The 288,358-nt window shown below is 40.9% G+C and overlaps 13 protein-coding genes and 8 long non-coding RNA genes across 24 annotated transcripts in view; 8 read left to right on the top strand and 13 right to left on the bottom strand.

Moving 5' to 3' along the window:
* Window positions 1-1,435: 1,435 nt before the first annotated feature.
* Window positions 1,436-21,036, top strand: LOC118493798. Its single transcript, XR_004895814.1, has 3 exons — window positions 1,436-1,447; window positions 8,162-8,166; window positions 20,812-21,036. It is a non-coding gene; the product is annotated as an uncharacterized LOC118493798 (long non-coding RNA).
* Window positions 4,258-5,020, top strand: LOC116067395. The gene is made up of 3 exons (XR_004109196.1): window positions 4,258-4,320; window positions 4,483-4,562; window positions 4,970-5,020. It is a non-coding gene; the product is annotated as an uncharacterized LOC116067395 (long non-coding RNA).
* LOC118493800 lies at window positions 14,821-22,789 on the bottom strand. The gene is made up of 2 exons (XR_004895816.1): window positions 22,548-22,789; window positions 14,821-14,975 (listed from the first exon to the last, which is right to left on the bottom strand). It is a non-coding gene; the product is annotated as an uncharacterized LOC118493800 (long non-coding RNA).
* A 24,802-nt stretch (window positions 22,790-47,591) lies between these two features.
* On the bottom strand, window positions 47,592-47,990 carry LOC118493801. The gene is made up of 3 exons (XR_004895817.1): window positions 47,890-47,990; window positions 47,762-47,825; window positions 47,592-47,708 (listed from the first exon to the last, which is right to left on the bottom strand). It is a non-coding gene; the product is annotated as an uncharacterized LOC118493801 (long non-coding RNA).
* A 7,794-nt stretch (window positions 47,991-55,784) lies between these two features.
* On the bottom strand, window positions 55,785-59,442 carry LOC118493804. The gene is made up of 3 exons (XR_004895820.1): window positions 59,313-59,442; window positions 57,685-57,690; window positions 55,785-55,795 (listed from the first exon to the last, which is right to left on the bottom strand). It is a non-coding gene; the product is annotated as an uncharacterized LOC118493804 (long non-coding RNA).
* A 28,914-nt stretch (window positions 59,443-88,356) lies between these two features.
* On the top strand, window positions 88,357-102,275 carry LOC118493905 (cytochrome P450 2K1-like). The gene is made up of 4 exons (XM_035995742.1): window positions 88,357-88,377; window positions 88,475-88,524; window positions 101,816-101,924; window positions 102,078-102,275. Exons 1-4 carry the CDS (start codon window positions 88,357-88,359, stop codon window positions 102,258-102,260), a joined length of 363 nt encoding a protein of 120 aa, XP_035851635.1. The 3' UTR covers window positions 102,261-102,275.
* Window positions 88,546-96,313, top strand: LOC116055851 (cytochrome P450 2K1-like). Its single transcript, XM_031307895.2, has 9 exons — window positions 88,546-88,752; window positions 89,528-89,690; window positions 90,078-90,227; window positions 90,614-90,774; window positions 90,924-91,103; window positions 91,811-91,952; window positions 92,064-92,248; window positions 95,147-95,288; window positions 95,391-96,313. Exons 1-9 carry the CDS (start codon window positions 88,546-88,548, stop codon window positions 95,576-95,578), a joined length of 1,518 nt encoding a protein of 505 aa, XP_031163755.1. The 3' UTR covers window positions 95,579-96,313.
* A 1,123-nt stretch (window positions 102,276-103,398) lies between the features above and the next one.
* Window positions 103,399-103,920, bottom strand: LOC118493799. Its single transcript, XR_004895815.1, has 3 exons — window positions 103,867-103,920; window positions 103,559-103,785; window positions 103,399-103,484 (listed from the first exon to the last, which is right to left on the bottom strand). It is a non-coding gene; the product is annotated as an uncharacterized LOC118493799 (long non-coding RNA).
* A 1,525-nt stretch (window positions 103,921-105,445) lies between these two features.
* Window positions 105,446-114,421, top strand: LOC116055852 (cytochrome P450 2K1-like). The gene is made up of 9 exons (XM_035995032.1): window positions 105,446-105,845; window positions 106,621-106,783; window positions 107,175-107,324; window positions 107,707-107,867; window positions 108,017-108,196; window positions 108,905-109,046; window positions 109,158-109,342; window positions 113,288-113,429; window positions 113,532-114,421. Exons 1-9 carry the CDS (start codon window positions 105,639-105,641, stop codon window positions 113,717-113,719), a joined length of 1,518 nt encoding a protein of 505 aa, XP_035850925.1. The 5' UTR covers window positions 105,446-105,638; the 3' UTR covers window positions 113,720-114,421.
* Window positions 114,422-116,231: 1,810 nt separating this feature from the next.
* LOC116055866 lies at window positions 116,232-125,471 on the bottom strand. The gene is made up of 8 exons (XM_031307914.2): window positions 125,455-125,471; window positions 124,443-124,587; window positions 123,502-123,816; window positions 122,809-123,102; window positions 122,487-122,606; window positions 120,649-120,674; window positions 119,256-119,327; window positions 116,232-116,342 (listed from the first exon to the last, which is right to left on the bottom strand). The coding sequence occupies exons 2-8, from the start codon at window positions 124,495-124,497 to the stop codon at window positions 116,232-116,234; spliced, it is 993 nt and encodes a 330-aa protein (XP_031163774.1). The 5' UTR covers window positions 124,498-124,587; window positions 125,455-125,471.
* Window positions 125,472-128,986: 3,515 nt separating this feature from the next.
* LOC116055853 lies at window positions 128,987-136,207 on the bottom strand. Its single transcript, XM_035995035.1, has 7 exons — window positions 136,113-136,207; window positions 135,267-135,569; window positions 134,578-134,882; window positions 134,309-134,411; window positions 134,182-134,213; window positions 133,830-134,053; window positions 128,987-129,086 (listed from the first exon to the last, which is right to left on the bottom strand). Exons 1-6 carry the CDS (start codon window positions 136,156-136,158, stop codon window positions 133,985-133,987), a joined length of 858 nt encoding a protein of 285 aa, XP_035850928.1. The 5' UTR covers window positions 136,159-136,207; the 3' UTR covers window positions 128,987-129,086; window positions 133,830-133,984.
* On the bottom strand, window positions 129,147-132,733 carry LOC118493797. The gene is made up of 6 exons (XM_035995033.1): window positions 132,495-132,733; window positions 131,651-131,962; window positions 130,981-131,307; window positions 129,587-129,688; window positions 129,462-129,493; window positions 129,147-129,333 (listed from the first exon to the last, which is right to left on the bottom strand). Exons 1-6 carry the CDS (start codon window positions 132,658-132,660, stop codon window positions 129,265-129,267), a joined length of 1,008 nt encoding a protein of 335 aa, XP_035850926.1. The 5' UTR covers window positions 132,661-132,733; the 3' UTR covers window positions 129,147-129,264.
* Window positions 136,208-137,088: 881 nt separating the features above from the next.
* On the bottom strand, window positions 137,089-137,712 carry LOC116055854. The gene is made up of 3 exons (XR_004106423.1): window positions 137,575-137,712; window positions 137,451-137,482; window positions 137,089-137,322 (listed from the first exon to the last, which is right to left on the bottom strand). It is a non-coding gene; the product is annotated as an uncharacterized LOC116055854 (long non-coding RNA).
* Window positions 137,713-148,490: 10,778 nt separating this feature from the next.
* Window positions 148,491-149,686, bottom strand: LOC116055867. Its single transcript, XR_004106424.2, has 2 exons — window positions 149,375-149,686; window positions 148,491-149,311 (listed from the first exon to the last, which is right to left on the bottom strand). It is a non-coding gene; the product is annotated as an uncharacterized LOC116055867 (long non-coding RNA).
* A 1,222-nt stretch (window positions 149,687-150,908) lies between these two features.
* On the bottom strand, window positions 150,909-177,604 carry flvcr1 (FLVCR heme transporter 1). The gene is made up of 11 exons (XM_031307899.2): window positions 177,594-177,604; window positions 168,660-169,628; window positions 167,562-167,706; window positions 164,041-164,181; window positions 161,166-161,233; window positions 159,341-159,444; window positions 156,131-156,241; window positions 154,405-154,510; window positions 154,198-154,309; window positions 153,985-154,052; window positions 150,909-151,385 (listed from the first exon to the last, which is right to left on the bottom strand). The coding sequence occupies exons 2-11, from the start codon at window positions 169,371-169,373 to the stop codon at window positions 151,287-151,289; spliced, it is 1,668 nt and encodes a 555-aa protein (XP_031163759.1). The 5' UTR covers window positions 169,374-169,628; window positions 177,594-177,604; the 3' UTR covers window positions 150,909-151,286.
* On the top strand, window positions 174,097-175,595 carry LOC116055859 (spermatogenesis-associated protein 45-like). The gene is made up of 2 exons (XM_031307906.2): window positions 174,097-174,529; window positions 175,473-175,595. Exons 1-2 carry the CDS (start codon window positions 174,286-174,288, stop codon window positions 175,490-175,492), a joined length of 264 nt encoding a protein of 87 aa, XP_031163766.1. The 5' UTR covers window positions 174,097-174,285; the 3' UTR covers window positions 175,493-175,595.
* On the bottom strand, window positions 176,587-191,224 carry tatdn3 (TatD DNase domain containing 3). Of its 4 annotated transcripts, XR_004895813.1 has the most exons (12): window positions 191,036-191,224; window positions 190,733-190,765; window positions 190,071-190,144; window positions 188,419-188,503; window positions 187,118-187,180; window positions 182,909-183,018; window positions 180,814-180,869; window positions 180,617-180,729; window positions 178,955-179,035; window positions 178,271-178,478; window positions 177,509-177,564; window positions 176,587-177,444 (listed from the first exon to the last, which is right to left on the bottom strand). XR_004895813.1 is itself a non-coding variant. In XM_031307904.2 (11 exons), the coding sequence occupies exons 1-11, from the start codon at window positions 191,090-191,092 to the stop codon at window positions 176,694-176,696; spliced, it is 918 nt and encodes a 305-aa protein (XP_031163764.1). In that variant the 5' UTR covers window positions 191,093-191,224; the 3' UTR covers window positions 176,587-176,693. The 4 variants fall into 4 exon arrangements, 1 of the variants encoding a protein (XP_031163764.1); XR_004895811.1 differs by having other exon boundaries at window positions 180,617-180,869; XM_031307904.2 differs by lacking the exon at window positions 177,509-177,564 and having other exon boundaries at window positions 176,587-176,881; window positions 178,421-178,478.
* nsl1 (NSL1 component of MIS12 kinetochore complex) lies at window positions 191,197-196,985 on the top strand. The gene is made up of 6 exons (XM_031307905.2): window positions 191,197-191,501; window positions 192,354-192,426; window positions 192,592-192,725; window positions 194,230-194,284; window positions 196,269-196,336; window positions 196,510-196,985. Exons 1-6 carry the CDS (start codon window positions 191,313-191,315, stop codon window positions 196,747-196,749), a joined length of 759 nt encoding a protein of 252 aa, XP_031163765.1. The 5' UTR covers window positions 191,197-191,312; the 3' UTR covers window positions 196,750-196,985.
* A 2,921-nt stretch (window positions 196,986-199,906) lies between these two features.
* Window positions 199,907-205,353, top strand: batf3 (basic leucine zipper transcription factor, ATF-like 3). Its single transcript, XM_031307912.2, has 4 exons — window positions 199,907-200,078; window positions 201,447-201,548; window positions 203,465-203,509; window positions 205,167-205,353. Exons 1-4 carry the CDS (start codon window positions 199,998-200,000, stop codon window positions 205,293-205,295), a joined length of 357 nt encoding a protein of 118 aa, XP_031163772.1. The 5' UTR covers window positions 199,907-199,997; the 3' UTR covers window positions 205,296-205,353.
* A 24,137-nt stretch (window positions 205,354-229,490) lies between these two features.
* On the bottom strand, window positions 229,491-234,552 carry atf3 (activating transcription factor 3). The gene is made up of 4 exons (XM_031307907.2): window positions 234,395-234,552; window positions 232,059-232,317; window positions 231,374-231,481; window positions 229,491-230,432 (listed from the first exon to the last, which is right to left on the bottom strand). The coding sequence occupies exons 2-4, from the start codon at window positions 232,314-232,316 to the stop codon at window positions 230,121-230,123; spliced, it is 678 nt and encodes a 225-aa protein (XP_031163767.1). The 5' UTR covers window position 232,317; window positions 234,395-234,552; the 3' UTR covers window positions 229,491-230,120.
* A 46,009-nt stretch (window positions 234,553-280,561) lies between these two features.
* Window positions 280,562-288,358, bottom strand: part of pex3 (peroxisomal biogenesis factor 3) — an 8,958-nt gene continuing 1,161 nt past the window's right edge. The window contains exons 2-12 of the mRNA XM_031307909.2: window positions 288,246-288,358; window positions 287,137-287,218; window positions 285,830-285,873; window positions 284,969-285,090; window positions 284,435-284,501; window positions 284,124-284,178; window positions 283,267-283,405; window positions 283,103-283,173; window positions 282,859-282,981; window positions 281,297-281,393; window positions 280,562-280,674 (exon numbers count right to left, since the gene is read on the bottom strand). The exon at window positions 288,246-288,358 is cut by the window's right edge and continues 19 nt beyond it. Coding sequence (XP_031163769.1) covers window positions 280,591-280,674; window positions 281,297-281,393; window positions 282,859-282,981; window positions 283,103-283,173; window positions 283,267-283,405; window positions 284,124-284,178; window positions 284,435-284,501; window positions 284,969-285,090; window positions 285,830-285,873; window positions 287,137-287,218; window positions 288,246-288,358 — 997 coding nt within the window. The 3' untranslated portion in view covers window positions 280,562-280,590. The remainder of the gene's footprint in view (window positions 280,675-281,296; window positions 281,394-282,858; window positions 282,982-283,102; window positions 283,174-283,266; window positions 283,406-284,123; window positions 284,179-284,434; window positions 284,502-284,968; window positions 285,091-285,829; window positions 285,874-287,136; window positions 287,219-288,245) is intronic.

Below are 288,358 nucleotides of genomic sequence, written 5' to 3'. Positions count from 1 at the left end.
GGATGAAAACTCTAGGAGGAGTTCGTTAAAGTATAGCACCTTGACTTTTAGGCCTACTTCCTGTTGCCACTAGGGGGCGCTATGACTTTAAGTAAATATCGGCCTTTATTTGTCCTCAGGGTTGGACTCTTATGAATCCTGAAAAGTTTCGAGCCAATCGGACAATGTACACTCGAGTTACACCCACTTCCTGTTTCGGCGGCGAAACGCACAAAATGGCCGCCCCGCCACGGCCATGCCCTATGACGAAAAGTTTTTCTTTTAACAACTTTTCATCTTTAATGTCTTAAGATGGCACAGAACGAATTTGAAGTTGATCGGATGAAATCTCTAGGAGGAGTTCGTTAAAGTACGACATGTGGAAATGGCCAAAATCGCACTAATTTCGAACTTTGAAATCAAAATGGCGGAGTCTTGTGTGAGGTATCATTGAACGCAGCAGGGAGTTCCCCTTTCATTGGTGACAATTTGCGGTGTCTGAGTGCCGCGCAAATGCACGGTCGCAAGGAGCGGCGACCGCCGGTCCATCGCTGCTTGCAGCTTTAATTGAGTATTATTCTTTCTGTGACATTGTATGATTTACAATTACTCTCGAACGTATCATCTGGGTTCCCATGTTTTGACGGAAGTTAGAGGAACCAGAGGGGTCAAAAGTTGTATGATGCTTACAGGCAACTAAATGAAACGTCCTGTGTCATTAAAATAAAATAACAGATTATTCTGGGTTTGAACATTGTTGGAAGCATTTGGGATAGTGTAAGTACGCAACTAATCAAAATATATAACATAGGTATAGTCGTTTTTAGACATTTTAATGCAGAAATGTTACATATTGTATCTTTAAAGGTACAATATGTAACATAGAAAACCAATACATATGTTCTGGCTCTCTGGTCATTAGAATACGAGGTGATTGATAGCATGGAAAACGAGAATCAAGGATGTACTGCATTTGTTATGAAGATATTTTGTTTGCTTCTATGATATATGAATGTATGTAAAGACAAGACAAGGGGATAGACGTTGATCTTTTAAACTCTGACGAAGTGTTTTTAGCTTGTCCGTCAGGTAGAAGGCCATGAACGAGATAACGCTCCAAGCTTTGACTTGGGCCCCATAAATGGGGAAGTTAGCTCTCGCCTTTTCGCCAACTTCTTCCTCTAAGTCTTGACTAGGTCCAAAAAACGGGAAGTTGGCTCTCACCTTTTCGTGAACCACTCCTGGACTACGTAAGCACCACAGAGAAAGGTGTATATAAGGAGGCAGCTTCCCAGTAAGCACACATACGTCGGCATGACGTATGCAATTGATCGCTTCGTCTGCAATTGATCGCGGGTCATAAAGAAGAATAATGAAGCATCGTTTATTGAGCGTCTGGAGGTCTTATTATGATCGCAATCTATACATCGCAGCGACGTATTAACTATGTCGGTGAGATGTATTAAAAGTTCCTCAGTTGTTCGCGGGTCATAATGAAGCGTCGTTTATTGAGCGTCTGGACGTCTTATTATGATCGCAATCTATACATCGCAGTGACGTATTAACTATGTCGGAACGATGTATTAAAAGTTCCTCAGTTGTTCACGGGTCATTTGAAAGCATCGTTTAATGAGCGTCTGGACATCTTTACTACACACACTGTTGATGTGATGGACAGTGAATTCTGCCCAGCAACTTTTAATGTGTTAGTGTGCTATTTTCTATAATAATCTGAACTTGTGTAAATTATCTTTGAGTAGCCATATGTCTTCAAGTAGTAGACAATGGCAAAATAAATCAGAATGTTTTTTTGGTGAAGTGTCCCTTTGAATCATTTTTAATCATGTTAATGAGGAGTAGGCCTATGTAATAATTTATATTTATATTCACAAACAGTAGCCTATTGAATTTAATTTTCAAACCCTTTACCCTATTTATATTAGAATGAAACAGACAAATAATTGTTAACGCTTTAAATTGTGTTCTATTGAAAGGATCTAGCTACATGCTAACGAGAGCTCGACTCGGCGGAAGCATAAATACTTCAGCGCGGAAGGATACATGAGTGAATCGACAGTGATCCAACTGTCAGTCTCCGTCAGTGTCGATCAAAGTCGGGAGGATGGCGCTTGGACATTTAGCAACGGAGGATTTAATCACGGGCTTACTTCGTTTTGGAATAAAGGTCACTGAAGAGGAGCGAAGTAAATTCAAAGGTAAATTATGTGCATTTTTAATCTGTTTGTGGTGTTAATATTCAAAGTTGGAAGTTAACTTTACCGTTAGCACTAGCCAAGTTCATACTCTGTCAACATTAGCTAGCTACACTCGACATTGATGATTGCCATTATTAACGTTAACAGGTTAGTTAGGGTACAAGCGGCCGAAATGGGTTTCCTCAGGAGGGTGGCTGGCGTCTCCCTTAGAGATAGGGTGAGAAGCTCAGTCATCCGTGAGGAGCTCGGAGTAGAGCCGCTGCTCCTTCGTGTCGAAAGGAGCCAGTTGAGGTGGTTCGGGCATCTGGTAAGGATGCCCCCTGGGCACCTCCCTAGGGAGGTGTTCCAGGCACGTCCAGCTGGGAGGAGGCCTCGGGGAAGACCCAGGACTAGGTGGAGGGATTATATCTCTAACCTGGCTTGGGAACGCCTTGGGATCCCCCAGTCGGAGCTGGTTAATGTGGCTCGGGAAAGGGAAGTTTGGGGTCCCCTGCTGGAGCTGCTACCCCCGCGACCCGAGACCGGATAAGCGGACGAAGATGGATGGATGGATGGAGGTTAGTTAGTTAAAACATTAGCAGTATTATGTCCCATATTGCCATTCTACATGTTACGACATGGTACTTAGCTAGCTAACGGTACTTAGCTACAGTTGACCATCGAGATAGCTAGCTAACATTAACGTTAGCTATAAAACTACTGCGTCAGAGGAGAAAAATGCGTTTTTGCCGCCGAAAAGTCTTTTCTTCTGACTTACGTTAACGCTAGCTATAAAACGTTAGCTGGACTGCGTCAGAGGAGAACGATAAAAAGCGTCTTTGCCGCCTAAAAGTCTTTTGTTCTTAAATATATGTTAATGGTAAAGCAAAGCCATTTGGGTGAAATGTGACTATCGGTAGCCAGTGAGGGTTTGAAATGATGATTTATTCTTTATTTTGTCGTCAAACTGTCTTAGAACATTTTCGTAAAACCACGTAATGTTAACGTTAATTAACCTAGAAAGACTAACGTCAAGTTACAACACCAGTCACGTTAACGTTAACTGACAGAACCGACCAACGGTTAACCAACGGTTAACCTCCCTTTCGAGTAGCTAGCTAAGCTTAACATTTAACGTTAGCTAGCTAGCTGCTGTTTTCAAAATAACCCGATTATTATCATTAATAAAAAAGTAAGATAGGCCTAACGTTACGTTATATTAATATAGTGTGTGTGTGTGTGTGTGTGTGTGTGTGTGTGAGAGAGAGAGAGAGAGAGAGAGAGACTTTTCCAGCGTCTCTAATGAGGTACGCCTAAATACTTTTTTTTTTTTTTTAAAGATTATTTTTTTTTTTTTCATTTTAGGCCTTCAATAGACAGGACAGCTGAAGACATGAAAGGAAATGACATGCAGCAAAGGGCCGCACGTCGGAGTCAAACCCACGGCCGCTGCGTCGAGGAGTAAACCTCTATATATATGGGCGCCCGCTCTACCAACTGAGCTGTCTGGGCACCCTACTTTGTGTTTTTATATGGATATTAGGTCCGGACCAAACGGAGGATGATAGAGAAGCGTGATTGCATAATGTGCTTTTTAAATGTGTAACGTTACATTATGCTGTTACCACAGTGGTGGTTAACATTGCTGTTTTTCTTTTCTGTATTGTACGTTAGATAATGAAGTTGACGGAGATCCTTTACACTTTCTAACATGTTTTAATGTTTAACTACATTATCCTGATAATACTTACAGACTTTTGCTTAAGTAACATTTACACTGCAGGACTTTTACTGTAACAGTATTGTTACAGTATGGTTAATTTGCCATACATTTTAAGACTATTGTTTTATTGTAAGAGTCCATGCAGGGTTTGTCTACATGTTTTATTTCCTTATATTTGTGTTGGAGTTCATATTAAATTACTAAAGGCTCTCTTTGAAATTTAATTTTAAAATCCTATGATAATGTTGTGACATGTTTCCTGTTTGTTGTTTGTGCTGTGTTGCAGAATGAATATCTGCCGAAGATTTTAAGATGGCTTTAAGATCCTAGTACCCACAGTGTTTAGACTGACTCAAAGGAAATCTCCGCTTGCAGATCTGGCTTTGGAGGAAAGAGAGGCTGCCCTCACCGAAGATGTCCCTGGTAAGTGACTCACTGATCAGCCGTGGTCACCCCTAGTGTTGTGGAGCCATTTAAGCTTAATTTCTTTTCTATTTGTCTTCAGACAAGATAAGGCCTAACCAACCAAAATACACTGTACATTCACCTAATACACTTTCTTTTATTTTTTTACTTATTTTTCAGGGATTGATTTCAGAGCTGCAATCCTGCTGTTGCCGATCCTGTTCAGGGAGAAAAATGACATTCTCATCATACTTGGAGAGGTGTGTAATTTGCGTATACTTATTTTTTGTTTACATTACTTCACGCAGAGACTGGGAGAATTATATGCATCCCTTGGATGTCTTATTTCATAATACAAAGTTTCTAGCTGTCAATACTGGGCCTTGGTGTGGACATGGGGGAACACAAAGCTAAATATGGAAGAAAAAAAAATGCATGCACAGTAAGAAAGAACTCTGATTTCACAAAAAATGTTGTAGTCTTTTGATAGGCCATTAAATGATGGTTAAGGTTTTTACTTACCGGAGACGTTTTTGTGGGTGTGTGTGTGTGTGTGTATATATATATATATATATATATATATATATTGAACAGTTGTTTTTTATGAATGTTTGTGGTAGATTTCTGCAATTTAACTGAGTGAATACTACTTTATGATCTCTTGCAGGATCAGCCTGGTTGTAGCGCTATCCTATTGCATGCAGAGGGAGTTTGAAAGACAACCGTTTATCTCGCCCCTCGGATTGAGCCCTGTCAACGGAGAGTTCCCAGACCCAACATCTTGATGTGGTCTGGCCAAGCCTCCAGGAAGAGCGCCGAGTCTAAAAGCCACCATGGGCTTAGTGGATAATGGTGGTACTGCACCCCATGGCCCAGAAAGACTTTTCACATAGACTTTGTATGGCGAAAGAAACGTCTATATTTCAGCGGATAATTTGTTTCGGGGTATATCAACTTACCAGCCCGAACACTGAAAGGGTCCTTGGTTAAAACGTTACGTTTTTAACATTTTTAACATTCACTAGAAGCGAATCCAGAATTATAAAATTTTTTAAATATATATATTTCACTAAGTTAAACCAGTCTCTTATTCACTTGCTGTGCAGAAACCATTCTATACCATTTTACCTCTATAGAAAACTGAGAAGACTAGATAAAACAAAATAAATAGTATGATAATGATTCGAATCGAACGATTTTATTACAGCAGCAGTAATGAGGAACCCGGTCCTCCAGGCGCCGACGGTTAATAATTGTTTGTCATCTTCTAGACTATGATTTCTACAGATTAGACTGGTATTATTGGACTGTAGCTATAGTTTATTATAAAGTAGTAGTAGTTATAGCAGTAAAATGTTAATTAGGCCCCCTATCTAAAATATTCTCGGTGTACTAAGGTAAGTAATTTGTAATTTATTTTATCAACATTTAAAGAGTAAAGGTATGTTAGGATAACATATACGTTATATAGCGCCTGACATCTGCAGACTGTATAAATGATATCTGGTGGATGTAGAGCCTGACATCTGTACTATGTATAACAGGAAGATGACCACATCTGTAAGATGTATAGCAGATGTTAGAACGATGTATATAAGCCTGCATCTCTACAATGTATTGCATACGTTAGAACGACGTATATAAGCCTACATCTCTACGATGTATTGCATACGTTAGAACGATGTATATAAGCCTACATCTCTACGATGTATTGCATACGTTAGAACGACGTATATAAGCCTACATCTCTACGATGTATGGCATACGTTAGAACGATGTATATTGCCTGCATCTCTACGTCGTATGGCATACGTTAGAACGATGTATATTGCCTGCATCTCTACGACGTATGGCATACGTTAGAACGATGTATATATGTATATGTCGCGGAGAGAGCGGCTATATGTCGTTGAAACGTAGCGCAGCGACGTTGCGGGGACGTCGTGCCAGTGAGCAAACTACCAAAATACTACGTATCCCCGATGTATTTTGATTACATCGCCAATACGTCGCGGCGACGTATGTGTGCTTACTGGGTTAGAGCTCGCTGGCAGAAAAAATGAAGAAGCCGCAGAAGGCTCTGCTATTTTTTCACTGGGAAAACATCAGGGCTACACTTCTCACCTAGGCGATGAAAATCTAAATAAGGTCATTATGGTTTAAGTATCCATGAGTTGTAAGAGTGGAATTTCACTTTGCAATAATTTGGTGAAGCATTGATTGTTGATAGGACCCACTGCCACTCCTTAAAGGTACAATATGTAACTTTTCTGCATTAAAATGTCTAAAAACGACCATACCTATGTTATTTATTTTTTAAGTTGTGTAGTTACACTATCCCAAATGTTTCCACCAAATGGCAAACCCAGAGAAATCTTTTATTTTCAGACACGTCACATTTCATTTAGTCATATAACCTTTCACCATCTAGTTACTCGTAACTTCCGTCAAAACACGGGCACCCAGATGCTACGTTCAAGAGTAATTGTAAATCATACAATGTCACAGAAAGAAATACTGGTAACACTGCTTTTTCTGCAAAAAGGCATCATTTTGTGATTAATTACATGCCACTTTGCAACACAGTAATACAGCAGAAACCTTATTTATTGATACATATCAATATTAATCCATCTTAATGTTACTACAATGTATGTTCTGGTTGACAGGTAGCTAACGTTAATGCTAGCTAATGCTTGGTGGATAACATTATAGGGTTACAACATCATTCAACACGCTTATAAAGTTATTAGTAGTATGATTGTTTTGACCATGGATAAAAGCAGCACTGCGCTAACCCACGAATAAGTTCACTAGTAACGTTAACGTAAGCTGTATAGATAGACGATTAATCTAATGCTAATTTAGCCAGCTAGCACACCCCGCTCTGTCTGCCTCACTCCCCTGGCACAAAGAGACTTCATTCGGGATGATAGCTGACAACACAGCCGGGACATGTAGCAATAGCTAGTTACCGTTAGCCCCAGCCGGTGCCGGGTGCTTACAATGCTAACGGCAGTTTAATGAAGCGTCAGGAAACAGAGAATAGCAAACCCAGGCATCCTAGTCACAACATCAGCCATCCATAATGTTAGCTACCAGTGTAGCCCCCCCCCCCCTTCGCGTTTAGTCTTTACAGTTAGCTAGCTAAATTAACCCAACAAAAGGTGGGTTAAGCACCAAAACGAATAGTTAAGGTTACAGAAAAGTGAAGGGGGAGATCGGGCAGCTGGGAGATGTTCTGCTGCTGCTGACAACGGCAATCGAACTATCATTAGCCAGCGGCAATTGACAATCATTAGCCAGCAGCTAAAACCTACTAACGTTAGCCGCTAATGTAGCTTGCTGGCTCACTAGATAACTGGTCAGCTAGCTACCAATACAGATTGAATCAAGAAAAACGTAATTATGTTGGGGAAACTGCAGCTATTTTATTAGCATGACATGAATACTTACTTACTAAACATAACGTGAATAAACTTGAATGGGTAAACTCGTCCGTGAACAGATGCATTCTAGTCGACGATAGTTTTTAGCAATAAAAACTCACATAATTCCACGCAACTTCCCAACGTCATCAAACGTCTGTGTTTACAATCCATTGTTTTGGTTGAGAGACCCCTAGCGGCAGAAAGTTACATATTGTACGTTTAAACTCCCACACTTGAGTTGTAAGTGGACTGGTAGCTGTAAGAGCTCAACAGAGGCTGAGTTTCACTAACAGTCAATGTAAGCAAAATCCTAAATTTAATATTAAGAAATTTAGACAACGGTAGGCAAATTCTGAGTAACTGAGACTTTATGAAGTCAAACAACCAAATGTAAACACCTTTTTCATCATAATAAGCCCAGAAATAAGGGTATGTAGACGACTTAAGGAAAAAGTCTGCTCCCCGGACTCTTGATTTTATATTTCTCATTGTTTGGCTGTTACAATCAATTACCCACTGGTTGTTGAATAAAAATCACGTAAGAACCCAAGGAAAAGCTCTGGTGTGCACTTCATTTCTTGGAACGAGCGGATCAAAGACCAAGAGACCAGGAGTTTCTTCAAACCGGACATCGTTCGGCCCCTGAGGTGAGTATCAGCTAATTCCCGCACTACGGCTGTACACAGCTGACTATAGAAACACACTCCATATTCAGGTAGACAAGTCTTAGATGCTTGTGTACGTTGATATGTCTGTGTATAGAGATGTAGACATGTGTATAGGACAGGATTTCCTGAGGCGGTGTAAGGCAGGTTGTCCTGAGAGGCTTAACCTCCAGTGACAAAAAGGTAAATGTCAAATTAGGAGGAGGCTTGACTTACCTCTGCAGCAGGGTAGCAGCAGGGGAAGTTTTACCCCAGGTTTTTCTAAAAGGAGTTAACTTCATTTTAAGAAAATCTCTGGTATAAATAGATCAGGCTCAGTATAGCCTAATTATAGACTCTTACATTTTAGCTTGAATTGATTTATTTAATGAAAGTATGCTAGATTAATTGCTGTGTATGTCATTAGCAATGGCCAATGTTATGTAAAAAATACACAAAACAATTTATTTCAACAATTTTAGTTTTAATCAGGCTTTGCCACAAAGGTAAAATGTGCATTCCATGCAAACAACATCACAGTCTCCTAGAGCTCATCCACTGTGCATAGTGGCATGACTACAGTGACCTTTTCTTTGGTCTTGCTCATCCAAGATTGTCTGGTGGAATGGAGACAGAGGCACCACTGTACAGTTTTCTAAGAGAAGTCTTTCTGCTGACACCACAACACTGTGCTTCACATAAAGCATTTCAGCTGTGTCATTGCATGACAAAGTCCCAACCATTTGTCTTCTTAAAATACTGGCAAATTCAGCACCATATTCACATGTCTATGGCATATGAAGCTGTTGGCTCTGCTGAAATGGCCTTATAATCTGGACTTCAATTGTCCTATTGTTGTTATTAAACTTTCCCAGTATTCCATTAAAACGCTCAAATGAAAAACACCAAAAAGTATAAACTGGTCCGTAATCCAAGTCGACGGCTATTTTTATAGTCGACGTGTCATTTTATTATTGACCCCTATTTATTTTTGGTCTCCCGTCTCAAACAGCTCACTGTAATTCACCTCCACACCAGTCTGTGCGCTGTGTGCACCCTGCTGGTTAATCTGCTATCCTCTTCTCCCCCCTCCCCTCCGCCTTCACTTGCTTGGAGTAAGATGCGCCCACAGAAAAGGTAAAGCCAACATAAGTATATTATTATTAATGAAACGGTGAGCTAGTCTGTACTGTTTAGTACCTCTTGACAAGTACAATGACTGTCTTTGGATGTTAAACAGGCTACTTAGACTTTGGCAGTAATGTTTTAAACCCCACCATACACGCAAGTTTAAACGCGAGCAGCACAGCTGTGTGCCTGGCTGCTTTCAGCGCGATTCATTTAGGCAGAGCTAAGCGGGTGAGTTGCTTTATAAAAGTGTATTTTTTTGGTCTTGTAATTTACAGGAAGCAGTATGCCGTCTTCACAACTCAGAGACAAATTGTAGGCGCTACGAACTGGAGCAAGGGTAAGATTTAAAGAATATGCTTTCATTCTGCTGTATAAGGAAATAGATACGTTAATAGATGTATACCAATCTTAACCGTACATTTTGTTCACAGAGACTAATCTCGCCTCATTACGAGACCGTGACCTCTTATTTGCTCGGAGCAAATCCAGATTTATATGATGCTGACAATGACGCCACTGTGTGTAAGTAACTTTACCTGTTTTCTCCTTCTTTGTTTAATTTTACTGTGACATACTTTTTTTTTTTTTTATTCATACCACTCTCATTTAATTGTTTTCCAACTGCCTGTAAGACGAGACAGTACGCAAGCTGTGAAGAGTTCATCTCGGAGTCGAGCGAGAAGAAAGAGGGTAAGACTTAATTAGATTAGATCCGTTTTTGGTCAATGTGACTATTTTTCAGGTGCATTAATAGATGTGTTGTGTCCATACGCAGTGCATCGCACAGTACTGATTGTCTTTATTGATTGTTTTTACAGCTGCTGGAAGCGATACCCCAGCTAACAATTTTTGGTTGCGGGAACGTTCTCTGAAGGTTAGGTTTGGTTAGGTTTTGGTTGAAATGGAAAGTCGGTTTAACGTTCTGGGAACGTTAGTTTTTGGTTACATCGAACGTTTAGAGAATGTTCCCCTAACGTTGTAACCTAACGTTATAACCTTTGGGGAACATTCCCCTAACGTTCTTTTTTTACATTTCCTAACCTTTAAAAAACTTTAACAACCATGGTACCAAAAATTTAAAAATATATATAATAATCAGAATCAGTTTTATTGGCCATATAGACATATACTGTACAATAGAGACAACAATATACATATAGGCACATAACACAAAATACAATAATACAATTATACAAATATAATATCAATTCAAGTACACATGGAGTAGAGTAAAGTAATAGTGGAAATGTAGTGTGCAAGATGCATATTGGAATGATAAAGTATGTAATGTGTAGATGAATGGCCAAAGAGGGGATGACCCCACTTATCAGCAGTTCAGGAGAGTGATGGCAGTGGGAAAGAAGCTGTTCTTGTGTCTGGTTGTTTTTGTGTGCAGGGATCTGTAGCGCCTGCCAGAGGGGACAAGGCAGGAGGATGACAGCAGTATAGAAGATGGCCAATAGCTTGAATGAAACTTGAATGAGTCCACCCTTGAAACTGGGCTGTTGGATATTGTGAGGGGGGCGGGGGGGGGAAGCACTGTTGGGTCCTCTGTGTCTGCTGCAGTCATCGTGGGGAAGTTTTTCTGGGAGGCCGCTAGAGTAGAAGTCAAAATGAAGCAAAGTTACAAGTCAAATTAAAACCTCTTATCAGCCAAGCTAAGCATAATACGGATGTAAACAATAAAATAACACCTGCCTGTTATAATGCAGATTGTCAGGTCCTGGAAGGCCTTCTTTGCCTTTCTACCTATCTATTGTAACTCAAGCTCAGCCTGCCACTTCATATATATACGGTTTTAGAACGTCATTGGTTGCCACATGCAGTAGCACGCAACGGCTGGCAGTACCTCCGGTCGAACCTCCAAGAGTTGTCAGGAAAAGTTGCTGTAAAACATAGAAATACAAATTACACATGTGGAATAAAGTGGAGAGCTTGTGCAATCTCATTTTGTAAGAGAAGTCAGTTCAGTTATAATGATATTTGAATTTATGCAATTATATGGTGTTAATCTTAGGGCAGGGTAGGGCAGGACTATGGCTACTTAATTACCATTTTGTTGACCGAGACTCATGTTGAACTCATGCAGCTCGGTGACTGTCGAGCAGGGCGACAGCAACATGTCATCGTCTGGAGCAGAGGGAAGTGACTGCTCATGCTCTTAAGGAGCTTCCTTAAGATCATGAGCAGCTCATCCATCATCTCCTTAAATGCATAACAATACAATGGCAGTGATCTGCCAACCAATTACGAGTGATTTTTCTTGTTTAAAAGTAGTGGTTTCAGCCAATACCTAAGTGAGAAAATTCAAGCCAGCCAGACAGGCTGTTATTCATATGCTAATTAGGCCACTCTCTGGCCAGGAGAGGTTTCGCTGCTATTCATACACACTAAAAACTCCTGGGTTATTTTTGACCCAACTCCTGGGTTAAAAAGGGACCAACTAATTTCTGGGTTATTTCAACCCAGAAAATTGGGTTATTCTTTTTGACCCAAATGTTGGGTTAAAATAACCCAACAGTGTAGTTAATATAACCCAACTTCTGGGTTAAATACCTGATCCAAATGTTTGGTTAAAATAACCCAACTTCTGGGTCAAAAAAACAACCCCATTTTCTGGGTTGAAATAACCCAGAAATTAGTTGGTCCCTTTTTAACCCAGGAGTTGGGTCAAAAATAATCTAACTTGGGTTACTATGCCTTATTTCAGAAAATAAAACTTTGTTTTACATTATATTAACACACTTTAAGCACTTTAACATTTTTTATTGCATTAAATTAAATTAAAATCTATATAAAAAAACACACTTGGACCTATTTATTTTCCTATTTATTTTAGGTCACACTATAATAACAATATTAGTAAGAAAAAATAGAACAATAAACAACTCTCAAACATTCTCTCTTAAACATTCGACAACATTCAATAACTGGACTGGTCTTAATGCTTAAAGTCTTCAAACATTGGTTGTGTCATTTACTGCAGCTTAACACAATTAAACAGTTCTGCAATTAAGTAAGGCAGGCTTAAAAAATTTGACTGGTTTTAATTCAGATCCCTCAATCTGATACACAACTTGCTGCAGAAACTCCCATGCGGGGGCACACTGCTTGGGGTAGTTGATATCAAGAACATAAAATGCCTTGAAGCACACGTCAACTGCTCCAAGCAGTGTGCTCTGAGGGAGTGCCTGACCAGCTAATATCACAAATGCCTGAGAGGCACATTGCTGGGGATCTCCCAGTGTCAGGACAGAGGGGAATGGCTTCGATTGCTGGAGGTATTCCACCATATTTGTTCCAACCTAAAGACAGAGACAGAAAGATTGATAAAAGAAAGTGAATATTGTGTAGGTGAATTGTAAGCAAGATAATAGACTACCAGTTTGTGTTATAATGCTGATACTGTACAAGGACGCCAAATGAGCTGTGGTTCTTAATTGGTGTGTTCATTTTGAGTGGGTCATGAATGTATACAAGAAAATGTGGGTTGAGAACCACTGAGTAATAAAACTTAACATCTTTAACTTCACTTTCTAGTCAGATTGCTACCTTGGATAGCATCGCCCAAAACTGAAATACAACTGTGAGGAACCTTGGAGTTGTTTTTTTAAAATCAGGATTCACCCTTTAGCTTTCACATGAAACATGTCACTTGGATTGCCTTCTTTCACCTGTACAGTATAGTTAGAATTAAGAATATTCTCTCTCAGAGTGGTGCTGAGAAACTGGTCCATTGTACTTACAGGCATTTGGTGTATGAACGCTGTCCGGGACTCTTCAGTGGAGTGCCGGATAGTCTTCCTCCCAACCCTGTAGACGGCCTGTGGCACCATGGTGGGTAGCAGTGTTAGAGCTAGTTCCCCTTTGGCATCTGTAGGTTAACAATATTCTAGGTATCAGTATGTGTGTAGAAAATATAATGACTGTATAGAAATATGTGAATGAACAGATATTTGTGTCTCAACATACAGACAAATGTGACCAAAAGGAAAGGAATCCCAGGTCCCCTTACCCAGTGTCATGTCCTCAACAGTAAGTGAAGGGAGTTTATTGTCCTGCTTGGCCAAGTATAGGACCTTTTCAGCATATTCAGGGAGCCAGGTCTCAAATAATTTAGGTGCAGCCTCACCATGCAGCACCTGGAAGTCCTGAGCAATCTAAAAAAACACAGGAAACAAAGGAAAAAATGTGATATCCGCTCCTTTGATACAAAATGTAAATAAGGTATTGCTACTATATGTTCCAGTGGAACCATACCATGCCCGGACTGGTGAGATGAGGGTACTCTGTGAGGATTTCCAGTATGTCCTTGGAGCTATTAGCCCAGATCCAGTTGGCTCTGCATAACACTGTGTCCTTCATGTAGGACTGCACTTGGGTGAAAGGCTCTGAATTGTGTTTCAGCCATTCCTTCTGTTGGAGGGCCCTTTCTTCTGGAACGGTTGATTCTCCAGAGAAACAAATAAGAGATTACAAATAAGTTTATGAGTTTTCTTCCTTTAGCGCACGTTCAGACAGGGACAGGGAAGCCGGACGCCGGCGACATTTTTCAATTAATTTCAGTGGGGGTCGTGCATTTCCGCGCCGGCAGCCGGGGTTGCCACAAAAAAACGCTGCCGGCATCCCACGAGAGAAGTTGAGCCAGATTCAACTTTTGGGAAACCGGAGCCCCACGTTATGCTCCAGCTGCCAATCAGATACTCAAATCGATCAAACCTCCACAGACCTGAAATGTCTCTGAGACTATCCAGGTGGATTCACAGACTAAACTCTGATAATCTACCTGTGTGTGTGTTCTGACTTTGTTTATTTCATGTACTAGCTTCTAAATCTGAGTCTGACTCGCAATATACGCCGCAAAATAATGACACGAAGAAGTTTCATTTGATTTGTGTCCGATCATTATAGAGAGAGAGAGAGAGAGAGAGAGAGAAAGAGAGAAATTTGTTGGGTAGACCCACGGTTTGACCTCTTTCTAACGTTCCGTAGTCTTTCTTCGAGGAAGCCCGTGGCTGGGTAGTGGATCACTCCTCCATCCTTCATTACCTTCCTGGCTTTTGTGTACCATATTTCCTGGAAGAAAAAAAAAGATAGAACTTTCCTTATCCAAGAGGGACATTTTTAATCTTTTACAAAGTTTTGCAGTAGAGATAACACACCTCAGGTACAGATAAGGAACAATTAAGAGAAACAAGGGTTAAAAGCAATATTAAAGAAAATGATACATGTACACATACAATATATTATGTCTTGTATGACCCCTTCATCTTATTAGACACCATTGCTTATTAAGTGCATTCATATCTTCGTAAAAAAAAAAAAGTTTTAAAGTTTTAAATCAGCATCAATTTCCATATGAACCAAGATAATTAAACTCACATAGCCACTGTCTGATCCATCATTCGGGGTCGGGAATGTCTGCACCAATGATAGCGCCAGGGCCTCTTTTATGTTTGTGGATGGCCTGTAAATGTAAAAAAAAACGTTCAGTAAATAAACAAGTGATGTACAGCCTATACATTTAAATTTCCAGATATTTAAATATTTCCAGAAGTAAGACAATCTGAAAATATCAGAGACATTGAATTTCAAATACTCAACCTAATACTTTTGCAAGCATCGACAGAGAACCTGAACACAAAAAAGTCTGTTGCCTAGCTTTAAAGGGGACCTATTGTGCTTTTCCAGTTTTTCAGACTTATAAATATGTTTAAAATGTTGGATACTTATTCCAGAGAACCTGCTAAGACTCAGTTTCAGGCTGTGTGTTTTGTTGTCTGGGTCAGTTTCCGGGTTCAAGTCGTACTGTTGTATGGATGAAGTTGACATTTTAAAAGTAAACAAGCCAATTTCTGTACTTTTCATTTACTGGGTGTGACAACTTCCTTGAATGTGAGCAGAAGCATCTCTCCCACCTCCCCCTGGGCTGCTGCATGCAGCGGAGGCAGTAGCCGAAGGGGAGGGGCGAAGCACTAGATCTGAGCAAAGTAGTAAAGAGCCAGAATGGAGGAATACACAGCCAGCTTGTATGCAATAGTAAGAGTTTTTTGTTGATGTAAACTTTCATATGCGCTCCACTGAGGTCCAATACCATACTAAAAGCCCCTGAAATGAGCATAGTAGGGCCTCTTTAAGTTATACCAGATGTATCCCATATTTAACATACCTCTCTCCAAACCTCTCAATCAAGAAAGACACCAGAATTTGGGTCAGAGTGATCCTTTGTTTTCTATTGATGACTCCAGTGTCTTGAAGGTTCTTCATTATTTCTCTGCCACTGGACACTGCAGAAAGAACCTGTCGGAAATCCTAAAATAAATGACAAGAATAGTTGTTGAAGATTCATTGCAATTTACCAATTTAACCCTGGCATACCAATTTTGGACAAAGTCACAAATCTAAACGTGAATATTTGATATCCTGACCTGAAGTTTCATAGTCAAATATTAGCAAAAGGAAAAGGGGAACAAGTACTAAAAAGACTTGTAATGTATGTAATGTATGTATTAATAATGTATTAGTGCTTCATTCCATCCATCAACTTCTACTTGATCTGTAGTAAGGGCACATATTTTCCTTTCCCCAGAACAATTAGATACTGTGAGTAGGGCTGGGGGTAAACGATTATTTATTAACCGATTAATTGGGCGATTATTTTATCGATTAGTCGACTAATCTAATGACTAATTGGACGATTAATATAATGATTATTGTTCTGTTGCTCAATTAATAAAAACCATAATGTATCTCAAATAAATACCAAAAAAATTCTTAATAATATACTTTATTAAACAACAGTTTTGCGCAGCAAAACATCTTCTGCTTTACACAAAATAAAATAAATAAAATAATTTTACTGTTATACAAAATGAAAGGCCAGTCTGTTTACTCTTTTACAGTACCAACATAACTCTCTTGTTCAAAAAATTAAAAAGTTGTAGTGCAAAAAACAACTGTGCAATGCACAGTACAGACATTCCTGAGTGTGTTTAACACAATATAACAGTCCCAACATGAAACCTGGACATTGCTTGGCTCCGTTAGTTGACATTGGTGAACTAACAAACTGAATCATGATACTATAAGCTGGCTAACGTTAGTCTAATGTTATGTATTTGACTCGTAAACGACCACAGCATGAGTTAACACTAACATTAAGTCGTGACTCGTGAGTTAGCTAACGTTAGACAGATAACGTTAAAAGCTACTGCAATCTGCTTGCTACCGTTAGCTAGATCTAGCAGCTGTGCACTTTGGTGGTACTAGGCTAACCAACGCATCTTAGCTCTCTGTGCAGTTTGTTCGTGCTAGGTTAGTAGCTAACGTTCACGTTAGCTAACGTTAGCTACTATAGATAGCTGTGTTCTGCAGCCGTAAGCTAGCTACCATTCAAGCCAACATTAGATGATAACTAACGTTAGCTAAACACAGCTGTCTAGGCGCCAGTAGCTAGCTAACGTTAACGTTAGCTACTAACCTAGCACGAACAAACTGCACAGAGAGCTAAGATAGTTAGCTAGCACCACTTAAGTGCGCAGAGCTCAAGCTACACAACACAGTACACAAACATGAAATTAATTTAGCCAACGTTAGTACTTCTTATTGTCTCCTTCACGAGTGACAATGGGGTGCCTCTGTTTCAGATGCTCCCACATTGCTGTTGTGTTGGTGTGGTATGCCAACTCCATTTGGCAAAGAGCGCAAATAACGACACCTTTACGTTTGGGACTACATTTGAAGTATTCCCATACCTTCGATGATTTAGGGCGAGCTGTTTTTTTAGGACTTTTTCTTTTATTGGGACTTTTTGCAGGACTTTGTTGGGAATTCTGTGAGGAGGTTGCTGTTTCGTCCTCCATTCTACAATGTTTTGGTCTCCAATATGACATTGACGTAATTTTGACGTCTACGCTACAGGCCTAACTGTGAGTGCCAAAAAAAAACACAAGTGGGGGAACTGCTTCTAACATCAACACCTGATCTGCCTCAGACTCTTCCAGGGGGAATATGGGGTCAACATCATGGCTTCTGGATTCATTAGAAGTTGTTGGTTGAGGTGACGCAGCAGCTGGCGGAACATTAGAACCCTTCTGCAGAAAAGAAAATATATAAATAATATTTTGAGCTTAAGATTCAATGGGTTTGGCTATCTGTGTACAGGCACAAAGTAAAAAAATATTACTTTATCAGCAGGACACTCTTGTCTTAAGTGACCAGTGCATCATAGATCAAGGTGAGTGTCATAGGGTTGTGTATAGTTTTTAGTTATAAAAAACAAAAAAACAAACAAACAATCCCACTTTTACTTACAGTCCAATTTATCCAATCTCAGTAGTCCAAGTAGTGTCCCCTCCAAGTTGTCCAAATATTTATGTCAATAATTGAGTGATTGGGGTGATACTGATCATCTTCCACTGAGGCAGAATTACTTAAGACTAACTTAATTTGGTTGGTGTGTTCTCACATCAACAAAGCAGTGTAAATAATGGCAGTGGCTGTTCACATGCTTAACTGCAGTCTAAAAACGTCTGTAGCACAGAGAGATGTGTCATCATGTTCTCTGTATGACTTGACTGCATGTAATGGGTGATGATCAAGTAGCTCTTCCACATCAATAGCTAACAAATCCTTAGTGGGGAACACACTGTACGCAAAAAGATGTTTTTCAAACCCCAGTGTTTCCCACCTCTGCACAACAAGCTTTATTCTCGACCTGCCCATTTGCTCCAGAACCAAAATGTTTTTTATAAGCCCAAACTGAGGGTCCCCATCTTTGTCATAGGACATAAACACCATCATGCCTGATCTATAAGTGGTACCCTTAACCGTGACCTTGGCCGGTACGTACAGCTCTCTGAAAAGTGGGAGCCCTATCAGACCACTTTGGATCTCTTTATAGCCTTCGAGGTTGGCTAGAAATGTGTATCCTGGACCAATTTCTGTGTTGTGACTTAACAAAGACCCACACATGAAACTGTAGCACTGCATAATCTGGTGTCTATATGCCATTGTTTTACAGATGTTTGGGAAGTTGCAGGTAACATGACTGACACGTTTGAAGAACCCATGTTTGTCTTCAAAACGCATTGACCACAGGTGTATCAAAGGTCAGAGTTTTTGAAACACCTGCAGCATGAAATTATGTTTTGGCCGCAGATGTAAATGAGGATAAAGTTCCAAGAAAAGAGAGTGGTGGTCTTCAATGATTTTGCTCAGGTAGCGTGTTGCTGCAAGAGTAACAGATGGTGAGAAGATTATCTCCATGGACATGAGTAAAAGTAGGAGAAGCTCCCATTCCTTGCTATCAGTGGGGATCACGTCACCTAACATTAAAGGCTGTAAACGAAGTAGGCACCACATCTGAGCTGCAGACTGTCGCAGAGGGCTGTCAATATTCTTGAGATCACTCTTGCTTATTAACGATTGCTTGTTTCCCACATCAGAAAAGCCATAATCAAAGCTTGTAATGCGGTAGTTAAACTTATCTAGTGACATGTGCTTTTGCTCAATTAATGATTTTAACACAAGCTTGACTTCGTATGCCCCTACCCCTTCCAGAATGTCATGCATTACATCCACAGCTACATTGTCTGTCACGTGGTAGAAAGACAGGCTGTTTAGGACACTGTCCCTTTTAAGGCCTGTCTTAGAGGGGTTGTCTGTCTCCAAATCTGCCCTGTGAGTATTGGCATCACGCAAAAGGGCAAGATCTTCCTGTGTCTGTACTCTCAAGACATCTCTGTGTATTCTACACAGCCGACACACATGATTTCCACTGAAACTCTCACTATACCCAAGAACAGCATTTAAACCCAAATTGTCCCCGACTACCTGGACAACTGTGAATTTCACTACTCCTTGAAAGTCACGGTTGTTAACAGTGATGCCATCCTTCTCGAGACACTTTAATTCATCCACGATTGGGCACAACACTGCATCAATGCCGTAGGTCTTTGCGTCGTCCGATTTATAAACTGCTAGCAGGAAGTGTGACTGTAAATTGGACAGGAGATCTGGTGGCAAACTCTTCAGGATGAAATATATAAATCCTAACTTGTGAACTACAGTCTTGGACCCAAGAGGATTAAAGGTTTCACAATCATCATTGTACAACAACAATGGCACAGACACCTCTTTCGAAAAGAGTGGATGTGATTTAAAAAATTTTCCGTCAAACACATCCTGAAGAACATCCCTCTTTTTCCTTTGCCATTTTATCATTGCCTGTAAAATGCCAGGAAGTTCCAGTATCTTGACTAGAAGAGGCTTGAGCAGAATACGCTGATCGCTATCAGCCACAGCAACTTGTCGGACACTGCCAGTGACTGAATCCCTCTGCTAAACATAAGAGACGCTTGGTAAAACCTCCTCAACTGGCTGAATGAAGTTTCCCGAGTTTGTGAAATACTTTATCTGTTTGTAGTCTGTCTCCAGTCCTTTGAAAGGCTCGGCTGCATCTGAAAACTCCTGCTGGAGCTCTTCTACCTGTGGGCTCTGATCATGACCTAACTGACTAAACAGTGACATTGTCTTGGTTTTTAGTCTGTTCACAATGTCACCAATTAAACTTGAGGTGTGTTTAACCACATAGTTTATGTTAGTAAATGTCTGGGAAGACCTGGATCTTAGATGAGCTAGAAAAAGGGCTACTCTGTCTGTAATTCCCTCTTGCTCCAATTCATCCCAATCATCGTCTAACTGCTCTGCTTGTACACCTTCAACTTGGTCTTGATTATCATCTTCATCAACATTAAAAACATTAGCAGGCTGATGCAATACATTGGCAGGCTGGGCCAGAGCCTGGTTCTCTTTGTGTTCCCTATGTAGGTGCCTTCTATAAGAACGAATGAAGGAAAATGTTCTGTTACAACTGCTTTCACAACACTGAAAATATGTTGTTGAACTATTTACATTGTGTACTGTGCGTAAATGTGATAAGAGAGACTTGATATCACCAGGGATTAGCCTTTTGCACTTAAAGCATGTATACGCCATCTGCCTGTTGATCAGCGGTGATGAAAGCCCTTAGCGCTCTAGTGGAGATAACTTACAAATTCTCTGAAGAGCCTCAGGAATTTAAGCCTGGGGCCAACTTTGGGGACAAAATTTTTGATAGTGTCCTCATCTAAGAGAAGAAATGCCTCCTCATCTATGTCTTCATTTGAAAGACAGAAAACAAGACAACATGAGTATTGTTAATAAGTCGAGACAATTGACCCTTCGCTAAGCCCCGCCCTCCTTAGCTACTGTTGCTATGCCTGTCAAGCTTTCGTGCCTGGCACGTCCATTACAGTATGTAGGCACCGGTGTCAGACATTCCCAAGGAGATAATTAGTAATTTTTGGCGAACAGGTGAAATATCTGAGAGAGCAAGACAAAAGGGACTGCAGTATGCATTCGAGGGATATATCCACGACATAATATGCAACCGATGAGAGAATAATTTCATCAAAATTGAAGCTAAATCCTATAGGTCATGCAATAATGTGAGCCGCCTCATACGCTGACCATTCAAATGGGAAACACACAAATTGAGGAGCTCTGTTCATGCACAGCAGGGTAAGTGACATTTGAAAATAATCTAATAATTATAATAATTATAAATCAAACATCTTATCCATAAATCTTGTGGAATAAACACAAGACATTAGCTTGAACACTTTGCAATGATAAAATTCTCCTGCTTATATTTTTAGCGATTAACAAATGCTGAAATATATTTTAAAGTATGTCAGTGAGCCTCCGTCTTGCCTTTAATCATCTTAAGGATGGGTTAATAACAGATGTGTACCCACTTGATCGCTCTCTGGGACATGTTTTCATGCTAATCAAATGTGTTTGGAGCTTGAAACAAGCTAGCGCAGACCGCTGATTAGCTTACAACGCTAGTATTCGGGGCAGAAAGACAGTAGCTCCCAAGACAGCAGCCGCCTGTATACGAGAATGCGACTGTCTTTATAATCTATCTTTTTAATAAACTGTCTGTACACTTACAAAGTTCTCAATGCTTCGGTTAACATTTAGGGACCCTCATTATGCTACCGTTGAAGTGTGGTGATATTTTGAGCCTTTTTAGTGGTATAAATAGCGATTTGTTTTTACTTTCCCTGTGCCCCGAATACTAGCGTTGTAAGCTAATCAGCGGTCCGCGCTAGCTTGAAAACATGTTCCAGAGAGCGACAGAGTGGGTACACATCTGTTATTTAACCCCTAGTTTCGTTTTGCACCGGAATTGTCTTTATTTTACATTTAAATATATGCATTATGAACAAAGAACCGTCATTATTTCCAAGCAATACTGTGCTGAGCTAACATTAGCGTGTTCTTGCCTTGGAGCAAACGTATGTGTTTTTGTTAATACTGTCGACATTTAGCTAGTTGTGAATGAGGCCTCCCACACTGCTTGAGCCAAGCCCGGGCCTTTCTCCCCTTGGGTTTTAGGTTTCGGGAAGGGAAAAATTCCACCACCCCGTCCAAACTTTTAGGATACCGGGTATCGGATTTGCCCAACGCTTCGGCGTACGGTGTTTCCCTCGCTCGAAAGCTTGACAGACCTCCCGCGCCTAGTTACGGTTGCTAAGCCACAATTGGCCTGTGGCGGTTTTCGGGCGTGGCTTAGCAAAGGGTCAATTGTGAACCACTCACCAGACACTCTTTGATTATCAAGCTAACAAATAATCACTTTTAAGGGAATGCTGTGGCTTTAAACGTGGCCCAATTTGCTAGTTAACTAATGTGGTTCTTTTGCAGCATTACCCATTTTGTGTGTAATGTCTATACTGTCCATCTTTTCTTTCATTAACAAGTGTAATGACATTAATGCAAAGGTGAATATTTGGCCCATTCTTATGCATAAAAGCTTAAAGACAAGGCACAAGTATCTTTTAACTATAAGGGTTATATAAAATATGCATACCCCACTGTCGAAGAAGTTGTGACTTTCACAAAATCTTGCACCGACACATTTAAGCCCTATTAAAGAAAAATGTTTAGGTACAGAGAGATGATGTCAGGGTAGTAAGAGTAAAATGCTCACCTCTAAAATTCTCTCAGCTCAGACAGCTGCCACTCAGTTAGCTTATCAGCGACAAAGCTGTCCATTCAAAATGACCTGGAGAAAACATAGCAATATAGAAGTTAGCAACAATTTGAAGACTTGACCCGCTTCTTTAACTCTCACTACTTCAGCCAGTAGAGCACTGTATAATATGATAAGCACGGCGCAGCTGGTAAACATAACTCAACTATTGTGTTGCCTCGTAGCTCTGTAGCCGCGGCTAACGCGGCACGAAGTCGCCACTAGCTGCACTGTACTTATCGTATTATTACCGGTATTATAAAAATGAGATAAGTACAGCACAGGTTATGAAAAATAGAATTTAAAGACCGTGTAAAGTGAAATCAGTCATTTTCTTCTAAACAGATTAAATAGGTCAAATGTATTTCTCAACAATGTGTAAAAAGCATTTCAACCATTTTGACACCTAATTTCATAAACTTATCGTTATTTGTAATCATTCAAATTTGGCTGGGTGGTTAATAACACTTTCTTCTTTAGTCTGACAAACTCAAAACACATATTTATTTTGACTTTACACGGACTTTAAACTAGTTAGATGTTGTCGCGATAGCCGCTGCTACATGCCAACCACAGAATTACCACGGCTAACGCTAGTCTCAACGTAGCAACTAAGCCATGGTAATTCTTTCAGTAAATGGTGCTAAACTAGTAACAGGGACATGGACACAGAAAAGTTTACGTTACATCAACACTGAAAATACTCGCTTACCTTACACGACGAAGTTGCACCGAAGAAGCACAGGCCAAAACGGATCGAGCGGGAAGCGACGGTTATTTCAAACGGGGGGAGGGCGTTCTTCTACGGGGGTAGAGAGGGAAGGAGGTGTTTCTTCTTCCTCTTCTTCTGAATTTCTGGCAGACTGATGTGTATGTTATAGGGGCAAGGATGTAATATATGAACTTATTCTTCTATTTCTTAGTTAACCCTTGTGTTGTCTTCCTGTCAACCTTGAAAGAAACACTTTTTAACTTAAGTCTGCCTACCAAAACAAACTGGTCAACAACTGAGAGATAAAGAGGACAACAACTCAACAGCAGAAACTCTTTTAGAAATCCAGGAATTATTTTTTAAGAACCAGGGTCTAAATGTAGTTCCTCTGCCATAGTTCCTTCTACCACAAAAAGTTTCTACTTTGGGGGCAGTATTTTCTAATGGCCGCGAACTATTAGGAAGGAGTTTGGTCAAACACAAAAATCAGATACAACTTGTGTATAGCGTTATGTACAGAGTAAGCGACTTATTTGACTAATCTTCATGGCAGATGCATGCAAAAGAAATACATAATAGGTACCTTCCTTGTTTAGTTCTTATAGCCCCTAGGTACCTGGAATTTTTTGTTCAAAAAGGGCCAAAAGGCTTAAGAGACTTGCATCTAAAAGTAAGGCCTTAAGTGCACCTGGGTTGCTCAGTTGGTAGATCATGCGCCCATATATAGAGGTTTATTCCTCGTTGCAGAGGTCCAGGGTTCGAATCAACCTGCGGCAATTTCCTGCATGTCTTCCCCCTCTTTCTCCCCTTTCATATCTACACTGTAAACCCAGATTTTGTTTCTAATTAAACTTACTAGTGATCATTACTTATTCTTTTATGTTTAGTAAAAACCTGCTATCATTACTAAACAACATTAGTTGTTTGTACAATTTAGCTGAAAGATTCATTGCCCTAATCAGGTTTATGGTTGGTATGTTTACTTTCATAAGAAAGGGGAGGGGGCTAATTCAAAAACCTGCCTGGTTACGTGACAAGACCAGCGTCTTGTAACGTGCGTCCAAGGGGCTCTACACTTGGTGGGACGAGCACAGGCATCGGCAGCAGATGGTACCCTTACCAGGAAGCAACCTTACTCCAAGTGGAATGGTTAGTATGTAAAATAACTATTGTAGCCTAGTTATCTTTGTGGGAATACCCAAAAGCTTGCAGATAATTTGTTGACGCAGCTTTTTTTTTCTGTCTAATGTTACTGTTTGAACCTCTGCATGGTGTTAATACATGCTTATTGCTAACAGTTGCTACTCAAAAAAGTGTCAGCTGAATGTTAAAGTTAGCTTAGTGTTAACAGTCTGAGGACGGCTCACATACCGGCGAGTTTGCTCGACTGCATCATTTATATAATCGTCATTTTATGCAATAGAAAAGTGATTCAACTGCGGTCGGGGGCAAAGGAGTGTAGCAGGTGCTGTGGAGATGTTTACGTTGTAGACACCGCGAGCTGCTTGCAGTGCACTGATCCACTCGACCCGTCCTTGGCCGCTCTCTTTTTTCCTCTCACTCACTCTCACACACACACGCTTGTTTACATGCCGGTTTTCTCTGTAACACAGACAACTTTTTAACTTTTTCTTGTTTTCTATTTTTACAGATCCTTGTGGTGTGAGGATGCTGTGGAAGTGTAAGTATTGCGAGTTTATGTCTGAGAAAAGGGGTTACCTTTCAAAACATTATCGGTTAAAACACGGAAACTATGGTAGAACTGTCCCATTTCCCTGCTTACACCAAGAATGTGTGTGCACATTCAACTCCATTAATGCACTTAAGGTCCACTTAGCAAAGATTCACCAGAAAACCCAGGGTGCACAACTGAGTTAAACTGCCCAAGTAACCTTTCACTGTCAGTCATGTGATTTTTCTGCATCCTGCACAGAAGCAGTACACATTTAAGGGTAAATCACAGAGTCCAGTGTCCATATAATGGCTGTAACTTTCACACAGATGTGTATTCTACATTTAATGCACACAGAAGTAAGAAGCACAGAACACACAACTGGAGGATGTTCAGGCCATAAATAGTCTCTAGTAGTGTAACTAATGAAATAGCCCAAGAAGAACATGAGCCTCCAAATGACACCCCTGAATCAGAAGACCAATGAAGATCTTAATGATCTAGAGAAACAGCTGGAGCACAACCTAGCAGCTCTTTTTTTAAAGATGCAAACGGTCCTACACATTCCAGAAAGTACGGTAAAAGAAGTCATACAACAGCTGTTACAGATGTGTGAACTATCCCAGCCACTGCAGCATAATGCACTCAAGGACATTCTGAAACAACATACAGATGTAGATGATTCAGTTGTGGAAGTTAGTCAGGGCTGCCGCAAAGAGAAATGTGATCATGAAATTCTGTGGCAAGGATGGCCACTTATCAACAACAAAAAGGAAAGCAGCATATGTGAATAAAAACTTCACAGAGGTTAAACCAGTGGAGTACATTATTGAAAGAGGAAAAAAATCTAGTGCTGTATATGTTCCTTTGCATCCAATGCTACAGAAGATGTTGAATAGGGCAGATATTTTGGACAAAGCTCTTCCCGTCCAAAAGCATGTGCAACATGAGTACATTTCATACAGCGATGGCTCATACTGTAATGACAATGACCTCCTTAAAGGGGAGAAATTCAAAATCGCTGTTGGACTTTATACAGATGATTTTGAAGTGTCCAATCCTTTAGGAACATCTAGAAAGAAACTCAAAATGAATGCAGTCTATTGGGTGATAGCTAATGTGCCATCAAAATACAGATCCACAGTCCACTCCATTCAGCTTGCTGTTTTGTGTAAATCCTCTGATGTAAAAGAATTTGGCTACGCTAAAATTCCCCGCCCTCTCATTCACGATCTGGCTTCTTTGGAGCAACATGGTGTATATGTTTAGAAGTTGGAAGAATGTGTCAAAGGTACGGTTTTATATGTGTCTACTGATAACCTGGCTGCTCATTCTCTGGCAGGATTCTTCGAAAGCTTTATGGTGGACAGATTCTGCAGGTTCTGTATGGCGACGAGAGGCGATATGCAAGCCAAGGAGGTAAATACAGGTGCTTTTGAACCCCGCACTATAGACACTCACAACCAGCAGGTGCAGGAGGTAAAGCAGGATCCCACTGTGGGGTTGGGTGTGAAAGGAGGGTGTGTATTGACTGACGGTCTGGAGCACTTTCATGTTGTTCATGGGTACCCCTCTGACATCCTCCATGACCTTTTGGAAGGCATTGTTCCTGTTGAGTTATCCCTCTGCATTTCAGACATGATTTCTAAGAAATATTTCACCACAGAAACACTGAACCATGCCATGAAAACCTTTGAATATGCTTTTCATGACAGAACTTACCAGCCTCATGGCTTTTCTACCAAAGGGACCATAGGTGGCAATGACCATGAAAACTGGGCCCTACTCAGGCTGCTCCCACTTATCATTGGCCATAAAGTCCCTGAAGGAGACATTGCATGGAACATTCTGCTGCTCCTAAAAGCCATTGTTGAGTTGGCTGTCGCAACAAAGCACACTGAAGAGTCGGTACATTTCCTTGACTGCAAAGTGTCAGAATATAGAGACTTGTTGCAAACGACATTCCCAGATTTTAGATTAGGGCCAAAACACCACTACATTGAGCATTACCCTGATCAAAGCATTTGGTCCCCTTTCAGATGTTTGGACAATGCGCTTTGAGGGAAATCACAAATTCTTCAAACGGGTCATTCGTAATGCCCACAACTTAAAAAATGTAGCTCTTACATTGGCTGTTAAGCATCAGAAAATGATGCCTTACTATTTGGACACAAGTTAATTTTTCAAGCCTAAAATGGACAAGGTCACTACAGCATCGATCACATCTTATCCTGAGAATTTCCAACAGGTCTATTTTTAGGTCTATGTAGATGGAATTAGATATTGTGCTGACATGATAGTCTCTGTTGGGTCGTGTGCTGGCCTCCCTTCATTTAGGCAGATCAATGGGAACCAATGATGTTCTAAAACCGTATAGCCTGCGGGGTAGAAAGGCAAAGAAGGCCTTCCAGGACATGACAATCTGCAGGGTTATAACAGGCAGGTGTTATTTTATTGTTTACATCAGTATTATGCTGTTGGGACCACAGTAAGGAAGAATTAAACTGGATATTAAACATTATCTTGTAAACAGAGGCCTCAGAGCAGCGGCCTCTGAGATAAAGAAGTCATGACCAACAGGTGGTCATCCTTAACAAAGAGAATGTGACCTGTTTAAACTGATCTGAAACAAAGAGCACTGTTTAAACTGACCTGAAACAAAGAGCAGTGTGTTTAAACTGATCGGAAACAAAGAGCATGTGACCTGCTCAAGAACACTGATTTCCAGTCGGACCACGGACCCTGAACGGACCAGAGGGACCAGCTGACCGGGGGAATAAATACACTGAGCACCGATGAAACTTTGTCTTTCCACTAGTAGCCTTTGTTATTGAAAGGATGACCCTTCGCAGCGCTGCCGAGAAATCCACAGCCTCACCTTGCCGGTTGAGTTTGAGCTGAATAGTATCTTCATGGTACTAAGGGGGGTCCTGGTGAAGGAGATTTTCTGTCTCTCACCGAATCTGCAGAGGGTAAATTACCCTGTTTTCCGAGGAAAGGAGGACGTCGCTTCTCCAACAGTCGACTCTGAACAGGGCTCCAAATCCAGCTGCCGGAGAGAGTTTTTCTGTACGTTAAATCATGGGCTCGTGTTTTAACTCACTTTCTGTTCATCGCGGAGGATCCGCTGAACAAACCAAGTGAACTACACATCCCAAAAGTAAGAGGCTTAATAGTGTTCTGGGCAGATTAGAACATGGTGTGTATTATTAATGAGTAATGTGCTATTGTTGCTATTTGTGTTACCATTAATGTGATCTGATTAATACAGTGCTATTGCTGCACGCTTTGATTATTAAATAAAAGTTTGGCTGTGAATGTAGCTTTGATCAGGGTACTTGTTGATGATGTGTTGAATAATGTAGCTTAGGTAAACTGTAAATGCTATATTGCTAGCTCCTTCCACGGAGCTTAGTTACTGTTCTGAGCGAGATAGGAAAACTCCTGTTAGTCAGTCGAACCACGGTGTGACGAGACAGTCACGGCATGGACCCGTGTAGGCAATAGATCAGCTGTTAGCTTACCAGAGAGGCTAAACATGTAAACATCCCCTTGTTAGCATACAAGAGTTGCAGTAAAAAAGGGTATATTGGTTTTAATTGATTGAAGGATTATTGACTGGCCTAATGATTTTGAAGTTAATAAATTCTATCATACTGTAAATAGCAGTTGTCTGTGATTATTTGTGTACCTATTGTAATAACAAGCTGGTTGAACACAGTCTGTGCTCGGACTCACCCTTCCTTCTGTTCCTTTAGAATACCAGATAAATTAACCAAATTAATTAAGATCTGTATTTAAAAGGACTAAATGACTAAATGAGACTGTTTCACAGTTCGGTTATTGGCCCCTGAAGTTCAGGGTGGTGCCCCGTATTGATTGTTTGTCGATTTGGTAAAGTTATGAATAACCATATTCATAACTTTATTAATATTGACAAAACATCTTTGATAATTTGCCAATGATTGAATCTGTACCCTACCATTACCCAACAATGCTTAGCTTGGCTGATAAGAGGTTTTAATTTGACTTGTAACTTTGCTTCATTTTGACTTCTACTCTAGCAGCCTCCCAGAAAAACTTCCCTTCGCTGACTGCAGCAGACGCGGAGGACCCCACAGTGCTCCCCCCCCTCACAATATCCAACAGCCCAGTGTCAAAGGTGGACTCATTCAAGTTTCTGGGCTCCATCATGTCCTGAAGTGGGAGTCCAACAGCAACGCCATCCTTAAAAAAGCTCAGCAGAGGATGTACTTCCTACGGCAACTCCAGAAGCATGGCCTACCACAAGAGCTATTGGCCATCTTCTACACTGCTGCCATCCTCCTGCCTTGTCCCCTCTGGCAGGCGCTACAGATCCCTGCACACAAAAACAACCAGACACAAGAACAGCTTCTTTCCCACTGCCATCACTATCCTGAACTGCTGATAAGTGGGGTCATCCCCTCTTTGGCCCTTCACCTACACGTTACATACTTTATCATTCCAATCTTGCACACTACATTTGCACTATTACTTTGCACTCTACTCCATGTGTACTTGTATTGATATTATGTCTTATTTGTATAGTATAGTATTTTTTGTATATTATGTGCCTATATGTATATTATTGTCTCTATTGTACAGTATGTGTCTATATGGCCAATAAAACTGATTCTGATTATTATATATATTTTTTACTTTTTGGTACCATGGTTGTTAAAGTTAAGTTACAACTTTAGGGGAACGGTAGGTATGTTAATACAACTCAACATGTTTAGTTTCAGCTTGTGTAAAACTAAAGAGGTATAGGGCAACGGGTTTTCATGCGATTTGCGAGTAAAGTTAACTAATTTGGTTTAAGAGTGTATGCTTTCCCATGATTAAAGGTGGAAAATGCCAAAAAATAAGTAAGCCCTTAAGTACAATATGTAATATTCTGCTGTTAGAGGTCTCTCAATTGAAACAGACTTTTGGATGAGGTTGTGAAGTTGTGTGGAATCATGGGGGTTGTTGTCCCCATTCATCAGCAACCACCATTGAGTTAATGTATTAAAGTTTTATTCATGTTACTGATGATAGCTGACCGGTTAGCGAGCAAGCGAGCTAACATTAGCAAATTAAACCATAATATCACAATATATTTTACATGTCAGTGTCTCCTCTCGGATGTTTTCAACACCGGGGGTAAGGGGTTAGTTGTACTCCCCGCCACTGGGAGACTAACGATACTTCACCAGGGTGAACCACAGGTTAATCCCGGACCCCTAGACGGATGAGCAAACTTATTGGCTTTACCACCAGGCTTTTGTAAATAGGCGTGCCAAAATGGCTCACTAGCGCCCCCTACAAATGTTCTAAAATGAAGCCCCCTCCTTTAACTTTCATGTCGACTAACGAAAATGAATACGCATATGTAACGTACAAAAAAGCCTCTTAGGGGTGTAACCTAAACTTATCATGAAGTCAGCCATTTTTAATTTACTGTGCAAATTTAGTGAATTTTTCATCATTTCCAGTCATACTTTAACAAACTCCTAAAGATTTCATCCGATTGACTTCAAATATTTTCTGTGCAATCTAAAGACCTAAACGATGAAAATGTATTAAAAGCTTGAGTTTTCGTCAAACAACACGGCCGTGGTGCGGTGGCCATTTCGAGCGTTTTGTCATGAACCAGGAATTTGTTGTGTCTGTGAATGTACATTGTCAAATCTGCACAAAATTTCCCGAAATGTCCAGGCCTCAGGACCTCTACTTGCCAATATTGACTCATAGTCATAGCGCCACCTGCTGGCAACAGGAAGTCAGACTTATATGACAAACAAATGTAATGTACAATGTGTGGTCTACACTAGATATTAAGCCGTCCCCTATACTGTAGCCATGCCCTTGTACTTAAGCCACACCCCATTCATAACCCATAAACCGTTTGTCGTTATCATTGCACTCAGCAGAGAGTTCCTTTTTAATTGGTGCTGGTCTGCCCTATCCCCTATGTTTAAGCCCTTCATAACTCATGAACGGTATGACGTAATGTCTTGTGTGAGGCATCATTTCGCTCAGCACAGAGTTACTTTTCATTGGTGAGGGTTTCCCCGCTCTGTATACCTTAGCCCCACCCCCTTTCATAACTAATGAACCATTTGTCGTAGATACTTGTGTGATGCACCATTGTGCTCAGCCAGCCCAGTCTCATGGCAGTTCGTGAAATGGTTACATTATTGAATCTATTGATTCGTGAAGAGGACACGATTATGTCGTTTTTTTCGTGTGGTTTTACGAATTTTAATTTAATGTATATAAATGGGAAGCATGTTTCGTAATCACAGTACGACAACGGTAGGGAGTAGTATGAAAAGCTGAAAATCCGTGTAGGGAGGTTGGTCAGGGTGGTGGATGGGTCAAACAATACAGGACTTTCACCCCGGAGACTGGGGATCGCATCCGGCGTTTTTGCAGTTCCTTCCCACGTTATTCTCTTCCTAACCACAACCGTCCCGTTGTTGTTGGCGTGTCCCGCGTGTCACGGTACCTTTCCCAGTTCTTCTTTTCCTAACCTCAACCGTCCCGTTGTTGTGGCGTTTCATGTCCCCATTGTTGCGTGCCACAGAGACCGCGGATTGTGTCCCTGCGCCTGGGGATCGCGTCCCCGTGTGGCGGTCTGTCCTGTTGTTGTCACCGCCGTGTGGGGTTTAATTTCTCCGTTGTGGCATTTCATTTCCCCATTATTGCGTCCCCCAGAGCAGCCCAGTGTCATGGCAGTTCGTGAAATGGTAACGTTCAAAAATCGTGACCTGTACACGAAATAAACGAGAAAATCGTGACCTGTACATGAATCAATAAATCAAAATAACGTGACTATTTACAAACTGCCGTGAGACCGGGTTGGCTCAGCACAGAGTTCCTTTTTCATTTGTAAAGGTTTGCCCCGCCTCTTATACTGGCTGATATCCCAATGTGCAGAGAGGTGCGAGGGCCCATACAGCACTGCTTGCAGCTTTAATACATATTGTATCTTTGATTAAGATATACAGTATTTAGTCCCAAACAGGCATTGTGATTGTAGAAAAGACATTTCATGGTTGCTAAATATTGCAGTATTAACACTTACTGAATGGTATCACTCCAATTTTTTCATATATAATTTGAAATTCAAGATTTTTGGCCTTGCTTTATTTGTGTAAATTGCATTGTTGCTGTTTGCACACCTTGTTTATTACATTAATGTGATAAAGGATACACAGTAGCTGCAGCTAAGGCCAGCTAACTTAAGATAGTAAATTACAGAAACAAAGACAGAGATAGAGTGGGTGATCAAGATAGCAAAACTGAAACGTAATGTTTATTTGGTCCTTATTCCTTCCGGGTAACTTACTAAAGTAAAAACAGCAATACTTTTGCTTTGGCTGATCAAAACAAGCTCTTTAAATTCAACTAATGTTCAGGATATCAGCATTAGGACATAGTTCTGTTTTCAGGTTATGGCCCACCATGGCAGCATCTAACAGTATTCCTCACATCTGGAGATATGGATCAAATAATCAGTTTCTGCTGCTACTTCTGCACTGTCAGACATTTTATCCACCATGAATGAGATACCAGTGCTAACTGGATGTAGTGTTAATGTCATTGTTTCGTCTTGCCTTTTTATTTTAGCACCTCAACAGTGAGCGCTGCAGTTACAGGAGTCCCTAGAGTCCTGTTGTAATGCACGCTAGCAGTGCAATCTGTGAGCAGCGACGCTTGCTGACCTGGTACAAGCTGTTACCTCCCTGGTCCTGCGAAAGAGCTATAACATGGCAATGAGGCAGACTGTAGGAAATGCTATCTGGGCTGGTACAAGCTGTTACGGGCCGTGTTTACGAGCTGCATCGTGGGAGTGAATCAACTTCGGAGCTAACAAAGCTATGTGGTGGTACAATAACATAACATACTGTATATGTATGTAAAATCCAACCAGTGTAGGCAGGGGTCCAATGGAAACAGCTGTGTTAGTGTAGGCAGCATTAGCTCACCGGCAGTGCTAACCTGCGTGTCACTAAGTTCTGCCAGGGTGGTAGCAGGTCTGGGGTGCTGCAACATGTTCCAACTACGACCCATCTGTCAGTCTGGCGTCTGTCTGCCATTGCTCCAAGCACAACATCTCTCACCTAATCTAATGTTTTCATTATATTCCTCTATATAGGAGCTATAGCATTTTATGTGGCGTTGTCAGGCAGGCAGAGAGGAGTGCTTGGAGTGTTTGGATTGCTGCAACTGTAAATGGACTGTATTTATATAATGCTTTTTTTTTTTAGATCAAATTTTTATTGTTTTTTTATATTTTTGAACATACAGAACAGAAACACAATTGAACAAGAACAACAACCCTCTCCCACCCCCCACCCTCTGCGGTCTTGAGGAAAGAAAAACAAAAAAACAAAAAAAACAAAAACAGGAATCAGGAATCACACCTTGCCTAGTCACTTTCCTCTAATTCTTGTGATGCTGAGGTCATTAGGACTGATACTTGTGCTGCTGCATTTTTCCATAGGTCTATAGTCGATGACTTGGCTTTGTTAATCCTTGCTGTAGAGAGCTCAAGCATAACTATGTCCAGAAAATACGCCAACCACTGTTTTATACAAAGTGAGTGGGGGGGGGAGCCAGCGCTGAGCTATCATTTTCTTGGTCGCCAACCCGTTCTCATTCCGAACTCGTAAAATAAGGATGTTTAGACAGTGGCTGTCAGCGTCTGATGCGACGAAAAAGGCGTCTTTCAGCGTGTTTGTGTAACGCACCGGGGAGAGCAGCAGTTAGATAGGATTTAGCGAGTAGTATGTAAGGGCGAATTTCTGCATAAGAAGTTTGGCTGGGGTGGTGGATGGGTCAAACACAGGACTTTCACCCAGGAGAGCGGGGTTCGCGTCCCGCTTGTCACACTTGCTATAGTCGTTTTTTTCTTTCCTCCCGCGTGTCACAGAACCTTACGCCCACCCACGACCCTTTCCTAAACCCAACCATCCTGTTCTTCCAGCATGTAATGGAACCGTACGCCCACCCACGACCCTTTCCTAAACCCAACCGTCCCATAGTTCCCGCGTGTCACGGAACCGTAAGCCCACCCACGACCTTTTCCTTAACATAACTGCGTTAAAATCCGCAGGAAAACGATGGAGTGCCTTCTCCAGGTAGGGAATGAGTCCTTATCCCAAGTGAAGGAGTTTAAATACCTTGGGGTCTTGTTCGCGAATGAGGAAACAATGGAGCGGGAGATTGGTCGGAGAATCGGCGCAGCGGGTGCAGTATTACATTCAATTTAACGCACCGTTGTGACGAAAAGAGAGCCTGAGCCAGAAGGCAAAGCCCTCAATCTACCGGTCAGTTTTCGTTCCTACCCTCACCTATGGTCATGAAGGCTGGGTCATGCCTGAAAGAACGAGATCCAGGGTACAAGCGGTCGAAATGGGTTTCCTCAGGAGGGTGGCTGGCGTCTCCTTTAGAGATAGGGTGAGAAGCTCAGTCATCCGTGAGGAGCTCGGAGTAGAGCCGCTGCTCCTTCGCGTTGAAAGGAGCCAGTTGAGTTGGTTCGGGCATCTGGTAAGGATGCCCCTGGGCGCCTCCCTAGGGAGGTGTTCCAGACACATCCAGCTGGGAGGAGGCCTCGGACTAGGTGGCGGGATTATATCTCCAACCTGGCCTGGGAACGCCTCGGGATCCCCCAGTCGGAGCTGGTTAATGTGGCTCGGGAAAGGGAAGTTTGGGGTCCCCTGCTGGAGCTGCTCCCCCCTGCGGACGAAGATGGATGGGTTTAGCGCTAGCAACTTCAGAGCTGTTTCTGGTTAAACAGAAAGGTCTCAAAGAGGTTTTAAAGGTCTATCTCTGAAGGGATCCTTTCCATAATGTTGTCTGACACTTAGAATATTAATCTGAGCCTGTCAGTGGCCAAACGGGCACTTTTGTGAAGGTAACTTTTGTGAAGCTAAATTGCTTACAAAGCCTCTCCCTGAGCCCAAGAATGTGGTAGCCTTGGATGGAAGGTTGCTCGCTCGTGTCACTCACCAGACTGCCCCTCTGTCCTTCCAGCTTTCTGGTAGTGTCGCTTAGCCAGACCCTCCTCCAAAGTGCGCTGGAGGAGAGTCTGGCTACTCCATATAGCATTTGGGATGGGAGGAAAACATGCTCTGGTTTACTGGCATTTCTTTAAACCAATCACAATCGTCTTGGGTGGTGCTAAGCTCCGGAGAAAAGCCGCGGTGAAGCTGCAAAATAGGCTCGGAAGGATCTTGTTTTGGTGGAACGTGTACGTTTAAAAGTTGTTTTAGTCATGCAACAGAAAACTCAGATTGGACAGATAGTCTAGCAAGCTGTTTGGATTTACCTTGCAGAGATCTGAGAAAAGGTTAACCATAGTCCTCATAAATCGACTGGAGTTTAAAATGCTAACACAAAGGAAGCCCAAGGCAACAGAGTGAATTTTCCTGCGGCAACGGAGCAAGGATATAGACTAGCTCTCTGGTAACCATTACAAGGTCATTTCTCTGGTCATCATGCCCTCACCCACTGACCCCATAGTCCTCGGTCTTGCCGAAGCCACACAACCCCCATATTGACTGGACTACTGCTTCCATCATTAATTGGAGTACATTCTGTCATGCACACTGTTTACAATCAGCTACTCTCCCTGGTGTCCAATCTCCACCTGACCCCCCAAACCCATTGCTATGTCTACTGTTACCACTGCGTACCACGACCTCCAGGAGGTTTTCAGTAAAGATAGAGCCTTGTCATTGCCACCTCACCATCCCTATGACTGCTCCATTGAATTACTTAAAGATGCACCCCTACCTTCCAGCAAGCTCTATAACCTGTCCAAGCCAGAGAGAGAGGCCATTAAATCACAGACTCTTAAGCTGCAGGTGTCATCCAACCGTCCTCCTCACCCGTTGGGGCGGGGGTTTTCTTCGTGGACAAGAAAGATAAGTCTTTGCGTCCTTGCATTGATTTCAGGAGCCTTAATGACATTACTGTAAAAAATAAGTGTCCTCTGCCACTAATGGACCCCGCTTTTAGCTAGATCTCTGTAACGCCTACCACCTCTTCAGGATAACGGAGGGAGACGAATGGAAAACTGCTTTCAACAGCCCTCTTGGCCATTTTGAATATTTGGTCATGCATTTTGGCCTGACCAACGCCCCCGCCATTTTCCAAGCTCTCGTCAATGATGTTCTACGGGACATGCTAAACAGGTTCGTGTTCGTCTACCTAGATCATATCTTAATATTTTCCAGAGACATGAATGAACACACTCAACATGTAAGACTCGTGTTACAGAGACTGCTTGAGAACTGGAGACTTTTAAGGTTGAAAAATGCAAGTTCCATGTCACATCTGTCAATTGCTTAGGGTTCGTGGTGGAGAAGGGTCAGTTAAAGGCGGATCTTGCCAAGATCCAGGCCATGGCCGAGTGGCCCATCCCTTCCACCCGTAAGCAGTTGCAGACGTTTTTGGGGTTTGCAAATTTTTACAGAAGATTCATTCGCAACTATAGCAGAGTTGCAGCAGCATTGTCACATCTCACCTCATCTAAAGTTCTCTTTTTGTGGTTGCATGCTGCTGACATGGCTTTTCGACAGTCGAAGCATGTGTTTACTTCTGCGCCTGTACTCCTTCATCCAGATCCCACTCTCCAGTTTGTGGTGGAGGTCGATGCCTCCGACTCTGCTGTTGGTGCGGTTCTTTCTCTACGCTCCTCTGCTGACGGCAGACTGCACCCCTGTGCCTTTTTCTCTCACTGGCTGACACCTGCGGAGAGGAATTATGATGTTGGCAACAGGGAACTTCTGGCTGTGGTACTGGCTCTTCAGGAGTGGAGGCACTGGCTGGAGGGCTCTTCTCATCCTTTTTTTGTGTGGATGGATCACAAAAACTCTTATCTGCAGTCAACCCGGAGGCTGAACTCACGCCAGGCTCGTTGGGCCCTGTTCCTGGGCCGATTTCAGTTCACCCTCAACTTCCATCCTGGGTCCAGGAACGTCAAGACAGATTCCTTGTCCCGTCAGTTTGCATGAGGAGTCCATCCTCCCTTCCTCCTGTGTAATGGGGGGGCCAGTTGGGAGGTGGAGCGGGTGGTTCAGGAGGCTCAGTGTGACCAGCCAGCTCCTGATAACTGTCCTCCTGATAAGATGTTCGTCCCGCCATCTGCCAGCTCATGGTGCTCCAGTGGGGACATTCTTCCAAGATTGCCTGCCACCCCAGTTTTCATTGTACTCTCTCCCTGCTCCAGCAGCGTTTCTAGTGGCTGACCATCTGACACCAGAGAGTTTGTCTCCGCCTGCCCAGTCTGTGCACGTAGCAAGTCCTCTCAGTCCTCTACATCCATTACCCATCTCGCATCGCCTATGGTCCCACATCGCTGTGGATTTCGTGACTGGACTCCCACCATCGGAGGGTAATTCTGTTATTCTAACTATTGTGGACCATTTTTCTAAGACACTGCACTTCGTCCCTCTGTCCAAACTTCCGTCAGCGCTGGAGACAGCCGACTTTCTCGTCCAACATGTATTTAGATTGCATGGCATCCTCCAGGACATTGTATCTGACCGAGGTCTGCAGTTGTCGTCCAGGGTTTTAAAGGCTTTTTGTCAGGTGTTGGGGGTTTCAGCCAGTCTCTCATCGGGTTACCACCCATAGACTAACGGTCAGATGGAGCGGGCCAACCAGAACCTCGAGTCGGCTCTCCAGTGCGTGTCTGTTTGCCATCCCGCCTCTTAGTTCACCCATCTCCCCTGGGTGGAATATGCCCACAACTCCCTTGTCTGCTCATCTACTGGAATGTCACCTTGTATGGCTTCTTTGGGTTTTCAACCTCCCCTCTTCCCTGTCCAGGAGAACAAGGTTGCTGTCACCTCAGTTCATGACCATCTAAGTCGTGCCCGTCGGGTCTGGCTAGAGGCTAGGAAGGCCCTGGTGCGTTCTGCTGCATGCAATCAATGGTTGGCAGATCATCATCGTCTCTCTTCTCGTGACCTTCCCCTACTGACAGAGAGAGTAGAAAGCTCGCTCCCCGGTTCATTGGTCCTTTTGAGATTAAGAGTATCATTATTCCTAATGTTCAACAGTAGGATTAATGATACTCTTACATTTAAAAGGACCAGCCTTTAATGTTTCTCTGTTGAAGCCTGTCTCCACCAGTGCCCTGAGTCCCCCAGCCGAGCCCCCTCCGCCCCCCCGGCTCATCGACGACTACACTGCCTTCACTGTCCGGCAGCTGCTGGATGTTTTTTAAGTATCTCATGGACTGGGAGGGGTACAATCCGGAGGAGCGGTCCTGGATACTCCCGCTCTTTGTTTTTGGACCCGGGCCTTCTGACTGACTTCTATCGGGACTTTCCTGATAAGCCTGGTAGGCCGCCAGGTGATGACGGGGGGTAATGTCACAGTTGTGTGTATTTTGTGTTTGGTATTTCTCCCCTCCTCCCTTTTTGTTGTTGTTTCTCTCCTGGCAGGGCTAGTGCAGTTGAGGGCGGGGCTGGCTGAGCGGGCTTCTCTACAAGGCACACCTGATCCTCATCCAGTTGATTGATCACCACATTTAAGCTGGGTCCCTTCTCCAATCTGTGCCAGATTATTCCAACATAAGCGGTATGGTGTGTGGCACAGTCCGACTCTGTTTTAGCCATGGCCTCTCTGACTCTCGTTTTGGTATTTTTGGCTTTTTGGACTTACCTGCGATTTTTTTCCCCTTGTGCTCGTGCTCAGTATCCAGCTTTACCTATGGTCTTCAGCTCCTGTGGATCTCCAGGCCAGCCTTTTCCCTCTTCCTGCCTTGCCAGCCAGCCCTCGACTGCAGCCTCCCGTTTCCTGCCAGAACTAGTGACTTTTTCTAATAAATACCCTTGAATCGCTCACTGTCTCTGTCTCTGCAATTCGGGTCCAATCTGCTAGACTCAGACCTAACAGCGCTGCTAGCAAACAACAACAAAATGCCTAAAAGCTGCTGTGTGGGGACAGGGGCGGACTGGGACCAAAATTCAGCCCTGGCACTGTAGTCACACCAGCCCACATTACAATGCAGCCCCACCCACAGACACGTGCATTCACTAATTACATTTAGCAGACCACGACAAGGTGAGTTGAATAAAGGTGAGTATTTATTTAAAGACTTAAATGTGGAAGCAGGAGAATCCAGGTGACGGAGCAGGCAGTGGAGGTGAGTAGGTTGGAGGGAATGAGCAGAGCCAATGTTGTTTCTGAAGCAATCAACGACCAGGCAGAGGTGGAGTGAATATCCCGGGAGAGTAACTGCTGACAGAGGAAACGGAGGTAAGTACACAGCAAACAAAAGTAACAGAGCAGCAAAACTAACTAACTAAGAAAATTGAGGCTGATACGCAGGCACAACATACTGTTAGTGGCTAACGATCCAGCAGGGAAAGGATGTCAGGTCAGAGCTTATGAAGTGGAGAGGTGATGATAAGGACCAGGTGTGCAGGTAGTTGATGAGATGCAGGTGTGGGTAGTTGAGAGAGCTCCCGCCTAGCTTTGTTGCCAGGCAACCAGACAGGGTGCGTTCAGGAAGCTCAGGAAAACAGACTCCAGGACAGAATACAGGCAACTCAAGCAGAAAACAGGCTCAAACAGCGGGTTTCATGACAACTACCTTTTAAAGAGCACACGTTTATAACAAATGTACATACTGTCTGTCTGTTTATGCCGTTTGTATGCTGTTACTGTCATGTTGTTCTTTGTTGTCACTGTCTGTCTGTTCGATTGTCCGTGTTTCTCTCTGATGACACTGTACATATTGTCTGTCTGGTTCTTCATCTTTTCATCTGTTTTAACTCTCTAACTCTGCAATTTTAATGTTTTTTATCGTCTGTCTATAGCTGTCTGTGATTATACTTCAGGGTTTTTCATTGCTCAGAATTGGCCTTTGGGGGAACACATAAAGCAGGGGGGGTCTGCTCTCCCCCAGGAAATTTTGAGGGTAAAAGACTTCAAATTTTTGGGCACCAATTTATGGTAAAAACGTCTATATTTATGGCAAGGAAATCACAAAATTCTGGTGGCAGGTAACAATTTAAAATACAAAATATAATGGAATATTATTATATGCAGTAGTCCAGTAAGGGGGCTTTCACATCTGGGAAATGGCCCGGATACGACAACACTTGACCCCAAAGTCCAGTTGTTTAATTAGCATGAACAGGGCTTTATGGTCACTTTTTTTCCCCAAAGAGCACGTTTTGCTCCCAAGTTGAAAAATGTAGGCTTGACTTACAGAGGCTACTGCTTTTACTACAAAATTGTACAATAACACAATCATGTTATGGATACAAAACGTTGTGAAGTGTAGACCTAATATTTTCTATATTCTATTGATAAAAAATGATCAGTGATGTTGAGACTACAGTGTAATGGACCACCACAGTTCATACATACATGTGAACCGCGGATTAATTGCAGAGTTTAACCTATAGTGTAAAACTAAACACTACGTTATATATATTATTATTATTATAACCACAGTGAAATCGTGCAAGCGATAAAAACCCGTCCTCTGCGCTGTCGGCCTGTAAAGACAATTTATTTATATTAAAAAAAAAAAATCTGACCGGCCCACATTAAAAAAAAATGGTCCGGCCCCTCTGGCATTTGCCAGAGTTGCCAGATGGCCAATCCACCCCTGTGTGGGGATATTCACTACCAACAAGGTAAATAACCCATGACTTAAGTTTTTATAAGCTGCCGACCCGAAAAACTGAGCTTTTATTAAGACAAAAGTGGATACAGATGTGAGGAATCAGCAGAGAGCATGGGAAGACTGTGGGATCCTGACACTAAGCTAAAGTTATGTCCGACAGTATGTTTGCAGCAAGCATTTTTTTACTAAATCAATTATTCAAATGTCAGTTTTAGGCTAACTATATGTCTGTAAATTAAGCTAACACACGTAACGTCGGACATAACGTTAGCTTAGGGACTGTTCGTTATTTATTTAAGGGGCCACCGGAGGAGTTTTGGGACCTTTAGGCTAAAAAGACTTGACCCTCCCCTCGCCAGTAATAATTTTTCTATGACCCTCTAAAATGATTTGAAAAAGAGGCATGACCCTCCCCTTATGTGCTAGTTTGCGCTTAGCAAAGATGTACAAATGCCATTTGAGTTTTTCCAGCCATGACATACACGAGTTAACCTCTGCTTTCTCATCTTACACATCACACTCCTCTGTTATGGTGTGGTGGCCATTTCAATAGATTTACTCACTAACATTGTTGTGGAAACACAATAAGCATGGAAACTAAATGCACACTTCCTGCATTACTGCATTACTTCAAATACGAAGTTACTCCTCTAGTAAACTAGTATTCACATGAAATAAAACAATAAATCATTGAGACCATTCAGCAAAGGACACTGGGAAATAAATTCAACACTGGTTGCTATGGACTCGTCACTAGGCATCCTCAGTCATTGTATATTTTAGCACATAAGTAAAGCTGCCGAAGCTGACCATTATATTCCAAAACATATATGTTTATTTTTAAAGCAGATTTTATATTACATTGTAACAATTTAACAATTCGCCCTTATGAAATCCAATCGCGGCACGGCTGTCTTGGAACGCAATAGACAGACGGTGGCGGAATGCCCCTACACTTAAATTCAAATAAAATGCAACAGTGAACAATCAGTATTCGACCTACAGTCTGTTGAGATGCCTCTTCAAACGCAGAAACGAAGCACAGTCACACCATAAAACGTTAAAACACGTTGAGAAAAAAGATCCGTATTTTGCCATAATCCAATGACACGGAAAAAAAGTAATCCACAGCGATCAGTAGATCCACAAAAAGGGTCATGATGTATCCAGCAAGGCCTATGCGAACGTCACATTCACCAGCCAGCTCCAAACAGGTAAACGAGGCCTCTCCACTTTGCCGTTTAAACAAAGTGGAATAAACGTATAAAAGTCCAAATCTACACAAAACCTGCAACCTGCAACCTTTTTTTTTACTAAAGCAGTATATGAAATCTGATGTATTACCTACCACCATTTAGTTGTTTTGTGTTATTTAAGATATTTATAAAATATCTGGTCATGCCAGATGTAATTATTCCACTTATTTTTTTAAACAATGCAATTACCCGTTTCAGCCACCAGGGCGCACTGCTCCCCCTGGCCCCCAGCAAACTCATGGGTCAGATCCATCTGGTAGCGAAGGAGGGCCGAGACTGAGAGCTACATGAAAAAATATGCACCAAACAAGCCACTTTGAAATTTTGCTGTTTTCATGAATACAAAAGTTGGGTGCCCCCCCCCCCCCCTCTAGACAAAAAATGTTGGGTGACCCTCCCCTCAACAAAGAATAAAAAGACATGACCCTCCCCTATTTTTCTCCGGTGGTCCATTCCATCAATACCAAATGGTATCTTAGTGTCAGTTTTTCATAAAAGCTTAAGTTACAAGTTCTTTACATTGTTGGTAGTGAATATCACCTTGCCTTGAGGCATTTTTCTGCTATTTGCTAACAGACGAAATTGATGAGGAGGCACTTTCATACAATACAAGTCAATGGAGAATGGAGAGTTCTTATCCCCTACAGTGGGAGAGGGATTAAATGTGCTCTGTCTCTACTGTATATATATATATATCTTTTGATTTCATGTTTGAGGAATAAGTGTGTTTCTGTGTGTGTGTGTGTGTGTGTGTGTGTGTGTGTGTGTGTGTGTGTGTGTGTGTGTGTGTGTAACTATATGCATGGACTCTTAAAAGCAGAAGGCTGTAACCTGCACTATCCACACTTTTAAATCATTGCTGTTTATGACTGACACACATTTATAGCTGCTGTGTGTCTCACTGGATGTCGTCTTGTTTCGACGTTCTTATCGGTTATAACGGACATAGCTGACAGACACACACGCGCACACACGCACGCACGCACGCACACACACACACACACACACACACACACACACACACCGCAGGCCTGACACATAAACACAACTTCGCCCTCCCTGCCTCTCTCAATCCCTTTTCTTTCTCTTTTTCACGTTTTTCTTGTCCTCTCTCAGCTGTGCTCTGTCCTTCCTCTGGCAGTGGTGGAGCGCCAGCTTTCTGGCGGTGCTTACTCTGCCGAGCCGTGTGCCAGTTTAGGAGATTGGCATTAAAGCCAGACATGAGCTCATCGCCTCAACTGGGCAGACAGCCCATTACAATGCTCAGCAGGGCCCTACCGCAGGGGTGAAAAGAGCTCAATACCTGCTGATTATCTACTGGCTGTGTCCCTCTCCCTGACTCACTTGCTTTTGCTTTCACTCTATTTCCTCTTCTTTCCTTCTCATTTTTTTCTCCTCTCTGCTCTTCTTTCTTTTTTTCTCTTCTCTCCTCATTTCTTCTTCTCTTGTCTTCTCTTCGTGTATTCATTCACTCAGTCAAGTATCCTCTACCTCAGGCTCTGTCTATCTCTTTCTTGATCGGTCTTATTTAATCTCTTTCTCTTATTTAAACCCAAACTTAGACACACACACTATCTGTCTGCCATCTTCCTTTCTTTTTCTCTTTTTCTCTCTGTCTCTTAAATACACATTTTTTCAGTATGTGCTGTGGTGTCATTGCAGTGGTGTCTGCTGCAGTAAGAGAGGTAGGGAGGGGTGGTTTTTTAAAATGACAGGGGTGGAAGCGAGGTGTGTGTGTATGTGTAAGAAGAAGTGACAAGGGTTGGAAACCACACAGCTGGTGCACCTGTGTGGACAGGATATGACACGGCAATGCAGCTGAGACAAGGGCAACATACAGCAGATATAATGTGGTATGACATTTATTTAACGCAACTCTCTGCTCTGCAATCTGACTGTCTTGAGTGGCCTTTCTGTTACTTAGTGCTCCGCTGAAGACGCCAAGCTCTTTCTCTCGTTCTCCAGCTTTGTCAGCTGGTGAGATGCATTGCAGTTAATTCATGAATCCCATTCAGCCTTGGTATAAAGGCTGAGTCATATCCATCTTTTGTTCAGACATTTGGAATTGCTTTCAGTAATACTGACTGCACATAGAAGTCACGGGGTGTTTTGAGTTATTAGTCCTACTGAAAATGGTTATGTCAGACTCAAAATGGATCATCGTCATGCGCAATTACTTTCTTCACACAGGTCCCATGATAGAGGCTGCACCCACAGGAGATTTTTTTGGGATAAACATGCATTAGCGATGCCGGATAGAAACAGTTTTACTGGAGTTTATCCACTGGCTTTAAGTGCATTGTGTAGATTCAAAGTGTTGTAGGTTATTTCTCGTGCTTAATGTTTATTAAACATTTCTACATCTGGCTGCAGGGATTTGCTCCCATTCAATGGAAACATTGAAAGTTCACAATCAGCCATGATGCATAACAAATTAGTTTTTTAGTCTTTATTGATTTTTACACTCACACGATAATGTTATTGTGTAGTACAACACATTAAAGCATTTTTTCACATATTTATACCTCGTCCGAGCACACAAAATAATTTCTCTCTTGACTTACTAAGAGCTAAAGTTAATAAAAAAGCAAACTATATAGTTTTTTTATTCTTGTAAAACAGGAGGACAGAGCACTGATGACCAAAGGACACACATAAATTCTCTTTCCTACACTATGAATCGTTTCACCCACTCCACTTTTTAAAAAAGCCTCCCTATTAGCAAATTTGGTTGTATTCAACAAATATGCAATAACCAAGCAGACTATGAGAAACAGGCAGACAAATTGGAATACAGATTCAAACAGTGAGAAGGAAACCATGAGGAATGGATGAAACATTGTCTGCTTAAAGTGGACATATTATACTTTTCCGTATTTTCTGTCATATCTACAAAGTCATCTTGGCTGCTTGTGTTGTTAAATTCTCCCCAATTCTGGGTCACATTACTCCTGAAACATTACTGGTTATGTGGTATTTGGTTTAAAAGCCAATATTTATTTTATTTACAAGTGAAACAACAGCAGAGGCTGCAGAGCAGAGCGCAGATTCCAGGAAACACTCTGGCCAATCAGAGCAGACTGGACTTTTTCAGGAGGGGGGCTTAAAGAGACAGGCAATCCTACAGAGCGTCTCATACAGAGGGTGAATACAGGTGCAGCAGCCATGGGCAGTATGAAAAAAATAAAGTTTTTTAACATTAAAGCATGTAAATATGTTCTAGTACAAACACAAAATGCAAGTATTATCCTGAAAATGCTATAGTTGCCCTTCAAATAAATCATTTGGTTTGGCATCAGTGTGCAGGCGTTGCCTTGCACCTCATGTGCAAGGCACCAGGCTAATGGGAACTCCCATCAGGGCAGATTTTTTTTTTATTCCAAACATAACGCTAAATATGCAGTGTTATTCATTCTGCAGCTGCGCACTGCAATTAACTGCAGCGAAGCACTGCTGAGTCACTGAATGAGATAACTGTCCGTGGTTAGTTCACATCTGTAACAGAAGGACAGTCAAGTGTGTTATCTAAAGGCCCCTATACTGTACCATAAAACTTAATATAATTACTGTATCTCCCTCTGCATCATTGGTACTAAACTTAAAAACTGAGCCCTCAAGCAAAAAGGTTAGCTAACTAGCCAGTTGGCCCACTAAATTAGTAGAATTTATCAACTTAATGTTTCATTCACATACTTTTGTCACAGCGTAGGAAAGCACAATGCTCTCGCCAGATTAATGACAACTTTGTTTGGCTTATTATCTGTAACCAGTGCTGTCTGTAACAAGCTAGCTAACTAACGTTAGTTCCTCCACTTCTTCGCCAAGACACAGCGTTGACACCTGGACAATCTATTTAGTCATCTCCTGGATTCCGCTGCTGTCCGAGACTGAAGCAGATGTAGGCTTTGTGCTTCCACTGCTGATCCAGGCAATGCTGTTTTGTTGTATCATAGCAACGGTTTGTATCTCCACAGCGCTGACGGATTATTTCCTGATCAAAAACCACTGCAGCAGAGTGGGGAGGGGCAGATAGAACCTACGGAGCATGTGCAGACATGTAACCTGGGGCATGTTCAATTTCAAAACTGTGTGCACCATTTTGCTACGGTTTCCATGTTGAACGACGTGTTTCCTTGGAACGGTGTGCAACAGGCTTTGAGGTATGTTTTCTCTCGTTGGGTGGGTGTGTCTCTCATTTAGTGGCTGTGTCACAGGCGATACCCAATCAGCAAGGCCACATGGAATCTGCGGACGCTGCAGATTTTCAGCAAAATATATCAGCAGATTTTGTTTGGGCCTGCCAATTAGTAGCAATGTGTATGTAAACTTGTGGTAATTAAAAGGCAGTAAGCTTGTGCACATAGCAGGGTGTTCAACACACCCCTGTTTCAGTTTAAATAAATGGTTTCCTACGTTTTGTCGGTGCTGAACGCGGCCCTAAGCTTAAGTGTATACATGCACGAATACCCCGGTTACTGAATGAGTTATCTAGGTCTGTTCTGTAGAATTTTGCTTTGATCCCAAACTTTGGTTCTATTAAAGTTTGGGAACAAGCAAAATTCTAATGACGAATTACTCTTTCTTCATTTCATTTCTTCGTCCAATCAGACCCTGGTGCATTTAAAAACCTGATTATATTTGGGTTAAGGCAATACCCCGGTTTCTCAAACGCCATGTAAAAAACTTACCCCGGCAAAAAGAGTTATCCTACCCTAGTTAACAGACCTAGATAACTCATTTAGTAACCGGGGTATTCGTGCATGTATACACCTTAACCGGGGTGAACTTCAGCCCTGACAAAACGTAGAACCATGTATTTAAACTGAATTGCAAGTCTCACTATAACCCACCATATCTGTGTTGTTTCACCTTTGAGTCAAAAATGCTTCCACAAAATAAAATGAAACACATTACGTGATGTTGACTAATGTTTAAAATGTGCATGTTTCTTTTCCTTGTAATTGGTCTCCAAACAGATCATGGCTCTGTTCAGCAGCTGCATATAGCTTAAGTCAAGCCCCTGTTATGGCCAAGGTAGCTACTACATCATGATACGTAATAAAATGGGGCAGTTCTGATTAAGCTAGAGAAGCTGTAACATAACATTTGCTATCACTCACCAACACCACAGCTTCCTGTCTGTGTCCTTTACGTTTCACCAGGATTATTTTTTACTTAGAGGGTTTTTTGTGCAAATTCTAACTTTATTTGACTAACAAAGTAACAAGTAGCAGACCAGTAAGTGATAGAGGTCAGATTCATTGAGGCATATACAATTTGGGGATTAGCGCCACCTCCTGACAACAATAGGAAACATTATGGATAGAGCTGGCTAACGTTAGCCCTGCTGAATATTATCAAATAGCATTCAAAGTTTGATGGTTGGTTAGTTATTGATAACAAAGATGCTCAATTACAATCAAATGTAGAATGCTACAGGCTTTGCACCAATAACGTATGTGATAAGTAATGACTGTTCCTTCGTTCTATCTCCCTTGATTGGACTCCACCCTGTACATCTGCCCATTCAGCATGGTCTCACAGAATTACATCAAATGATCACAAACTGTTAACAGTGCATTACGTGGAATGTGTAAAGTTTTCCATGTGGCCACCATGGAAAACAATGCCAATGTAAAGTCAATGAGAAGATGACGTAGCATTAAGAGCGACTACGGTAGCAAGTACTACGTAAGGCCGAAATTCCACATAAGGAGGTTGGTTGGGGTGGTGGATGGGTCAAACACAGGACTTTCACCCAGGAGACCGGGGTTCATGTCCCACATGTCACGTTTCCTAAAGTCGCTTTCTTCTTTTCTGTCCCATTCTTCTCGCGTGTCACGAAACCATACGCCCACCCACAACCTTTTCCTGAACCCAACCGCCCCGTTCTTCTCGCGTGTCAAGGAAGCGTAAGCCCACCCATGACCTTTTCCTGAACCCAACCGTCCTGTTCTTCCCGCGTGTCACGGAACCGTAAGCCCACCCATGACCTTTTCCTTAACTTAAGGGGCCATGTTTATTTAACGGAATTCTTCCGAGGGCCCATCACAGAATTTTCGGCGCTCCGTGTTCATTTCATGGAATTCTTCCGTGGGCCCATCATGGATTGATGTTTGGTGATTCTGTGAAACTGCCACAGATTTTGAGTTAAGGGGCCCTGTTCATTTCACGGAATTCTGTGAGATCAGGTTGGCCCATTGCACACAGTGCTTAAATTACAGCTATTTTGTATGTATTTCTCTCTGATACTGTATTTATTGTTTATTCTTATTAATGTTTAACCTTGTGTTGACTTCGGGTCACATTGACCCGTTTAAAATTTTAGTTTTATATCAGAAAATATGGTATGTAGAAATAAGCGCTGGAAATGTGTAGAAGAAAAATTTAAAAATTTAAAACGCTTCAAGGTTGAAGGGAAGACAACACAAGGGTTTGTTTGTGTATGTATGCACCAGTTCTCAAGGAAAATTCCACATAGGATAACTACTGTGGCAATAAACTCCTTTCTGATTCTGATTCTGAGACTGAGACCCTCCTTTTTAGGTGGTCTCAGTTCGGTTATTTGGACTGCAACAGAGCTCGATTGACAGCTTTCACACCAGCCAAAACAAACCAAACTAAATAGGCAAACACACCTGAGTTCAATTGAACCACACAGTTAGTTAGTTAGTTAGTTAGTTATTTTGGGTCAAGTCAACATTTTCCATAATGCAACTCAACAGTGTCTTTTACTAAACCCTCCCTGCCTTCTAAATGCTATAGTTTGTAATGTATGGTTTCTGTTAAAGATGTTTAGTTTTAAGCCCAAGCCTGATGACATCATTAGGGTTAATTTTTCAAACTTTGGAAAGTGTCCTCACTAGCCACACAAGACATCATACAACTGTTTTTAACAATCTGACTTGGACTTCTCCTGACAAGTAAACTGAACTTCAGATAAGAACATATATGATTGTATGCTGCTGCATTAAGATTTCCTGGACTGGATTTAAGGGGCTAAGCCCAAACCATAAAACAGCCCCAGATCAAAGAAAACAAGAACAAGAAAATTGCTATATTTAGCTTTGTATGTGCGTTCCTTTTCAAACTGCACACTATGATTCACATGGCATTTCTGCTCAGTATGAATTTAGAAATACTCTCAGCCTTGCTGTCTCTTTGCAAGAACAGAGCACTTCTCTATATAAGCTGTAGGCTGGGACTCTCATTTTCCCTGAGACCTCCTCCATGTACGATTGTAGTTTCTGATGAAGACAACTCGTAATTGATTCAAAGCTTAAACCTGTGCCCGGGAGACGGCTTTGGTTTCACAAGTAATGGAGTGACTAAGAAGAGACATAAGGGGACTGAAGCAGACACCAGAGAAGTGGAAAAGTTTTTTCAGTCAATGTTTGGGATGAGGCATAAAACAAAGCTTTTCCAAGCTGAGCCACAAGATGGCGCTATGAAGTAGTGTGTCTCTCTCAGCACCACACAAGTTCAGACAAAGAGGTTGCTCTGGAGAAAAGGGTTTGTTTTTTTTAGAGAGGGGAGGGATGGAACTATCTTCCACTAAGGCCTTTACTGTGCTATTTTTTTCAGTATCAGCCTGATCACATACCTGATGCGTCTATGGTCTCATCACAAACAAAATCTCAACTAAACTTTTAAGCATATGTTGCTGATAAGAAACTACGTGAGTGAAAGTTTTTTCTTTTAATCTTTCTTAGTCATCTATATGGTGAAAAACATACATTAAACCTTTTTAACTTTGTCTTTAAATATGTGATACACACAATAACAGGCTTATCATGGCTTCAAGTGTGGAGTGGTAATGTCATCGGTATGGTTGTGTGCAGACACATGGTGGTGGTGTTTCCTTTCCTGCCTGCATTTAATATAAAAAAGATATATTTTTAGATATTTTAGACACAACATGAACATGCCATGCTTTGAATCAAATGGTCACAAAACAGCAACAGTAACACAGAGTGAACTCCTGAATAAGCATTAAACCCATATGTAAGCAGGAGAGCCATATGCAAAGTTCCTTAAATAGACTCATACACATGTGCAGAGCATGATAAACCTATCAACCTAAGGTTAGTATTCCTCAAATACAAGATGAGACAGATGTTTCCCGAGAGACACAGAGATGCTATGCGTGCAGTGTGTGTGTGTGTGTGTGTGTGTGTGTGTGTGTGTGTGTGTGTGTGTGTGTGTGTGTGTGTGTGTGTGTGTGTGTGTTTGCAGACTGCAGTCATGGGGGATGGTAGGCGAGCTGCTAGACTAGAGTGCATTAGGTATTCAGCCGTGCCTAGTATTTATCTGTCTGCTGGCTGTCTAGTCTGGTCCGGCCTGTTAGTGGTGTCACCCTGCGTGCTCCCCGGGGGACTAAATTGACGCTCCAGACAGACTGTGCATGTGTCTGAGTGTGTGTAAGTGTTATTTGGTGGTGGTGGTGGGGTGTTTGTGAGTGGAGAGAGGTGGGTTGCAAAAGCGAGAATTGATGTGTGTCTAAGTCTGTCTGTATATGAGAGCTTGTCTGGGGTGTGCATGCATGTCTGGAGTGTGTTTTATGTAAGGACATTAGAATGACCTCACATCAAGGCAGAAAAAACTCTCAGTGTCTCAAGTGATAATGCTGCTTTAGTTTTCAAGACAGCAGAATCTCAATTTGTTGCTGACAGCAGCCAGGCATTTGTAAATTGTGTCAGGGTCATGCAACTATTTTTTCTTCGCTTTCATAAGTGTCAGTTCGCTCATGGAGGAGTGTGGAAGCCATTAAAGAAAACATTTTTGCATGATTGGATATAGAACTTGGCTAGTGATGTGGCACTTAATGCACAACATCTATTGAAGGTCTTTGATTTTAACGTTTACTTATTTTCTTTCACAGAGGTCCATTTTATTGTCTTTGGTTACTGGTGTTTCCTCTCCTCCAGGGCAGGTATTTCCTAAACCGTTTCAGTCAATGTGATGAGATTTTCTCCCATAGATCAGGAGTTTTTTGTTTTTTTTACTTTCATGATTTGCTGCAGAAGTGGACTGCAGGAAAGCATGCCTCTGATCAGAACAGTCATCCCTGTATTATTTACTCTTTGTCCACTGCACAGATTAAGTAAAAATCTAACTATACCTTGGAGGGCCACCTAAAAACTCTTCAATGACCTCTTATGGTCCCCAGATGAGAGACTGGGAACCTGCTGGTCAACAGTGTTGGGCAAGCTACTTCCAAAATGTAATACATTATAGATTACTAGTTACTGTCATTTGAGAGTAATTAGTTAAATTACAATATTACTGTCTCTGAATTGTAATGCTTTACACTACTTTTGCATTACTTTTGAGTTACTTTCACCAAAATAACAGCGGAAGTTTGACTTGGCAGGTAGCTTGTGAATTTCACCACTGGATCAATAAAGTCTCATCTTTATCCACGTTAATACATCATTGATTATTTATAATATTTTGTATAATTAAGATGCATATGCAAATTAACTAAAGCTATAAAAATAGAGAAGTAAAACGTACAATAGGCAAGTAGGAGAAAATGAAAATACTCAATTAAAAGTACCATACAGTTCTATTGAAGTACGGCATAGTTACTTTCCACGGCTGATAAAATGCAATGATATTTACATGCAGCAAGCCTAAACATTAATTCCCAACATGTTTATATCTGTCAGCAGCTCGGACACACTGCTGTCTGCTGAAGTACCGTCACCTGTTGGGACACAGATGTTGTCTGTACCGTCGTTGGTTCTGGCTCTGACCATGGGAACAGTGACGGGACAGCTCGCTTCAACGCTACTCCTGAAAATAATGTCCATCTCGCAAATGTATCTGTCTCTGCAGTCATCTCAATCATCGAATACAGCAACAGGATATAACACTCACGGCTTTTTTTTCCTGTGAAGAAATGTTTCGCGGTGTTGGTGAATTCTTAAAAAAACAAAACACCACTAAATGTTGCGTTAAAATGCGTTGTAACTTGCTTTACTGAGATTGTAACGAGTATAATATTACAGAAATTGAATTAGTAATAGAGGTCGACCGATTAATCGGCCGGCCTATTAATCGGCCGATTTTTGAAATTTTTTTACATAATCAACATCGGCCAATATCCCAGTATATCAAGCCGATTAATAAGCAGTCGCATCTGCAGGCAGCCTAGTGTTAAAAACATGAATAGGCACCCAGACCAGCTGCCTCCAGCCCCTCCCCTCGTGAATTCTTGCGCAGTGTGTCTCGCACAGTCACTTCAGGTTCAGACGCTACCGTTAGCAGTAGCATGTTGCTGGTGTTCTTGCCTTGGGATTAACTGTACTAATAAAACCGTACAAAACACCGTGGCCACACCGCTGTGGAAGCTCCCCGAATGTCATTTATCAGAGTCTGGTTGTTACCCCTGTCCGTGGCAGTCTCATCCACTCCTATAACGGAGCTAACTGGAGCTAACCGCTAACGGAGCTAACCGCTAACGGAGCTAATCGTTGCTAATCGTTGCTAATCGTTGCTAACAGAGCCTTCAGTTCTCCATGCCTGTATCCATTAACTGCATCTATGGACTTGAGCATGAATAAAACCCTTAATTTTATTAAATTGGCTGGACGAGTTTTAAATTACAACTCAGAGTTGTTTGAATGACAGAAATGTGCTCAGATAAGATCCTAATGAGGTCAACAGGACATGTAACAGTAGGATCCCCAAAACACAGATAAAACACTTCAACAAATGAGCAATGATCTAACAAACAAGGTGAACAAGAACTGACTTTAGAGAGCCCTAGTCTGATGTGATTCAACAGGAGTTAGGAGGAAATAGTGTTGAGATTAATAAGAACATGTCACTTTCTGTGAAGCCTGCAGATTTGTATTCTCAGAAGTTTAATAAATGCTGCTAAGTGCACTAAACTTTATTTTTTCATTGAAAGGTTTATTTGACAAAGTTTATTTTCTTCTTACCTGTTTCGTTTATTTAATATATTTTTCATACATTATTTATACAATATACAGTATGTTTTTACATTATACATTTTTAATTGAAGTATACAAGTGTAGATTGGTGAAGTGTTCAATAAATGTTTTTGTTGAGAAATTCTGTGTATATTAGTGTTACATTTTATCTTTCAAATAGCGGATTAAAAACAAGCACATATCGGCCAAATATCGGCCAAAATAAATCGGCAGCATTAATCGGCCATCGGTTGACCCTGATTTCTAAAGATCGGCATCGGCCAGAGAAAACCCATATCGGTCGACCTCAGTAATGCGTTATATTACTGCGTTACAGCAAAAAGGAATACATTAGCCTACTGTAATTGCGTTACTTTTATAATGCGTTACTCCCTACACTGCTGGTCAAGAGTGGCTTTCAGAATCTCTTTAATTTGAACAGGCTAGTTTATTTATAGGCTGCAGGTAGTCCTGTGCTAGAGTGTGTTTATGTCTGTGCGTTGGTTCAGGGGGTTGCACTGTTTGTTAGATTCAGAGGGGATATTTGGGCTGGAGAGGAGGATGGGGAGGGTGGGGGTCTTCTCTGCTGCACATGTGCCCCTGAACCACAAGACTGGCGCAGCGGGTCACCTCAAGGTTAGCCCCTTCAAAGAGCTGTCTCCACTGGCTGCGGTTCACCGTAACAAGGGAGAGAAACTCGAAGCACTCTCCCCACCCTCCCCAAAGAACACACCAGACCGACTAGTCCTGGCCCTGCCTCCCCCCTCTTCCTCCTCTTCAGCCATAACCACGACCCGGCCGTCTGCTAGCTTTCTGAGTCAGGTCAGCGGGTGGGGGTGGGGGCTGCAACCCAGACCCCCCCCCCCACACACACACACACACACACACACACATAACCCCTGCCCCATTCCTACTCTGTTGCTGCCTTCATGTCCTCCTCGCACAGCTCTGTATTCTAGTTGTGAATATGTAGGCCACATTTAGGTCCTTTTGGTGAGAAATATGTGTACAGTAGTTTTACTTTGGTGAACTGCTTAACTGTACAATTCAAATGCCATCATTTATTCTGCATGACAGTTAAAATGATAAATTAAAGTAGATAACTCCAAACCATGGTGTTATCCAGTATTCATTTCAGTATTTTTGCTGCTTAAAGCAACTATTAAGATAGTAGTCTGCTAAACAGGTGGTAATAAAAGGTGCAGCACTCTCAGCTGTATAAATTGTAATATTTATGAATAATCAGGCATCACAATAGTCAATTAATGCATTCTGCAGCTAATATATGCAAGGGTGTTCATGAATATTAAATACTGATACCACACAGCACGACACCAAGCATGACTGAAACAGGGGTCCCTGCATAAACAAAGATTATCTTTTACTTATTTAAAAAAGTAGGCTACTTATCACAAGTATAAGTGTTTAAGTAAGACATTTTATCTCTAATTTGCATTATTGCAAATTATGAACATATAATGTCGTTGAGTCAGATAATGTGCTGAGCCTACACACTCCCTGAAACGTGTCATTGTAAGTGACAGTGAAGTCTGAGAGAATGGCATTTTATTATATTTTTGGCTTAGAATCGTGGTATTTCAGTCAGCTCCTGAAGGCAACACGTCTGTTTTCCCTTGTCTGTTTCTCCTCTGGAGCCCTCTGATTGGACGGAGTGGCAGTCTGTCAGTTTGTGGGCGAGGCGTGGGCATGAGCCTGCTGTGTGTGCTCTGCTCTAGTAGAGGAAGGACAGGCTGCTCTGAGCGGCGGAGGAAGGAACGGGAAAACATACAATGCGTTAGCCACGGGCAATGGCTCGCCCCCAAATCTCCTTGTAATTTACTATCTGAGCCGCTCCGAGACAAATATGGCGTGAGAAAAACCGTGGAAAATAAGTGCGAAACTGTCGGGAGTTACTCGTAGCGGCGGACCCTGCTGCCGCTGACTGGAAGTTTTTTTTTTTTTTTTTTTTTTTTTTCCAGTCGTGGGGCCCCGACGGTGGCGGCGGCTCTCTCCCCGGAGCGGTGTCCCGGTCTGCCCAGCCCCATGCAAAACCTAACGGCCCCTGGCGGTTCCGGCAACTCCAATGTCACCTGCTCCTGCAACTGCTCTGCTTCCCAGCCACAGGGAATGGAGATATGTGAGTAACATTTGTTGCGTTTCTCCTCACGGTAAAAAATCTACCAAGAGACTTCAGTGCCCTCTCCGTTGTATGTGTACTCTCCAGAAAAACAACAAATCAGACAAAGTATTAAATCAAGACGGTCCACCAATTCTGCTGTTAACTCGCTATCGACCTCGACTCTCACACTGATGTTCTTTATAGTAGGCGATAATACTTCTATAGGGACTTACAGTAGGCTATGTCTAATAAAAACTTTATGGCGACCTTAGAGTACTTACTGGTGTTTATAATATATTGCATTGTCTTTATTTGACTTAAAGTTTGTACCATACAATATTGAGTTTATAGTGTTTTGGTTATATCAAACTTTATGTTATTGCTAAGCTTTTAGTAGCCATCAACATTACATAGACATGCTGTAACGTTAGTAGCCTACTCAACAGTTAGCTTACAGTGGAAAAACATGTCATATTCGTATAGCATTAGTATTTTACATATTTATATTTTAGCTCTTGATATGTAATAAAGATTTACTGTAGTTGCTTTTAACGAGAAATCTTCTATTGTGAGTTGTCCTTTACTGTTTCTTCTTACTTTAAGTTATCTGCTTTACATTTCATGGACGTTTTCTGCCATAGGGGTTGGTTTTATATTTAAACTTGAAGATTTAGCCTTATAGGCCTGCTGGGCTGTGCATATGCGCTGATGGATCACCACAGAGGGTTAAATAGTTTGCCTGTCAGCATAGACAGGAAACGCTGGAATGGTATGTTATGTCTGTCTGCCTTCTAAGCAGCCCAGAGAGAAACTATCATTATCAGCTCTGCCCTAACACTGCTGCCTGCTAGATCCACTGCAGATGTTCCTCTTATGACTGAACCAGAGACAGACAGACAGACAGTCAGACAGACAGGTAGAAATGCAGAGGACAGCCAGACAGTGTATGTATCCAGTCTGACAGATCTGCAGACAGACAGAAGAAGACAAATAACAAGAGGATGCACCTAGCAGACATGCAAGTAGATTTATAACCAGATAGCTGGACAAGTACCGACAGAGATGTAGATAGACACATCCCAAGCTAGACAGGCAGACATATTGACAGACAGACAAGCTACAGACGGATGGACAGAGTTACAGTGATGTGTAATTTCCACCAGGGCCGAGGCCAGGCCTGGGCAAAGTGAGGTGAATGCAGGATATTAGATGTAGATTTGGCAGCTGAGCATGGTTGCGCTGCCGCCACATTGTAACCAAGAAGTGTGTGTGTGTGTTTGTGTGTTTGTCCGGCAGACGGACTGGTGTTCTACCATTTGTTTTCTGTGGCATCATCGTGTTGCCAGCCAGGAAAAACACATAGTAAGGCATGAACTGGTGCATTCACAGACACAATCCAGTATAACTGCCTAAAACTTCCAAACTGAGCAGACAAGCAGAGCTGCAAAACAAAGTTGATTGATACTTGCAGCGTATTTAACAGCGAAGTATATTAACGATTATGCATGCAACTGTGTTTGGTACTAAATAAATGCTGGCCTGGTATTTTTTATGTATTTCTGGTCATCTGAACATCTCACTAGTTGGAGGGAGCTCAGTTCACAAGTGGTTTGAAATAGCTGTGTCCTACTGTAGTGGCCGTCTGGTTTGAAAAGAGCTCTTGTTTGTCGGCTGTGTTGTCATGCAGACTCGGCAAGGCTGAATAATGTAGCTCATGCTTTGATGATTTCTCTGGCTGAAGAAAAGAGCTACAGTCTGCCTTTTTTTTTTTAAAGCGAAGCAGGCGGTCTCACTGGTGTTTCCTCTTTAGTCAGACGAGGAGGAAAATTGAAAGGGACTACGAACATAGAGGGATCACAGTGCAGACAGTGTGTCACGGCCAGGAATCGAACCCCATGCTTACACACTGGGATTGTTGTTGCTGTGCTTGGATTCATTGTGTAGTACAGTTATCTCAAATCACAGGTATGGTATTATAAAGTCCTGAGGTCAAACAGCACAGCATCATAAAAGCATAAAAGCTGTATTTGTGCACATTCTTTAGCTTAAACCAAGCAGTCCCAGAAAATACTTTTTTTCTGTTAACATTTTTAACCCACAGTGATAAGAACTATCATTCATCTAACTGCAAATCAAATTTTATAGAAAGTTAGATTTCTGTGTAAAGCTATAGTCCATGCAGTGTGACACCATAGGCAGGTCATCTGCAAACATTTTCAACACTTAATGGTGCGTTGACATTGAGGCAGAGCAAACATTTACATTGCTTTGATCTTGTGAGTTGATTGCCAGAGTTTGATCGTGTGAGTTTGATTGCGAGATCATATTGAAATCATTGCAGTTTAATTGCATTACTCGTGCTACTTGCGCCACCTGCCGCTGGAGAGCTGTGGGCACCAAAAGCGTTTATTTTGTCATCAGTATAGCAGAAATAACCACTATTGCTGCTTTGTACCTGTTGTAGAAGTGACAGATACATTGAAAAATCAAACGGTATCCTGTCTAGATTAATAATATCATCTGGAGGAGCAAAAACTGGTTGGTAAACATAATGACCGGTCACTGCTGTCAAAGTTTTTTGTGCCTCTGATTCATGTCTTCATATCACTCCGCAAGTAGTCCATTAATTTGTCACGATGTAACTTCATTTAAAGCAGAGCTCTACCAAAGAGCCTGCAATCGTTGCGGAAGGTTATCTGACTAAGAATTTTGGACATGCGGTGGCGAACTATCTTCTTAGCTGAAGCCGACAACGGGACAATATTTTTATTTGGTTGGCAATGCAAGCTGAAGTGACGTAGCAGATGACATTGAGAAGTTGCAGTGAGGAATATTTTAGGAGCACCATTTTCGGCAGTGCAGAGAGGTAGTGGCCCACACTAACTTAGTGTTGAGCCGGGAAACATGGTTAAAAGAGCTCTACAGCGAACAGATGTGCTGGGCGAGCCGTCAGTCAGTGGAAGCTAACAGAAGCTAGCTGGCGTAAGCTGACAGCTGACCAACGCTACCAAGTGATCGGCGGAGACAGGGAGTATGTGTATTTGAAAGAGTCCGGCAGTTGTGGTAGACAAAGGTCCAGTCGGGAGTTTGGATGGAAAGTCCACTGAAGTCCACTGTGGTCTGAAGGGCTAATCCTCGCTAGATCACTAGCTAGTGTTAACCGTTAGTCGGGAGGTTGACAGCTAACGTTACCCAGCTGAAGCTAACAGTCGATCGATGGTGAGTAACGTATGTCACACAGACTGGCAGCAGCACAGAGTCCAGAGTTGATAAGTGGGGGGGGTAGAAAGGTGTTGAGAATTATCAACACCTAATCTAAAACTTAGGGTACTTAATTTACTAGAAAACACAACAAAATATTAATTTCTTAATTTTTTTGTGAAGGGCGATATTCACGCCAGCGTCTTCATGTTCCAACATAAAACATTTTGAAGTGGTAAATACATGTTTCGGAGTATCCTCCAGGCATATGGACTTTTAACCCTGGTGTTGTCCTCGGGTCAAATTTGTTTTATGGGTTCCGTACAACATTCTATGCAAGTAATATTAATGATTACTTTCATTGAATTTTTGGTGTTTCATTCAATTTTATAGCATTTGAAAAAAAAAAAGTTTGAAATGGTTTTAAAACAGTATCCTGATTAAACTTTAACATACACCAGTCTGTGATCCACTTGTTAGTCAAAATAATTCATAATTTCAGCTTTTTTACCTAAAAAATGAGGTATAATGTCATACAAAATCGGTTTATTGACCATGAATAAAGACAACTTTGAAAGCTTTTTTGACAAAAACTTAAAAAAATGCCAAAAGCATGTTTGTCGCAGCGTCATGGGTGCGGTGTATATTTTCCTGCTTTTTTGTCCTTTGCCAATCACACCTATGATTACTGTCTTTCTTAAACAAGTGGGGAAATGCCATGACTGTGTGAGGTCAGTTCACTTGTACCTAATGCAACCCCTTTCTCTTTTTAATCAAGAGACGTTATCTTTATCGCTGTACAGTGGTTTGTTTTGTATTATGGATTCCAGAAGATTCTTAAACAAAGTGAAACTGTGCCAGCAATCAGGAAAATAACCTGAAAAACAAGGATTAAAAACTAGAAAATACAATTAACTTTTTTAATGTAGTGTAGTAACTTCAAAATTTCTTTTTTTTGCTTGCAAGAAGTTATATAATTAAGTCAGGTAGTAGTCATCCGCAAGTAATTGAATAAAAAAATAAGCACTTTTTGTTGTGTGACAAGTACCTTCTTAACTTAGTAACTTCTTAATTTTTGTCTTTTTTGCCTGGAAAAAAAATGAATATCAAAACTCAATACATATGACCGAAATGTGTCTATAGCACAAGTACAAACAACTAGGGCTGGGCGATATGGACCAAAAGTCATATCCCGATATATTTAGGCTGAATATCGATATACGACATATATCCCGATATTTTTTCCGCAAAGTGAGAGCAAATGTTCAGTCAAAGTCAAAGCCAAATATGACATGTACAGGGTGGGAAATTAGCACCCGCCACCAGCCAATGGCGGTTATTTTTTCAAAGTGGCGGGTGACTTTGCCTTGTATACCAGCCACAGTGACGGGTGGATTGTAAAACATTCCTTGTAACGGATTGGACAGCTTTTGTCAAAAAATGCAACAGCTAAGTAACAATGCACAATGCTTATAGGAGTCACGTTACATTACTGCTAATGAATCCCCAACATTTCCGGATTTTGCTGCTTCATAATAGAAAACATTGAAATACCAAAATAACGGAGGACTTTTATTGTGAAAATCTTATAGGAAATGAAACTGTTCACAGCCGGGGCTTGACCACGCATATTTCCGTCAACTCCAGACTTTTGTCGAGTAGTTTTCAGCACTAGTCCGTGACACCATTATAGTAGCTACACCACTTGTCACTTTTCTTTTCATAAGGCACACTGCGGGAAAATTAAGTTTGCAGTGAGCTTTGTTTCGGGGCTGGAGCTTTTTCGGGTTGTCGATGGCTTGCGGCTGGGGCTTCTGCAGCGCGCAGTTTGCCATTGTTTTAGGTAGTGAAAAAGATTTGTAGTGCTTCCACCCCTGGCTGTAACTTGTTTATGGCACCGCTACATATAACGTGATTTTGTTGCTCATCTGATACTATGAATCTCCAAATTACTGAGCCACTGCTTTTTCTTTTACTAACCAATTCCTCCTCCGCACGCTCCGCAGATGCTGTTGCTTCCTCCATGTTTGTTGAAGAGTGTCTGTTCCTGCCCCTCCCCCCTCTGTGCATGAAAGAGAAGGGGCGGGGCGCGGGGAGCAGTGCAGAGAGCTCCGCCGGGTCAGCAGCTTGCTTGGAGCAAGGATCACAGCGCAAATTTGAACTATATTGATATATGCGATGTGGTCTAATTCCATATCACGTTTAAAAATATATCGATATAATTGTTAATATCGATATATCGCTCAGCCCTACAAACAACTGTCAAGTACAGAAAGCTGACATTTAAAGTCTGGTTAGATTTATGTCCTGTTTACTTGATTTAAATCAAACCGTTGCCAATTTATTACTCTTATTTTTGGCAAAGTTCTTAAATCAATCAATCAATCAATCAATCAAACTTTATTTATATAGCACCTTTCAAACAACAAAATGCAATTCAAGAAAAAAGAAAAAGTGGATTTAGAGATTAATGCAATTATATGGTTGCTTGTCTTTAGACAGGGTTTCTGCAGGTCTTAAAAAGTCTGACATTTCAAAATCAAAATGTAAGTCTTAAAGTATTGTGTCTAGGTCTTAAATAAATTTAAACAGGTCTTAATTTTCCTACCTCCATGTAATGCTACCTCTAATACTCATTGAAATGCTCTCGCAGCGCTTTAGAATGTTTTTTTTTATTTTTTATTATGTGGTGTTGTAGTTCTTTCTTTCGCTAGTGCAGATATAATTCTCTTTATAACGACTACAAATGAGACAACATGCAACTTAAATTGCAGCCAATCAGCTTTACTGTGAGTCTCTTTCGATTTGTACCACAGACATAAAAAGGATTTTATTCTTTAGGTATGTGGATGTAGAAGTTTAGCCATACTTGGCTTAAAAAAACTGAATTTAGGGCAAAAAGCCAGTTGCTTACAACGTATTTGAAGCCTACTGCTTGTTATGTGAGCGAGAAAGCAATTAAACTGTGAACGTTGGGTATATGGGCGCTGGAGTCTCATGCAGAAAGTGATAAAACATCTAACTGCTGTGAAGGGTCTCCAGCTAACGAAAGCCATCAGCCAGTTTTGCCTAGTATCTGGCGGCTCCAGCCCCGGCCCCAGCACTCCTCCACACTCCCTAGGTGAGACCAAGACAGCAGCTCCGCAAGTCCGTAAGCGACCTCTGTGTCGATTTTGGATCAGAGCCAACAGAGCGGAGGTGCTGTGGGTTGGGTACTGAAACTAGGTGCCGATATGTATCTACCGGGCCGAATAGGAACTTGGATTTAGGTGCCTCATTTTGGTGGTGCCACTTAAATGCCTGTGCTGCTCTCTGGTGCTCTAAAATGCACATCAGAGGCAACAGAAGCATCGCTGCAGCAGGTAACGTTAGCCTACCGTTAGCCAGTAGCTGCTTGAATATGGTTAAATGCTGAAAGCTAAACGGTGTAAAGTGTGGCAGTATTTCACACTGGGACGTCCAACAGTCTGAGTTAAGACACAGAGTAGCTGCACCATAGACACTGGTGGTGGTTTCAGAGTTGTCGGGGAAACAACACAGACAAAGTATTGTTTTAGGACCGGTATCGGAAAAAAACGAAACCATACCCAACCCTACTCTGGGTCCTCCACAGGGTGACTAGACACCAGTCCTATAATGGAAATGAGGTAACTGGAGAATTGTTTTAGATGATGTTTCCCGACTATGACATCTGACATTTTTTTGTTGCGTTTTTGATGTCGTTATATAGGTCTTAAATTTAATTCATGATAGTCTTAAAAAGGTCTTAGAAAGTCTTAAATTTGAGTCTTAAGATTTAATTAAGAACATTGGCATTTTTGACCAAACGAAAAATGGTTCTGTATCAAGACATTTACATTTCTTGTTGTAAGGCATCTGAAAATTGTCTTTATTGGTACCAAAACTCAGATATAATATTGGCACTAGTATCAACAAATTTCAAGTCAGACCCAGCCATTACTATGAAGAAAAAACTTTTAAATGTGTCTCTCTAAAGAAAGGACTGGAAGACCCTTGTATGAAATAATGATCTTAGAATATTGTATCATAATAGAATTATTATTATCCTCCTGGTTCTTTTGATGCACACATAGCAGTATATAGTAGCACTATACATGGACTTGCCATCTGGGAAAGGTCTGAGTCCGCGTGTCAGAGACTTGAGTAGCTGTCTGCGTCTCTGTGTATGTAACAGTTAGCCTGCAGCAGAGGCCAGCCAGCCAGCCAGACGGCTGTGAACGGCCTGATCTGTAATCCTGTGTATGAGTGGTGTTAGTGTGTAGGTGGCAGCAGGGTCATCTGTCAACTACCTCAGGCCAAACACGCACACGGCTACTTGTTGACTCTCCCTCAGACACACACACACACACACACACACACACACACACACACACACACACACACACACACACACACACACACACACACACACACACACACACAAGCACTCTCAGGCTCAGACAATATTTACCCTGCAGTCTCCTGCCAGACAGCCAATCCAACTTCTCACTAAGCTCTTAGTTTTTTGCCCTCTTTTTTGTTTGGTTTGTTTGTTCGAGGTGTTGTTAATTTGGAATTGGTTTGGCTTTTTTATTCAGTTTTATTATTAATGAATTTCAATAATAAGCCCTGGAAAAAAGAGACTTCAAACTGTGAGTCTGAATAGAAATTCTGACACCTTGGGGAGGGGAGTGTCTAAGACAACCAAACAACAGCATTTAAAAAGTCTTTTTTTTTCTCCCAGACAGATTTATTTTGTGATCACTGCTTCTGTAATTAATTTCACAGGGAATTTCTACACTTGGTTAGTGTCTCTCAGTGGAGTCCTTATTCAGTCTGCCACCTCTCCTGAGCTGAGGGGTTGTGGCCGTGGACAGTGGTGCTCGACCTGCAGCATTTAAGAATGAGCTCTTTGTTTTATGTAAGTCAGAGGAGTCCCCAGACCCTATTACACCATGGAGGTGTAAGGTAACTTTAACACATTTTCTGGTAGAGAGCACTGCAAAAATATTCATATTGTAAAGTCATCTGGAGAGAATATTATAGTTTTCTCAATTACATCAATATAGCAAATTCAGGATGCTGAAATATTTATCTTAATTAGCCATTGCCTTTTGGGTGTTTTAGCCTCTTAAAATCCAATACTACCCGTATATTTTATCTTAAGCTTAAAGGTTATTTTATGCTGTCTGACAGAATTACATGAACTGTATTTTCATTATCTGCTTGTTCCAGATCTTTATTGAAGCTATATGAAGTCAACAATGAGTGAAATAGGACAGATTGTTTGTAAATCATAGATTATAAAAATGTCAGCAAATAATGAATAGTTCCTAGAGATTTCAAATGTCTGACCAACAGTTGGGCCCAAACCCAAAAGATACGTAATTTACTATAAGACACACAAAAGCTGTAAATATTCACATCGGAGAACATCATACCAGTGAATCTTTTGCAATTTTATCCTTAAACAATTACTTAAATGGTAAATTGATTTTAAAAATGTAATTTTCTATTGATTGACTGATTAATCAACTAATCGTTGCACCTCCACATTGAATATTTATATTGAATATTTAACCCCAAGTTTGCATGTTTTTAGCTGCATCATTCCATCAAATGGAAACATTCTAGGGGCACCCTGGTAGCTCACCTGGTAGAGCGTCTGCCCCATGTACCAAGGCTCAGTCCTTACCGCAGCGGCCCAGGGTTCAGTTCCAACCTGCGGCCCTTTGCTGCATGTCTTTCTATGTAAACTTTGTGATCTCCAGCAGAATTTAAAATAAAGTTCTGTGGGTTTGAATTAGAGGTTGACCGATTTTTGGCATTTTTTTACATAATCGGCATTGGCCAATATCCCAGTATATCAAGCCGATGCCTATTGGCAGGCGCATCTGCGGGCAGCCTAGTGTTAAAAACATGAATAGGCGACATTTTTTACAGCGCACCCAGACCAGCTGCCTCCAGCCCCTCTCGCACAGTCACTTCAGGTTCAGACGCTACCGTTAGCAGTAGCATGTTGCTGGTGTTCTTGCCTTGGGATTAACTGTACTAATAGAACCGTACAAAACGCCGTGGCCACACCGCTGTGGAAGCTCCCCGAATGTCATTTATCAGAGTCTGGTTGTTACCCCTGTCCGTGACAGTCTCATCCACTCCTATAACGGAGCTAACTGGAGCTAACCGCTATCGGAGCTAACCGCTAACGGAGCTAATCGTTGCTAACAGAGCCTTCAGTTCTCCGTGCCTGTATCCATTAACTGCATCTATGGACTCGAGCACGAATAAAATAATAATTTTATTAAATTGGCTGGACGAGTTTTAAATTACAACTCAGAGTTGTTTGAATGACAGAAATGTGCTCAGATAAGATCCTAATGAGGTCAACAGGACATGTAACAGTAGGATCCCCAAAACACAGATAAAACACTTCAACAAATGAGCAATGATCTAACAAACAAGGTGAACAAGAACTGACTTTAGAGAGCCCTAGTCTGATGTGATTCAACAGGAGTTAGGAGGAAATAGTGTTGAGATTAATAAGAACATGTCACTTTCTGTGAAGCCTGCAGATTTGTATTCTCAGAAGTTTAATAAATGCTGCTAAGTGCACTAAACTTTATTTTTTCATTGAAAGGTTTATTTGACAAAGTTTATTTTCTTCTTACCTGTTTCGTTTATTTAATATATTTTTCATACATTATTTATACAATATACAGTATGTTTTTACATTATACATTTTTAATTGAAGTATACAAGTGTAGATTGGTGAAGTGTTCAATAAATGTTTTTGTTGAGAAATTCTGTGTATATTAGTGTTACATTTTATCTTTCAAATAGCGGATTAAAAACAAGCACATATCGGCCAAATATCGGCCAAAATAAATCGGCAGCATTAATCGGCCATCGGCTGACCCTGATTTCTAAAGATCGGCATCGGCCAGAGAAAACCCATATCGGTCGACCTCTAGTTTGAACAAAGTTTGGCTAAACAACATGTAATGATTTACCACGGGTGGGTCAGTAGTAATGTTTTGGAAGAGGGGCAGTATGAGAAACATAATATGTTTTTTGAACATCAAAGCATGTAAACCTTGTCTAGTTGACTCCAAGAGTACAGTGTGATGCTGAAAAGGAGTATAAGGCTACGTTCAGATGGCAGGCAAAAGAGGCGCAAATCTGCTTTTTTTTTGGGGTCTAGTGACCAGGTCAGACTTCTTCAGAAGTAGTGTGAACACTCAAATCTTGCCCAGATCAGATTTTTTCAAAACGGATTTAGACCACTTCCATATGTGGTCCTGAATCAGACCCAGGTCTGATTTTTTTCAATGCGGCCGCAGTGTGAACATCCAAGGCGGATTTGATGCAACTTTGACGTCAATCTACATCGACATTTGTCACAGTTATGTGCAGGCGGGAGTTAGCCCTAGACACAGACAGTAACATTAAAAACTTGACTAGGCCTACAAAATGGAGAACAGTGATGGAGCAAGTCAACGGAGGGAGATTGAGGTGTTAGACCTAATTAGTGTATGGGGAGATACTTCAATTTAATCAAAACTAGAGGGATCATACCGTAACCGCTCCGTTTTTGAAAAAATTGCAAACGAAATGGAAGAACGGGGACACAGGAGAACATGACTGCAGTGTCAAAGTAAGGTGTTAAAGCTAAATTTAAAGAAACGAATGATTCCAATAACCAATAATCGGTCATGGTCGCATCACCTGCCCATTTTATAACAAGCTTAGCCGTGTTTTGGGTGATAAACCCAGCTGTCAGCCGTTGGAGCTGCTGGATAGCTACGAAGCAGGCGAAGAGGAGCCTGAAACTCCGAAGAGTGAAATAGCCAATTTGGCTCTCTTTCTCTTCATTCTTCTCCTCATCAGCACCTGCTCATTAATGTTACGGCTGCCATTACACAAAATTTTGAAATAAAAGAGAAAATGCTTACTTCCTCCATAACCTCCCTAACTTTAGTGCAACAGCGTGCTGCATCTGATGTCATTGTTGTTGGTCTTTTGCGCATGCGGGTCAGTTCGAAACTGCAAACAGTTCACACTGGAATCTGATATAGGCCACATTTTAAAAGGTAATGTGAACAGTCACACAAAAAATCAGATCTGAGCAAAAAATCTGAATTAAGCATTAAGACTTGCGGTGTGAATGTAGCCTAATAGGGGCTCTTTAACAAGGTGCATCTGGAGACACATTCTACTGGCAGGTGTGAGCACGCGTACTTGTGATTGGATCACTCAGCACAGATGTTAAAACTAGGGATGTCTCGAGCAGCTTTTTTGACCCCAGATCTGATCCGATTTTTTAATAATGAATAACTGCCGACACAGAGTCCCGATCCGATACTTTTTGTTTACAAAAATAACTAAGTAAACAAAGTAACTAATAGAGATGCACCGATTACAATTTTTCCAGGCCGATTACGATTTCCGATTTTCTTTGAGTTAGGCCAGCCGATACCGATTTTAGCCGATACCGATTTCATTTTTTCTAACCACTTTACAGCACACACAAATATTTATTTTCTATCTTTTCTTTAATAGAACATTTTGCACAGAACATAGAACATTTTTTTTAACAGATAATGGATCACTATAAAATAGAACTATATAAATTACTCCTGGTGTGGGAAATTCACACACATCTAAAGTGCAATGTTAGAACCATTTCCTTCTTTTCACATCCAATATCAACTAAAGAAATGTGATTTAGGTTTTTGGTGTCGTCCCTCCACGCCCTACTTTTTCCTTGCAGGTGTTGCATATTGCAAACTTGTTATCTTCTGCACACACGCTAAAGAATTTCCAAACAGCTGACATGTTGCAGGTTAATTCACAAGTTCCCTACATGTGCGAGAATAGCGCGGACACGCGCTTCACACCGCGAGCGGGTACGCGCCACACACGCCGGAAAAGTTGAGAGAAAGGAAAAAGAGACCGTGCTGTTGCGTCTGTGTGTGCGTGCGTCCTTGAGAACTGTAACTGGTATAACTTATGTTGTCAGTTAATTGTAGCGTTGACCAGCATGAAATCACCATATGTCAGACTGACCTGCCGGTCGCCGGTCATGGCCGAGCACGTGAAAACCGGCCAATTCCGGTCACCGGCCGTTCTATCGGTGCATCTCTAGTAACTAAGATATGTCTTAAGCTTAATACATTTAACTTAGTGCAGCAAATTAGTGTTTTCTCTCAACACCGAAACAGTTCTTTTTAGGATCCCAGCAAACCCCAAACCAAAACATAAACAGTTTCAAGTTTCCCGCTGGACAACGAAAACTAACCTTAATAGTCAATCTTTGATTTTCTTCTCGTGTGATGTTGGCTCCAGGGAATGACTGCCTGAAAGCGTGGTTTTCTGGTGGAATCACGGAAGAAGTTGGAGAATTGGATAATCCGCTTCTGTAAAAAACAGGTGACTAAGAAAGACGGACGTTGTTACTTGCTAACAAGGGCTGGCAAGCTACAAGACACTCTGTGGACGGACACTGGTGAGTGGCTGCGCCATCTTGGTTTGAAAGTGCCAACATCCAGGCAGTCTGGCGGTGTGTCTGTGGTGCAGGGCGTGTGTGATTAAAGGCGGTGATCACTACAAGCTGATGTAAGTGATCGGAGTAAGCAGGGTGTCCACGGGATTTAAAAAGTATTAAAAGGTAGTAAATCAAATTAGTAAAATGAAGGCCATTAAAAGGTATTAATCGCCATTTTACGAGGTATTAATTTTTTTAATAATTTTTTTGCAAATTATGAATTGGCCATTTGTTTTATTATGTCTATTTAAGTTGATCTTGTAAAGTTTGTGTGATATTATATCCTATCCCGCATCGGGTGATAGCCTATCTAAGCCTGACAAGCCAGACCCACATCAAGATGTTGGGTCTGGGAACGCACCATTGGCAGGGCTCAATCCGAGGGGCGGGATCAACGGTTGTCTTTCAAATTCCCTCTGCATGCTACAACCAAGCAGAGCAACGAAGAAGATAGCGGAGCTAGTTAATAGATTAAACTTTTGCCGTATCCGGTCGATAAAACTCCGAACACATCTTCCTTTTTAAAAAATGACTTCAGTGCCGTTCTTTGTTCTTTTCTCTAAGAAAAGCTTAATTCCAAGTCTTCCAGAGTCACAGCCAAAGCCGATTCAAAAGGCCGCTGTTAACCAGCAGTTGCTCTTCTTTGTTTTCAAGTTGTTTGTATCCCACAAAGATGAACAGAGATCCTGAGTGATGCATCACACAGATGAAGAGTTTAGCGCAAACATTCCTCCAGGGCAAGCAGTTGGCAGGTGGCATCTCAGCTGATAAGAAAATATTGTATAGGGACAGTAGAAGTGGATAGGTTATTCAGATTGATTAAGGACATGTGTTAGCGGTCTCAGTGTGCAAGGTGGTTTTGTGCATTCTCTTAACAGTGTGGAAGTGTCATTGGTTTTACCTAAATAATTTATTTGAACAAGTTCTGAAAATATACTATGTACTCCTAGCTCTCTATGTAGATGCTGTGATGGTTGACAGGGTTTCCTCTAGAACTGTTTTCAGCAGCAGGGGTGGGGGTGTTGAACGTCAAAAAGTAGTGTTACCTGAAAACAGCGTGTAGATTCTTTTTAGCATCTCACATCACACTTTCAGTCACTATGACCACTACTACTACGGTCAGAAACATTGATTATTATCTAACATTAAGCATTTCTGCTTCATTGAGGCTATTGTAAGGAAAAAGCTTAACATGGTTTAATATACCTAAACAACGATCAATGATCACCAAATTTCTCTCTCATGTTGCTCCTCATAACCAGAGCAATATGAAAGAGAAATTTGGTAATCATTGATCGTTGTTTAGGTGATTGACTGACACACACACATTGTTAAAAGCATACACTGGACGCTTTATTAGTCTTTCTACATGGGTTTAGTTAATGATCGGGCTATAATAAGACCACGTCGGCTATGTAATCGCTGACAACCGGGACAATATCATAATGGTTGGTGTAAACCGGGACATTTTAGCGTCCCGACAGGCTTTTGTCGGGACTCGGGACACGCAATTCAAAATCGGGACGTCTGGTCACCCTACTATAGTAGCTACATGCTAACGGCAGTAAAATATGTATATTCTCCCCAATTTGTGTTGCATTACTGCTGAAACATGTCCGAAACAAGGTAGTGTTTGGTTCAGAACCCTTTATCTGCGATTTTTGACGGTAGAACAGGGGTGGCGAACCTGTGGCTCTTTGCCTGCTCCTGTGAGGCTCTTACTGTGTGGCTGGGGGCTGTGTCATTGGTTGATTGTTGTTTTTAACTTTTCTGAAACATACAGTATTTCAGATAAGTAAAAAAAACCACATTTGAATGCATCTGCCAATACATTTACCAATTATTTTAAAATGGAAAATAATGCAGCAGAGTTTTGAGGACAGATTCTGCAACCTGAGGAAAAACAGCGGCCACAGATCACCTTCCTCGTTAACCCTTTCACTGCTGAATCCGATTGTTTGAAAGCCCCTTTAGTGACAAATTAGTGAGAGAGTTGCTTCGAGTGGCCACAACCGAGTTCAAGCAAGACCTGAAAAGGATTGTGGATAACAAAGACTGTCAGGTTTCCCACTGAGTCAATCTAAGTGAGAAAAAAAACTATGAAAACTGCTATGTATTATGACTGTCATTAGATCTGGAAGACACTGTTGCTGTTGTAGTGTGGACGTGCATGTGTTGTGTGGCTTTTCGATATGGTGCGTTTTTTTTGTGGCTCTTTATACCTAACTGGTTGGCCACCCCTGCGGTAGAAAGTGCTGCTTAGTTCCATTACAATCTAGCGTTAGCCTAGTGCTGGTAAGTAAGTAGCTGCATGCTAACGCGAGATAGCTGTAGTCTTGGTGGCCAATGCTGGTCATTTCTCCCCAATTTCGGGTCACTTTACTGCTGGGACATGTCCGGTTGTGTAGTATTTTGTTTAGAAGCCTTTATTGGTGATTGTTCTGCTATATACTCTTTTGCAGTGGCTCCAGCTTCAACTAGTGAAACAACAGCAGAGGCTGCGGAGCACAGATTCCAGGAAACACTCTGGCCAATCAGAGCAGACTGGGCTTTCTCTGGAGGGGGGCTTAAAGAGACAGGCAATCCTACAGAATGTCTCATACAGAGGGTGAATACAGGTGCAACAGCCATGTGCAGTATGAGAAAAACAAAGTGTTTTTTTTTAACATTAAAGCATGTAAATATGTTCTAGTATAAACACTAAATACAAGTATTATCCTGAAAATGCTATATAATAGTTGCCCTTACGATACGAGGTTCCTAACGAATTTAATGATTTTTTTTTGTGTGTCAGTGTTGGTCCAGGTTTAGTAAAAGCAGTGTGGAAAACAAGTCTAGTAATGTAAATAAGCAATCTATGTTTATAAGAGGAGCAGATGAAAAATAAATTATTGATACTGGTAAATCATTTAAAAAAAGAAGTCAACTGACTGGAATGACATGGATATGTCTTTGAGTGTTAGCTAAAGGTTAGCACAGTGACATCATATTAGAAAGCACAGCCAAAACTAAGTAACAATAGTGTTAGCCAAGATGCATTGATAACTAAGCCAAACAGTGCTGTCACTGCTATTTTAGTGATTTATAAGCAACCTGTTTCTTGCAGATTGTCACGTTACTGAGAATACAGCTGTAAGAAAGTAATATTTGAAGTCACAGCCAACTCTGACAGCTGTAGGGCAGCTAACATTAACTTTAGCTTTCTCCATGAAGCTCCCAGCTAAGCTCCTATAACTCGCGACGCAGTTAGGAAACAAGAATGAGCTAACTAATAATAACATAAGCATTTTGGCTCTGTGGATTTCGATATTAAAGTAATGTTAAAACTATTTCCTATCCTTCCTAATCTTCACGAGATTTTAACAATATTTTAAAGAAAACTGAAATGATAAAATACGACTTGAAAAATAGTCACAAAAAGGGAAGTGAAAGGTTTTGCCACATACTCAAAAGGCTTCTCTCCTCTATAACTAACCTCTTCAGATCTAATAACTCTGGCGTCCCTCTCTTCTACCAAACCCGTCCCTACAACCTATAAATAAAAAAATTAATCATTTCTTACACTGCATTATAACTATTTTTCTTGTATTTGTATCCTATCACTTTTTAGCCTATTTTATTTTCATGACTGTTTTTTATTGGTCTTTAATGTTTTATGTAAAGTACTTTAAATTGCCTTGTTGCTAAAAGGTGTCAAAGAAATAAAGTTGCCTGTCTTGCCCTACAACCTCCAGCCTGTCACCAGGGCAAATTTATAATATACTGTTTATTGATCCCCAATGGGGAAATTACAATTTACACTCTGTTTGTTAGAAATCACTACACACAGGCCTGAAATACACACACTCATGCTCAGGACCTATTCATGCACTAATGGAGAGATGTCAGAGTGAGGGGGCTGCCAGTGCTGGACCAGCACCCTGAGCAGTTGGGGGGGTATGGTGCCTTGCTCAAGAGCACCTGGCAGTGCCCAGGAGGTGAACTGGCATCTCTCCAGCTACCAATCCACACTCTGTACTTTGGTCCGTACTGGGACTTGAACCGGCGACCTTCCGGTTCCCAACCCAACTCCCTACGGACTGTGCTACGGATTGAAACTCTCCAAAGGAACACGCATTTCCAGGGTAAAAGTCCTTAGTTTTCCCTTGGCAAAGTGAACTTCACTCCCTGGCTTGTACGTGCTGTGTTTTATGAAAGTTCTTTAAGTAATAAACGGAAAGCATTTTAAATGCTATATTTAAAAGCCTATAAATATTGCCCCCCCCCTTTTTTGTGCTGATCTGAAAATGTATCCAATCCGTGACTCAAAACCGTGATCCGATCCGAACCATGAGTTTTATGATCTGTTGCACCCCTATATAAAGTAAAAGATTTCTTAAATGAAAAATCATTATATACTCTGTATTGTTCCCTTGTGCTCCCATACATAACTTACTGTGTGGAAGTATGGGGAACTACATATAAAACACAATTCACCTACAGGGAACCAACAAACTCTTTGTTTATTGAAATAAAGGCTTAGTTGAACTAAAAACATTACAAATCATGTACAAAGCAAATTACCAGAAAGTATCCAAAAGTTGTTTACAATAAGAGGATGTCAACATGATTTAAGAGGAGCTTGTAAATTCAATACACTTAGTGAGCACCAATGCAAAATATCATTTTATTTCAGTTAAAGCAGTAAATCTATGGAACAGCTGTCATGAGGAATTGAAAACATGTTGGACACTCAGTAAGTTAACTGTTTAAAAGTAATGTACTGAAAGAATATGAAAATGGTTGCGCGGAAAGTAACTAATGGCAAAAAAGGGTGATACATGTTTAAGCTGTGTTTGCCTTGATCTGGATTGTGCAACTGTGCTGTATATCTGATTGTTTTTTATTGGCTGCTTTGACCACTTAGGCTATCACAGCAGACGTTGCGACTTAAGAACACAAATGTGATGTATGTGGTAATTCTACATAGTACATAGTTGTGAATTCAAATGAATGAAAAAATACGCTATACAATCTATTTATTAACTGGTAGTTAACTTGCAAAGTGCTAACCTTGCACTAGGAAGTTGCGTTTTAAGCTTTTTTTTTCTGCTCGTGGTTCTCTGCTGGACAGTGCTCACAGCAGAGAGCTAAATGTCACTATATCGATGAGGACTAGCGGGTTAAATTGGCCGTCCTACACACAGAGTATAGCAGGCAGACATACAGCTGACACTCGCAGGTGAATGAGTGGAGACGGACTCAGACATACACGCCGCTAACCGCTGTGGACCGCTGTCGGCCCTGCAAGCGGTTTCAGGAAAGTGGCTGCATGTGTCCACGATAATGCATGGATGATTAGGCCTGTCACGATAACAAATTTTGCTGGACGATAAATTGTCCCAGAAATTGTTGCGATAAACGATAATATTGTAGTTCTGAGACCATTTTCATCTGATATAATGATAATGGCATAATAATGCAGGTACACCTTTTCAAAGATCAATAAACTTTTATTTCTAAAAAATATTTAACACTGGAACTGGAAGACATTTTAAATATCCACAATATGTCTTTGATCTCCTTTAGTATGTCAGTATGTCGTCTGTCTGTTGGACAGTTGTGGAATTGCCGTTTGTGACACGTATGTTCTCCCAGGTAATTCATACTGGCTGTCAAATGTTTGCAGCATTCCTCGAGTGTTTGCGATAGACTACAGACTCTGTACTACATTTAACAATTATATATTAAATATTAAATTTAAATAATATATAATTAATACATTATATCTGTGTGGCTATCTGCCACATGGCGAGTAAATGTTTGTACCAAAATAGTTCTGTTTTTCAGTCTTCATTTTGGCGAAGGTGCAGCTATACTTTCTTCTGCTCCTCTGCAGGTCGGAGCTTCGCGGGGGCGTGGCGGGCCGACACGCACACACACACACACACACACACACACACACACACACACACACACACACACACACACACACACACACACACACACACACACACACACACACAGGGGCGCACAAACAGACGCCAGCCACCACGTCACTTGTGTCTAAGGAACCGAGAGTGGTCCTCCAGTCTCTTTGGTAGAGAGAGAGACAAGGAAAACAAACAAGCATGCAAATGGAAATTATCGCGGCCGGAAAAATTATCGAGCTAATTTTTTTTATCGTGCGATTAATTGATTTATTGACTATCGCGACAGGCCTATGAATGATAATGGCTGCGCATCCGGTAAGTAGTCTGCAGCTGTCTGCGGACATGGAGTGCGGAACGTGTGTCCGAGCGTGTGTCTCAGTGAAAAAGGTCAGTCCTTGCGTCCTTTCAAATGTCCTGGCAGCACCTTCACTGCTCAGTGCTCCAGCACCAGCAGCAATCACAACCTTGTCATGGGCTACTGGGGCTCCCTTTGCAAGGTTTTCTCTGCCATTATACCGCTTAGGTGCAGCGCTTAAGCGTTTTTGCGCAGCGTATGAACGTAAAAAATGGAGAACATCTGGACGAGCCAACCATAGACTGTAGAGGAGCCAACGTACAGGACAGGCGTCTGTTCATTGTCTTCTGCACACGTGCCACATGACGGTTCGCATACACAGTGGCACTACGTCACAGCCACGCGCACACCATGCATTTTGCACACACAGTGGCAGCTGCAACCCACACATTAGTGAGTGTGCGGTGGAGAGAGAGAGAGAAAAAGAGTGGGAGGTGGATTTGTCAGTGAGTATGAATTAGCAGTAACGTTGTAGCTGTAAATGTAACAGTGCAGAGTGTGTATAGTTTATCTGTCGGTGAATAAATAAATAAACACTCAATACCCAAGCCAAGTTCCTGTGTCTTGCTTGCTATCTCCTGGTTAAAGCGAATGGGGTTAGCTGGCACGGAGATAGCGACAACTTCAGCACAGGGTTACTAACTTAAGGTAGGCTGGCTTTAAGGTGGACCAGCTATTCTCATTTTAGTGGCAAGCTGCTCCTCCATGTTTTGCTTTAGAGATCTCTGATGACCACTAAGCTTTAGACAAATAATTGCGCGATGATGTCACCAACATGCTAACGAGCGTTTGACGTCATTTGCACCGAAGCGCTCCAAACACCCAGGGAAATTCCTGCCTTTGTGTCTAGATTCTGCACCCCCCCACCCCACGCACACACAGGCGCACACACACACCCCAGACCTCGTCCCTTAGTTCCCAAAATGCCCTTGGGACCAGGGCACATTTGTAGTCCTAGTGTGCTTTGAAGACAGGCCATCCATCAAGTGTGTGTGTGACTGTGATGGGGGTCGTTTGTAGACTGTTGTCTCGCTCAACATCTATTTACACACAGTTTGACTGTTTAAGATGCTAACAATTTTAAACCCTTCCTGACCAGATAATAGTAAGATGTATCCTTGGTGATCCAGTGCTCGAATTACGTGGGAGCCAGAGGGAGCCGAGCTCCCATAGAGTGAGGACTGGCTCCCATGAAAGCAACAAAGTCAAAAATCTGAGGGGGTATCTCACATCTGAAGGTGTCTGCCATATGTGGCATTGCAATTTAATCTTAAAAAACGCTCATTATCCATCCCTGTGTGGTCTCTTACTATTAAAGACGTTAAATTAAAATATAAAATATAGGCTACTATGGGATGTAGACCTGAGCCTACCCTACGCTCATGAACGCAGCATGACTGCACTTCATCACCACACCACTAGGCTATGTGAGCAAACTGCAGGCTACGATTAATATTAACAGTCTATGGCTACGATCGATTTGACAGCACTCGCAAGTCCAAAGAAGTCACCTTGCTTTTAGCTTAATGTGCTTTTGAGGTAAATACCACCAATACATCTTAAATAAATACATCTGGAGCTATCCTCTGCCATTCAGAGCTCCGGAAAAGTTCCCAGATATTTTGAAACACCTGTTAGCAATACAATACAATCTCTGATGGCAGAATATTCAGTGAATATGCTTCCCGACAACATCGCAGTGCAAATTCCAAAATTGTTCGTCTATTTATTTCCACGGTTCAACACACGAGACGACTGAACACCCAGGTGTTGTTATCACTATGTGCACATTATAAGACTAGAACATAGTTTGGCTGCACAATGGCTTTATTCATTTCTGCCAGTTAGTGCATTTTCCCTGTGTAGAAGTTAAAGACTACATGTATTATTGTGTTTGACACTGAGGATATCTGAGACGGTGGTCTGGTTCAAATGAGTTACGTTTTATTTCATTGTGAAATTGAGAATGACAGACTAAATTGTTTAGTCGATTTATTTGTATTGCGAAATTGAAATGAAATATGGACTATTACAATCAATAATATTGAAATTAATTAAAAGGACTCCATTTATGTAAAAAAAAAAAAAATCTGTCTGTTGTGTGCGTGTGTCAAGATAATAGCCTAGGCCTACCGTGCGCATATACTGCGCAAAAGCGCCACTCGCGCCTAGACTATTTAATTGTATAGCCTTGTTAGGCTATGTGCAGGATGTGCCAACTTTTTTTATGAGATAGAGAGACCCCCTTAAAGACAAAAAGATAATTCGAGCACTGTGGTGATCAGACTGTAAATGGCTAAATCATAACTGGATAGTAAGTACATGATAATTCCAGGCCTTTGGTTGTACTTTATCTAGGTAGATACAGTTGCCTCTCTTTCAGACTTGTCAGAAGCAGTCAAATATCAGAATTATGCATCTGATTTTAAGTTACCTTGTTTAAGAGGAAATTGACGTGTTCCCAACAGATAACAATACTAACAGTAATAACAAATATGTGTAGGCATCAGAATCCCCCTTTTCTTTTTTTGTTAGATATTTTTATTGAAACATGGCACAATGGAAGATACATTACAGTGAGGTAGTGATAACACAATTAAAGGGAAGGAGTAAACAAAAAAGTAATTGTGTCAAGTATTGTTTGTGTATCTTAAGAGGTCAACAAAAAAAAGAGCCATACTTAGCTGTTTTTTTTAACTGTACAAAATCTAAACAAACATACATACACAAAGCAAAGAAAATACAAAATTCAAACTCAGGCATACACAAATACACACAGACAGAAAAAAACCAATAAAAAAACCCAATAATTGATAAATGAAAATAAAAAAGGGGGGGGGGGGGGGGTTCCATCAATCAGGGGATAAACAGGAAGAGATTTAAAGAAAGTTAAAAAGAGCTGCCACTTACTGTAAAACGTATTGGAATCACCTCTCAGAGAATATTTTATCTTTTCTTATTTCAGAAAAAAAACATAATATCCCTTAGCCATTGAGTGCTGGAAGGGCTTTTGTAGATTTCCAGTGCAGAAGGAGATGTTGTCTCGCCAGTAAAGATGTGAAAGCAAAGATGTCTAATTGCTTTGAAGTAAATCTGTTGTAATCCTCTGGGCATCCAAATATTGGTAGAGACTTTTACAGTCATCACAAGTATTTTGGAGATAGTATCAAAGTACCTCTGCCAGAAGGAAAAAACTAACGGCAAGAATAAAACATATGGGTTAGATTGCAGGGATAGGCATGGCATTTGTCACAGCTGTCAGTGACAGTGGGAAAGATTTGTGACAGACGTGCCTTGGAGAAATGGATCCTGTACAATACTTACAATTGTATCAAAGTTAGACGGGCACAGGTTGAACTAGTGTGAATTTTGTTGAGGGCAACGTCCCACCAAGTTTCATGCAACTTCAACCCAACTTCACCCTCCCAGGCAGCCTTTACTTTACTGGTGGGTGAGCTATCATGATTCAGGAGTTCGTTATAGATTTTTGAAATGAAAGACTTCTGAGGGGGAACTCTTCCCACAATTGAATTGGGGGTAAAGAGCGAAAAGCTGGGAACAAGGATTTAGTCTAATTTGGAAATAACGGAAGAGGTGAGATGGTGGGAGTTGAAATTCAATTGACAAATCTGCAAAGCTACGAAAAGTACCATCCCTGTAGAGATCTTTAAAAGTTTTCAGGCCTTTGTCATGTCATGTAGAAAACGTGGGATCAGATAATGCAGGTTGAAACAAATGTTTTTTTTTAGCAAAGGAGCTGAAGTAGATGGAGAAATACCAGATTTTTAGAGTGGAATTTACCACTGGGTTATCTGTAAAGCCAGAGAGGTAGGTAGAAATAGAAAAGCTGAGCAAAGCCAACTGAGGATGAGCCGCATGAATGTATCTCTAACTTGCACCATGGGGGATGCGTAGATTTGGACCCAAATGAGATTTTGTGAATATGTGTTGCCCAGTAATATAGTTGGAAATTTGGGAGAGAGAGTCCGTTAAGTTTTAAAGCAGCCATATTATGCTCATTTTCAGGTTCATAATTGTATTTTAAGGTTGTACCAGAATAGGTTTACATGGTTTAATTTTCAAAAAACACCATATTTGTGTTGTACTGCACCGCTCTCTCTCACTGCTGCAGATCCTCTTTTCAGCTGGTCTCTGTTTTAGCTACAGAGTGAGACCTCTTTTCTTCTTCTTCTTCTGTACTATCTTTGATTGCACTGCACATGCCCAGTAGCTCAGATGTAGATCATGTCAGCTAGCTAGCTCCATAGACAGTAAAAGAAAGGCTGTTTCTACAACTTTGGTCAGTTACAAGGCAGGATTAGCTGGGAGACTTCTAAATGAGGGCGCACATGTAAGTAGTTCTTTTGTAGATTATGGTGAACTTGTGTGTGTTGTAGCAGTGCTTTGCTATTGAGAACGAGGTAGCATGCTAGCGTTAGCATGCTAGCGTTAGCATGCTAGCGTTAGCCATAGCGTTAGCATGCTAACGCTACGAGCTAATGGTTGCGGTTAGCCTGCTCGTTTCGGCTTGTGACGTCACAAGCCGTGCCGATTTTGAACAGCTCACCCGGAGACTGAAGGCAGGACACATTCAGAAACTGTATCTCACTCTAAACAGCATGGGTGGATTTTTTCAAAGTTTGTATGTGTGTGGAAGCACCAGAGACACAACATAACACCCCAAATCCCAGAAAAAGTGATTTTTTCATAATATGGGCACTTTAAGTTTACATCTCTGAAGAGATTTACTTATTCTGGATGCCTTTTCACACGATAAAAATCTAGAAATATCCTGATCAATAGTTTAAATTTTTTTTGATGGGAATAGAGGGAGACATTGGAATAAAAACAAGAACTTGGGCAGAATGTTCATTTTTGCTGTGTTGATCCTTCCTATAAGTGACAAAGGTAAGCACCTCCATCTTTGAAGGTCAGACTTAATTTTAGACATTAAAGGGGAGAAATTGGCAGAAAAAGGGAGGTTAGCTTTCTGGTTACATTGACTCCTAAATACTTAAAACCTAAGGGGCTCAATCTGAAGGGGATATCAGACTGATTCAGTTGACACGCCAGAGCACTAACCGGATATAATTCACTTTTGGAGATATTAACTTTATAACCTGAAAATGAGCCAAATTTCTGAATAAAGGATACAATTACTGGTATAGAGCGGCCGGGATCGGAGACATCCAGCAATAAATCATCCGCGTAAAGCAAGAGTTTAAATTCCATTCCCAAATGTGATATCCCAGAGAAAATGGAGGAGGATCTCAGATAGATAGACAAAGGCTCTATGACCAGCGCAAAAAGTAAAGGAGATAAAGGACAACCCTGTCGGGTGCCACGGGATGAAGCGAAATAAGCTGATTGAATACCCTTAGAGAAGATACTAGCTTGTGGGGATGTATAGAGAAGGCGTATCCATGAAATAAATATATCACCCAACCCAAATTTATTTAGTACGGTAAGAAGGAAGTCCCATTCGACTCTAACGAACGCCTTTTCAGCATCAAAATCCCCATTTTCTCTCCTCCCACTCTAAATCACTGGTCTTTATTAGTGATTTAGAGGGTTGTTTGATTTTTGGTCCCTCTCCCTTCCAAACCAGCCACACATGTCAGAAACCATCATGCCCATGAAACAGCAAGGGGTCAACCCAAATGTTTTTTTTTGGGGCCGATACTATACAAGTAATCACGAAGGTAATGACCGATATTTGGAACCGATAGAAGATCCATCCATCCATCCATCTTCTTCCGCTTATCCGGTAACGGGTCGCGGGGGTAGCAGCTCCAGCAGGGGACCCCAAACTTCCCTTTCCCGAGCCATATTAACCAGCTCCGACTGGGGGATGATCCCGAGGCGTTCCCAGGCCAGGTTGGAGATATAATCCCTCCACCTAGTCCTGGGTCTTCCCCGAGGCCTCCTCCCAGCTGGACGTGCCTGGAAAACCTCCCTAGGGAGGCGCCCAGGGGGCATCCTTACCAGATGCCCGAACCACCTCAACTGGCTCCTTTCGACGCGAAGGAGCAGCGGCTCTACTCCAAGCTCCTCACGGATGACTGAGCTTCTCACCCTATCTCTAAGGGAGACACCAGCCACCCTCCTGAGGAAACCCATTTCGGCCGCTTGTACCCTGGATTCCGTCCTGGTCGTGGAACAACGGACCAGATCTTTACTCTCGCAAGGATCCTGGAGGGAGCCTGGGAGTATGCCCAACCGGTCTACATGTGCTTTGTGGATCTGGAGAAGGCGTATGACCGGGTCCCCCGGGAGACACTGTGGCAGGTGCTGCGGGAGTATGGGGTGAGGGGGTCCCTTCTCAGGGCCATCCAATCTCTGTACGACCAAAGCGAGAGCTGTGTCCGGGTTCTCGGCAGTAAGTCGGACTCGTTTCAGGTGAGAGTTGGCCTCCGCCAGGGCTGCGCTTTGTCACCAATCCTGTTTGTAGTATTTATGGACAGGATATCGAGGCGTAGTCGGGGTGGAGAGGGGTTGCAGTTTGGTGAGCTGGGGATCTCATCGCTGCTTTTTGCAGATGATGTGGTCCTGATGGCATCGTCGGCCTGTGACCTTCAGCACTCACTGGATCGGTTCGCAGCCGAGTGTGAAGCGGCTGGGATGAGGATCAGCACCTCTAAATCTGAGGCCATGGTTCTCAGCAGGAAACCGATGGAGTGCCTTCTCCAGGTAGGGAATGAGTCTTTACCCCAAGTGAAGGAGTTCAAGTACCTTGGAGTCTTGTTCGCGAGTGAGGGAACAATGGAGCGGGAGATTGGTCGGAGAATCGGCGCAGCGGGTGCGGTATTACACTCAATTTATCGCACCGTTGTGACGAAAAGAGAGCTGAGCCAGAAGGCAAAGCTCTCAATCTACCGGTCAGTTTTCGTTCCTACCCTCACCTATGGTCATGAAGGCTGGGTCATGACCGAAAGAACGAGATCCAGGGTACAAGCGGCCGATAGAAGATAATAACTGATATTTAGAACCAATATACATTTGTAGTAAAAGTGAAAATCTAAAAAAAAACAAACAAAAAAATGTGTAACCCTCTGGGCTCTGAGGTTGTTTTCAGATGATTTTGGCATGCTCTGATATTGTTGCTGAATAAATCTAAGATGTATTTTTAAAGCACCACGATTTTTTTCTATTCAGCACAAGTTCAGCTACATTAATATCTAAGAATGTATTTCATGATTGTACTTTTTAAATAACTGGTAAATAAACAAGTTGTAAAAAGTAGAGAGCCTGACAGCTCTCATACATAGACAGCTCAGTACCCGGGGACTGGACATTTCCCTGATCTATTGTCAATAAAATAATTCCTGATATCAAAATACTGAGTTAAGTTTAGAAAGAATGAAAAACGTCATTTGTGTGCATATTAATTAGCCATATGGAATTACCGCTCCAGTGGAGAGGATGGTTTGTATAAAGTGGACATATGCTTTTTCATATTTTCTGTCACATCTACAATGTTATAATGTCGGATTTTAATGTTAAACATGGCCAAAACTTCCAATAATGAAAAAAAAGGTAAACGTATTTTAGAGAAACCCCCATGAGCTAAAACGTTCAGATTTCCAATTGTTCTGAACGCTCCGGTTTCAACAGTTTTTTCTACTCTTGCCTAAGTGTCAAGCAACTCTAAGCCACCCTGCTATGATTGGTCATCTGCTCCAGGTAGGCAGGACTGGAGTGTTTTTTTACTACGCTACTGCTGTGGTGTTAACTAGTACATGCTAACGGCAGTAAAATGTCATTTTGGCTGCCAGTGTTGTTAAATTCTCCCCAATTCCATGTTACATTACTCCTAAACGTTCCCGGTTAGGTAGTATTTGGTTAAAAAGCCTTTAACTGCGATTTTTTTGACTGTAGAAAGTGCTGCTTTTTTCTATTAGTTTCCACTGCTAACTATAGTAGCTAACGTTACATGCAAACGGAATTTGTTAAATTCTCCCCAATATCGGGACGCATTCCTGCTGGAACATGTCCAATTGGGAGTGTTTGGTTTAGAAGCCTTTTATCTGCGATTTTTGAAGGTAGAAAGTGCTGCTTAGTTCCATTACGATCTAACGTTAGCCTAGTGCTAATAATAATAATAATAATAATAATAATAATAACTAGAACTGCAGGCAGTTATGACGGGGCCCAAGCCACCCACGGCAGTCGCCCCCGATGCCCCGGGGAGCGCGCGAAAGCGGAACCCGAAGCCGGGCGGCGGGGAGGCAAACGTCCAGGGACCACGCGAAAGCAAAAACCAAAACGTAACGGTAGGAGGTAAACATCAGTAAATATTGAGAAGTGTGAGCTGCAAGGTCTGTGGTACATTGCCATTGCAAATATGCCATTGACATTGATTGAGTAAAAGGGCCAAAACTCGTCTACGTTGATTATAGCGCCCCCTAATGGCCGATCTTCGCCAAATTTGGTACAGAGCCTCAGAGCGGCATGCCGAACGAGTTTCGTGTTGATTGCATGTACTGTGGCAGAGATATTGCAATTAAGTTATTGGCCAAAACAAATAAACGTTGCTTATAGCGCCCCCTAAAGGCCGATCTTCGCCAAATTTGGTACAGAGGATCGTAGTGGGATGGTGAACAAGGATCCCAAGTCCTTTGCTGATAACATTTAATTTGGCCGAGATATGATATGATATGTGTGTGGTAGCTAGCTAGGAAAATTAGTTTGGTCGTAAAATGCACATACTATAACGTAGCAAAATTGTTTGAGTAACTTTTGGTCAGGCCCATCTGGAGATGCTACGTACCAGGTTTCGTGCTGATCCGTCGCACGGCCTAGGACAAGTTCGAAAAAGTTGGTTTTGCGCATTGCGAAAAAACTTTAGAGCAGAAATGGCCGTGGCCTATATCATGTGAGTCAGCTTGATTCAAGGAAGACGTGTATGTAAGGTTTTCTAATGTGCGATGTGTAATGTGGGAAAAATTATAGCGCCACCTAGTGGTCCACATGTGTAATTTTTGGTAGGTGTGGTCCATTGTCTATCTACCCTCTAAATTTAAAGTTGTTCACATTAGTGTAAGTAGTAAATTTAGACTTGGGTCCCATAGGCCACGCCCACTTTGACCCCTCAGTACCCCACTCTAGGGTTGGCCTCAGGATTGGCCCTAGATGGTACCCAACAAATTTTGTAAAAATCAGATGAGCGGTTCATGAGATAAAAACTTTTTGTACTTGTAGCGCCCCCTAGTGACCAATTTTCGTAAAACGTGTGGGTCACGGCAAACAAGAATCTAAAGTTTGGCGTTGATAGCATTTATTTTGGCTGAGATATGGCAAAGCTAGTGTTTTAATAGTTAGCTACATATGCGTGCGTAATATCTGCAATTTTTATCCTATCAAAATAATTAGGGGTCCAAGCCCGAGTCTGCAAGAACCGGCGGTAGCAAGAGCTACGCCGTTCGCACAGCAGGGCTGTGGAACCCTATTGTTTTTCTACTGATTTATTGGGGTCCAAGCCCGAGTCTGCAAGAACCGGCAATAGCAAAGCTATGCCGTTCGCACAGCAGGGCTGTGGAACCCTATTGTTTTTCTACTGATTAATCTTCTTCTTCTTCATTATTCTTCTCCGCCTAAAACTCCGACTACAGCCTAAACCGTACATGGTGGGGGGTTGCCATTTTCAGGACTGGTCCCAAACTACGCAAGGACCTCAGGCACAACAATTCACCCACTTCCACCACTAGGTGGAGGTCCGTACACCGGACATTTTAAAACCATATATCCACGCGTTCCCTGGATCCAACTGAATCACGTGATATAGGCCATGCCCATTTCCGCCTAAACTTTTATGCGTGAAAAATCGCAATTTATCAAAAACCTCAAAATAATTTTGATAGGATAAAAATTGCGCATATTACGCACAAACAAATTTGTGTAGCTAACTATGAAAACACCAACTTTGCCATATCTCGGCCAAAATAAATGCCATCAACGCCAAACTTTGACATGACCCTCTGAAGGTCCCCCACGCGTTTTACGAAAATTGGTCACAAAGGGGGCGCTACAAGTACAAAAAGTTGTACCGCTCATCCGATTTTTACAAGATTTGTTGGGTACCATCTAGGGCCACTCCTGAGGCCAACCCTAGAGTGGGGTACTGAGGGGTCAAAGTTGGCGTGGCCTATGGGACCCAAGTCTAAATTTACTACTTACATTAACGTGAACAACTTTAAATCTACAGGGTAGATAGACAATGGGTCATGGACCACACCTACCAAAAATTACACATGTGGACCACTAGGTGGCGCTATAATGGTTTTTTGCCTTTAACTCCCACATTACACATCGCACATTAGAAAACCATACATCCACGTGTTCCTTGAATCAAGCTGAATCACGTGATATAGGCCACGGCCATTTCCGCTCAAAAGTTTTTTTGCCATATCGCGCAATGCGCAAAAACAACTTTTTCGAACTCGTCCTAGGCCGTGCGACAGATCAGCACGAAACCTGGTAGGTAGCATCTCCAGATGGACCTGACCAAAAGTTACTCAAGGAATTTTGCTACGTTAAAGTTTGAGCATTTGAAAACCAAACATATTTTTCTAGCTAGCTACCACACACATATATCATATCTCGACCAAATTAAATGTTATCAGCAAAGAACTTGAGATCATTGTTCAACATCCCACTATGATGCGCTGTACCAAGTTTGGCAAAGATCGGCCTTTAGGGGGCGCTATAAGCAACGTTTATTTGTTTTGGCCAAAAACTCAATGCATTTAAATGGGGAATTTGCAATTGCAATATCTCTGCCACAGTAAATGCAATCAACACGAAACTTGTGGTGCTCGTTCGGCATGCCGCTCTGATCCTCTGTACCAAATTTGGTGAAGATCGGCAATTAGGGGGCGCTATAATCGACGTAGATGAGTTTTGGCCCTTTTACTCAATGTTAATGGGATATTTGTAATGGAAATGTACCACAGACCTTGCAGCTCGCGCCTCTCGATATTTAGCGACGTTTGCCTCCCCGCTGCCCAGCTTCGGGTTCCGCTTTTGCGCGCTCCCCGGGGCGTCGGGGGCGACTGGCGTGGGTGGCTTGGGCCCCGTCATATGCTTGCAGTTCTAGTTTTTATTAACTTTTTGTCAGGCCCATCTGGAGATGATACCTGCCAAACTTTGTGCCGATCGGTTGCACGGTCTAGGAGGAGTTCGAAAAAGTAGGTTTTTGATAAATCGTGATTTTTCACGCATAAAAGTTTAGGCGAAAATGGGCGTGGCCTATATCACATTCAGTTGGATCCAGGGAACGCCTGGATATATGGTTTTTAAATGTCCGGTGTACGGTGTGGGAGTTATAGGGCCAAACGCGGTTTTTTTCTGCTATAGCGCCACCTAGTGGTGGAAGTTGTTGAATTGTTGCGTCTGAGGTCCGTGCGTTTCGGACCAGTCCTGAAAATGGCAACCCCCCACCATGTACGGTTTAGGCCAGGGCTCTAGAGTGCGACCATTTTGCATTTGAGTGCAAAATTTGTAAGGGTGCGACTAAGATTTTTCCTAGGTCGCACCGGTGCACCTAACGTCCTCGCATCCGCTGCCTCTCCACGAACAAAGCGATGTCGTTTATATCGTTATGGTTTAATGTTGCGTTATGTGATCCATTTCTTCTGTAAAGCCGTGCCTGTGTTTGGATCTCTCTCCACGCAGCCCCGCCCCCATACACTCACACACGGCACCCCTGCAGCAGTTTGGACCAGCGGCGCTGTGTCTGTCTGCCACAGCGCCGCTGGTCCAAACTGCTGACATTTGTCTACAGTTTTAATTGTTATTAACACAGCTATATATTAAGTATGAGAGGGAAACCAGGGACCAATTCCATCAAGCAGGCTAAAGGCAAAGCCAAGCTTAAATGGCCAAGTCTGGCTAATATGAGTGAGAGTTCGGTTCCATCAAAGAGGCTGAGATTAGCCCCAACTCAGTAACCATGGAAACTATGACTCTGGCTAAGCCTCAACCATGGCTAAGCCAGAACTGTGGCTCAGGTTTCCGTTCCATCAATCTGAGCCTCAACCCTGTTCCACCAAGGTGGCTAATGTGAATGCCAGTCAAGTAACCATGGTAACTTATGCTGCCGGGCAAACCTGGTCTGTAGCAGGCTAAAAGTGAAGCTTAGCACCATCTATGATCAAAGAATGTCCAATAGACAGAAACAGAGTCACACAACTGTCATGGAATGATAAAATATGTAAAACATAAAATACAATATTTTGTTTTTATTATTTATACTAATATCAAATCAAAACTAAAGTTCAGTGTCTCTGACTAAGTGAGACACGACATAGTAGTGTTGAAACATTTGAATGTTATGTTGGTGGGTCACGCAGGTCAGGCTGTGGAGACAGAATGGAACATTAACTACAGTAAGAACAATGACCTTTTGCTGTGCATTTGGATTCATACTTACATCCTTTTCCATCTTCCTGATCTCAAGTTTGATCTTCTTAATCTGTAGCCTCTTATACTCCGTTGCATGGAGGAGATACCGCTTATAAATTGCACGGATGTCCTATGATGACTTAATGTGTCAGTGCAACCAACTATGCAGTTAATGGTGGGTAAAAGGGAATGGCTACTCACTTCACTTCGTCCAGCAGATGTAGTCCTCTTGCCAGCTGGGGAAGGCCTAGGTTCCTGCAGGAGGGTGTGTGGTACATTATTAGGGTGTGATTTTAACATTTCAAACACAACCAGTACATTAATGATTAGGCTTACATCTTGGAGCTCACTGTCTCGACCGGTGAGTGTTTCATCATCGTCATAGTCATCATCATCATCATCATGTGGCTGTTGGCTTGGGCCTTCTCCCTGCAAATAGAGAAACAACAGTTAATGGGGGAGAGGGAGGGGGCTGACTGCATGTAGTGCAATGTTTCAACAGGTTAGGACCTACTGGGTCGACTTGGGTCCCGGCTGCATCCTCAATGTGCACTTGTGGTGGGTCAAGGAGAATAATTTGATCCCCTGTCACTATCAGACACACAGGTGCATAGTTAGTTATCCCTAATGAGGGTCTGTCACCAGAATAGGGGCAGTGATTGACAATACCTTCAACATATGGGGCCCGGATCTCTGGGGCCACAGGGTTGGAGGAGCTCCCCCCCTCGATCCCAACTATCTTGGGCCCCTTATTTATCCCAAGGGCCAGGATCTCAGCTGGTGTGAGCTCCTCCGGCGGCGGTCCCCCACCAGTACCCATGGATGCAGTCTGCTTTCTGGTGGCTGCAAGACATGTATATATTCATAGCTGCGCATCTATTTTGACTGATACATTTCACATTACATTATGAAACACTTACCATTGCTAAGAATGTTCTTATATTTGATTTTGACCTGTTGGCCGGTCCTCCTCTGGCTACTGAGATTGCTACTGTTGAGACATAACCGTGAGGGACACACACCATGTCTGCCCTATAGCACATTTCATACATAGAGGCAATTTAAAGAGATCATTCTTTTGATGTAACAAGGGTTAGGGCCTCCGATTGATAGGAGATAGATGATTGATTTGCTGTCACCTGCATTCACGTAGTTACTGTAACAGGGGTCCTCATCTCCATAGAATTGCTTGATTTGCTAAATGATTCTAGATAAATAATAATGCAGGAAATAAATTAAAGCTATCCCATCGATTTGCATAACAATCAGTTGATAAATGTGATGAGTATCACTTTCTAACATTACTACTAGGGCTGCCAAATGATAAAATATGGAGAATTTCACACAAATTGCAGTGAAACAATAATGCTATTTTAATTATGTTCATATGAATGTTACTTATTAGGGCTGTCTTTTTGTTCTTTGGGGATTTTCCTTTTAATTTTAGGGATTTGGTTGCATTAATAGGTCCACATAATTGATTAGTTTAAAACAAAAACCATCAAGAAATCAATTGGTAGATTATTGTCTACATATATTTTGTCCCTTTGATGGGGGATTTATATAACATGATGATGCTGAAATACTTAAATTTCTTTATCACTTACGCATTCAGCCTGTCGGCAATGTTCTGCCACGCCACATCCCTCGCTTTATTGATTGCCGCGGTATTGCCCTTCTTTCGGATTATGTGGCTGTAATCCTCATATACCTCCATGAGGAGGGTTTGTTCCGCTGCGGAGAACATTTCTGCACGCTCTTTTCCCTTGCTTTTCGGCATTTTGGACAGTTTTCGTTCTCGACTAGAATGGGCTTTTTATTTTCCCTGTGGGCGTGCACAAGTTGAGGCTTAACAGGTGAGGCTTGACTAAGTGTCAAGTGGAGCCAGCTGATTTCACTTGATGGAACGACTTGGAGCTAGATTGGGAAGTGGAGCTTAGTCAAGCTTCAAGCTTACACCTAAGTCTGGCAATTCTTAGCTACGTTGATGGAATACCCCCCTGTATTGGTACCAGTGTTTACGCTGGTAACTCTCTGTTATTGTGACCGCCACGGCGAAAAACGTACTGCAGTTGATGGTTAGTTGTGAAATCCCTCTTTAAAAGAAAACTCACAAAACTGAAGGCTCCAGAAGGAAAAATATTTGGCCAGTGAAGTACCAACTTCAGGACAAGTCATGGGGGTATTAGAGCTGTTTCTCCAGTCCTCCAGCTCTATCTCCCTGTTGGGGGGTCTGGTGGTCCTGCTACTCTTCTACTTCGTCTGCTCCTCCAGCTTCAGCTCCAAGAAAGACAGAAAGGAACCTCCAGGACCAAAACCATTTCCCCTAATCGGGAACCTGCTGCAGCTTGACCTTAAGAGGCCCTACAACACATTACTGAAGGTGAGAAGATGACTGATAATTGTTTTTCTTTTAGGGTGATTTGTTGTGTGTGTGCTCTCAAGACATCCACAATGAGTATGTTTACAGCAATATTCCACTATTATTCTAAATATGACAATGTTCCGAATTTGATACAGGTCATGTAAACAGCATATTCTGGTTGGATATTCCGAATAAGGCCTTTTTCCGAATATAGCATTTTCCGAAGACATGGGATATTCTGTATTATTCGGGTTTTAGAAGGATTCTTTCGACATGTATACAGCGCATTCGAAATATACGTTTTTAACCGCAGTTTACGGCCTCTTGCCTGTTTACTGCTCATGGTCAGCTCTGTGCGTTGCTATGGTTGCTGTACACAAACCAACCAGCCAACAGTTTGCAAGGCTGCAGACCCGATAAGAAGGAGAAACACAGCTACAGACTTGGATATCAACAGGTTTTTGGATATGCGCACAAATCGCTACGCCGACCTTTTCAAGAAGCTGGTTGAAGGAATGAAAAAGGGACGCTGTGTTCACAAGGTCCAACAAGTCCGCCACAGCTGGTAAACTTAGAAAGAAAACGTATTTTGCATGGCTACATGTAAACGGGAATATTAGTTGAATATTGACTTTCATTAGCCATGTAAACAGCTTAGTAGGAATTAGGGCAAAAACCGGAATATTATGTGCATGTAAACTTAGTCATTGTTACAGTGACTTTTCTACCACATTATCTTCTTTTTAAAATGTGTTTGTTTTATAGTAAATACATCATGACATTATGTTCTTAGCTTTCCAAGACATATGGATCAGTGTTCACTGTGTATTTGGGACCCCAAAAAGTGGTGGTCCTGGCTGGGTACAAGACGGTGAAAGAGGCACTTGTCAACTACGCTGAAGAGTTTGGTGAAAGAGATCCAATGTTAATAATGGAGGAATCTAATCAAGGCCATGGTAAGGAAAGAAAAGACCTTTTTTTCGAAATTCCTTGTTTATTTTCAAGAAAATGTTGATTGTCTTTAGGGCTGCATCCTCTTAGTCGACTAATCGTTCAGGTTGGTCTCAGTTGACTAAGATTTCTTTTGTCGCTTAGTCATTTTTTATGCTTTTTTCATGCTGAATGATTTTATTTTCTAGAAACGTATGAGCACATCTTTGGTAAACAAGATTAAAGTGGTGCTTTTACATGATTCTTTACATGAAACAGTTTTACAGATCTGTCGATTAAACTGACTAATCGAATAGTCAAAAAGTGTTGAGAATGTCTTTAGTCGAGGACAGCTCTAATTGTCTTTATCCATTCCAAGTTTTTTTTAAAGTTAAAAACATGTTTAATCTCAGGGGTTTTATGGGCCAATGGTGATTCGTGGAAAGAGATGAGGCGCTTTGCTTTGACTAACCTGAGAGACTTTGGGATGGGCAAGAAGGCGAGTGAGGACAAAATCATTGAGGAATGTGATTACCTCATTGAAGTGTTCAAGACATTTAAAGGTAAGTGTCTTTAATATAACCTACTGCATGTTCAGCATCGTTTTGTCAATCGTTGTTATAAAACAATCCAGTCACATTTGTTTCATGATTTGTATCTTATCGTCCACTGTTTTGACCTTTGTGAGTTGACTCTGAAAGCAGTTACAAATGCTCAGAGATAGTAACACACAGGGTTCAGTTCCACAATGTTCTAAAGGTTTTATGAGACAAGAATATAAACATTTTCTAACAATCACTAATAATCCCATATGAGAGCTGATAGATAAGGATTGGTTCAAGGTTGGTTCTGATTTGATGAGAGAGGCTTTGTTCAATTATCACAAAATGGCACGTAACATATTTCCAACACTCGTGATTTGGATTTTTTCCTGTTTCCCTTGTTACAGGTGAAGCTTTTGATACGACCCAACCAATAAACTATGCAGTCTCTAATATTATCTGCTCCATTGTTTATGGCAGCAGATTTGAATATGATGATCCAGAGTTTACATCCCTGGTAGATCGGACCAACAGAAACATTCAACTTGGGGGCTCCCCGTCAGTACAGGTGACATTTAATTTGTTTATTCAGCTTAAACTTTAAGCATTGTGATTTTCAAATACATAATACAACTGAACTGGATTGAAGAAATTATGGGATTCTTGCCTGTTAAATACTTTTTGTACATACTGATGCATCTATATTTTTGTTAACAGTTGTATAACATGTTTCCATGGATCGGTAAATGGTTTGGTGGGAAGAAAGAAATGGAGACAATATTTGCTGTCAACCAGAAACATAACTTACAGCTGTTCAGTCGTTTGAAAGAGACCCTCAATCCACAGATGTGCAGAGGCTTTGTGGACGCCTTTCTGGTCCGAAAGCAAAATCTGGAGGTTGGGAAGCTTATCATCACTATTATGCTCATTGCTATTAACAATTAAGATATTTATACCTCACTTTCAACTCTTCTGTGTTTTATATTTTCTATCTGTTCTTTTACTTATCCATTTGAGCATGGGATAGTATTGTTATTTTATCTCTACTGCTTTCTTACTGTTACCATGTTATGGTATTTTAGTTATTTTACATCACTTTGGTCAGCTCGGGTTGGATTTAAATTTGCTTTATGAATAGGGCTGGGTTTAATAAAATCGATTTTCATTTAAACAATCCAATATCGATTCAGAATCCAGAATCGATCTATGTCTGTATTATAAATTCCTAGAAGACCTAGTGTTAGCTCTAGAGTCTGTAGACCTGCACTTTATTGACTTATTGCAGGCCACAAATTGTTCTCAAATGCAGGAACATTGGGTATTTGTTTTTGGGATAATGGGCTGTTGGTCCAAAGGCAAATTTTTGGGGTTTCGCAATAATGGGCCATCAGAACAATGGGCAGTCCCAGATGCCTAGATGATCAAGCTATGATGTTTCTGTCTACCTTCCCTGGCCAACAGTAGTTCCATCAGTAAGAAGAAATGGAGGGAAAGTGCAACCCACACCAGCATCACTACTACTACTCAAAAAAAAATTCCTCATTTGTAACAAAGTTTTGGATCAGATTTGACTATATAACTGGACCAATTTATTTTACCTGCAGGAATCTGGGATTGCTAATAGTTACTTCCACGAACGCAACCTTATGCAGACAGTTAGTAATCTTTTCGGGGCTGGCACTGACACAACAGCAACTACTCTGAGATGGGGACTTCTGTTCATGGCCAAGAATCCAAAAATACAAGGTAAGGAACTTAAAGGCAGGTTTGGTAATGTTAAAAAGCTAGCAAGATTTGAAAGTAGCATATAAGGTTACCAAATCGTCTTCATGAAAACAAAAACTTTTCCTCTCTCAGACCAGGTCCAGGAGGAGCTGAGCAGGGAGATAGGAAGTCGTAACGTTCAGGTGGAGGACAGGAAGAACCTGCCCTTCACCGACGCTGTCATCCATGAGACACAGAGACTGGCCAGCATCCTCCCAATAGCAGTGCCTCACAAAACGAGCCAAGACATCACCTTCCAGGGTCACTTCATTAAGAAGGTCAGACTGAATAAAACACCTACAGTGTTTCACCTATAAGGGTACAAGCCTGGTAAGCAGCCAGGCCAACAGGAACTACTGCCAGGCCAAAAAAATAATAATGTCATGCCAAAAAATGCCAAATATCATGGAGGTGGAATCACCAGAGGTCCCACGATAAGATATTATCACGATACTTATATCACGATACTTATATCATGATACAATATTATTGCGATTTAAAAAAATACTGCGATATTCTGCAATATATTGCAATTCATTACACTTTTTCCAACTTCATATTATGCCCCGAAAGCAAAACTTTATCAACATCTGTCATCTGTAAAGAAATGTCTCTGGTTTGTTCATCTCACTTCAATGTCCCATCTAGTGGACTAAAAACGCATTTGTTATTATTATAAATGATCGATACTTGGCCGAGTATCTATACAGTAGTGCCATGTAAAATATTGCGATACTATGCTGCATCGATTCCCCCCCCCCCCTACAAATATCCATTTTGTTTCTCCCATATTCATTCTTCAGCGACGCACTGCCGTCAGTCCATGAGCAATTAACCGACTGTGGTTACTTCACATCTGTATCAGCAAGACAGTCGAGTGTGTTATCTAAATTGCTAAATCTGTTTAAACGTTGTTGGTAGCCTACCAGTTACAAACATGCTTGGTAGTGAACAACACGCTAACGTGCCACGAATTCTGTGTTTGTTTTATGTATTTTTAGCTGAGCTAGACCAGAGAATATTTGGTTAAAACAGATGATGATGCTGTTGTTGCCCTCATTGTTCTCCGTTTGCTGGAAGTGCTTTAATGTAGCTTTTCATGTGGAATGAGCACTGCGCCAGACTGCTACATACGTACATAGCTAGCTATATATGCTCCGCTATGTCGCGTTAGCATGCAGCTACAATAGTTAGCTATGAGTATGCTAACGTTAGATTGTAGTGGAACGAAGCAGCACTTTCTAACGTCAAAAATCGCAGACCAAACACTACACAATCGGACATGTTTCAGCAGGAATGTGACGCGGAATTGGGGAGAATTTAACAACATTGCCAGCTAAGATGACCGTTAGCATGTAGCTACTATAGTGGTATACAGCAGTGGTGGCTGGGAGAGCTGTCATCCCATCTTCAAAAGGACACTTATGTACGTTTACACTTCATCGCATTAATAATAGACAGTCTATGGTTATTAGTCAAGACAAAGTATTAAAGGTAAAAACATTAACGTAAACAACACAACAACGACGTCGCTACACGGTTTTGGATCAGTGACAAGTTTCGAATGTTTGTAGCTATAACTATTGTATAATAAAGATTTAATAAAAAGATTTAATAAAAAAGTTGTAATGTTTGGTCGTAAAGTGTTGACACATGTTACTTATATAAATCGCACAGGGACTGTCGGTACACGATCCGTTCTGCACATGCGCAAGATAATACTGTTTTACGTATCCATACGACCTGCACGATCTGTTCCACGCTAGCCTATGGCTAGCCTCCACCGGGAAGCTAACGTTAGTTTAGCAAACAGCTAATTCGGCTAACCGCTAGCTGACAGCTAGATTCAGTCTAAAATAACGTTAACTCAAACGTAATGGGAAAAGCAGGCTACAGCTAAATTAAGACTTCACAGTAATAACAATAAAGACAAGTATTGAGTGATTGTATTTTAAATGAGCACAAGTAAAGTAGAACTGACGTAACAGCTGTTATATATGTTAGGTGTTTGTTATATATGTCAACATTTATTTTCAAGTTTTATTTTGAGGGTCTTTTAAAGTTATTACATGCTGTCTCAGCTAGCAGTTAGCCGAATTAGCTGTTGCCTGTGGAGGCTAACGGCAGTTGAGTTAACGTTATTTTAGACTGAATCTAACTGTCAGCTAGCGGTTAGCCGAATTAGCTGTTAGCGAAACTAACGTTAGCTTGGCTGTCGACCGGAAGCGTGGAACAGATCGTGCAGTGTCGTAAATCCTCGTACAACCGCGCATGCGCGAACATTTTGCGCATGTGCAGAACGGATCGTGCAGGCAGAACGGATCGTGTACCGACAGCGACATTGTTAGTTTTCTACTATGTAATTATGCGCATGCACAGAACGGATCTTACAGGCGGTACTGGCCAATAAATGCTATTGAAGGGCGGGTCTTGGCGTGGCGGGAGTAACTTCCGGGTCACGAAAAAAATACCAATGCAAAATTAAGGAATACAACTTATACACACGTATTTTAATTTCAGAGTTCCATCTACAAATACATCAAAGACAATCGGATAACGAGATTGTTTTTCGTTTTCCGTTTTTTAATATCAAAACAAAAAACGAATAATGGGTTGTTTTCCGTTTTTTGTTTTCCTATTTACTAATGGTAATTGGGAAACTGGCCGTTTTTCGTTTTTGTTTTTTTCCTTTCAAAACGAAAATCCGTTGGCCACCAAGTACACGGACCTTTCCCTGTTACATGTTCAATTATCACTATAGGATTAGCTAAACATTTGACTGTTTTGCCGATTAAAAGACAGGAGGTGTAAACAACTGTGGGGTTAGCGAGAAAGTCGCTAAAAGTCGGAAAGAGATATGAGTGCTTGAGTGAACTATTGTAGGTTTAAATGTAAAGCGGATAATCAGCTGCTGTAATGAAGAATATGACAGAATTAACTGCGTCGAGCTACCCAAGCAAGATCCCATCAGCAAAACAGAAGCACTGTCAACCGGAAACGACGCAATACGCCGTTCTAACAAGTCCTGTTTGGTCCTTCATATAGCTGCATGTTCAGGATACAAAATGTGACAATAATTTAAGATGTAGCGATTCCTTTCTGTGCTTCGTGACTTATTTTTATGTAGTTTACAAATACTATTGCTTGTAGAGAATGTTTTTCTGTATTGTCCACAGGGGACCACAGTATATCCTCTCTTGACATCTGTCCTGTATGATGAGAGTGAGTGGGAGAGGCCACACAGCTTTTATCCTGCTCACTTCCTGGACAAAGACGGGAAGTTTGTCAAGCGAGAAGCCTTCATGCCTTTTTCTGCAGGTACACATACACATATGCAAGTAAATGAACAAGTGATGGTTATTTAAGTGATGGTTATTGCATATGAGATGAACATTTTCCTTCGTTCTCTCTCTCTAACAGGTCACAGGATTTGTCCCGGAGAGAGTCTGGCCAGGATGGAGCTCTTCATCTTCTTCACCAGCCTCCTGCAGTACTTTCGTTTCACTCCTCCTCCTGGAGTTTCAGAGGATGAACTGGATCTGACTCCACGTGTGGGCTTCACCCTCAGCCCTTCACCCCATAAACTGTGTGCCGTTTCCTGTATGTGAGCAGTAGGGCTTGAAAATGCTGCTTGGTCGCTTTTTTGACTTCATCTAGGGCTGCACGATATTGGAAAAAAAACTGACATTGTGATATATTTTTTCCTGTGATATATATCTATGAAAAAAGACTACAGACACATTCTTACAAGATGACAGAAATAGCTCTATTTGGAAATAATAAATCATTCTTGACTACTGTCGTGATTTTGTAGGGGAGTGCATCTACACAGAAAAAAATGAATTAACTTTTCTTATGTGAATCATTCTTTGTTGATCTTTAATACTTTACAAACACCAAAGCAAGTAAGCGCTGTGACTACTCTTCTGAAGTGATTTTGGAGAAGGAAATAAGTAGGGCTGCACGATATGACCTAAAATCAAAATCACGATTAGTTGCACTCTACCTCGATAACGATAAATGAACGATAATAAATCACCTTGTTCTAAATCATCTTTTCTGAAGCCAAAATGTTTCCAGGTGACGTACACTGTGGCTTTTTTTGGGGCACAAGTTGCTCAGTTGACTCGGACTCGGTGTTTGAGTTATCCTCCATTATGCTTTCAATGCGGTTGACTGCTCCGGGCGAAGTCACATGACTACACACGCAGTAGAATGGTTTAAAGGACAATGTAGGCCTATCAACAGTAATAAATTATCAAAATTATCGTCTTGGGAAAAATCCGTCGATAACAGCTTCAGAATTTCAATTTTCGGTTAATCGTCCAGCCCTAGAAATAAGGTATAAATATATACAATTGTTGACTCACATGACACCATTGTGTTCTTACAATACTATCAATCCAGGCACAAGTAAATTATATTAATAATTAATGCATGTTGCTTTCTCTAAATTTCAGGTTGTGGTTGTTGGATAAATTGATCACACTGATTGTGATTGGTGGTTCGCTGCGCATGCAGAGCCTGCATGTCACAGACTAGCAACACATTCTGTATATCCACGAACACTTCAATCATTGTAAATTACGTTATATCAGACACAGGCTGCTGTTGTAGATAAGTGTTACATTTCCAGCTTCACAGCTCCGAACCGTTACGTTAGTTGGGTCAGACCCCTTGATTCTTTAGGATAACTATATTAGCTTTAGCCTGACTGTTATAGCAGCTTTCTGGTAACTCCACGCTTCAAAATGGCCGGGAGACGCTGTGATAACGTAGCATTAATAGGGTGATTTATTTCGTCTTTGCACTGACTACTGTATGTTCACTACCCATGGGAAAGGATGTGCATCACTGTGTCTGCGGCAGCTGGTGCTTACGGTACTTTTCTACACACGGCAGATCCTCACTTCCTATAACAAATGCTGTCGGACTAACGTTACGTCACATACACACGTTGTCCACATGGCCACCTGTCTTAAAGGGGAAGGGTCGGCCGCTGACAATCATTTAAAAAGAGAACGGAGAAAGATTACTTTTCAATCAAGCAGCAAAAAAGTTGTAGCGTAAACATCGCACGTCCTGCCATGTGACTATCGCACACACGCACATCGCAATGTAGACGATGAAACAAAATATTGGGCAGCCCCACTGAGGTCAGGAAAGCATAAATGATTAACATTTGAAGAAAACTTTGAACAGCCTTGTGTCATCCTTTTAAGATATTTACGCTCCAGAAAACAGGGATGTCATTGTGACACAAGTGACCAATTACCAGGAGGTGAATCATCAACCGTCACTACTGGTCAACCAGGTTCCTGTGTAGACACACATACACACACAAAGCACTCTGTAAGCAGCTGAAGTCACAATTATTTGCAGAAGAAAGCATTGAGTATTCAAAAAGTTAATTTGACCATGAAAATCAACCCACATATGCTTAAAAATGCTCTTTAGATATTAGTGGTCTATCACAGTCAACGTTTAGTCACCTTTATTATTTCGTCAAAGTTACTTTATGGTCACATTGCAATACAATATTGAGCAGGGATTGTCTTTGGAATTTGCATTTTCTTATAGATTGTCTTGGATGTCAGAGCGTTATTGCACTCACCAGTAAGGAGATTCAACACAGTCCCTGTTCTCAGATGCATTGCCAAATATGATAACATAACTTTGGCTAAAAATAAATCAGTGTTAAAAAGATAAAGGCAACCAATTAACTTATGACATACAACTGTAGGAGGACCGTAATAAAGATTAAAGTCTCAGTGAGTCGATTTTCATACATTAGATTAGAAGCTGTGATGAACTGCAAACACTTGTGAATGTTTTAGAAAATGGGATTGGCAGTTAACGAGTGGAAACATGCAACAGCGCAGGTAGAACCCTTTAAAATGATGCAGCCTTGATCTCTTTAATCATTTGTGTGTGAGCAAGATTCAGAAGAAGAAATGCTGTCAAGTGAGTCTGACTTTTATTTCATTTATGAATTACTGACAAGCTAAACACTGCAGACAACATCAATTTTAATCTTTTTACTGGGTATCGTAGCAGTGCTAATGCAATATGACACAAAATTACAACATAATAAAAAACCTCAACTGCCAAAATAAAACATCTTTGGATGCTAAATTATGTTCACAAAAAAAGTGCAAAGTAAAATGGATGTTGCAGCAAGTAATATAGAATTATTTTTTGTTGCAAAACTGAACATCTGGACTTAAATATTTGAAAAACTGAAACACAATAAAGACTGTAATACTCGGCAGCCTTTCCTCTTTGTCAAAACCATCTGTTTTGTAGCGACAAAGTTGCAATCCATAGCAATAAAAACTTCTATTTCTGATAAGGAACAACCAAATCCAACTGTCCACTCCCTAACAGCCAGAAAACACTCTGACGGCAGGATTTATGAACAGGTCATGGTGAGAAGTCACATTTCCTCTGATTTATTTTGGTTTTCTGATATTGCTGTAGAGATTGCAGGGATTAGGAATTATTTCGACAAATAGTTAAGATTGAGTGGATAATCTGGATTAACTCTGGGGAGTTTATTCCCCCGGAGTCTTTATGTTTTCTCGCCTCGCAGTTTTCCTTGGATTAGGGTGGCACCTAAATCATGGTTGCTGCTGCCGCCGTGGTCCTGCTCCATACCCTGCTATGCCCTGCAGTACCCTGCTAAGCCCTGCAGTACCCTGCTACGTCCTGCTATGCCCTGCAGTACCCTGCTACGCCATGAACTACTACAACTACTATTTCTAGTCATAGTTCCATTATCTTTATTGTGACTATTATTGTCACAGTTCATCACACCCCCAAACGGCACCATCAGACACCAACTACCAAGAGCCTGTGTCCCTCCCAGGTTTCTTCCTAAAAGGAAGTCTTCCTCACCACCCGAGGCTTCTGCCTAAACGGGAGTTTTTCCTCGCCATTGTCGCACTAAATGCTTGCTCTTGTGGGGAATTACTGGAATTGTTGGGTCTTTGTAAATTATAGTGTGTGGTCTAGACTTACTCTTTCTGTAGTTTCTTGAGATAACTCTTGTTATGATTTGATACTATAAATAAAAATTAATTGAATTGAATTGAAATTGAATAATCACAGACTGTCAGTGTTTAGTCAGGATACTGTTTAGAAACCATTTCATTGTTTTTCAAGTGCTATGAAATTTAATAAAACACAAGTAGAGATCTGATCCCTAATTTTACTTGTGAAGACTGTTGTATGTAACCATCCGTGTTATTTTTGGGCAATTTGCTTGAATCGAACAAAAATTCCTGATGTAGAAACTTTGAAAATGGGGCAGATTTGACCCGAGGACAACAGGACATGTTGGACATCTGATTACAAAACGATGGGCAATGGATGGGGTTTGGGTCAGAACTCTGGTTTTGTGCACGGAGACACTATCATGTTGAAACAGAAAAAGAGTCTTCCCTGAACTGTTGCAACTAAACTATAAACACACAATTGTCTAATCCTGGTTTATATAACACTAGCAGTGTTTCCACTGAAATAAAACTCGTATTTCTAACTTGTATTTCTATTGATCGATGCATTTCCTCAGACTACCGAGTAATGGAGACATACATTTACAGGTAAGAAGGATATATACATGTTTTGAGCAACATGAACGGTTATTTTTGACCTCTTTTAGGGAATGGGTTGCAGGGGCGGGGCTAGAAGGGGGACAGGGGCAGCTGCCCCCCCTGAAATATTGCAATATTGCACGCCGTTGCACACCGTTTCAAACCGTTCCAAACCGCTCCGAGGGAACATGTCGTCCAACCAGGAAACCTGGTGCACACCGTTTTGAGATTGTGCAAAACATCAGGGTGGGGCAGACCCTCACCTAAAGGGACAGCAATAGTCCCGACCAAGCGCGTTTACTTAAAGTGCTAAAAGAGACTTTTAGCGTCAATAAGAACGACAAAGGCACCTGACCAAGCGTCCATATTTTACGAGATGAGTGTGAGAACGTGTTGCACACATAAACACTCAATCATCATGGTAAACTTTAACTTTATCATCCTATATGGCATCACCCCCTCTTCTCTCCATCAAACTTTTATCTTAACCTCACAGGGGGGTGACCTCTAGCAAGCTTAACCTTCTATGCGTCAGTGACATTCCATTGAACCACTTCCTCAATTGACTGCACACAGCTTCTTTTGCAACGTGGACAAATATAACTTTAACTGCTAATATTCTATAGTCATTTCTACAATAATAGAAATATCTCAACAGTCCCCAACGTCTCCTTGCAGGCAGCGCTGCCTTATGCTGGTTTTTCACCTTTGGTTTACTGTTGATATAAGTAAGGTCTTGGATGCGGTGGAAAACTGCTAACATGCCTGATTGTATATTATCCGTCTGTGCTGTATCACTCACGACTGTCCTGGTCTACTGTATGTGTGATGGTGGCTTTATCTCTGATGTTTACCATTTTAACCTAATTCCTTTGTGCTTATTATCTGTTTTCAGATCAACGCTGAATTCAAGAGAATTACCACCATCCCACTTGGGCTGAAATGATTCTTTGATTAATAGAAAATGTATCGTTTTATAATTTTGTTAATCTATTAAAATGTTCTGTTTCATAGCATTATACAATCAATACTTAACACATCTGAGACATGACTTTAGACTGGCTAGTTGTGGTGGGTAGGTGATTATTTTCAATGTATTTTCTTTATTTATAAGTCATTGATTATTTAAAATCCGTCAGATTATTTAAATAAACAAGAAAACATCACAAGTTTAATTAGTTAAATTGATCGGAGTTGCAGCACTATATATATATATATATATATATATATATATATATATATATATATATGTCTTCCCACACTCAACTACTGTTCTGTCAACATTTTTTACTCTCTGTGATTTAATATTAATTTATTTGTTTCTCGATTGGTCTTATTTACTGGCTTTTTATTTTTTAACAGGGCATTGATGAAGACGCCACCAACGAGGCCATTGAAGACACCACTGTTGGGATGTACGTTCTTAAAGAACATGCTTCAAGTGATGAACCAGAGGACATCGGAATTGTCCTTGAAGGTGTTGCAAGATCTTGATAATGTAGCATTAGCTGTTGCTATGCTGTTTGGACTACCCTGAACTTCAGCTGACCTTTGTTATACCTTTGAGGTAATCCAAAAGATTTTCATGGAACTTGATGGAGGGAAACTTTCCAACAAAGCACTCGCTCTAAAATACAGGCTCTTCCAGTGAAAGGGTCAGAGAGACTGCGTCGTCAGCCAAATGGCGTAGTTGTCCCTAAAGGCATCGTTCGTATGGCTGTACCCTTTGGACTAGTTTTGTTTGTTTGAATTAACTGGACAGGATTTGCCTGGAACTGTATGGAAATAACCTTTTGCAAACAAAGCAGAAGTTTGCTCTCTAGAAAACAGGATCTTTTAGTAAATACTGAGCAGTCAGCGAACACTGAGATGCTGTGTAGAAGGTTGAGCAACGTCTTCTGCCTCTCAGTTGTTGATAAGACCCCCATGATCCTACTTTACAGATGTTATGTCATGCGTTTTAACCTTTTCTTTAATTTGTTGATACAGGAACCTCAGCATCAAGGCCAAACACGCACTATCCAGGATAGTGAAAGTGAGCAGCAAGATCTTGGGGGTGAGTACAGCAGAGCATGCTATCTGATCTGTTCAACAGACAAGTAGGGAGGAAGACTGAAGCCATCCTGTCCACCAGCGCCCACACCCTTTACTCTGAATTTCAGATTTTGCCTTCTGGCTGTAGGATTAGGATTAGGATAATGATGATGGTCTTGTGGTCCTGCTACTTGTCTACCTCGTCTCCTTCTCCAGCTTCAGCTCCAAGGAAGACCGAAAGGAACCTCCAGGACCAAAACCATTTCCCCTAATCGGGAACCTGCTGCAGCTTGATCTCAAGAGGCCCTACAACACATTACTGAAGGTGAGGAATAAATTGCTGTTCTTTAAGGGGGATTTCTTGTGTGTGTGCTCTCCAGGCAGCAACGCTGTTGCAACAATTCTATCACATTGTCTTCTTTTTAAAATGTGTTTGTTTTATAGTAAATACATCACAACATTGTGCCCCTGTTCTCAGCTTTCCAAGACATATGGATCAGTGTTCACTGTGTATTTGGGACCCCAAAAAGTGGTGGTCCTGGCTGGGTACAAGACGGTGAAAGAGGTACTTGTCAACTATGCTGAAGAGTTTGGTGAAAGAGATCCAATGTTAATAATGGAGGAATCTTATCAAGAACATGGTAAGGAAAAAGCTTTTTAGAAATAATTTTCCTGTTCTGTTTATCCTTCAGTAAAATGTTTATTGTCTTTAGTGCTGCTCCCTCATAGTCGTTTAATCGACTAATCGGTCGTTTTGGTCTTAGTTGACGAAGATTTCTTTAGTCTATTAGACAGTGACACAAAACTATGAACACATTAAGTGACACATGATTCTTTGGAGAGAAAATTGATTTTACAGACGTGTAAATTAAATCAACTAATCGACGAAGTTAGTCGACTAATAATTTCTAGAGTCAAGGACAGCTCTAATTGCAGTATTTCCCACACAGAGTAATTTGTGGTGGTGTGCCACACAATCAACACCGGCAGCCACATATTTTTTTAACGCTATTTAAAACACGCAGCATTCGTTCAGCTGCATTTCCTTTCCCTGCCCTCCTCCGTCTGTCACACACGTCTCTCTCACGTAGGACACACGCACACACTGAATACAATGTTGTCAGTGTGTTAATGTTGTTTGCTAAGGGTTGGGTTGGGACCCGACTCTTAGCAAACAAGAGATTGCCCTTGCGGACCACACTCCTCAAACTGAGCCTGAGAACACTCAAAGTCAGCCTTTATATTGAACTTAACTACACAACTGTAAATTTAAAAGACCTGGCAAAGTACTTGATACCACCTCAATGTTGTTTATAGGTGGTTGCTGGAGTGGACTCAATGAAATGCTATATGAACAGCAGGGACCAATTCCATCAAGCAGGCTAAAGGCAAAGCCAAGCTTAAATGGCCAAGTCTGGCTAATATGAGTGAGAGTTCGGTTCCATCAAAGAGGCTGAGATTAGCCCCAACTCAGTAACCATGGAAACTATGACTCTGGCTAAGCCTCAACCATGGCTAAGCCAGAACTGTGGCTCAGGTTTCCGTTCCATCAATCTGAGCCTCAACCCTGTTCCACCAAGGTGGCTAATGTGAATGCCAACCAAGTAACCATGGTAACTTATGCTGCCGGGCAAACCTGGTCTGTAGCAGGCTAAAAGTGAAGCTTAGCACCATCTATGATCAAAGAATGTCCAATAGACGGAAACAGAGTCACACAACTGTCATGGAATGATAAAATATGTAAAACATAAAATATAATATTTTGTTTTTATTATTTATACTAATATCAAATCAAAACCAAAGTTCAGTGTCTCTGACTAAGTGAGACAGGACATAGTAGTGTTGAAACATTTGAATGTTATGTTGGTGGGTCACGCAGGTCAGGCTGTGGAGACAGAATGGAACATTAACTACAGTAAGAACAATGACCTTTTGCTGTGCATTTGGATTCATACTTACATCCTTTTCCATCTTCCTGATCTCAAGTTTGATCTTCTTAATCTGTAGCCTCTTATACTCCGTTGCATGGAGGAGATACCGCTTATAAATTGCACGGATGTCCTATGATGACTTAATGTGTCAGTGCAACCAACTATGCAGTTAATGGTGGGTAAAAGGGAATGGCTACTCACTTCACTTCGTCCAGCAGATGTAGTCCTCTTGCCAGCTGGGGAAGGCCTAGGTTCCTGCAGGAGGGTGTGTGGTACATTATTAAGGTGTGATTTTAACATTTCAAACACAACCAGTACATTAATGATTAGGCTTACATCTTGGAGCTCACTGTCTCGACCGGTGAGTGTTTCATCATCGTCATCATCATCATGTGGCTGTTGGCTTGGGCCTTCTCCCTGCAAATAGAGAAACAACAATTAATGGGGGAGAGGGAGGGGGCTGACTGCATGTAGTGCAATGTTTCAACAGGTTAGGACCTACTGGGTCGACAGTGTGCACTTGTGGTGGGTCAAGGAGAATAATTTGATCCCCTGTCACTATCAGACACACAGGTGCATAGTTAGTTATCCCTAATGAGGGTCTGTCACCAGAATAGGGGCAGTGATTGACAATACCTTCAACATATGGGGCCCGGATCTCTGGGGCCACAGGGTTGGAGGAGCTCCCCCCCCTCAATCCCAACTATCTTGGGCCCCTTATTTATCCCAAGGGCCAGGATCTCAGCTGGTGTGAGCTCCTCCGGCGGCGGTCCCCCACCAGTACCCATGGATGCAGTCTGCTTTCTGGTGGCTGCAAGACATGTATATATTCATAGCTGCGCATCTATTTTGACTGATACATTTCACATTACATTATGAAACACTTACCATTGCTAAGAATGTTCTTATATTTGATTTTGACCTGGTGGCCGGTCCTCCTCTGGCTACTGAGATTGCTTCTGTTGAGACATAACCGTGAGGGACACACACCATGTCTGCCCTATAGCACACTTCATACATAGAGGCAATTTAAAGAGATCATCATTCTTTTGATGTAACAAGGGTTAGGGCCTCCGATTGATAGGAGATAGATGATTGATTTGCTGTCACCTGCATTCACGTAGTTACTGTAACAGGGATCCTCATCTCCATAGAATTGCTTGATTTGCTAAATGATTCTAGATAAATAATAATGCAGGAAATAAATTAAAGCTATCCCATCAATTTGCATAACAATCAGTTGATAAATGTGATGAGTATCACTTTCTAACATTACTACTAGGGCTGCCAAATGATAAATATGGAGAATTTCACATAAATTGCAGTGAAACAATAATGCTATTTTAATTATGTTCATATGAATGTTACTTATTAGGGCTGTCTTTTTGTTCTTTGGGGATTTTCCTTTTAATTTTAGGGATTTGGTTGCATTAATAGGTCCACATAATTGATTAGTTTAAAACAAAAACCATCAAGAAATCAATTGGTAGATTATTGTCTACATATATTTTGTCCCTTTGATGGGGGATTTATATAACATGATGATGCTGAAATACTTAAATTTCTTTATCACTTACGCATTTAGCCTGTCGGCAATGTTCTGCCACGCCACATCCCTCGCTTTATTGATTGCCGCGGTATTGCCCTTCTTTCGGATTATGTGGCTGTAATCCTCATATACCTCCATGAGGAGGGTTTGTTCTGCTGCGGAGAACATTTCTGCACGCTCTTTTCCCTTGCTTTTCAGCATTTTGGACAGTTTTTGTTCTCGACTAGAATGGGCTTTTTATTTTCCCTGTGGGCGTGCACAAGTTGAGGCTTAACAGGTGAGGCTTGACTAAGTGTCAAGTGGAGCCAGCTGATTTCACTTGATGGAACGACTTGGAGCTAGATTGGGAAGTGGAGCTTAGTCAAGCTTCAAGCTTACACCTAAGTCTGGCAATTCTTAGCTACGTTGATGGAATACCCCCCAGCATCGGAGAGAGAGAAGTAGTAGTACTGCAGTTGATGGTTAGTTGTGAAATCCCTCTTTAAAAGAAAACTCACAAAACTGAAGGCTCCAGAAGGAAAAATATTTGGCCAGTGAAGTAGCAACTTCAGGACAAGTCATGGGGGTATTAGAGCTGTTTCTCCAGTCCTCCAGCTCTATCTCCCTGTTGGGGGGTCTGGTGGTCCTGCTACTCTTCTACTTCGTCTGCTCCTCCAGCTTCAGCTCCAAGAAAGACAGAAAGGAACCTCCAGGACCAAAACCATTTCCCCTAATCGGGAACCTGCTGCAGCTTGACCTTAAGAGACCCTACAACACATTACTGAAGGTGAGAAGATGACTGATAATTGTTTTTCTTTTAGGGTGATTTGTTGTGTGTGTGCTCTCAAGGCAGCCACAATGAGTATGTTTACACCAATATTCCACTATTATTCTAAATATGACAATATTTCGAATTTGATACAGGTCATGTAAACAGCATATTCTGGTTGGATATTCCGAATAAGGCCTTTTTCCGAATATAGCATTTTCCCAAGACATGGGATATTCTGTATTATTCGGGTTTTAGAAGGATTCTTTCGACATGTATACAGCGCATTCGAAATATGCGTTTTTAACCGCAGTTTACGGCCTCTTGCCTGTTTACTGCTCATGGTCAGCTCTGTGCGTTGCTATGGTTGCTGTACACAAACCAACCAGCCAACAGTTTGCAAGGCTGCAGACCCGATAAGAAGGAGAAACACAGCTACAGACTTGGATATCAACAGGTTTTTGGATATGCGCACAAATCGCTACGCCGACCTTTTCAAGAAGCTGGTTGAAGGAATGAAAAAGGGACGCTGTGTTCACACGGTCCAACAAGTCCGCCACAGCTGGTAAACTTAGAAAGAAAACGTATTTTGCATGGCTACATGTAAACGGGAATATTAGTTGAATATTGACTTTCATTAGCCATGTAAACAGCTTAGTAGGAATTAGGGCAAAAACCGGATTATTATGTGCATGTAAACTTAGTCATTGTTACAATGACTTTTCTACCACATTATCTTCTTTTTAAAATGTGTTTGTTTTATAGTAAATACATCATGACATTATGTTCTTAGCTTTCCAAGACATATGGATCAGTGTTCACTGTGTATTTGGGACCCCAAAAAGTGGTGGTCCTGGCTGGGTACAAGACGGTGAAAGAGGCACTTGTCAACTACGCTGATGAATTTGGTGAAAGAGATCCAATGTTAATAATGGAGGAATCTAATCAAGGCCATGGTAAGGAAAGAAAAGACCTTTTTTTCGAAATTCCTTGTTTATTTTCAAGAAAATGTTGATTGTCTTTAGGGATGCATCCTCTTAGTCGACTAATCGTTCATGTTGGTCTCAGTTGACTAAGATTTCTTTTGTCGCTTAGTCATTTTTTATGCTTTTTTCATGCTGAATGATTTTATTTTCTAGAAACGTATGAGCACATCTTTGGTAAACAACATTTAAAGTGGTGCTTTTACATGATTCTTTACATGAAACAGTTTTACAGATCTGTCGATTAAACTGACTAATCGAATAGTCAACAAAAAGTGTTGAGAATGTCTTTAGTCGAGGACAGCTCTAATTGTCTTTATCTATTCCAAGTTTTTTTTTAACTTAAAAACATGTTTAATCTCAGGGCTTTTATGGTCCAATGGTGATTCGTGGAAAGAGATGAGGCGCTTTGCTTTGACTAACCTGAGAGACTTTGGGATGGGCAAGAAGGCGAGTGAGGACAAAATCATTGAGGAATGTGATTACCTCATTGAAGTGTTTAAGACATTTAAAGGTAAGTGTCTTAATATAACCTACTGCATGTTCAGCATCGTTTTGTCAATCGTTGTTATAAAACAATCCAGTCACATTTATTTCATGATTTGTATCTTGTCCACTGTTTTGACCTTTGTGAGTTGACTCTTAAAGCAGTTACAAATGCTCAGAGATAGTAACACACAGGGTTCAGTTCCACAATGTTCTAAAGGTTTTATGAGACAAGAATATAAACATTTTCTAACAATCACTAATAATCCCATATGAGAGCTGATAGATAAGGATTGGTTCAAGGTTGGTTCTGATTTGATGAGAGAGGCTTTGTTCAATTATCACAAAATGGCACGTAACATATTTCCAACACTCGTGATTTGGATTTTTTCCTGTTTCCCTTGTTACAGGTGAAGCTTTTGATACGACCCAACCAATAAACTATGCAGTCTCTAATATTATCTGCTCCATTGTTTATGGCAGCAGATTTGAATATGATGATCCAGAGTTTACATCCCTGGTAGATCGGACCAACAGAAACATTCAACTTGGGGGCTCCCCGTCAGTACAGGTGACATTTAATTTGTTTATTCAGCTTAAACTTTAAGCATTGTGATTTTCAAATACATAATACAACTGAACTGGATTGAAGAAATTATGGGATTCTTGCCTGTTAAATACTTTTTGTACATACTGATGCATCTATATTTTTGTTAACAGTTGTATAACATGTTTCCATGGATCGGTAAATGGTTTGGTGGGAAGAAAGAAATGGAGACAATATTTGCTGTCAACCAGAAACATAACTTACAGCTGTTCAGTCGTTTGAAAGAGACCCTCAATCCACAGATGTGCAGAGGCTTTGTGGACGCCTTTCTGGTCCGAAAGCAAAATCTGGAGGTTGGGAAGCTTATCATCACTATTATGCTCATTGCTATTAACAATTAAGATATTTATACCTCACTTTCAACTCTTCTGTGTTTTATATTTTCTATCTGTTCTGTTACTTATCCATTTGAGCATGGGATAGTATTGTTATTTTATCTCTACTGCTTTCTTACTGTTACCATGTTATGGTATTTTAGTTATTTTACAGCACTTTGGTCAGCTCGGGTTGGATTTAAATTTGCTTTATGAATAGGGCTGGGTTTAATAAAATCGATTTTCATTTAAACAATCCAATATCGATTCAGAATCCAGAATCGATCTATGTCTGTATTATAAATTCCTAGAAGACCTAGTGTTAGCTCTAGAGTCTGTAGACCTGCACTTTATTGACTTATTGCAGGCCACAAATTGTTCTCAAATGCAGGAACATTGGGTATTTGTTTTTGGGATAATGGGCTGTTGGTCCAAAGGCAAATTTTTGGGGTTTCGCAATAATGGGCCATCAGAACAATGGGCAGTCCCAGATGCCTAGATGATCAAGCTATGATGTTTCTGTCTACCTTCCCTGGCCAACAGTAGTTCCATCAGTAAGAAGAAATGGAGGGAAAGTGCAACCCACACCAGCATCACTACTACTACTCAAAAAAAAATTCCTCATTTGTAACAAAGTTTTGGATCAGATTTGACTATATAACTGGACCAATTTATTTTTACCTGCAGGAATCTGGGATTGCTAATAGTTACTTCCACGAACGCAACCTTATGCAGACGGTTATTCATCTTTTTGGGGCTGGCACTGACACAACAGCAACTACTCTGAGATGGGGACTTCTGTTCATGGCCAAGAATCCAAAAATACAAGGTAAGGAACTTAAAGGCAGGTTTGGTAATGTTAAAAAGCTAGCAAGATTTGAAAGTAGCATATAAGGTTACCAAATCGTCTTCATGAAAACAAAAACTTTTCCTCTCTCAGACCAGGTCCAGGAGGAGCTGAGCAGGGAGATAGGAAGTCGTAACGTTCAGGTGAAGGACAGGAAGAACCTGCCCTTCACCGACGCTGTCATCCATGAGACACAGAGACTGGCCAGCATCCTCCCAATAGCAGTGCCTCACAAAACGAGCCAAGACATCACCTTCCAGGGTCACTTCATTAAGAAGGTCAGACTGAATAAAACACCTACAGTGTTTCACCTATAAGGGTACAAGCCTGGTAAGCAGCCAGGCCAACAGGAACTACTGCCAGGCCAAAAAAATAATAATGTCATGCCAAAAAATGCCAAATATCATGGAGGTGGAATCACCAGAGGTCCCACGATAAGATATTATCACGATACTTATATCACGATACTTATATCGTGATACAATATTATTGCGATTTAAAAAAATACTGCGATATTCTGCAATATATTGCAATTCATTACACTTTTTCCAACTTCATATTATGCCCCGAAAGCAAAACTTTATCAACATCTGTCATCTGTAAAGAAATGTCTCTGGTTTGTTCATCTCACTTCAATGTCCCATCTAGTGGACTAAAAACGCATTTGTTATTATTATAAATGATCGATACTTGGCCGAGTATCTATACAGTAGTGCCATGTAAAATATTGCGATACTATGCTGCATCGATTCCTACAAATATCCATTTTGTTTCTCCCATATTCATTCTTCAGCGACGCACTGCCGTCAGTCCATGAGCAATTAACCGACTGTGGTTACTTCACATCTGTATCAGCAAGACAGTCGAGTGTGTTATCTAAATTGCTAAATCTGTTTAAACGTTGTTGGTAGCCTACCAGTTACAAACATGCTTGGTAGTGAACAACACGCTAACGTGCCACGAATTCTGTGTTTGTTTTATGTATTTTTAGCTGAGCTAGACCAGAGAATATTTGGTTAAAACAGATGATGATGCTGTTGTTGCCCTCATTGTTCTCCGTTTGCTGGAAGTGCTTTAATGTAGCTTTTCATGTGGAATGAGCACTGCGCCGGACTCCATTTAAAATACATTAATACCTTACATTGCTTGTAAGGAAATAACGGGAGTAACAGGCAAACCAGATTTAAAAGTGAAGTATTTCTTTTTTTTTTTTTTTTTTTTAAATAAGAGCTGTGCAGTGGATCCAATTCATGCCGATGTGAAGAGTGGTTAAGGTGGATTTCCCGGTCCGTGTACTTGGTGGCCAACGGATTTTCGTTTTGAAAGGAAAAAATGAAAAACGGCCAGTTTCCCAATTACCATTAGTAAATAGGAAAACAAAAAACGGAAAACAACCCATTATTCGTTTTTTGTTTTGATATTAAAAAATGGAAAACGAAAAACAATCCGATTTTCTTTGATGTATTTGTAGATGGAACTCGGAAATTAAAATGTGTGTATAAATCTTATTCCTTTGTCAGTACCCGATCCGTACCGCCTGTAAAATCCGTTCTGTGCACTGCCTGATCAGTTCTACGCTTGCGCGAACACCGGCAAACTTCACAGCTCTATGCACGCATTGGCGTAAGGATGTTTGGACATTCCCGGTTACCGGAAGAAAACATTACACAGAGACAGTAGACCGTTATGATGGCAAAGATGAAGTTTACAAGGTGTTTGCTGGAGTTTCCTAAAGTATCTGTTAATGATATACGGAGGGTCGTCCGGCCATCCAGTACAACACCATGTAGCAAATTAAATAAAGGCTTCAAATTTTACGTTTCGTCATTTCTTTGCAACTTTGAAGGTAATTTGCTAACGCTAGCTAGCCTGAGCTAGAAGCCTTGCTTTGGTGTTATAAGTCATGACTCCGTCCTGCTTCAGGTTAACCATGTTTTAAATAAAGTTTAAGCATGTGTATACCTCTCACTTCATGTGTTTGTACTTTTATGAAAGTATCAGGTAAAAACAGGGCTACAAATGAGATCTCTGTGAGAGACCAGCTAACTCCTAGCAAACTATTATGTAGCTCAATGCTGGACATTTCACCCCTAATTCCGGTCACTTTACTGTATTTGTATTTGTTTAGTATTTGGTTTAGAAGCCTTTATTGGTGATTTTTTACGTTACAAAGTCCTGCTACATACGTACATAGCTAGCTATATATGCTCCGCTATGTCGCGTTAGCATGCAGCTACAATAGTTAGCTATGAGTATGCTAACGTTAGATTGTAGTGGAACGAAGCAGCACTTTCTAACGTCAAAAATCGCAGACCAAACACTACACAATCGGACATGTTTCAGCAGGAATGTGACCCGGAATTGGGGAGAATTTAACAACATTGCCAGCTAAGATGACCGTTAGCATGTAGCTACTATAGTGGTATACAGCAGTGGTGGCTGGGAGAGCTGTCATCCCATCTTCAAAAGGACACTTATGTACGTTTACACTTCATCGCATTAATAATAGACAGTCTATGGTTATTAGTCAAGACAAAGTATTAAAGGTAAAAACATTAACGTAAACAACACAACAACGACGTCGCTACACGGTTTTGGATCAGTGACAAGTTTCGAATGTTTGTAGCTATAACTATTGTATAATAAAGATTTAATAAAAAGATTTAATAAAAAAGTTGTAATGTTTGGTCGTAAAGTGTTGACACATGTTACTTATATAAATCGCACAGGGACTGTCGGTACACGATCCGTTCTGCACATGCGCAAGATAATACTGTTTTACGTATCCATACGACCTGCACGATCTGTTCCACGCTAGCCTATGGCTAGCCTCCACCGGGAAGCTAACGTTAGTTTAGCAAACAGCTAATTCGGCTAACCGCTAGCTGACAGCTAGATTCAGTCTAAAATAACGTTAACTCAAACGTAATGGGAAAAGCAGGCTACAGCTAAATTAAGACTTCACAGTAATAACAATAAAGACAAGTATTGAGTGATTGTATTTTAAATGAGCACAAGTAAAGTAGAACTGACGTAACAGCTGTTATATGTTAGGTGCTTGTTATATATGTCAACATTTATTTTCAAGTTTTATTTTGAGGGTCTTTTAAAGTTATTACATGCTGTCTCAGCTAGCAGTTAGCCGAATTAGCTGTTGCCTGTGGAGGCTAACGGCAGTTGAGTTAACGTTATTTTAGACTGAATCTAACTGTCAGCTAGCGGTTAGCTGAATTAGCTGTTAGCGAAACTAACGTTAGCTTGGCTGTCGACCGGAAGCGTGGAACAGATCGTGCAGTGTCGTAAATCCTCGTACAACCGCGCATGCGCGAACATTTTGCGCATGTGCAGAACGGATCGTGCAGGCAGAACGGATCGTGTACCGACAGCGACATTGTTAGTTTTCTACTATGTAATTATGCGCATGCACAGAACGGATCTTACAGGCGGTACTGGCCAATAAATGCTATTGAAGGGCGGGTCTTGGCGTGGCGGGAGTAACTTCCGGGTCACGAAAAAAATACCAATGCAAAATTAAGGAATACAACTTATACACACGTATTTTAATTTCAGAGTTCCATCTACAAATACATCAAAGACAATCGGATAACGAGATTGTTTTTCGTTTTCCGTTTTTTAATAAAACAAAAAACGAATAATGGGTTGTTTTCCGTTTTTTGTTTTCCTATTTACTAATGGTAATTGGGAAACTGGCCGTTTTTCGTTTTTGTTTTTTTCCTTTCAAAACGAAAATCCGTTGGCCACCAAGTACACGGACCTTTCCCTGTTACATGTTCAATTATCACTATAGGATTAGCTAAACATTTGACTGTTTTGCCGATTAAAAGACAGGAGGTGTAAACAACTGTGGGGTTAGCGAGAAAGTCGCTAAAAGTCGGAAAGAGATATGAGTGCTTGAGTGAACTATTGTAGGTTTAAATGTAAAGCGGATAATCAGCTGCTGTAATGAAGAATATGACAGAATTAACTGCGTCGAGCTACCCAAGCAAGATCCCATCAGCAAAACAGAAGCACGGTCAACCGGAAACGACGCAATACGCCGTTCTAACAAGTCCTGTTTGGTCCTTCATATAGCTGCATGTTCAGGATACAAAATGTGACAATAATTTAAGATGTAGCGATTTCTTTCTGTGCTTCGTGACTTATTTTTATGTAGTTTACAAATACTATTGCTTGTAGAGAATGTTTTTCTGTATTGTCCACAGGGGACCACAGTATATCCTCTCTTGACATCTGTCCTGCATGATGAGAGTGAGTGGGAGAGGCCACACAGCTTTTATCCTGCTCACTTCCTGGACAAAGACGGGAAGTTTGTCAAGCGAGAAGCCTTCATGCCTTTTTCTGCAGGTACACATACACATATGCAAGTAAATGAACAAGTGATGGTTATTTAAGTGATGGTTATTGCATATGAGATGAACATTTTCCTTCGTTCTCTCTCTCTAACAGGTCACAGGATTTGTCCCGGAGAGAGTCTGGCTAGGATGGAGCTCTTCATCTTCTTCACCAGCCTCCTGCAGCACTTTCGTTTCACTCCTCCTCCTGGAGTTTCAGAGGATGAACTGGATCTGACTCCACGTGTGGGCTTCACCCTCAGCCCTTCACCCCATAAACTGTGTGCCGTTTCCTGTATGTGAGCAGTAGGGCTTGAAAATGCTGCTTGGTCGCTTTTTTGACTTCATCTAGGGCTGCACGATATTGGAAAAAAAACTGACATTGTGATATATTTTTTCCTGTGATATATATCTATGAAAAAAGACTACAGACAAATTCTTACAAGATGACAGAAATAGCTCTATTTGGAAATAATAAATCATTCTTGACTACTGTGGTGATTTTGTAGGGGAGTGCATCTACACAGAAAAAAATGAATTAACTTTTCTTATGTGAATCATTCTTTGTTGATCTTTAATACTTTACAAACACCAAAGCAAGTAAGCGCTGTGACTACTCTTCTGAAGTGATTTTGGAGAAGGAAATAAGTAGGGCTGCACGATATGACCTAAAATCAAAATCACGATTAGTTGCACTCTACCTCGATAACGATAAATGAACGATAATAAATCACCTTGTTCTAAATCATCTTTTCTGAAGCCAAAATGTTTCCAGGTGACGTACACTGTGGCTTTTTTTGGGGCACAAGTTGCTCAGTTGACTCGGACTCGGTGTTTGAGTTATCCTCCATTATGCTTTCAATGCGGTTGACTGCTCCGGGCGAAGTCACATGACTACACACGCAGTAGAATGGTTTAAAGGACAATGTAGGCCTATCAACAGTAATAAATTATCAAAATTATCGTCTTGGGAAAAATCCGTCGATAACAGCTTCAGAATTTCAATTTTCAGTTAATCGTCCAGCCCTAGAAATAAGGTATAAATATATACAATTGTTGACTCACATGACACCATTGTGTTCTTACAATACTATCAATCCAGGCACAAGTAAATTATATTAATAATTAATGCATGTTGCTTTCTCTAAATTTCAGGTTGTGGTTGTTGGATAAATTGATCACACTGATTGTGATTGGTGGTTCGCTGCGCATGCAGAGCCTGCATGTCACAGACTAGCAACACATTCTGTATATCCACGAACACTTCAATCATTGTAAATTACGTTATATCAGACACAGGCTGCTGTTGTAGATAAGTGTTACATTTCCAGCTTCACGGCTCCGAACCGTTACGTTAGTTGGGTCAGACCCCTTGATTCTTTAGGATAACTATATTAGCTTTAGCCTGACTGTTATAGCAGCTTTCTGGTAACTCCACGCTTCAAAATGGCCGGGAGACGCTGTGATAACGTAGCATTAATAGGGTGATTTATTTCGTCTTTGCACTGACTACTGTATGTTCACTACCCATGGGAAAGGATGTGCATCACTGTGTCTGCGGCAGCTGGTGCTTACGGTACTTTTCTACACACGGCAGATCCTCACTTCCTATAACAAATGCTGTCGGACTAACGTTACGTCACATACACACGTTGTCCACATGGCCACCTGTCTTAAAGGGGAAGGGTCGGCCGCTGACAATCATTTAAAAAGAGAACGGAGAAAGATTACTTTTCAATCAAGCAGCAAAAAAGTTGTAGCGTAAACATCGCACGTCCTGCCATGTGACTATCGCACACACGCACATCGCAATGTAGACGATGAAACAAAATATTGGGCAGCCCCACTGAGGTCAGGAAAGCATAAATGATTAACATTTGAAGAAAACTTTGAACAGCCTTGTGTCATCCTTTTAAGATATTTACGCTCCAGAAAACAGGGATGTCATTGTGACACAAGTGACCAATTACCAGGAGGTGAATCATCAACCGTCACTACTGGTCAACCAGGTTCCTGTGTAGACACACATACACACACAAAGCACTCTGTAAGCAGCTGAAGTCACAATTATTTGCAGAAGAAAGCATTGAGTATTCAAAAAGTTAATTTGACCATGAAAATCAACCCACATATGCTTAAAAATGCTCTTTAGATATTAGTGGTCTATCACAGTCAACGTTTAGTCACCTTTATTATTTCGTCAAAGTTACTTTATGGTAACTGAACATCTGGACTTAAATATTTGAAAAACTGAAACACGATAAGGACTGTAATACTCGGCAGCCTTTCCTCTTTGTCAAAACCATCTGTTTTGTAGCGACAAAGTTGCAATCCATAGCAATAAAAACTTCTATTTGTGATAAGGAACAACCAAGCTGCCAATTCTGTTTAATGCGTTTTGTTTTTAAAAATCGTAAACCAGCTAAGCAATAGAACACCAAGTCGGACCAACAGTGTACAGTATAATACAACAATTATCTTAATGCTAAGCAAAGCCATCCATCCATCCATCCATCCGCATCCCCAAACTTCCCTTCACGATCCACATCAGCCAACTCTGACTGGGGGATCCCGAGGTGTTCCCAGGCCAGGGTGGACATATAATCTCTCCACCTAGTCCTGGGTCTTCCCCAAGGCCTATTACCAGCTGGACGAGCCTGGAAAAACCTCCCTAGGGAGGCGCCCGGGGGGGGCATCCTTACCAGGTACTCAGTAAAGCCTGTACAACACAAACTAGAAAAAAAATAAAGCACAAATCCAACTGTCCACTTCCTAACAGCCAGCAAACACTCTGGCGGGAGGATTTATGGACAGGTCATGGTGAGAAGTCAGAAGGTTTTCTGATATTGCTGTAGAGATTGCAGGGATCCTCGTCTGCTTCTGTCTTCTGACTTTTGACTGCAGAATACGTCACCTCCTCTTTGACCTGTATGACACAAACCGGAGGTGTTACATGATTCACGCTAGTAACTACAAAATGATCTATATTTACCAAACCTTATGGTGAGCTCTATTTTCTGTCATTTGCTTTCTTTCAGTATATGGAAAAAGGTTTCAGGCTTGGAAATGAAAAGATACTCTCCACTGCCAAAAGTTTATCCCTTGTGTTGTCTTCCCGTTGAACATGCAACTTGTTGTCCTCCCGGGTTAACCCTTTAGTTAGTTAGTTAGTCGCTTTTTTCTGTGCTTTCTTTCCCTACCACCAGATTCACCACTAACATCAACTTATTGCCACTAGTTTTACATTTCTTTTTTTTTTTTAAATTCATTGCCAATACACATAATTTCTATAATATTATACCTAATTTTTGAGTTAAAAAAAGCTGAAATTATGAATATTTCAACAAATAGTTAAGATTGAGTGGATAATCTGGATTAACTCTGGGGATCTTATTCCCCCGGAGTCCTTATGTTTTCTCGCCTCGCAGTTTTCCTTGGATTAGGGTGGCACCTAAATCATGGCTGCAGCTGCCGCCGTGGTCCTGTTCCATACCCTGCTATGCCCTGCAGTACCCTGCTACACCCTGCAATACCCTGCTATGCCCTGCTACGCCCTGCTATGCCCTGCAGTGCCCTGCTACACCATGAACTACTACAACTACTATTTCTAGTCATAGTTCCATTATCTTTATTGTGACTATAATTGCCACTGTTCATCACACCCCCAACTGGCACCGTCAGACACTGACTACTAAGAGCCTGGGTCTGTCCAAGGTTTCTCCCTAAAAGGAAGTTTTTCCTCGCCTCCTTTATACTTGTGTGAATCGAGCCGGCGTGTGTGTGTGTGTGTGTGTGTGTGTGTGTGTGTGTGTGTGTGGGGAGTGTGTTAGAGCGAGGGAGAAGTGAGAGAGTGACGGCGATGAGCTTTGGAGCAAGTACCGACTCTAGAGTCATAGTGAGAGAAACAAAGTGTCTTCCCTGTGTTTTCTGATCACGGTGGGAAATCTGTAGCAGGAAAAGTTAACCATCTCCTTGATTTCATAACACCATACCTGTCTCTCTCTCTCGTTGCGTGCTTTCGAACACCCTCCCAACTCTACCTCTGATTGGCTAACCATGACATTTTACTCAACCTCAGCCAATCGGCAGCATTTAAGCGCTTGTGTCGTGCACTGCCCACTAACCAAGGAGGAACAGTAAAACAAAAAGTAATGCCGTTAGTAACACCGTTATTTATAACGCCATTATTCCTATCACTGCATTTAAGGCTGTAGCATTAAGATTTAACATTAACTAAAAATGTGTGCACATACTTATGGCCGTATAGTGTCATCAGTATGGTAAATATATTCCATAATTGCACTGCAAGCTAATTTAAGATTAAAGGAGCAGTGTGTAGGATTTAGAGGCATCTAGTGGGGAGGTTGCAGATTACAACCAACTGATTCCCTCTCCCTTTCTAAGTGTGAAGAAGAATCTATGATTTGTCTTCGGTAACGTAAAAACGCCAGTGGTGGAATGGAATTAAATACATTCATTCAAGTACAGTACTTAAATACAATTTTGAAGTACTAGTATTTCCATTTTATGCTAATTTATACTTCTACTCCACTAAATGTCAGAGAGAAGATTTTGATTGATACAAAATATAATAGACTAATAAGTTATGATTATTATAGGTTACTGCAAGGGCGTAACATTGGGGGGGTTGAGATCTCCAATTTTGAGCAAAATTGAAATTTTGAACATTTTCAAACACTTAATTTCCTGCATTCTGGGGAATTTTTCTGCATCAATTTATGGTGCAAATGTCTTTATTTCTGTAAAGGAAAGTATAATAGTGTTTTTGGGGGGGTTGCACTGGCCAGTTTTGATTACCCCCCATCCCCCCTGTAAATTATGCCTATGGGTTGCTGTAAACTATGGCGGTGCACCATGGCGGGCTCCAGGTAAGAGGACCTGTTCCCTATGCAGATATGAAGGGCTCATTCACAGCTTACAAAAACAGATTATACACTAATAAAAACACAATCAATACAGGGGTTTCCCTAAGGCTTAGGTGCAGCACCCAAGCAGTTTTAGGTAGCACCTAAACCAGGGGTGTCAAACTCATTTTAGATCCTGGGCCACATACCCCTAATTTGACCAGTTTCCACTCCAGAAAGATCAGAAACTTTATCTGCCACAGAGTTTCTTGTTGGCAAATGCATGTTGCTTCTGCTACGACAGCATTTTAAGGCCATTGTAGGAAAAAAAATAATGTTACGGACCCGAGAGTGAGGGGTAATATTCTGAGAAAAAAATTCTAAGATTAAAGTTGTTAATTTACGGAAAGAGAACTCGGATTAACTGTCTGATATTAAAGTGGTAAATTTGGAATTGGAATTAATTACTTCTCCGCAATTTTCACACTTTGCAAAGTCATCCAGTGGGCCTGATTGGACCCTTTGGTGGGCCGATTCTGGTATGTTTGACGCCCCTGACCTAAACCGAATGAATGTAAAATCAATGTAAGGATCAAAACTAACTAAATAACTTTTCTAAGATGTAATGAATGTAGTTGTTTCTCCAGTGGACTTATTTAGCAAGTTTTGTCTTTAAGCTTTTTGAGTGTTTTTTATGTATTATCTGCTCTAGCTTTTCCAACATTTAAGACGGTCCAGTGGTCCAAAACTATGTGAAATTGCATTTTTTTTTCTTGAGGGAGGACCCCTAAATCCCCTCCAAATACATGCACCTAAGTCTTCCACAAACCTAAGAAAAACACTGGAATATTGTATTCCATGTCTGCCAACAGATCTCCCTAAATCCTACAGTCTGCTCCTTTAAGCCATTACAGAAGTAGAAAATCAATCATAGCTGAATGACTAGAATAGAGGTGTATCACTGTGTTACTCACCTTTCTGTAAGAAGAGGCCTGCTGATTAGCATGGTTTACAGTGACATAGGTCAGATTGCTCTCTGGCTCGTCCTGAGTACAAACAACACAGTGGTTCACAACAAAATACAACTTAACTTTGCCTTTACAGTGAAGACAAATAGACCTTCTACATCCTTGTTGTTGTAATACAGCTTCTGGCCTCCAGTGGCAGCAGTGAGCACAGATATTCATTGTTGCCAGGTGCCATTTTTGGATTTTATATAATTAACTTAATTGGGTTTAGTGGAATTAATCTGAACTTCTCAGTGTAAGTAAGTATGCTTTTTGTTACTTAATATGTACCCACATCAATTTGCAATCCTAGACCTTTTAAGTTAAGTTCACTTTTCTCGTTGGTGTTATGTTTTTTTTTATTTTTTTCAGTATCTGTTTGCAATGAAACTTGATGAAAATGAAATGCCAGAGATGGTGTCTCATTCTCGTATCTATCCAGGACCAGGATATATAAAATGACGGTCCAAAATGGGAGTGAATATGCCGAGTGCAAATATTTCCCTCAAATGAATTGAGCAGGATTTCACTGGATGAATTTGTATTTCTGCATCATGAGACAAGCCAAAGATTAGTGAACCACTGACGGACATTTGCTGACCTGAGGCTTCTTCTAATGTCTTAATTGGCACCTAAATCATGGTTGCAGCTGTCGCCGTGGTCCTGCTCTGCGCCCTGCTATGCCCTGCTACACCCTGCTACACTCTGCAGTGCCCTTCTACGCCATGCTACGCCCTGCTACACCCTGCTACATCCTGCTACACCCTGCTACATCCTGCTACGCCCTGCTACGCCCTGCTACACCCTGCTACATCCTGCTACGCCCTGCTATGCCCTGCTACGCCATGAACTACTACAACTACTATTTCTAGTCATAGTTACATTATCTTTATTATGACTATTATTGCCACTGTTCATCACACCCCCAACCGGCACCGTCAGACACCAACTACCAAGAGCCTGGGTCTGTCCCAGGTTTCTCCCTAAAAGGAAGTTTTCCTCACCACTGTCTCACTAAATGCTTGCTCTTGGGGGAATTACTGGAATTGTTGGGTCTTTGTAAATTATAGAGTGTGGTCTAGACCTACTCTTTCTGTAAAGTGTCTTGAGATAACTCTTGTTATGATTTGATACTATAAATAAAATTGAATTGAATTAATTAACCAAATCCAAAAAGAGTGAGGAAATTGAACACACCTCATAGTTTACTGTCCATTTGTCAACATTATCAGTACAAATGTTGAAATGGTTAATATCGTATGAGTACATATATTCAAGTAATCTAAATGAAAATGTCTGGAAAGTAGCCCAATCATATTTTCTTGTGTGATTGTGTCATATAAAAATATATTTTACTCACAGGGTGTTGAGTTGGTTTCAGAACATCTGTAACAAAGGTAAAATTTAAAAGATTAGTCTTCAAATATAATCATTAAGTACATTAAACACATCAAATATAATAATTACGCACATTAAACACATCATTGTATTCATACCGAGGCAATGGAAAACACTTTTTGATTGGCGGGCAGAAGTCTATTGACATTGAGTCACTTCTCAAACGTTACTCTGGTTTGAGATTTTAAAATAGGAAAAGTGCATATTAATGAAGATTTATGTAAATAGCCAAGAATATAGCCGGTAGCTAATTTACATCTTTAGTCCCTTTGGCAGGTTGGTGTTAAAATAACAAGTTTCTACACAATAAATCAATAGGAAAACATTATTTTTGGGTCAAAAAATATTTTTCGATATTTTAGTCAATTTCTCAACGTTTTTGTTGTTTTTTCTGTCATTTTTGTCACTTTTCTTTTAACGTTCTATTATCACATTTTTCTTCAAATGCAAAAAAATTGAATAAAACACTCAAATTCAATGAAAGTAGTGAACTGATCATTTATTTTACTAGTGAAGAGCGTTGTAGGGAACCATCCACATTATTTCTTTTGACAATTTGGTTGCAAGAAACCCAAATTTTGATAGAAACTTTTTGAAAACAGGTGAAATTTGACCCGAGGACAACAGGACGGTTAAGTGTTAAGGTTTTAAGGGTGCTAGTATTATTGCACATCGCTGTATTGCACATGTTTTGTACACACAGATGCACACACACATTAATTTACCTTAACTGAACAACTTCGAAGTCATTGGAATGGTTATATGACTTTTTTCGGGTTGAATGGTGGCCGTCTCGCATCCCCCTAGCGCCTGTGAGCGGAAAACCACCCTTGCAACTTTGGGCCGGCGAGTCACCGACCTCAGCGTCAGGAAGTATTGCGTGATATCAGGTCGCGCGATTGCTTTACGGAACTGCACACTAGCTAGCTATAAGAACAAGGTAGCGATGGAGTTTTTCACACTATCGTCATGGCTGAGCCGGCAAAAAAGAAACAGAAAGCTAGGAAAGCATTATCGAAGGAACAGAGGAAGAGGAAACGGCAGACTGACCGAGCGAGGAGTCAGACACGAGTAAACATCAGACCTGCGTTTTCAGAATGGCGAGAACTGAGACAAACAGAAGCCTGCAAATCCGAAGCTGACCTGGCATTCTTGCTGTTGCACTTGTAAGTATCTTTGGGATAAACTCAGTTTAATCTTTGTATTTCTTGTTATTGTGACCTCAGGATGTTTGCTATTGTCTGTAAAGGTTTTTATTATGATTACTGTCTGTTACGGGCTTACTAGCCAGCTTACTAGCTGTCTACCTCAGTGGACATGGCTCCGTGCGTTCGCCGGCTTCTTTGAAAACAAATGACCAGAGGGAGAAGATGGGAGGGGGGGAGAATTGCCAACGAGTTTTTACAACAGCGTTGCCAAATATCTATTCTGAAGCTGTAGGGGGAGCTCTATAGAGAAACCTGCGAGGTTTGGCGAAAACTGCACAGCACCCCTTTAATGTCGCACTATTGCACATTCTTAGCATACAATTATTTATGTATGTATGTATGTATGCATACAGGGTCACAGGCCAGGTTGAATTAATTCCAAATGATAGTGGACATGGTTTAAGCGCAATTCAACACGGTCAACCCACAGAAAAGTGAATGAAAAGTTATTCTTATATCTGACATTACTGGGCTCAACGTGACCACATATCATAATACAGATCTTTGATCATATCTAACTTTAGCTCAGGGTGCATTGTTGTTCAAATATCATAAATTATATCTTATGTGTATCACATTATGTTTCACTGACCCTCTGTCACGTTGGCTCTCTTCCTGTATATGATGAGAACAGCGGCGATGACGACCAGCACTACCACTGCCCCGACCACACCCCCGATGATGATGTAGATCTGATTAGGAGGAGGATCATCTGTGGTCAGAGGATGGTTTACGAAAGAAAAGACAAAGAAACGTAAGTCATAACAAAATATAGAATTCACACCTTTGACAATGTGACCTCTCTTCTTAAAACACACAGACGCATTTCCTGATGACAAGCAATTTACAGGATTTACATTTAAATAAACAAATAGAGTTTTGGGTCAAATTTAGATTTTTTTTCTGATTCTTACCGTTGAAGTCAGGTGGGTAGTCAGCCTCTATCTTTACATTCTTCTGCTTATCAACAAGCTGGCAGGTGTACTTCCTGTTGTGGCCACTCTGACGCTTCACAGTCAGAAAGGAGACACAGTCCGTCTGTTGGAAGACACGGTACCCATCACCTTCATCAAGCAGCTCAGCTCCTGTCTCATCCACCCAGCGGATGCTGTTCTCTAGACAAGGACGGTAGCTTATACTAAACAGAGAGCACTCTAATGTGACTTGACCGTCCCTCTTTGGATCAGCGTCTGGTGGATATGGAGACACTGAGAGAAAACAAGTGATTTATTTATATTGCACTTTTCTAGTCTTAAACACTCAAAGCACTTTACACACTACAGTCCCCATTCACACATAGCTCCTGAGCCACAGCCTCCCCTGATAACTGCTAACTCAGCATAAAAATATTTCATCTTACAGTCAGCGACTTTACTACAAGATCCAGACAAGTTTCTTTTTTATGTTTCTGTTCCTTGTTTTACTGAGTTAAAAAGTGTGAAGGTGGACTGAACCAAATGGAATCAAACCCTTTCACTGGCATTTCAACAAATGACAGGAAAAGGGTGTTCAGCTGAATGAGGCTGAGCTCGGCACACATTTTGTGCCCAAAAAATCATCTCCCAAAAGTAAATTTCCCTTTGAGTTTTTATGGAAATGATACTCACTTGTCAGAACACTTAGATATATATCTACATCTGTATTAGTGTCTTCCCCCTGCCGACAGTTGTATTGACCAGCATCCTCAGCAGTGATGGTGTTAATGACCAAAGAGCAGTCAGTGTTCACACTCAGCCTGGCAGCTCGGGCTGATCTCTCTGTAACTTTTCCATTCCTGACCTCAATGAGAGTCTCAGGTTGATCTCTGTGGTAAAACCACGTAACAATGGAGCATATTGGGGGGGAGGATGATTCAGTGGTACAGGACAGAACTACTTCTTCTCCAGGTCTCTTATAGAGAAAGGAAACTCTTCCACTGATGCCTGATGGACAGAAAAGAACACAAATTCTGTAAGATATGACACATATGAGTATCTGCATGGAGACAGTCATTTTCATTTATGTCTCAGTTAATTAGTGAGTCATAGGCTCTTTGGGAAATATATACAACTGTACTTCTGCTGTTAAAACTATAAGAAAAGCACCAACAATAAGCAGAGGATGAGATCAAATTAAATCTGCACATCTGATGTTATAGTCTTTGTGTCTTTTGTTACTCTGTGCACTAACTGCATCAATTCATAATGTAAATACATAAATATTCATATCACTTGGGTAAAAACATGAATATTCATATCACATTGGTGGAGTTTAAAGAGATAGTGGACAAACTTTGATCATTTCTTGTGTTAACTTTTCTGTTCTTGACATCTGCACATACTGAACACAATATATATTTCAGAATCTATCTAAAAAAAGAAACTCATGACTCATAATTTCAATCCTGTTTTTTACTCACACATCCATTTGACAGTTTTTATCAAAGTGGCCTCTAAAGCAGGAACATAGCAGCTTGTTCCTGGTAGCAGTTTGTCACACTGGCCTTTATGTAACAGTAATAAAAACCTCACATTAGGATTCACATTTAAATAAGAAAACAGAGGTTTACCTTGAAAGTGAAGCACAAAAATAAGGATTAATTCCAGTAGACGTTTGGCGTCCATTCTCTGTCAGCAGACAAGACGTTGTGTGAGACTTCTCTCCTCTGCTGCTGATCTGTATGCTATCTGGTTCCTCTTTGTGGTCAAACTGAGCTAATTTAGAAAGAAATGAGTTGAGAAATATCCTCACCCACCACCCAGCCTGTTGTAAGCACCAGAGAGTTAAAATTGCATCACTTCTGTGTGCGTTTTAAACAGAAATTGCACAAAATTACAGAGAAATTAAATGTTAAATGTGGTAGGATGATTGTGCATTTTGGTATCATCTAAATCAGTGGTTCCCAACCTGGGGTCCGGGGACCCCTAAGGGGGGCGGCAAAGATCACAGTGGGGGGCGCAAGTCTTTATCCGGCTTGAGGTTGAGGTAAAAAAAAAAAAATTTGCACATGTTAAACAAATTATGATAATACACTAGAATACATAATGTATACAAAAGTCTGTATAAAAACTATATATTTTTGTTCTCGCTTAAACTTGTAGGCAGGTTACTTAGTAGGTCAGACCTCCGGGACCTCTTAACCTGGGACCCTGCTGTCATCAGGTCAGCTGCTAGCTGCTAGCTGCTAGCTGCTATCATCCTCGTTTTTCCTGCCGCCACGGCATCACTATTTTATGAATGAAACATGGCGGAGAAACGTAAAAGTGCTGATAACTCCTCTGTATTAAAAAAGAAAGTAAAGGAAAGTTACCTCAACTTCGGTTTCGGAGGGGGGGCTCAGCTTTTCTTAGACATAAGTAGGGGGGGCGCCAAGGAAAAAAGGTTGAGAACCACTGATCTAAATGATCTATTTGTTTTCTATTAGCCTGAAATGTAAAAAAACTAAAAAAAACTAAAAACATGATAAATCTATCCTGGTTTATATAACACTAGCATGTTTCCACTGAAATTAAACTCTAACTTGTATTTCTATTGATCGATGCATTTCCTCAGAGTACTGAGTAATGGAAAATGTTATTAACATGTCATTTCTATTCGGTCACTTCAGTGGTGATCAAAAGAGGAAGTAACATACAACAACAGCATTACACTAATAACTCCTCCTCTCATTTCTCAGTTTGTACATCCTCTCCTCCTCTCCTCACGTCTGAGCCCCTCCCAGCTGACATTTATTTTGAGCGGAGGAGGCGAGGAAGAGACACGAGGATACAGGAAGAGGAGATGAGGCAACAGGCCTTCAGCAAAGTGAGACATCCGTGTTTCAGAGCCGTCATTTTTAAGCAACATCAAAAATGACAAACGGCAAAAAAAGAACAACCATAGGCCAAAACTAAAGAAGAAGAGGAGGAAGCATAATGACTGATAGTGTCATGGAAGCACCTGGTGCAGGCTCTGCCGTCATGGTAACAGACGATGACCACCTCGACAACAGTGGTGATGAAGATAACGTTACACACCTTTGGCCATAAAGTTCATAATCAAAGTAAGTAAGTAAGTAAATGTAATATCAGAAAATTACTTTTGATACTTAAGTACAGTTAACATCAGATACTTTAAGACTTTTACTCAAGAAGTATTCTAAAAGGTGACTTTAACTTCTACCAAAGTCATTTTCTGGTAACATACTTGTACTTTTACTCAAGTATTGCTTTTAAGTACTTCATACAAGACTGACATCAAGTAAATATGACGTGTGGCACAGCTGATAGTTTGTATGTTCCAGCTGTGTGTCACGTCTCTTTTATACATCACAGGTGCTGAAAATACTTCTGCAAAGGTTCCAGCTGTGTAAGAGCGTGGGTTTGGTTTCAACTTTTTTTTTTTTTTTTTTTTTGGGGGGGGGGTGTGGGGGGAATAATAAGTCCCCCACCACTTCCTGAATTCTGGTGTTTTTTTATGCAACAATTTGTGTAGCAGAAGTAGACTTTATATTTCTGTTATGGTTTTCCGTCAGATCGTTTACAAATCTCGACATTTCCGACCGCACTTGAATGCAGCTTCATTTCACGGAGAAAGACAGAAAGAAAAGAGACGTGTGCCTCGAGGTTAAGATGGTATGTTCCACTAGAGGGGTGTCTGAAATCGTTGGGAAACATACATTTACAGGTAAGAAGGATATATACATGTTTTGAGCAACATGAACGGTTATTTCTGACCTCTTTTGGGGTGTGGGTTGCAGGGGCGGGGCTAGAAGGGGGGCAGGGGGTGGCACCTACCCCCCCTAAATTATAAAAAGTTTCAAACATGTCTTTCAACCAGGAAACCGCAACAAAACGGTGCACACCCAAGGTGGTAAGCTTCGCTTCAGAGCTCGAACCTCCTATGGCGCCATTTTGATGCTACAAAGCGATCACCCCCCGTTAGCATCCCATTGACTGCCATTCATTTTGACGTCACTTTGACAGAGAATAACTTTACATCTGAAGAGTTTAAAGACTCTATTTGTCCATTGTTTATTTCTAAAGAAACACGACAATGTATAAAAGGCTCCATTACCTTGTACCTCACGTTATGGCTCCGTAGCAGACGTTTTTGTAAAAATAGGCTAACGATTGTGTCATAACCACGAGACTTACTGTCTCATAGTAGAGGAATTACCGTATAGTACAAGAGAAGCTCGCAGGCAGTTTAGACTTACATTAGCTGTTTAAGTTTAATTACTAATGTTAACTAGCATTTTAGTTAGCAATAATTAGCCTGTGTCCATGTTATCTCCTTACATATACCTACGCTCTCTGTCTCTGCAAGATTGGGAATGATTGAGATTTCTCTTGGCACAGCTACCAGAAGACTCACAACTTTCAGACATGTTGCTCACGTCACATCTACGTCGTTTCTCTCAGTTGGAGGCTGCTCAGTAACGCTCAGCGCTCACCGGAAAAGTGCTTCTAAAGGCCTTCACTGGTCTCCGTCCAGAGACACGGGATCTGTTGGTCCATTCTTATATACAGTCTATGTGCACACCGTTTTGAGATTGTGCGAGACACATCAGGGCGGTGCAGACCCTCACAAGGGCGGGAAAACACACAAGGCAGGAAGTCCAACAAGACATGAATTTTTATATGAGAAAAAAATTCAAAATTAATAATTGATTAAAGAACGTGTTTAGGCCAACAGAAATCGACGGCAGTACAATTATTCAGAATCATTTAAAGCTTGATTAATTCATTTATTTGGTTATTTTGAGTCAGAAAAAAACTTTCCAACAAGCTTAAAAAAAAGTTGAAATAAAAAGTTAAAATAAAGATAATAATACATTTATATGGGGGAAAAGACAAACATTAAAGGGGCTGTACTCAACATTCAGAACATTAATATAGCAGTAATCAACAGTAAATATTTGCTATGTAAAGATGTAGTGGAGTAATGGCAGCCGGAGCAGAGAATGAAGTCACACTCCCTCTGTGTGTGTTGTAATCGTTGTTTCTCTGTTCTTTGTTTTGGTTGCCAATCTTGCAGCGTGGCACATGCACATGAGTACCGTGACCAGAGACGGTTTAGAACCGAGACACCCCAACTCGGAGTAGTTTCCTGTATCTGTGTCAGGTGGGCTCCGCTACCGCCACGCCTCTTTAGGAGACTAGCAGCAGGTCCAAGTGGATTGATTCCAGTGAGAGAAGTGAACGTGAACACAGATTATGAGCGATCCTTTCGCCCCATAGTCACCAAAGTAAATATTGGACCCATTACTAACAAGCCACATATCTCCAGAACATTCTGAAACTAAAATGGCATTTTTTAGACGGACACATCAGGAGAAAATTAACTTTGATTTGAGACCTGTTTCTGTCTCGGGACTAAACTCTCACGAGATCTGGCAACACAGAGAAGCTAACATCAGCTAACGTTTGGGAACGCCCTAACAACACTAATCTCCATGATGCTAAATCTAAGTCTTTTAGCTCTGTAAATATCTAACTTTAGCAAAAGAACATATTAATAAATTATACAAATATAACTTTTCATCCATCCACATGGCGTTCACTACACTCACTCACTCCACGCCCCTTTAAAGACTGAAATCAAATAGACAACAATGGCAGAACAATTATTCAAAATCAATTTATTTGGTTTCTTCGAGGCAGAAGTAAAACTCTCCAACAAGCGGAAGATACATCTGACATATTATAAAAGTGTGTATATATATATATATCTATATATATATATATATATATATATATATATATATATATATATATATATATATAAAGTCTGTATTACACATCCAAAAGACCATTTCATTCAAGTTGTGTCCACATGATGAATGTAAGTTCAACATACACTCTTCTTTTAGCTCTGTTTTTGGTCTCTACCAACTCCTGAGAAAATATCTGTCTCTTTAGCTACCCTATAATTAATTAATTATATTATATTAATTAATTAAATTACCCAATAATTTATAGACCTACAAGTCCAGCTAAAATGATTAGCCGATTAAACACTTAGTTGATTGACAGAACTGTTTGTATCGTTTCCAGTTTTTAAAATGGAAGGATTTTTCTGCATTGAGTACTTTTACTTTTAATACTCTAAGTACATTTTCCTGATGATACTTACATACTTTTACTTCAGTAACATTTTCAATGCATGATTTCTACTTGTAACACAGTATGTGTTGGTATTAGTACCTTTACTTAAGTTAATGATCTGAATACTTCACCACTAGATATATTTGCATATTTTATAATGCATACATTTTATATTTGCCTGAGGCATATGAAGAACGAGCTATATGCATCCTAAATATAAACCAATCATTTAAACTGAAAGCTTTGATCACATGAGTACAATGACTGATGGTATTTGACTTTCTGATGATCTGAAGTTGTTGATCACTGCGGTCGAGCAGCAGCAGGACGTGCTTCCACGTTTTCATACTGGACGTCGACGCCATTATTCACCTGTGAAGTACAACACGACACATGAGATCCTGAAAAACTGTTTCAAGGGAACGAACCAGAGAGACTGCAGCCTCTGAGTCACAGTAGTAACAACAGACTCACATAAAAAAGTACATTTTTTAACTCACATTATTGTCATTTTCAAGTGGTTTTGTGTTCACTGGGAAAAGAATAATAAAAAAGTAGTATTAAGATTCTGAATGTATGATTTCATATTAACGCTTCTACTAAATTATAATTATTATTTTCTCACATTTGTTTCTGATGACAAGAACGGTGATGACAATCATGAGGATCAGTCCGGCAACACGCGCAGTCCACATGACGTAGCTCAGAGGAGACACACCTGTGGGATCTGTTCAACACACATCACTTCATAATTAAGCAGAATAGTTTAAGATTGTTGATATTTGAACTCAACTGCCAAACAAATAGGCTACAACCCCCCTTTCAGATAACTACTGGCTGGCCGGCACATTCATTTGCTGCCTCCCCCCTCCCCCCCACCATCAACTGTTGCCGCCTGTTGCCGATTGGCTACAATAGTGCTTTGGTGGCTTGTGTACTCCTTTCTGTTTGTTGTCCATTTACACAGCCAGGGCTGTGTATTAACACCAGGTTTTTTGATTTTCAGAGCACTCAGAAAGAGTGAAAAGAAAAATCTGTTATTATTTTTATATTTTTGAACATACAACATACAATTGAAGTAGAACAAAAACCCTCTATCTATTTATGCATTTTTCATGTGTTTTACATTCTTTCGAACTAGTCCTACGCCGTGATTTTAATCTTCTTGAATCTTTGCAGGTAGTATGTGTTCACCCTCATGACAAAACGTTATCCAAAGAATTTTGATAGTTGAAAAAATGCGCAAGTTACAGCAACTTCCTTTCTAAACAGGAAGTTTTGTTATCTTGGCAACAATTATTCCGATTGCCACAAAACTTTAAAAAGTTGTTCCTCATGGCCGGTTTAGCATCTGTGCCAAACTTGGCTGCAATCGGCCATTAAATGGCGCCATTTTAATTTTTTTTCAATAATCGGCAAAATATCAATATATGGGAAACCTACTTTGTCTAACTGCTCCTGGGGCGTGAGTCCGATCGGCATAAAAACTTGCATATAGACTTGGAGGGCCCTCATGACAAAAAGTTATCAAAATAATTTTGATAGCTAAAACAACGCGCAAGTTATGGAGGACCAACTTCCTGTAGGTGGGTGTCGAAACAGGAACGGTTGTATCTTGGCAAGTTATTCCGATTTACATGAAACTTAGAATGTGTGGTCTACATGTGATATTGCGTCCACCAGTAACCCCCGGGGCAATGAGTGAGGGCCTGTCATCGTCGTCATTAATTAATGTAATTTTTCATTGTGATGTTTTACTCTGATTTGTTTTATTTACTGTATTTAACTTAACTTATAGGGACCATCAACTTGTCAGGGACTAAGGATGGAAATTAGTCTTTGGCTATAATCTTGTATATTTACATTCTTCGAAATGTTCATTAATATACACTGTCCCTTTTTGAAATAAAATAAACTTAGCCTTTAATCCAAGGACATGAAAACCACAATGTTGGAATTTTTTAAACGTGACACTTTGTCTCTGAAGCTTTGTATCTGGTCGGCTGCATATTCTCTTACCTGGGTTAGATATTTCTGTCTGATTATGCGTCATCTCTTCTGTGAAGTCAAGTGTGTAGTCAGCCTCTATCTTGATGTAAGAGCTTTCACCAAACTGGCAGGTGTACTTCCTGTTGTGGCCACTCTGACGCTTCACAGTCAGACGAGAGACACAGTCCGTCTGTTGGAGGACACGGTACCCATCACCTTCACCAAGCAGCTCAGCTCCTGTCTCATCCACCCAGCGGATGCTGTTCTCTAGACAAGGATGGTCAATTCTAATCAGAGAGCACTCTAATGTGACTTCACCGTCCCTCTTTGGATCAGCGTCTGGTGGAGATGGAGAGACTGAGAGAAAACAAGTGATGGTAAATGGATTGCATTTATTTATATTGCGCTTACACACTACAGTCCCCATTCACACATAGCTCAGGGCACAGCGTCCCCTGATAACTGCTAACTCAGCATAAAAATATTTCATCTTACAGTCAGCAACTTTACTACAAGATCCAGACAAGTTTCTTTTCTATGTTTCTATTCCTTGTTTTACTGAGTTAAAAAAAAATGGAATCAAACCCTTTCAGTGGCATTTCAACAAATGACAGGAAAAGGGTGTTCAGCTGAAACCCCAAAAAAGCATGTCCGAAAAGTCAATTTCACTTTGAGTTTTTTTTATGGAAATGATACTCACTTGTCAGAACACTTAGATATGTATATACATTCTTAGTGTCTCCCCCCTGCCGACAGATGTATTGACCAGCATCCTCAGCAGTGATGGTGTTAATGACCAAAGAGCAGTCAGTGTTCACACTCAGCCTGGCAGCTCGGGCTGATCTCTCTGTAACTTTTCCATTCCTGACCTCAGTGAGAGTCTCAGGTTGATCTCTGTTGTAAAGCCACGTAACCATGGAGCATGTTGGGGGGGAGGATGATTCAGTGGTACAGGACAGAACAGCTTTTTGTCCAGGTCTCTTATAGAGAAAGGATTCTCTTCCACTGATGCCTGATGGACAGAAAAGGAAAAAAAAATGTGCTAGTGACAATTTATACATTCAATTATCTGAATACAGTAAATATTTTGATGATTTTTCTGACTTCCCCACTCTGTCTCTGTTTCTCAGCCCCAAACTCACTGCTTCCTACTGAAGACTTCAGTCTTTGAAAATAGGTAACACATATGTTTTGAAAAGGCACAGCAACTTCCTAAATCAACTGGGAATTGTAAAATAGTGTACGTTGGGCTATTTTTTTCAGCTGCACTGTCCAATGCAAAGCCGACGACTGTTTTAAGACACACAGGAAAGGGTTGCTATGGTTACAGTGCAGATGTTGTTAATTTAAGTACTGCTATACAATACATTATGTTATTTAAAAACCAGACATCACCAATTTAACATTCAGAGATAGAAGAACCCCAAAGATATTTTGGTTTCCTGTGCTGGTTTATTTTTTTAAGGCTATATTGATAATAGGGAAAGTTTACATTTTATAAAAAGATAAAGACATAAATAATAAAATAAAATCAGAGCAATTACCTTCAAACTGAATCACAAATATGAGGAGTAATTCCAGTCGAGCCATTCTCTGTGTGTTCTCTGGAGACAGCCGATGATCTCTGAGACTTTTTGTGTCCGGCTGGTGCAGCTGATGATAAAACTTCCTCTTTGAGTTTCTGAGTAAAAACATCATTTGAAATGACATCAGTCACCACAGCCTCTCAAAATTAACCAAACAATACGTAGGAGATCATAGGTGTCAGAATGTCTACATCCTTTGAGCAACACTCCACACAGCATAGGAATATTTTTTTGAAGAAGTTGTTGGTTGGTCAATCATTAATTATTACGCACTCCCCTGTGTCTTGGCACGTCATTTAGATAGATATATACTTTATTCATCCCGAGGGGAATTTTAGGCATCCAGTAGCTTAGACAACCATAACACAACAAACACACATACACACATATATCTTACATACATAAAAATCACTCACAGAAAATTAAAGACTTATAAAAAGTTATAAAAAATCACTCACAGAAATGTAAAGAGTTAAAGGTGATATGGTAGACTGTGTGCAATGGTGGTAGTGCAAAAGAGAACAGTTCAGGGATTGAACAGTGCAATAACTTATTATTAAATATGAACTATTTAATAATAAGTTTAACTTATTTTACTATTTATTTAAATTTATTTTATCGTTATTAATACATACTGTGTGTATATGTTTATACTTATATTGTTTATATTCTTTTTATCCTTCTTATATTTGAATGTGTGACATGCTCCAACAACACCATGACAAATTCCTCGTATGTGCAACGTACTTGGCAATAAAGCCCTTTCTGATTCTGATTCTGATGCTATGACTATGAAAAGACAAGAATGTAAACATAATAGAATTAGAATTGCTTGATATATATATATATATATACATATATGTTAAGAACAATATATAACAGGGAATAAGTTATAAGATGCAGATGTTATGACCACAGTCCAGATTGTATAGCAGGGCTAATATAGCCTATAAGACAGTCAGGTGTACAGCAGACAAAATGATATAATGGTGGGGGCTGAGAGAGACAGGCTCATGCTGAAAAGTCCATTTCTCCCCTCCCCCTACAACACTGTACTTCTTTAAATGGGATGAACTTTAGTCAGTTACAGTAATTGTGTATATTCTACCACATTTGTTATGATTTCAGGTCAGATCTGAGTAACCTGGGGTCATTTCATTTTATTAAACCCACATGTAGCAGATTTTACAAACATCAACACTGTTGAAAAGCTGGCATCTCCAAGATCTAAAAGTTTGAAGAACATGGTTGCTTCAGCTGCACAAGAAAAGTAAATGTTATGGATTTGAATACTTCTTCCACCACTGGATATATTTGCAGTACTTGAGGTGTATGAAGAGCGAGCTATATGCATCCTAAATATAAACCAATCATTTCAACTGAAAGCTTTGATCACATGAGTACAATGACTGATGGTATTTGACTTTCTGATGATCTGAAGTTGTTGATCACTGTGGTCGAGCAGCAGCAGGACGTGCTTCCACGTTTTCATACTGGACGTCGGCGCCATTATTCACCTGTGAAGTACAACACGACACATGAGATCCTGAAAAACTGTTTCAAGAGAACGAACCAGAGAGACTGCAGCCTCTGAGTTACAGTAGTAACAACAGACTCACGTAAAAAAGTACATTTTTTAACTCACATTGTTGTCTTTTTCAAGTGGTTTTGTGTTCCCTGGGAAAAGAATAATAAAAAGTAGCATTAAGATTCTGAATGTATGATTTCATATTGACACTTCTACTAAATTATGATCTGAATTTTTTTCTCACATTTGTTTCTGATGACAAGAACGGTGATGACAATCATGAGGATCAGTCCGGCAACACGCACAGTCCACATGACGTAGCTCAGAGGAGACACACCTGTGGGATCGGTTCAACACACACCACTTCATAAATAAGATCAATATTTAATCCCCTGCAGGACAAAATAACCACAGAGCTACATATTTTGTGTGTGCTACATTTTGTCTCTAATGGTTTGTACCTGGTGGGCTGAATATTCTCTTACCTGGGGTAGATGGTTTTGTCTGATTATGTGTTATCTCTCCTATGAAGTCAGGTGGGTAGTCAGCCTCTATCTTTACATTCTTCTGCTTATCAACAAGCTGGCAGGTGTACTTCCTGTTGTGGCCACTCTGACGCTTCACAGTCAGAAAGGAGACACAGTCCGTCTGTTGGAGGACACGGTACCCATCACCTTCACCAAGCAGCTCAGCTCCTGTCTCATCCACCCAGCGGATTCTGTTCTCTAGCCAAGGACGGTAGCTTATACTAAACAGAGAGCACTCTAATGTGACGTTACCGTCCCTCTTTGGATCAGCGTCTGGTGGAGATGGAGAGACTGAGAGAAAACAAGTGATGGTAAATGGATTGCATTTATTTATATTGCGCTTTTCTAGTCTTAAACACTCAAAGCACTTTACACACTACAGTCCCCATTCACACATAGCTCCTGAGCCACAGCCTCCCCTGATAACTGCTAACTCAGCATAAAAATGTTTGATTTTTTTCTTTTTTATGTTTCTATTCCTTGTTTTACTGAGTTAAAAAGTGTGAAGGTGGACTGAACCAAATGGAATCAAACCCTTTCAGTGGCATTTCAACAAATGACAGGAAAAGGGTGTTCAGCTGAATGAGGCTGAGCTCGGCACACATTTTGTCTCCAAAAAAGCATCTCCCAAAAGTAGAATTTCCTTTTTGAGTTTTTTATGGAAATGATACTCACTTGTCAGAACACTTAGATATGTACTGGTATCTTCCCACTGCCGACAGGTGTATAGACCAGCATCCTCAGCAGTGATGGTGTTAATGACCAAAGAGCAGTCAGTGTTCACACTCAGCCTGGCAGCTCGGGCTGATCTCTCTGTAACTTTTCCATTCCTGACCTCAGTGAGAGTCTCAGGTTGATCTCTGTTGTAAAGCCACATAACCATGGAGCATGTTGGGGGGGAGGATGATTCAGTGGTACAGGACAGAACAGCTTCTTCTCCAGGTCTCTTATAGAGAAAGGAAACTCTTCCACTGATGCCTGATGGACAGAAAAGAAAAAAAAAATTGTTAGTGACAATTTATACATTCAATTATCTGAATACAGTAAATATTTTGATGATTTTTCTGACTTCCCCACTCTGTCTCTGTTTCTCAGCCCCAAACTCACTGCTTCCTACTGAAGACTTCAGTCTTTGAAAATAGGTAACACATATGTTTTGAAAAGGCACAGCAACTCCCTAAATCAACTGGGAATTGTAGTTTTTAGGAAGCAGAAGAAAATAGTGTACGTTGGGCTATTTTTTTCAGCTGCACTGTCCAATGCAAAGCCAACGACTGTTTTAAGACGCACATGAAAGGGTTGCTATGGTTACAGTGCAGATGTTGTTAATTTAAGTACTGCTATATTATGTTATTTCAAAACCAGACATCACCAATTTAACATTCAGAGATAGAAGAACCCCAAAGATATTTTGGTTTCCTGTGCTGGTTTATTTTTTTAAGGCTATAATGATAATAGGGAAAGTTTACATTTTATAAAAAGATAAAGACATAAATAATAAAATAAAATCAGAGCAATTACCTTCAAACTGAAGCACAAAAATGAGGAGTAATTCCAGTCGAGCCATTCTCTGTGTGTTCTCTGGAGACAGCCGATGATCTCTGAGACTTTTTGTGTCCGGCTGGTGCAGCTGATGATAAAACTTCCTCTTTGAGTTTCTGAGTAAAAACATAATTTGAAATGACATCAGTCACCACAGCCTCTCAAAATTAACCAAACAATACGTAGGAGATCATAGGTGTCAGAATGTCTACATCCTTTGAGCAACACTCCACACAGCATAGGAATATTTTTTGAAGAAGTTGTTGGTTGATCAATCATTAATTATTACGCACTCCCCTGTGTCTTGGCACGTCATTTAGATAGATATATACTTTATTCATCCCGAGGGGAATTTTAGGCATCCAGTAGCTTAGACAACCATAACACAACAAACACACATACACACATATATCTCACATACATAAAAATCACTCACAGAAATTTAAAGAGTTATAAAAAGCTATAAAAAATCACTCACAGAAATGTAAAGAGTTAAAGGTGATATGGTAGACTGTGTGCAATGGTGGTAGTGCAAAAGAGAACAGTTCAGGGATTGAACAGTGCAATAACTTATTATTAAATATGAACTATGACTATGAAAAGACTAGATGTTATGACCACAGTCCAGATTGTATAGCAGGGCTAATATAGCCTATAAGACAGTCAGGTGTACAGCAGACAAAATTATATAATGGTGGGGGCTGAGAGAGACAGGCTCATGCTGAAAAGTCCATTTCTCCCCTCCCCCTACAACACTGTACTTCATTAAATAGGATGAACTTTAGTCAGTTACAGTAATTGTGCATATTCTACCACATTTGTTATGATTTCAGGTCAGATCTGAGTAACCTGGGGTCATTTCATTTTATTAAACCCACATGTAGCAGATTTTACACACATCAACACTGTAGCTTGAAAAGCTTGCATCTCCAAAATTAAAATGTAAATGTAATGGATCTGAATACTTCTTCCACCACTGGATATATTTGCAGTACTTGAGGTGTATGAAGAGCGAGCTATATGTATCCTAAATATAAACCAATCATTTGAACTGAAAGCTTTGATCACATGAGTACAATGACTGATGGTATTTGACTTTCTGATGATCTGAAGTTGTTGATCACTGTGGTCGAGCAGCAGCAGGACGTGCTTCCACGTTTTCATACTGGACGTCGGCGCCATTATTCACCTGTGAAGTACAACACGACACATGAGATCCTGAAAAACTGTTTCAAGAGAACGAACCAGAGAGACTGCAGCCTCTGAGTCACAGTAGTAACAACAGACTCACGTAAAAAAGCACATTTTTTAACTCACATTGTTGTCTTTTTCAAGTGGTTTTGTGTTCCCTGGGAAAAGAATAACAAAAAGTAGCATTAAGATTCTGAATGTATTATTTCATATTAACACTTCTACTGAATTATAATTATTATTGTCTCACATTTGTTTCTGATGACAAGAACGGTGATGACAATCATGAGGATCAGTCCGGCAACACGCACAGCCAACATGACGTAGCTCAGAGGAGACACACCTGTGGGATCTGTTCAACACACACCACTTCATAAATAAGAACAATATTTAATCTCCTGCTGCAGGACAAAATAACCACAGAGCTCCATATTTTGTGCATGCTACATTTTGTCTCTGAAGCTTTGTATCTGGTGGGATTCATACAGAGGTGTCAAGTAACGAAGTACAAATACTTTGTTACCTTACTTAAGTAGAAATTTTGGGTATTCATACTTTGCTGGAGTAATTATTTTACAGCAGACTTTTTACTTCTACTCCTTACATTTTAAAAATAGCCTCGTTACTCCTATTTCAGTTTGGCTTGTTTTCATTCCAGCTTGTCAAAACCCCCAAAAAACCCAAAAACCTATCCAGATAAATCGCGCCATCCGGATAAAGTGAATTTGATTGTGGTTGGATGAGAAGTATAAACATATACCATTCCGACACCCTATATGGTTTGTACGCGATCCATCGCACCTGCACATGACACAAATCACAGCATGTAGCCTAGTACGAAGATGTCCATGGCAGAGACTCAAGAGAACTCGAGCGAAATGTCCCAACCGAGCACCGACAATTTTCTTATCCAGTTTTGTTATCTTAGATCCGTTGCCCTCACCGATTCATGCAGCTAAGCTTGGATGTACATTTACATTCCAATAAAGGCTATTGATAATGTGCTTCTGAAGGTTGACTTTTTGCATCATTACAATACATATAGGCAACTTGTCATCATATCTTCCGCTCCATGAAACACGTGTTAATGCTCAGTAGTACACATATATGGTTCTTTAATGTATTTGCATTGTATTAAAATGTGTTCATTTTCAATGGGCATGAATGCATCCCAAATATTTCAACATTAACATTTTAATATAACATTATAGTCAATATGGCCTTTAGAAAAATGTTTTTATTATGGAGGTATGGTAGTGCACTATAGGCATTTTGTCCTTAATGGCATTTTTTTCCCCTTACATTACTTTTACTTTTATACTTTAAGTAGTTTTGAAACCAGTACTTTTACACTTTTACTTGAGTAAAAAGCTTGAGTTGATACTTCAACTTCTACAGAAGTCTTTTTAAACCCTAGTATAGAGCCCGACTGATATATCGGCGGGCCGATATTATCGGCCGATATAAGGCATTTTCCAAAAAATGGCCAATAAAAAAATTAATAAAAAAAGAAAAATCTTTTTATTATTTTTTTTTTTATATTCATTCATCAGAATCATTTATAATGACAAATGACAAATGATTCTGATAATTGAATATTTAAAAAATAAAATAAAAACGGACGAAACCCCCTTCGACCATGTTCTGAGTGTTGGCGTTGTATAGTCTGTCCACCAGAGGGCGCTCTACAACCTCCCTGCTGGCTACACTCTTTGATTTTTTTGTTGTTATTGTCTTTTTGTTCAAAGGACTTTAAGTTTCATATCTTAAGTTTGTATTTTTATACATTTTATTCATCAGAACTTTAATATATTTTGATGTTCCTCTGTTCTGTTGAGACAATAAAACAAACTATTATTTTTAAACTGCATTATCATATTATTTTAGTGAGGACTCATAAATAACTACAAATAACTAATCAGTTTTTTCTGCATTTCTGGATGTTTTTTTAAAATATATATCGGCTTATATATCAGAATATCAGATTTTTAAATCATCAAATATTTCTATCAGTATTGGCCTTAAAAATCCTTTATCGGTCGGGCTCTACCCTAGTATCTATACTTCTACCTGAGTAATGAATGTGAATACCTTTGACACCTCTGGTTGCATATTTTCTTACCTGGGTTAGATATTTCTGTCTGATTATGCGTCGTCTCTCCTGCGAAGTCAGGTGTGTAGTCAGCCTCTATCTTGATGTTCCAGCTTTCACCAAACTGGCAGGTGTACTTCCTGTTGTGGTCACTCTGACGCTTCACAGTCAGACGAGAGGCACAGTCCATCTGTCCAAGGAAACGGTACCCGACGAATTCACCAAATAGCTCAGCTCCTGTCTCATCCACCCAGCGGATGCTGTAGTTTGGACAAGGAAACAGTTTGTGTCTCGACAGAGAGCACTCTAATGTGACTTCACCGTCCCTCTTTGGATCAGCGTCTGGTGGAGATGGAGAGACAGAGAGAAATCAAGTGTTAACGCAGCGTAAACATGTTTCAGCAAATTCATGTTCTGTCATTGTTTTGCTGAGTGGTGTTTCAACAAATGAGCAATTAAAATGGAAAAAAGGCAACTGTAAAGAAAATGTATCAGCCAATCAATGTCAACACTGTACATTAGGGAGGGGTAGTTTTTTCAGGAATCACTGCATGATTGCAGTCCCATCCACTCCACCTACACTTAGACTGAGAGGGTCCCTCATATTGAGGGCCGCCCCAATCGAGGCATTCAGTTCTATGTGAAATGTGTGCTTATCAACATGTTCTTCCCTTTAAGCCCTAAACATTAAGAGGTGTCCCCATGCTTCCTGGGTGAATAGTGGCTGTTTAATCCTGAATGTGGAGTGTGTTTCACAGCTGATGGAAGGATCGGTTTGGTAAAGGACCACGGTGTTCATCACCCTCCCTCGATAAGAAGAAGGATATAAAAAAACAGGTAACACTTTACAATAAGGTACACAAAAAAGTAGGTAGTTAATGATTAACGAATGAGGAACGAATGAGGAATGAATGAGTAATGAATGAGTAACGAATGGTTAGTTAATGATTAGTTACTGATTGACTGTGATTCAAGCACTAATGATTAGTTACTGTTAAACAGACTGGTAGTTACTGTTTAATGAATGAGTAACGAATGAGGAACTACTGGTTAGTTAATGATTAGTTACTGATAAACAGACTGTGTGTGTGTTACTGTATTAATGAGTCATTAGGAAATTGTTAATGGGATTTATAGTAATAAAAAGAATAGACATGATACAGGATGATTCTCATAATATATTCTAATAATGATATTCACAAAACATTTACATTGACAAACAAGGTATATTCTGTAGCACTAACGTTGTTGAAGGCTTAAAAGCAATTGTATGCTACTGCAGGGCATGCTTTAATCCTGCCACCCTGGGTTTCGTGCGCTGTTGAGCGGTAGTTAAAGACCAAAGAAGGATTGATCCTTACTTAGAAGCTACTTATTAACGGATGATTACCTAACCATTATTTACCATTACTGAAGCATTGTGCGTACCTGCAAATAAAGTGATGCATCATACTGAGTGGTTAATCAATAACGAATGATAAGTTAAGCATTCACCACCATTAGATAAGCATTGTGCGTACCTGGAGATAAAGTGATATGTCATACTGAGTGGTTAGTCATTAACGAATGATTAGTTAAGCATTCACTACCATTGGTACTGAGTGGTGGTTAATCATTAACGAATAATTAGTTAAACATTCAGAATGCTTAACTAATCATTCGTTACGTCTTTGCTGTAATCAAATCAGTATATATTTATGTTTAACATGAAGTATACTACTGCTTGAGTGCAGTAAATCAATGGGAAACATACATGTGTACAGACAAGGCTAGCAGCAGCAGCAGTGCCGCGTCAGACACGTTTCCGGTGTGCAAAGACAGAAAAATCCACGCAGCCGCCACCCAACTGACACGCAACAGAAATGCCACGCTCACGCCACACAGCCAGTGTGAAGCCGGCCTAGGCTCGGCACAAGTTTTGTCCCAAAAAAATGTGTCAAAAGTATAGAATTCCCTCTTGAAAAAATGAGACTCACTTGTCAGAACACTAAGTACATGAGTATTAGAGTTTCTCGCCTGCCGACAGCCGTATAGACCAGCATCCTCAGCAGTGATGTTATTAATGACCAAAGAGCACTCAGTGTTCACACTCAGCCTGGCAGCTCGAGGTGAGTTTGTCTGATCTTGATTGCTGCTGTAAATCCATCTGGAGATGGAGCATGTTGGGTCAGGGAGAGCGCAGCGCATAACGGCATCTTGTCCAGGTTTCTTACAGAATTTTAGTCCACAGATGCCTGATGGAAACAAAGGGAGAATTTTTTTTTTTTTGCTAGTGACAATTTACACATTTAATTATCTAAATACCTCACTGTGACTCCAGGAAGCCACCGCCCCATGTCAAGCAAACGTTTGTCATTTTATACATTTTGGTTTCTGTGTGGATTAAATAAACAAAGATAGAGATGCCGGTAGGTGGATTTAGTTACAGTCTACATAGCTGTTTCACCTGTTTTCAGTCTTTATGCTATGAGCATATTTTATGTACACAAATGAGCATTAAAAATAATGTCCACAGACACACCCTTTAGAAATGCTTCTGTTTTTAGAGAGTGTGTTGTTTTTGTAGGGGTAAATAAATGATGAATAACAAGAAAGTAAAGAATATCAAGTGATGAACTTTGAAAAGCGTTTGTGTCAGATTAATGTGATAGAATACCGAGGGCTGACTTATTTCTTATTTAGACATTTAACATATAACTGATAATATTACTTAATGTCCCTTGAAAAGACTAAACAAAACAAAAAAGATGTCAATCTGTCTCTGTGTCTTCTGACTTCCCCACTCTGTCTCTGTCTCTCAGCCCCAAACTCACTGCTTCCTACTGAAGACTTCAGTCTTTGAAAACAGGTAACACATATGTTTTAAAAAGGCACAGCAACTTCCTGGGAATTGTAGTTTTTAGCAAGCAGAAGAAAATAGTGCATGTTGGGCTATTTTTTTCAGCTGCACTGTCCAATGCAAAGCACAATACGATATATTATCTTATTTCAAACGCCTTTTGTTTTGTTATGTTATTGACAGACATCACCAATTTAACATTCAGAGATAGAAGAACCCCAAATATATTTTGGTTTCCTGTGCTGGTTGAATTTTTTCAGGCTATATTGATAATAGGGAAAGTTTACATTTTGTAAAAAGATAAGACATAAATAATAAAATAAAATCAGAGCAATTACCTTCAAACTGAAGCACAAAAATGAGGAGTAATTCCAGTCGAGCCATTCTCTGTGTGTTCTCTGGAGACAGCCGATGATCTCTGAGACTTTTTGTGTCCGGCCGGTGCAGCTGATGATAAAACTTCCTCTTTGAGTTTCTGAGTAAAAACAATCTGTGAAACAGCTTCAGTCACCACACCCTGTCAAAATTAACTAAACAATATGTGGGAGGTCATAGGGAGGTCAGAATGTCTACATCCTTTAAGCATCACTCAACACAGCAAAGGAATATTTTTTGAAGAAGTTGTTGGTTGGTCAATCATTAATTATTACGCACTCCCCTGTGTCTCGGCACATCACCTACAACACTGTACTTCTTTAAATGGGATGAACTTTAGTCAGTTACAGTAATTAAGCATATTCTACCACATTTGTTATGATTTCAGGTCAGATCTGAGTAACCTGGGGTCATTTCATTTTATTAAACCCACATGTAGCAGATTTTACACACATCAACACTGTAGCTTGAAAAGCTGGCATCTCCAAGATGTAAAAGTTTAAAGAACATGGTTGCTTCAGTTGCACAAAACAGTCTATTTTTTTGACCATATCCAAAAGATTTAAAGATAGTTTTGGTAACGGTACCCGATACCTTCAGCAAAACAGCTCAGCTCCTGTCTCATTCACCCAGCGGATGCTGTTCTTTGGACGAGGACAAAGGTTGTGTGTCGACAGAGAGCGCTGTAATGTGATGTCACTGTCCGTCTTCAGATCAGCATCTGGTGGAGATGGAGAGACTGAGAGAAAACAAGTGACAGCTGTTAAAGCTACAGTGTGTAGTTTCTGTCTTCTCCATGAGGAACTCTAAGTAATGACAACAACACTGTCGGCGCGTCCACATGATACAAGCCTCCTGTGATTCAAACCCCCACCCCTCCTCCATGCAGTTGCTAGTAGCCAAGGAGGACACGGAGGATTAAAAAAACATGATGGACTCTTCAGAAGAGGTCCTTATCTTCACTCGATTTTCTGCGCGAGAAAGTCGGCGGACGTCACAATCTTCTGAATATAGCCATACGGAGAAATCCAGAGAGAGTTGTGTGGAGCTGATAGTCTTAATTAGCTTTGTAGCAACTCATTTGGCAACGGCTTGAATGTAACGGACGTTCGTTAATATCAAAAGGTTACGCACTAAAGCTTTAAATGTGATTACGATCATTTTTGGCCTCTATTTGTATAGGACAGCTGAAGACATGAAAGGGGAGAGAGAGAGAAAGACATGTAGCAAAGGGCCGCAAGTCGGAGTCAAACCAGCGGCCTCTGCGTCAAGGACGTAAGCCTCTATATATGGGTACCCGCTCTACCAGGTGAGCTAACTAGGCTCCCAAATGTGATGAATTGTGCGTATTCTACCACGTTTTTTTATTATGATTTCAGGTAAGATCTGAGAAACCTGGGGTCATTTAATTTTATTAAACACATATGCAGCAGATTTTACACACATAACACTCCAAAATAATGTAATATCTCCAAAATGTCAAAGTTTAAAGAACATGGTTGCTTTAGCTGCACAAAACAAGTGGTTGAAATGTGTCTTGAGCATGTAAACCTCCAACTGTCTCCAAAATTACAGACACAAAGGGTTTCCCGTGATATTTTTACTGAGTGGATAAAGTGAGCGACTGTTGCTGAGCGTAGTTTCAGAGGAGTTGCGGTGTGTGAGAAAACTACTTCTCAAAGGCGTTGGAGTAAAATGCTTTTATTGTGATTTGACTCAGTGTGTTTGAATTTCAACAGAAATGAACAGAGTAATGTCACCTGAACATGATGTGATTACAGTATTTATGACAGCAGACAAGATTCTTCCACATCCCACAGTGGATGGATCGCTTAGAAAATGACCTAAAATCCAACAGCAGCTTCACAGATAAATAAAATGAAAAAAAAAATGTAAACAGCAGGATACATTTAGTGCAACAATCTGCACAAATGTAAGTATCTCCACTCTGGTTTTGGGTCAGTATACATCAAGGATTAAAGGTTAAGGCTGACAATATTCTCTATTTTTCTTATTGTCAAGAAATCAATGATTAATGTACTAGCAAGTATTGTGTGTATATCAAAAGCCTGATGTATCTTCTTCCTCTGTGCCATTATGTTCCTTCATTACCATAAAAAAAACACACACACACACACACACACACACACACACACACACACACACACACAAGTGCGTGGCACTATCTTTGTGGGGACCCCGTCATTGACATAATGCATTCCCTAGCCCCTTACCCTAACCTTAACCATCACAACTAAATGCCTAACCTTAACCCTTACCCTCACCCTAACCATAACCTAATTCTAACCCTAATCCTAAAACCAAGTCTTAACCCTCAAACAGACCTTTAACCTTGTGGGGTCCAGCATTTCGGCCCCACAAAGCTGGCCGGACCCCACAATTATGCTGGACTCCCGGTTTTTGGACCCCACGAATATAGTTAAACAAGAACACACACACACACACACACACACACACACACACACACACACACACACACACACACACACACACACACACACACACACACACACACAGACGTTTATTTTAATGTGGATTGTTCCGCTGCTGAAAATAGTCCTCAACAAATGCACTTCTTCCTCCTAAAAAACTACAGTGACCAGCTGGAATGACTTATGCCTTTTAAATTGTAAAGTATTAGCTATTATTAAGTATTTCACTTTTTGAACACACAAACGGCAAAAAATTAAAATAAAATTTTGCCAAAAAAGGCAAGTTAAAGGTGCAGTAAGCGATGCCAACCTGTTCTCACTCCCAACTCGTCAAATACGGACGCTTGGTCAGTGTCTCTCAGCGTCAGATACGACGCTAAAATCATGGCACATGCCCGAGCATCCGTATTTCACGCGATGGGAGTGAGAACGTGTTGGCGATGCTGCGCAAAGAATTGTTGATATTTGAACTCAACTGCCTAACAAATACACCCTCCCCAGATTCACAGACAGATAACTACTGGCCGGCTGGCACATTCACATGCTGTTTTGGTCTATTCATGGGATTTGTTGACAATGAGAAAAACTAAGACTTTTGCAAGCCTTGTCCTTTATCCTTTCCACATTTATAGCCCGTTGGAAAACACCCAAATGAGGCGTTCTGTGTCAGATAACAGTTATACTGCAAATTACATACAAGCTGTCCTTTGTCCACAACCAACAAAAACATCCTGCCACCGGGAAATTGATTTACTGTTAAAATCCAAAGATGTGTTCCATGGATACAGCAGAGCCAGGAGAGCAGAAAGCAACAATGAAATCAATGGGTTTGATACATACAATTGTCTCGGCATCAGTCGCACTATCATAACACATAATATCTTTTCATTCATTTGACTTGTAAAACTCTATTTTGACCGTATAGAGCAATGTTGAAAACATGGAGACAGCGTAAAATATGGTGCACCAAACACTGAAGAGACATTATTATTACAAATGCATTTTTTTTAAATATGAAAACATATGTCATGAAATGTCTCACAGGTTGTATCAAACAAGTTGAATTCTCAGTTGTTTTTAAGCCATTCATAAGTTATTATTAATAAGTAGCCTCACTTGAAAAGATCAATAAATTATATATATATGTAAAAAGTTCCTCTTATAAAAACTAGAAAAAAAGACAAAGAAATGTTAGCACTTCATTGGCTAAGAACCACAAAATAGAAGAATGCGTCAAACATTCAAATTTAGCACGTTACATATGTTTTACGGTTTGAAAACATAGAAACAAATAAATATTTTCAATCAATAAGAAGTGAAACAGATTTAACAGTGGTTTGGAGAAACATGCGGCCACGTTAAAGGGTATATAAAGAAAAGTATAAGGTATGTCAAACTAAATAAGTAAAGCGCCTCTCTGTCAACACGGATTCATATTCTCAGACTAGCCTGGTGAGACACACATTGAGCTGTGATAACTTTGTAATTATTTCCTTAAAATAACATGCCTTTGCTGTTTCTTTGAGGATGATCATTTTAAAATCTTGTTAGGGTGAAGATGACAATGTCTCATTAGAAAGGGGGTTGAACTGCTGCTACTCTTTGAAAAATAAAAGCCAAAACAAAGAGCCCTAAATATAAAAGTCTAGTTGTTTACATGTTTTTTTTAAGGTTAAAGATCAACTAAAACTCATATTTTAAAAAAGAGGTCTAGTTAGCCTAAAAACAAGTCTGTTCTGTCACATAAATGTAAAGTAAATTAAAATGAAACTATACTATATAATAAATATATACATTTTGCATCTATTTTGAAAATGTAAAAGTTGGCAACATTCATTCACAATTAAAGGTACTGCAAAGGTATGTGAAGCAATTTACATGTATTAACAGCTTTGTATGGCCAGTGTGTGAACGGACTGTAACCTAATTTAAAAACCCGAGACCTTCCCCGACTTTGTGGGTTGCCTGGGGGCGGATTTCTGTGTAAAGGACTCGATTTTAACGGGAAAATCTATAGGATGCACAGTATGTGCTCCCAAGTGCCTGGATGCCAGCCGAACTTAGCCCCGCCCACAACATTTGAGGTTGGGAAGTTCGGTCTGGACTTGATCCGTTGTGGAGCAACTATGCTCCAACCAGCTGTTTGGACCAATCAAATTGTCAGGGCGGGCTTTATACGATGGACAGATGATCAACAGTAACGTTATCAACCACGTCACCAAAGATCGCTTGGGTTGAATTAGTTAGTAAGTTAGTTAGTAACAAAGATGGCTGCCGCTGGAGAATTGAGATGTGTAGATTCCACCATCACGTCTGTTATAGAAGATATCGACAGCGCATTCATTTTAAAAGAGGAACAGAGAACCGCGGTCAAGGCATTTGTCGATTGGAAAGATGTTTTTGCTGTCCTTCCTATGGGATTCGGCAAAAGTTTAATTTATCAGCTGGCCCCGATGGTCGCTAAGAAGATGGGGTGCGTCACACGTCACATACTCCGTTGCTCTGATTGGTTGTAGGTCTATCCAATTGAGTGCAGAGGCATTTTCTTTCCTGGTTCGGTTGAAACACGCCCCATAATCACAGCCCATCACCAAGTGCCTCGCCACTCTTCAGCTCCCCTACAGCCCCAACAGTGTGCAACGCTAACGTTAGTAATGGAGTCGGAGAACAAACTATTGGCACCGGCCACAACATAGAGTCCCACACAAAGTTACCGCGTTATCAAAAAAACAAAATACGTTTTATCCAGTGAAGCCTGACTGGCCGAACAGGATTGTAACCGACGTCAGGAGAAAACTAGCGTCAACATCGGCACGGCATTCGATTAAATGGAGGGACCTTTGTTTAGTTTTGGGGATCAAAACTGACCCCGTGCAGGCTTTCTTCCTATTGGACAGGTCAACTAACATTACTGCAAAGTAGGGGTGAGGGGAAAAATCGATACAGCATAGTATCGCGATATTTTCCGTGGCAATACTGTATCGATACATAGACGCCAAGTATCGATCTATTATTATATATGTGTTGGTCAGTTTGTCTGCTTGACAATCCCATTTTGCAGCAATACAATTAAAGTGAGATGAAAAAACAGAGAAATGTATCTTTTTTAGATAAAACAGATGTTGACAAAGTTTTTCTTTGGGGACATCATTTGAAATTGGGAAAACTCTGAAGTTGGAAAAAAGGTAATACATTGCAATGTATCGCAGAATATCGCAACATGTTTAAAATCGCAATAATATCGTATTGCGACATCTAATTTCAAAATTCAGCTGGGGGGTGAGCCAGCTGTCTGTAGCTGTGTAGTTGTGCTGTTCTGTTTGTATGTGTTTTATATCTATGTATTTCGAAAATGAGATGCTACATCTCAAGGGGCTATCCTTTCAATAAAATGTAATACATGTGAAATATATTGTGATATTGTGGTTTGAGCTGTTGGCCGATGAATGCTGACTGCAGTTCGCTTAATTACAATAACAAGGAGTTTCTAAAACATTCCAACATAGTACCTTTAAGTAAAACGAATACCTATATTTCCGAGTAACAAACGAGAAAGCTAGAAAAGAAAGCTACAAAAAAACAATTATTTTTACACGACATAAATAAAACCAACAGATGGATCTTAAAAAACTAATTAGCATTTTTCTCTGTTACGAAAATAATTGAACTCTTGTGTGCTTCTCCTGTCCAGCCTGCTTGCTTTGTTTCCACAGTAGACACCCCCCCCCCCTCCCCCACCCCCCAGATGGCACTGTCCTTCTGTCTGTCGGCTGTCACGTACAGAGGGTGATAACCGGCAGGGGTCAACATTAAAAAAACAAGTCTGAGATCATGCCTTTCGGTATAAAAATGTGAAGTTGTGCGTTTGTTTTCTTATTGTGCACTGAACGTGTTCACATTCTGGTTTTGGTCCGTCGTGGTTTGTGGAGGAAAAACACTGCAGCACGGTTGCGTTGTTGTCAGGGAAGCCATTTTACAAGCCAGCAACGTAATCTATACAGTACATATTTTACTACAGCAGTTCGTTATTTCTCTAATGTCATCATCTCTAAAGGTATAGTGTTTTGATTCTTGGTGTCAGGGCTCTTTTTTTTGTTTTAAATGGCCTCTTCTTTCCTTCCCCTTCCCTCCGATCACTCTGTAACTTTTTTCGTGGAGACTGAAGGGAAGGAAATGAGGGGGGAAGCTCAGGGATGCACCGCTGGAATCTGAAAGCCAAATGCAATTCCTTTAAATGTTTCTAAAAGCTTTTTTTCTTTCTTTTGTTGCTGTACCGGGCGCAGTCAGTCACACGTATTTCACTCTAGCTATTTATGGATCCCCGCAAATAAAAAGCAACATTCATATGTAAACCTGCGTCAAAAAGAAAAGCTGCAAATAAAAACCTGCGAGGATTTCCGTAATTGTCTAAACCTCCAAGGATTTGCTGCCATGACATGTTTGACAAAGTCTGCAGACTAGAACACAGCACGCAAAAACTAGATGCAGCTGCTCATTGGCCCGTCTAATATGCGCGCATCTTTGCAGAAAAATAAACATCGACGACTATCCCTATCTCAGTCATAATTAGGATTGGGCATCGAGAACCGGTTCCAACTTGGAATTGTTTCAAAAAATACGATTCTTTGAATTACAATTATTGGAATCGTTTGGAAAATTTGGTTTCGTATCCGATCATTGGTTCCAAATTGAACACGTGCAAGTTTGGGTTTATAGCATCCAGCTTATGTCCAGGCGCTTGTGTTGCCGCCACGGAGCACAGTGAGCGGCTTTGTTTTAAATGTGGCTTTATTTTACGTTGAAAAAGCCCGGTACAACTGTAAATCTCCATTGAATCAAAATAACATTTTCCTCTTATCTGTGAAATAAGCATGTGATCCGTTTCAACTCCACCCTTCAAAGAATCGGAATCGACAATCGGTAAGATTATTGGATAATTGGAATCAGAATTGTTAAAATCCAAACGATGCCCAACCCTAGTCACAATGCAGGCTGAATGGAGTGCTGCTCGGGTGTGTGGGAAGTGTGTGAAGCAGCTTGGAACCGGATTTCAGATGCGTTCCTCTTCAATCAAAAGGAAGCAATGTTAACATTTACAGTGCGTTTGTACAACTTCAGTCCATGAAAGGAGAATTCAAGTAAACTCGGGAGTTGTTGGCCCTGGGCAGTGGGCAGTGGCCGCGGCTCCAAACCAAACAGAATGGCTCTCCGGTTCCTCCTCGCAGACACCCGGAAACTCCGAAGAAAAAATACTTCACCTGGAGTTATTTTGTTTCAACTTCAGCAAACTTTGTGATGGTGATGTAGGAATTGGAAGCTTGTTTTTCTTTTGAAACCAGGTTTACATACAGTAACCAAACTAGGAGTGCCATGCTTCACAACAAGTGCAGCAGTTATAAAGTGCAGTGGAGCTTCTTCTGCATGACATTGCATTCCTGTTTTTATTTTTACAAATCCTCCATCATGTAGTCTATATCGACGACGTTTCATTTCCGGGATTGTTCAGGTGCTGCCGGAAATTCTGCAGGATGTCCTTCAACTTCCTCTTTCTTTGTGTTGTAATTCTAACCTCCGGTGGATTTCTGAGGACTATGGGTAACTGCTCCTCAGATCTCTGCAGGGTAATCCAGACAGCTAGCTAGACTATCTGTCCAATCTGAGTTTTCTGTTGCACGACTAAAACTACTTTTGAACGTACACATGTTCCACCAAAACAAGTTCCTTCCTGAGGCTATTTTGCAGAGGCACCGCCGTTGTGTCCCGCACTCAGTGCTGCCCAAGACGACTGTGATTGGTTTAAAGAAATGCCAATAAACAACAGCACGTTTTTCTCCCATCCCATAATGCTGTGTGGACTAGCCAGACCCTCCTCCACAGTAATGTTGAGGAAGGTCTGGCAATGCGAGACTAATCCTTAATGAAACCCAAAGTTCGGTAAATCGGAGGATAGGTGGGAGCGCTGATCCTCTGGGCCTTGTTGGTCATGTACCTGGCTTGAATCCACTCTATACTGTGGCTGTGCTTGATTAGAATTAGCATCACATCCAGAGCCTCCACCTTTCCAAATTGTCTAGGAGATTGGCAATAAAAAAAAAATCAAAGTGCACCGCGAGGTATTTCACATTTGCGAGTGCGGTGCCGACCAGTTTCCCAGGACAGCAGGGAGTTTCTTTGGTCGTGCTGCAATCCAGTGACTTGGCCGGTCACAGCGTCGTTTCGCGGGAGAAGCTGATGGACTGTTCCATCTTGACTCCGTTGGTTTTCTTTTCTGAAGGGCAGTCCCCGGGACACTCAGTAGGAACCTAGGAGACAGAAAGAGAGACAGGCATTCAGATAGCGCCCAGCAAGACAAAGTCCTCAAGCACTTGTTGCAGTTTAGAACAGCCAGGGATGAATGAGACAGACATTATAATGGTGTAGCGTTCACTTTAATGAGGTTAAGATAGTCTTTATTGTCCCATAGGGATAATCATTTCCACCCATCTTCTTTTCATGTTCCATAGCACAACAACACATATAAAAACACATAAAACATGTAACACATATACAAAAAAATCACATTAAGACACCCACATAGACAACATCAAATGTGAAAACTACAAAGTAACTGAGGTGGCGGTGGCATTATTACAGTTTGTTCAGCACTGTGATGGCGGTGGGGACAAATAGTTTTTTGAAATAGGCTTTAGTCCAGTTCTGTGCTCTGTATCTGTGGCTGGATTGAAGTAGTGTGAAGAATAGATTTAGGGGATGGCCTGTGTCAGCTGCTATTGTACGTGCTAAGGCGTGCGATGGCTGTGTCATTCATGTCTGATGGGCTGGGTGTGGGGAGACTGATTATCTTGGAGGCAACATGTGTGATTTTAGTTTGTTCTTGCAGTTGGCGGTTAGCATTGTGTAAAAACAGGGTGAGCAGTGCAGCAGGGTGGGTTGGATGATGCTTTTGTAAAGTAGGAGCAGGAGGTCGGGGGGGCAACAGAAAGGGCTTTCAGTTTGCGTACGATGTGTAGTCTTTGTTGTGCGTGTTTCTGGATGGCAGTGACATGTTCCTTGAAGTTAAGTTTATTGTCTATAACGAGTCCCAGGTATTTCAAACTGCTGACCTGTTCAACTGGTCAACAGGGCGCTGATAAATGAAATATGATGAGGATGGCGTGGTTTGAAGCAGAGGACACCAATTATAAATGTGCTTCATTGTCACAAAGTCGCTGATGACGCTAATTATTTCACTGTGACTGGCCGTGATCTTGCTTTTGCAAGGAAGTTCATTTTTTATAGAAAGGGGCCAATTTTGGTTTCCTTTCGTCTCATTTGTGCAGGTTTACCGGCCGCAAAAGCCATGCAATTCTTTTGTGAATTCGCTCGTATTCGTTTTCTTAATAAACCTGACACAAAAACGGGCCACGCAGTTGCAGCATCATTCTTCATTTTATATCTACAACACGAGGTTTGAGTTAACAACAAGATGTGGGAGTTTGATAAGTCTCGTTATCGTGATTGTAGCGTCTTTCAAATTATTCTGCAGAAAAATTCATCAATACCGGTGAAAATAGTTGCAGTCTTGTATTGCTTTCAGTCCATTCATCTCAATTTCTTTCTCTATAATACCACCAGGTGGCGACAAATAAAAACTAAATAGAAATCCTGCATAGTTGGACAAAACTGAGATTTCCACAAGTGAAAAGCAGAAAGAAAAAAAATCTGAAAACATAATGAGATACATGTGAGATATTATTATCAATTTCCTATCTCATAATTTATCCCGCAAACCTCAAACTTGATTCTGTGATCTCAGAGGGAAAGCATGAGCTTAAGTTGGAAACCTCTTCACTAACGATGACGAGAAAGGAGAGGATGGCTTTAATCAATGTCCTCCTCTGAAGGGCACTCCAACAGTGACTCAGCAGGACGGTGGGAACATGAAGACTGATTGAAGAGTCCAGAAACAGAAACAGATTTAATGGCCTGGCTTGTCTGGAGGGTGCTTCAGAAACCATAAGAGATAATGGGCTGGTGGCGAAGTGAGGTTCAAGAAGATTTTATAGCTTTGTTTGTGTAGGGACTAGAGAGGAACGTTTGTTTGCCAGAACAGAAGGACAAAAGAGATTTAATGTCCAAAGTGACATGGCACTCTGTTCAGGGAAGAGTACAGAAAGGTTCAAGAACCTGTCCCGTCTTAAGGTCGCTCCGCGGGACGCCAGAAGGAGAGAGAAATACTGAACAAAGATTAATAGCTGTCCTCTGTAAAGGGCACTCCACCGGGGAAAAGAAGGGATGAGAGATAGAAAGAAAAAGGAAATGGTAGAGCAAAGTGTGTGAAAATGAATAAAGATTTTGGGTACATTTGATATATTTTTTCAAAATGCTGAAAGAAATCCATCATCCAGAATGTCAACAAATACACCAAAATACTGAAAGCAGGGTGCCCGGGTAGCTCAGTTGGTAGAGCAGGCGCCCACATATAGAGGCTTAGTCCTCAACACAAAGGGCCTGGGTTCAACTCCGATCTGCAGCCCTTTGCTGCATGTCATTCCCCCCCTCTCTCTCTGTCTCTCCCCTTTCATTTCTTCAGCTGTCCTGTCAATAAAGGCCTAAAAATGCCCCAAAAATAATCTTTAAAGTACTGAAAGCAGAGAACATCTTCTGGGATCAAAAGCTACTTCCATGTTCTGAAATGTTCTACAGTTCCTATTGGTTTTCTTTCATTAAAATGTTCCTTTTCTTAAAACCTGAACTGAAAAAAATGCCTCTGTCAGACTGCTCAAAGACTGATCCAACTTGTTTCTAACAATGAAAAATATGCAGGAAAACATAGCGCAGTTATAGCCGACTTGTGCAAGGTGTGGCCAACGAATGTGACAAGATCTTTGTGCGTGTGTGCGTGTGTTTTTGTGTACTTACTGCTTGCAGCTGGTTGCTGTCTGCTCCCATGTTGACATTGTGTCTTTTCAGTTCTGACTTAATTAAGGCTGGAACATGAAACAAGGAAACGTTACATTTCTAATATTTAATTTGACTTGCACAGATGAACACACACACCCACACACACCCACACACACACACACACACACACACACACACACACACACACACACACACACACACACAGCCTACCAGTGAGCAGTATTCCCAAGAAGATCCAGGCGCAGAGGAAGATATTTCCAATCAGTGGCTTGTAGTCTGTGGTCAGTTTGCCCTGAATCAGCGTGAAAATGATTCCAAATAGCTGTGGGCACATACAAACACACAGACACACACTTAATGAATGTGAAAGGAAGTCCTGTAGCACCTTTTGGTCACTTTTGAGGAACTTTGTGATACCTGAGCAAAAGCATTGAGGAGTCCCGACGACGTTCCTTCAGACTCCGGGTAGGTGATCTCCACTCCGAACTCAAAGCCCAGAGGCAGATAACCCGTCATGAAGAACCTGAAACGCAGACGTCAGACTCATCAGTTTCAAGGTATTCATTGTCATGTGCACAATATTACAAAGAAGATAAGATGGATACGATAAGATAAACGTTTATGGCCAGTGCGGAGAGACCCATATAATGAAATTGTGAGTGCCACAACTGAAGGTGCATCAGGGATCCTGACACTAACCTTACTAACGATATGTCCGATGTTACGTGTGTTAGCTTGACTTACAGACAGATAGTTAGGCTAAAACTGACATTTGGATATTTGACTTGGTAACAAAATGCTTGCTGCAGACGTAACATATCGTAACAGTCTTCCCTTTCTCCCTGCTGATTCCTCACGTCTGTGTTCACTTTTGACTTCATAAAAGTTCTGTTTTTCAGGTCGGCAGCTTACAAAAACTTAAGTCACGGGTCATTTACCCTGTTGGTGGTGAGTATCACCACACAGCAGCATTTTTCTGTTGTTTGCTAGCAGACAAAACTGACGATGAGGCCCCTTCAATACAAGTCAATGGAGAGCGGAGAGTGTTTCCCTGCCCCAGGTGGGCGTGGCTTTCAGAGTATGACGCGATGCGTTCGGTCTCTATGCAACATTGTAGGCGTGGCCTCAGGAGTGGCCCTAGATCGTACACTCTAAATATATAAGAAGATATACAGTACCAGTCAAAGGTTTGGACCCAGTTTCCTATTCACATGAATGAGAAAGTGTGTCCAAACTTGAGAAAGTGTTAGACTGGCTCTGCGCTCCTACGTACTTCCGCTCAATTTTCATTTTCCTTCAGTACTCCGTCTGGGTTTGCGGTATATTCGCGGGTTTTCTCCGGTCAAATCTTTACCGGTCCAATCAGCGAACAGAGGGAGTGGCTGAGAACGATGACGTTGAGGTTGTGCGCTAGTTTGAGTTGTAGTTCCATAATGGTGGCGGAGAAAGATGCAAGCAAAGCCCGAATATCCAGAAGTTAAAGCCCGAACAAGACCGATCTCTGCTGAGTTGTGTTGGTGGCCATGATGTTGTGGCCCTCCTCCCCACGGGGTTCGGGAACAGTTTGATTTTCCAGCTCGCTCCGTTAGTGGTGAAGTTAGCTAAGGCTAACGCTTGCGATGCTAAGCCGACGTCATGACCAAACGTTAGCGATTGGTTATGGCAGATCCAGAGTGGCTCTGGGCAGATCCAATAGTTTTAAACTTCAACAGAGTACCCGCCTTCAAGGAAGTTAACACTTGTCAATGGAGAGTGGCCAGACTCTCTGGACCAATGAAATGGACCAGAGTCTGGTAGGACCAGGCTAATGTACCAGAGTCTGGTAGGACCAGGCTAGTGTACCAGAGTCTGGTAGGACCAGGCTAATGTACCAGAGTCTGGTAGGACCAGGCTAGTGGACCAAAGTCTGGTAGGACCAGGCTAATGGACCAGAGTCTGGTAGGACCAGGCTAATGGACCAGAGTCTGGTAGGACCAGGCTAGTGGACCAGAGTCTGGTAGGACCAGGCTAATGGACCAGAGTCTGGTAGGACCAGGCTAAGAAAGTGTGTCCAAACTTTTGAACGGTACTGTATATATAATATAAATCTATAATGTGCAAAAAATGCGGTACAGCACGTAACTAAGCGTGTCATTACCCTTACCCCAGGGCTCCAGCAGTGACGAAGACCAGGTAGATGTTGTTGAGGTTCAGTGTGAAGGTGAAGACCACCATGCCCAGAAACGACAGGCCGTACACGATCAGGGTGGTCATCCTGTAGAGCACAAACACGTCAGAGGCTCTCACTCATCTCATTACTTTCTGTGACAGGAGATTAGTCACCAATCAAAAAACAACGTGTGACTTCTAGCGCTGCACGATATGAGGAAAACTATAAACATAGAAATGTTGTTGAATATTGCGATAACGATATTGCTTATGATAGACAAACAGATATCACAGTGTACTCAGTTCTGCTGCTTTCAGTATTCTGCTAAAATAAAACTATTGCTAGTTGATTTTAAAACAAATAAAAGAAAATCTTTTCCAACTTTCTTTTATTGAACAAACTCAACTGAATATAAAAAGAAGCCTTAAAAAAAGAATGACAGTTACATTTTAAAATTTAGTCTTTCACGATATGCCACAGCCATATGTGTATTGGGCTAGCTAATATCGCGATGACAATTAAAAAAAGATATATCGTGCAGCCCTAGTTACTTCTGAGAACATCCTCTGCCATCTCAAGCTAGGAATAATTTTCCTCCCACTTGTGTTGTAAAGTTGCGTTTCAATGGATGAAAACATCCCATTCTTTGGATTTTACTGGCAAAAACTACAGAGGCACATTAAACTCTGCTCACAGAAATAGAACCTGATCTGACTAAACCTACAGGTTTAGGTGGGGTCGGGATTTCATTTCTCTTAAAGTGCATATTATGCTCATTTTCAGGTTCATAATTTACATGGTTTAATTTTCAAAAAACACCATATCTTTGTTGTACTGCACATTGCTGCAGCTCCTCTTTTCACCCTGTGTGTTGAGCTCTCTGTTTTAGCTACAGAGTGAGACATCTCACTTCTGTTCCATCTTTGTTGGGAGTCACACATGCTCAGTAGCTAGGTAAGGACTACTAGCCAGTCAGAAGCAGAGTATGAGGGCGTGCCCTGACAGTACCTAGGTAAGGACTACTAGCCAGTCAGAAGCAGAGTATGAGGGCGTGTCCTGACAGTACCTAGGTAAGGACTACTAGCCAGTCAGAAGCAGAGTATGAGGGCGTGTCCTGACACTAGCTAGGTAAGGACTACTAGCCAGTCAGAAGCAGAGTATGAGGGCGTGTCCTGACAGTAGCTAGGTAAGGACTACTAGCCAGTCAGAAGCAGAGTATGAGGGCGTGCCCTGACAGTACCTAGGTAAGGACTACTAGCCAGTCAGAAGCAGAGTATGAGGGCGTGCCACGCTAGCAGCTAGGCGAGCATTATAACGTGTGTTCCAAAGTGACCACGTTTGTCTCTGAAGTAAAGGCTGGACTACAATAGAGCTGTTTGGAGCAGTTTGTGAACAGTGTTTTCTGTTGGAGATGGTAAGTCTTTGACTTTGGGCTTTATAAAAATAAAAATAAAAAATAAAAAATATATATATATATATATATATATATATATATAACACAATAAAGGAAAGGGGAAAAAAGCCAAAAAGCACAATATGAGCACTTTAAATTCCTCCAACTAGGTTGTCTCGGGTTTCAGTTGACCTTATTTAACCTTCCAGCTGTTTTGTTCTCACATGAAAGCTGATATGAAATCTGATATTACACTGTATGGCCAAAGGTATGTGGACACGCCCGCCTTAGTTCCAATGAAGAGAAAATCTTAATGCTTCAGCAAACAACGATAAACTAGACAAATACCTTCTTTCAACTCTGCGCTCCCATAAACAAAGCCAGCTCCATAAAGACATGGGTTTCCCAGTTTGATGACGAAGAACTTTCGAGAAGAACCGACAGAAACAGAACGTACGAAACTAAATAAATAAATGGACTTAGTGGTGGCAAAGTTTGCAGGGAATAACAGGATTTAACTGAGTGCGGAGGCTGTGGTGAACAGGTGGGTTTTGAGGATTTTTTTTTAAATATGTTTATCGTCACTGTCAGGCAGAAACCTTGTATCTCCATATTTTGTCATTTCAAATTTTTTGTAATGAATCAATGCTATTGGTCACCCTTTACGTCTGTCTGTGGGTCCAACAAATATTTAAACAGGGACGAGGTGATTTTGTCTGACTTCGTCTGAGGTAAATAGCTCAATGAAATGTTTTCAAATTAGCCTTTTTTTCATATCCTGAAGAGAAGCAGAGCTGGTTAGGGTTATGAAGGCATGGATGAGGGTCTCCGCCACAGACTATGTTGGTGATGAGCGGCGTCTGGAGATAGTTTTGAGATGGTAGTAAGCAGATTTGCTGTGCGACTGAAATGAGAGGGTGGAGTCCAGAACAACGCCCGGGTTGCCGACTCCCGGGGGCGACGGGCAGTAATCGATGCTCACATGGAGCAGACGATCTCCAATAGGGCTGCAACGATTATTAGACGATTGTCTAATAATCTGTTGATTGCTTTCTCAATTAATCGATAACTTGTTTGGTAGGGGTGCACAATTCAGAAAATGTCACGATTCGATTCGATATCGATTTTTAGGCTCACAATTCGATTCAAAATCGATTTTTCGATTCAAAAACGATTCTCGATTCAAAAAACGATTCACAGTATGTAAATGTAGTTACTTTTCCCACGTGATTGCAGTAGACATAATTAAAAAACATTTTTTGGGGGGATTTTTGGAATTCTATTAATCGATTTTGAATCGGTAGAGCTTGAATCTTGAGTCACAGAGGAAGAAAGAAACTAGAAAATATTCACATTTAAGAAGCTGGAATCAGAGAATTTTGACTTTTATTTTCCATAATAAATGACTCAAACCGGGGAATCACTTACCAAAATAGTTGCCGATTAATTATAGTAGTTATATTAATAATAGTTGACCACTAACAATAATCTTTGCAGCTCTAAATTCCAACTTGACTGCCCTGCACAAAGCCCCGACCTCAACCACATCCGACACTTAAGAGATGGACTTAAACGCTGACTGTGAGCCAGGCCTAACCGCCCAACATCAGCGGCCAGTAGCCCTTCAACCAGGGGTGTGTCCACATACTTTTGACCATGCAATATCTAAGCCTGATTTGTTTTTAGAGCCACTAAGTTTTTTTTTTACTATTCACAAAAATCGGCTACATTACAATACAATCTATGTATGCGTTTGTGAGAAATTGTCCTAAAATGAACAGGTGGGAAAAGTGTGTGAATGCGTTTCCTACTTGTATGTCTTTGTGTGGTCCAGCCACAGACCACAGAGGATGGAGCCGACCATTCCAGCAACAACCAGAGTCAGACCAATTCTCCCAGCATTCAACTCCTGGTTCTGAGGAGAGGAGAGGAGAGGAGAGGAGAGGAGAGGAGAGGAGAGACAAGAGAGGAGAAGAGAAGAGAGGAAAGGAAAGGAGAGGAGAGGAGAGATAGGAGAGGAGAGGAGAGACAAGAGAGGAGAAGAGAAGAGAGGAAAGGAAAGGAGAGGAGAGGAGAGGAGAGGAGAGGAGAGGAGAGGAGAGGAGAGGAGAAGAGAGGAAAGGAAAGGAGAGGAGAGGAGAGGAGAGGAGAGGAGAGGAGAGGAGAGATAGGAGAGGAGAGATAGGAGAGGAGAGGAGAGGAGAGGAGAGGAGAGGAGAGGAGAGGAGAGGAGAGGAGAGGAGTTAATATAGCCTAAGTGGGAACAAACAGCTGTCATTTACAAATGCTTTTGTGCTCCTTTAAACTCATCAAATCTGAGCCGAAACGTTAAGGTTGCACTTCCAGGTGGACTTTAAGCCAGTCACATGTTTGTAAGTGTGTATGTATGTATGTGTGAGGGTTGTTAGCTCGGGGGAGTCAGGGATTTACAGCTTGTCTGGTGGGAGAGAGCTGTAAAGTCATCTGACAGGTTTTATAAGTTCATGGAGGGGTGAACATCTCTAAGTGTGTGTGTGTGACAGGGATATAGTGTGTACTGCTAAGAAAAACAAACTGAATGAGCATAAGCATTTCAGTAAGTCAGTCTGTGTGTGTGTGTGTGTGTGTGTGTGTGTGTGTGTGTGTTTGAGAGAGAGAGGGAGAAGGAAGTGTTTTAGAGTGAGTGAATCAGTCTTTCTCTCCATCCTTTTGCTTCTTTTGCATGTGTGTGTGTGTGTGTGTGTGTGTGTGTGTGTGTGTGTGTGTGTGTGTGAGAGAGATATAGAGAGAAGGAAGTGGTTTAGAGTGAGTGAATCAGTCTTTCTCTCCATCCTTTTGCTTCTTTTGCGTGTGTGTGTGTGTGTGTGAGAGAGAGAGGGAGAAGGAAGTGGTTTAGAGTGAGTGAATCAGTCTTTCTCTCCATCCTTTTGCTTCTTTTGCGTGTGTGTGTGTGTGTGTGTGTGTGTCTGTGTGCGTGTGTGTGTGCACACTGAGTGTGTTACGGTGGGCCGCAGGCATGCGTGAACACAGCTAATGAACTCAGACAATAAGCTCATGTCTAATCAAAGCCGTCAGAAGTGTCTCTGTTGTTTTTTCTCTCAGTGCCTCTCTTTCTCTCTCGGTCGGTCTTTCCATCCACCGTAAAGGTTTCATCCACCTGTTTTTATGTACATTTTAAACATGGGAATGGGAACACCAGAGTAGAGGTGCTGCAAAATGATTTCACGTGCATTCTGTTATTACCTTTTGAGGTATTCTGTTAATAACTGAGGTATTGTACAAGTGGAAAACTGAAGCTGGACATTCACCGTCTGCAGAAAATGAAGATCTGCACCAAATTTCATTCCAGTCCATCTCGTATAGCTGTCAAGATATTCACTCTGGACCAAAGTGTTGGATGACAAACCAACCATTGGACCAAGTCAGCGACTATCATAATTCCTAGAGCCACTCCTGATGTGTGAAGCAGCTAAAAAGCTTTTTAATGCCGTAAAGATGATGTCCCAGTCATAGATAGAAATAACGTAATGGTTGTAAAGAGGGCCGTCCTTTAAAACCCGGGGTAAGAAGACAGGAGTGAGGCCAATTCTGAGATTACAGAGTTTTCATTCCCTCATCATTAACTCCCAGTTGTTTGTGTTTGTGTTTTTTTTTTACCTCATAGCAGGACATGATCATCTGGTTGAGAAGTGTGGAGACAGAGTAGAAGGAGCCAGTCATTATACCTGCAAGCAAACAGATACAAAGGCTGCATTCCATTAGTAGTTCCAATTTCCCTCGCTCACTTCGTTTCTTGACATTTTACAGACCAAACAGCTAATTGATTAATTAATCGACACACACATAAATGTTATTAAATAGAATTTTTTTTTGGCATACAACTATCTCCGTCCGTCTATCCCACAGTGTGTCTAGCTGTCATGACTGGCTGTGAGTGTGTGTGTGTGTGTGTGTGTGTGTGTGTGTGTGTGTGTGTGTGTGTGTGTGTGTGTGTGTGTGTGTGTGTGTGTGTGTGCGTGTGCATCCCTGATTGGCTGTTGCCGAGTGACAGAGAGAGACATTATGCATGCAGGTCAAATGAGTATGACATTACTCAATCTCTTCTTTTAAAAGGTATACTATGTAACTTTTCCCTCTTCAGTCCCCCTACAGGTTGTCTCATTGGAACTACAGCCACGCGAGCTGTAGTTCCAATGAGACAACCTGTAGGGGGACCGAAGAGGGAAAAGTTACATAGTATGCCTTTAAGTCGGCCTGCCAAATGCAGAGGGAGAGTCAGCTCGACTGCGTGGGGGGGGGATGACGACTACGCACGGCAGTGAGTATGATTGGTCCACGTACTGTAAAGGCAAAGAGTCTGTGTTTCCTTATTTGACAGAAATCTATGCATTTGCCTGTTATCTATTTCTGTATATTATTCTTCAGTAAATAAAACCCAAATTAACAAAACTGGTTAAACAAGTCATACCCGGGAGAGTCCGGTACAGCCTGAATCTAGAGATCAAACTGAGATTAGCTCTCATATTCAAGTTTATGTTCTGTGCTTTGAGTTGTCTGGGTATATTGCTCTGAAACATGTTTGGAGTGGATTTGAATTGCTTCATTCTCAATGCTTATCATTTTGGTGCTGGTAATTTTCCTTTAGGGCTGGCTAAAACCTTCCTCTCTCCTAAAAAAAAATCCTCTATGCAGGAAAAAAAAAAACCTGGTTGAGTTGTGAAGTGTGTGTTGTGCTGCCTGTCACACATCGGGGAGTCACGTCAAACAACACGAGCCATGAGATGGTCACGCGAGGAACATGAGAGGGCAGAAGAACGCCGTCAGCCTCAAAGTGGCCCTAATGATGTCTCTCCGGGGGGAAACGCTCCGTTTCCGGAGTTCAAATTTCAGCAAACGTTCCTCAGCAGGTTTAAACGGGGCCTGGTGGCCTTTCAACTTATCACACAGACACCTCCAGTTCTCAGTGCTGGTGTATCTTTTAAGTGTTTTTAAGAGGCTTTTTGGGTCCGACGGGTTAAGGATTTAGTTAAAAATGTAGACTATAAACGAGCAACGGCTCCCAAGAATACGATACGGCAACAAAATTGGATCTGAGAGTCCACAAAATGCTGTAAAACAGGGATGCTCAACTTGCTTTGCTTACACTTTTGCAAACTGACAGAAGGCCAGGGGCCAGTTAATAAACCTCCTTCAGTATTTATCAGATCAAAACAACCTTGCATACAACAATTGTCATTTGGTTAAATTAAACACAGTGGTTTAGGATTGGTATGAGGTGGCAAAAAAAGCCAAATTCATCCTTCCAGTTTTCATTAAATTGCCCGTTTCCACCCTCTCAACGTTTGCTGTCCTCATGCGTCTTTGCGAGAGGCAAATCCAGCCGCAGCACCCGGCCCGCAAAGGCCGTGTGTACGCAAGGGCGTTTCTAGGATTTGAGGACTTTCGGGGCTTAGAGCAGACCTTTGTCAGGCTTTATAAACAAGCTCTATTTTGATGTTTTTTTTAATGCACTCTGGTACATTATTTACATTCAAAGTACAAAAAAAATCCCAGTGTGAAGCTGTTTTTCTATTGGGTAACACTTTACTTGAAGGTATCTACATAAAGGCGCTGACACAGAGCCGATAATCGGCCGTCGGACAGTCTGGCGAGGTCGGTGACTCGAGTCTGCTCGGTGTGTTCCGTGCCGTCGTCCGTCCGAGGAGCCGTCGGCCTTCATTTGGGCTCGCCCGGAAATGGCGAGCGGATGAGCCTCTCAAAATCTGACGAAAATCTTTTAAACTGACCTTTGTCGATCTGAAATGAAGACAGATTCAGCAACTGCACGGCCTATTTCTCTCTTAAAATGTTTTCAGAAACAAGTTTCGGTGAACTATTTTAGTACAATATGAGATCGTATTCTGAACAAGCTGCCATGACAGTCTGGCTGTGAATTTCCGGAGAAAAAAAGACCCACGTGACACGTTCGTCCAATCAGCTGCCGGTTTTCAATTTCTGGGAAACAATACAGAGAAGCGCCGCCTACTGCTATGGAGACGTATTACGTGCAGAGCGTACGCTCAAGTCGGAGTCGCCTCAGTGTGTTTTGAGGCATTTCTTTGGACCTCGGGACCCGACTGATCAGTCCGACTGGCTTTTCTGCTGACGGTCGGCCGTCTGGTTGGTGTGTAACAGCTCTAAGAGTGACATGACACTGTCATGACATAGTCATGACACATGAACCCTAACCCTAACCCCCCTAACCCTAATCCCCTAACCCTAACCCTAACCCTAACAATAACTTGTCATGACAAAACCGAATGACACTTCCTAAAAAAAGCGTTATGTCATAAACGTTTATGACTTGTTTATAATGTTTACGACACGTTCACGACAGTGTCATGTCACTCTTATGTAGATACCTTCAAGTGAAGTGTAACCTTTTATTGTGAATTAGAAAAAGGGTCGGGGCCATCCGGCACTCTATCACGGCCCAGATTTAGTTAAAAACCACTCAAAGGTTCCCACTGATGTGGTGATGTTTCACACTTACCGTAGCTGACGAGCAGGAGGACGAATGCTTTATTCTTCATCAGGTTGAAGATGGACTGTTTGTAGGAGTAATCTTCAGAAAGGGAGCTTGGGAGGACAGCCTGCGAGTGACTGGGAGGGAGGAGAGGGCGGTCCTTTATCACTGCAGAACACACAGACAGTTGAGCTTGCTAGGCCTCTCATTGGTCAACCAGATAAATACATAAATACATAAATACAAAGACCGTAAAAAACACAATATATGAACACAGGGATCCTCTAAATGAGCCAAGAGAGCTTCTTATTATGCCCGATTTTAGGGCTGCACAATATATCGTTTTTTTTATCATCATCACGATATCAACTAGCCTAATATACATATCGCAAAAGGTTCCGACATATCGCAATAGACACTATGAGATTTTATGTTAGTTGAAAGAAAATATCAGTAGACAACTGCACTTTAAAGTGTAACTGTCATTCTTTTTTAGTGGTGCCTTATTGTGGTTATTGTCAATGTGTTCAATAAAAAAATGTTAGAAATGATTTCCTTTTATTTGTTTTAAATATCAACAAGCAATGTGTTGTATTTTAGAAGAATACCGAAAGCAACAGAAAGGCAGAACTGAGTACATTTTAATATCTGTTAATTTATCGCAAGTAATATCGTTATCGCGATATTCAACAACGTTATCGCGCATCGCATATTTTCCTCATATCGTGCAGCCCTTCCCGATTTAGACAACAGGTCCTCCAAACTATACGATACTGTAGTTTGTTTATTTCTACCCTCGAATATGACCGACAAGGAGCGTGTCATAAATTAGCGCCCCTAGCGGTGGCAGGAAATACAATCTAATATCTAAACCGAAAAGCACGGCGTTCACATTGTGAAACAGTCGCAGTTTGGTTATGTTTAGGCACCAACACTAATTAGTTAAGTTTAGAAAAAAAGATTGTGATTTGGGTTTGTGTCCACAGAACGTGACGTAACTCGGTTTGTTCCGTGTTTGTTTGACACACCCCCCCCCCACACCAACCTAACTCCTTACGCCAAAATCTGGCGTAATCTTCAACACGTTCTCACTCCCATCGCGTCAAATAGGGACGCTTGGTCACGTTTGTTATTGACGCTAAAAGTCTCCTCATATTAAGACACGCTCGGTCAAGGCACTTGGCGTCACTTTTTGATGCTCTGGGTCTGGACCTACGTTTAACTGACATGCAGCACAAGAACTGGACAGTTAGGTTTGGGGAAAGATCCTGGGTGGAGTTATAAAATGTACATTTTAGTGACAGACGGGACAAGAATGGGACATGAACCCCGGTCTCCTGGGTGAAGGTCCTGTGATGTTTGACCCATCCAACACCCCAACGCGGCATTTCAGTCTTTCATACGACTCGCTACCGCTGTCGCTTTTAATACTACGTAGGGAATCGACCGATATGGATTTTTTAGTGCCGATACCGATTTATTTTTCATCAGCCTTAGGCGATGACCGATACGGGCTGCCGATTTTCTTGACACGATATTTGGAGCCGATACTGCTTTTGCTCCCTCAATTTACATCATAAAAAATTAAACCCTGCCACACTGGATTTGTTTTCGGGAATCTGCTCTGTCATTTCTTTAAAAAGAATAAACAAAAACACAGATCAGTGTCACTTCTGCAATCATCTTACATTCATATCACCCAAATGATGTGTGCAATGTGCATCATATGGATGGGTGCACTGCATATGGTTAACTGTGCAAGGGTGAAAGGCTTTCATCAACATCTACAACACAGCCTTGATGATGCGTTGCTTGCTGACATATTATAAGACAGGTCATCACAAAATGTCCTTTGTAATAATTTAAGAAAACAATAAACCTGAAAAATAGCCATTGAAAGCCATTAAAGTGCTTGATTTGTAATTTAAGAATGCCATGGTGCTGGAAGCCTGGCAGGCTTCCAGCACTCTGCTAGTAGGGGAGGGGCAGTGCATGGTCTGCACGTGAACTGCAGTATCTCCAGCAACACAGAGCTGCCTGTGGACGCCTGTCTGTAAATAATGCCGGGAAAAAACTATCTGCGAACGCAGCAGCCGCTTATCGGCCGATGCCGATACACGTAAAAACGCAAATATCGGCCCGATATATCGGCCGGCCGATAAAATTGGACTATCACTACGTCATCTTACAGATGAAAAGCGTCAGAATTTGTCGAGTTGGGAGTGAGAACAGTTTGAAATATTTTACTTTGTCGTCCACCAGAGGGCGCTGTCACTATAAACATAAGTATGGGCCATAATTGCTGCTTGAACAAACAACTTATTTGGCCGTTTTTTCCGGGAAGCAAGTCTTGATTATGATGTACTTTCAATAATTGAATACGTTATCACTGAATACTTATGTATTCCGTTAACGGAGCAGTGTCAAGTCTTGCCTACATGACCAGTAGTTACACTGGATGGATATCAGCGTACTTTACAGATCAGGTTATATCTTTATGTAACCCATCAGTATGAAAATCAAAGGACAAAAAAATTTGCTTGAAGTGGATAATCCAATTAACGTCATGTCTACTTTTATTATAGTCAAACTTACATACTCACTGTGTAATACAGCAATGAGGGTTACAGTGACTCTACTTTTTTCTGCATTTGAATGGCTGGTTGAAACCACAGCCACAGTGTCAACATCGCATGTTTGCATATCTTCTGATGTCAATTCAAAGCGACAGTGTGATTTCACCCTTCCCACCAACACAAACTCCACCCTTTTTCTCGCCAAAACACACGCATGGAGCATACATCGTTGACATACATGAAAGCGTAACCCTTCACCACAGGTCTTTCCTTAACCTAAACCTAATCCTATTCTTATCTTAATCCTTAACTCAAAGTGCTGATCCTTAACTGGTCATTTACAGATTAAAGGAGCAGCAAAATGTCCACTGTGGAAGATTTCTGGAATATTTCCATCCTTGTGAGGACACACACACACACAAACACACACAATTCCTCCAGTCAACTCACATGACTTTGTGGTAACTGTACGACAAATCCCCAGCAACTTAAACAGATGGTGGCTAGGAATGTAACGATGCATCGTGAATCGGTTTCGATTGATTTAAATGTGTAAAAGGCGATGCAATTTTTAAACGGCGTAGGGCGGAATCTACTTTTAATTTAACTTGTTTGACTTCAGACATCGCTACTTCTTCTTAGTTTATTTATTTGAAGAGATTTCTTTTTATATTTATTTAATTTTTGTGTGATTTGTTTTTAAAAATCTAATAATTTATTATTTTATATTGACTTTTTGTTATTTATGATAGGATACAATTTCAGTGTGTCACTTTTGTTATGGGGATTGGGGTTAATTGAGTGTATTGTTAAATCCCTAATAAGTATGCAAAGCAGTGTGTGTGTGTGTGTGTGTGTGTGTGTGTGTGTGTGTGTGTGTGTCTATGTGTGTGTGTGTGTGTGTGTGTGTGTGTGTCTATATGTGTGTGTGTGTGTGTGTGTGTGTGTGTGTGTGTGTGTGCGTGTGTTTACCTATGACGGCGACGATGAAGAGGAAGGTGGAGACAGCGGCGGTGCCGTAGAACATGATGCTGATGTTGTGACCCGTGAGTGCGACATCCTCGGGCGTGTTGGGAACCAAAACTGGAGGTAACAGGAAGCCTATGGCGGTTCCCAACTAGGGATGAGAGACATAGAAAGACACAGAGAGAGAGAGAAATATTAATAGTAATAATATAAATTCTGAATGTAAACATTAACCTGGTGCATTATAACAAAATACCTGAGGGTTGCTTCTTGCTTGTACAATTCACAGCAGAAGTTCTCTGAGAATCTCTTTTATATCCAAGCAAAACTGGTATTGTAACTGAAATGTCCCTAACCGAATTGATTTCCAATCGGAATTCAATCGATTCAGGAAATCATTAAGGATACCCAGCCCTAGTTTAAAGTATATTTCATTTATTTATTTAGTCTTCTATTCTACTGGCTCCATCCCCCTTCCATGACTTTTTTTCCTACTCTATTCTGCTGGAAGTGGGGGGAAGAAGTACTCGCAATACCACAGGGTAGAAATGCATTCAAAATCATACTTAAGTAAAAGTACAAACGTACCAGCATCCAAATATAGGCTACTTAAAGTACAACAAGTTAAAGTATTCATCATGCAGAATAACCCAAATCAGAATACTATATTATAATTGATGCACTATACACCACTTTCATGTTGCAGCTAGTATGCTGTGGCTAATTTCCAATACTAAATTGCTATCTTAACAACATCATATTGTTTGATTTCTATTTTTATTTAATAATCTGACTCTGCTAAGTAACTAAACCTGTCAAGATAAATGCAGGCTACGTAGTTGAAGTATAAAGTAATATACATGGAAATACTCAAGTAGAGTAACCTACAAAACCTCACAATTTTGTACGTTACTTGAGTAAATGTACTTAGTTACTTTCCACCACTGTCTGCTGGCCCCATCTCTCTTCACTTCACCTCCAATTCTTCCATGACTCTATTATATTTTATTCTATTGTATTGGCTATCTATTCCACTTAATGTCTAACCAACACATTATAAAATATAGCCTATCAATAATATGTTGCGCGCGCACACACACTGACCTGGTTCCCCAGCACGGCCGCGGCGCACGCGGTGGAAACCTCACCGGGTCCGAACCACACCGAGGCGACGCGGGAAGGCAGGCCGAGGATGAACACCTGCGCCACGGAGCAGACGACCTGCGCAGTGACGGTGACTCCGAACAGCTCGGGGCTCACGCTGGCGCACTTCAGCCAGGCGCCGATGCAGTTGAGGCCGGCGCCAAGCAGGGCCGTGAGCCGAAGACCCTTTCGGTCCAGCAGCCAGGTAGCCGGGAAGATGAGAGGAATGTAGACGACCATGTAGACGATGGAGAGCCAGTCCACCTTGTCGTTAGTCACCCCGTAGTACCGCGTGAACACGTTGGCTATGATGCTGTACTGGATCCACTGGAAGGCGTTCACCAAAGAGTACAGGCTGAAAACTAAGAGCACGGCGAACCTGCGCGGGTACAGTTTAGTCTCTAGCTTTGTCCCCTGCTTCTCCTCCGCCTCTCCTCCTCCACCGTTAGGCAGCATCGCCTCTCTCTCATCCGCCGGCACTTCCTTCTCCTGCTCCAGCGCCCTGCTGTCGGTGTCTGTCTCCCCAGCCCCGCCCGTCTTTGCTGCTTCGTATGTCGGCTCCGCGCATCTCTCGGCCGCTCCCTCCAGCTCTGGAGTCTTCCTGCCGACTGCGATGTCGTCAGGTGCGCCGGTATCCGCGCGCAGATGCTCCTGCACGAGGTCGCCGGCAACCATAATGCCTGTTTGATGCTTTTCTTCTCTTCTTTCCCCCCCCCCCCCCGCTGCTGCTGTAGTTCTACGTCGGGGGATGTGACAACTAGGACCGAGCTACAGGAAGCGAGAAAACGCAGCACAGAGTGGTTTCCTCATTCGGTTATGGCGAGTCTTGTCGTAACCGAACATCAATGAATATAATATGAACCAGACTCTGGCGAGATACACATCAAAACGTCGCACTTTAACACGCCATACTCGTCAGAAAATAGCCTGCTTCTTATCTCCTTCCCGGCCGCTCTGAACCAGCATGCTGCCAGTCTGCCAGACTTGTGTGCGTATCTCTCTCTCTCTCTCTCTCTCTCTCTCTCTCTCTCTCTCTCTCGCCTTCTCTCTCTCTCTCTCTCTCTCTCTCTCGCCTTCTCTCTCTCTCTCTCTCTCTCTCTCTCTCTCTCTCTCGCCTTCTCTCTCTCTCTCTCTCTCTCTCTCTCTCTCTCTCTCTCTCTGTGGTTGCGGTTACCCTTCTATGTCCCTCTATCTATTGTTCAGCCGACGCTGACACATGGCCTTCCGATGCTAATGAGCCAATAGTAGAGCAGCAAGCGTAGTAGGACTATCTTTAGCCTACGTGTATAAATGAAGGGTGATGGGGAAGGTGGGATATCATACCATGACGCAACAGCTTATACAGTGAGTATAATAAGTTATAGTAAACTGTAAAGTGTATTGCCCTATTATAACCCTTAGCCCTTCCTATTGTCTTATGCTCTCGCAGCTGAAGACGTTTTTTTCTTATGGATGTAATTTTGTGTTTTAAGGTATTTTTTCATTTTCAATTTCCATTGGTATTTAATGTCTTTTTTTGTTTTGCTTGCTCAATGTAATGCCATTGGTCTTATTTTAACAATGTTATCATGTGAAGCACTTTTTTACTTTATCCGTGAAAAGGTGCTTTATCAAATAAACTTATTATTATTACATATAATAAGAGGTAAATAATAATATTTCAGTTGAATAAGTCTACTAAGTTGCCTTCTATTTAGTCTGCCGCGTTAATGTTATGTTACTGTAATGTTACTGTAATTTTCTAATAAAAATGAATTACAAATGTATGATCGTTATTATTACATTTATGTATATTTAGACAAAGATGGTTACGTTTTAAATAGCGTCATTATCCATAAAAATGACAAATATTTAAATAAAAACGTGCAGGCCTGTGATGGTGCTGCTTGGTCCTTATACACCAATTAGTCTGTCCATGTGCTCAGGCCATTATCTGCTCTAATCCTGATCACCGTTTGACCCGCTGGGACTTTGTCCTGCAGGTACAAGCTGCAGGACAAAGTCTGATCCCACAGGAAACTGAAACTGACCCTATGTTCCAGTAGAACTACATGAAGCAGGTCATTTAAAAAAATCCAACTCCTCTGGTACCACCTACAGCCTGTAGTGTGATTTGCAAAAATCCACAGCTCCCTGTTCAGGTGCACCAATCAGGGCCAGGGGGGGGGTGTCTAACTGCATGTCAATCACTGCTCATGCACACGCATTCATTCTCCCTTGTGGGGGGAGGGGCTTAGGAGACCGTTTTGGGCTTTAGCGGAAAGGGGGGAGGGACTGAGAAGTTGTAGATGTTTACATTTTTTGGCTAAGTCCTGGATCTTCACAATCCTATAAGACTGATTTATGCTTCTGCGGAGGCTCCACGCAGAGCTTTCGCTGTAGCCTACGTAAGTGGCCTGAAGTTTATACTGGTGCGTTGGTGTGTGCGTCGATCTCTTTAAGAGAATAGCAGGGCCGGCATGTGTGTGTGTGGGGAATGTGTGTGGTAGAGTGAGTGAGTATTGGGGATGAGCTTCGGAGCGAGTAGCGACTCTAGAGTCAAAGTGGGAGAAACAAAGTGTCTCCCCTGTGCTTTCTGACCACGGTGGGAAATCTGTAGCAGGAAACGTTAACCCTCTCCCTGATTTCATGTTTATGGAGAAGGGGAAATGCAACGCTACCAAGCCACGGCCGAGCGGCATGCGTCGCCGTGAAGTGCAGTTACATTTTTCGAGAGGTGCACGTCAGGCTCATCGTAGGGTCGTATCTCCACCTACCTTCATACGTACCAACGGCGTCAATTTAACACAGAAGCATAAATCGGCCTTTACACTTGCAACCTCACCCTTTTGTGATATCACAGTGTACTGACAAACCCTAGAGGGGGCGGCTTCAGTGGCTCCAACCCAGGCTGTTTCTCAAAAGACCCGAATAACTTCAACTTTGGCTCATTTTCCCCCAGTCTCTCTGACAGGAGCGACAAATCAATGGAGCAAAAGTTCTATTACTGGGAAATATCGCCTTTAATCTGTGAACTCCACTTCAGCATGTACCAACAACAAAAAAAGGTTTCAAGATAAGTAATGCTGTTTACGCTTAATTCCTACTCTACCTATGTTATGTAGCCTAACTTAAAAAATATTAACATCAATTTTTGCATCTTTTTAGGTGGCAGGAGTGAAAATCATCAACATTTGCTGTTCTGGTTTCAGAATGATGAAGACATACAGTATACAGTATACTAGATTAGATACACAATTGGGAAATTGTTTTCCATGTTTTGTCCCAAATGATGTGTAGATTTTTAGGCATCCTATTATCAAATATTTTTGAAGAAATATAATAGCCGCCGTAAATGGGATAAAAGTCCTGAAGTACACTAAATCACTGCAGCCAGGTGAGAAGTTGAGGTCAGCAAAAACTAAATTTTAAGCTGGTGTTGAAGGAATACTTCGTCGGTGGAAGCATAGGGGAAAAAAACAAAGCTTTCTTCACAAATTCAAGGTAACACAGGAGGAGTAATTGATATACATGAAGCTACACTCCTGGATTCATGGTGCTCAATAGGTGCTCACTGATTTTGAAAGTCTTTCCTAGTCTCCATAGTAAAGGCCTCCTTACAGTCGCGTTCCCGACCTGTCATGACGTCAAAATGACGTAGATCTCGCTGGCGCGCCAGGATTTAAAGTGCGCGACCAGAAGTCGTGCACCACTCTATTTTTTTCAGCGGCGCACGACAAAGCGGAAACAGGATGCATGGGCGAGTTCGAGGACAAGCTTTCCGAGCAAGTGCGCCAATAGCAACTGCATTCTGACTGGTACCGGATGCCAGGACTCTCAGAGTGACTGCAAGTCTCTCTTGTAAACTTACTGGGTTAAGATGAGTTCTTTTATGGTGAATGAAAGGCTTGATCTGATGAAGTAGCTCATCGAATCGTTGTGCAGACATTCTGAAGTATTCAAAGTGCTTCTCTTCGTCTATCATCCTCATTTGTTTCACGAGGATATTGAACTCACCATATTTATGTCTGGCGTTATTCAAAGGACCAACATTCCAACTTCTTTTTTCTTTGTTTCTTTGCAAACAGGCTCAAAAGCAGCTGTTCTTCCTCATCCATTGGCTCCAATATCATCTTAGCCACTGTTGACATTGACGTCAATGCTGCTGCCAGTTCTGCCGTTGCTTGCCTTTTTCTTCTTCTTCTAGTTCGTAGAAACAGCAAAGTCGGTAGCCTTTCCTCATTAGCGCCACCTCTGTTCAGGAGAAGACTGCAACTAGTGTTGCGACCACCACGCGCGAGTATAAATAGTTACGGCGCTTCCATGACGTCACACTGTCGCGCGACAGGTCGGGAATGGAGAGTATACCGCTCGCTTAAGATTTCTAGAGTGAAATATTACCATCTAAATGGAGAAATGTGCCATTTTTCTTATTAGTAAATATCTTTCAATGTATTTTTTTTTTTATATATTCTGCAGGGGACTGTTTGCCAAGGCAAAAATCACAAAATGTGAATGCAAAGCCAAAAGTAAAGGACATTAAAAACCTGCAATGAAAGGCTGGTATATATATTTAAATAGCATCAAATGGCAGACACTTGATATTAAGGAGTATTTACTCAGGTTGTAATGATTAAATTAATCTGTACATTCCTGTTCTACTGAGGCTACAACAAGCTACTCTTTGCACTAGTCTAATGTCTCTGTTGTGCGTAGGTCTATGTCAGGAGGATCAGATAACCTCTGACTTCCGTGTTGCTTTTGTTTGAGAGGAGTCTCACTCTGTCTCTGTTTTCAGCAGCAAAATATCAGACACACAGCACACATACAGAATATACATTACATAATAGGATACAATATACATGAAATAATAATAGAATAGAATACAAAAACAAATATATACAAGTCGTGTACCTATTGGAAGGTTGGCGGTTCGATCCCTGGCCCTGCAGTCCCATGTCAAAGTGTCCTTGGGCAAGACACTAAACCCTGAATGTCTCCCGATGCTGCGCTATGGGTGTGTAAATGTGTGTGTGAATGTTTATCTGAGTAGCAGGTGGCACCTTGTACGGCAGCCTCGGCCACAGTGTATGAATGTGTGTGAATGGTGAATGGTTCCTGTAATATGTGAAAGTGCTTTGAGTAGTCATTAAGACTAGAAAGGTGCTATATAAATACAGTCCATTTACATTTAATAGCATGTGATACATTACATTATACCGTATTTTTAGGCCCATCTAATCTAAAATCTGTATTTAAAAAAGTAATAGTCAAAACATTTATGGGGTTATTTTTCAGTGACTTTAAGAAGAGCAAAGTGTGTGTGTGTGTGTGTGTGTGTGTGTGTGTGTGTGTGTGTGTGTTTGGGGGGGATCTCAAAGCTCCAACTTTTGATAAGACAGAAAGAACTTGTGTTATGTGTTTTAAACTCTGGATGGAGTAACTCATCTCTCCAAACATAAAAGATCTTTGGCGCTCTTCTTCAGGTTTCCCTTTGCCATGGAAACAGTAGGATCACAAAGTGACTACACTTTGGATAATTTATAACCGCAGACTGTATAAATAACTTCATAACAAGAAAAATAGGCTACACCAAAACAAACACACAATGTCGGGACCTGAAGAGCAGCGGGCTCTCCTGGAGCTGAACCGGCGGAGGGAGACGTGGTGTCAGGTGGAGATGACTCCCCAGCAGTCCTGGGAGAGGACCCAGAGGAGGCATTACAGGAGTCACCTGCGGACCAGCCCGCTGCTCCTCAGCGCTCTGACCGACGGGCCGCAGCGCAGGGCGGCCCGCGGCCAGCGTCCGCCCCCCTCCAAGCTCCCGGAGAGAAGGCACTTCGAAGAGAGCTGTGAGAAGGCTTATTTTTGGAGATTTTACTGAAATATCCCTGTAGACCTAATGTCTCTTTGGGAAGTTACAGAGTGTGTGTGTGTGTGTGTGTGTGTCAATGTCTATAATTAATTCCATAATTAATATCTGTAAAAAAAATACATACTGAGGGCCTGGAGGGAGGTGAAGCTCAATATTTAAAACTACAACATTCCCACAGGAACTTACACAGATTAATGTAGTTTCTAAAAAGTGCCAAAGCTAAAAAAGTGCACAATTCAGAAAATGTCATGATTCAATATCGATTTTTAGGCTCAAGATTCGATTCAAAATCGATTCTCGATTAAAAAAACGATTCACAGTATGTAAATGTAGTTACTTTTCTGCATTGCAGTAGACGTACAATTAAAAATTCACAATATGAATCGATTTTTTGAATTCTATGAATCGATTTTGAATCGGTAGAGCTTGAATCGCGATTCTAATGTGAATCGATGTTTTTGCACACCCCTACAAAGCTATGCTGTGATATTTGTCTAGTGCCATTATAGATTTGATGACTGTATTTCTTTTGTGTGTGTATAGGAAAACTGGAATGAAAGTGGAGATGCAAAGATGAATCGATTAGTTGTCAACTATTAAATGAGTCTGCAACTGTTTTGACAGTCGATTAATCGGTTTAAGTCATTTCTTTTATGAAAAGTAAATAATTCTCTGATTCAGGCTTCCTAAATGTGAATATGTTCTAGTTCCTTCTCTCCTCTGTGACAGTAAACTGAATATCTTTGAGTTGTGGACAAAACAAGACATTTGAGGATGTCATCCTGGGCTTTAGGCAAAACTGATTGACATTTTTACTATTTCAGACATTTTATAGTTCGAACAACTAATTGATTCATCGAGAATATAATCTAAATATTCTGTCTATAATAATCTAAAATGCCTCTTTTCTTCTCTTCCAGATGAATCACAGCTGGTGTAGGCGGCCGTAGCCTGACGAGAACCCACAAGCTAAAACAACTAATGGAGCTCAGCGTGAATTCTTTCAGGAAGACTTCAAATAACTTCAATCACCGCTCTCTCGCAGTTAAACCATTCAGAATAGGCCATGAATTTCATGAGCCAATCACAGCATGGCATCCCTGCTTTAAATCTGTTTCTCTCCCTTCTGCGTCAGCTGTCATTTCAGGCAAAGCGTGCAACCCTCCTCCCCCCCTCCACCTCCAGTCATCGTCACCCGCGGCACCCTGGGTCCTCCTCCAGCAGACCGCTCCTGTCGACTCCTTCAGTCCCGTCTTCGGGCTCCTTCACCGCCACCACCAGTGTCTATACTCCATTGGGGGATATGTCCTGTTTCTCTACCCCTTTAAAAAATTATTTTACAATGATGGAGTCTAATCTCCAAAGACTCCGTACATTTCATCATACATATGTACAATAAACCTTTGCATATCTGCAATGAAGTCTCTCCTGATTGAAATACACATGGGAGCTGAACAACACTTCAACTTTCAGTGTTTTATTTCCATAAACACAAAACAGAATACATCATAGTAAAATATTCCTGTATATGTATATTTCTGTGTACTTTGAGTTACTGTTGTCCTATTAGTCCAAAAATTTGCTCCGGAGTAAAATATCTTAACCAGTGTAATTACGCACGACTAAATCTTTTTCAGCCCTAGCTGTGCATTGAGCTAAATGCTAATAGAGCATGCTTACATTACGCTATCATTAGCGTCACTGTGCATTATGTGGTAAAACTGTTTTTTTAGCCTGCTTAAGTTAGTATTAAGCTCAGAATGCAGCTGAGTCTAGTGGCGTTTTCAAACCTAAAGTTTGTTCACTCTGATGCGAATCAGTTGAGGAGTTTGTAAACTTGGAGCAGTTTCCCCTTGGTTTGGTTTGGTTACACCTGGAAAAATCCAAGCGTACTGTAAGGAATTATTGTTGAAAATACAGGCCCGAAGGCCGTATCCGGATCTGACTCCAATTACTCGAACCACACTAATTCCCGCGCATCTGTTGATGGGACTTATGACACCAGAACTCAAGGAGCAAATCTGAGACGATAGATTCAAGTCAAGCAGAGTTTACTAAGTCCAGCAGTTACGTTTACAACACATATGTGGGTTCACAAATGACACTAAGTTTCCCTAGCTTCAAACACGAGTGTACGGAGCTCAGGTCAGCAAAGTCTCTGTCAAGTTGTGAGCCCCGTTCTGCACGATCCCTGTGTTCTTATCCTCTTCTTGCAGGGCGGTGTCCTCCTCTGTCTCTAGGCAGAAACTGCTATCTTCATACACCACACATGTCAGGGTTGGGGCCTCTTTGTGGTGTAACTGTAACCTCCTCTTCTTGTTCTCGTAATCTTTAAAAAATGCACTTGTAAGCCATAAGGCCTACACTATTTTCATGACTTAAGCTTAACCTTCTGTGCATGCAAAAGGTCATCCGGAGTACTTTTAACCACTTCCTCAATTTGACTGCACAGAGCTCTGTTGCAACTAGCATATACACACATACTCTTAATAAAATATTCCTACAGTACCAAAACGTGTCATTTCCTGTGTTCTGGAATATGACTCAAAGGTCAAATCAGCTCATTTCATTTAAATAATCGGAAATTGTTTCGTGAGCGATGTTGCTACATCCGTTCTGGTCACTTACACTTCGCTCTGCTCTGCCGTCGTCTGTCTCCAACTTTAGTGGCGGCTGGTTCGACCACGGAAATGCGAGTGACGGACGCCGAGCTTAACTGCTGTCTTCTACAGTTTGGCTGCTCTGCAGCATCGCATATTGCTAAGTCCACCTGACTACAGCAGATATGAGCTCAGACTGGAGTATAAATATAGTTGGCGCGGCGCAAGGTCGGATCACGTTCTCACCACAAACAAACCGCTCCAGAGTTCGATTGAAAGCGTACCAAGACCACCTCATCAAGCAGGTCTCGGTACGCTTGTTTGTTCCGCACCAGCGGGGCAAACAAACTCCCAAGGCAGGTGTGAAATCGCCCTAACAAAGCACAGCCTATAGTGATGAAATGTTAAATTGTGAAATGTTCATTGGAATGGTTATATGACTTTTTCAGGTTGAATGGTGGCCGCCGGCCTCAGCGTCAGGAAGTATCGCATGATATCAGGTCTCGCGATGTAACAAATTGCTTTACGGCACTGCACACATACACGCCCCCATCCAGGAACCGGCTAGCTAGAAGAACAAGGTAGCGATGGAGTTTTTCACACTATCGTCATGGCTGAGCCAGCAAAAAAGAAGCAGAAAGCTAGGAAAGCATTGTCGGAGGAACAGAGGAAGAGGAAACGGCAGACTGACCGAGCGAGGAGTCAGACACGAGTAAACATCAGACCTGCGTTTTCAGAATGGCGAGAACTGAGACAAACAGAAGGCTGTCAAATCTGATGCTGACCTGCGTTCTTGCTGTTGCATTATTAAGTATCTTTGGGATAAACTCAGTTTAATCTTTGTATTTCTTGTTATTGTGACCTCAGGATGTTTGCTATTGTCTGTAAAGGTTTTTATTATGATTACTGTCTGTTACGGGCTTACTTGTCAGCTTACTAGCTGTCTACCTCAGTGGACATGGCTCCGTGCGTTCGCCGGCTTCTTTGAAAACAAATGCACATGACCAGAGGGAGAAGATGGAAGGGGAGAGAGTCGCCAACGAGTTTTTACGACAGTGTTGCCAAATATCTATTCCGAAGCTGTAGGGGGAGCTCTATAGAGAAACCTGCGAGCAAAAATAACTCCTTTCTTTAAGTTGCCTCTGGCGCCACCCTCAGGCCAAACATTGCATTTCAGAAACATGTGTACTGCAGGTGAGCGTCAACTTTGGGAAAAAGTCGGCGTGCATTTTGTGCGGTGATGAGCTGAACAGTTTGCGACGACAGACCTTTGACGTCAGCGATGTACCGGCAGGACAGAACGATGTTACAGGGCTCGTTCCTCACCTGGGAGACAGAAAGAGACAGGAAGTGATTTAAAAAAACATCTGCAAAGGAGAAGCAGCTGTGTGGCACAATTTAAAGAGCCCCGATTATGCATTTTTTTTTCTTCCATCTTTAAGTGTGTTAACCAGTTTTTTGTGTATGTAATAGATATACAAAGTACAAAATAAACATTTCACTCTGCCCATAGGTGCTGCCTGAGCAAGCACAGTCTGCCCAGTGGCTTGTTTGGATTTGATTGACCAATCACAACAGAGTAGGCCAGCTGACCAATCAGAGCAGACTGGGCTTTTCAGGAAGGCGTGGCCACAGAGTGTTTCAAACAGAGGAGCTGTATGGGCAGTATGAGAAACATAATACGTTTTTTAAACATCAAAGCATGTAAGCCTAATCTAGGAGACCCCAAGAGTACAAATATGCTCTAGAAGTATAATAGGGGCTCTTTAAACATGATGAAATTTAAACATTTTGAAACTTACATGCTTGTCGAGCCCCAGTGCAGGAGAGTCAGTTTCGAGACAGATGTGTTCCAGCGGGATCTGCTTGATCAGTTTGTCTCTCTGTATGGTGGTAATGAAATCTGTGTTATCGTCATTATGTTGGACTGATGCAACTTAAAGCAACACTAAAGAACTTTTCCGCTTCGATCCCCCTACAGGTTGGAAGTGGAATTGTCCATTACCGTTACCATTACCGTTATCCTTATGTCTCATTGGAACTACAGATCTGCTACCAATTTAGGATCGATTTTGAATTCTTTCCATCTGTTGAATGAGCGACCAAGGTTGTCTCATCTTTTCGCCCGTGTCCTACCACTGTCCCTTTTAGCTTTTTTTGATCTAACTTCAATTCTTTTCCTTTTCTCTTTGCTGATTCTGCCCCAGTATCAGCCCTAACCACAAAATTAAATCTTCTCCTGCTTCCTTTTAACTGGCCAACGTACGACTCACTGCCAAACTTTGCCTGGAAAATTGTAAACAATGTGTGGTGTAAATCGTTTGGTCTGATTTGGCGGGAATCTGACCCAGGCAGAGGCTTTAAGAATAACTTTATACAAATAGCCAATCTTCTCTCTGATTGTATTGTTTGCTTCTGTAGGTCATATAGAGGCATTGTTATATAGTCCTTTCAGAAAAATGCGGAGTTTTTTTGTGATTGTTGCGGGCAAAAATCCTTGATTATGCGGCACGTTTTCTTAAAAAATGCAATGGAATATGCGGCATATTTCTGCAATTTTATGCGATGAAATTGCGGGAACTTGCAAAAATTGCGGTTTCATCATGACTTCATCACGGGGTTTGCAGCTTTTCGATGATGTTCACGTCACTTCATAACGTTCCCATGGCAACAGGGGAAAATGGCTGCTCTTGTGTGAAGTAAACGCAACATTTTTCAACTTTCTGCTAAGATATATGTGACTTTTTTGCAACGAAAACGCGGGGATTATGAAATCATGCCCCGCATGTTTTGCGTGGAAATCGGCAATTTATGCGGCGAAAGTGCGGCGTATTTGAAAAAATGCGGCCACCGCATTAATATGCGGACTTTGGCTGATTATGCGTTGAATTATGCGATCGCATAATTGCGTTTTTCTGGAGGGACTGTTTAGGCAGTATTAAACTGAAATTCAACTTGCACACTATTCATTCACATGTCTCCTATTGCTAAATAGTGTGCATTCTATAAGATGGGTGGGTTTCTTCACGTGTCAGAGAGAACATACTAGACTTCATCTGCATATTTTATATGGCTGCAGCAAAGCCAAAGTTCAGCTCAAGTTGTATGGATTGCAAAAATGCAAGAAAAATGCAGACACAAACGTTTCTGTTGCACAATCACATGACACCAAAGACCATTTTAATGATGATGTATGCACTCATTTGGGTGCATAAGCACATATTAACTTCTTTGGCTTGAACATAAAGTAAATTCCCCAAGGATTTACCCTACCTATATAATCATAAATACCATAAGATACACACAACCACAAGATGGATACTTGTACTGACGATGGAAGGTTTTTATGGAACAACGGCTCAATAATTGTTTTCTGGTTTTTTGTATCCTTATGGCTTCTAAAATACATCTGTAAATTCTTTTCAAAATGATCAAACCCACGAGAAGTGTGATTTCACGCCGACCTGTTGGTTCCTGCAGACAGCGGGGGGAAAGGAGAAGAGGAATCCGGCCTTCACACCCTCCAGAGCTACCGCCGGCTTCCCCGCAAAGTTATGAAGCAGAGCCCGACTGACACCTGACGGACAAATCACAACAACGGCACGTCCAAAACGTGGGTTTCGCAGCCGTGTAAATGCACAAAGTAGAGCGGGACACCCACCTTGTTCTCTCATGGTCGCTATGACGACCTTAGCAGCTGATCGGGAGTGGACGTTCCTGTGCAGAAAACGGGAAACAAAAAGGGTCATCATCAGCACTGGAGTCACATTTTAATTCACATTCAGAGAGAAAAGTAGAAAAATTGGTGGATAGCTACATCTGAAGGACAAAACACAATGACATTTCACAAAAGACAATCACATTTCTGATAACAACATTTCACAAAACACGACATCTCTAGCCTGACGTGGTCATACTCAGATTCTAGTCAGAACATGAGTCTGATACTGCTCCATTGGGCTGTGATTATGGGGCGTGTTTCAACCGAATCAGGAGAGAAAATGCCTCTGCACTCAATTGGATAGACCTACAACCAATCAGAGCAACGGAGAAAGACGTCACAGAAGCTGCAAGTCAAAGGCAGGCTTGTTTTTGGCGGCCTGTCAAGCTGGCACGTTCATACTCTTTTTAGTCTAGTCAAGTTTCAGTCGACTAAAAGTCTGAGCATTTTAGTCTTATTTTAGTCAGGATTATCCATGACTATTTTAGTCTAGTTTTAGTCGACGAAAACTGATGACATTTTAGTCTAGTTTTAGTCAGTTAAAATTGTATTTTAGTCTCTTTTTAGTAATGCAATTCTATTTAATCCAGTCAATACAGTTTACCTAGTAGTATAGACAAAACCAAAATGTTGGCCAACAAGGGATGGTTAGTACACACGGAGTAAGAACTAAGAACACACACACACACACACACACACACACACACACACACACACACACACACACACACACACACACACACACACACACACACACACACACACACACACACACACACACACACACACACACACACACACACACACACACGTTTGTCTCAGTCGTTTTCAGCTCCAGTTAAGAAAGCTAATGTTAAAATGAGACACATTAACCACAGCCTCATGAGTTGGCATTAGCTTTCTAAAATAGAAAGCAACGTTATGTTAATGTCTTGACTTACCTCAATTTCATTATGGAATGGCTTGAGAGGTCTCTTAAGGTTCGTGGTGGTTTTTTCCTGTGATTTTGTGGCCGCATTTCTCCCCATCTTTTTCCACAACACATTCCGTTTTCTTTTCCACTTCTATGTAATGAACGTTTTTCCAAATGCCGTTTATTCTTTTTCTGCCAAAGATGAACTCCGGCTGGCCGGCCGGCCATCGGTCCCAGCTTTCTCTGTGTCAGACTTCATTTTGTTAGTTGTCGTTTACGCTCGTCTCACTCTCTAACTCACCGCTGCATCTTTGAAATTAAATAATGCCGCGACAGGGCTTGAGGAAGTAACGTCGCCTGCGTCTGCGCAGTGCGACCCGAATAATAATAACACGACTAAACGAGACGAAATAACGTTACAACATTTTGTCTCGTCTCGTTTTGGTCAACGAAAATGAAGAGACATTTTAGCATAGTTTTTATTTTGTAAACCACATTTAGTCTTGTTTTTATTCATCAACAATATTGCATTATACATTTAATTAAAGTCATCGTCACATGACAAGCATTTACGTTGCGTCTCGTCTCGTTTTCGTCACGTGATAAAGGTTCGTTGACGACGACATTTAGTCATAATTTTCGTTGACAAAAAACAACACTATACATATGTGATCGCAGTTCTCTATTGAGTTTAATCTGACTAAAACAACTTTTGAACGTACACACGTTCCACCAAAACAAGTTCCTTCCAGAGGCTATTTTGCAGCTGCTCCATGCGGAGCTTAGCACCGCCCATGACGATTGTGATTGGTTCAAAGAAATGCCAATAAACCAGAGCACGTTTTTCTCCCAGCCCAGAATGCTGTGTGGACTAGCCAGACCCTCCTCCACAGCGCTGTAGAGGAGGGTCTGGCTATACGAGACTACTGTAAGTGTGTCTGAGTGTGTTCTAGACCTACTCTACCTGTAAAGTGTCCCAAGATAACTTTTGTTATGATTTGACACAATCAATAAAATTGAATTGAATCTATGAAAACCAACCTCTCTGGTTCAGCAGCAGGACAATAAATAAAATAGAAGTGACAAACATGCAACCGTATTATTTTCTCCTACTGGTCTCACACAGGCAGGTCAAGCTCCTTGGCGATGTTTAGCTGCTTAATGAAGACATCCATCTGGCCGTCTCGGTCTTGCTGAGTGGGAGCACACCACGGCGTGAAGTCTAAACCAATCTGGAAACAAAAGTAGACGACGATATTACTCGCAGTATCCCAGGAGCCATTAGCCCACTGCCAGAGCCTCATAGGAGCCCACGTGTGTGTTGTGGTTTTATTAGAAAGATTACTGTAGTTGCTCAAACGTTCCTGTCCAGCACAGGAGATGAAAAAGTTCAAGAAGACGTTTCGTCTTATTAATTGTACAAAGTAAGTCAAATGTCAAAGTTTTTAAAGGCCTCCTAATGGTCACTGTAAACATTACATAATGACAATTACAGATGTGGAGCTATCTAATGGCTGCATAGTGCTGTCTTCATTTTGTGTATTTTAAAAAAGAAAATGATTTTACATGTCAAAAACTTTTGCTTTCAAGTCAAATCAAGTCTTTAGAATCCGAATCAGAAAAAGCAGTGGGGGCAGACCTCACTGTGCTTCCAACCCGATCCATAAAAATAACAGTTATGGAAATGGGACTCTGGGACTGTTGACTTAGCCCTGCGGTGCCTAAAATCTGCTCTGACAAACACACACATTCCTCAACAGGCAGAGACAGAATGAAGGGTGTGTGTGTGTGTGTGTGTGTGTGTGTGTGTGTGTGTGTAGTATCAGCCAGTTTAGTGTTTTGGGACAGTGATGTTGTTAATAAAAAAGATTAACTACTAGCTCCACTTATAATGATGTTTTCAAAAAACTATGCTTTTTATTATTTTACATGATGACTTACTGATGGGTATGTCAAACTAAAAGGCAACTAAGCTGTATTTTAAAGTTAGAGTTGTTGAAACGACGTCATTGTAAGTGGGTTTATTTTTCACTTTACCTCTAACTAACGAAGGTATCTTGTTTCTTATTACATACGAATGGTAGACCAGAAAATCACTACACAGGATTCGTTCATTTAGTCTTGAGAGGTCTCTTAAGGTTCGTGGTGGTTTTTTCCTGTGATTTTGTGGCCGCATTTCTCCCCATCTTTTTCCACAACACATTCCGTTTTCTTTTCCACTTCTATGTAATGAACGTTTTTCCAAATGCCGTTTATTCTTTTTCTGCCAAAGATGAACTCCGGCTGGCCGGCCGGCCATCGGTCCCAGCTTTCTCTGTGTCAGACTTCATTTTGTTAGTTGTCGTTTACGCTCGTCTCACTCTCTAACTCACCGCTGCATCTTCGAAATTAAATAATGCCGCGACAGGGCTTGAGGAAGTAACGTCGCCTGCGTCTGCGCAGTGCGACCTGAATAATAATAACACGACTAAACGAGACGAAATAACGTTACAACATTTTGTCTCGTCTCGTTTTGGTCAACGAAAATGAAGAGACATTTTAGCATAGTTTTTATTTTGTAAACCACATTTAGTCTTGTTTTTATTCATCAACAATATTGCATTATACATTTAATTAAAGTCATCGTCACATGACAAGCATTTACGTTGCGTCTCGTCTCGTTTTCGTCACGTGATAAAGGTTCGTTGACGACGACATTTAGTCATAATTTTCGTTGACGAAAACAACACTATACATACGTGATCGCAGTTCTCTATTGAGTTTAATCTGACTAAAACAACTTTTGAACGTACACACGTTCCACCAAAACAAGTTCCTTCCAGAGGCTATTTTGCAGCGGCTCCATGCGGAGCTTAGCACCGCCCATGACGATTGTGATTGGTTCAAAGAAATGCCAATAAACCAGAGCACGTTTTTCTCCCAGCCCAGAATGCTGTGTGGACTAGCCAGACCCTCCTACACAGCGCTGTGGAGGAAGGTCTGGCCAGTGGGTTTATTTTTCACTTTATCTCTAACTAACGAAGGTATCTTGTTCCTTATTACATACGAATGGTAGACCAGAAAATCAGTACACAGGATTCGTTCAGTTAGTCTATAACAAACTTTAGTAAAAATGATATTGCAAGCAAAATACAACTTATGCATAAGGATCAGAAGTCCTTTAAGACCATTTCTCTCTCGCCCTAACAACAACAGTCTCTCAGAGTTCTGACCCCGTACCTTTCTCTGCCCTTCTCTCTTATCCTCTTCAGGTTCCTCCTCCACAAAACGGTGCATCCCGCTGTTATCAGTTATAGTGCAAGGTCATCGCAAGGCCTTCACAAATTCTACTTTCTACTCCGTTGCTAGGCAACTGAACCACTTTGGACATCTTGACCCTGTGTGTCATATACTGTATAATAACTTCCTCTAGCTCCAACATGTTTTCATCAGACAAAGACACTCTTGTGAAACAGTATTACACAATACTTCAATTATATGACACACAGGGTCAAGAGGCCATGAACTAGGACATTTCTGAGTAAAAAGACACAACTAAGTGGTATAATATTCCTTCAATATATGCATGCACCTAAGGCGTCGGTTAGCTTATGTTGCAGTATTGTTAATATGCAACCTGACTCGTGTGTGTGTGTGTGTGTGTGTGTGTGTGTGTGTGTGTGTGTGTGTGTGTGTGTGTGTGTGCATTGTGACCAACACTGCTCAGTGCTCATTCACTTTTCCTCACAAGGTCAGATGGGAGTTTTAACTACTTTACTTTACCAGCAGGCACATTAAAGTTAGGATTTGTTAACTTTGTGCATATGAGTGTGTGATAATGGGCCGTTGTTTTATTAAAGCCTGTGTGATCTAAATTCTCGTGGAATAGAAAGGATGCAACAATGTGTCTAAAACGCTGGTGTGGAGGACCAATTGGAGTTTGAGACCTTGAGAGTGAGGACACCTTGTCCTCTGTCTTTGAAGAGCTGTTGTTTAGCTTACTTTAGTTTGTAGTTTATTTTGAACATACACAAAAAAAAAACGGTACATACATAATAAAATTAAAATAACATAAGCAGCCACGTGTGTGGAAGCCTGCGTAATCTTAATTCTGTATGAACGGAGACAGTCGTGTATTACAAAGGATGCAACAATGTGGAGTTTGAGACCTTGAGAGCTACTCCTTTGAAGAGCTGTTCAAAGGTTAAGGAGGGATTATGTTAAGGTGACAGGAAGGGCCTCTGGGATGTATTATGTCAGTATTTGGTCCAACAGGTATAGAAATTTGGGATGGCAATCGATTAAAAATTGTAATCGTGATTAATCGCACAAGTGTCCTAGTTAACTCGTGAATAATCACACATTTTTTTCATCTGTTTTAAATGTACTTTAAATTGAACATCTTTAAGTAGTATTTGAGACTCAACTACTTTGGTGGTAGTCTCGTATTGCCAGACCTTCCTCCACAGAGCTGCGGAGGAAGGTCTGGCTAGTCCACACAGCATTCTGGGATGGGAGAAAAACGTGCTCTGGTTTATTGGCATTTCTTTAAACCAATCACAATCGTCTTGGACGGTGCTAAGCACCGGACGGAGCCACGGTGCCTCTGCAAAATAGTCTCTGGAAGGAACTTGTTTTGGTGGAACATGTGTACGTTCAAAAGTTGTTTTAGTCATGCAAGAGAAAACTCAGATTGGACAGATAGTCTAGCTAGCTGTCTGGATTTACCCTGCAGAGATCTGAGGAGCAGTTAACCATAGTCCTCACTAATCCACCGGATTACAAGATTTAGAATTACAACACAAAGAAAGACGAAGGTGACGTCCATCGGGCCAAAATGAGTGACATCCGGCGGAATTTCTGTCGGCAACGGAGCAATCCTGGAAGTGGAGCGTGGTGGATATATAGACTACTCTGGTGGTAACTCAGTTCACATCTACAGTACATGCAAATAACTTCAGTATTTAGTTAAAACTAAACTTGCCATTCAAAAGATGGAAATACAAACTTGTGTGTGTGTGTGTGTGTGTGTGTGTGTGTGTGTGTGTGTTGTTGTCGTGGGGTCCAAAAACCAGGAATACAGTATACTTGTGGGGTCCGGCCAGCTTTGTGGGGCCAAAATGCTGAACCCCACAACTTCAAAGGGCTGTTTGAGGGTTAAGACTTGGTTTTAGGATTAGGGTTAGAATTAGGTTATGGTTAGGGTGAGGGTAAGGGTTAAGGTTAGGCATTTAGTTGTGATGGTTAAGGTTAGGGTAAGGGGCTAGGGAATGCATTATGTCAATGACGGGTCCCCACAAAGATAGTGAAAGGCACTGTGTGTGTGTGTGTGTGCGTGCGCGCGCAGTCTACCTCTCCGATAGCGACGAGGCGTTCCCTGTGTTTGAAGAACTGTGGAAGGGCAGCATCCAGCTCCTGTGGGAAAGACATCATTCATTCAGCAGCTAGTTCACCATTAACACACAACAGGTACATATGTGGATAGTGCACCACAGGGAATGGGTGTGCAGCTAAAGAATAGAGAGCATAGTTATTTTCCCAAAGAAAACAAATGTGAATGTACCTCGTTATTATAACTATTAAAAACCCTGGGTGTTCAACCAACTTTTAAAAAGTTAAGTTGCATCTTAACTCTCTTTAAGTCTCTATTGCTACATTTAGTTTTGTTTTAGTTTTAGAACTCTTGTTTGAATTTTCTTCACATTTTCTCTTTATTCTCTTTTATGGGATAGATTTTATCACAAGAGGACATTGTTCAGAGAAAACAACAGCAGGAAACACAACACAATAAGAATGCATGAAGACATAAAAACCACAGTAAAAGTCAGTTTCCCTTCTAAAAAATGATGGGTATTTCTGGTGAGCTTCAGTCTACTACCACAAAACCTTTAACGGAGTTTTCAAGGATTGTGAGAGGCATAAAATATTAACATTAATATTCTAGCTACTCTATAGGACATGTATACATTTTTGTACTTTCGATAATACCGTAGCTTAAAGTGCTCATATTATGCTCATTTTCAGGTTCATAATTGTGTTTAGAGGTTATATCAGAATAGGTTTACATGGTTTAATTTTCAAAAAACACCATATTTTTGTTGTACTGCACATTGCTGCATATTCCATCTTTGTTGGGAGTCGCACATGCTCAGTACCTAGGTAAGGACTACTAGCCAGTCAGAAGCAGAGTATGAGGGCGTGCCATGCTAGCAGTTAGGCGAGCATTATAACGTGTGTTCCAAAGTGACCACGTTTGTCTCTGAAGTAAAGGCTGGACTACAATAGAGCTGTTTGGAGCAGTTTGTGAACAGTGTTTTCTGTTGGAGATGGTACGTCCCTTTGGGGTGGACTTTAGGCTTTTTCACTTTGTAAACATATAACATGTACAAAAAAGATATATAACACAATAAAGGAAAGGGAAAAGCCACAAAGCATAATATGAGCACTTAAAAAGAAAAAAACAAATACACCTTCATCTCCTCCAGAGGCTCAGAGTCCCACCCTCCCTCCCTCTTTCTGTCTCTCACTCTGAATTCCCTCCCTTTGTGTTTTCCTCATCTGGGACACCACTGAGCAGGCTGGATACAGTTTCTCTCTGAATCTACTAAGTAAAATAATCAAAAGATGGATGAGGGCGCGGCCTGTTTTACTACCTGAGGCTTCACGCTGCGCTGCGTGGGGCCCTCGCCGCCCTGCAGCGGATGGATGCCGAAACATGGAGCCACCAGATCCGGATAACTGTGAGAAGAGAAGTCCAACGGTAACACCCTGAATAATAAATACAATGCTTTCCAGCTGAGAGCAGCTGTACGGGCCTGTGTCAACAGTTTTTTATTCTTTACATCGTACATTTAAGATCTGCACTTAAGTGTCGGTACAGTTTGGAAGGTTCTGGAACTTCACTTTTGCCATTTATTTTAGTTAAGACTTTATACTTTTGTCTCTGTTCATCTAATAGGTGCAGTTTCTGCAGCTAACTCTCCAGTTAATATGCAAAAACATATGAACAGCTTCTAAAATAAAATAAGCTCAGTGTTATCTCAAATGGTTGTACGCGCACCTCTAGGGGTACTTTGGAGTACTGCAGGGGGTACATGAGATTTTTGCTAAATACTAATTTAAAATACATAATTCCTAAAATAATTCTAAACATTTGAAAAGTAGCATTTAAAGGAATTCAGTTACAAGGCTGTTGTTTAATAAATCAATCACTGCCAGTGCTGTACATCTTTATATACATATATAGACTTTTCTTTCTACCAAAAATGTTTAGTGTTGGTAAGGGTGTACTTGGCTTTAAAAAAAAAAAAAAAAAAGAAAATTCAAAGGGGGTACATTATTGAAAATAAGTTTGAGAACCACTGGTTTAATTGACAATGCAGAATATGAGGTAGTTAGACCACCCGAAAAAAAGGATTGTATGCATTATACCTGACTAGCTTTTTTGTTTTCTTTTACCTTAACCACATATTCTGCAGGCAGAACATGCATTCATTTGTATTCATTCATTTATCTAATCATTTACAGTGCTCAGCATAAGTGAATACACCCATGCTAAAGTTGACTAAAAAGAGGAATAAAAAATCATCTTTTGGAAATTGATCTTAATGCCTTAATTAAAAAAATGAGGAAAAATCCAACCTTTAAGGACACCAATTTTCTTTGTGAATGAATAATGTATCGTAAATAAATAAATGTTCTTCATTAAAATACAGGGGGCATAAGTATACACACCCCTATGTTAAATTCCCATAGAGGCAGGCAGATTTTTATTTCTAAAGGCCAGTTATTTCATGGATCCAGGATACTATGCATCCTGATAAAGTTCCCTTGGCCTTTGGAATTAAAATACCCCCACATCATCACATACCCTTCACCATACCTAGAGATTGGCATGGGGTACTTTCCATAAGATCATCTCTCAATGCAATATTTGTTAAAGGCAAAATATGTGTCAATCCATTCTTAAATAAGTATTGTGGTGCTGCAGAAATGCTCCCGGCCTACAAATCCTATCCTACAGACTAAAGAAAAAAATCTTTGTTTGGTACAGATCCTCGCAAAAATCACACTATCATCATTTTCATTTTAATATGTTTCAATGAAAATGAAAATAATGATACAAAAAATTGATCATTCCCTCCAATGTCGTGAATCATATTGCAATTGCAATGTCATTCTATTCATCTAAGTAAAGACTGGCCAACTGTACAAGTATATCTACATCACACGCTATATCATATTTTATGAGACAGACACTATGTATTTCATAGGACTGATTACATAACACTGAAGACATACGGACCGTTCCTGCAGCTGGAGAACTCTATCAAACTCTCTGGCTTCTTCTGTAACTGCAACCAAAGTCTTTACCCCAGCCTACACACACACACACACACACACACACACACACACAGACACAGACACACACAGACACAGACACAGACACACACACACACACACACACACACACACACACACACTCTTAGTGCGTCTCACTATCTTTGTGGGGACCCGTCATTGACATAATGCATTCCCTAGCCCCTTACCCTAACCTTAACCATCACAACTAAATGCCTAACCTTAACCCTTACCCTCACCCTAACCATAACCTAATTCTAACCCTAATCCTACAACCAAGTCTTAACCCTCAAACAGCCCTTTAACCTTGTGGGGTCCAGCATTTTGACCCCACAAAGCTGTACGGACCCCACAAGTATACTGCATTCCCGGTTTTTGGACCCCACGAACATAGTTAAACAAGAACACACACACACACACACACACACACACACACACACACACACACACACACACACACACACACACACACACACACACACACACACACACACACACACACACACACACACACACACACAGTAGTGGTAGCAGTATGTTATTTGTGATTGATTTCCATTGTGCTGAACTCATAGACTTCCAGTCTATGGTTGAACTATAGCTGACCTCCCTGGTCCTTTGGATCACATCCTCTAGATCCTGCAAAGACAAAAAAAAAAAAAAGTTGGAACAGAAATTAGAAAAAACTATTTAAGAAAAACTGTAGCGAACGACTGACATGATGCATGATAAATGACAACAGCGTGTGTTGTGGTCAACATACAGCTGTTTTAATTAAACGCGAATATGTGTGACATTAACACACAGCATATATCAGTCTACAACGCATGTAATGACATACGAGCCAAATACTTTTTAAAAACAACGCTACTTGTTTAGGTTGTTTAACGTGAACTTATTGCGGCTTACCTCTTCAAACTCACGGGCTGATATATGACAGTGACAGTCAACGAAGCCATACTCCATTGAAAACGTAAAAATAATGAGAGCTAGGAGCGCAAACTATACTGGAAAACTGCGACATTTGCCCATTTTGTCTTTGGAAAACATAGCTTACAGCAGGGCGGAACTCTTCTGCGACGCTGGAATTGTAGTTCCGGAGGGTAACATTGGCAGTCGAACCAGGGCGTTACGTATTCAATTCCGGTTTGCGTCAAAAAAAATATAAACAAAGTTGGCGGTAAAGATGGAGCCTGAACACAGCGAATCTTCACCCAGTGATGAAACAAACCAGGAGTACAGAGTACAAGTAACGTCTAAGAAACATGTAATCAAGCAGATGGATAAATACAAAGACATTTTGAAGACAGCTCTCGACGGACAGACGGACGTTGCGGAGGACACGAAGCGAGTTTTACTGCAGGAGCTGCTGGCGGTTTGTTCACATCCTAATGTTAACAACGTTAACTGTAACATTTGTTTGAGATAATAGAGGAATTAGCAAACTGTTCCTGTCGAGTATCAACCGACTTTAAGACAGCTTGTATAAAGGCGTTTGTTACCACAAGCACGCAGCGTTGTCTCTCGCTGGCTCAGAGAACTTCAGACCAAACCCCATTCGAAGAATGGCGTATTTAATGTTCGCTTTGCTTCAGCGTTCATACACACCAGCAAAAACACAATTACAGGCCCTTTTAAAACTTGTTACGTTCAATTGGTAATTTCGGCTAAAAGGTAATAGAGGGGGAGCGTGCCTATGTTCCGACAGCCCTGTGTTTCCACAGTTCTAAGATTTTTTTCTCAAAATTAGGCACTATGTTCCCACAGTTCCCACATTTCTAAGATTTTTTTTCTCCAAAATTAGGCCCTATGTTCCCACATTTCCTTTTTCATAAATTTGTATCAGATTTTATCCCCCTAACCAACCCTAACCCTAAAAAATGTTGTGGGAGGATAGGGCTTAAATTGAAGGGAAATGTAGGAATACAAGACCTAATTTTGAAAATATCCAAGAAATGCGAGAACATGGGGCTGTGGGAACATAGGGCCTAATTTTCAGTGAAAAAAACATTCTTAGAAATGTGGGAACATAGGGCTGTGTGTGGGACCATTGGGCTGTGGGAACATAGGGCTGACCCCAATAGAGGGCAGCCCTATGTGTACATTAATGTGTATAATGCATTGTAGCTGAATTATGGACATTTTGTTTGATGTGATCTGATGATGGCTGCATTTTTCGTTTGTTGAAACTGTGTTCAGTCGTGAAATATGATTTGTATCTGCGCAGAATTTTGAAGCCGCTGTTCAGGACAACGTGTTGGTGAACGGACAGACTTGGGATGAGGCACCTGATGTTGAAGGTGATTCATACTATGCGTCTTCACACTCTATACAAATTAGTTTTAAGAGCTTAAGGTTTACATTGCGTCCTCAATCAGTAGAAAGTGTTCATGTCATCTAAAATCCAGCTCTATTTAATAAACTACGGTTTGTGTTCCTCCTCTCCCTCCACCGCTAACGCTCAGCCGAGGACGAGGCTCTGAATCTGGAAACCCTGCTGGATGACACCATTGTTGAGACCGCCAGGAGGCGGCGTAAGTACCCAGAACAGATCCTGCCTCATGCCGTCCTCTCCCTCAAAGCTGAACGTAAAGTCATGGTGGGTGTCGCAGTGTCTTTGTCTTTATTAAAGGAACACGCCGACTTATTGGGACTTTGTCTTATTCACCGTAACCCCCAGAGTGAGATAAGTCCATACATACCCTTCTCATCTCCGTGTGTGTTGTAACTCTGTCTGACGCACCAACCGTTAGCCTAGCTTAGCACAGATCCTGGAGGTAACTGGCTCCAACTAGCCTCCTGCTCCCAATAAGTGACAAAATAACACCAACGTTTTCCTATTTACATGTTGTGATTTGTATAGTCACAACATGTACAAATAACATGGTCACATGACACACAGCCATCTTCTAACCGTATACATACTGGGAACTATATTCTCAGAAGGAGAAGCACTGCTACTTCTGCTACTTGGGCGGAGTGATATGCTCGCAGCACCTGAGAAGCCCCGTGGTGAGGAGCAGAGAGTAACAACGGGGCTTTTCAGGTGTTGCGCTAATCACTCCGCCCAAGTAGCAGAAGTAGCAGTGCTTCTCCTTCTGAGAATATAGTTCCCAGTATGTATACGGTTAGAAGATGGCTGTGTCTCATGTGACCTCGTTATTTGGACGCGCTGTGACTATACAAATCACAACATGTAAATAGGAACATGTTGGCGTTATTTTGTCACTTATTGGGAGCAGTAGGCTAGATGGAGCCGGTTACCTCCAGGATCTGTGCTAAGCTAGGCTAGCGGTGGGTGCGCCAGACAGAGTTACGACACACACGGAGATGAGAAGGGTATGTATCAGGGTTCATACGTTTTGAAAAAACCTGGAAAAGTTATGGAATTTAAAAAATGCAAATTCCATGCCTGGAAAGGTTTTTGGAAACTTAAAAAGACCCACAAAGTTTTGGAAAAGTCATGGATTATTTTTTTTTAACACAGCATAATAATATGTGATTAATAATAATAATATATAATATTTTCACGTCGTCCTACCCTCACCGTTCTATTCGGGGCGCAATATTACGAATCCCACTATGAACCACATAAATTGTCATTCATTTTATTGTTAAACATCTGTGGGTAAACTTTAACACAGATTTCTATTCTTATTGTATAATGACTGACATTTTCAGGAATACATAGTCATGGAAATTTGCCGAAAAGTATTGGTTAAAATGCTTATGAACCCTGATGAATGGACTTATCTAACTCTGGGGGTTACGGTGAATAAGCTAAAGTCCCAGTAAGTCGGCGTGTTCCTTTTAAGGGCTGATAAATGTGCAGTGAAGTGTGTCGATGGTGTTGGATGTGAGGCACACTGACAGCTCAGTGTTATGGAACAATCACAGCTGAGTGGGACGAAAACTGCACTTTACAGAAAGTTTGCAGACTGTTGACCACAGTCACAGCTCAAAAACATCCATTAGGATTAAAGAACAGATCTGTAAATACACAAAGAGAAAAGAAATAAAACAGACCTCTTTATAGCTGCAGTATCCAGAGCTGATGGGTCCTTTGTCCACTTTTCTGACATCTGCTGCTGTGTGATTTTCAGGAGCTGTACGAGCACGCAGTCAAACCTCAAGAGGTGGTCAAAGATCCGAAACAAGGTTGTTATTTTTAATCACTTGTACATACACACAATACACAATGGTTCAGGGTTCGGGATCAACATGATCAGGATGTGTTTGTTCTGTCGAGACTGTCGTATTCATCTAAAACACACAAGCGTGTAAAAAAGAACTCATTTCTAAATAACACTTCATTTCTTGAGCTCCAGTTAGAGAATCCTGTCGTATTTTGTCCTAGGCCTAGGTATACATTTTCTTCCTATATGATAATCAGGAAGGGCTACTTCTCTTTAAGCTGGACAGTTGAAAGTTTCACCCCCTCTGAACGGAAACACCTAAACGCATCAGTGCTTTTTGTTCACCTTGTGAGTTTCAGTAGACTTTTGGAGCCAAGTGTGTATTTAAATGTAGCAGGAAAACACATTCAAACACTGACGCCTGTTTGAATGTGTTAGTATCTTAAAGGTCCAATAACATGCTGCTTTTTGGATGCTTTTATATAGGCCTTAGTGGTCCCCTAATACTGTATCTGAAGTCTCTTTTATATAGGCCTTAGTGGTCCCCTAATACTGTATCTGAAGTCTCTTTTATATAGGCCTTAGTGGTCCCCTAATACTGTATCTGAAGTCTCTTTTATATAGGCCTTAGTGGTCCCCTAATACTGTATCTGAAGTCTCTTTTATATAGACCTTAGTGGTCCCCTAATACTGTATCTGAAGTCTCTTTTATATAGACCTTAATGGTCCCCTAATACTGTATCTGAAGTCTCTTTTATATAGGCCTTAGTGGTCCCCTAATACTGTATCTGAAGTCTCTTTTATATAGGCCTTAGTGGTCCCCTAATACTGTATCTGAAGTCTCTTTTATATAGGCCTTAGTGGTCCCCTAATACTGTATCTGAAGTCTCTTTTATATAGGCCTTAGTGGTCCCCTAATACTGTATCTGAAGTCTCTTTTATATAGGCCTTAGTGGTCCCCTAATACTGTATTGACCAACTGCCATGCTTCGCTTGTTTTCAAGCCATGATGTCTCTCTCTTTCTCGTGGGTGGGCCAAATTCTCTGGGCGGGCAAAGCAGAGAAAGGGGAGGTAACCTTTCTCCTTATGACGTCATAAAGGGAAGATTCCAGATCGGCCCATCTGAGCTTTCATTTTCTCAAAGGCAGAGCAGGATACCCAGGGCTCGGTTTACACCTATCACCATTTCTAGCCACTGGGGGACCATAGGCAGGCTGGGGGAACTCATATTAATGTGAAAATACCTCATAAAGTGAACTTTTCATGCCATGGGACCTTTAAAATATGCCAGTGTCAAAGGTCCACAAATTTCCCCAAACTAAGTCGATTCATTTATTATACATTTTCCACTTGATGCTTGTTTCCTGAAGCGCAGAACAAAGAAACCAGTGTTCACCCAGGGCCGGACACCCAATTCAATACTCTTTAGGCACCGACCGAATTGCCTCGAAAGTATCTGGTATCAAAAAATACCTCGTCATTCAATACCCAATTTCAATCCCTAAGGAGTAAATCTCATCAGCGTCAGTGAGCCAATCAGCACGCAGCATGCTTCCACCAAGATCTAATAATGTGTACTTTACAAAGTGCTTTTCCAGAAAAACGGCAGAGAAAAACCAAGAACAACACAACCGACAACAATGAAGTAAAATACAAAAAATAGAACATTTAAAAAATATGTCTACATACAGATACACATGTACAGTACATACACAAATACATATACACATATACATACACATGCATATATACATGTACACATACACAGACATACATTAAATGGGCAAGGTAGTAGTAGGAGCTGAAAAATAAATAAATAAATTTATTTTTGTTTTATAAAATTGGTTTCGAAAAAAGTATTCTTTAGGAACCGGTATCGAAGTCACGGTATCGGTGCCGGTACCGCTGTCAAACCTTTTTGAAGGCTACCCAGCCCTAGTGTGTAACTACACTGTTTGTTTGTGTGTGTGTGTGTGTGTGTGTGTGTGTGTGTGTGTTCGACCAGAGAGTATCATGAACAACCTGTCAGCAGCAGCTCCTGGGATGGTGAAGCAGGCCATCCAGGTCATAAAGGTAACACACACACACACACACACACTCACCCCCCCTCTCTCGCTAAAAATGTCATTGTTCATTTGGTACATTGACAATAAATCTTCTGATTCTGACACACACACACACACCAAACTAGTTTTATAGATGGATCTATAGATGCTTTATTGGCACATGTATTTTTTTTGCTGTAGTCAATCAACAAACTTCAGGAACAAGCCGAAGGCCTCTGTAAGATCCTCAACATGAAACCGAGCCAAGCCACTATGGAGATTGACAGAGAAGTGAACGGCCAATCAGACGCCCCGCTGCCTCCTGTGAACGGAACAACAAGGAACAGGCAGCCAATCAAGAGAGTTTTAGAGGAAGCAGCCGCCGCAGTGTGCTATAGGCTGCCCAGTAAGAAACCTGTGGCAGAGGGCAAGCCAGAGTGACACTTCCTGCTACCATCACCACGGAAACGTCAATGATGAACCGACTGAGTTATGCCGCCGGGCAGAGGACTTGTGATTTTACACACTAGGGCTGCAACAAACGATCGTTATTATGGATGAATAGTCTGTAGAATGATCGAGGAATCGACTAGTTGTTTGGTCTATAAAATGTCAGAAAACGGTGAAAAATTGTCGATGAATGTTTCCCAAAAAGCCCAAGACGACGTCCTCAAATTTTGTCCCCAACTCAAAGATATTCAGTTTACTGTCACAGAGGAGAGAAGAAACTAGAACATATTCACCTTTAACAAGCTGGAATCAGAGAATGTTTACTGTTATTTCCTTTAAAAAATGATTTTTCTAATGAAACCATCACCTGAATTTGTGAATAAATAAAGTAATGAATTAATAGTAAACATGTATGCTAGGTCAGAGTTGGTCCCCAGTTCTGAAACTTTTATTCTTGTATTTCATACCTGTCTTATTCTATTTAAGCTATTTTTATATTCTCTTTTTTAACCCTCCTGTTGTCCTATGGTCTAATTTGACCCATTTTCTAAAAGTTTTTATATCAGAAATTTGGGTTTCTTTCAACCCCAAAAAAAAAAAAAAAAAAAGAGAGAATAAAAATTAATGTGGATGGTTCCCTATAACGCGCTTCACAAGTAAAATAAATGATCAGTCCAATGCTTTCATTGAATTTTGGTGTTTTATTTTTAATTTTAGATCATTTGAAGACATTTTTTTTTGTAAAAGAACGTTGAAAATGTGACAAATGTCGGAAAAAGCTTCAAAAACGTGGGAAAAAAACCCACAAACGTCAAAAGGTGCAGAAAAAAAAACGATAAAAACATCAGAAAAAGTGACAAAAAAACTTGGATAAAAGGGGCCAAAACGTCGGGAAAAGTGACAAAACCGTTGAAAAAAAAATGACGGGGGAAAAGTGACAAAAGTGTCGAAAAAAGACGACCAAAACGTTGGAGAAAAAAAAGTTTTAATTTTAAATTTTGACCCAGAAAAACAAAAAGTTGCACGGTCGACGGGAAGACAACATACTGATGTGTTTAACTGCTCTTAAATGTTTTATGTTAAAGGTGCCGTAGGTAGGATTGGGAAGATCCAGGACTTAGCCAAACAATTTGAACATCAACAACTTCTCAGTCCCTCCCCCCCTTTCTGCTAAAGCCCAAAACGGTCTCCTATAAGCCCCTCCCCCCACAAGGGAAAATTAATGTGTGTGCATGAGCAGTGATTGACATGCAGTTAGACACCCCCCCTGACCCTGATTGGTGCATCTGAACAGGGAGCGGTGGATTTTTCATGTAGTTCTACTGGAACATAGGGTCAGTTTCAGCAGATGTGACAGAAAGATACTTTTATAAGTTTTACCTACTTTAAGCACTTTGAATTGCCTTGTTGCTGAAATGTGCTGTACAAATAAAGCTGCCTTGCCAGCCGCCTGCAGCTACCCTCTACTCCTATGTAGGTCTATAGGATGGCTTAAATGCAAAATGTTAAATCTAAAATTTGCATTTAAAACAACTAAAGAGCTAATAGAACGGCCAAGCGTCAGGGAGAACTGAATTTGTCAGGGAAAAGAACCCTAAAGAAGTGCATTACAAGTTCCTAAAAATAAAAAATAAAACAATTCTGCTTGAATTAATCCAAAGCGCTCGTTTTACACAAACTTCCTGCAGTTACTGCGTTCATTATTTGGGTTAATTATACAGTTTATCAGTTCTTCTGTACTGCTATCGTTGTGCATCGAATATAATATGAAATATCTATAAATATATGTCACTTAGTCAGTTTACTTAATGATTATCTATATCTTACCTTCCTCTTTCTTTGTGTTGGCGTTCTAAACTCTGGTTGATTTGTGAGGACTATGGTTAACTGCTCCTCAGATCTCTGCAGGGTAAATCCAGACAGCTAGCTAGACTATCTGTCCAATCTGAGTTTTCTGTTGCACGACTAAAACAATCTTTGTACGTACACATGTTCCACCAAAACAAGTTCCTTCCTGAGGATATTTCGCAGCGGCACCGTGGCTTCGTCCGGCTCTTAGCGCCGCCCAAGACGATTGTGATTGGTTTAAAGAAATGCCAATAAACCAGAGCATGTTTTTCTCCCATCCCGAAATGCTGTGTGGACTAGTCAGACCTTCCTTTGCAGCGCTGTGGAGGAAGGTCTGGCAATGCGAGACTACTTAATGATAGAAAAAAGGTTGGGAACCACTGATCTAGAGAGTATTTACAGCAGCACAATGGTGTATGTGGTATTAAGTCAAAATAAACTCAGTTTCCCCAAGAAAAGTTGTTGAGCCCGGTGACAAGTGTCTTTTTTGACAAAGGCCCAGCTTGGCCCAGTCACAAACTAGAAAGGCAACATTAATGATTCAGAGAGACTTTTAGGCCCGGTGAGCCACCAGGCTTGCAATACACTGGGGTAAACCCTGAAACAACATAATCATGATGAAGGAGCAGGTAACCAGTGGTGTAGTCTGCGTCATATGCAGGTATACGCAGTATACCCACTAAGAAAGCTCCAGGATTTCCATATACTCACTTTAAAATGCCCAATGACACGCAACAACATACTTTCAATTATATGTTTGATATATTTTGACTTGTCATCTGTGTTCTTAGTTTTTTCGCATAGGCTAAATAAAAAGGTATTTCCACCGTAAATTGGTGCATTAAAGCGTATCCAAATGCAACAAAAATGAAGTTGCTGACGCTCAAAACTTCCCTAGGGGAGGAAACCCAGACCCCCCACTATGATATGCCCTCCCTTCCCCAAAGGCAGATTCTGGCCCATATATATAGGCCAATATATATATATATATATATATATATATATATATATATATATATATATATATATATATATATATATATATATATATATATATATACAGTACAATATACCCACTACAATACATTAGACTACACCACTGCAGGTAACGATGTGTTCTGTCAGTCCATATAATGCCCTGGTCAACTGTTGCTGCCTGTGTCATATGACTTATGTGAATTGCCCTCGCTGCTTCTTCTCAAACAGCAGCGGAATTGAAAAGTGAAAAGAAAGCTGAAGTGAAACTGCAGCCTGTTTTCTACCTAGGTTTATTTTAAACTTCTCCGGACTGGATGCCCAGTCCACAAATACAGTAACTCTTTATATTCGGACAGAGCCCGCATGCAGGATACCTTCCTGTTTTTTTCTTAGATTTTTAATGTGAATGTGTAATGTCTGTGATGTCAGACTGTGATTTTTCCTGCCAGTCTCCTCAGAAGAATAGCAAGAATGATCTCTGTGAACGATGTGAGGTAAGATCCCACTGATGCTGTTATAGTGTCTTTATTATCTCATCTTATCGTCATCATCATCATTCTGTCTCAACCTGCAGCCGATCCCAAAGAGAGGTCAAAGGTCAGGGTTGTGCTAACAGACAGAGGTTGATCTCTGTAGTCACCACAGTGCTCACTATCATAAGTTTGTTTTGTGTGTGAGAGCTAAATGATTGTCTGTGAAGGCTCAGATAGAATGTATTGCTGCCAAAACAATGACAATGGAAATGTGGTTGCAATGACGCATACAAAACTTCAACAATATATGCATGGGTTAACATTTTAAACTACAAAAATGAGACAGTTTATTAAAAAGATAGTTTAGAAAGACAGTACCGTTCACGTATACAGGCGGGCACCATCTTGGGAAAACAGTCACGACCAGTCGAACGACGAACGGCGTGCAACGTGAGCTGAACTGTCACTTGAAATCTCCCATGGTCCGTGGTTTCCCAATGGGTCGATAGGAATTACGTTTGTGAAATGTAATTACATGGAAATGCATGAATAATATCTGTTCATTAAAATATAAGCACGGCGTTCGTCGTTCGACTGGTCGTTTTCCCAAGATGGCGCCCGCCTGTATACATGAACGCTACTGTCTTTATAAACTATCTTTTTAATAAACTGTCTGTACACTTACAAAGTTCTCAATGCTTCGGTTTACATGTAGGGACCCTCATTATGCTACCGTTGACGTGTGGCGCTATTTTGAGCCTTGTTAGTGGTGTAGAAATAGATTTCTTTTTACTTTAGCCGCGCCCCGACGACTAGCATTATAAGCTAAATAGCGGTTTGCGCTAAAACCGGTCACATTCGATTAGCATGAAAACATATCCCAGAGAACGGTCAAACTTGGACACGTGTTATTAACCCCTAGGTTCATTTTGCGCCAGATTTGTCCTGTTTGACTCCCTGTGCTTGTGTTCATGTGTAGAGCCCCTGGTGATAATTGGATCAAAGTCTCATGTTGTGCCGAGCCTTCTTAGTGTTTTAAAAATAGCTATTTTGAGGCTAGCATAAAAGTGCCCCTAGCACTCCCATTCAAAAGGCCATTTGACCGAAAAATGAGAATACGGTAAATCTTAAAAGTGGCGATTCTGTCCTAAATATGCTTTTAAACAAAAGTTTGACTCGGGTACATTCACAAAAAGACCCTAGGTTGCATTTTGGCGCGAGTTACGCTTTAACAGGCGACCACATGTTATGGAGCATTACCTTGAAATGAAAGGACTGATTTCTCTGGGTTTGAGCATTTTTGGAGACATTTTGGATAATGTAAGCACACACCTCAACAACATATATAACATAGGTGTAGTTGTTTTTAGACATTTGAATGTTTTTCAGGGTTTGGAGGATGAAGGCAGGAGGCTGAAGAGAGAGAAGAACAGAGTCTCAGCCCAGAAGAGCCGGAAGAGGCAAATACAGAGAGCTGACCTTCTGCATGAGGTACTGTGTGTGTGTGTGTGTGTGTGTGTGTGTGTGTGTGTGTGTGTGTGTGTGTGTGTGTGTGTGTGTGCGTGTGTGTGCGTGTGTGTGCGTGTGTGCGTGCGTGCGTACTTCCACCTTTGTGAGGACCAATTATAGACTCAGAGAGTGAGGACATAGTTTTCTGTTCCTCACTAAGAGTTATGCACTTCTATGAATTTGTAGCTCTAACAAGAAACCAGATTTTGTTTAAAATGAGCAAATTACTGCAGAGGCAGAAATATATTGAATTTAAGTTCTAAGTATTGATTGAGCGGAGTCTCAATCACAATAGGAGATATCCCACATGGTATCGGGAATACTTTTTCAAACTAAGAACTTGTGCAGAGCCACTGAAGATATTGTACAATGGTTTTCACTGTAATCTCATTTTGATGTGTCAAATTTAGGGGCTCCCCTTTAAGGTTAGGATTAGAGTAGGAAAAAAGAATGTATCCCGAGCATGGGCGATTTTAGACCCTTTTTAGGGGGGGTTAACACTTTTGCAAGGCACTGTATCCATGTCACATTCCGTGTCTGATCCTAGAATCGCCCCTGATCCCTGATGAGTATATCTGCACTCCATGTAAAATAATCAAAACCTCTAAGTGATGAAATGCCCTCTTATACGTCCTATGACATGCTGCTTTTTGGATGCTTTTATATAGGCCTTAGTGGTCCCCTAATACTGTATCTGAAGTCTCTTTTATATAGGCCTTAGTGGTCCCCTAATACTGTATCTGAAGTCTCTTTTATATAGACCTTAGTGATCCCCTAATACTGTATCTGAAGTCTCTTTTATATAGGCCTTAGTGGTCCCCTAATACTGTATCTGAAGTCTCTTTCCTGAAATTCAGCCTTGGTGCAGAATTACAGCCACTAGAGCCAGTCCCACAATGAGCTTTCCTTTGGACGTGCCATTTCTGTGTCTGTAGCTTTAAATGCTATTGAGGAGGAGAGAGGGGGGGCAAGGTGGAGGGTGGGGGTGTGGCCTTGACCAACTGCCATGCTTCGCTTGTTTTCAAGCCATGATGTCTCTTTCTCGTGGGTGGGCCAAATTCTCTGGATGGGCAAAGCAGAGAAAGGGGAGGTAACCTTTCTCCTTATGACGTCATAAAGGGAAGATTCCAGATCGGCCCATCTGAGCTTTCATTTTCTCAAAGGCAGAGCAGATACCCAGGGCTCGGTTTACACCTATCACCATTTCTAGCCACTGGGGGACCATAGGCTAATCTGACTCCACCAGATGGATTGCTTCGCATTTGCTCGGCATATCCATCTGGGAACTTTCCGTTGGAGAACTTTTGGGAAGGGGCGAAAATACTGGTTAGCTGATTGGATAAACAATCTGTCTATCACCACCTGTTGGTGATAGACGGGCCAAATCTACCAATCAGATCGACGATATATCAAACTCTTTTGCCGAAACCAGTCGGGAGAATAGCAAAAACATCTTTTCCTCCGAGAAAAGCCTCCAGTGCCGTTTTTTGCTCTTCTTTCAATGAAGGAATACTTTCTAATTCGGATAAAACTTGCGTGATAGCTACGCTCATCTCATCCGTGGAAGCCGCCATGTTGTTTAGACTGAACAGTCGCTTCTCGTTGCGTCACACCTAAACCCGCCTCAAAACCAACGCTGATTGGTCGGTCGTTTGGCGAACGGCTCCAAATTTTCTCTGTCTCAAGATGCCAGACTGATCTGCGAGTGGAAAACTGGAGCTTGCGAGATCAGGACGGTTTCACGAGGCTAACCATACTCATATTAATGTTAAAAAACCTCATAAAGTGAAATTTTCATGCCATGGGACCTTTAAACTCTTCATTCTTCCATTCAACATTCCTGCCTCTCCCTGTTCTCTTCTTCTATGCTCCCTTTTCTTTTCCTCTTCCTCCTCCAGGCCTGCGAGCAGTTGGAGCAGAGGAACCGGAAGCTGAAGAAAGAGGTATCTACAACATGTATTCATCTTGGATATTCATTTTTTCATTTCCTGTTTATTTGAATAGGGACACATGCTACGAGATAGACACGTGTGCAACAAATCTCCGATGTACAGCATCACAGCATTTATAGCTATTGCTAGTTTCCAATGCCCGTCCCTAGATATCATTTGTCCCTGCTGGGATTGTAGATGGATTATGAGACAATGGGCCCCTGCTTATTTTGCGGCCCTTTGTATAAGTTTTGCATTGATTTTTAGTCATTTCCAGTCATACTACAGTCATACATACAGTCATTTTTTTGCATCTTTTTGTGGTGTTTTTGCATGTAGTTTTAGTCATTTTGTAGCCTGGCTCTGCCCTCCTACGTACTTCCACTCAATTTTCTTTTCCCTTCAGTACTACGTCTGGGTTCGCGGTATAGTCTTGGGTTTTCTCCAGCCAAATTTTTGGCGGTCCAATCAGCGAACAGAGGGAGTGGCTGAGAACGATGACGTTGCGCTAGTTTGAGTTGTAGTTCCGTAATGGCGGCGGAGAAAGACGCGAGTGAAGCCATTCGGTCTGTTGTGGCAACGCTGCTGAATATCCAGAAGTTAAAGCCTGAGCAAGAACAATCTTTGCTGAGTTTTGTTGGCAGCCATGATGTTGTGGCCCTCCTCCCCACGGGGTTCGGGAACAGTTTGATTTTCCAGCTCGCTCCGTTAGTGGTGAAGGAGTTGGCTAAGGCTAACGCTAGCGATGCTAATGCTAAATATAAGCCGATCGTTGTCGGTCTCCCCTCTTGTTGCACATGCGCATGACATACGTCACGACCAAACGTTAGCGATTGGTTATGGCAGATCCAGAGTGGCTCTGGGCAGATCCAATAGTTTTAAACTTCAACAGAGTACCCGCCTTCAAGGAAGTTAACACTTTCAATGGAGAGTGGCCAGACTCTCTGTACAAATGAAATGTACCAGAGTCTGGTAGGACCAGGCTAGTCATTTTGCATCTCTTTGTAGTAACTTTGGGTGTGCTCATTTGCTGTCTCCTTAGTCCTTCAGCATCTAATTTTGTAGTTTTGCGTGTCGTGGTGATTGTTTTTCAACTATTATTAGTCTTATTGCATCTTCTTATGGTGGTTTTGCATCTATTTTTATGCATTTTGCATCATTCTGGGTGGTTTTGCATCAGTTTCCCATCGTTTTGCATCTCTTTGTGGTAACTTTGGGTCTCTGTGGTCATTTTCTCTCTCATTGTAGTCGTTTTGCATTTATTTTTAGTCGTTATGTGTATTTAGCCATCTTGGGTCTCTTTGTAGTCATTTCGGTCGTTTATAGTCGTTTTGTGTCAGTTTGTGGTCATTTAACGCCTCTTTGTGTGTGTGTTTTTTAGCAACATGTGAGTCAGGACCCCTGGCACTCCGGGCCCCTGCGCCTGTGCCCGGTAGGCCCGTTCAGTAATCCGTTAGATCATGTCGCCATGTTCTGGTTCAGTGTTCTTCTGCCCTCACCATATAGTGTGCATTTCATTTTTACACAACAAATCTTTACTTCATCTGTGAACCATTATGTAGTTTGCAAAAGAGTGCATTAAAACAACTTTTAAAAACAAACTGAACAGGCGAGAGACCAAATGAATTCTAGGAATAAAGTAAATCTCTGCTTGTTGATTTGTCTGCAGGTGGACTCTCTGCATGAGGAGCAGCGCCTGCTGTCTGAGACTCTCAGGGCCCATGAGCCCTTCTGTCCCATCATGCACTGCTCCTTTGCCTGCTCCACGTCGTCCGCCACGGCAGCACGCTGTGTCTGAGGCTACAAGTAATGTTTCTGTCTGCAGTGAAGCAGAGATCTTCAACAGGGGGCCCGGGACCCCTAGGGGGTCTTCAGAGTTACTGCCCGGGGGGCCACCAAATGATTGCTCATTTTTTGAAAGTTATGTCTTAACATGAATCATATTATTAAATTTAAATTGAAATCAGCCTATTGTAAAAAAAAAACCATTAATTGGCTTACTGACCTATAGGTAAGGTAGTCTCTAAGGTAGCCATCCACAGATACAGTTCATCGTGAGGATTCACTGAGCCACACGTAGGTGTAACTTATAAAATCATGCCAACAATTATTATTTTAATAGCTTAGTATTCTATGAACTAAAAAGGTATGTAAAGGCTTTAGGCCGCCCTACACTTTATTGTATGCCCAGTTTAATATGCAACTTAATTTCATACAATATATGTAGTAGGGGGTCCCTGCTCTGTCTCTCTATCAGTTAAGGAGTCCTTGTCTTAAAAAACATTGAAGACCCCTGGTCTGAAGCAACCAGTTATGTTTCAGCCCTCAGTGATGAGCAGTATAACTTTCTGTCTAAAGATCAGCCCCAGCATACATCCAGGACATGGTCAAACCTTACACCCCAGCCCGCCCACTCCGCTCTGCATCGGCCAACCTCCTTGCTGCCCCCTCACAGCGAGGGACACCCAATCACTCAATGAAATCCCAACTGTTTGCTGTCCTGGCTCCTAATTGGTGAAAATGAGCTGAAGTGAGAGAAAAAAAAGCCTACACATCTTCAGCCGCAGGTTAAAAAACACAACTCTTCCGACTGATCCTTGGATTAAAAAAATAAATAAAAATAAAAATTACAGCTGCACTTTCAAATGGCTCTTTGTAGTTTGGCTTATTTGAAGCTAATGTACTTGCACTTTCTTGTTGTCGGGAAATTGTACCTTCAAGGTTGGAAGCACTGTTGTCCTCCGGTCAAATTTGGCCGGTTTTTAAAGTTTCTATATCAAAAAATATAGGTTTCTTTCAACCAAATTGCCCCCAAAATAGCATGGATGGTTCCATACAATGTTCTTCACAAGTAAAATTAAAGATCAGTTTCAGTTTCTTTCATTACATTTTAGGATTTATATTCAATATTATAGCATATTTCTGCTTTTTAAACTCAAAAATGAGGTATGATTTCATAAAAATGAGGTTTATTAACCATGAATTCCAACAATCAGTGTGTAACTAGTGTTTATAATTTGGTGTTAGTGGTGTATATACTGCTGGTAAAAAAAGCGCTGAAAACTGCAAAGTGACAAAAAGTGACAATCAGGCAAACAAAGCGACAAAAAAAGGAACAGAAATATCAAAAAAGTGACAAAATGACAAAAAACATAGGAAAAACAACAACGTCTAAAAAAGTGCCAGAAGCCTAGAAAAAAATGCAAAGAAATGTTGAAACATTTCTTTTTTTAACTGGGAGGACAACACAAGGGTTAATTGTAAGATTATGTAAAACAAAATGCATCAGTAAACCAACAGAGGGCGCTGTTCACCATGCTCAGAGATTAAGGGGGTGGGGGGGGTGTATACTCTCAATGAAGAGTGTCCTCTGCTGGCTAAAGCTTTTATTCTGTAGCTCATGTCAGTACATGTAATTCCAGTCCTACTGTACAGTTCCCTCTCATTACTGACACATATGGTTCCCCTTTCACCACGCAGGTGAAAAAAAATAATAAAATGTGAGTCTTGGTTTACAGTGTAAATGATTCCATTAGCTTGTATTATAGTTTTCATTGCCTATGTGAGTGCAGGACTTTGATTCACAACTGTAACAAACTGAACCAAATACTTATTTCCACTAACCGTTGCAAAACATAACAAGTAAAAATAAAAAAAATAAAAGGAAAGCCAGACAATTTGTGTTCAATCAGACCCAATTAAAATTAGAAACAAAACACAAACGTTTATATTATTATCAATATTATTAATTATGTAGGTCTACTACTACGAAAAAACAGATCCAGGATGTTCCTTATTTTTTATTTAATCCACCTTATTTTAACATTCAACAACTCTGTTAACAAACATGGCATGGCCGGCATTTAACCAATAGCGTCTCTGCAACAAAGTGATGTCATGCCACACGCGTTGCTGTTTCTGTGTGGAGTCAAAAGGGTCTAACTCTGTGCCACCGCATAACTATAGATGTGTTAAAAAATAATGAGAATATATATACATATATATCCGAGTCCTGATCGGGAGGTAACGTCCGATTCCGATCGAGTCTGAAACCACGTGATCGGGCCCGATTTCCGATCACGTGATTGGATCTGGACATCCCTAGTTTTAACCAACAATCATGCCACTTCCTAACACTGCAATCTTCATAAAAGGTCTATAAATTGCGAGTGTTAAGTCAAGTCGAGTCAATTTATTTATAGAGCACATTTAAAACCGACCTAGGCTGAACAAAGTGCTGTACAAAGTTATATTATGTTATAAAAACAAAGGAAGACAAAAATATAGACACAATGAACATCAGAATCAGTTTTATTGGCCAAGTATACTTACATACACAAGGAATTTGACTTTGGTAGGTGTTAACTCTCTATACATAGACAAATAGTAATATAGACACATACTGTACAATAGAGACAACAATATACATATAGGCACATATCAACATAATATACAAAAATACAAATATACAAATAAGACATAATATCAAGACAAGTGCACATGGAGTGGGATGTAAGGTGCAAAAAGTAAGTGCAAAGTAGTGTGCAAGATGCATATTGGAATGATAAGTATATAATGTGTAGAGAAGTGGGTGAGTGGCCAAAATGGGGATGACCCCACTTATCAAGTGTTCAGTAGAGTGATGGCAGCGGGAAAGAAGCTGTTCTTATGTCTGGTTGTTTTTGTGAGCAGGGATCTGTAGCGTCTGCTAGAGGGGAGGAGGTTGAAGAGAGTGTGTGCAGGATGTGTGCGATCTTTGGTGATGTTCTCATGCAAACAACACACTTCTTTACAAATGTCCCTAAAATAAATCATACGCCAAAGAATAAAAATGTGGTTTAAGACGAGACTTAAAGATCTCGGCAGTGGAGGAGGACCTAATTCAATTCAATTCAATTCAATTTTATTTATAGTATCTCGAGACACTTTACAGATAGAGTAGGTCTAGACCACACTCTATAATTTACCAAGTCCCAACAATTCTAGTAATTCCCCCCAAGAGCAAGCATTTAGTGCGACAGTGGCGAGGAAAAACTCCTTTTTAGGGAGAAATCTGTGACAGACCCAGGCTCTTGGTAGTTGGTGTCTGACGGTGCCGGTTGGGGGTGTGATGAACAGTGGCAATAATAGTCACAATAAAGATAATGGAACAGTGACTACAAATGGTAGTCGTAGTCGTTCATGTCATAGCAGGGCACTGCAGGGCGTTACAGGATGTAGCGTGGCACAGCAGAGCATAGCTGGACGTAGCCGGACACAGCATGGTTCAGTAGGACACTGCAGGGCACCGCAGAGCGTAGCAGGGGGTAGCAGGGAGTGCAGCAGGACCACGGCGACAGCTGCAACCAAGATCTTGGTGCCATCCTAATCCAAGGAAATATGCTGGGCGAAAAAAAACATAAGGACTCTCCTTATGTTTTAATAATTAACTCCCCAGAGCTAATATGAATGGGAAGTTTGTTCCAGAGTCTCAGGGCCACAACGGAGAAGGCACGATCACCCTTTGTTTTCATCCGAGACTGTGGAATAGCTAAAAGGAACTGATTTAACATTTATATGTTATATAAATGTTACAAATAATGTATTCATGCTTGATAAATGTCACAACTTTGAATTGCAGGCTTGGACCCAAAAGTGCAGAGTGTAGAGACGTGGAGGCAGTAAGAAGATTATTAAGATTCATTCATTGAAAACGGCTTACAAACAAAAAGTGTCCAGAGTCATGCAAGGCAATCTGGGATCATGTAATTGAAGATCTGGCACAAAATCCAAAGCGCAGGGGATTAACACTTTGAAAAGCATAAGCACTAGGAAGAACACAACACTGGGAGAGACGCAGGGAATGACGCAGGAAAAGACATAGATCGAACAACAGACAAAGAAAGCACAGAGACTAAATACACAAGGTGACGAGGGTAGCAAGGAGGGACAGGTGACATATGGAACACATCAGGGCGGGTCAGACAATCACAGAGGCGGGAAAACACACAAACAAGACATGACACTACAAAGTAAAACATGAAAACTGAAGCATGAAAACATAAGGCCTTAGTCTCGCATTGCCAGAACCCCCTCCACAGTGCTGCGGAGGGGGGTCTGAGTATAGTTCACGCAGCATTCCGGGATGGGAGAAAAACGTGCTCTGGTTTATCGGCATTTCTTTAAACCAATCACAATCGTCTTGGGCGGTGCTTATCGGCGGACGGAGCAACCGTCCCACTGAGAGAATTCTTTGCCGACAGAACGGATGACAGCCTAGGAGATGGACGGTCGGGTTAGCCATCTCCTGGGGTTCGCTGTTTGTCCGGCGGAGGGTGCAGAATTAAGAGCGACAACGGTATAGCAGGTAGTATGAAAGCCCGAAATTCCTCATAGGGAGGGTGGTTGACGTGGTGGATGGGTCAAAAAACACAGGACCTTCACCCGGGAGACCGGGGTTCGTGTCCCGCATGTCATGTTTCCTAAACCCAACTGTCCTGTTGTTCTTTTACTAAACCCAACTGTCCCGTTCCCAACTCTCCCGTTCTTCTTTTTTTAAATCCAACCGTCCCGTTCTTCTTTTTTTTAATCCAACCGTCCCGTTGTTCTTTTCCTAAACCCAACTGTCCCGTTCGTCCCGTTGTTCTTTTCCTAAACCCAACTGTCCCTTTCTTCTTTTCCTAAACCTAACTGTCCCGTTCTTCTTTTCCTAAACCCAACTGTCCCTTTGTTCTTTTCCTAAACCCAACTGTCCCGTTCGCCCCGTTCTTCTTTTCCTAAACTCAACTGTCCCTTTCTTGTCCCATTTTTCTTTTATTAAACCCAACTGTTCCTTCCTTCACAGCCATTTTAACATCAGACATTTTAATTTCTCCCTATTCCTCTCTGCTTCTTGCTATTCCAATGCTGCCTCCACTGCCCCAGCCTCCACCTTCCCGGTTTTGGGTGTCATCATAACTATGTCTAAAATAGTTTTGATGTCTTGGGCCTACTCTTGTGTACAGGGGGGTCTCGGCAGCGTTCTCCCTATGTCATCTTAGCATGCAGCTTGGCTGATCCAGGGAGCGTCATCAGAACAGAGCCTTCATCGCCAACTATAACTGTATTTCCATTTGTTGCAATAAATGGTTGAATCTATGACGAGAGTGTTCCTGACTGAATAGCAATAATTGTTCTCATAAGGGCCATTAAACATGATCCAATTGCAATACTGTTTGAACTTGTTTTTAATCATTTAAAAAGTGTATAAAACATAGAAAAACAGAAATATGACACATACAGAAGCCAAATTAGACTACATTTTTTGATACTTGAGATATATATATATATATATATATATATATATATATATATATATATATATATATTTTTTTTTTTTTTTTTTGGTTTGGTTTCAAAAACCACAAGAAGTTGTCGAGATGTTACCAGAAAACAAAGTGACGAATAAAGTCAGCATTCTGGTAACTGATGTATGGAAACTACAACAACAAAAAAACGTAAGTGTGTCATACGTTTCCTGTGACTGTGGACCAACATCATGAATAGTGTTCTTCTGGGATGTTACCTCATTTACTGAAGCTTTAGAGGTAATTAGGAAGTCATGGACGTGTAAACTCTGTGTCACCTGCATCAGCACCGAGAGCTGTGGTTTGGTTACGTTGGAGGGCGCTCGCTGAAGGGAATAGTTCCCTAAATTTGACCACAATCACATCAAACTTCAGTCTGCTCGGGGATTTCTTTTTCATTTTTTCCTTCCTCTTTCACGCCAAGTGAAAACTTAATCTCGATGTAGAAGACGCTGACGCAAACCAACTGTGGAACTGGATCATTTCACTGCACTGACGATTATTCTTCGAAAGCCTTTTAATAAATTCTAGGAAGAAATGAAAAACAATAAAAAAAATAGTGGAGAACAACGCTTTCTTTGACGCTTCAGTGTAGAACGGACAGCTGGTCTTTGGATGGAGACACAACAGGCTGCTGCAGGGAAAGCCTTTGTAACTACAAAAAGAGCATTCATAAATCATCATAATAGTAAATAAGAATAGGACATATATTGCTGTTAGATGTGATGCAGAAAATTGGCTGGATATTTATGTCAGAACTAGTGGAATAACTTTAACCCTCTGAGGTCTAAGGGCATTTTATAACTGATCCCCATGTGTAGCATATCAAAATGTTCAGAACAAGCTCAGCTTTCTGTATAGTGGCGCCCAAATTTGTCCTAGAGCAATTAGTAAAGAGATCATTAGGCCCTAAAGCTGAAAAGTTGAAGTTCGCTTTTTGGAATTCCTCAAATTTCAAAATGTTTGCCAGGAATGAGTTTATAAAAAGTGTTAGGTTCACAACAGTAGTGTGATATATGAATACATTGGTAAATAAATGTATAATATATGTTGTAAAAAATGGTGTAACGTCGCTTTTTGAGCAGGAGTGAGGGAACAGCAAAACTCATTTTCAATTCAACTCAATTAAAAAAATTCATTAAACATAAATCAGATATGCTAATTGTGCTGGGTTGGTGAAAATAGTCCAAACTGCTCTGCTTTGTCTGTGTCAGAAGTTAATTTCAATCAGGAGAGACTTCATTGCAGATATGCAAAGGTGTATTGTACATATGCGTAATGAAATGTACAGAGTCTTTGGAGATTAGACTCTATCGTTGTAAAATATTTTTTTAAAGGGGTAGAGAAACAGGACATATCCCCCCGATGGAGTCTAGACACTGGTGGTGATGGTGAAGGAGCCCTAAGACCGGACCGAAGGAGTCGACGGGAGCGGTCTGCCGGAGGAGGACCCCGGGTGCCGTGGGTGATGACGACTGGAGGTGGAAGGGGAGGAGGAGGAGGAGGGTTGCACGCTTTGCCTGAAATGACAGTTGACGCAGCAGGGAGAAGAACAGACTCAAAGCAGGGATGTAATGCTGTGATTGGCTCGTGAAATTCACGTCCGATTCTGAATGGTTTAACTGAAAAGTGAATGCCTCTAAACAGCTGATTGAAGTTATTTGAAGTCTTCCTGAAAGAATTCACTCTGAGCTCCATTAGTGAAAATGTTTCACCATGTTGAGCCCGCTGAACATTACATAGAGAGTCATAGAGCTGATCATCTGTTTTTATGAAGGATAAATGTGTGGCCAGAGGCGGGGCTAGAAGGGGGGCAAGGGATGGCACCGCCCCCCCGCCAAGAATATGATCCCCCCCCCCTTGGTGCCCCCGCCCAATCCATTGGGCTAGAGTGCTGTCAATCTGACAATTGTGGATCAGAGTACTGTCACTTGCCTGCCTTTTCTGCCAATTTTCCGAGCCCTTGTCACATGACCAATTAATGTTTCCATGACGACCATCCAAAATTCTGATACCATGGAACCAGCACTGGAATGTTTTTTTGTTTGTTTTTTTTAAGTGGCAGACTGAGCCTATAGAAATGTGTATTGTGTATTGTATTCGAACATACAATTTGTTTAAAATGAAAACAAGTGAGATTAATAATGACTGTGATGTTGTATTTAGCAGAATTACATTGGGTTGTCCCACGTAAAAAGCGACAGACATATTCTCTTCTTCCATTTCATCTCCTGTTGAACAAAAGTTACTGTAATGTTAGCTCGTCGACACATGAATGGTACAGGAAGATTGATTCAATGTAGTGAGTGATACAGAGTGCACTGTAAAAAAAACAAAATCGAAATCTAATTTTTATTTGGGGGGGGGGGGGGGGGCTGAGGAACATTATAGGGTAGCTTCAGCCCCCTAACGACGTCCATGCACACGGTGTACCTGGTTTGGTTTGACTTTAATGCGTGTCGTTCCCCTCTTACCTCTATTTTCCACCGGATGAGCCAGCGCCGCGTTGCCTCCCCCGCGAGCAATCGCGGCCATTCAAGTCAATGCTTGATAATCCACCAGCCGCGCCACGGCCCAGAGGCGTACGTGAGGCGGCTCACGGCTCAACTAAAGCAACGTGCCAGGTCTATTTCATGCGAGCCGCGGGCCGTTCACACAGCCGGGCAGGAAGGTAAACAGTGAGAGCATCCAGTCAATTTACCGAAACACACCCCTCAATATCGTTTATGTTTCCTCTACAACACCACGGACGGCGAGAGATTCATCTTGGAGGTGGAAAAAATGGTAGCCTGGATGCCAGCCGAACTTAGCCCCGCCCACAACATTTGAGGTCGGGAAGTTCGGTCTGGACTTGATCCGTTGTGGAGCAACTATGCTCCAACCAGCTGTTTGGACCAATCAAGTTGTCAGGACGGGCTTTATACGATGATGGACAGATGATCAACAGTAACGTCATCAACCACGTCACCGAAGAGCGCTTGGGTTGAATTCGTTTACAACGCTGGAGAATTGAGATGTGTAGATTCCACCATCGCGTCTGTTATAGAAGATATCGACAGCGCATTCATTTTAAAAGATGAACAGAGAACCGCGATCAAGGCATTTGTCGATTGGAAATATGTTTTTGCTGTCCTTCCTACGGGATTCTGCAAAAGTTTAATTTATCAGCTGGCCCTGATGGTCGCTAAGAAGATGGGGTGCAATGAAAACCGTTGCTCTGATTGGTTGTAGGTCTATCCAATTGAGTGCAGAGGCATTTTCTTTCCTGGTTCGGTTGAAACTAGGGATGGGCGATACCACACTTTTAGGATTCGATACGATACCGATACTTTTTCTTGCATTTTCATCGATATCGATACCGATACCGTTAATTTCTTATTGGCAATTTTTGTCAGTAAAAATATTATTACATTATTACATAAGACAAATCACAAGACAAATACAGACCATTTATACAAAATGTATTATGGTCTATACATAATAAAATTAAAATTAAAATAAATAACATGAATATGAATGAAATAAATTAAATATGAACAAAAACATACACATTTTCAGGCCCTTGGCTGTGTCGCTGTCGGCTGTGTCGCACGTTGACGCTCATTCGCTCGTCTCCTGTCACGTGACATGGGCCAGCTCAATACGCCGCCAGGTACAGGGGTGTCCCGGCACATAGTAATTTAAGTAAGTAATCTAAAACAGCTGAAAGTGATGCATACACCCCCAATTATTATTTTTTAGTTTATATTGATATTTTTTTAAGGAAATCAATGCCAAATGAGTAGCGTGAGTATATCAATCTATCGATACCACAGGATCGATACGCCCATCCCTAGTTGAAACACACCCCATAATCACAGCCCAGTGGAGCAGTATCAGACTCATGTTCTGACTAGAATCTGAGTATGACCACGTCAGGCTACAAAAACATAATAAGACATCACGGATCTTTTTTATCAGGACAACACCAGAAAAGAGAAGGCATGGAGTTTAACTGCTGGAGTGCTTGGAGTGGAAGGTAGATACTAGCTCAGTAAACACCTGATTGTTCTGTAAAGTACTTGTAGAGACAATATAATCTGCGAGTTGGGCAGACACTCCGCTTCTGAGAGACGCTCCCGGTGTGGTATGGCGCGTGGCGGAGGACGGAACAAAACCGGAACACAGCACAGACGCTCCCGGTGGAAAATTTACGAATCCCACTATGGCCACGCCAAGACCCGCCCTACGAAGCAGCTTGATTGGTTGGGGTTAGAGAGAAGACACACCAGCCCGATAATCAGGCGTCGGGCCGTCTGGCGAGGTCCATGACTCGAGTCTGTTCGGTGTGTTCCGTGCCGTCGGCCGTCCGAGGAGCCGTCGGCCTTCATTTGGGCCGACCCAACATGTTCAGTCGGAGACAGGACAGTCGGGACTCACCCGGAAATGGGGAGCGGATGAGCCTCTCAAAATCTGACGAAAATCTTTTAAACTAACTTTTGTCAGTCTGAAATGAAGACAGATTCAGCAACTGCACGGCCTATTTCTCTCTTAAAATGTTTTCAGAAACACGTTTCGGTGAACTATTTTAGTCCAATATGAGATCGTATTCTGAACAAGCCGCCATGACAGTCTGGCTGTGAATTTCCGGAGAAAAAAGAACCACGTGACGCGTTCGTCCAATCAGCTGCCGGTTTTCATTTTCTGAGAAATAATCAGACTGTTAATGGAAACAATACAGAGCAGCGCCGCCTGCTGCTATGGAGACGTATTACGTTTCGCGCAGAGCGTACGCTCAAGTCGGCGTCGCCTCAGTGTGTTCTGAGGCATTTTTTGGACCTCGGGGACCAGACTGATCAGTCCGACTGGCTTTTCTGCCGACGGTCGGCCCGTCTGGTTGGTGTGTCAGGGCCCTTAGGCATTTGACCTCGAGTGGTTAAGGTTAGGATAGCCGATTGGTCAGGGGATAGGACCTGTACAAATGGGGTTACATTACCTTGTGTAAGCATGGACGCCTGGCCAATAAATGCTATTGAAGGGTGGGTCTTGGCGTGGCCACAGTGGGATTCGTAATATCGCCTCCCGGTGGAGAATCAGAGTTACTTTCCCCATACTGCCTTCCCTGTCTATGTGGTAAGGCAAACTGTCCCTGAAAACGTACATACCTGGCAGTTTTTTAAAAAGCCAGAAAGCTGCCTGACAAAAGCTGCTCTGAAGGCATCGCCAGAATCCTCAAATGCTCTTCTCACATTCGGACTGGAGTTCCGACTGGAAAAAAAAACGAAATCATTTGAAAGGTAACATCAGAATCAGAGTTATTGCAGGTTTTCCACATACAAGGAACTCGCTTCACAGTCAAAAACACATACTGCAGCGTCAAGAAACCTAAATAGAAAATATAGCAATTTACATTAAAAAATACTATTAAAAATGCACAATATATCTGTTTTAAAATCAAAGAGCTGTACAGTTTTGGAAGAACCTAAAGCTAAATTAGCCAATCATGTTTTATAATCAGTTACATTTGGCTATTGCCAAGTTACTTTGTTATGTTTTATACTTTCATTGACAATAAAGCATTTCTATTGGTCTTAGACAAACATTTTGTTGTCCAAGACCAATTTGTTTGTTACAAACATCAGTAAGTGTTGCTTGGAGACTTTCTTGGTAAAAAGGTTTTCATACTGAGATATTGGGTAAAATGTTTGAATGTCCAAAGACTTTTGGCCATATTCTATGTATCTTATTATCGAATTAACTCCGACTGGTGCAGGATACAACGGAAGGTGTTGCCTTTCACAGCCTGAATGAACAGATTTAGTCGTGATGCTGGATTGAAAGACAAAACGTTTCCATTATGCAACAAGAAAAGTTTCTTGATGACCCCCACAGGAAGCCAGGTTTGAGCTAATCTCCAGTGAATGCACTTGATCCTCCCAGGAGACGTTGCTCAAAATGCTTTTTCAACCTGCTTTTCAGGGCGTGTTTGCTTATTTGTCACCTTGGTGAGCACCAGGTGGGTGGGGCTTGTCAAACCGGATACACACCACAGGTGAGAGTGTCAAAAGAAAAGTTTGGAAAATTACTATAAAGCACAGCAGAGTTGGGTCTGTGTACTTTTCATGTGAGTGCAACAAAAACACAACTATTGTGTCTTATCTCCAACCCACCTGGGTCTAGAAGCAGGTTAAAACAAACGCTCAGTGTTTGAGTACAGTATCTGGTTTCACTTGTTCAACGCCCCAGACTTTCCGCAGGCGCAGAGTCATTGTGAAACTCAATTGAGCTCAGGTCAGTTTCTAAATGAGCTCCAAAATCACCACTGTCATGACAACACCGGTCGCCTAGCAACCCAGGAAATACTGCTGGTGCAGGAAGTAACCCCGTAGTCATGAGCGAGCCTACACAGACACACAGAGCATAAACAAAAGGAGACAATAAAGACACAGAAATGCAGGAAGACACGTTCACATGCACATATATTGACATATACACACCTGACACCCAGCACACATGCCACAGTGACTGTACATGTGCAGTGTTTCTCTTTAGCACACACAGTTTCTACTTCTGGCAAATAGATTCTTTTTTTGATTAAAACTCTGAGGTCTAAGGGCATGTTTACATATCTTCTTGAAATCTCCTTTTAAGTGTATTTGCATATAACCTGATCCCCATGTGCACTCACCTAAAGGATTATTAGGAACACCAGTTAAATTTCTCGTTAATGCAATTATCTAATCAACCAATCACATGGAAGCTACTTCAATGCATTCAGGGGTGTGGTCCTGGTCAAGACAATCTCCTGAACTCCAAACTGAATGTCAGAATGGGAAAGAAAGGTGATCTAAGCAACTTTGAGCGTATCATGGTTGTTGGTGCCAGACGGGCTGGTCAGAGTATTTCACTATCTGCTCAGTTACTGGGATTTTCACGCACAACCATTTCTAGGGTTTACAAAGAATGATCTGAAAAAGGAAAAACATCCAGTATGCTGCAGTCCTGGGGGGCGAAAATGCCTTGTTGATGCTAGAGGTCAGAGGAGAATGGGCCGACTCAAGCTGATAGAAGATCAACTTTGACTCAAATAACCACTCGTTACAACCGAGGTATGCAGCAAAGCATTTGTGAAGGCACAAGACGCACAACCGTGAGGCGGATGGGCTACACCAGCAGAAGACCCCACCGGGTACCACTCATCTCCACTAAAAATAGGAACATGAGGCTACAATTTGCACGAGCTCACCAAAATTGGACAGTTCAAGACTGGAAAAATGTTGCCTGGTCTGATGAGTCTTGATTTCTGTTAAGACCTTCAGATGGTAGAGTAAGAATTTTGGCGTAAACAGAATGAGAACATGGATCCGTCATGCCTTGTTACCACTGTGCAGGCTGGTGGTGGTGGTGTAATGGTGTGGTTGCTATCCTATCAATATGGGCCAACATTTCTAAAGAATTTTTCCAGCACCTTGTTGAATCAATGCCACAAAGAATCAAGGCAGTTCTGAAGGGGAAAGGGGGTCAAACATGGTGTTAGTATGGTGTTCCTAATAATCCTTTAGGTGAGTGTATATCAAAATGTTCAGAACAAACTCAGCTTTCTGTACAGTGATGCACAAAATTGTTCCAGAACAATGTCTTAAGAAATAATTTGGCCCTGAAGTGGAAATATTTCTCAAACGGACATACTCAATTGTTCTGGAACTTAAAATGAGTTTACAAAAGTCTTGGGTTCAGAAAAGTGGCGTAATATATGAATAAAATAGTAAATAAATATCTAAAATGAAGTTTTGTAATATTGCTTTTTGAGTGGAAGTGTTGTCAAACTTCGCTTGGACTTGCCAGTGCGTTTTTTGTCCTCAGAGGGTTTTAAGGCTTAAAACCGCCTCAAGCGAGGGTCAAAACATTTTTGCGCAATTGTGGGAATTTTATCGAGTTTCCATTCAGCTTTTCTAATGTGATACTTCCAAATGTGCATGAAAATATGCCAATGTAAACATAAGTCAAGCTATTACTAATAATAAAAATCACACAGCAACACACACAAACCAGTCATTATGAGTCCAGTTACACATGCACACACGCATGCACGGACGTACGCGCGCACACACACACACACACACACACACACACACACACACACACACACACACACACACACACACACACACACACACACACATATAAAACAGACCAGCGCATACACACCTCCCACTCTCCAAGCACTTCCAATGAATTGTGGAGAGGATTCTTAATAACTTCTCTGGAAGAGTAACACAGGAGTGCGGATACATTTCATCACAGGGTTGTTTGTTAAGAGTAGTTCCATTTAAGAGTTTTATGGCTTTTGTGATGCATGAACGCTTTGGGATAAACATCACAGCTGTACTTCTCACTAAATTATTACAAAAGCTTTTGGATGTTTTGTTTCTGGCACTCATGCTCTCCTGTGTGGTGTAATATTTTGGCCAAAGCCCAAACATTATCTCCATTAAAGTTTAAGTAACATCTTTAGGAAGTTACATAATACCAAACACGTTATGTTTAAGTTAAGTATGCATGTTAAGAAAAGTTTGTTACTGAATGTTGCAATGCATGTCATTATCTTCATAAATGTTGCTCTTTTGATGGATTCGAGCATTGGTGGAGCAAGTATTCACATACTGTATTGAAGTTAAATACCACACTGTAAAAAGTACTCCATCACAAGTAAAAGTCCTGCATTGAAAATGTTACTTAACCCTCTGAGGGCGAAGGACGCGCCGGAGCGTCCAACGGTGTTTGGACAACAGACAACACTCCTGCTCAAAAAGCGATGTTCCAAAATTTCATTTTAGACATTTATTATACATTTATTTACTATTTTAGTCATTTATCACACTATCTTTGTGAACTCATTCCAGGCACCAAAACAATGCTTTTACATGTTTTCACCTTTAGGGGATTTGAGGAATTCCAAAAAGCGAACTTCAACTTTTCAGCTTTCAGGGCAAATTATGTCTTTACTCATTGCTCTAGGACAAATTTGGTCCTGAGTGTTTTCTAAACATTTTGATATGCAACACATAGGGATCAGGTTATATGGAAATACCCTTAAAGTGCTCATATTATGCTCATTTTCAGGTTCATAATTGTATTTTGAGGTTGTACCAGAATATGTTCACATATTTTTGTTGTACTGCACATTGCTTGCAGCTCCTCTTTTCACCCTGTGTGTTGAGCTCTCTGTTTTAGCTACAGAGTGAGACCTCTCACTTCTGTTCCATCTTTGTTGGGAGTCACACATGCGCAGTAGCTAGGTAAGGACTACTAGCTAGAAGCTAGCGCTGCTAGCGGTTAGCCACCTCGTTCTCAATGCCAAAACACTGCTACAACACTATATAACTACTTACATGTCTCTCATCTGCAGGTATTCCATGCAAAGTTGGAAGTGCACCCTCGTTTAGAAGAAGTCTCCCGGCTAATCCTGCCTTGTACTGACCGAAGTTGGAGAAACAGCTAGCTGATGTGGTATTAGCTAAAGTGGTTAGCACACACCAAATGTTTCGGCCGATGACGTAGACGGCCATGCAGATTTTGACCAGCTCACCCGGAGACTGAAGGCAGGATACATTCAGAAACCGTATCTCACTCTAAACAGCATGGATGGTTTTTTTTCCAAGTTTGTATGAGTGTGGAAGCACCAGTGACACAAAATAACACCGCAAATCTAAGAAAAAGTGATTTCTTTCATAATATGGGCACTTTAAAAGGAGAATTTAAGAAGATATGTAAAAATCAAAACAAATGCCCTTAGACCTCAGAGGGTTAAATAAAAGTATGTAATCAGGAAGATGTACTTAAAGTACCAAAAGGAAATGTATTCGATGCAGATTAAGGACACGCACGTTTGCACAGAATTAACCCTCTAAGGTCTAAGAGCATTTTCACATACTGTATCTTCTTAAATGTACCTTTTTAAGGCATCTCCATATAACTGATCCCCATGTGTTTCATATCAAAATGTTCAGAACAAACTCAGCTTTCCGTATAGTGATGCCCACATTTTTTCCAGAGCAATGTGTAAAGAAATAACTTGGCGCTAAAGCTGAAACGTTGATGTTGGCTTTTTGGAATTCCTCAAATCTCTTTTGAAAACAAACCTTAACTTATGTGTTGTTCGAATTGTTTGGCTGCTTGAACTGAGTTTACCAAGGCCTTAGCTTATAAGTATGATTAAAATTGTAACTAAATGTCGCTTTTTAAGTAGGAGTTTTTGTCAAACATCATTTGGACGTTGCGCCTTTCGTCCCTCAGAGGGTTAAACAAAGGTCGTTGCATTGCAACAAAAACGATTGGCAATGTATAGTGGGAAGCCGGTGTGAAATTAGGACTTTGTCACTGCAGCCTCAGCAAGTTACGCAACACGGACAACATCTAACTGAAAGATGATTGGTTTTCCCCATCAGAGTCCCTTTATGCACACAGGAACTCTTTGGAAACCCAGACTAGGTTCACTTCCTTGTGCTCTTGTGTTTGTAATATTGTTCTTATTATGTACTTCTTTGTACTTCTTTGTTTTTTCTTATCTTATCTTATGTTATTTTATCTAATTGTTTGACAGATTCTTTTAGCCTTTGCCTAGTTTTTTTCTTTCCTTCTTCCGTATATTTCACCCTGCCCAGTGTTTCTCCATGATTGTAGTGCCTGTTTTACTTCCTTGTCTCTGTAAAGGCACTTTAAAGGCACATCATGCTCCCGGGTCACTGATAATGTAAAAAAATATAATTTATTCAGTGCTTTCTATTCAGTGCAGTGCAACTTCCTTCAAACAGGCATACTGTTCCTCATACTCTGTTAATATGTAAATAAGCACTTCTGAAGTGTCATTCCCCTCCATTATACACAACGACTTTTGTTTTACCTGGCGACTCCAATGTGATCAATGTGATGAACTTTTAACACCCACAAGTCTCTGTGCTTGTGTGTTCAGCTGTGATCTTTGACCCCCATCACACAGGATGTTGCTGGTCAAGGATTATGACACCGCCGTTGCATCAGTCACCTTGCCTCTGCTTGTCACTGAGTTGCATCAGTTTCTCCCGCAATGAGAAAGCATCTTGCCTCTGTGTGTGTGTGTGTGTGTGTGTGTGTGTGTGTGTGTGTGTGTGTGTGTGTGTGTGTGTGTGTCTGTGTTCTTGTTTAACTATATTCGTGGGGTCCAAAAACTAGGAGTACAGTATACTTGGGTCCCAACTTTGTGGGGCCAAAATGCTGAACCCCACAACTTTAAAGGGCTGTTTGAGGGTTAAGACTTGGTTGTAGGATTAGGGATATAATTAGATTATGGTTAGGGTAAGGGTTAAGGTTAGGCATTTAGTTGTGATGGTTAAGGTTAGGGTAAGGGGCTAGGGAATGCATTATGTTAATGACGGGTCCCCACAAAGATAGTGAGACGCACTATGTGTGTGTGTGTGTGTGTGTGTGTGGGTGTTTGGGTGTGTGCACGCATGCTCTGGTCACATATTGGCCAATATCCCGTGCAGGATGACAAACGGTTGGTCTGGACCGTAGGCCACAGTACTTCTAGCTTTCAGGTTTCACTCCAGTGAAACAAAGACAAAAACCAGCTGGAAGCATCCTGATAAGTAATCAATGCGATCAAAGTTAGTGGTAAAAACTGTAAAAGGTTCCTGGAACGAAACCCTGGCGAGACTTACAGTGGCCTCAGTGAGCGAGTGACCTGGAGCTGAACCGAGAATAAACGGCACTGTTCTGTGTCAGGATGTGTGAAATTTCCCACTTCTGCTTCCGCTTCAATTGGGAACCAATTGTACTTCTCCTCCTTCTGAGTTTTAGGCACTTCAGTGTCAAAACTGGACTCACGACACGTATCTTTCGCACCACATCTCAATCTCAATATTCTTGGACAATTTATGCACCTCAATATTCAATTGAAAATAATCTCAAAATAAAATAGCCCAATGCGGTATCAACATAAAACAGAGTGCTTTGAAGCCGGAGAGCGGAGTTCACTATGTGGCGAAAACAAAATACTTTCACCCAGGAAACGCTCGTTTAGGAGTGTTTTAACCCTCCTGTTGTCCACGGGGTCAAATTTGACCAATTTTCTTTCTTTCAACCAAATTGTCAAAAAAAAATATAACATGGATGGTTCCATACAACGCAAACAAAAAGTTGCATGGTCGACAGGGATAACACAAGGGTTAATCCAAACCACGATCTTTTCCCTAAACTTAACTTGTCATTTACGTATATAATATATGGTCTGTTGGTGAAGTAGCATTAATCACTTGAATGACTCCAAAACAGAGGTTATTCTTTTCCTCTGGTGGCTAGCATAGCGCTAGTCACCTGGGTCCACTGTCTCTTAACCTGCACACCCATGCCAGGAATCTTGGTGTCATCTTTGATTCATCACTTCGTTTTGAGAAGCAGATCAATTCAGTGGTGAAAAGTTGCTTTTTTTCAACTCAGGAATATTGCTAAACTGAAGGCCATCCTGTCTTCTGATGACATGAAGACTGTCACCATTGCATTAATCTCCTCCAGGCTTGATTATTGCAACTCACTGTACCTGGGTGTTGGCCAGTCCTCTTGTTCTCACCTTGCAGCTGGTGCAAAATGCTGCAGCGATGTTCCTGACTGGCACAAGGAAAAGAGAAAGCATCACACCGATTCTAGCATCCCTGCATTGGCTACCTATTAAATATACGATTGATTTTAAGATTCTTTTATTTGTTTTTAAAGCCGTACATGGTCAGGCTCCCCAGTATATTTCAGAACTCCTGAGCCCCTACTCCAATTCCAGGCCTCTTAGATCCTCGAATCAATTGTTTTTAACCGTTCCTCAATCGAGGTTAGTGGGTAAGGGAGATCGTGCCTTTTCTGTGGCAGCTCCAAAGCTTTGGAATGTTCCCCTCTCCGTTGATAGTTGTAAAACACATCTCAAGACATGCTTGTTTTCAATGGCTTTTGGTTGCTCTTAGAGATTTTTTAGCATTTTAATAATTATTTATTTGTATTCAATTATTTTGAAATTCTTTTATTCTTACATGTTGTACTGTATTTTCTTGCTTTTACTGCTATTTTATTTTTATTTGTGTTATTTTATAACTTCTTTTGCTTTGATTTTACTTGTTGTGCCGTGCACCTCAATTTGTACAGCACTTTGGTCAACTCTGGTTGTTTTAAACGTGCTATATAAATAAACTTGACTTGACTTGAACTGACTAATTCAGCAGAGGCAGGGATATGTAGACCAGAAAAGGGGAAAATCACACGCATCCCCCACCAGGAAGTCGCACTCTGAAAATATGTATCATTACTTGATTCCAGCTGTCGGCCGACTTTACTATGAACCAAGTTTTCCAACTAACGTAAGAGCGAATAATTGCGAGTTGTGAAATAATACTTGAAAATTTGCTTCGCATTTGTTCTGAACACACCTTAAGAATCTGCTTTTGAGACTTATGCAACACTACCCATCAGTGCATTGATGAAAAGATAATGATCTGATGAGTTTGTGTTTCATCCAATCAAAAGAAAAGTTCCAAATGTTTTCATGTCAGATCGTGTTCACGCAGCCAAGGTTCCTGCTTCCCATCAAAACATTTCATTAAAGAATTCAAAACAGGCAGCTGCACCTTGTCTCACCTCTGAAAGCAAGCATGCCATAACCAGATAAATTATTATCTACTTATTTATTTCTCCTCTGAAAGTGGGTAGCCTTGTTTTCTCATTGGGTAGTTTTAGCCAAATCCACAACTATTTGTAGATGCATATAATGTAACGTGATAAAATAGCCCTGCTTAAATTTGGGAAGCCACATTTCTTTAAGGTAGAGGATGAAAGCAAAGGAGAGCAGAGGGGGGATGTGATTCCTGGTTATGTTGTAAGTTATAATTAACATACCAGCTGTGTATCAAACAATATCGAAACAGGTTGAAACATTTCCCTTCAGCAAACAGAACACCGCCCACGTTCTCACAGTGCTGTGGTTGTTGTGGATCTTACCCAGGGCATAGCCTAGTCTTTAAGTATGAACATGTCTGAACTCAATGAACTTTCTTCTAGTCTTTTATGCTTTAATGAAATTATATAAGTTTTAGGACTCGATATTAGACAAACTGACTTCATAAGATGGAGAACAACCTAAAGATGAGGAAAGAGGAATCCATGGTCAATCGGCATTAGATCTGTTAGAATTACTATAGAAACTCATGACAACAGCGGCACAATATCGACAACCGGTCTGACGTATTTCAGTGTCTGCTTTCATAACTTTGCGTAACTAATTTGCGTACTAGATGGGTGGGGTAACATTGCATGAGCTTTTGACTTTCAAGCAGAAACGGACAAACCTGGATCAAGTGATTCTCTTTGTTTGTTTAAGGTTGGTACAGTAAGCAAGGAGGGCAATTAGCTGGTTGTGCAACCGGGTCATTCAAATCAGGAAGTCTATTAACAGACTTTGAATAACCATGTCACTTTGATGTTGCTCGTAAAGGTGGAGCTAATTTTAATTATTTTGTAGCCTAATCTATAATGACACAGCATGACACACACATATTAGTTGATTTATATTGAATTAATTAATTAAGTAAAGTATTAAGTAAAGCTGTCAAACAAATGTAGTGAAGTAAAAAGTGCAATATTTCCCTCTGAGATGTACTGTAGTGGAGTATAGTATAAAGTTGCATGAAATGGAAATGCTAGTAAAGTACCTCAAAAAGTGTATTTTGCAGATTTAAATCCAGCTCTGTGTCATCTTTGTGTGGGCAGCGTGTTTAGATGAACACTATGCTGGTTCCCTTTGGGAGCACGGAGAAGCTGAAATCCGCCAAATAATGTGAAACGACGCGTTTCGGGACAGATCTTAGAGGACCTCCGTGACACGTTATCTTATCTCGGCGTGCGTGACTTGTTATCTTATCTCGGAGCTCCGTGACATACCATACGTCTAATCACACTTCACACACTACCACGACACAGAGTTGGATTCAAATCTGCAAAATATCCCTTTACGTACAAATTATATGTAGTGATTTAGTTACATTCCACCACTGCACATCTTCTTCTTCTTCAAGTTTTCACCAAATTTGGTTCATTGTATGTTTGAATGAGCCCATAAAAAGCTTTTTTATATTCCAAACCATTTTTATCATTTCTACCAATGACTGCATGTATGTCTAACTTGACAAAACCTGCCAGAACTCTTGGCAAACACAAGGAATACATAAGCAAAAATGAAATTTATAAAAGAGGAAATGAGCCCTTTTTGTAAAAGTTAACCCTTCAAAAATTAAAAGTTGTCGAATATTTTTGTTCATCCAGAGTGTGTGTTGTACATTTCTGTACATGCAGTGGTGATATTAGTGTGGGTCAGAGGGTTTGCTGTTCTCTGAACAGTATTTCACAGCTTATCTTCACAGATAACAGCGGTGAAGTCATATCCTCTCTCTCTCTCTCTCTCTCTCTCTCTCTCTCGCTCGCTATCTTTCTCTCTGTCTCTGAACAGCTCACATGTCCAGTCTTGTCTCTCTCTCTCTTTAGCTCAAACACAGCTGCTCTGAGTTACCATGCAGGCCATTTGTAGGTGAACTCACATTATGTAGGTTTTCTACTTGTTAAAAAGGCATGCCTGAAGGGATGACCCACCAAAATAAAAGTTTATTTCCCATTACAGAAGCTTCCTTATATTTATCTGGGAATGCATGCTTTTTAAAATTAGTATATTCTGAGGAAACGTGGTGTTTTTCCTAATATATTTCTTTAATCTTTATATAAAAAATTGCAGGGTTGGTGCTGATGTAACTGCAAACGTGACAAAACTTGTGTTGGTACAGATTGAGGGGACAATAAACATAAAATTTCTTAAGAGCAATTATTGAAGGGGACACAAATAATACATACAAAAGTGTACTTGTATAGGATATGGGTAGTTGTGGAACTCAAGTAAGTAGGCTGGCAAAGCTATTTGATTTACTTTAAACATCGGATGATGTGATTCTTTTCTCTAATACAGATGATGCTGAACTGAGAACTGAGCCTCCTAGCAAGCGAGCTAGCTAACCAGCTAGCCAGCCGGCCACTAAATTAGTGAAGTTAACAACTTAATGTTTCATTTACACACTCTTATCACAGTTTAGAAAAGCACAGCGCTCTCGCCATATTAGTATGTTCGGCTCATTTTCAGTAACCAGTGTGTAGCATGAAAGCATTTTGGGTGGAATTAGCAAGCAAGGTAATTAACTATCCATCAAGCTACCAAACAAGCCAAGTAACTATATGCCTGCTAACATAGTGGACTCATAGAAAAATACATCATTTTTTTTGTCACAATGACTCAGCATCATCTGTATTAGAGACAAGAATCATTTCATCCCAGTCCCACCGGACTTCTGTGTATGGTAAACTTTGGCAGCTAAAGGCAAGGGAGAAAACCAAGCACTGGACCAAACGACTTAAAATGTTTGTAAAAAAAAACAGGTGAGCTACCCAGGCGCCCAGAACAAACTTTTTTTGTGATCATTTTTTTTTTTTTTTATATGAAAAATATGTGATGTAGGTTAAATATAATGAAATCAGAGCCTCTAGTTTGACAGCATTATTTAGCACTAAACATTATGAATCAAATGGGGATAGGGTCCTAGGTCCTAAAAGCAAAGGGTTACCAGACTATTTAAAAAAAAAAGAAAGAAAACGATGACACCATGAGCAGTTACATTGGCAATACATATTTTTAATTGATAAAGTATCAAAAACAAAAGTTGACAGATCACAAAGATGGAAGTACACATTGGTGGCAACAGTGCAGTTGTACCTTACAGCCTACGGTTTATTCATTCAGGCTAACAGTCAAGCAGCTACAGAGAAAAAAGAAAAAAACTGCCCCCAGTAGAAGTAGGCACGACAGAATACAGAACTCTGAAGCTATCTGGCCATGACCAGCAACGGGACAATGAACAACCACATAAAAACAACACATGAACACACGCAGACGCCTGCGTCCCTTTAACCGTGTGACTCTCAAGTTCTTTGCTTACATAACACACACGACAAAAACAATATTAAAACCTTCTATCATGCAAACATAATATATAAAACTTCAGTCCTCGTCGTGACCGTGATGTGCTGTTCATACATAAATTATTACTCTTACGTTGTGAACTGAAAACATTTCCTATTAGCGACAAAAAACTTTGAGATAACCTTAGACGCTAAAGATGCTAACATGTTTTCTTTTGACATAGTGACAAATTATTGAAATACTGATGAGCAGAGTTTCCCTTTTGACGTGTTGCTGAATTGCAATGACTGACGGAGAAGAGGGTTTCAGTGTCTTGCTCGCAGCTGATTGGCTGTTGATGGACACTTTAGATTGATGCTACGATTAGTTATTGACAAGAAAATAGCCTCTTAACTCTCGTTAATTACACTCCATCAGTTTCTATTTGTGTGCAATACACCACACTTCTCTCGAAGGATGATTTCACTCTGAAGCAAACAGGCCACAGAGAGGTAAAAGGGGGGAGTGGAAGAAGGGAGAAATATTTGGCAGTGAGTTTGGATACTTATAAAGTTCATAAAACAGTATAACATTACATCATCTTGCATAACTTCAGAGTCAGGCGTGTTAAAGGACCAGCCGAAAGCTGACGCAACACTTCTGATACCTAGCTAATGATATCTAGTGAACACAACTTCCAAACCAAATCTTAATAATAAGAATACAATTTTTTTTTCCTTTTTCTTTTTTTTTTGTTGAAAATAACAATCTTTGTTTTGCCCTGTCCAAGACCAAAGGAGGCATCTGGTGTTTACATACAGTAGCACAGAGTTAATGCGCAGCCGATAAGAATATACGCGATTTTAGGTAGAAAACAAACACTCATACTCGTGGAGCTTTACCGTCACAGAAGATGTATAAAAGCAACACTAGCTATGTTTACCTTAAGAGGGAACGCAGTGATAAATAAAGTGTACTTGTGAAATTATATAAATTATTTTTTTTCTGGGTCAATTTAGCTTGACATCAAATTTCAAATTGTTAAGAATAGCAAGGTATCATCTGCATATATGCTTATATTGTATTTTTTTACTACGCTTTTCAGTAAGTGAAGAATTATAAACCCTGCCTGCAAAGTACATTTCCCTTTTGTAACTGCTACTTCTGCCGTGATAGCAGACAACCTGACTTTTCTGAGAGGTTAGCTCTTAAATATGGGGCCATTAAAAAAAAAAAAAAGACTTCTACAGCCAGCATAGGTCCTGAGTGGTTAGTAGTAGCAGCAAATTTAGTAGTTCATGTTAGGGCTGGGAAATATATAGATATTATATCGATATCATGATATGAGACTAGATAGGTTGTTAGATTTAGGAAATTGTAATATCGTAATATGACAAAAGTATTTTCTTTTTCTGGTTTTACAGGCTGCATTACAGTAAAGTGATGCCATTTTCTGAACTTACCAGACTGTTCTAGCTGTTCTTTTGTTTGCCTTTAACCACTTGGTCATTATATGCACATTACTGATGATTATTTTTCACAAATCTCCGTGTAAATATTTTGTCCAAAAAAAATATTGATATCGAGGTATTTGGTCAAAAATGTTGTAATATTTGATTTTCTCCATATCGCCCAGCCCTAGTTTCTGTTGTATAAGCAGACAGGGTTGAAACGGCAATGACAAATCGTACAGTAGTTATTTAATAAATATGCTATTTTTCATACACTGAGCACAAACAATGTCTTCTTTTTAAAGTCAGTGACTTTACACACTCGGTACACACTCGGTACACACTCACACGGTCAATCTGCGTCTACTTTCTTTGAGGGTGAACTTTTAAATTATGTGCCTTGATCACCTTGAAATCACGCTCTGCTTTGGTACAAAAACCAGACTTTCATCTATTCAAAAAATATCAGTAAATAAAAAAAAGGGTCTGTTTTGTGTTTTAGTGCTTTGGCATCTGTCCTTGGCCTTGACGGTTTGTAATGTTCAAAAAATACAAAATAAAAATAATGCATGTCAAGGTGCTGTCGTGTACTTCGTGTCCAATCAGCAGCTACGGTTTCAGGGAGAGGGAGGTGATGAGGTCACTTTGTGCCACTTTCTCTCTCTCTCTCTCTCTCTAGCAGCTTTGTGGACAGTGAATGAGACTGAGGAGTTATCCAAATGGCGTTTACGATATGTCATTCTGTCATTCTTAGCTCGTCTATGCGGAGGCTCCAACCAGCCTCTCGAAAACAGTCGATGGAAGCAGGATGGAGGCATCTCAAGTCTTTGAAAAGTAGCAGAGACACAACCGGTGGCTCATAGGTGACCGGGACAGTGAATGTGGTCGAGGGTCAGACGCCCTCCATCCAGAGGCGCTAACGTGGAGACGGATGGAGACAAGGAGGTGGATGTGATGGAGGTGGTGAGGTCGTGCAGTTGTAAGGTGCTCTCCTTGATGTGTTGGATGAAGAGGTTCCTCTCATCCTCAGGCGTTTGGCCGTTTTGGGCTCGGACGATGCAGGTCGGCCGGTGCAGGTTGAGCATGTAGACCAGTTGCTGCTTCTGCTGCTTCAGCTCCTCGATCTGAGCCTTCAGGTCGGCGTTGACTGTCTCTAGTTTCTCAGACTCCTGCAGAACAAAGACAGAGAGAGAGAGAGAGAGAGAGAGAGAGAGAGAAAGAAAGAATAATCAATTCATGCTGCACTTTTATGTTGGATGTTAAAGCTTTGTACTTTAGCCAGAAATGTTAAAAATCACCACAAATCGTACAGCAAGAGCAAAAAATACAGAAGCATCTCTGTACAGGAGCAGCAAAGTGCCTTAGAAAAGCAAAAGAAAAAAAAGCTAAACTTAACCAACCATAGATGAGTTCTACATTAGGGCTGCACGGTATGATGAAAATATCTAATTGCGATAATTTTGACTGATATTGCGATTGCTATATAACTCACGATATTGGAGGGAATTATCATTTTCGTATGATTATTCTCATTTTCATTGAAAAATATTAAAAATGAAAAAAATAAAAAGATTATAGTGTCATTTTTGCGAGGATCTGTACCAAACAAAGATTTTTCTCTTTAGTCTGCCGGATTTTTTTTTAAACAAATATTGCGCCCCCACCCCTACTCCCCTCCCGACCACCACCCATGTGATTTGGATATTGCGCTAGTCCGTATTGCGATTTCGATAAAATTGCGATAAATTGTGCAGCCCTATTCTACACCTGCCAAGAAATTGCGGATTTCACACTTAAAATATTTTTAAGCGCTGAGGCTTGACACAAAAACACAAAGCTACATCAAAACGGTTACAAAAAAATACTTATGTGCAATTTTACTTCATCAGGACACACTCTATCGAGTTTTTTTTTTAGGTTTAATCTTTAAAAGCTTCTTGGTGTTATTTAGGACTGTGTTGTTTTTTTTATCACTTAGCAAAATAATTTTCCCTTGAGCCAGACATTTATAATCCCCATGTATATTTGTGGTAAGAAAATGTTAGACAAAACCTCAAACAAAAACCTTCCAGCTCAGTTTTTTTCAAAATTGATGGAGGTTGAAAATTACCTGCTGCAGAGTCTCAGTCTTCTCCTTCTTCTTGTTGCGGCATTTGGCAGCAGCGATCTTGTTCCTCTCTCTCCGTCTCTTCCTCCTCTCGTGCTCCTGAGGTGTGATCTGAGAACCAGAGAGAAATAGAAACTGTCAGTATTTCACTCCTAATAAAACCTACATACTCACATAGAAAACACACTTCGACGATATGCTTTTGTCCCGATTTGATTCTTTACATGGGTGCCGATTGGATTTGTACTGCGATTTTCTTTTATTGCGATTCTAGAAGTATTGCGACATGATAGTATTCAGTGTTGCTATTGCAAAAACTAATTGTTTTCTAAGAAGAATGCAGATCACATGTCAGTCAGTCAGCCTGACATTTATTTCATTTGTAAAGATGTACATAACTATATAAATATTTTCAGCATTTTCTGCTTTCGGTCAGAAAACGGATATGATGTCGTCGCCATTGGCGGTACAACAGTATGAACAAAACAGAACAATTTTATTTACGTGAATCATTAGTAATTTTTTAAAATCCATTCTAGGGAATAGAATGGTATCAGATCGGTGCATAAACTCCAGTACTTGCCGATACCAGCATTTTAGGCAGTATCGGAGGCTTCAGTATCCGAACATTTCTAAAAAATAAATTAAAAAAAACAGACTAGATGCTGTAGTTTCCCCTCTGCCTCACCTCTCTCCTGACTCCAGATCCGCAGGCGTGGTGCTCCGAGGCTCGGTCCGAGCTGGAGCTGGCGCCGTCCGAGCTGATGTCTGCGCTGAGCCCGTTGGACTGACGCTTGGTCTGGATGGCCAGCCGCAGCTCTTCTTTCACCAGCGGGGTGAAGTTGGTGAAGTCGTCCAGGGTGAGCGTGCCCGGCGGCGACAGGCAGGGCACCATGGCCGAGCAGCTGATGTCAGCCAGCGAGGGACCCGAGTGCTGCAGCATCATTCTGGAAACACAAGAGTCAGAGATTATTATCATGGCAGTCGCAGTCACCCAGATCTTGTCAGTGTGTTCTAAATCAGGGGTCTTCAACGTTTTTGAAACCAAGGACCCCTTAACTAAAAGAGAGACAGAGCAGGCACCCCCTACTACATAGATTGTATAAAATAAAGTTGCATATTAAACTGGGCATACAATAAAGTGTAGAGCGGCCTCAAGCCTTACACACCTTTTAAGTGCATAGAATATTAAGCTATTAAAATAATAGTTGTCGGCATGATTTTATAAGTTACACATACATGTGGCTCAGTGAATCCTTAGGATTAACTGTATCTGTGGATAGTTTACCTTAGTGACTACCTTACGTATAGGTCAGTAAGCCTATCATCAGTGGGGATTTATATTTGCTAATAATATGTTGGAATCTTGTTAAGACATTTTATTTGATTTTTTTTAAACTTTCAAAGATTAACAATAATTTGGAGCCCCCCCTGCAGTGACTCTGAGGACCCCCTGTTGAAGATCCCTGCTCTAGGTAGACAATAATAAAAGAATTACAGCAACAAATATTACAATTTAGAAACATGTTAGGCAAAAACAAAATCCATTCTGGAAGCAGAAGAGTCAACTGATTACATAGTTGTGCTTTCATTTGCATTCAAATGATCCCAATTCATTTATCAAATAATTTTTCCAAATTCAGAAAGTTCTATTGTCTTTCTATCTTTCTTATGATGCGGTATTCTTTTCGGTGTTGTTGTTTTGTTGATGTCTTTTGTAATTTGACTCGATGGCATTGCATATGACGGCTGCCCCTCACTGATCTTTCGAGGATAAATATAGGTTAAATGAATGAATTATTATCATGTCAGTGGCTGTCACCCAGGTCTTGTCAGTGTGCTCTAGGTAGACTACAGCTATAAATAATACAATATACAAACATTCCAAGATTGCTTTATGAAAAAATACACTGAAAAGTCTAACAAATCACTACAAGTGTCTATAAAGATATTATAGTGATAACATAAAGGATTAAAAACACAATAAAACCCAGCACAATCAGTTCTTTTTTTCTTAATATGAAGTATAGCACAAACTCACACTAAGTTACTTGTAGCCTATTATAGGTGATTTAAAATACATTAAAGCATGCTACTATAAACTTATTAAGAATTGGGATAAGTTATTTAGAAACTATGGAGATATTAGAGAGGTTTCTTTTCTTGCTGAGTAATAATGATCTCCAAAAATATGATACAAACAAAAGTTGTTGGATGAGTTTAAATGCCAAGATGCATGTAGCTCTGAAGCGATCATCTGTGGAGAATCACCCTGAACTTGAACAAATATTAGCCTTTTGTAAAAACGCCATAAGCAATTAAAGAGAAGCATTAATAGGTGTGAAGTTGAGTTATCTAATCAGAGGAGTGACTCATGGAGAATTCGGACTGACAGCTTGATAAGATAATTATGTTGTTATCAGCTCTTTGAGACCAAAACAAAAACACATTCAGAACAGGCATGTAAAGTGTAATTCAAATAAAAGTTATTCTCCCTGTAATATCTCCAAAGGGTCTCACCGTGCTGATTTACAGCCAACGTTGTCATTTATTTCCCATAATATTCCTCAGGCTCTGTTATATTTGTGTTTAGGCTATCATTTAGAACATTAGTCCGAGAATAAATAAGCCTACGGTTTGTCATCACCTCGATCCCAAGTTAAAAACAAAAAAAAGCAACTAGATCTTCCAAGTTAATATGTTTTCTAAGTTATTATATTGCTTAAACAATGACCGAGCAGAAAAAACCACATCGGAGTAAAATCTCTCAAAAGTGTTATAAATAAAAAAAGATTAAAAAAAAACAGCTTTATAATCAAATCATTGCTGAAATTTGAGCCAAAATATACATTAATAATTAATAATGGAATGTGTGTAATAGCCTAGAAGCACGTTTAGAAGTTGGAAAGAGTCCCGGGACAGCAGCGGGACTTCTCTGGTGTACAAACCGGAGCAACAACCGTCACAACGGCGCTCCTCTCCCCCTGAAAGAAGAAACCGGACAAAAACAAAAGTCCAACCAACCTGTGGAAGCCTTTGGGTGACAGGGTGTAGATGAAGTCGACGCAGGAGAGAAAAACAACCTTCTTATATTCGCTTCGCTCTTCTTCTGTGTGTGTGCGTGTGCGTCTCTCGCTTCCTTGTTGCTGCGTAATGATAAAGTTGCGCTTGTGGCCCGCTGCGTTGCATCACCCGCTTATATGGCGGCTGGACGGAGGCGTGGCGTGGTGACGCAACCAGGAATGTTACTAGAGAAGGGAGGAGGAAGGGAGGGTGGGTGCAGGGGTGAGGGAGGGAGGGAGAGCACAGGGGTGACGTCATCCTATTTATAGAAAGATTATCCTGCGATGATGCAATCGAGCAACCTCCGAGCTGCTCTGCCATAACAGGGCAGGCTTCCCCCGCCCCCTCCCTTTTTCCTCCCTTTTTCCTCTCTTTTTCCTTCCTTCCTTCCTTCCTTCCTCCATCTCCTCACATTCTTTCCCTCACTCCTTTATTGTTGTCATCTCCCGGGTTTCTTCCTCTTTTTCTTAGATATCCCTCCATCATTGCCATGCCCCTTCTTTCTCTTTTGTTTCTTTCGTTTCATCCTTTTCCTCCTTTCTTTTTTTCTCTCTCTCTATCTCTCTCTCTCTCTCTCTCTCTCTCTCTCTCTCTCTCTCTCTCTCTTCCCCATTCTTTTCCAGTTCTCCCCCTATATAACCCCTTGTCTCCTTTCCTTTTCCTCTTTCTTTCATCAGGCCACTTTCTCTCTTTCCCTATTCCTATTTTTTTCTTTCATTTCACCCCCTCTTTGATCACTTCCTTCCTCTGTCTTCCTTTCATGTCCGTCCCTCTCCCCATTTCTCAGTTCGTTTTTTTTCCTCTCTCCCCAATCGTCTTCCTCTCTGAAGTTTCTTTCTTTTTCGTCCCTCTCCTCCATCTTTCCTCCTCCCCTTCTCATCCCTCTTCTTTCTCTCGCAGTATCTCAGTATTTCTTCCTCACTCCATCCTCTCTTTCCTCCCCTCTTCTCCCTCAAAATTCAGAGGAATAAAGTTCTTCTTTATGAACAGCATTCAAAAAGCTGCATAAAACGAATGAAATGTGTACTATTAGTACATCAGAATCAGAAATAGATGTATTGCCAGGTAGGTAGCACTTACTCGAAATTTGCTTTGGTTGATGGTGCTTACAAAAAAAACAATAATATAAAATAAACAAACAATAAATACAGAAACAAAAAGCACACACATACTGTACATACATACATACATTCATACATACACACACACACACACACACACACACACAAACATACATACATTCATACATACATACATTCATATATACACACACACATACAAACATACATACATTCATACATACATACATACATACATACATACATTCATACATACATACATACATTCATACATACATACATTCATACATACATACATTCATACATACATACATACATACATACATACATACATACATACATTCATTCATACATACATACATACATACATACATACATACATACATACATACATACATACATACATACATACATTCATACATACATTCATACATACATACATACATACATACATACATACATACATACATACATACATACATACATACATACATACATACATACATACATACATACATACATACATACATACATACATACATACATACATACATACATACATACATTCATACATACATACATACATACATACATACATACATACATTCATACATACATACATACATTCATACATTCATACATACATACATACATACATTCATACATACATACATTCATACATTCATACATTCATACATACATACATACATACATTCATACATTCATACATACATACATACATACATACATACATACATACATTCATACATACATACATACATCCATTCATACATACATCCATTCATACATACATACATTCATACATACATACATTCATACATACATACATACATACATACATTCATACATACATACATACATTCATACATACATACATACATTCATACATTCATACATTCATACATACATACATACATTCATACATACATACATACATACATACATACATTAATTCATACATACATACATACATTCATACATACATTCATACATACATACATACATTCATACATACATACATACATACATACATACATACATACATACATACATACATACATTCATACATACATACACAGATACACCCATACATACATACATACATACATACATACATACATTCATACATACATACACCCATACATACATACATTCAGACATACATACAAACATACATACATACATTCATACATACATACATACATACATACATACATTCATACACACACACACACACACACACACACACACACACACACATAGACACACATACATTCATACATACACACATACACCCATACATACATACATACATACTGTACATTCATACACACACACACACACACACAGACACACAAACATACATATAACTATTTAACATTAAGAAGGAAAAAAGAGGCTGAATGGTTAGTGCATAAACAAGTACTAACTCTTCTCCCTCTTCCTGTTGCTCTCCGTGTTTTGACACTGACGTGGAATTCCATTCCAGTCATTCCACACTAACGAGTGAAAAACGCTGTCTGAGCTGAGTGACACACATCGGTTATTTATTCCGTGGTTCCATCTCATCAGCTGAGGTATAAAACTGTGAGGTTGGACACAGAGACGTGCGATCGGCTGTTTTTCCTTCCTTCAGCTGATTCCATAAAGCCAATTTAGTTTGTACGCTGTTTATCAGGGTGACATGATCTCTCCAAAGGAGTGAAATGATCCTGAAGATCAGCTGGCAGGTAGGTATACGTTTAATTCACTGGACACAATATGCTCATGATCTGGTGTGGTTTGAAACATGTTGTCGCAGCCCAGTGGCTTTACTGTAATCTACAACTCCTCTTTATGTCTTAATTGGTCTTAATTTGTTGATCTTGTTTACTCACCTGCTGAGACAGATGGTGGATGTTCTGAGAGGGTCAGTGAGAAGTTTCTACCGAAAAAATGACAGATGTTCCGATACCGATACCAGTATTAGAAAAGCGTGGTGGTGATGGCGCAGTGGATATGACACGTGCCTTTGGTGTGGGAGATCTGGGTTCAATTCCCACTGCGATACATCAACCAAAGTGTCCCTGAGCAAGACACTTAACCCATAGTTGCTCCAGAGGCGTGCGTCCTCTGACATATAGGCCTATAGTAATTGTAAGTCGCTTTGTATAAAAGCATCAGCTAGATGACATGTAATGTAATGTAAAAAGCCTCCAATACTGCCTAAAATGCTGTTATCAGTATCGGAAAGTACTGGAGTTTATGTACCAATCCGATATCACGTAATTTAGGGGGGGGGGTTGAGATCGAGAGCGTTACTGAGCAGCCTCCAGCTGAGAGAGACGACGTAAATGTGACGTGAGCAACCTGTCTGAAAGTTGGTCTTCTGGTAGCTGTGCCAAGAGAAATCTCAATCATTCCCAATCTTGCAGAGACGGAGAGCGTAGGTATATGTAAGGAGATAACATAGGCACAGGGTAATTATTGCTAACTAAAATGCTAGTTATCATTAGTAATTATACTTAAACAGCTAATGTAAGTCCAAACTGCCTGCGAGCTTCTCCTGTACTATACGGTAATTCCTCTACTATGAGACAGTAAGTCTCGTGGTTATGACCCAATCGTTAGCCTATTTTTATAAAAACGTCTATACGGAGCCATAACATGAGATACAAGGTAATGGAGCCTTTTATACATTGTCGTGTTTCTTTAGAAATAAACAATGGACAAATAAAGTCTTTAAACGCTTCAGATGTAAAGTTATTCGCTGTCAAAGTGACGTCAAAATGAATGGCAGTCAATGGGATGCTAACGGCGGGTGAGTGCTTGTTAGCATCAAAATGGCGCCATAGGATCTACAGGTTGTTGACAGACGCTCACCCCCTTGGTTTTGCCAGGCTTCTGCATGATTGACCATTAACTTCTTCTTTGACAGCATGGCTTCAGAGTTACTAATATTTTGCTGGATGTTGGTTTGGCATGCTCTTGACAGTGCTTCAATGTGTTTTTGCATTTGCTTTGAGATTCTTTAAACAGTGCTTGTGCGGACGTGATTTTTGAGGAAAAAAACCTGTTTACAAAAATACATGTGGACTGGTCTTATGAAATATAAACTGCCAAAAGAATAATCTTTTGTTGAAAAAAAAAGTTGTTTTATCCTTCATATAGAACAACAACTGCGCTTAACTTGAATTTATGTCGGTTACAGAATTCAAACTTTCACCCTCAGGAAAAAACTCAGTTCATCCATACGCTGAATATGTTGCAATACACATTTTGTTTAACCAAAATATGCCTAAAATATACTCCAAAATCTGCGACCGCACTGTCTCTTTTCTGTTCTTTTTGAACAAACAAACTACACTCTTCCAGCTTCAAAAGAACTAGTAAACCACTGGCTGGTATTATTATTAGTATATTTTATGAGTACATTGAGCTCTTTCCTCCTCTGCCTTCCCCTTCTTTCTTTCTTCCTCGTCATTCATTTCCTGTCATTTCCCGCTCAAAGCCTCTGGCTGTGGTAATCTAGAAACTTCCAGTTTCGTCTGTCTACAACCAAAATGTTCAACTTTCACTTTCACTAAATCCAGTCTTTCTCAGCAGCAATGTTGCATAAGGAGTTGGGTAGAAATTGTGAAATGTCAAAATCAACCCTCTACATGTTGGTGTAATGAGGGCTCATGGCTTTACTTGAAATTAATTTCACAACAGGAAATATGACTTGTAGCAGGACTGATGTAGTAACTTCCAGCTATCCCATCAGTGTGTGTACATGTGTACGTGTGTGTGTGTGTGTGTGTGTGTGTGTGTGTGTGTGTTTTTTTTATCCACACTGGACCATGACTTGTTTCCAGCGAAGCCTTGACTAAGTTCTGAAAACACCTCCATTATATCTTCCCATTCAGGAAAGCCTTTGCATTGTGTGTGTGTGTGTGTGTGTGTGTGTGTGTGTGTGTGTGTGTGTGTGTGTGTAACTGGGATGCCATGGTGCATAAGAGCCTGCACTATAAAGCCATAAAACCGTTAATATTTAACCAAACAGTGTTCCCCTGCTGAGATATACAGCCGGCCTTATACAGTAGAAACCCTTACGCAAACACATTTTCTTTTCCTGAGAAAAGGCATTTCATGTTTGTATAACTCAACCTAAGGGAGGATCCCCGACCCAGATTTCATTTTATCTCTCAGACCTCAGCCCTTTAACCTCAAGCTGGGATTGTGAAGTCAACAACAGGTTAACCTGGGTGTTTTTAAGGCGCAATTGTAAGCCTTACTTATGCAGAAATAACATCATTCAAAAGATGTAAAAGACCTTTTGGAATTTTAGGCACGCAAACATTGTATAATTAACTAGACACCATACGTTGCAAGTGTTGTGTGTCTGTGCCTCAGTCAAGGCAGTTGCTATCGAACGACATGTATTTAAAAACATTGATAGCATTCACGTGTCACTTTCTCTCTGCGTTTGCTAAATATGTTAACTACATGTACATATGTGACAGTATGTCAGAGCTCACAAAGCAGGAGCTCCACTTCATGTTTTCTGTTCTGATTTTCTTCTGCTTTTGATTCGTGTGAAACTGCTGTGACAGCGTCAGACGTGTGTGTGTGTGTGTGTGTGTGTGTTTTAATATATTTGGCAATATAGTAAAACCATGCAGTGTCAGTGGTTTCTTTAAAATAAGTGTCAGCAGCGATGATTAGACAAAGATGGGAAATGATGTAGAGTATTGACGGATACAACAACCTGATCTCACAGAATTCTGTGAAATGAACACGGCCCCTTAAGTTAAGGAGAAGGTCGTGGGTGGGCTTACGTTTCCATGACACGCGGGACAACAACGGGACGGTTGGATTTAGGAAAAGAAGAATGGGACGGTTACGGTTGGGTTTAGGAAACATGACACGCAGGACACGATCCCCGGTCTCCCGGGTGAAAGTCCTGTGTTGTTTGACCCATCCATCCCCTCAACCAACCTCCCTCAGTGGATTTTCGGGCTTTCATACTACTCGCTACCGTAGTCGCTCCTAATGCCACGTCATCTTCTCATTGACTTTACATTGGCATTGTTTTCCGTGGTGGCCAAACGGAATTTTCACACATTCCGTGCCACTACCACGTAATGCGGTGTTAACAGTTTGTGATCATTTCACGCAATTCTGTGAGACCAGGCTGGATACAAAGTCATGCTGATTTTGTTAATAGCAGTTTAGTGGGGGAAATTAAAGGCTCAGTTAAGCAGCCCTGTCTCCTAAAAACTATGTTTTCATACAGCTAAACTGCTTTCTCAATTACGAGGAGGATGGGTTAAATCAAACGTAATCTGGGAGGAAATACGTTTACCTCAAAACGTAATTGAGAATGCAGTTTATTTGTATGAAAATGTAATAGGCTATTTTAGCGGGGGGTTGAGCCAAGTAAACTTAAAGTTACATTTGTTGGATCATCAGTGGAGGAAAAAAGTAGGCTACTCACATCTTTCACTTAAGTAAAAGTGCAAAAATGTTAACAGCATATTGTACTGAAAGCATTAAAGTAAAAGTACATGCTCTCTTTATGTCTTAATTGGTCTTAATTTGTTGATCTTGTTTACTCACCTGCTGAGACAGATGGTGGATGTTCTGAGAGGGTCAGTGAGAAGTTTCTACCGAAAAAATGACAGATGTTCCGATACCGATACCAGTATTAGAAAAGCGTGGTGGTGATGGCGCAGTGGATATGACACATGCCTTTGGTGTGGGAGATCCTGGTTCAATTCCCACTGCGATACATCAACCAATGTGTCCCTGAGCAAGACACTTAACCCCTAGTTGCTCCAGAGGAGTAAGACCTCTGACATATATAGCAATTGTAAGTGTGGACGCTAAAGTCTTGTGTTTTAAAACGGAAAAGGTACTTGTGTTGACATAGGACTTTCGGACCAAATACAAGAAACTCTGGCAGGCTCTCCTTGTGATACAAGACCGGGGAAGCTCCTTTAAGGAATAGCTCGGTGCTTAGTGTGTAGGCTACATGAGAGAGTGACGGTGAATGCACTCAGAGCAGACAGCTGTCGGCTATCAGAGCTGAGAATACATCAGCAGTTTATTTGTTAAGTGGTAGTAAATGTACAGTGTAGGTTTCAGTTTGTCTCTGAATAAATTCTCCAGAAAGAAAGTTTCCGTGTCTCGCTTCTCAACATCACAACAAAACAAAAAGAGCCGCGGCAGTAAGGGTAGAGCGAGTCAGTTGAAAAAACTCCGACACAGAGAGAGGAGACGAGAGGACGGGGAAGCCTGTCTACAAACCAATCAATTAGAAGTATCTGGAGACGCAGCTCACGTATGTGATGACGGCAGGACGTATTTTTGTCACGTTTAGATCTTTAGTGCGCTTGCATAACTGCAGTGTGAAACCAAAACTTACCGGATCAAATGTTACAACGTAACAAAAACATGAACCTTGGTCCGGACCTTGGTTCGGACTTTCATGTGTGAAAACGCCCTAAATGTCTCCGGTTTAGGGGCTCGGAAACACCAGAGCAGGAGGAATGAGATGGGGATACACCAGAGCAGGGGGAATGAGAGGGGGAAACACCAGAGCAGGGGGAATGAGAGGTGTAAACGTAGCAAAAGATATTCATTTTTAAACCAAAACGTAGCAGTGTAAATGTAGCCATAGAGTAAGTGCCTTGAGGCCGGAAATCTCTTTAGCAAGAGAGGCCTTGTCAAAGACATCAGCATGAAATGTGGCAGACAAATTATTACAAAAAGATGAACGGATACAAACAGAGTACAAATTATAGAATACACCAATCAACAAACATTTGTACACCTGACTGTGTTATAGGCTATATTAGCCCTCCTACACAATCTGGACTGTGGTCATAACATCTACATTTTATAACTTATTCCCTGTTATATATTGTTCTTAAATTATATTATTTCTTTTCTTGTTTGTCAAGCAATTCTATTATGTTTACATTCTTGTCTTTTCATAGTCATCGTTAATATTTAATAATAAGCTATTATGGTCATGGTCATTGCATCACACGGTCAGTCCATACCAGACCTTTGTAAGTACTTCACAAATTGTTAACTCTTTAAATTTCTGTGAGTGATTTGTATGTATGTGAGATATATGTGTGTATGTGTGTTTGTTGTGTTATGGTTGTCTAAGCTACTGGATGCCTCAAATTTCCCTCTGGATGAATAACGTATATCTATCTATCTATCTATCTATCTATCTATCTATCTATCTATCCATTTAAATGGAAATTACAACAGAACACAAAACTCTCTCTCTCTCAGCAGGCAGACGGTGTTGAAAGGTTTAGGAGGTCAGTGTGGTATCCAGATTGATGCTGCGACGTGAAGTCATCGCTGACCCTGTTGACTATTAATACCATATGATCGGAGCGCTAACCCGCCGGCTAAATATCACATTCTCTATTTTTATATTTGAAGGGTTTCTTAGTGAGCTCTGTGTGTTCACACCCACCAAACTCCTGTGTTTGTTTGCCAAGATTTAAAAAACTCAAAACAGATGGTTGTTATTATTTTGACATTATTTATGTAGGGATAGAATAGAATGCCTTTTATTGTCACTATACACATGTACAATGAGATTAAAAACAATTCCTCTTCCAGTGTCAACATGTACGTAAAAACATTACATGAAATAAAATAAGTTGTGCAAAAAAAGGGGGGTAAGGTGTACAGTATATATATATATTTATTTTTTTATTTTTTTTCACACACACACACGTACACACACTGATGGGATAGCTGGAAGTTTATATATATATATATATATATATATATAGATAGATAGATAGATAGATAGATAGATAGATAGATAGATAGATAGATAGATAGATAGATAGATAGATAGATAGATCATTTTCAATGAGTAATAGATATTGGACAATGAGAGTAATGATATTGCACACAATTTCAAAAAGCGAACTTCAACTTTTCAGCTTTAGGGCCAAATTATCTCTTAACTCATTGCTCTAGGACAAATTTGCCCGTCACTCCACAGAAAGCTGAGTTTGTTCTGAACATTTTGATATGCGACACATGGGGATCAGTTATATGGAAATACCCTTAAAAGGAGTATTTAAGAAGATATGTAAAAATCAAGAAAATGCCTTTAGACCCCAGAGGTTTAATGCCAAAAGTAGGTATAAAGAAGGATGTAAAACTGTTTTTTTTTTTTAATTATCATTTTGAAGTCATGTCAATGTTGCCTAATGTTCAATAAATCACACATGATGAATAAGCTGTAAGAAGAAATATAAAGTAATCTCATTAGCTAAATGTAAGAGACAAACACTACCAGAAACAATCAAAGGCCTGTTTAATAAACCTTTGAGTTGAGTCTGCGGTTTTCTCACTGGTTCTTTTTATCTTTTAAAGTTGTGTTTCCCTCGGGAAAATGAATCATATTTTATTGTTTAATATCAGTTGTGAACCTTGGAGGAGACCACAGGCAAAAAAAATCCCATTGGCTAACCACCGTACTCTCACTTTCACCTGCTGCCAGCTGTTATTTCACTTCATGGACTGCAGAGTGTTTTTGGTTTGTGAACTCTCAGCCACGCATGATATCGGAGCTGTTAAGTTTCACTATGAGGGAACAGAATCGAGATTTCAGGGAGTTTCTTATAAAGAGAGAAGAAGAGAAAGTGAAAAGAAAAAAGGAGCCGGGTCGGTCGGTGTGATTTTTATGGGGACATATCACATTGATAGTAGATATTTTATATAGCCTTGTTGTTCAAACTGTATGCCCTCATTAAGTCTCCCTAGCTAGTTTGGAAGCAGTGTGTGCATGTGGTTTCTTTCTTCGACATCTTTCTGATTGTCTCAGCTTTCCCTTTTTATTCAATTTCTACAGAGACAGCCCACATATGATACATTAGGCAATGTGTCAGCTATTTAAACCAAAGTGTTTTTGTAATGTAAGTGTTTGCAGGTTGCTATAGTCCACGGGTTTTCAAAAATGTTTAACCCAAGGACCCCTTAACTGAAAGAGAGATGGAGCAGGGACCCCCTACATATGTTGTATACAATTAAGTTGCATATTAAACTGGGCCTACAATAATATGTGCATGTCCTAAAGCCTTTATACATACATTTTTAATGCATATACTACTAAGCTATTCAAATTATTGTTGCCATGCTTTAATAGATCATGTTTTAATGTTAAACATGTGGCAGAGTGAATCCTTAGGGTTAACCGGATCTGTGGATGGCTACCTTAAGGCGTTTTTCCATCACATGGTACCTGCTCTACTCACCTTTTTTGGTTTTCCATTATGATAAAAGTCCCTGGTAGCTGCCAACAGGTCCTTCTTTTAGTATCACCTCCGTCGAGGTTCCAAGCGAGCTGAGGAGATACCAAAAGGTGACGTGAAAACCTGCAGACTGCTGATTGGTTGGAGAGAATCGTCACTAATCACTGAGTCATTATTGCTATAGCGACAGACGGGGGTGTCCTGAACATACCCGCCTTTTTTTTTTTTTTTTTTTTTTTTAAACATTCAAAAAACTAACAATAATTTGGTGGCCCCCCTGCAGCACACGTGTCAAACTCAAGGCACGCAGTCCAAATCCGGCCGCTTGCAAATTGTAATCCGGCCCGCATATGAAAATTATCAAATATTTTTTCCATGTTTTTGCCGTATTTTTCAAAGTTGTTGTCGCTCTTTTCTATGATGTCTAAGGAACCCTTTTGATGGCTTTTAGATTTTTTAGGGCGTTATGTCAACCAAACTGTAAGTGAGAAGACTATATGTCAAAAATGTTTAAATTTTTTTATCGATTAAATAAAAGCATATCAATAAACTTTACATGTCTGGCCCTGGATGTGATTCTCATTTTCCAGTGTGGCCCTTCATGAAATCAAGTTTGACACCCCTGCCCTAGGGGTCCCGGACCCCCCTGTTGAAGATCTCTGCTGTTGTGGACTAATCCAACCCTCCAGCCACAGAGTCCAGGAAACAAAGGATTGGTTATTCTATGGTTGTTTCCTGAGACTTGAATGAAGAAATGTTAGGATGATGAAATAAAAGAGCTGATGGTGATGATGATAAGTGTTGTTGGTGAAGAAGAGGATGAGGAGAGGACGCTTCCCGTACACCCAACCCAATGTCTTTTTTCCTGGTTCCCTGCTGGTTGCCCGGTAAAGCTACTGAGAGGATGAAGGGCATTATTTCCCGGAAAGGAAGAGGGTGATGTAATCCGCTCCTGCTGAGAATAAAAGAGGAGGAGGAGGAGGAGGAGGAGTTGTGTACGTCTCTGCTGATTTAAGAAAAAAGATCAAAACATCAACACGATAATCTAGTTTTGTAATCCATATATTTATGCTGCAAAGTCGCAAAAATATCAGACAATTAATTCATTATTTTATAAATCACATATGATATCAAATCAAATATAGCCCATAATATAGATGAATTATGCTATTTCTTATTATAGCCTATTTAACATTAGTTATTATTTGTGTAGGATATGCATAATTCATAATATATATATATATATATATATATATATATATATATATATATAAAAAATAGTATTCATAGGTATTATAAATGGAGTACTTCTAATTCAGCTGTGAATATTACAAAATAATCTATAATATTAGTTAGATTTGATCACATTTTAATAATCTGGGAGAACCATAAATACATTCAGATCAAAACAATAACACACCGAAATGAAATGAGGACTCTTTTATGCCACCTTTTTTTTATTTTTTGAAATATTTTCTTTCATTTTACTTTCTATTATTTGGGTTGTAAATGTCCCCCTCCCCCTCTTTTCCTTTAGGTCCAGGTTGCGTCATTCTTTCCGGGAAGCTCTTCCTCCTCCTCCTCCTCCTTCTCTTCTTCTTCTTGTCACGGGGGGTCCGGGAAATCCCCCTCTTCTCCCTCCTTCTCCCTCTCTCCCACCCTCCCTCTCTCCCTCTCTCTCCCTCCCTCCTTCCCTCTCTTACACCCGCCCTGTCTCCCTCTCTCTCCCTCCCCCAGCATCATGCCACCGAGAAGAGGCGGGGCGGGGTGTGAAACACAGCAGATGGATGGATGGATGGATAATGCATTGCATTGCAGCTCATGTTAATGTGGTAAACGTGGTTTGTTACGGCAGCCGGCCGGGATCATTTGCATTTTTGATCCGAGTGATTCACAGCATTCCGGTAAATCTCTGTGTTGCTGAAACAGAGCTGCAAGGCGAGCTGAGGACCGACCGTAACACCGAGAACAGCTGAGAACATGGCAGCTTTCAGAGAATACAGTCAACAGTTAACTGTGTTTACATCTTGTAGTGTCTGATGGCCACTGCATTAGCAATGAGCATCTCTGTGGTCGATGAAACCTTAACCCTGGTGTTGTCCTCGGGTCAAATTTGATCCATTTTCAAAGTTTTTTATGTCAGAAATATGGGTTTCTTTCATCCATATTGCCCAAAAATAACATCGATGCATGGATGTACATTGTATGGAAGCCATAAAACATTCTTCGCAGGTAAAAGGAATGATTATTTCCATTGAATGTTGGGTGTTTTATTACATTTTATAGCATTTAAAAAATAAAATGAAATGGTTTTACTAAACTTTGACATAAACTGTGATCCACTCAACATCCTCTGATCTTAACTATTAGTCAAAATAATTGATAAGTTCTGTTTTGTTTTTTTTTAAACAAAAAAATTAAGGTTTAAAGTCATTTAAATTAGGTTAATTGACCATGAATTCTAAAAAAAGCGTTGGGAAAAAGTCACAAAAACATTTTAAAAAGTGTCAAAAGCAGCAAAAAAACATTGGAAAAAGCACCAACAAAAGTTCATTTTCAAGTTCATGGTCTACGGGAAGACAACACAAGGGTTTAAACCAGGACCTGAATGCTGTTATATATTTCTGGGGCTCCAGCCTCCAATGTTTTCTCAAAAGCCCTGAATCTTTGAGGGTTTTAAAATAACTTTAACTTTGTGTCATTTTCCCCTCAGTCTCTCTGACTGGAACAGCAGATCAAAGCCAGCCAAATCCTACCCTCTGTTATGTAACTTAAAAATAGTAACATCAGACAATTTTGGGCTCTTTTCAGGTGGCAAGAATGAAAGTAAGTCATCCTCAACTTAAATTAGTTTAATTAGTTGTGTTCTGGTTTCAGAATGATGAAGACAGTTGGTGAACAGACAAAACAGGATGTCGGCTCGACAGGATGATTCTTTTCCTTGTCAACGTTCATGTCTTTCCCAAATGGGGTACATATTTTTAGGCATTTTATTATCAAATGGCTTGAAAAGAAATTGCATATAACTGCGGAAAATGTTGCATGCCACCCTAGATTTGGGCTGAGCCCTGAATGTTTAACGTCTGGCTCCGCCCCTGGATTGATAGCCTATAAAACTAATATTCAACAACTTTTCAAACTTTATTTTGTATCGTTAAGTGAACACTGTTTGTTCTGGAACTTTAGAGCGTATCACCATGATCTTTCTTTTGCAGATGAAGGTGGCCCAGTTTGGAAATACAGATGTTTAAATTGCCATTTTCCAGAATTTTTTTATGGGGTAGGGTTAAGGCTGTTTTATGCTTCTGCGTCAAATCGACGGCGTACCCCCGCAGACCCCTCTGCGTCGCCGCGAACCCCCCACTCCGAGCTCGACGTGCACCTCCAAAAATTTGTAACTTTGCGTCGAGGCGACACAGACCGCAAGGACTGTGATTTGGTCAACTGGTCCTGTGTGTTGATAGTCGGTGTTTCAGCAGCCTACTGTGGGGAGTAGCAACATGCTAGTTCCCTGACATAAGCTTCGCAAATAAACTCAGACATATTTTGGTTACAATGACGCGGTTATCCGTTTGTAAAGTGTCTATATGTCAGTAACGTTTTGAAAATTAGCACTTTGCCAGCAAGCAGTACTTTGTGGGCAGTTGTGCTAAAGTTTGCTTGCTAACATAACATAAACTGGCTGGCAGACACCTCGCAAATAACCTCAGACTTATCGCCCCCTAGCGTTATGGCGATGAAATGCACCGTGATGCAAAGCAACCCCGACGCAGAACTCTGAAAGGGTCAGGACGCTGTAGGAGCGACGGCTTAGCTACGGCATGGAGTTGACGCGGAAGCATAAAACAGCCTTTAGGGTTAAATTAAGGGTTAGGGTTAGGGTTGTAAAATGTAATAGTAATATAAATATATTACTATTACATTTTTTATATAGTCTATCTCCACGACGTTCCACTTCCGGGATTGCTCTGGTGCCGCAGGAAATTCCGCCGGATGCATGTATTTTCGCCGATGTCCGTTAGCTTCTGCTTTCTTTGTGTTGCATGACTAACTAACTAACTAACTAAAAAGCAACGTACCACCAAGACAAGTTCCTTCCCTAGGCTTTTTTGCAGCAGCTCCGTGCGGAGCTTGGCACCGCCCAAGACGATTGTGATGTTGTGTAGATTAGCCAGACCCTCCTCCGCAGCGCTGTGGAGGAAGGTCTGGCAAAGTGAGACTTTGCTTTTATTTAACCAGAAACACTTCATTGAGATGACAAATCTATTTTTAGACGGAGCTCTGGCCAAGATTAGCCTGGCTCCGCCCTCCTATGTACTTCCGCTCAATTTTCATTTTCCTTCAGTACTACGTCTGGGTTTGCGGTATATTCGCGGGTTTTCTCCGGCCAAATCTTTACCGGTCCAATCAGCGAACAGAGGGAGTGGCTGAGAACGATGACGTTGAGGTTGTGCTCTAGTTGAGTTGTAGTTCCGTAATGGCGGCGGAGAAAGATGCGAGCGAAGCCATTCGGTCCGTTGTGGCAACGCTGCCAAATGTCCAGAAGTTAAAGGCCGAGCAAGAACAATCTTTGCTGAGTTGTGTTGGTGGCCATGATGTTGTGGCCCTCCTCCCCATGGGGTTCGGGAACAGTTTGATTTTCCAGCTCGCTCCGTTAGTGGTGAAGGAGTTGGCTAAGGCTAACGCTAGCAATGCTAAGCCGACATCACGACCAAACGTTAGCGATTGGTTATGGCAGATCCAGAGTGGCTCTGGGCAGATCCAATAGTTTTAAACTTCAACAGAGTACCCGCCTTCAAGGAAGTTAACACTTGTCAATGGAGAGTGGCCAGACTCTCTGGACCAATGAAATGTACCAGAGTCTGGTAGGACCAGGCTAGGCCAAGATAGCAGCAACACAGTGTTTCAAACAGCATACATCACACCACTAGATTCAATGAGAGCACAAATTCAATCTTTTCACCGTTTTATCAACATATTAACGTCTCGACAGCAGTGACATTCACAGCAAACAGAGCAGAGATAAAGACCAGGCCCATGTGAAACTAGATTGATGTGATTATGATTCATCATTTGGACCGACATCAGAGTGATGATTCAGTGTTTTGAAACAGGCTGAAGGTTGTAAACAAGGGAAGTCAGCAGCTTCACATGATAGAAAACAAGAAGCAGGACTGTGAACTCTCACCATGCTGAGTTGGTTGACTTGGAATATACGTAGATGTGTATAATTCACATCTTTGACATGGAAACATTAGATAATGTCTTCTCTATCTGACTCATGCAGGGGCGGGTTTAGAAACGTTTGACTTCCAACAAACTGTACTACTTTATTAAGAGTTATACATTGTTTATTCGGTGTAATGAATACATACATTCCAAATAAGCAACTTTAAATATTGCAATATGAAATAAAATCAATAAATAGCTGCTGCTTTGTGACTCCAAACCATCTACAGCCAAAAACAGATGATGAGACAATGAGCCCCTTGATACAGACATGTAAAAAGTCCCCCCACCCCTCCAACATCCAGACAGAAAGAGAGCTAATTTGGCTTCCCTCTGTGGACGCTCTGTCTTTTTGTTACTCTGTGGTTTTTTTGCGTCTGTTTGTGGTCGTTTCGTGTCTCTTATGATCGTTTTGCCTTTGTTTGTGGTTGTTTTGCGTCTCTTCATGATCGTTTTGTGTTTCTTTGTGGTTGTTTCGCGTCTCTCTGTGGTCCTTTAGTCTTTCTCTGGCCTTTTTGTGTTACTTTGGGGTTCTTTCGTGTCTCTTTGTGGTTGTTTTGCATCTCTTTGTGGATCTTTGTTTCTCTTTTAGCATTTTTCCATTACATGGTACCTGCTCGACTCGTCTCGACTCTACTCTACTCGCCTTTTTTGGTTTTCCATTATGAAAAAAAGTCCCTGGCACCTGCCAACAGGTACTTTATTTATGGCGTTTTTCCATTACATGGTACCTGCTCAACTCAACTCCACTCGCCTTTTTTGATTTTCCATTATGAAAATAAGTCCCCAGTACCTGCTAACAGGTCCTTTTTTTAGTATCACCTCCGTCGAGGTTCCAAGCGAGCTGAGGCGATACCAAAAGGTGACGTGAAAACCTGATTGTTGGATTGTTGGAGAGAATCGTCACTATTCACTGCGTCATCATTGCTATAGCGACAGACGGGGGTGTCCTGAAGAAACCCGTCATTTATAAATAGTTTAGCCAGCGGTGTTTTTTTTGCTGTCTCCAGCTTCTTTTGAAACTAAATTTGTCTTCTGGCAAACAGCCACATGCCGAGAATCACAAACAACACACATTTGACGTTCTGTGGGTGTGTCGCGTTAGGTCACGGCAGTTTCCCGCGGTGTCGCTATGACGACCAGCCACGCTCGCCTCACGCATGAGACGGTACTAAATCTGCAATGGAAAAAGAAGGATGGGGCACCGCGGCCGAGCCGAGCTGAGCTGAGCTGGTACTGGCAGTGGGTAAGCGTCATTTGTATGGTGTCATTTTGTGGCCTTTTTTTATTACTTTGTGATTATTTTGTGTCTCTTTGTGACCGTTTTGCGTCAGTGTTTGTGTTTTTTTTGCCCATGTATGTTTGTGGTTACTTCGTGTCTCTTTATGGTCGCTTTTGCGTTTCTTTGTGGTCCTGCACCCAGTGAGCCTGTTCACTAATCCAACCACTAGTTACATTAATAATGCATCGCCCCCGGACTCTTGTATCACATGAACTCTACTGCATACTTCTCTACATCTCTGTTTAAAGTATGTGTTTGATCTTTGTGATGATTTTCTTTGTTTCTCCCACTAGAAAAGCAATATTTGTTGCCTTGCGGCTTTTTTTCTCATGCAGTAAATAAACTCCGGCTCCCTAAAAAAAGAGGAAGCTTTTCATGTTAAAGTTGATTATCCTGGTCATGAACCTAACACAGTGGGTGGTTGTGGCTGCGTAGGTGTTATTTGTGGGCTTTTATTAATGCCACCGCTGAGCGTAACAGCGTGATAGAAGTGGACTGTGTCAAAGGTACAGGCGCCATCTTTTATAAAAGGAACCACATTGTGCCGACTAATGTGAGCGGAAGGTCGTAGAAGACAAAAAAACAGTGGGATTCAACTGTTTTTGTCTTTGCAACAGTTCACTGACTAAACAATCTCACTGTTTGATTTTCCCACTGCCCCCACAACACCTTCACCGTCACAGTAAGGTGTTTTTTTTCCATGAAACTTAATTCACACCTCAGTGCAGTTTGGTTTAAAGCCAGCTGATACAGCAGCTCTGCGTATCTGATACCAGCCGCCACAGCAACGCAGGGATTGTGTGTGTGTGTGTTTGTGTTTAAGTCTCTACATCATGACCTCTTCCCTCTTAATTTCTTCCTTTTCCTTTCTCTTGTCATCCTTTCCTTCTCCTTCCCCCCCTCTGCCTTATCTCTTCTTTACCCTCCTGTCTCCTGTCCTTCCTTTCTTTGCTGTTCCTTTTTTGCTCTGATTCACAGATCATCAACCTTTTGTGGTTTTATTATAAAGCAGCCACATTTTGGTGACTAAACCTTGTGTGTGTGTGTGTGTCATGGGACACAGACTGTGGCTTGTGGTTGAGTCTTATCACAAGTTTGTAATCAAGTTTGGCAGCTGACCCACCATATATGTGTTCTATATATAAATAGGGATAGGGGATAATTCAGTATAATGTATTGCCTGCCCCCCCCCCAATGTATATCATTATAATTATTCTACTGTTCTTCATATTTGTTTGCAATTTATTAATAATATTGTCATTCTGACTTTCCATGTTATAATTTTGGTCTATTTTGTACTAGTCTATATCCACGACGTTCCACTTCTGGGACTGCTAGAGTGCCGTCGGAAATTCCGCAAGATGTCCTCCTTTGTGTTGGCGTTCTAACCTCTGGTGGATTTCTGAGGACTATGGTTAACTGCTCCTCAGATCTCTGCAGGGTAAATCCAGACAGCTAGCTAGACTATCTGTCCAATCTGAGTTTTCTGTTGCACAACTAAAACAACCTTTGAATGTACACATGTTCCACCAAAACAAGTTCCTTCCCGAGGCTATTTTGCAGCGGCACCAGGGCTCTGTCCGGCGCTTACTCCTCCTCCGCAGCGCTATGGAGGAAGGTCTGGCAATGCGAGACTAATTCTGTACAGATATATACTCGCATCTATTACATGTCTGCTGGAAGAGGGTTCTGTCTTCCATTGATCTTCATGTTTCCCGTGACGTAACTGAGAATGCAGTTTGTATCGGAACAGGATTTCTAAGAGACAGGGCTGACAGATTGTTAAAGGTGCACTATGAGATCCTGCATGGTTCCAAGTAAATTAAAAACAAAACAGACCAAGCTCGCCCCTCCCCCCATGTTTCCGTAACTGTCATGACTAACTGACTAACTGCCACTAACCCCCAACCATCTTGTCGGTGATTGGCTGGAGTGGTTTGTTGTATATTGGTGCCTATCCTGTCCCTCTAGTGTTTGTTTGACGTTTACGACCCCTGTGTTGTCTCCCGAGACCGGGCGTTTTCACGGTGTGTTCAGGGGGCAGGCAGCTAGCGGATCAAGGAGAGATGCCTACGATTTGAGACAAAAATGAAATTGCGCTGAAACCATGCAGGAACTCATAGTGCACCTTTAAGCCCCTTCAGGCACATTTGTGATTACGGGCTGTATAAATGAAATGTCCTCAACTATTGAGACATTGAGGTTCACAGCTATTTTTTGGAAGTTTTGGAAATTCCAATATTTCATTCTAGCGTTAAAACCGTAAAATTGAATAAATATTTCATATTTCAAAACATTTACATGTCAAGACGACTGTGCACATTGTTGTGAAAACCCAGTTGGATAGTTTATTTCTTTCAATGGTTGCCGTGATTTCCGTGCTCAAGTTGGAATTTGCATGTCATATTTAAAGTCTGTGGTGAAGCTCGATGACAGCAGTCAGGCAGGGAACAATATGAAAATGTGTTGTGGTGACTTCCCAGGATGCACTGACTAAAGACAGATGTCTAAAGAGTCTATAGAGGTCAGGGTTAAAACTCGAGTGGTAAGAAACTGCTTCACATTGAAATATGGTCATTGAGTTGCTGTTAAAAAGAAACTTAAATCTAAAATCTTAAATAACTTTCACTTTTCAATCAGATTTAACACACTTTTACTTTTGCTTACTGGGTTGTAGCCTTTCTGTCCTGTGTTTTATTTTTATGTATTACAGCTTATGTTTGATGCTTTTTTTTCATGTTGCATTTGTCTCTACATTTGTGTGTGTATAGTAAGTAAAATTACTCTATACTGTTTCTAAAATACTTTTAAACATATTATCTCTTGGTTGGTCTCTAGCTCACCCAGTGGGAGCGTTCGCTCCATGTTGGCTGGGTCCTGCAGACCTGCTGCCCTTTGCTGCGTGTCATCCCCCATCTCTCTCCCCCTTTTGTGTCTATCCACTGTCACTGTCTAAATAAAGGGAAAAGCCCCAAAACATGATCTTTAAATATATTGTCTCTGTATTGTTTTATAGTATAATTAAACCAAACCAAAGTGCTGTGTTAGTGTGATGAAGCTGCAGAAGCTTCAACCTGCAAATGTTCTCCTTGTGGACTCATACTGTGCTGCAGTGACCCAGTTTCCCCCTTAGGTTTCATTCAACTTTTAACGTTTTAGTTCTCACACTTCTTCACTGCTTTCTAACTACAGCCCAGATATTGCTTCATTTTGTAGTGTGCTTAAGAACAAAACTCCAAACGGGAAGTTCATTATGTTCGTACTGGATGTCTTTTCAAACATTACATAAATCATCTTCCTGCTATCAAGCTGCAGAGACGGTTGTGTTGCAACCGCCTCAAGGCTGACAACTTGTCGTTTGACTTGTTTCTGCTTCTGCAAGCAATTTAACCTCACAGGTGAAGTTAATGAGCAATCACAGCTTTCACTTGGATTCACCCTGGCGTGTTTTTCTGCCAATATCTTGCACAATCCCATCCTATTTCTGTCCTGTTTGATTTAATTGTTTGAGAGTCAGCAGGACATCTATTTTAATTTGGTGGAAAGTTTGGCCTGGTGGCAACAAACAAGTCTTTACTATTGGGGAAACTTTTAAATGTTTCTTAACATTCTGAGACAGGACTTTTTGGGGTATTGACACTTATTTAAATGAGAAGAAAAAATTACACTGATGTATATTTGGATTAAAACGCATGTCGAAACTTGCTATTTTCACATATTTTCACAGTAACATAACAGTGTTGTTATTAGAAATTAGTTTCCCAAAGTGCAAATAAAACCTTATTGAGTAAGGGTTTATTTATATAGCACTTTTCAAGAGTAGCTGTCACAATAAAAGACAGAAAAACAACTAAAAAACAGACAGGAATTACAGTCATAGAAATACGCTTAAATAAGATACAAAACAACTTAACAAAAGCAGGTCTACATAAGTGGGTCTTGAGTGGCTTTTTAAATGGTATGAAAAATAGTCAAGATGAAATAAATGTGAGTAATCATCTCCATGTCAGCTATATAGACACAATGGGGACTGAGTTTAGCAAAGTTCCTCGGCTGGTAGAAACAGGAACAAACCAAAAGATTTACAAGCTGGTCAAAACTCAAAGCCTGGTCCATAGAAATGCCTAGATTATGGTTTAACAGAAGTGGAAAGACAGCGAAGACTTTACATTGCCGTTGGGACAAAGCCAGCAGAAATAAGAACTTCTGTTTTTGTCAGAATTTAGCTGTTGAAAATGATCTGTCATCCAATTTTTCATGGAGTTGCAGCAATTTTCTTTATAAAACAGACATTTTTGCAACATTGTGAGGCTATCGTCTGCATAACAACGGTAGGAGATATCTTGAAAATGACTTATTATCTGCCACGGAGGAAGGCGTATACAATGCAAACAGAAACGGACCCAGGAAATAACCTTGGGGAACACCACAAAGCAGAGTTTCAGTTGATGAGGCATAGCTATGAACAGTAACTGAAAACTCCTGTCTGAAAGGTCAGAGGAGAGCTACTCTAAGGCTGATGCTGAGATATCTCACTGCACAAGTAGATTGTTTTTCCCATTAGACAATAGGACTTTTAGGACTCAACAAAAATGACTTGATGGTGGCGAGATTGTTGCATTTTGGTGAACTTTAATCTTGCTGCAATCACAAATTGAAAGTAAAATACTTACATAAGAAAACAATTTCTGTATACAACTGCATTAGCATGTGCAAATAGTTTAATGCCAGAAACATGGTTTATCCTTCGTTGCCCAACAATGAGTCTATAAAGCTGCAGTGTGACAAAGTGAGACAAATATGCCCAGTTTCTTAAACTCTTATTCTGCTCTTTTGTTCTGTCTCTCATTTGCTGCAGCGTCCCATTTTTCCTGAAGGGATAATTAAAGTTTCATTATACTGTATCTTTCATAGAAACAGTGGGAGGTCTGTATACATTTTCTGCATTTCAAATGAATTTGGAGCTTGTATCTGTGGCTGAGTGATCAAATTGTATGTGTCTTTTATCTTTTATCTGTATGTGAGGTTTGTGGCTATTACATCAGCAAATTTAGGAAATTGCTTCACATTGGTTCATCCAAGGCTGTATGTTTGCAGAGTATGTTGTATTTGTGTTTAAAAAGTTAAATAAAAAACATTAAAGTAATATTTGCAGGAAAACAAATTGACAAGAGGTTGTGGAAAGTAGCTAAGTACATGTACTCATTTCATCTGAATGCACATTTTTTCTTTTTAATCTATATTAGATTATAGATGTATAATGATGTAAGCTGTTACAGGTTACAGTTTACAGGAACAACAGCCTGAGGATGAGGAAGCGCATGGTGTCACTGATGAGAAGAGACAATCATCTTTATCTTTGATTGTTATGTTTGATTAATTATGACAGTAAACTCTCATATGAAGCAACAGAGGAAGAGCAAGATGTTGCGGAGAATAATTGCTGATACTGAGAGGCAAATTAAGCTCGCTGGAGATTCTTGGAAAGTTTTCCATTTTTATAATTTCTTTTTGACAGCATGAGCCTTTTAGTTTCCTTTTTGCTGCTCTTATATCAGTTTTCTCACCAGAATAAAAGGCTTTCAACAACCAAGAAGTATGTAATCTGTAGTGTGGGCACATCATTTTCCTAGAAATCAACTGTATCAATTGTAGCATGACTATCAAATTACTGAAGATAAATATCCATTTTACTAATACTGGAACAAGAGATTGATACATTACATATTTGGTGCTTTCATACAAAGTGAATTATTTAATGCAGACATGTCCCGGAACCCCACCCCACCCCCCCAATGTTGAACCCAAAGTTACGCCCTTGGGCACATGTACCCATGCTTGTCTTTCATTATGTGTGTTTTAAAACAGATCTGATTTCTAACACCTTGACAGGATTGTGCCACCTTAGTAAAGGTATGCACGCTCTTCTTTGTAGCTCAAGTCAAACATTAGCACAGCGGTGTAATAATAGTCGGTCGGTGACGCTGGCAGTGACGGTGTGGTTTTAGGGGGACTCTAAACTCACGGCGAGAGAACGCAGCACAGACTGATGACACCATGCCAGAAGAAATAGTTTAGAGCTGCCCATGCAACATTCCTCCCTCGTTTCCTCCCTGCTTCCTTTATTCCTTCACTTCATTTCTCCATTCATTCTTCCCTGAACTAATCGGTCCTCATTTTCTTCCCTTTTCTCGTTCAACTCTTTCCTTCCTTCCTCATTCTTTGCTCCTTCCGTAACTTTCTTTACTCTTTTCTTCTAACCCTCCCTCCGTTGCCCTCCCTCTCCCACTCTTCCTTTTCTTTTCTTACGTCTCCCTTCCTTTTCCCTCTTGGCACCCCTCCCTCTTGTACAGTACTCTAACAGCATACTCCAGCTGCTCCAGTCATAGTTATTTATAATGTCTGGTGAATTGGGGGGGGGGGGGGGGGTAATTCTGTCATTAAACTAATAATAATATCGAAAGCTCCAGAACAGCTACTGAATGGAGCTTGCGGTGACATTGTTTTCAAGAATTAACTTTGAATCTCCACATGTTAGCTAATTCGTCATGAAAGTGCTCCGAAAAATGTTTAACAAAATGTAACATTTACAAATCATCGACATCTGGGAAACTATCTGCTAATGAAGGAAATGGCCAAAAGCTCCAGAACAGCTAACCTACTAAATGTATTTTGTTCTGACAATTTTTCTTTAACTATTTTCTTTAACTCTTTATTTTCATTTAAAAGCTGCTTTATGCTTTATGTAAAGCAGTTTGAAATGCTTTTGTGTTTTAAAAGTAATATTAAAGTGTTATTATTTAATCTTAATGTCTGGGTAAAGCCAAATCAGTGATTATTTTCTAAACACATTATACATTATACTCTGAGCGCCCCCAGCATCTCAGAGCAGAGAATACTGTTTATGTTTTAACCAGGGGCGATTCTAGGTCTAGGTCTGTTGTGGCCCTAGGCAAGTATTCCCAGGGGGCCCCTCAAAACCAGAGTTCGTCACCATTATGTTCTAAACTCTACAAATGCTGCTTACGGATAGACAGGAGTAAACCCAGCCCGATCTTTGATTTGATTTCTCCCTGCATCCCAGGCTGGAAACCTGCACATTTATCTATCCTGCCTCCGTTTCAAATCTGCGGGGACCAATCACAAACTGGCTTATCCACCTGCCGCGCTATTGGCGGGTTTAACACGATGATGAGAGAGAAGCGACGGCAAGTAGCTTTTTGTTTACATTCAACATGGCGGCCACCAAAGCGCAGCAACCAGTTGATGCTGCTGTCGCTGCTACGTCACCCGGATCGTTGGTCTGATTGGTTGAAGGACTATCCAATTGCATACAGAGTCATTTGAACTATGCCCGTTGATCATGCCTCTTGTGCAGTAGAAAATACAGAGCAGACTCCCCAGACTAATGTTCAATCTTAAAAGATTGAGCTTGGTCTGGTGATAGCCAGCTAGCTTACAGACCTTGGCTACGTCAAATGCTGCCACTATGTCCTCCACATCTAAAGACCTTCGCACATTTCGCTCTATTGAAATGAGACCTAGTCCTGAAAGTCTCTCCTGGGACAGGAGCTAGACGGACTCAAGGCTGGAGTCTCCAGTTCCACTAGCTAGGTTAACTCACCAAAAAAAACGTGAAAGAATAAACGCCATTAGTCTAACGTTAATGCTAGCTGGCTAAAGTTATTTAAATGTCTCCCCCATAGTTAAGGTCAAATGACAGAATTCAGACAGTTACTGTTACACAACGTAATTTTCATTATCTGCTCTACTCACCACTGTCTTCCTTTCTTTTCTTCTCATCCTTATTTTTTCTCTTTCTTTTGTTCACTCCGTGAAGGATAACTCCCCTTCATTTTCCTCTGACTTTTAATTGAATAAAATGCTATCATGCTTCGACGGGAATGACACGGGGCCCCTTCAGATGTCATTGCAAATTGTCATTTGTTTGTTTAACTGTTCACTGCTGTTGCCACATTTTGAGACATTTCTGTGGAATAAAGTTTGTCAGCCCTCGGGGGGGGGGGGCCCTAACGGCCTGGGGCCCCAAGCAGTTGCCTGGCTTGCCTGTTGACAAGCTGCGGCTCTGGTTTTCATGTTATTGAAATCTAATTTGATATACTTGGCAATTTTTTTAATCATTCAGATTCAGTGGATGATAACACATTTTCCTGTGGTGTGACTGACTTAGAGCACATACTTAGTTTTGCTTTACCAGGACTTTAACCGAAATAATGTAATAAAATCATATCACATGACTCAGGAACACAGGGTGGGACCATAGACTGTATAATATTAATGGACAAAGCATCCGGTTCGGCGAAGTGCTGCAAATGCGGAAGTGCCTTAAACCTGCATTCTATCTGAATTCCAGCAGGAGGCGACACATGCGGTTACAAAAGGAGGTGGGTTTCTGTAGAAGTCTATGAGAAAGTGACCCACTTCTCACTTGATTTATTACCTCAGTCAACATTTTCATAATGAGTTTATGGTCTCAATCGCTAGTTTTAAGTCTTCTGCAACACAGAATGGTGTTCATATTTAAATTTATGGTCTCGTTGATTTTAAAATCGACGATAAAGCAGGGGGTGTTTTAGGGCATGGTTATGATGTGATTGCCAGTGAAAGTGTGTAACGTAACGTAGAGTGTAAGGGCTCCTCCCTCACTCCTCCCTCTCGTCTAAAATCATCACATCCGCAACCAGGATGGCTGCGCCCGTAACGGCAAACTCCGCGACTCATAGCAGATCTCCACAAACCAATGGGTGACGTCACATATGCTCTGTCCACTAATTTTACAGTCAATGGGTGGGTCTGACATACTGACTGGTGGTTTGACTTGTACCTGCATGGTTGCAAGTTCGATGCCCTTAAACACTCTCAAAACTTCCACAAAACACCTGAGGAACACTGTGGGAACGATAGAAAAAAGTCCACTCATTTGTCTCAAGTGTTTAACGTGCAGGAACAAATAAATCTGTTTCAGCGAGAAGATTGGGCCTTTCCACCTCAAATCTTTGCCATGAAAAAGTGGAAGTTCCCTCTGACTCGGCACCTTTTCTTAGAAAGTCATTACTGAGCTTGAGAATGTAGTTGGACAGGTTCGGGTAACAGGAATGCTTTTGCAGGCTTCGTGTTTTGTTGCTGTGTTTATGTGCTACTGTAGATGTCTGCACGAAAGATGACGGTGAGTTATTATGTAAGCAGCGTGTTTGGATTCCTTGCATGCCTTAAGTCACTGTGTCAATACTCAATGATGTAAATGCTTGCATGATATGGGTAACCTGTATCCTACTCGTACGCTTTGTATTTGTTGTATCGGTGTATTAATTCAAGTGGCCATGGTAGCAGACCATACATGACAGCTGCTGTCCTCAGACATTTCCCTGGGAATTTGGGGGTTTCAGTAACCAAGAGGAATTATGCTACAATTAAAACAGGACACATTTAAAAAAAAAAAAAAAAAAAAAAAAAAAGTTGAATGGCTAATTTAGGCTGATGAAAATATATAAAGGATTCTTTATTTCCCTACCAGAGTTGTTTTCGTGGACATGTAAAGTAGGCATGGAAATAGAGTGAGAGTTGAACAAAATGGGGTTTTGACTGAGGACAATAAACATGGAATATTGAAACCAATGAAACAACTTTGACCAAAGTTAATGGTTATTTTATAAAATTAAAAAAGGCAGATTTACACGCCTTTTTGAAACACTGAGTCGAGACATTGAGTAACAAATATTCACAAAAAACAGAAAAAAAAAAAAAAATAAAAAATAAAAATAAAAATATATATATATACTGATTTCCCATGAAGCTCCTGCCAGCTGACTGCTCATTCATTATTAATGATGTAAGTGGATCCCTGACTGAGGCTTTAGGCTGCAGGTCCATTCCTCTCTCTCTCTCTCTCTCTCTCTCTCTCTCTCTCTCTCTCTCTCTCTCTCTCTCTGCTCCACTAACCCCTCTGTTTGTGTTTACATGGCTGTTACCGTGGTGACAACACCTTCACGCCCTGCGGACTTCCACCCCTGGAACACAGACAGACCGACAGACAGACAGACAGACAGATGGGTGGGCGAGTAAGGTCGAGACACAGAGGGAGTGTCGAGGGAAAGAGAGAGAGAGAGAGCAATAAAAGAGGGAGGGGAAGGGAAACCTCAGCCACGGCTGCATTCCATTCTGAAAAGTTGACATCCTTTGTTTCCTTTATGAGTCTGTTATCTTGATTTTTGCTTTCCTTATTGTTTATGTTTTGAGTTATTTATACTTTTGTTTCTGTCATGTTTTGTTCTGTTTAATGTTGTGTATGTTACATGTTTGGTTTGGATCTATTTTATTGTGATGGGTGTATGGATTTGCAACTAGGCCTTTGGAAGAGTAGTTATTGCTGAGGGAGCAACAACTGGAGATAGAACTAAAGAACAACCAACTATTCTTTACAATTTGCAGTTATAAAAAGCATAACTATTTTCTTTTTAAAACAAAACAAAGGCAAGACAATTGAGAAACTCAAGATCTTTTTGTCAAACTAAAATTGTAAAATTGTAAAATTGCAAAACTGTACAAAAGCAAAGCAGTGGTTTCCTCATTGTTTCCTATTACCAACCTTTATGACTTCATTTACCTAACTATAACTCTAAAGCGCTATTTAAAAAAATAGTTTTCGAAGGAAATAAAGGTTACACAACAAAGAGACTCAAGTTTGTTTAAATACAAACGTTACTTCACTTGCCTACACAGGCGGAACGTTTGTAAAGTTTTAAAAAAAACTCGCCGTTTAGGCTCGAACCCCGCTCTCCTGGGTGAAAGTCCTGTGTTTTCTTTGCCTCCTTATATTTCGCCACCCAACTTCCTGCTTTGCTCCCGTCAGAACTACTACGGCCACTAGAGGGCACCGCCACTAGAAACATTGCTGCTTAACCCAAACCACGATCTTTGTCTAAACTTAACTAAGTAGTACTGATGCCTAAACATAACCAAACTGCGACTGTTTCACAACGTTAACGTGTTTAAAATTGCGACCGTTAACATTATATTCTATATTGGGCAGTGGTGGCCTAAAGGTTAAAGAACCGGGAGGTCGCCGGTTCAATCCCCAGACCGACAGGATAAAAATCTGGGTGGGGAAAGTGAAAGAACACAGCTTGTCCCTCCCTCATTACCACCACTGAGTTGCCCTTGAGCAAGGCCCTTAACCCCTCAGTGGCCAGCACATCAGACTGTGGTTGTACTGGGCAGCTTCCAGGTATGAATGTGTAACTGTGTGAATGTGACAGGTCGTCTTTGCAAATGAGAATTCGTTCTCAATCGACTAACCTGGATAAATAAAGGTTAAATAAATTAAATAAAAATGTTCTGCTTACATAAAATGTCGTATTTCCTGCCGCCTTAGGGCGCTAATCAGTGGTGTAGTCTAATGTATTTTAGTGGGTATACTGTACTATATAAATATATGGACCACAATTGACATATAAAAGTCGGGGGTCTGGGTGACCTCCCCCAGGGAAATTTTGAGCGTCAAATACATAATTTCCTTAATTATGATACACTTTAATGCAAGTATGTTGTTGTGGGTCATTGGGCATTTTTAAGTGGGTATATGGAAATCCTGGAGCTTTCTTAGTGGGTATACTGCGTATACCTGCGTATCACGTAGACTACACGGCGCTAATTTCTGAAACACTGATATAAAATAAACGACCCATGTCGTCGAATGGTTTGGAGGACTTGCCGACAACAACAATTTTAAAATGCCATTAATCACAATCACTTTTACCTGGCAGTCGAGATCAAGTATCTCTCCCTCTCTGTCACTGGTGATACTCACCCAGCTGTTTCCTATCTGCACTTGAGAGAAGAAACAAAGCGAAGCGAGGCGTCGTGAAAGGAAATGCTGTTTTGAAATGGGACGTGTCCCAGGATTCCCAGGCTCCAGAGGCCTCTGCTCTCCGGGCTCCTCGTGGCGTCACATCCTCTGTGGCTCTGCTGTTATTTATAGATCATGTGTAAACCGGATTAGATGGCCTTGGCAGCTGCAACGCACAAGCGCGCACACATACACACACACACACACACACACACACACACACCCTGTTTTAATTTTCAGTGACGTTAAAACACTGTGATCTTTATTTGTCTCAAGAGGTGCACAGCAGTGATGTATAAAGCCATTACATCACTGTGTCGATATTAATAAGTAGGGAGATTTTTAGTTTCTGTGTAAATAGACTCGTAGTCATCATAGATGACATTTCTGGGCTACTGGCTAATATTAGCATCTGTATATTGTATATTTATACTTTTATATTTCATTATATCAGACAAATGAAAATATTGACGACTGCAAACATGACGACACTCACAAATGAGAAAGTCAGCTTTAAAGGCCTCGCAAACATTTCTATTAAAGGTTTTTCATTGTACACATGCGTTAATCTTTATACCTCAGTGACGTCAAGTGTGACCGGTTACAAAAACAAATTCAAAGAGGAATCACTGCACTTCCCTTTGACGCTGCCGTCTCATCAATAAAGTTAACGTTTAACTTACACTAATTTCTGTTGATGTCAAACTGCTTCCTGGTTCCAGCCTTGGTATCAGATACAGACACCCGATAACGCTGTTTCGCTCTGCTGATCATGACTCGGCATGTTTTCTTATTTGTGAGAGCCAATTAGTGCCCTTGGTATAAATAGGATCCAATGTTTGGTTCCCTCGGGTGCAACCTGGAAGCACATACAGTTTTTGACCACAAGCACGCACACGCGCCCACCAACACCACAACACTACACACGCATACATACAAGCAGTGATTTGTCTGGAAACCCAACTAAGAACTCATGGAAATAAACGGAACCAAAGGTTTTAACTGCAAATACGACTTGGACTTTCATTGATCAAAAAGGTTAAAAGTGTGGAACAGCACCTCAGGGGCTTAAAGCTTGGGCTTAGCCTCTACATTATTCTTTCCCAGAGGGGTTACTGTGATTTCGTTGGTTCCCTCTTGCCTCCTCGACTCCGATGTTTTGCATGACGCGGCGGATTTCAGGCTGCACAGACAGGAAACGCGTGTGACCTGCCTCACATCGTCTGTATCGCCGTTTCACCTCAACTCGCTTCATGTGACGGCGAGTCATTTCACCCGCCACATTTCAGCTTATTTCACGTGTCATGTTGTTTATATTGTCTTGTCATAGCTTTTTGACATCTTAACTCACTTTATGTAATCTTAGTTCAACTCTTCTCACTCTCTCCTTATACTCAGAAAAGTCATTTCTTGTCTTGTAAATTTGGGGCATTTGAGTTCAACAGAATTCAAACATGTCCTAACCGGGAGAAGCCTACTGCAATAAAGACTGCATCTCCCATAATCCTAAAATACTTCACAACGTCACCAAACTGCGTCTTTTGTTGTGCTGTTTTGAGAGACCCCGAGCGGCAGAAAATGACATATTGTGAATTTGCTTCCGATATGTAGGTTTGATAGAACTAGATATGTAACTGTAAGTCGCTAAAGCCTCTCCTAAATGAATGTGATGTAATGTAAAGATATCACTGATGTAAAGAAACATCAATATTGTACATGTAGCTGTTGTCTTGGTTGTCTAGTCTTGTTTAGTCATGTTTCAATTCTGTCTTTCAAATATTGGCACAATCCTTTGTTTGGATCACTGATTGTACCTTTAATTTCATAAAATAATCATTCATTTCATCATATGGCATTTGATTGTGCTTTATCTCATTGTCATTATCTCATTTTGACTTTTTGGTTTAGTATATTTCACTTGCTTTTGTTTATATTCATCTTTTTAATTTCACCTAACTTTTGTCATTGTGTGTCATCTTTCCTCATTTCATCTCACATCTCACATCATGTCATTTCATATCTCATATCTAATGTTTATGTTTATATCCATCTACCATCTTTTGCTGTACACATGTACGGCTCAGTTGAGGTCAATCAAATGGCTCAGGTGAGGTGACATCACCCCCCCCTGATCAGTAGTGTGACCTCAGCCTGCCGCATCATGAATTCTTAACGCGGGTTCTGACTGCATCCAATCAGCACAGGCCCGGATTATCGGGTAATGAGGCCTGACGGCACACAGCCAATCACATTCCAGCACACGGATTACTGCCTGGTGGTGCTCAGAGGGAATCAATAATGTACACACACACACACACACACACACACACACACACACACACACACACACACACACACACACACACGCACACACACACACACACACGCACACACACACACACACACACACACACATACACACACACACACACACACACAGTTGCCCTGAGCCTGCCCTTACTACCATTACCTCAGAGACTTCTAGAGAAAGGGAAGGAAGGACAGACACACAAGTGAGGAGAGAAATAAGGGAGAACGAAAAATGAGAGTAGAGTGAAAATCAAAGAGGACAGGATGATCTCAGTGCGTATGATTCATTGCCAGTAATTGTTGTGAGTCACCGCTGTAACAGCGATTTAAAACCATTGAGATTGAGTCAGATTCTGTTCACCTGTCACTCTCTGTTTCTGGCTGTAGCAGCTTTGTTGACAAGTCTGAACTGCTGGCTCAGTTCTCACACTGATTATTTAGTTTCTCTTTTTTTTCCTGTATGGGTCTGGAGGACAAATAGGTTTCACAAACAAGACTGTGTAATAGGTCAGATTATAGATTACAGGACCAAAGATAGCAGTGCATACTGTATGGGCCGACATTTGTTGTTTTAAAAGTAGTAGCTAATATAGTTATTTTCCTCCCTATGATATTCAAGTATTTTGTCCTTCGTTATATTTTGAATAATGCATGTTCTTCTACTCGTAAATATGCAGTGGTGGAAGAATTTCTTTGATCTTGAAGTATGAATACCACGGTGTAGAAATACTCTGTTGCAAGTACAAGTCCTGCATTTAATACCTTACTAAGTTGAAAAATATGAACATCATTTTTGTTTTGCCTTCGCCAAAGAGGTCATGTTTTCTGCTTGGTTTGTTTGTCTGTCTGTCTGTCTGTCTGCAGAATTACGGAAAAACAACTGATAGGATTTTAATGAAACTTGGTGGAAGGCTGTAGCATGGGCCAAGGCAGAACATATTACATTTTGGAGCGGATCACAGGGAGGATAGCCAAATTATCTTCACTTTCGTTAACATTGCGCGATGGGGCTGTGCTGATTGTGCAGCATTGATGTGGAATCGGAAAAAAAAAAATTGGAAAAATGAGATCTCGACTGGGAAAATTCACCCTGCTTCAACACTGTGAGATAGGCCATGCCTTGGTGGAGGTCTCAGAGTGCCCTTCTAGTTATTTATATTTTCTTCTTTGTCCTCGGGTCAAATTTGACCCATTTTCAAAAAGTTTCTATATCAGAAATTTGGGTTTCTTTCAACCAACTGTCAAAGAAAATAGAAAAACGCAGATAAAAAAAATCTACAAAACGGCAGCCTATAGCTCATCTGGTAGAGCGCGCGCCCCATGTAGGCTCAGTCCTTACCAGCGGCCCGGGTTCGAATCCGACCCGTGGCCCTTTGCTGCATGTCATCCCCCCTCTCTCTCCCCCGTTTCCTGTATCTCTTCAGCTGTTCTAAATAAAGGAAAAATCCCAAAAAAATATCTTAAAAAAAAAAAAAAAGATACAAAAATTGACAAAATGTCGGGAAAAGTGAAAAGAAATCAACAGAAGTGACAAGTTCCGAAAAAGAACAACACAATGTTGAAGAAAATTTTTTAATTTCAAATGTTGCATGGTCGACGGGAAGACAACACAAGGGTTAAAATAAATATAATAGTACCTGATCTTGTGGTCAACCTCGAAGACGTCCCTACACACCGTGGAACTGACTGTGACATGGGAGGCTGCAGTTGGAGAAGCGTTTGAACCCAAAAGGCCTACAGACTTTGCAGCCGAGGCAGTAAATCCTGGCGAACCCAGGTGCTCCCAGTAGATGTCTGTTTCAGAGGTTTTGTTGCCACGTCAACAACTCGGCTGCTGAAAGGGATGGGAGTCCAAGGGCCGCCAGGTCACTGTCAGAGGCTGCTGGGGCAAACAGCAACTAGCTTTGGCTGAAAAGAAAGGACCCCAACTGGGCTGTGAATTGACCGACAGAGAGGGGTAAAAGCGGAGGGGAGCGCACCTGGGACGACGGGTGTTGCTGTTGAGCCCTCCGAATGGGTCGTGGGTCTGTCAAAGAAAACACAAAACGCCAAAGAAGGAGGGTGGCCCACCTGATGACGGGTGTGGCTAGTAGGGATACAGCTACGGCGATGACAGTTAAGTTTAGGCACCAAAACAACTAGTTAATGCAACACCAAAGACTCTTTTGTACCTTAAAATAATGTTTCCAAAATTGTTTAAGGGGTTCATCGACTTGTAACAGTGTGAACGGCACTTCTACATTCACTTTGCGGCCCTCTATCGGCTATAACCGTTTGCCAGATCAGGTAGCGGATCTGTAGTTCGAATGAGACATAAGAAACTACAACAGACAGCGGTAATGGACAATTCCCCGTCCAACCTGTAGGGGGACCGAAGAGGAAAAGGGCTTTGGTGTTGCTTTAAGTTTAGGAAAAAAAATCGTGGTTTGGATTAAAACACTCCCTAGGAACAAACATGTTTCCTGGGTGAATGTATTTTGTGTGTATATATATATATATATATATATATATTATATTAGCTTTTGCAAGATTTTGCGTAACTTCAAGCTGTAGCTGTATGCCTTCTAGCCACAACCTTCTGACCCCGATGAAGGGATTTCCCCTACCCCCCCACTGAAGACAACAAGAATGTGCCGATTATTCAAAGGGATTGTAACAAGTATGAGCTCAACTATTTACAGAAGAACTAGTACTAGGAGTGGTACTACAGTAGTAGCCATTCAATCAAATCTAAATACCTGTACTCAACATGAACCCTTGTGTTGTCTTCCCGTCGACCTGCAACTTTTTGTTTTTCTGGGTCAAAATTTCAAACTGAAATTGGTCGACACTTTTTCTCACTTCTCCCGACGTTTTTGTGACTTTTTTTGTCACTTTTTCCGATGTTTTTTTAGACATTTTGTCCATTTTTTCAATGTTCTTGTATTATTTTTTTTTCTTCTCCAAAATGCTATAAAATTGAATAAAACACCCAAATTCAATGAAAGTAGTGAACTGATCATTTATTTTACGGAACCTTCCACGTTATTTATTTTTTTATTTTTTTGACAATGTGGGTTGAAAGAAACCCACATTTTCTGATATGGAAACTTTTTGAAAATGGGTTAAATATGACCCGAGGACAACAGGAGGGTTGAGATAAAAGTGTAGAGTCACCATGATGGTGGGAAAAGTTTTGGACACACCTGACACAGATCATTATCTCTCTTCAGGAAATGTCCCACTGAGGGGGGAATTAACTGAAAGTGCTCCACGGTGATTATGCATAATTCAATGCCAGCTCAGAGATCACATCAGCTGAATCACCGTGTCACTCAGCAGGTTTTACAAGGAGGGATTAAATTGATTTTTCGTGGTTGCAGTGACACCAGTACTGTACACGTGGTATCAGTTGAAAGCAAACAAGAGGGACATTATTGCATGATTTATGAGAATGCTCTTTTCTCCTACACAAGTTTCCTATCATCCATCACGCCTTCAATTTCAATATTGTTTTTTCCTGAGTTTTCGTCACTTTTGTCGCCCACTTGGAACAACTTCCTGCATCACTAAGCTGCTGAAAATGTGAGGGGGCGGAATGATTTCTTTAAATAAAGTATTCATTTAGTCAGTGGCACTGAAAATACCTCAGCTATTACTGTCCCTGTGCGTTATGGGATAGTAAAGATGGGTAATTTACAGTGATGTTGAACTTGATAGGATCTCGGGCATGCTATAAATTAGAGATGGCCCGATTCCATTTTTTGCTTCCTGATACTGATACTTGAATTTGCGTATCGGCCGATACCGAGTACCGATCCGATACCAGTGTGTCATATATTTTATTATGTTTTAACAGCTGTATACTACTATCCCTGTATGGATGTGATATTATTTCTATCTTTGTTGTCAGTCTGGCTCAGGTTAAACTCTTTGTGAAACGTGAACAATTAATGCCCCAGAACTTTCTTTTATTATCCAGTTTGACAGTCAGTTATAACGGAAAAAGAACATAAATAAACTACTTTAACGTAGATTTTCTTTCGGGCTTTATTACGTGGTATCGGATCGGTGCATAAACTCCGGTACTTCCCGATACCGATACCAGCGTTTTAGGCAGTATCGGAGCCGATACCGATACTGGTATTGGTATTGGAACATCTCTACTATAAATCCAAAATATTGTTGATTATATCTATCTGTAGTGTGTATTAGGGCTGTGCAACTAATCAGATTTTGATCGATCACATTAAGTTTTGCACATAAAATTAGTCTTGTGTTCTGAAGGGGAATTCAAAAAAGTTCAACAGGAAAAGTATTAAGGGAAATGTCACAGTTCAGGGTGTTTTCACTGTTGATTTGTTTAACTGTTTTTGTTTCAGTTCCATAAGCCTATGAGAAATGGTGTTAATTAATCATGATTACAATAATGACCAAAATAATTGTGATAATGATTTTTTTTTTTCCAAAATCTAGCAGCCCTAGAGTGTATGCTTTGGGAAAGCATTACAGGGATTAAATTGGATTGTTTTTTGGTGCGGGGGTTCATTATTACAAGGCCAAAACGACAGTTCTGAGACTTATTTATAGAAAAAAAAACAAATAAGACCTTTCTATATTAGATTTTAAATGTGAGATTTCTCAAAGCTTGAACTGAGACTTTATAGAAGTACTATGATCAAGAGGTAACTGCAAGAGTAGTGTAAAAAAAGAAGGCTTACTGTAGGCTACGATCAAGGGTCTTGATGCCATGTCTACCACTAAAATTAAGATTTGACAAACAAATTAGTTCTGTTGTCAAATGTAGCTTTTTTCATCTCAGGACTATTGCTAAACTAAAATCCTTCCTCTGTCGTAAGGACTTGGAGACTGTTATTCATGCTCTTATTTCATCTCGTCTTGACTACTGCAATTCCTTGTATTCTGGGATTTGCCAATCATCTTTATCACGCTTGCAGCTTGTCCAGAATGTGGCTGCTAGATTGTTGACTGGTACCAGAAGGAGGGATTATATCTCCCCGATATTGGCTTCTCTTCACTGGTTACTGGTCAAATATAGAATCGATTTTAAGGTAATGTTACTTGTTTTTAAGGCATTACATTGATTGGCCCCTTTATATATTGCTGACTGCTTACTCTACATCACTCCTCCAGGAACCTAAGATCGTCTAATCAGGAGCGTGCCTATGTTCCCACAGCCCTATGTTCCCACATTTCTAAGATCTTTTTTCAAAATTAGGCCCTATGTTCCCACATTTCCTTTTTCATAAATTTGTATTAGATTTTAAACCCCCTTTCTCCCAATTTGGTAGCCAATTACACCCAACCTATTATCCAGTAGCAGTGGACTACAGTCCATTGCATGTTAGGGTTAGGGTTCCTAATCCTAAAATAGGGCCTAATTTTAAGAAAAATCTTAGAAATGTGGGAACATAGGGCTGTGGGACCATTGGGCAGTAGGAACATAGGGCTGTGGGACCATTGGGCAGTAGGAACATAGGGCTGTGGCAACATAGGGCTGTGGGACCATTGGGCTGTGGGAACATAGGGCTGACTCCGTCTAATCCGTTCCTTTTAGCTATTCCACAGTCTTCCCATTCATATTAGATCCTCCTCTACAGCCGAGATCTTTAAGTCTCGTCTTAAAACACATTTTTTTCTTTGGCGTATGATTTAGTTTAGGGACATTTGTATAGAAGCGTGTTGTTTGTATGATGTTCATTGTGTCTATATTTTTATTGTCTTCTTTTGTTTTTATATAATATAACTTTGTGAAATTGACTTGACTAAACCTTAATATTTTACCAACTTTTTGGTGGGTAGTCAAACCTCTTCTCAGGAAGTTGGGTTTGCACACAAGACTTCAAATTTTCTAAAACCCCAGCTGATGATAATATCTATTTTTATGGGCTGAGAGTATGGTTACTACCACACACATTTGTGGTATTGTTTTTAGACTGTTTGGCAAACAAGGCCCTTCATTTTATTCATTGTCAGAATCTGCTTTGTTCCTGTTTATTTTAGCTAAAACATGATTTTGAGATTCCGTGCAGAGAGAAACTAACTTTTGTGTTGTTTTTTGAACGTCAGAACAGCTTATAAAGAAGTTCAGCAGACTCTGCAGCATAACGTATTCCAAGGTATTTCCTTGGTAAGCCGGTGGTTCATACGTGCGCTGGATCATGCAGCCAGACTGCTCAAAAACACCAGCAGCTCAGACGTTTGGCTCAATAACAGGGGGATTTCCAGCTCTGTGGGCCAAACTGGGCAAAGACGATCACTCACTGTGGAGCAAGAACAAACAGCACTGCAGCAAAAGTTCAAACTGTGTCATGCGGTCATTTGCTGCAGGCTAATTTGAGCTAAACCTGTTTTTGCAATGTTGAACGTGACTCTGCCCAGCAGCGCTTTAATGGAAAACCGCACACAGTTACTCAGCAAATAAAGGCCTTTTTTAATGGAACAAAGGCTCTTTTCTGCCACTCTGCATGATTCGGCTTGTTTATGTGGGGCTCCGGCTCTATTTTAGGATGCAGAAAAATATTTCGTCAGCACGACAGCCACGGTGACACATTTCAGACCCGAGTATCAGACAATCAGCAGGGCAGTGTCATGAGGTTGTGAGGCTGCAGCTGACTGACAGCGCTGTGTTGAAACTCTGAGGAAAACTTACTGGAGGTCAAACACATCACACACTCATAGTGTTGCAGAACACATGGCATGGCTGTTTGTTAACCACACAGAGAGTGTGTGTGTGTGCGTGTGTGTGTGTGTGTGTGTGTGTGTGTGTGTGTGTGTGTGTGTGTGTGTGTGTGTGTGTGTGTTTCTCCTTATAAGGGAAAATATCAGAGGGTGAAAAGATGATGAAGTCATCTTTTGAGTCACACTCAGGAACCAGGAAGAAAATTGATGTCATTGTGTCCAATTCCACACACACACACACGCACACACACACACACACACACACACACACACACACTTCCCAACATGCACTTGTCTAAAATTACTGTTTGATTTTGACCATTTTAAACTGATTTGTAATTCAAAATCTTGAGTCTTGTTTCAAACGTGTTTGTCTGAAATATGATAAATCATTAAAGCTGATGATTAATTGGTGTTTTCAATCTTGAACTTGCGCGTGATGTCTCTTTCTGTTTTTTTCAGTGCTGCTGGTATTTTGTCTGCCAGCTTTTTCCGCTGTTTGCACTTTCGTCCTGATAAGGGCTTTCACCAGCGGCCTCTTCAAAGTTACACCGAGAATGATTTGTTGACACACAATTCCTGTTTATTCAAGGTCAGAGGGGGAAATATGTGGAATTTCTTGGCTCATTTCTTTTGGCAAATGGAAAACAAATACAAAAACTTTCAGTACATGAGCATCACAAACCACTGAAAGAGCAGAATTCATTTCAATCAGAGAGCAGGAGACAGAGACATCGTGAATGAATGAGAGCGTGAAGACAGTCTTCCTCCAGGGAAGATGTCCATCGGATGACCTGAAAGCCCAGACTGAAACTCTATCTCCTCCCCCAAAAAAAGACCTCATACAGAGACCAAACCTAATGATGCATTCAGGCGTCAACCTGTACAGCCAATCATTTACAACTTTATCACCAGAAAGCTACCTCAAAAGGCTGAGAATGTGTTTTACTTTAAAGTTTAATGAGACATGAGTTAAAAGTCTGGACTGTGACGTTGTACTTCAAAACATGAGAGGCTGACGTTTGAGGGTTCAAGTCAAACATCTTAACAACTATTCAATTCAATTCAATTTTATTTATAGTATCAAATCATAACAAGATAAGAGTTATCTCAAGACACTTAGAGTAGGTCGAGACCACACTCTAATAGATAGATAGATAGATAGATAGATAGATACTTTATTGATCCCCAAGGGGAAATTCAAGTTCCCAGTAGTTTAAAGACATCACAAACAACATCCACATACATCATAAACATGATGATAAATAATAAATCCACAAGAATAATATGGACAATAAAAGAAAAGATACTAAATAAAAAGTAAGGTGCTCCATGAGAGTGTGTGTCATGGTGGTAGTGCAAGACACAGTAATATAAAAACTATAGCAGTGCAAGAATAAAGTTTTTAAAAAAAAAGGACAGCATTAAATATAGGCATTATAAGGGATTGGATTGTTTGCTATACAATTTGGTGTATACATTCATGTTTCCCTCAGGATGAATAGTTCTAACCTTCTGACTTTTTATCTTGTGCCGTCATCAGGTCAAAAATGGTCCTATTTCTGCTAAACTAATCACATTCCTATAGACCTTTTTCACGGCAGACATGTTGACATGTCATAGTAGGGAAAGCACAGGTGTAATCAAAACCAAAACCATTAATGAAGGCTGCATTCCTCTTAGGAGAGGTCCTGGTATTGGGCATGCTGACTCACTGAAATAGCTTACTGGGACACTTGATGGAATTGAGCTATCGTTAAGATTATCAATTTCAGCTGTGCTTTTCCTACTATTAGTCAAATGCTGCATTCCAGACACAATTTTTAGCCCGTAAGATACAACTTCAAGTCACGACTTACGACATGGTAAACCATGACATGGCAAAGTCACCACAAACCCTTCTATCTAGCGTTAGCTAGCGGCTACCTAACGTTGACGTTAGCTAGCGCTAGCTGATACTAGCGATTTCTAGTCGGCAACATATTTTGGGCTTCATTTAATAAACATAACCTGTAGTAGTACACAATCCTATGTGTATTGTTTTGATTACAATGTGCGGAATTACTTTACGTTGCCTATTTATGTCTATTTATTTCTATTTCTCACCGTTAATCACCGGCGTCTGTACAGCATCAACAGGGGATCGCCATTGTTGTTTATGTGTGTGTGACGTCAAAAACTGGAACTGGGAGAACAACGAACTGGTACCAGTTCACAGGTAGTAAGTTACGGGTTTGACTGCCCAGTCCCAGTTCCAGGGCACCTTCACCAGTAGAAGGTTGTGAAAACACGGGTCTGCTGTGAAAAAGGTCCATTACCTCCAGCTGTTTGTAGTGCTAATTAACAAATGTTAGCACGGAAACAAGCTAAACCAAGATGATGATGAACATTGTACCTGCTTAGTATCAGCATGTTAGCATTTAGCTTAAAGCTCATAGAGCTGCAAAAAAACTAAATTCCAATACTAAACAATACTCCAAAACTAAATACTGATACTAAGCAGGCTTCGAGTTTGTGGTAAAAGATATGAAATATGTTGATGTGCACTATTCTCCCACAATGCAATACACAAAGGAAATGAGATAAGATATACTTTATTGTTCCCGGAGGGAACTTTAACTTGGGAAATAGTGCTTTACACAGCTGCAATCAACTTCAAAAATAATAACCACAAGACGCAACAGCGGTACACAAAAGACTCAGTAAATAAGTTACATACAACACGGATATGGAAAATATTGCACAATATGTAAAGGGTTATGTACAGCTGGAGCTGTCAAGGTAATATCTTTATCTTCTCCATAAAAACTACAATAGAAACAGCTGATTGTGTTTGGAAACCCACACCCACTTTGATTATAAAATGCCATATTTCCATTTTGGAACAATGTTTTTCCTAAATGCATTAACCAGTGATTAAGAGATATAAACCGCTGTGTTATGAGGTTATGAGTCAGCGCTCAGCAGTTTCCAAGACCAGCATTTTCCAATGTAGTGCTTATCTTATGATATATGATATATGAAAGTGTTTCTTGCTGCAGTATGGCGCCCCCTGTTGACGCAATAATGTCTGTTACTTGTTGAATAGTTGGATTAAAGAATCCAAGTAAACCCTTTTCAATATAAGACCTTTTTCCACAGCAGACATGACATAAGTCAAAATGTCTGCTGTGAAAAAAGGTCCATTCAACAAAATATTTGTAGTTTTAACATTTTTAAAACCCCAAAGCACAGAGGAAAGAAACACAAAATGTATATTAAAATTATTTGACTTTTATTAGCTCTTCAATAAATTGCTACAAACATACATTTTAGCGGTCATTCAGGACATTACGCTTCAAAAGGCATAACATCGTCAATTACATACAGAGATTTACATTCTTGCTTGACTGTTTATAACGAAATCCGGGAATCAGTTAGAACAAATGTTTTCTAATCTCCTGAGAGGGAAACTAATAGAAATCTGACGGGTTATGGTGCACACCTGTCCTGACAGAACAATCGCTGTTCACTCCACAAACCATCATCAGCCACCAAAGCATGCATTTTTGCATGCAACTTTTAATTTGCTTTATTCATTTGTCATTGGACTTGTACAACTGGGAGCGTGCCTATGTTCCCACAGCCCTATGTTCCCACATTTCTAAGATTTTTTTCAAAATTAGGTTTTAGATTTTCAATTACACCCAACCTATTATCCAGTAGCTATGGACTACAGATGGAATGTAACCCTAACCCTAACATAGGGCCTAATTTTAAGAAAAATCTTAGAAATGTGGGAACGTAGGGCTGTGGGACCATTGGGCTGTGGGACCATTGGGCTGTGGGACCATTGGGCTGTGGGAACATAGGGCTGTGGGAACATAGGGCTGTGTGACAATTGGGCTGTGGGAACATAGGACCTGGGTGCATTGGTTGTACGGGGTCAGCCCTATGTTCCCACAGCCCTGTGTCCTATATTCCCAAGCTCAATATTGTCTTAATATGATTAGGGAGACCTTTTAAACTATTTTATGGTCTCAGCAATGTTTTTCCCTAAGTCAAATGTATGAATGTAATGATTGTTTCCCTGGGTCAATATGTTGAAACTCCCCACAGTTTATGATGTTCAATACTCCCGCAAATTTTTGCAGGTATAACCAGTTTTCTTTACTTTTGACATTGATATCTCCACAGTGGCTGAAGGGATTTGATTCCACTCAAACTGCATTGAAAACGTCGATCTCCCTTTGTTCTTTTTGCAATTTGAACTTCGAAGGTAGCCCTTATCGATAACTTACAATGTTAGTTTATATCAAGAGACACACACATCACCTGGAAACATGGGGATAATCCCACTGGAACTGAATAAAACAGGTAGAAACAATATCATTTTGTCATGTGAGTGGTAGATGAATGAGCTGTCAGTAACAGGAAGGAAGAAAAGAAATCAACTTTGCATCATCTCCCCACAGTATGCATGGCACTGATGTGGGACAAATCAAAGAAAACAGGACCAATAAAGTGATGCTAAAGGGTTATTTTGCAATGTAATCAAAGTAAAGAGCTGAAACGTTTGTATATGTAGTGTATTTCCACCTCTCCCTGCTCGACCCACGCGTGATTAGACTCGGGTGTGATAACGAGCTCTTGTTTAGCATGACACAGCTGATTTAAGTAACTGATCAGACGAGGGAAAACGTGCAGCACTTGGGGGTCGACGGGAGCAGGACTGAGAACCTGGCTTGGCTTTGAATAACAGTCTTGTAATTATCACACACAAGACTCTAAAGTCATTTCAGCTTTGCAAGAAGTCACGAACAAATTAAGTCCAAAGAAAACTGTCAGAAACAGAGAAATGGGGGAAACACTGTTGAACATATTGAAGGAGTTCATTCTAAAACAATATTACCTTCCATTTGTGATCGTTTTTTAAAAAAAAAATGCGGGAAAGGAAAGAATCACAAAGGAGGAAGTTTCATTTATCTTAACCCTCCTGTTGTCCTCGGGTCAAATTTGACCCATTTTCAAAAAGTTTCTCTATCAGAAATTTGGGTTTTCTTTCAAACAAATTGTCCAAAAAAATAACATGAATGGTTCCATACAACGCTCTTTAGTCAATTGTATAGCATTTGAAGAAAAAAAAACTATTGATAAAAGAACGTGGAAAAAGGTGACAAAAATGTCAAAAAAAGTGACAAATGTCAAAAAAGTGACAAATGTCAAAAAAAGTGACAAATGTCAAAAAAAGTGACAAAAAAAGTCAAAGAAAAAGTGACAAATGTCAAAAAAGTGACAAAAATGTCAAAAAAAGTGACAAATGTCAAAAAAAGTGACAAATGTCAAAGAAAGTGACAAATATCAAAAAAAGTGACAAATGTCAAAAAAAGTGACAAATGTCAAAGAAAGTGACAAAAATGTCAAAAAAAGTGACAAAAATGTCAAAAAAAAGGTGACAAAAATGTCGGAAAAAATTCGAAAAAAGTGATAAATGTCAAAAAAAAAAATTATAATAAATAATAATTCAAAAGGCTCAGAAAAAGTCGACAAATTTTGAAAAAAAGTGACAAAAACATCAGGGAAAGCCACAAAAGTGTCGAAAAAGACGACCAAAACGTTGGTAAAGGTTTTTCATTTAAAATTTGGACTCAGAAAAACAAAAAGTTGCAGATCGGGAAGACAGCACGAGGGTTAAAAACAGGAGAAACATTTTTTTGGAATGAAGCCCTTCATATAAAGACAGGAAGAGGGCAATGCATGAGGGATTCTCACTCCAGCTGAAGAACAGCGACACCTTCTGGGCAAAAAAAGGAACTACATCAGACAAATCGGATTTAAAGTCTACATGACATGCTCCAAAACACTGATATTAAAAACTGAAAACGGGAACATTTTTAAGTCTGCTTGTCCTATTTTTTGACTGCATGAAAAGAGGTGAACTGCTGTGCGGTTGTCTTTAGGATGGACAAACAGCAGCTACACAACTTCTGTTGGACTCATGAATTTGTTTAATAATGGGGTTTTCTTTTTTTAAACTTAGATGTTGACCACCTCTGATAAGTTGCCAGTTTGATTACACATTTAATTTAGAGTAATTAATGACACTGGCTGTGCTAATAGGACATTTTAAAAAATACAAAAATGTAATTACATTTTCTTTCAAATTTAAAAACCCCCCACTGTCACAACAAAAATCACTGACTACATTTACATGCACATAATATTCCGTGTTTTGCCCTTATTCAGAAAAAAAGACGATATTCCGACTAAGCTGTTTACATGGCTAATGAAAGTGAATATTCCACTAATATTCCCGTTTACATGTAGCCATGCAAAATACGTTTATTTCTGTCAAAGTTTACCAGCGGTGGCGGACTTGTTGGACCGTGTGAACACAACATCCCTCTTTCATTCCTTCAACCAGCTTCTTGAGAAGGTCGCCGTAGCGATGTGTGCGCATATCCCAAAACCTGTTGATATCCAAGTCTTTGATCATGTTTAAAAGTAGCTGTGTTTCTCCAATGACATTCTTAAGATATGTGTTGTACTGAAAACTAAATAGGTCTTGAGCTGTTGATTGAATAAACCAAGCCATCTGAATACATCACCTTGGACATTTTTCACTATTATAAAGTTGTAACCAAAATTGATAAATCAAGGATTAAGAGAGAAATTGTCAGATTAGTTCATAATGAATTAAATTAATCAGTTGTAGCTCTAGTTTAGACTACATTGTCTTATTAATGACCCACTGATGTCCTGTCTTTCTTTCCTTTCAGATTCATTCAAGATGGTGAAGATGTAGCCAGACAAGGGCACCTGAACGAGGCTCTGAAGTTCTTCAAACTGGCGTCCAACATTCACCAGAGTCAGAAACTTGAAAGAAGGATAAAGAAAGTTGAGAGACTTGCTCAGATTGAAGCGGAGGATGAAGATGAAGAGTCTGTCAATGTTAACAACAGCAGTTTAATGCTTTTCAAAGAGTAACATGGCAAGCTTTATGACCATTACCAAAGAAATGGAGTGGCCTTCTTGTACAGTCTCTACAGAGATGATCGTAAAGGTGGGATCTTGGCAGATGACATGGGCCTTGGTAAAACCATCCAGGTGATATCATATCTCTCGACAATGATGTGGCTAAACACCCACTGCTGGCCATGCCAACTTCAACACAAACTGGACCAAGTAGTTTGCCAAATAGACTCCTGGCATGACGGTGGAGGAGTTTCATGGTGCGGGCAAAACAGAGGACCAGGGATTTGGAGAAAGTTCAGAGAAGAAATGGCGGTATCATCACCACATACACTATGCTTATGAACAACTGGCAGCAACTGTCATCATTCCATGGCAAAGAGTTCACATGGGACTACATGATCCTGGATGAGGCACAGAGGATAAAATCCACAGCCACCAAAACAGCCACCATACCTTCATAAAAACCGAGTTCTCACAGGCACTCCAGTCCAGAACAACGCACAGAGCTGACCGTAAGCTGTAAACAGGCAAGAGGCTGTAAACTGCGGGAAAACCCCGATTGAGACGCGTATTCCGAATGCGCTGTATACATGTCCAAAGAATGCTCCTAAAACCTGAATAATACTGGAATATCCCACGTCTTAATCGGAAAATGCTATATTCGGAAAAAGGCCTTATTCGGAATATCCAACCGGAATATGCCATTTACATGACCTGTATCAAATTGGGAATAACAGTGGAATATTGGTGTGCATGTAAACATACTCATTGTATACGCATCAGCCCACATCGGTCCAACGCATCCCCTCTACCACCTGGATTCATTTGGGAGAAGAAAAAAGAAGAAAAAAGGATATCCAAACACAGCCGAGGTGCAGAGGAACAGCTGGAATGTAAACAGACTTAAAACACTCACCACCGCCGCGTAGAAAAGGGGGGAAAATAATCCTAAAATCTGTAATGTCGACATAATAAACTGACGACGTTTCAGAATCATCTTGACAACAGTGGAAAACAGTCGGGAGCGATCCTTCATCACACTCTTTCTGACAGTCTCTGTGCGTTTGCTCCTAATTGTTTCCCACCTCTTATGGGTAAATCAAACCGTATGACCAGGTTAAATGAGACTCCAATTCCCAGGATGCAGTGGTCCTAGGGTTAAGCACAGGCTCTGCTGTGACTCCAAACCCCCGGTGCGAGTGTCTTGTTCCTCCGCCAGCTCAATAATCCATCGCGGCTCCGTTCACAGGAGGGAACGCGGACGCTCCCGCCGCTGCTTTGACGTGGACACGTCTGCCGCGAATTATCACCGGCACAGAGCGAAACGTCTGCGGGACGGAGGAGGAGAAAAGTGTCTCACAGAAAGGAAGGAGGGATGAACAGTCCAGGGGGCTTATGTATCATTTCTGTGCACATCCCTCTTTTCTTCCTCTTGGATTCTCCTCCTCTTCCTCTTTCTCTTTGTGTTTGGTTGATTATTTCTGCAGCTCCTGTGGCGTGCTGAAGCTCTCGTAGACGTTGGCCGCAAACTCCTTCACCTGGTCGTTCATCAGCAGCTCCTGAGAGACACGGACAGAAAGTTAGGGACGCTTACAGAGGAGTGATATTTATTCTGCTTGGACTGGTTCTGTGCTTTAAAATGTGCTCTCTTTCTCTTTTCTTTTTTTATTACAAAATGAGCTGCAGGTTGTCGGACATTTCTTGCTATTTTTGTGGTATTTTCTGTTCAACGCAAAAGTTCTTTGGTGAAAATCAAACTGTACAGAGGTGGGAATCACTCAGCAGTACTTTGGGAGTTAATTTAAGATAAGAAGATACGAATCTTTATTCAAGTACCTGGCTGCGAAGTCACCTTAATTTCCCCGCAGGGATCAATCAATCAATCAATCAATCAAATAGTATCTGTCTGTCTGTCTGTCCGTCCGTCCGTCTATCTATCTATCTGCCCAAATGTTGTGGCTGACTGACCAGTGAACAATTAATTAATTAAAAGTATACTTTAAAATTTGGTCGATTGAGTATTTCGCCATCTTTTAATGCAACAACACAAGATGGAAATATGAACAGGTGAAAAGCCAGTGTCCCGTACTAAAGTAATGTCATTTATACTGTATGACGTAGGTCTCTCTGTTTCTCCCGTGTGAGGTTTGTGTTCTGCGAGATACTGAAGCCTGGTTTCACCTGAACAAAGTGGCTGGGAGTCTCACTGCAGATGGTGTTGATCTGACCGTTGATGATGGGGATGATCTTCGCCAGCGGCAGACTGACTGCAGACAAGCTGGACAGAGTCAAGCAGAGGGTCAGAGTCAACACGGAGGGTTGGGTCTGGACTAACTAACTTTCTGTTCCTTTGTATAACTCATGAGACAATCCAGGGTTTCTACAGGTTTCACCAAGTCAAATTTAAGACTTTTTTAAGACTTTTTTTAAGACCATTATGAATGAAATTTAAGACCTAAATCGCGACATCAAAAACAAAGTCAGATGTCCGGAAACATTGTCTCAAACAATCCCCGATGTCCTCATTGACATTATAGGACTATTGTCTAGATTGGCTGCAACTTACAGTGCTAAGCATAAGTGAATACACCCATACTAAAGTTGACTAAAAAGAGAAATAAAAAAAATCATCTTTTGGAAATTGATCTTAATGCCTTAATTAAGAAAAATTAGGAAAGATCCAACCTTTTAAGGACACCAATTTTCTTTGTGAATGAATAATGTATCGTGAATAAATAAATATTCTTCCTTAAAATACAGGGGGCAAAGTAAGTACACCCCTATGTTAAATTCCCATAGAGATTTTTATTTCTAAAGGCCAGTTATTTCATGGATCCAGGATACTATGCATCCTGATAAAGTTCCCTTGGCCTTTGGAATTAAAATACCCCCACATCATCACATCCCCTTCACCATACCTAGAGAGTGGCATGGTTTTATTTCAGTTAGACTAATAGCTGGTTTGATTTGCATTGAGAGATGATCTTATGTAAAGTACGTTGGTCTCATTTGTAGTAGTAATACAGCAAATTATATTTGGACTAGCAACAGAAAGAATTAACACCACCACAGAATAAAAAAAACAAAAAAAAAAAAACATTCTAAAGCACTGCGGAGCATTTCAAAGAGCATTATAAGTAGCGTTACATTGACGTAGGAAAATTAAAGCTTTAGTGCGTAACTTTTTGATATTAATGAACGTCCGTTACATTCAAGCCGTTGCCAAATGAGTTGCTACAAAGCTAATTAAGACTATCAGCTCCACACAACTCTCTCTGGATTTCTCAGTATGACTATGTTCAGAAGATTGTGGCGTCCGACGACTTTCCCACTCAGAAGCTTGAGAGAAAATAATGACCTCTTCTGAAGAGTCCATCATGTTTTTTTAATCCTCCGTGTCCTCCTTGGCTACTAGTAGCTGTGTGGAGGAGGGGTGGGGGGGGCCGTGCGCGATCACGTAAGGCTTGTATCATGTGGACGCGCCGACAGTGTTTGTTGTCATTACTTAGAATTCCTCATGGGGGCGACAGAAACTACACACTATAGCTTTGAGACCGGTTACAATTATTTAAGACCTAGAACACAATACTTCAGCAAATTTAAGACTTTTTAAGGCCTAAAAGACGCCAGCGGAAACCCTGCAATCAGTCAAACTATTAGTGGTTCATGTGACTAAAGACATCAGCATATGAATGTATCTGGGGGAAAAGAAAAAAAACATTTCAGTCAGTCGAGCAGCTGACCTGTCAGGTGCAGAGCTGGGGGCGGAGTCACAGGGAGGCGTGCGGAAGAACTCGGCCAGGTTGTCGAGAAGACGAGAGAAACCCCGGTTGAAACTGGCGTTGAGGACAGTGGTGAAGTCTGGACTGGAGTCACAAATAAACACATCAGAATCACAGAACACACACACACACACACACACACACACACACACACACACACACACGTCTACAGGTGCACAAACAAACACACAGGCATGGCGTTTACCTGTCCAACATGTCTCTAGTCTCGTTTAACAGTCGGATGGTCCCAACATCGTTTTCTGTCAGCCCGCACGCCTGCAGGGAAGAGAGGATGAGATTTGTTAAAGACGCAGATGCTTCACCTGTGCTGTGTATCGTACACTCTGTGTGTAGTATGTGTGCAGTGACCTGGTCAGAGAGCGCGTTTTCGTCGTCGGCGAGCATGTACCAGGACATCGGCCGCTCGGAGCCGGCCTCCACCTCCGCCCTGATCCAGCTCAGCTGCTGCTCCAACTCCAGCAGAGACAGGCTCTGCTTCAGAGACACGCTGGAAAGGGATCATTTAAAGTCACGCATCAGGCACAAAGGACAAAAAAGGTGAGGCTTTGCTGTTTTTCTCTGTTTGACATCATAGTAGGCTGAATATCTTGCATTGGACATATCTTGGACTGTTGGTTATGATCTGGAAATGTCACATGGAGCTCTGGGGAAAATCTAATGGGCATATTTCACTATTTTCTATGGCGTCATGTGTTGCAACGCGATAAAACATGCACACGAGCAAATGATGAATAATATATGAAAAATACTGTTGATTTGTGTCTATCCTACTGTATTGCCTTTATAATGCCCATATTTAATGCTGTCTTTTTTTAAACTTTATCCTTGCACTGCTATAGTTTTTATATTACTATGTCTACATTATTCTCTTATATTGTCCATATTTAATGCTGGTCTCTAGACTTTATCCTTAGCAATGGCCCTCCTTTGATTGGTCACTTTCAGGGCGATCTCACCCACGCGGACCGCCTTAGGTTACCTTGATTGACAGCTATCGTTCTGGAAGCCCCGAGTGTACCAGCCGCAGGAGTGTTTTTCGGTCTTCTTTAACGATAAATAAAAAAGGCCTTTGTAAGTGTCTCTCATCGCGAGATGTGACATAATCCTGACGCCCTCATTTTCTGACATTTTATTGTTTCGGAAATAAAAAAGATTTACCAAAAATATAATAGAAACGCAAACAATCATTAGTTACAGACACTCACCCTCCCAGTGAGTTCTGTACTGATTTCTTCACTACTGTCATCAACTCTGTCAAACCTGGAGACAGACAGACGTGAAGATTGTAGTGACAGTTGACATATATAAGGATTAACAGGTAAACGATGTTGTGCTCTTATGAGGGGTGGGTGTGTGTGTGTGTGTGTGTGTGTATTTTGTGTCTGAGTGCCCCCTAGTGGACAAAGAGAGTAGTTCAAGTGAAGGCAGTATACATTAAACACTTGACTGATTGAGATATATGTGTCTGTGTGTGTGTGTGTGTGTGTGTGTGTGTGTGTGTGTGTGTCCACCCTACCGTCTCCCAGTAGATGTTGGATACTGGACAGGTACTGCTGCTGGACGTCTGGGGGAGCCAGAGGCGTCTGGGAGGAAAAAAAAAAAAGAGACACTCCTTCAGCTCCAATCTCAACCCGAAAACAACAAACTTCTTTGAAACACTAAAACTTTTAAGGACACCGTGACACGAACAACTTCACTTTTTGAAAACAGGCAAATATTTTACGGTGACCTCATCCTGCACTCGTAAACGGGAACATAAATCAGCCCTTCTTTACTCATCTGATGCTCCACTGGTTAACACTTCTGTATCTTATGTAAGTCAGAGCAATTACAAGACACTCTGAAACGGTGGATGTTATTATAAGACTGGAATAATGTGTCCCAGCGGTGGAACTCTCTCATGTGAATATTTACATAAACATGAAGATGTCAGCAGTTTTACACTCTACTCCAATTATGTGAACAGCAGAATCTAACAGTGCTGCGTCAAAGTTGATACTGTTCACTGGTTGTGAAGGTGAAAGGAGCGTGTAAGTATTGTGTTCCTCACCGCGGTGTTCTTGCCTACAGAGTTGTCGAGGTACAGGTATCCTCCTATGATGTTCAACTGGACCCGGAGTAGAACCACCAGCATGCAGGTGCTGTACACCGCCACGATGGTGCGGGTGAAACCTGAACAGGACAACAAAGTTTCACTTCTAATCTCAAATGAAAAAAAATGATTGTGTTTTTGTGCAGCAAAGTATTTAAAGTGCTCATATTATGCTCATTTTCAGGTTCATAATTGTATTTAGAGGTTGTACCAGAATAGGTTTACATGGTTTAATTAAAAAAACATATTTTTGTTGTACTGCACATTGCTGCAGCTCCTCTTTTCACCCTGAATGCTCAGTACCTAGGTAAGGACTACTAGCCAGTCAGAAGCAGAGTATGAGGGCGTGCCCTGACAGTAGCTAGGTAAGGACTACTAGCCAGTCAGAAGCAGAGTATGAGGGCGTGCCCTGACAGTACCTAGGTAAGGACTACTAGCCAGTCAGAAGCAGAGTATGAGGGCGTGCCCTGACAGTACCTAGGTAAGGACTACTAGCCAGTCAGAAGCAGAGTATGAGGTCGTACCATGCTAGCAGCTAGATGAGCATTATAACGTGTGTTCCAAAGTGACCACGTTTGTCTCTGAAGTAAAGGCTGGACTACAACAGAGCTGTTTGGAGCAGTTTGTGAACAGCGTTTTCTGTTGGAGATGGTAAGACCCTTTGGGGTGGACTTTGGGCTTTTTCATTTTGTAAACATATAACATGCACAAAAAAGATATATAACACAGTAAAGGAAAGGGAAAACAGCCAAACAGCATAATATGAGCACTTTAAGAGGGATTATTTACAACCAATTTGTTAGGACTGCGTGGACTTACTGATGATCTTTAAATCTTCCCAGATTTCCAGCTTGTTGGCCGGTCTGTGAGACGACGGGAAAGAAGAAAGGCGAGATCACAATTTTGTTTTGTGCGTGACTCCCATTGCACTTTACCGCACGTTTTTTTTATGTCACTACACACAGTAAAGTAACGCTTCAACACGAAAGTTTGGTACAAAAAAACATCTAAAAATGACGACACAGTGGCACATTTGTGTTAAATAATGAATATTAGGGCTGGGACGATATGCTTTCGTCCCGATTCGATTCTTTCACGATACGCGGGTGCCGATTCAACATGTACTGCGATTTCCATTTATTGCGATTGCGAAGTATTGCAATTCGATAGTACTGAGTGTTGCGATTTTCTTTTCCTTCTTTAACAAAAACAAAAGTTGAATACTACACTTCTAGAGACAATATATCATGAGACATTTCTAAAAACTAGTCTACTGTTTATTTAATTTGTAAAGAAGAACGTAACATGGATCTTCTACATCTTCTGCTTTCTATCTGTTTTGCTTGAAATGGATATGATGTAGTCGCCGTCGGTGGAACCGTACAAACAGAAATCATTTAAGTCTATAATCATTTATAAATAAGAAAAAAAAAAATCCAGATTCTAGGGAAAAGAATCAATTCTAAAATTGTCACAAAAATCGCGATACATACGATTTCCGATGTATCGAAAATCGTATTTCAATATTCATTAGGGAAGACAATCTCAAGCTTATCATTAAACATATAACAATGTGTAGAACTGTGTCCATGCGTGGATTAGGAATTGTTTGAACTAGGGCTGCACAATACATCGTTTTTATATCGTCATGGCGATATCAACTGGCGCAATTAACACACCGCGAAAGGCTGCGACATATCGCGAGAGACCCTCCGACATTTGTTGCGTTAGTGAAAAGAAAATATCAGTAGAAAACCGCACTTCATAATGTAACTGTCATTTTTTTTAGTGCTGCCTTTTATATATAATTCAATCTTCAATTTGTTTGATAAAAATGTTAGAAATGATTTCCATTCATTTGTTGTAAATTCAGCAAGCAATTTGTCGAGTACAAAACTGAGTGCATTTTCAATGTCTGTTTATTTACTGGAGGTAATATTGTTATCGCAAAATTCAAAAAACCTTATCGTACATTTCCCTCATATCGTGCAGCCCTAATTAATACAGAAACAAAAATCTACACCATCTTAGCACTGAACATATAAGAATGTGTAGACTTGTGTCTACGAGTGGATTAGGAATCGTTTGAACTATTAAATCTGAAAGTGAAAGACACGTCTACTCACTTGGCCTTGAGTAGTGCAGTGAGGCTTTCTGAATTTAGTTGATTGACGATGGCTTCTTTCAGTGGAGGGAGCATGGACAGCACTGCAACACACATACAGTGTAAACAGTCACATCAAAAATGCAAAAATCAAGTCTCATTTTTTTTGGGGGGTGGATACGGGACTAAAAGGCAGTGTTTTCTCTATGTTGATTTTGTAGTGGCGGCCCACCATGTCAAAATTTCTGCCGCCACGGTATCAGAAATAGGGCAGATGCCCAATGTAGTCACGGTCGCCTTTTAAATGATCCTGCCGACATAATGCATAATGTTGGCTGCTGCTCGCATTGCAATTTAACAACAAGTAGAACTATTCAGAGGTTATTGGGCCCGTCCAGTTTAACTCCACATTAGGCCTGCACGATTCGGGGAAAAATATGAATCACGATTCTCTGCCACTACTTTTTTCTCAGAAAGTATAACGTTTATTGCACACGTGAACCATGACAAAACAAATCAAATTGGCAGTACCAAACATAGATTTTTTTTTGGCAACTAGAGCACTTTGCGCATCACCACAAGCCTGTAAACACAGAGGCTTCAATGAAGAGAAGGGAGAGCATTGCAGCGCTTGGGAGCGCTTTGAAACCTATTTTATACAGTCTGTTTAAAACTCACAGAAGAAAGTAGTAGCGTTTGTGATGCAGTCGGCTCATAAAATTAAATGAGAATCAAAGTCATAATATATATATATATATAAAAAAAAAAATCTAAGTTATTTAAAAATTAAATCATGAACAGGGTATTACATTTTTTTTTTTTTAAATCAAAAAAAAAAAAAAAAAATCTAAGTTATTTAAAAAGTAAATCATGAACAGGGTTAATCGATTAATCGTGCAGGCCTACTCCACATACTGTTGTGTTGATGGAGTTTGTTGTCAGAACGTTCGCTTTCTTCCGAGTCGACTATTAAAGGAACAGCTCCACCAAAAACGTCACCGCGGTGGGTCCGTTCTAATTGGACAACGTTCAGTCCAGTTCTGAGTGGAATCTGGAAACGGGGAGGGGGGGGGGGGGGGCACTGAAAGAGGATTTCTAAAGGATTAGTATTCAGAAGTGTGAAGTCATCACCGGTCATGTTGCAGGTTCTCTGGTTGCTTTCAAAGTGGAACTGTCGTCTGGCCTGAGCGATGTACTCCGTCGCCTCCTTCTCCTGGATATCTCTGATCTTCTTCTGGGCATAT

This window comes from Sander lucioperca, chromosome 19 (genome assembly GCF_008315115.2).
Source record: "Sander lucioperca isolate FBNREF2018 chromosome 19, SLUC_FBN_1.2, whole genome shotgun sequence".
Lineage (NCBI taxonomy): Eukaryota > Metazoa > Chordata > Actinopteri > Perciformes > Percidae > Sander > Sander lucioperca.
This window is presented reverse-complemented; position numbering and strand designations above follow the sequence as displayed.

Coding starts and splice junctions, on each gene's coding strand:
- LOC118493905 (XM_035995742.1), top strand. CDS start 88,357: ATGGAATACCCCCCTGTATTG. Junction 88,378..88,474: donor TGGAATACCCCCCTGTATTG/GTACCAGTGTTT, acceptor CCTCTTTAAAAG/AAAACTCACAAAACTGAAGG. Junction 88,525..101,815: donor AAAAATATTTGGCCAGTGAA/GTACCAACTTCA, acceptor CTCCTTCTCCAG/CTTCAGCTCCAAGGAAGACC.
- LOC116055851 (XM_031307895.2), top strand. CDS start 88,546: ATGGGGGTATTAGAGCTGTTTCTCCAGTCCTCCAGCTCTATCTCCCTG. Junction 91,104..91,810: donor TCCGAAAGCAAAATCTGGAG/GTTGGGAAGCTT, acceptor TTTTACCTGCAG/GAATCTGGGATTGCTAATAG. Junction 92,249..95,146: donor AGGGTCACTTCATTAAGAAG/GTCAGACTGAAT, acceptor TATTGTCCACAG/GGGACCACAGTATATCCTCT.
- LOC116055852 (XM_035995032.1), top strand. CDS start 105,639: ATGGGGGTATTAGAGCTGTTTCTCCAGTCCTCCAGCTCTATCTCCCTG. Junction 105,846..106,620: donor CCTACAACACATTACTGAAG/GTGAGAAGATGA, acceptor TTATGTTCTTAG/CTTTCCAAGACATATGGATC. Junction 107,325..107,706: donor AGTGTTTAAGACATTTAAAG/GTAAGTGTCTTA, acceptor CCCTTGTTACAG/GTGAAGCTTTTGATACGACC.
- LOC116055866 (XM_031307914.2), bottom strand. CDS start 124,497: ATGGACGCCAAACGTCTACTGGAATTAATCCTTATTTTTGTGCTTCAC. Junction 120,675..122,486: donor GAGAGCCAACGTGACAGAGG/GTCAGTGAAACA, acceptor CCTTTGTTACAG/ATGTTCTGAAACCAACTCAA. Junction 116,343..119,255: donor AGGCCTCTTCTTACAGAAAG/GTGAGTAACACA, acceptor TGTGTCATACAG/GTCAAAGAGGAGGTGACGTA.
- LOC118493797 (XM_035995033.1), bottom strand. CDS start 132,660: ATGTCATTTCAAATGATGTTTTTACTCAGAAACTCAAAGAGGAAGTTT. Junction 131,308..131,650: donor ATATCTAAGTGTTCTGACAA/GTGAGTATCATT, acceptor GTTTTCTCTCAG/TCTCTCCATCTCCACCAGAC. Junction 129,689..130,980: donor GACAGAAATATCTAACCCAG/GTAAGAGAATAT, acceptor TGTGTTGAACAG/ATCCCACAGGTGTGTCTCCT.
- LOC116055853 (XM_035995035.1), bottom strand. CDS start 136,158: ATGGCTCGACTGGAATTACTCCTCATTTTTGTGCTTCAGTTTGAAG. Junction 135,570..136,112: donor TTTTGTGCTTCAGTTTGAAG/GTAATTGCTCTG, acceptor TCTGTCCATCAG/GCATCAGTGGAAGAGTTTCC. Junction 134,883..135,266: donor ATATCTAAGTGTTCTGACAA/GTGAGTATCATT, acceptor GTTTTCTCTCAG/TCTCTCCATCTCCACCAGAC.
- flvcr1 (XM_031307899.2), bottom strand. CDS start 169,373: ATGGTTGCCGGCGACCTCGTGCAGGAGCATCTGCGCGCGGATACCGGC. Junction 154,310..154,404: donor TCCTCAATGCTTTTGCTCAG/GTATCACAAAGT, acceptor ATGTGCCCACAG/CTATTTGGAATCATTTTCAC. Junction 154,053..154,197: donor CTTGGGAATACTGCTCACTG/GTAGGCTGTGTG, acceptor TTCATGTTCCAG/CCTTAATTAAGTCAGAACTG.
- LOC116055859 (XM_031307906.2), top strand. CDS start 174,286: ATGTCGGGACCTGAAGAGCAGCGGGCTCTCCTGGAGCTGAACCGGCGG. Junction 174,530..175,472: donor AAGGCACTTCGAAGAGAGCT/GTGAGAAGGCTT, acceptor CTTCTCTTCCAG/ATGAATCACAGCTGGTGTAG.
- tatdn3 (XM_031307904.2), bottom strand. CDS start 191,092: ATGGAGTATGGCTTCGTTGACTGTCACTGTCATATATCAGCCCGTGAG. Junction 190,145..190,732: donor TGATCCAAAGGACCAGGGAG/GTCAGCTATAGT, acceptor GTGTGTGTGTAG/GCTGGGGTAAAGACTTTGGT. Junction 188,504..190,070: donor GTTCTCCAGCTGCAGGAACG/GTCCGTATGTCT, acceptor CTCTTCTCACAG/TTATCCGGATCTGGTGGCTC.
- nsl1 (XM_031307905.2), top strand. CDS start 191,313: ATGGAGCCTGAACACAGCGAATCTTCACCCAGTGATGAAACAAACCAG. Junction 194,285..196,268: donor GGTCAAAGATCCGAAACAAG/GTTGTTATTTTT, acceptor GTGTTCGACCAG/AGAGTATCATGAACAACCTG. Junction 196,337..196,509: donor AGGCCATCCAGGTCATAAAG/GTAACACACACA, acceptor TTTTTGCTGTAG/TCAATCAACAAACTTCAGGA.
- batf3 (XM_031307912.2), top strand. CDS start 199,998: ATGTCTGTGATGTCAGACTGTGATTTTTCCTGCCAGTCTCCTCAGAAG. Junction 201,549..203,464: donor GAGCTGACCTTCTGCATGAG/GTACTGTGTGTG, acceptor TTCCTCCTCCAG/GCCTGCGAGCAGTTGGAGCA. Junction 203,510..205,166: donor ACCGGAAGCTGAAGAAAGAG/GTATCTACAACA, acceptor ATTTGTCTGCAG/GTGGACTCTCTGCATGAGGA.
- atf3 (XM_031307907.2), bottom strand. CDS start 232,316: ATGATGCTGCAGCACTCGGGTCCCTCGCTGGCTGACATCAGCTGCTCG. Junction 231,482..232,058: donor GATCTGGAGTCAGGAGAGAG/GTGAGGCAGAGG, acceptor TCTGGTTCTCAG/ATCACACCTCAGGAGCACGA. Junction 230,433..231,373: donor AGACTGAGACTCTGCAGCAG/GTAATTTTCAAC, acceptor TTTGTTCTGCAG/GAGTCTGAGAAACTAGAGAC.